The following is a 288358-nucleotide window of genomic DNA, read 5'->3' on the forward strand; positions in this document are numbered from 1 at the left end:
ATAATGCGGGGGGTCCCTTTTTAGGATACGCAAGACATACTCAGCCATGTGGGCCAATGTTCCAGGTGTCAATTCACTGCTTGTGCTGGGTTGAGGAGCACTTTCTTGAAAATCAACATCACTTGTGTCCCGCAAAAACCCTGTACCTGACATTGCAACGCCACCAGTTTCTATTGCCCCCTGAGAAGCATCCTCCTCCCATAAATATTCATCCCAATCATCCTCCTCCTCCTCTTCATCCGCCACCTCGTCCAGAAGAGTTCCCTGAGCTGACAATGGCTGATTGTAGTCAAGGCTTCCCTCCTCTTCGGCTGCCGACTCCTGCTCCTTAATGTGCGTCAAACTTTGCATCAGCAGACGCATTAGTGGGATGCTCATGCTTATGATGGCGTCATCTGCACTTGCCAGCCATGTGCATTCCCCAAAACACTGAAGGACTTGACAGAGGTCTTGTAGCTTCGACCACTGCACACCAGTCAACTCCATGTCTGCCATGAAAGTGCCTGCCCGTTTATGTGTATCCTCCCACAAATAACTTACAGCACGCCTCTGTTCGCACAGCCTCTGAACCATGTGCAGTGTGGAGTTCCATCTTGTTGCAACGTCGATTATTAGGCGGTGCTGGGGAAGATTCAGCGATCGCTGATGGTTCAGCGTAAGGCTGGAGTGTACGGGCGACCAGCGGATGTGCGAGCAAAGACTTTGCACCTTCAGGAGCAGGGCTGGTAACCCCGGATAATTTTTCAGGAAGCACTGCACCACCAGGTTCAAGGTGTGAGCCAGCCAAGGTATGTGTTTCAGTTCTGAAAGGGCTATGGCAGCCATAAAATTCCTTCCGTTATCACTGACTTCCTTGCCTGCCTCAAGATGTACACTGCCCAGCCATGACTAGGTTTCTTGCTGCAAGTACTCGGCCAGTACTTCCACGGTGTATCTGTTGTCGCCCAAACACTTCAGTTGTAACACAGCCTGCTGACGCTTACCATTAGCTGTTCAATAATGGGACACCTCGTGTGCAACACTGACAGCTGCAGACGGAGTGGTCGTGCGACTGCGCTCTGTGGACGAGCTTTCGCTTCTGGAGGAGGAGTGGGAGGGGTGGCGTACGCCTACAGTCAACTGTTTCCTAGACCGTGGGCTAGGCAGAACTGTCCCACTATGGCTGTCCCCAGTGGATCCTGCATCCACCACATTAACCCAGTGTGCTGTGATGGACATGTAACGTCCCTGGCTATGCCTACTGGTCCATGCATCTGTTGTGAGGTGCACCTTTCCACTGACTGATTGCCTCAGTGCATGGACAATGCGGTCTTTGACATGCTGGTGGAGGGCTGGGATGGCTTTTCTTGCAAAGAAATGCTAACTTATTAGGTCATAGCGTGGTACTGCGTAGGCCATCAGGTCTTTGAAAGCGTCGCTTTCAAACAACCGGTAGGGCATTATCTCTAACGAGATTAGTCTAGCAATGTGGGCGTTCAAAACCTGTGTACGCGGATGAGAGGATGAGTACTTTCTTTTCCTAACGAGAGTCTCTTGTAGGGTGAGCTGGACTGGAGAGCTGCATATGGTGGAACTAGTGGTGGTGGTGGTGGTGGACATGGCGGATTGAGAGAGGGTTGGTGATGGTATTCTTGATGTTGGCCTATATACAGTGTTTCCTACCAATAACCTTGTGATTCCCTGACTGCTTTGGCCTTGCGACGATACCTCCACATTTGCTGCTGGTGGGCTTACAGTGAGGGAAGCAATGTAGCGTTGGTGACTACCTTCATTCTGAGCAGGTGCACCAACGGTACGTGACGTTTGGTAGTTAGTCCAGGATTGCAATTGCATGCTGTTTAAATGTCTACGCATGCACGTTGTATTTAAATTTTGAAGATTCTTCCCTCTGCTAAAGGTATTTGAGCATTTCTTACAGATAACTTTGCACTAATCATTCGGATCTTGGTTAAAAAATTGCCACACTGCACTCTTCCTACTATCGAATACCTTTTCAGGCATTGCACGCTGTGCTACTTTCACCGGATGGCCACGCTGTCCTAAAACTGTTTTTGGTTTTGACACACGATTTTGGCTTGATACGGGCCTGCCAGATGACAGCTGTTGCGATGTAGATGGCTGCTGCGGATCATCCTCCTCCGCTTCTGAGCTACTAGCAGCGGCACCCTCTTCCCCCAATGGCTGCCAATCTGGGTCAACAACTGGGTCATCTATCACCTCCTCTTCAATGTCATGTGCACCTTCCTCTGTGTCACCGTGTAAGGTGCTATAGCGTTCGGGACGGGGCACCATAGTCTCATCAGGGTCAGATTCTGGCTCAGTACACTGCGAAGGCAATGTAGTGATCTGAGTCAATGGAACAGCATAATAATCTAGCTGTGGCTGTGCATCAGTGCACTCCATGTCCGATTCATCTTGTAATGGGCAGTTAACAATTTCCCTTTCTAACCCAGGCACGGTATGTGTGAAGAGCTCCATGGAGTAACCTGTAGTGTCGCCTGACGCATCCTTCACTTTTGGTTTGGGTGAAGGACACAAGGAAACATCTTGTTCCTGACTGGGAGCATCCACTGACGACTCGCTGCTTTTATATTTGGAACTTTCTGAAGAGGAGGCGAAAGAGCTAGAGGCTGAGTCAGCAATGAAAGCCAAAACTTTTTCCTGCTGCTCCGGCTTTAAAAGCTGTTTTCCTACTCCCAGATAAGGGAGCCTTCAAGGCCTTGTGTAGCCAGACGATGACGCTGGCTCAACACCTCCAGCCTTAGGTGCTATTTTGCTTTTCCCACTACCACCAGATGCTCCACCACCACCACCATCATTACCAGCTGGCAATGACCGCCCACGGCCTCTACCACCAGACTTCCTCATTTTTGGGAAAATGCAACCAAAATAACAACCGTTATATGGTATTGTAAAACAAGGTAGAAGGTGTATATAAACTTGTTGAGAATTTAAATTTCCCTTTTTATTTTGGGGAGACTGAACCACAGCTCAGGCCCGGTGTATTTTACAACGCAATGTGAGTGGCAGCAAGTGGCTGGCTGATATACGAGAAACAAAGAGGACTGAGGTATATCCACTTTGTGAGAATTTGAATCTCACTTTTTTTGGGGGGAGACTGAAACCAAACTCAGGCCCAGTGTATTTTACAATGCAATGTGAGTGGCAGCAAGTGGCTGGCTGATACACGAGAAACTAAGAGGACTGATGTATATCCACTTTGTGCGAATTTGAATCTCATTTTTTTTTTGGGGGGGAGACTGAACCCAAACTCAGGCCCAGTGTATTTTACAATGCAATGTGAGTGGCAGCAAGTGGCTGGCTGATACACGAGAAGCTAAGAGGACTGAGGTAAATCCACTTTGTGAGAATTTGAATCTCAATTTTTTTGGGGGGAGACTGAACCCAAACTCAGGCCCAGTGTATTTTACAACACAATGTGAGTGGCAGCAAGTGGCTGGCTGATAAACGACAAACTAAGAGGACTGAGGTATATCCACTTTGTGAGAATTTGAATCTCACTTTTTTTGGGGGGAGACTGAACCCAAACTCAGGCCCAGTGTATTTTACAATGCAATGTGAGTGGCAGCAAGTGGCTGGCTGATACACGAGAAACTAAGAGGACTGAGGTATATCCACTTTGTGCGAATTTGAATCTCACTTTTTTTTGGGGGGGAGACTGAACCCAAACTCAGGCTCAGTGTATTTTGCAACGCAATGTGAGTGGCAGCAAGTGGCTGGCTGATACACGAGAAACTAAGAGGACTGAGGTATATCCATTTTGTGAGAATTTCAAGCTCACTTTTTTTTTTTGGACACAGAACCCAAACTCAGGCCCAGTGTATAAAACAACGCAATGTGAGTGGCAGCAAGTGGCTGGCTGATACACCACAAACTAAGAGGACTGAGGTATATCCACTTTGTGAGAATTTGAATCTCACTTTTTTTTTGGGACACAGAACCCAAACTCAGGCCCAGTGTATAAAACAACCCAATGTGAGTGGCAGCAAGTGGCGTGCTGATACACCACAAACTAAGAGGACTGAGGTATATCCACTTTGTGAGAATTTCAATCTCACTTTTATTTTGAGGAGACTGAACCACAACTCAGGCCCAGTGTATAAAACAACCCAATGTGAGTGGCAGCAAGTGGCTGGCTGATACACCACAAACTAAGAGGACTGAGGTATATCCACTTTGTGAGAATTTGAATCTCACTTTTTTTGGGGGGAGACTGAACCTAAACTCAGGCCCAGTGTATAAAACAACGCAATGTGAGTGGCAGCAAGTGGCTGGAAGATATATGAAAAAATACAAGGACTGTAGTACAATTTCAATCTCCCTACAATGATCTCAGGACAAGTATGGCAGCAATAAAAAGGACTGCTGCACACAAAAGTGTGGACAAATAAACAAGAAAACTGCAGAAAGGAACAACAGGATTTTTGCTTTTAAAAAAGCAGTTGGTTTGCACAGCAGCGGTACAAACAGCAATGCAGCTATCAGGGAGCCTTATAAGGCAGCCTAATAAGCTACAGAGCTGATGCACAAAGATATAGCCTCCACTGTCCCTGCAAAAAAAGGTGGTGTTGGACAGTGGAAATCGCTACAGCACAAGCGGTTTGGGGGTTAATCTTCCCTCCCTAACTATGTCCCTTCTTCTGACGAAGCTGCAGCAACCTCTCCCTATGCTAAGATCGGCAGAAGTAAGATGGCGGTCAGCGTGCATGCCCCTTTATAGCCCCTGTGACGCCGCAGAAAGCAAGCCAATCAGTGTCATGCCCTTCTCTAAGATGGTGGGGCCAAGACCTATGTCATCATGCTGCCCACACTCTGCATCCTCCTTCATTGGCTGAGAAATGGAGCTGAACACGTCATACGAAACGCGACTTTAGGGCGAAGATCGCTGACCGCATGGCCGATCCCACACTAGGATCGGGTCGGGTTTCATGAAACCCGACTTTGCAGAAAGTCGGCGATTTTTGAATTTGTTCGATCCATTTCGCTCAACCCTAGTCCTGGAGGCTTCTGACTGGTATTAGGGTTAGTGGAGGCCGCAAACAAACAGTTGAAGTCCTAAAGACCACTGACAGGCAGAAAAGTTAAGAAAGCCGCAGACAAATAGGTGAAGTACTGAAGACCTCTGACAGGTAGCAGGGAAACAGGAGGCTGTAGGGTTACTAAAAGCTACAGACAAACAAGCGAAGTCTTGAAGAACACTGACGGGCAACAGGATTACTGGAAGCTGCAAACAAGTAACTCAGGGACTAGAAACCACAGGCGACCAGGAGATGTCCTAGAGTTACTGGAAAGTTATAATGCAATACAAAGACACAGGTGTGTGTCTTGGGAGGCCTTATATATAGGCCTTGGAAATACAACACATGGGAGTATGCCGGTCTGCTTCCCATGCCCGATGTGGAGCACAGGAAAATCTAATGGGGGCAGGTGCATAACACCGTGGATCCATACATGTGGATGTTACTTTAATGTTTCAGACAGAGTACACCCCTTTTGACATTATTTCCTAATGGCTGTGACCTCTCTCAGCAAGAGAATGCATCCTGTCTCACTCTGCAAAAATTGCTCAGAAATGGTTTGCAGAACATAACAAAAAGTTTATTGTACTGACTTGGTCTCCATATACTGTATTCTAGATTTCTGTCAAGCATTTGTAGGATAGGTTGTAAAAATCCAGATCCACAAAGGCCCCACCCAGGAGTTATAGGGTCTTATACTAACGTCTTGGTGCCAGATGCCACAGGACAATTTTAGAAGTTTTATGGACTTCAATTACTATAATTACAGCTAATTGTTAATCATAATATTATGCAATATCATAGGGGGTCCTTTACTTTGTGATACATAATTTGAGTCTTCTCTTCAAAGACTTCCCAAAGAAATTTTGTTTAGTTTGCTTTCTTAAAGCTAAATAGTTAGATATTTGGGATTTAATGTGGCTATATTGAGGGAGGCATAGTGCAGTCACTGCAGGGCCACTGTCTTTGTAACAGCTGCCACATGATCCTAAACCATTACAATGCTAGGCTAAATGACAGCATCACATGTGCTGTCATGTACTCAGCTGTCACTCACATACTAGAGAATGATGCAACTGACAGCACTGGGGTGAGGATACTGATGCTACACTCTGGGAGTGATAGCATGCAGATTGGTAATGTTTCAGTCGGAGAAGGCTGCTGGGGCACAGGTCATGGGTACCAGATGCTGCTGATCCTATTCTGATAGCCTTGGGTCTTCCCCTTCAAGGCTATATTCTAGAATGAATCAGTAAGAATAGACAAACACCAAGCATCCTGTGAGATTTTTTATGTGTTTAATACATGGATCATTTCAAACAAACTCAAAGAGAACATATTGCCAAGCATTGCTGCATGGAATAAACTAGTAGATGATATATGTCTTCTACACAGCAGTTGGAAGTTGTCTGTTTTTAATTCATAAATTACCGTACAACAGAGAAGAGGACTGAGACCTATTATCTTGCCAATGTAAATTGAAATATACAGTTGAAGTCAAAGGTTTATATACATCTTAGGTACAATCATTAAAACCTTTTTTTCCCCATTCCTGCCATTTAATTCTAGTACATAATTACCTTTCAGGTCAGTTGGGAACACCAAAACAACACTGAGAAGTTTACATATATGTGGTGGTTAATATTTGAATGCATTGGTTTAACATTGCATAACTTCAGTTAGATGCTTTTGATAGCCTTCCACAAGCTTCTGACAGTAAGATACTTGAATTTTGGCACATTCCTCCTGACAAAACTCATGTGAATAAATCAGGTTTGTAGTCCTCCTTGCTCACAGACATTTTTCAGTTCTCCCCATACATTTTATATCGAATTTACGTAAGGGTTTATGGCCACTTCATGACCTTTACTTTGCTGTCCTGGGAACCTGACATGTTGGTCATGCAGTCTGATCTGTGGACAGCATGGTATAAAGAAGGAGAAGCTGGGGAGAATGATATATAAGTTTTCTGGAAAAACTTTCAGTGTAACTTGTATTTTATTTATTGAAAACACTAGTGTTTCCTGATATGAGTCGAGAGGGTGGTCCTACTTAGTGATTGACATCTATCTCTGCATGCACAGTCATAGAGTGAAGACTGGCAATCACCAAATAGGATCACCCACTGGACTCATATGTATACAAACATCAGGGATTTCATCAAACAAAATGCCAGATTATACTGAAATGTATCCTACAAAAATGTATATCACATCCAAATAATGCCATCCACTTTGCAAAGTGAACCAGTCCATACTGCAGCAAAGTTCCCCCACAATGTGATGCTACCACTTCATGGTTGGGAATTGTGTTCTTTGGCGTTTGAACCTCCCTCTACTTCTTCCACACATATTGATGGTCAAACAGCTTCATATCACTTTCTTCAGACCATACAAAATTTATCCAAACAATAATCATCATCTCCAAGTTGCAAACTGTAACCTGGCTTTTTATGTATGTTTTGGAGCAGTGTCTTCTTCCTTGATGAGAGGCTTTTCAGATCCTGTTGATAAAGGACACATTTAACTGTTGATACTGATACTTTTGCATCTGTGTAATGTGGCACGGGGTGGTAGCCGTGGATGAAGTACTCATTTCTTATGCCCCGTCACAAAGGTGGGGGTCATGGCTAGGTATGTGGGCTTGTGCTGTGATGGCGCTATGCCAGTGTAGGCCATGTACAACCAATGATGCTGGTTTGCCAGGACCAGGTGTTAGTTCAATTAGGGAGACCGACATTCAAAAACAAACTTTTACCTGAAACATATAATATAAACCTGGCCTATTAGAATGACTCTTCCAAAGTATCATAAAAAAAACCCCAAAAGAACATAAATGGAAGCAGATGTCATAGTTATTCAAACAACAAGAAACTTTATTAGATTCTGATTAAAACAACTTCTTTTGTAAAAAATATTAGTAAGTACCATCCTCTGGGAAATACACATGCAAAATACAACTGCAGGCGCAAGGCTACGCATAACAACCATAGAATATATAGACAAATCAATATGTAAAGGGATCTGAGTAACTATTACACAGTACGTTGATAGGCAGAGTAGTGCAAGTTGTCATTCAAAATGAATCCACCATCACAGATATATATCCCTAGCTTATAAGGGTCACCGTGCCCAGTATTATAAATGCATGGACCAATACCATAAAGAATATCAATAAAGAGTAAAGTGCTTAGTGCTCTATAAACCGGTCTACATACATATCACTAAATGGTCAATAGTAATCAGAATAGGCTATGCATAAGATGATTGTCACCACGCGATGCCACATACTAAATGCGTATCAAAGATAAAGAAAATGGAGGTAATGCATAACCTGCACGTGCAGTCCTGAAGGCCCCATCTGTGTAATGTGGCATGGGGTGGTAGCCGTGGATGAAGTACTCATTTCTTGTGCCCCGTCACAAAGGTGGGGGTCATGGCTAGGTATGTGGACTTGTGCTGTAATGGTGCTATGCCAGTGTAGGCCATGTACAACCATGATGCTGGTTTGCCAGGACCAGGTGTTAGTTCTATTAGGGAGACCGACATTCAAAAACAAACTTTTACCTGAACAGGAAGCCGCTAGCGAGTGTATACAGGAGATAGCAGGTACACAATCTCATGAATGTTTCTTCTAAGCATACCGGTTCATTTCCTGCCTCTTTGCCCTCTTTACTTGTCCTCTATATTCACTGTTTATCACTACTTCACCACAACCCAGCGCAGCGCTACAGTCTTGTTCAGGAAGAGTCCTTTACTCAAGCAATGGTGCAAGTATAGCCTGTGCTTATAATCTCTAGTGCTGACTCTGAAACTCCCTTCTTGGTCTACTGAGTCCTGTCTAGGCCCATTACCTCTTAAGAGTTATATACTCTGGGCATTACTTCCAAGTGTGTACTTCCAGGACCAGTCTCCAGTAAATCACTCAAACCATGATTAAGTCAAAACGCATAGGTCTGTGACCCTCTTTTTTGTACTGTCTAATAGTCTACTGGTTCTTAAATGGAGCTTTTTATATGGCTTAATTAAAAACTAAATTTTTAAAATATTTACAAGTTTCCTCTCTGAATTCCTCCTTCCTTTCTATTGTCCATGCTGCAACTGCTCTGGCTTCATTCGTGCGAGGAACTTCGTACTCCACACCCTGTCAGGTGAGCTGACTAACCTTGGTGTTTTTTCATTATTGTACATTCACTATGTTCAGAAATGGAAAGAAAGAATGGCAGAAGCTGATACCTGGAAGTCGTGTGCTAGTCAAAAATGTACATGAGAAAGGTGGTCCAGGAATTCTTCGTTCATACTGGGAAGACAAGATATATGTGGTCATCAAGAGGAAGTTCGACAACAGCCCAGTTTATGAAATCAAACTGGAAGTGGGAGAAAACAAAACAAGTATAGTACATCGGAATTTGCTACTATCCCACCATTACTTCCCACCACAACAAGACATCCCAGAACTGTATCAACGTTGACCAAAACCAACTGAGAGACTACCACAGACTGAGGCTTCTGAGGTAGACAGTGACCTTGAGAGTCGACATGAAAAAGACTAGACGTTTGTACTTCACATACCCACAAGAAGTGAAAATGACCATCCTCATGAAAGTGAACTAAGCCCTGAAGCTCCAGAGTATGTATCAAAAAGCACAACCAAGCTTCATTTCAGACCTGATGATCAAACACCAGTTGCTGAAGATATCGATAGGAACCTAAGGTTTGAGGAATCACCAGACCATACAGAAACAGATGATCCGACAGAGGAACAAGAACCAACAGATGTATTTTCAACAGCATCGGACGAAGTACTAGTAGAAATGAATGCGGAAGAAGAAACCCCTGTAACAGAAGAATAGGTAATATCAGAGGAACCACCCTGCAGGAGGACTTTGGCTTGAGTAGTAAGAAGACCAGTGATGCTGACCTTTGATACACTAGATGAACTGAATAGAGTACTAAGGACTGTAGCTTTGAAACAGTTATTGCAGCCTACGGGCCAGGTAAGGTAAGTCAACCTAAGTTGTATCTCCCAGTGATGTACTTCATAAAGCTGCTGTAGCGTTTCCCTTACTTCGGGTCTTGAGGGACACTCGCTTGGCATGGGATTAACGCATACAGGCACGGTTTTCTTACAAAACACAGTCTCTTAGGTTTATTTCACATCCACATAAACAACATCTTCAGGAACTTGACAACAGCAAGAACACGGTCTGTACATATTCAGCTTTATCACAGTACCTCACTGATCCCGATCAGCATAACACACGGTTTTCAGACCGTTACCCGTTGGCAACCTTCACGGGTTCCTGGACACCCCTTGGCCTCAGAGGTGCCCCAGACACAATGTCTCTCTCTTTCTTTCTCTCTGACCCAGGTCAGTACAACACGGATCTCCATCCATTACCTGTTGGTGCCGCACAGGTTCTCAGATACCTCTCTTCCACAGAGGCATCCTTCAGACATTCTCACTCTGACCCCGGTCAGTACAACACGGATCTCCATCCATTACCTGTCATTGCCGCACAGATCCTCGGATACCTCTCTTCCTTAGAGGCATCCTTCAGACATTCTCACTCTGACCCCGGTCAGTACAACATGGATCTTCATCCATCCCACAGCCTGGCCTGTGCGAGGTCCAGAGCTCCCGCCATATGCTCTTCAGGGAGATGACACTCCCAACACATGGGGCTCTTCAGGACCTTCCAGCACAGCCCATTCAGGTCCACACTCAAAGCACATGTGACCAGACCTCAGTCACATTATATAGTTGTAACCACTCCCCTAGATGGGAGTGTGTATCTGGCTAGTTTGACCCTCCCATCTCTCAGAACTAGTCCTGCCAGCCTCCCTAGCAACTATACAAACAACACCATTTACCTGTGGGACTACAGGTCCCAGAACATCCTTACTTCAGGCTGAAAGTGCAGAGTGTCTTCCTCTGCGACACACACCGGCCATTCACAAAAATGCCGGACTTTGACTCATCACCACAGATACATCTGCGATTGCCATCCATTCCTATGGCCACCATACGCCTCCATGCGTACTTTGAGAAGCTCATAGAGCGCCCCCTACCTATAACATAGGTCACTATACTACACTGCCTAGAGATTAGGTAAGCCAACCTGAGTGGTATCTCCCAGTGATGTACTTTTCAAAAGACTTTACCTGAGTGAATAAAATCTTTTCTTGTACTTAAATGAAAAGACTTTGTAATAACAAAGAATGATAAAAGTACTTGAGACTAGTTAGCCTTAGCTGGTTGAAGACAGAAAAAAAGCTCCAGCTAAAGATATGTTGATTCTTTAAGTTGTTTTATTTCTTTCAGGAGATCTACAAGCAAAAGTTAGTTGGGATAAGTTTGTTGTCAATGTTTTAAATTCAAATGCTACATGAACAATTTTTTAGCACACACACAGTGTTACATGACTTTCTTCACCTTTTTCAAAAGGACAGTTAAGGGAGAATAACTCGTAGGTTAGACCAACTAGAAAGAGGACAAATTCTTTTTCTGAGGTCTTGGCTGATCTGCTTTAGCTTCCACATTTCAAGCAAAGAGACATGTAGGCATTGATGGTAGGTCCTAAAATATTGCCATATGTATAACTCCAATTAGGGTCAATCAGGAATTTTTCCAAATTTTGGTGTATGTAAAGTTCTGTTCCACTTAAAATTTTATTTTGTAAATTACCGTATATACTCGTGTATAAGCTGAGATTTTCATCACATTGTTTTGTGCTGAAAATGCCCCCCTCGACTTATAAACAAGTCATGGTCCAGAAAGCTGGTGGGGGAGGGGGAACGGGGAGCCGGCGGCTGTAGCACAGTGATAGCTGCAGCAGCCAGCTTCCAGAAGATATACTCACCCTCCATCACTGCATCTCCAACCTTGCATCTCTGTCCTGGCACCGGCAACTCTTTCCTGTTTCTGTGCTTAGCGGTCAGGTGGTACCACTCATTAAGGTCATGAATATGGATGCATCTCCACTCCCATAGGCATGGAGTGCATATTCATCACCTTAATGAGTGGTAGCACGTGACTGCTTAGCACAGGAAGAAGCTGCCGCACTGGGACAATGGAGATGCAGGGACGTGCAGCGACGGCACGAGGAGGGTAAGTATGATGGGTGAGAATGGAGGAGGACGGGGAGCCCAGCCATGCATACAAGATGGGATGAGGGAGCCATGCATACAAGGATGGGATGGGTGAGCCATGCATACAAGGATGGGAGGGGGGAGCCATGCATACATGGATGTGAGGGGAGGGAGCGGAGCTATGCGTGCAAGATGGGATGGGGGGAGCAGAGCCATGCATACAAGATGGGGCGAGGGGGAGCCATGCATGTAATGAGCAGACCATGGGAGCCATGCATACAATGAGGGGACCGGGGGAGCCATGCATACAACAGGGGGAGCCACACAGAGAAGGACAGAGAAGGACATTGATAGTGCATGCCTGCACTATCAATGTAAATAAAAAATTCTTACCCCTGTCAGGAGTCCACAGGGAGAATAATGAAGATCGTGGAGAAAGTCTGCTGCCTGAAAGGGTCCACCGGATGCTGTTTTGCTGCCTTGGCCGATTACAGCCCGTTGATCCTGAATGGACTTGATGCAGCGATGTCTTGGCAAAGAGTAAGTTCTCCCTGGTGCGGGCGGTGCGAATGGCACCTGTACAGGACCTGTGTGCCGAAGTGAGCAGCGTGACCATGCACGTGACGGGGGATAAGGTACGGATGGCGATAGGGACCAAAAAGATGAACGCGTTTTGGAGACGTCTGTCTCCTTCCTCAGGTATGGGGTCCGATGGACCCTTTCATTCACATTGATAGTGAATGATAGTATGGGGCCCCATACCTGAGGAAGGAGACAGACATCTCCGAAACACGTTGTTCATCTTTTTGGTCCCTATCGCCATCCGTACCTTATCCCCCGTCACATGCGCGGTCACGCTGCTCACTTCGGCATACAGGTCCTGTACAGGCGCCGTTCGCACCGCCCGCACTAGGGGGAACTTACTCTTTGCCGAGACATTGCTGCATCCAGTCCATTCAGGAGCAACGGGCTGCAATCGGCCAAGGCAGCAAAACAGCATCCTGTGGACCCTTTCAGGCAGCAGACTTTCTCCACGATCTTCATTATTCTCCCTGTGGACTCCTAACAGGGGTAAGAATTTTTTATTCATATTGATAGTGCAGGCATGCCGGTCATGACTATCGGGTATTGAACTTCTGAGGGCATATTTCAGGAAGTGCGGCTGATCACCCATATAACTTCACATTTTATTGCAACTATTAGAGTCCTAGCTCGCAGGCAGATACACGAGCGCAGGTACCGATGAATGCATATTTTTATGCAATCATCTATTTATTTCAGTATTTTTAGTTTGCACTTGGTTCTGGCCCTTTTGGTTCACTGAGTCTATTTTTGCTACATTGCTAGTGGTACTGGAAATGGTGGTTGCTTGACAGACAGCCGGTCTTTTGACTCGACAATTTTAGCTAATTCTTTGGCTTGTCCTGTGAGGGGCTTTGATAATTATGGTTTTTGTGTCTTTGTATTTTAATAATATTTCAATAAATGTTATGTTTTAGGGCCCCATTACAGGTAAAATGCAGATATCTGAAATAAGTTTCTAAAACCAAAGTTTGTTGAAATAGAATCTCTTTATGGGACAATTATGAGTTTGAATTACTACAACAAATGTATATGTATTTTTTTTTTAACCAGGAGTGTAATTATAGTGAGTACAGAGGTTGAAGACACATCTGGGCTCTTTGGCTCATATGAGGACCTGTGAAAGTTGGCAGTCCTGTGCTAGATTTTGCATTGGGGCTCACAAGCTTCAAGCTACGAATCTGCTTATGACTTTAAAGGCCCCGTCTCACTAAGCGATTTACCAACGATCACGACCAGCGATACGACCTGGTAAGTCGCTGTGTGGTCGCTGGGGAGCTGTCACACAGACCGCTCTCTCCAGCGACCAATGATCAGGGGAACGACTTCGGCATCGTTGAAACTGTCTTCAACGATGCCGAAGTCCCCCTGCAGCACCCGGGTAACCAGGGTAAACATCGGGTTACTAAGCGCAGGGCCGCGCTTAGTAACCCGATGTTTACCCTGGTTACCAAAAAAAACAAACAGTACATACTCGCCTTTCGGTGTCCAGGTCCCTTGCCGTCTGCTTCCTGCTCTGACTGAGATCCGGCCGTACAGTGAGAGCAGAGCGCAGCGGTGACGTCACTGCTGTGCTCTCACTTCTCACTGTACGGCCGGCAGTCAGTGAGAGCAGGAAGCAGACGGCAAGGGACCTGACGGACATCAGAAGGCGAGTATGTACTGTTTGTTTTTTTTTACATTTACGCTGGTAACCAGGGTAAACATCGGGTTACTAAGCGCGGCCCTGCGCTTAGTAACCCGATGTTTACCCTGGTTACCAGTGAAGACATCGCTGGATCGGTGTCACACACACCGATTCAGCAATGTCAGCGGGGCCTCAACGACCAAAAAAAGGTCCAGGCCATTCCGACACGACCAGCGATCTCACAGCAGGGGCCTGATCGCTGGTACGTGTCACACATAGCGAGATCGCTATGGAGGTCACTGTTGCGTCACAAAACTTGTGACTCAGCAGCGATCTCGCTAGCGATCTCGCTATGTGAGACGGGGCCTTAACTGTAAATAATGTAAACAAGAAGTTCTAGGTTGTGATAAATGCTAAGTAGAGTTTAGCAGATCGAGTTCAAGTCACATTTCCTGAATTTGGCGGTTTCACTCCAGTTCGAGCAGTTTGAGAATGTGTTTACGGTTCGCAAAAGTAAAAAATTGCCTGATACCATTTCTCACACTGCTGAAGTATCAGAGAGTAGGCTAACGTCATTTTGCTTCTCTATAATACCCTGCAGCTTTGACATTTTTTGGATTATCATACCTTGTACATTGGTGATTACTTCCTAGGCCATATGAAAGCACCAATTCCCATTGGAGCACAGATTGTACAGCAGAGTCATTTTACATCTCTGGGTAAGTCTCTCCCTCTCTTGTAGAGTGTAAGGTCTTATGTCAGTAGGCTCCTCTCTTTCTTTTTCCTATAGAGTTTAAGCTCCTAAGGTCAGCGGGCTCCTCTCTCTCTCCTATAGAGTTTATCTTCTTATAATCAGCAGGGTTCTCTTTTTGTCTATTTTCTCCCACATGTATTCTCCAAGCAATTACAAGCTTTTCAGAATTGAAATTTGTGCAAATTCATTAGCTGCAAATCAAATCTTTTATGAAAATTTGGCAAATTTGAATTTAAAAACATCTGCTTATCTCTAATGCTGATTGTTGAGTGTTCAGCTATATTATCAAATGGCAAGTATTACTACTTACAGTGGCATGTAAAAATTTGACCTCTGGACAAAATTACTGTTATTGTGAACAGTTAAGCAAGTTGCAAATGAAATGATCTCTAAAAGGCCTAAAGTTAAAAATGATAGAATTCCTTTGTATTTCAGGCAAAAAATATATTTTCTTTCATATTTTACCATTTTAAAATTCTAAAATGGAAAATGTGCCAGTGCAAATGTTTAGGCACCCTGCATGGTTAGTACCTAGTAGTACCCCCTTTGAAAGTATCACAGCTTGTAAAAAAAATTTTTAAGCCAGACAAGAGTCTTTCAATTCTTGTTTGAGGGATTTTCATCCATTCTTCCTTGGAAATTTCTTCCAGTTCTGTGAGATTTTCTGGGTTATCTTACCTGCTCTGCTATTTTGAAGTCTGGCCACAGGTTTTCAATGATGTTCAGATCAGGGTACTCTGAGGGCCATTTTAAAACTTTTTGATGCAGCCTGTCGGGGATTTTGACACGTCTTTAGATTTATTATCCATTTGTAGAAACAATCAACTTTTCAACTTCATCTTTTTTACAGATGGTGTTATGTTTGCATCACAAATTTGTTGAAATTTTATTGAATCCATTCTTCTCTCTATCAGTGAAATGTTCCCTGTTCCATTGACTTCAACAAAATCCCAATGCATGATTGATCCACCCTATGCTTACTGGTTGACAACATGTTATTTTCCTGAAATGCTGTGCCCTTTTTTCTTCACACATACCTTTGATCTTTATGACCAAAGACAAAGAGTTATATTTTAACCTCATCGGTCCACAAGACATTTTCCAAAATGCATCAGCCCTGTTTAGATGTTCTTTTGCATACTTCTGATGCCAAATTTTATGGTGAGGATGCAGGAGATGTTTCCTTCAGATTTCCTTTTGATGGAAATTGCATAACCAGTAGCCAGAATCTTTGAAAAATCCTGGCAAACAGGAGAAGTCCCAGAAAATTGGAGAAGGACAAATGTTGTCCCTATCTCCAAAAAAATAAATAAGATGGAGCCCGGAAATTACAGGCCAGTGAGCTGTACTTCTATACCAGGAAAGATCTTTGAACAAATTATTAACCCCTTTCTGACATCAGACGTAGTAATTTGTCCATGTGACCGGGGTCTATCTAACCAGGGATGGATTATTACTAGAGATGAGCGAATGTGTTTGGCGTCCTCCTCATTTGACAAGCTATAGCATTTACTGAATTAGCTGCAGAGGGAACCCGGCTACCTGGACCGCTCTTGCTGATCAGCTGTCCGGCGCTGCAGCTGCACGTGTCACAGCTGTTTAACTGTCACAACACATGCATGGAGAGCCTGTTTGTTAGTGAAAGAGCAGCGACACATGTAGCTGCGACGCTAGTCAGCTGATCAGCAGGAGCGATCCAGGTAGCCGGGTTCACTCTGCAGCTTATTCAGGAAGCGCTATAGCTTGCTGAATAAGGAGGGAGCTGAACAAATTTGCTAATCTCTAATTATTACATCTGCATGATCGCCCCTGCGCACATGAGTGGTGTGCGGACGATCGCTGCCGAGTGTCAGCTGATTCTGACAGCTGACACCAGGCAGTAAGAGCCAGGAGTGGTCACACGCCGCTCCCGGCACTTTAACCCCCAAAATGCTGCAATGGAAAGAGATTGCAGCATTCCAGGAGCCATCAGAGAGCTGACATCCCCTGTGCTTTGGATCGGAGACCCCACGGCGTGACGTGGGGTCCCGATCGTTGCCATGGTGACCCTATGTTGTCATGACAACATCCAGGCCACCAGAGCTAGGAAACTTGTTGATCGTGTGCTGTGCATGATCAGCAAGTTTCTCTTTCAGTGCAGAGCTGACAATTTCTACTTCACTAGGATGCTGCTGCATCTCCATGCTGTAGAAGCAATCAGCCTGCAAAAATTATAGTCCCATAGTGGGACTAAGTAAAAAAGTTAACAAAAAGTAAAAAAAAGATTTTAAATAATAGTAAAAGCATTTTTTAAAAAGTCCAAAATAATAATAAAATAATCTAAAAATATTGTACCTATTAATAAATATTTGAATTAAAAAAATACAAACAATAAAAGTACACAAATTTGGTATTGCAACGGCCCGAACTATAAAACTGTCCCACTAGTTAACCCCTTTAGTGAAACCCCCACAAAAAAGGCAAAAAACAATGCTTTATCATCATACCTCCGAACAAAAAGTGCAATAAAATGCGATCAAACAGACAGAAATAAATAAACATGGTACTGCAGAAAACGTAATCTTGTCCTGCAAAAAACAAACTGCTATACTGTCCATCAACGGAAAAATAAGAAAGTTATAGCTCTCAGAATAAAGCAATGCAAAAATAATTATTTAGTCTGTAAAGTAGTTTTTATTGTGTAAAAGTGCCAAAGTATGAAACAAGATATAAACGAGGTATTGCTGTAATCGTACAGACCCGAAGAATAAAACTGCTTTATCAATTTTACCCCACACAGAACAGCATAAATCCCCCAATCCAAAATAAATTCTTGAATTGCTGGATTTTGTTTATTCTGCCTCCCAAAAATCAGAATAAGGCAATAAAAAAATGTCATGTGCCCAAAAAAATGGTATCAATAATAACGTCAAGCCTTCTTGCAAAAAACAAGCCCTCACATGACTCTGTTGGCCAAAATACTGAAGAATTATAGCTCTCAAAATATGGTGATGCAAAAACCATGTTTTGCAATAAACAGTGTCTTTTAGTGAGTGAGAGCAGCCAAACATAAAAACACAATATAAATCTGGCATCACTGTAATCACACTGACCTGAAGAATAAAGTTGCCTAATCACTTATACCGCACAAGGAACGGCATAAAAAATAAATAAAAACAATTCTTCACCTGCTGTTGATTTTTTCATTCTGCCTCACAAAGATTGCCGTAAGGCTCGGCGCACATTTATCCTGTGCTCTGCACTGAGCACCATTGGGGTTTCCGTGCAAATCTCTGAAATACGTTATCCTGACGGAACCTCTGGCAGAAGATTCCCTATATTGAGTCAGATGGGGGCACTGTGGACTTCGTCTGACCTTTGATCCGGCGGTGACCGTCTTTTTAGGATTGCATAAAAGTTCTGTCGGCCACGGTTTCGTGCACTTCCGAAAAGGACACCGCTGAACAGGGGCCAGACAGAGTCCAGAGTAACTCTGCTGCCTCATTATAGTGAATATATCCTCAGAGGTTTCATCTGAATCATGTCACTCAGATATTTAGATGGAAACCCTAAAGTAAATGGTCAGCGTAGAACGCCGGTTAACTGTGATCCAAACTGTTATGTAAAATGTTCCCAATAAAAGCTTCAACTCAATCCAGAAAAAAATGCAAGTCCCCACTCAGGTCTTTCATCTTTTAATGGAAATATAAGGGGCTTCCATAGTACTGGTAGAACAAAGGTTCTAGAAAAGTGAAATGGCTCCTTACCGTCCAAAAGAAATGAAGCAAATTCTCCCATCTCAAATCCAAATACCCCCTCCCTTATGAGCCCCACAGTGTACCTAAACCACATATTGCATCCAAGTTTGGCATTTCTGAAGGTATGAGAGTCTGCCTAACTTACGGGTGCATGTGTCCAGAAGCACAGGCTGGGCTCATAAGACAGTGACCAGTATATACAGCATACTGGTCACTAAAATGGCAGTTTGCAATTTTCAATCGGCAACATTCATTACTGCTTGTTTCTGGAAAATAATCATTTAGTCAAAATCTTCACTACACCTGTAGATAAATTCCCAAAGGGGTATGTTTTCCAAAATGGGGTCACTTGAGGGAGGATTCTGCTCTTCTAGCAATTAGAGGGTCTGTGTATGGAGTCCACAAACTATTCTAGGAAAATCTACACTTCAGGAGGCAACTAGCACCCCATTCCTCCCGAGTCTCTCGGTATGGCTAAGTAGTACTGTACAACCACATATGAGGTATTGCCAAGCTCATTAGAAATTGTGGGACAAATTTTGGTGCAATTTTTACCCACTTCATGTGTGAAAATGTAAAATCTGGGGCTAAAACAAAATTTTGGTCTTAAAAATGTAGTTACTTTTTCTTCACTCCCCAATGTTATAAAATTCTGTGACACACCCATTCTGTGACACTCCAATGAGAGGTCGTCCCATGGGCATGCTCAGTAGGTTAAAAGCAGGACTTAGTCCATGGAACGTCTGCTCGCCGCTGATTAATGCTGGTTACAAAGGCTGAACCTGGGGCAGCAGCCATAACCAGCCGCACAGTATCAGCTTGAGCCAGACTCTGGGACTGATGTCTCTGCTGAGCAGACTCCACTGAGGCTGGAGAAGTATGGGAGACCTCAAAGGACATGGTTCGAGATTCCCCCTGTGCAGCGGCGGGAACTCGACACCTAACACTCTCACAACAAACTGTATGGTGCAATTTCTCCTATTAACCTTATGAAAATTCAAAATTTAGAACCAAAATAACATTTTTGTGGGGAAATGCGACTTTTTTATTTTCATGGCTCAATGTTCTAAACTTCTGTGAAACACCTTGGGGTTCAAGGTGCTTACAACACATCTAAGTACATTCCTTGAAGGGTCTAGTTTTCAAAATTCGGTCACTTGTGGGGAGTTTCCACTGTTTAGGCACATCAGGAGCTCTCCAAATGGGACATGACGTCCGCTAATGACTCCAGGAAATTTTACATTCAAAAAGTCAAATGACGCGCCTTCCCTTCCAGGCCCTACCATGCGCCCAAACAGTAGTTTTCTACCTCATGTTGGGTATCGGCGTACTCAGGAGAAATTGTACAACAAATTTTATTGTGCAATTTCTCCTGTCATCACTAGGGTTGAGCGACTTTTATTTTTATAGGATCGGGTCGGGTTTCACGAAACCCGACTTTCTCAAAAGTCGGGTCGAGTGAAATCGGCCGATCCTATAAAAAAGTCGGGGTCGGGGTCGGCCGAAACACGAAACCCAATGCAGTGCAATGGGATACTATGGTTCCCAGGGTCTGAAGGAGAGGAAACTCTCCTTCAGGCCCTGGGATCCATATTTACGTGTAAAATAAAGAATTAAAATAAAAAAAATTGATATACTCACACTCTGACGCGCCCTGGTAGTAACCGGCATCTTCCGTTCCTAAAAATGGCGCTTGAAAGACCTTTCGAATGCTTCACGGCTTGTGATTGGTCGCGGCGGCCCACGTGACCGCTGAGCAACCAATCACAAGCCGGTGACGTTATTCTCAGGTCCTGTTCTGGTTCTCAGGTACATGAGAATTACGTCACGGCTTGTGATTGGTCGCTGAGCGGTCACGTGGGCCGCCGCGACCAATCACAAAACCGTGACGTCATCGGAAGGTCCTTCACGCGTTCATTCTTAAGAAGGAAGGCTGCCGGAAAGAAGCAGGGCACGTACGAGGGTGAGTATATACCTAATCTATATATATAATTGTCTAAGGGTTTTTCCGTCTGTCTGTCTGTCTTTCTGTCTGTCTGTCTGTCTGTCCTGGAAATCCCGCGTCTCTGATTGGTCGAGGCCGCCAGGCCTCGACCAATCAGAGACAGACACAGCATGGCGACGATGATGTCATAAAGGTTGCCTCGACCAATCAGTGACGGGCACAGTCTGCCGTGAATTCGCCTCGACCAATCAGCGACGGGCACAGTATCGACGTAGATGTCATAATGGTTGCCATGGCGACGATGATGTCATAAAGGTTGCCTCGACCAATCAGCGACGGGCACAGTCTGCCGTGAATTCTGGAATCATCATTGTCCATATACTACGGGGACATGCATATTCTAGAATACCCGATGCATTAGAATCGGGCCACAGTCTAGTAGGAATATACTCACCCTCGGCTTCTTTCCGGCAGCCTTCCTTCTTAAGAATGAACGCGTGAAGGACCTTCCGATGACGTCACGGCTTTGTGATTGGTCGCGGCGGCCCAAGTGACTGCTCAGCGACCAATCACAAGCCGTGATGTAATTCTCATGTACCTGAGAACCAGATCAGGACCTGAGAATAACGTCACCGGCTTGTGATTGGTCGCTCAGCGGTCACGTGGGCCGCCGCGACCAATCACAAGCCGTGAAGCATTCGAAAGGTCTTTCAAGCGCCATTTTTAGGAGCGGAAGATGCCGGTTACCAGCGGCGATGTCCAGGCTGCGTCGGAGAGGTGAGCATATCAATATTTTTTATTTTAATTCTTTATTTTACACTTAAATGTGGATTCTGATACCGATTTCCGATATCGCAAACATATTGGAACTCGGTATCGGAATCCCGGTACCAGATTCAGAAGATCGCCGACCTCATGGCCGACCCCACACAGGGGTCGGGTCGGGTTTCATGAAACCCAACTTTGCCAAAAGTCGGCGACTTCTGAAAATGGTCGACCCGTTTCGCTCAACCCTAGTCATCACACATCTAGATAAATTCACTGAGGAGTCTAGTTCACAAAATTGTGTCACTTGTGGGGGATTTCATTGCTTAGGCACATAAGAGGCTCTCCAAAGGCGACATTGCATCCGTGCACCCAAGTAATGGTTTTCTGCCTCATATGGTGTATCGCCATGCTCAGGAGAAATTCTACAACAAATTTTGGGGTCCACATGTCCACAGTTACCCTTGTCAAAATAAAAAAAATTGGATCTGAAGTCAATTTTTTGTGAAAAAAGTTAAATGTTAATTTATTTTGAATGTGGTTTTTAGCACCTTGAGGATGAAGTTTTTAGAATGGTGTAAATTTTGGGTTTCTTCTATCATATAGAACCCTCAAAATTACTTCAAATGTGATGTGGTCCCTAAAACATGGTTTTGTAAATTTTGCTGGAAAAATGAAAAATCACTGGTCAACTTTTAACCCTGATAACTTCCTAACAAAAAAAAATTGCTTCTAAAATCACGCTGATGTAAAGTAGACATGTGAGAAGTGTTATTTATTAACACATTTATTATTTTTTTGTGTGGCATATCTCTGTGATTTAAGGGCATGAAAATTCAAAGTTGGAAAATTGCAAAATTTTCAAAATTTTCATTTTTTTCACAAAGGCATACCGAAGAAATGTTACCACTATCAGGAAGTACCATGTGTCATGAAAAAAACTTCTCAGAATCACCGGGATCTTTTGAAGTGTTCCAAAGTTATTACCTCATAAAGTGATAGCGGTCAGAATAGTAAAAATTGGCCTGTCATTAACGTGCAAATCACCTTCGGGGGTAAAGGGATTAAACAGCATGTATGTAAGTACTTGGATAAGAATACAGTAATTAACCAGAGCCAGCATGGGTTGTAGCAAACAAGTCATGCCAGACTAATCTAATTTCCTTCTATGATGGAATCACTGACTGGCTGGAACAGGGTAATGTGGTAGATATAATATATATTGACTTCATTAAAGCATTTTGATAAAGTATCTCATTATCGTTATTGAAAAAAATGACCAAGTTTGGGAATGTCAATGCTATGGTTAGGTGGATTTATAACTGGCTCAGTGATGATACATAAAGAGTGGTAATAAATGGTTGCATATCCAATTGGGTGTTTCAAGTGTGGTACCACAAGGCTCTGTCCTGGCTCCAGTGTTGTTCAACATTTTTTTATAAATGATCTAGATAAGGGAACTGAAGGTAAACTTATCAAATTTGCAGACGATGCAAAGCTAGGAGGGATAGCTAACACTATAGAAGACAGAGAATAGATTCAGAAATATCTAGATAACCTTAAAGGGAATCTGTCACCCCAAAATTCGCCTATAAGCTAAGGCCACCGGCATCAGGGGCTTATGTACAGCATTCTAGAATGCTGTAGATAAACCCCTGATGTAACCTGAAAGAGAAGAAAAACAAGTTAGATTATACTCACTGGGCAGTCCGGTCCGATAGGTGTCGCGGACCGGGTCCAGCGCCTCCCATCTTCATATGATGTCGTCCTCTTCTTTTCTTCCTGCTCGGCTCCTGCGCAGGCATACTTTATCTGCCCTGTTGAGGGCAGAGCAAAGTGCTGCAGTGCGCAGGCGCCGGGAAAGGTCAGATGGGCAGTCCAGTCCGATGGGCGTTGCGGTTGAGGTCCAGCTCTTCCCATCTTCATACGGTGACGTCCTCTTCTTTGCTTCTTGCCACGGCTCCTGCGCAGGCATACTTTATCTCTGACCTTTCATATTTTTTTATTTATTTGATAAGTTAAAATAAAGGAGATACAACACGTTTCGGATACAGTATATATCCTTCTTCAGGTATCATAAAAACATAGTACAAATCCTACTAGTAGGATTTTTCTACTAGTAGAATTTGTACTGTATTTTTATGACACCTGAAGAAGGATATATACTGTATCCGAATAAGTTAACCCCTTCATGACCCAGCCTATTTTGACCTTAATGACCTGGCCGTTTTTTGCAATTCTGACCAGTGTACCTTTATGAGGTAATAACTCAGGAACGCTTCAACGGATCCTAGCGGTTCTGAGACTGTTTTTTTGTGACATATTGGGCTTCATGTTAGTGGTAAATTTAGGTCGATAATTTCTGAGTTTATTTGTGAAAAAAAACGGAAATTTGGCAAAAATTTTGAACATTTCGCAATTTTCACATTTTTAATTTTTATTCTGTTAAACCAGAGAGTTATGTGACACAAAATAGTTAATAAATAACATTTCCCACATGACTACTTTACATCAGCACAATTTTGGAAACAAAATTTTTTTTTGCTAGGAAGTTATAATTTATAAGGGTTAAAATTTGACCAGTGATTTCTCATTTTTACAACAAGATTTACAAAACCATTTTTTTTAGGGACCACCTCACATTTGAAGTCAGTTTGAGGGTTCTATATGGCTGAAAATACCCAAAAGTGACACCATTCTAAAAACTGCACCCCTTAAGGTGCTCAAAACCACATTCAAGAAGTTTATTAACCCTTCAGGTGTTTCACAGCAGCAGAAGCAACATGGAAGGAAAAAATGAACATTTAACTTTTTAGTCACAAAAATGATTTTAGCAACAATTTTTTTATTTTCCCAAGGGTAAAAGGAGAAACTGGACCACGAACGTTGTTTACCAATTTGTCCTGAGTACGATGATACCTCATATGTGGGGTAAACCACTGTTTGAGCACAAGGCAGGGCTCGGAAGGGAAGGAGCGCCATTTGACTTTTTGAATGAAAAATTGGCTCCAATCTTTAGCGGACACCATGTCGCGTTTGGAGAGCCCCCGTGTGCCTAAACATTGGAGCTCCCCCACAGGTGACCCCATTTTGGAAACTAGACCCCCCAAGGAACTTATCTATATGCATAGTGACACTTTAAACCCCCAGGTGCTTCACAAATTGATCTGTAAAAATGAAAAAGTACTTTTTTTCACAAAAAAATTATTTTAGCCTCAATTATTTCATTTTCACATGGGCAACAGGATAAAATGGATCCTAAAATGTGTTGGGCAATTTCTCCTGAGTACACCGATACCTCACATGTGGGGGTAAACCACTGTTTGGGCACATGGTAAGGCTTGAAAGCGAAGGAGCGCCATTTGACTTTTTGAATGAAAAATTATCTCCATCGTTAGCGGACACCATGTCGCGTTTGGAAAGCCCCTGTGTGCCTAAACATTGGAGCTCCCTAACAAGTGACCACATTTTGAAAACTAGACCCCCCAAGGAACTTATCTAGAAGCATAGTGAGCAGTTTAAACCCTCAGGTGCTTCACAAATTGATCTGTAAAAATTAAAAAGTACTTTTTTTTCACACAAAATTTCTTTTAGCCTCAATTATTTCATTTTCACATGGACAACAGGATAAAATTGATCCTAAAATTTGTTGGGCAATTTCTCCTGAGTACGCCAATACCTCATATGTGGGGGTAAACCACTGTTTGGGTGCACGGCAAGGCTCGGAAGGGAAGGCACGCCATTTGGCTTTTTGAATGGAAAATTAGCTCCAATCATTAGCGGACACCATGTCGTGTTTGGAGAGCCCCTGTGTGCCTAAACATTGGAGCTCCCCCTACAAGTGACCCCATTTTGGAAATTAGACCCCCCAAGGAACTTATCTAGATGCATAGTGAGCACTTTAAACCCCCAGGTGCTTCACAGAAGTTTATAATGCAGAGCCGTGAAAATAAAAAAAAAATATTTTCTCAAAAATGATTTTTTAGCCCACAAGTTCTTATTTTCTCAAGGGTAACAGGAGAAATTGGACCCCAAAAGTTGTTGTCCAGTTTCTCCTGAGTACGCTGATACCCCATATGTGGGGATAAACCACTGTTTGGGCACACGCCGGGGTTCGGAAGGGAAGTAGTGACGTTTTGAAATGCAGACTTTGATGGAATGCTCTGCGGGCGTCACGTTGCGTTTGCAGAGCCCCTGATGTGCCTAAACAGTAGAAACCCCCCACAAATTACCCAATTTTGGAAACTAGACCCCCCAAGGAACTTATCTAGATATGTGGTGAGCACTTTGAACCCCCAAGTGCTTCACAGAAGTTACAGTGCAGAGCCGTGAAAATAAAAAATCATTTTTCTTTCCTCAAAAATGATGTTTTAGCAAGCATTTTTTTATTTTCACAAGGGTAACAGGAGAAATTGGACCCCAATAGTTGTTGCCCAGTTTGTCCTGAGTACACTGATACCCCATATGTGGGGGTAAACCACTGTTTGGGCACAAGTCGGGGCTCGGAAGGGAAGTAGTGACATTTTGAAATGGAGACTTTGATGGAGTGGTCTGCGGGCGTCACATTCCATTTGCAGAGCCCCTGATGTGCCTAAACAGTAGAAACCCCCCACAAGGGACCCCGTTTTGGAAACTAGACCCCCCAAGGAACTTATCTAGATGTGTAGTGAGCATTTAGAACCCCCAACTGCTTCATAGAAGTTTACAACGCAGAGCCGTGAAAATAAAAAATAATATTTCATTCCTCAAAAATTATGTTTTAGCAAGCAAATTTTTATTTTCGCAAGGGTAACAAGATAAATTGGACCGCAATAATTGTTGCCCAGTTTGTCCTGAGTAGGCTGGTACCCCATATGTGGCAGGTAAATCACTGTTTGCGCGCACGTTGGGGCTCGGAAGGGAGGGGGCACCATTTGACTTTTTGAACGCAAGATTGGCTGGAATCAATGGTGGTGCCATGTTGCGTTTGGAGACCCCTGATGTGCCTAAACAGTGGAAACCCCTCAATTCTAACTCCAACACTAACCCCAACACACCCCAAACCCTATTCCCAACTCTAGATATAACCCTAACCCCAACACACCCCTAACCACAACACTAACCCAACACACCCCTAACCCTAATCCCAACCCTAACCCTAATCCTAACCCTAACCACAACCCTAACCCCAACACACCCCTAACCCTAACCACAAGCCTAATCTTAACCCTATTTCCAACCCTAGCCCTAATTCCAACCCTAACTCTAATTCCAACCCTAACCCTAAGGCTATGTGCCCACATTGCGGATTCGTGTGAGATTTTTCCATACCATTTTTGAAAAATCCGCAGGTAAAAGGCACTGCATTTTACCTGCGCATTTACCGCGGATTTCCAGTGTTTATTGTGTGGATTTCAGCTGCAGATTCCTATTGAAGAACAGGTGTAAAACGCTGCGGAATCCGCACAAAGAATTGACATGCTTAGGAAAATACAACACAGCGTTTCCGCGCGGTATTTCCGCACCATGGGCACAGCGGATTTGGTTTTCATTAGGTTTACATGGTACTGTAAACCTGATGGAAAACTGCTACGAATCCGCAGCGGCCAATCCGCTGTGTATCCGCAGCCGAATCCGCACCATGTGTGCACATAGTCTAATCTAAGCCTAACTCTAGTTCTAACCCTAATTCTAACCCTAGCCCTAACCCTAACCCTAGCCCTAACCCTAGCCCTAACCCTAACCTAACCCTAGCCCTAACCCTAACCCTAGTGGGGGAAGGAAATTATTGTCCCTACCTATGGGGGTGATAAAGGGGGGGTTAATTTACTATTTTTTTATTTTGATCACTGTGATAGGTTTTATCACAGTGATCAAAATGTACCTGGAACGAATCTGCCCACCGGCGCCCTTGAAGAAGACGGACGGACACCGCGAGGCTCGGTAAGTATGAGGGGGGGAGATCGGAGCACGGGGGGTGGATCGAAGCATGGGGGGAGTGGACAGGAGGACGGGGGAGCGGACAGGAGGACGGAGGAGAGCGGACCACAGTACGGGGCAGAAAGGAGGACTGGGGAGGCAATTGGTGGCGGTGGGGGGGCAGATTAGGTTTTCCAGCCATGGCTGATGATATTGCAGCATCGGCCATGGCTGGATTGTAATATTTCACCATTTTCATAGGTGAAATATTACAAATCGCTCTGATTGGCTGTTTCACTTTCAACAGCCAATCAGAGCGATCGTAGCCATGGGGGGTGAATCCGCCCCCCCTGGGCTGAAGTACCACTCCCCCTGTCCCTGCAGATCGGGTGAAATTGGAGTTAACCCTTTCATCCGATCTGCAGGGACGCGATCATTCCATGACACCACATAGGCGTCACAGGTCGGATTGGCACCGACTTTCATAACGCCTACGTGGCGTCAAAAGGTCGGGAAGGGGTTAAAAAAATATAAAATATCATCTTTGGATGTGAGTCCTGGGAAGCGCTGCCATTCATGGGCTGGATGTGCTTTTTTTGATTTACTCATCCTGTGTGAGCCTGACTGGCTCTTTCACTTGGATTCACCCAAGGCAAGCTGCAAGCCCTGTCTATTGAAAAATATCATATCCCAGAGGGATTTTTGAGGATACACAATCTAAAGCCATATCAGTCTTCTATCAGGTGAGTGCATAAAATTGTACACCCTTTAAAGACTATAATATTGTGTTTACGCATTTTGTCTGTTCTTCTCTCCCAAACAGGTTTTTTTTTTGTAGACTGCAAAGTATGTATGAGGAGTGAGGTAAAGAATCTGTGAATGTTTAGCTTGCAAAAGAGAAGGCTACGAGGAGACTTAATAGCTGTCTACAAATATATAAAGTGATGTCACAGTGTAGCGGGATCATCCATATTCTCATTTGCACATGGAAACATGAGAAGAAATGGAATGAAAATGAAAGGGAGAAGATATAGATTAGATACTAGAAAAACTTGGGTGAGGGTGATCAATGAGTGGAACAGGCTGCCACGAGAGGTGGTGAGTTCTCCTTCAATGGAAGTCTTCAAACAGAACCTGAAAAGACTGTCTGAGTTGGTTTAGAAAATCTTCTCTTCCCACAGCAGTCAATCGCAGCACAGCATCCAATAAATTCTCGCCAATCTAATAACACCAAAATCGTCCAGCAAAGGTCACGCATGAAAAATCCTTTGGAGACAGTGTTTGTGAAATAACATGATGGAATTTTTTCGATATTTTTATTGAGTTCAGCGCTAGAAAGTATTTAAAAATCATCTCTTAGTTTTCAAACAATTTTACCCTTGCAGACTTGTGTAATTAATTTATCTGAGCAGTAGGCCTCTAGAATCAATGTTACCGGGGGGCCATTGGCACCCTAGTCAGACACTGAGAAAATGTGATCATTCACACTCAATCTGGGTGCAGGGGGGAACAAAATCAGATCATCCTATACTTGCACTATTTTTTTTAACATTATGACAAGTTTGTTTAAATGAAAGGTCTACACCCTGACATCATCCTTCAATACTGAGGTAGTATATGGTCTTAAATATCTGAATGTACGATTGGCAGATGTGAGTGTACAGAACACTGCAGCATGACACATAATGTTCCAGTGATACTGCAATACGGAGCTTTAGCCAGTCGGTGTGCAACCATATAATGCCTCCATGCGGCACTGTGTTGTAGTAGAATCATTGTTTTTTATGCATTTCACTCGTTTATATAGCGCCATTAACTTCACATCTCTTTACAGGCATCATCATCACTGTCACCATTGGTACTCACAATCTAAGTTCCCTATGAGTATGTCTTGGAGTGTGGGAGGGAACCAGATTTCCTGGAGGAAACTCACGAAAACACGGGGAGAAAATACAAATGACTTGAAGATGTTGTCCTTGGTAGGATTAAGCCCAGGACCTGAGCCCTGCAAGGCTACAGTGCTAACCACTGAGCCAACATGCTGCCCAAACCTTGATAATATATGATACATAGATTTTTGTTTATAGAAAAAATCATTTTAGGCTTTCAAATGCGATCAAGAGAATTCAAGGGTAATATATAATCCTGTAAGAGTCTCCGAGCTCTATAGTGCAAATCTATACAACACATCTGTATGGGCGCAGGGTCTACATCTCATTTAACTGTGATAAATGTTCTATAGGGCTGAGGGTAGAATGTACTATCAATGAGAAGAACCAATGAACCATTAAGAAAATCTTTATATATAGGAAAAAGAGAGATTCTTGGTACTTATACACCCCGTCACACTAAAAAGCTGGTTCAGGAACTGCCTGTAATTCTATGTGTGATGGGCTTCAGGTCAGCATTTTAATGGTTTCACTATACATGCTGTCAGTATGATTGGCAGCTTTATTAGCACAGGGTGAATTTATCTTTACTTCTCTAAAAAGGGTCATCTTTGAGTCAGCTTCGCTCGGACATTTTTATACATTTTGTTAAAATGCTTATTAGTTTTATTATAACCGTGTGTTCTGGCTTATGTACAATATACATTATATCTGCATGAAATAAAGCATCATCTATCATATGGAGAGACAAAAGAATCACCCCTACCATGGATGTATTTCACTTAAATTTTGATGGTATCCATTTACAGAATTTATGGAGCTGACGAGAAACTGTAACCCTTTCCTATGCATAAAGTACTGTACTACAAAAATATACAGTATTACAGCAGCCAAGCACAATCTGCTTGCTTTTCACTTCTACAATAAAAAACTAAGCTGTTTAGATTGCAAGATAGGTTATACAGTATATAACTATGTACGTATACAAAAAATATACTTAGATTCATCTTCACAGCAAATTGTGACTGCTTTTAATCTACTGTACCTTCTAATTTATAATTTCACCACATACTTTATACAATTTAAAGGGAATCTGTCAGTAAGATCAACCCCCAAATGGCATAAATGGGCATGCAGGTAATTGAAAAGTAAATCTATCTTTAATTTTATATCTTCCATTTGTTGTTCCATTCCTGAGAAATTGTTTTTTTTCCCTCATTAATATGCAAATTAGATTTTAAGTGCTCTAGGTGTGACAGAGCACTTCAGAAGCCTAAGCTTCCTGAGGATGTTTGCCCACCCAGCACTAGCCAGCTTGATTGATAACTCACTGTGTGTGACATCAAGCGCTAGGCAAGGATATCAGACAGGTTGGGAAACAATCTCTGGGGGTAGAGGCTTGGGAAGTGCTCTGTCACACCCAGAACACTTATAACCTCATTTGCATATGAATGAAAACACTGCTTTCTCAGGAAGGCAGTGATGGATAGAAGATATGTAAGTGTAAATAGATTTAAATTTCAAAGACCCGCATTCCCATATATGCGGTTTGAGGCTTCATAAAACTTAACGTTCAATTTCATATTTTTTTCGAGAATTAATTATTTGTTTTACCTTTCTATTTAAGATTTTCACATCCATTTTACTTGATACCAGACAGACCTGTAATGTATAAATCTCTCACAAAGATGGACATCAGAATATTTGATTTACATAAAAGCATTGAAATGCTTCATTTGCATCCTAAAACCTCATTATATCGATTAAGTGATAAAAGCTTAGATTTCATTTCTGCTTCCTGCATATATAACTACAAATGTCTGCAATGTATTTCAAAGGTTCGTCATGCAGTTAAGATTTTATTTTCTAAATAAATAAATCACGATTCTTGGATAAAACATGGTGAATGGACACTGATGAAAAATAATCACCGTGAGTTCATAATCAGACGATCCCTTTTAAATTAAATGCATTGCCTATAAATTTCAGTTTTTTTCAGATTGTAATTAAACTTTATGAATCAAATTTATCAAATTATGGATACAAAGTAGATTATAGCCAATTCACTATAACGTCTCTGATGAAATAGGTTTGAATATTGCAAATCAAATCAAGAAGTAAAGTATCTTCCTTCTTAGCAAATCTATAATTCGACATTTAGAAAATGCTACTTCTCGTTGAATAGTTTATGTCCATTAATAAAGCAGCATAAAAATCTCAGTCCCTCGGAGAGGTTAAAAGTTCATCTTTATAATATCGGGACAGAACAAGCACTTGCTACACCCATACAAACACGTGTAGTGCCTGATTGCATCTATTCACTGTGTGACTTTCATGGACTGTATCTAGGGCATATTGGCTTCTAGCGATCTGCTTGGTGCTCTAGAGGAAGCAAAATATAATCTACTTGTTGCAGATTATCCATATTTAGCTCTGCATATTTCCTTGTATCTTTGCATTAAGGATATATTCACTTGTGGCAGATATGTTCAAAACAGATCGTTGGGGGTCCGGGTTCTGAAACCCTCCCCAGTGAAGAGTTCATCCTTCAGCACACATACAGAATAGTGTTCAGATTAAATAGAATATATAAGTTATGAACCATATTTTTTCTGTTCAATCCAATCGGCACTCTATGTGCTCACTCAGCTGCTGTTGGCTAAGCTGTGTAGTTCTCAGGTGGGGCGAGGTGTTGAACAACCATTGGTGGTCTTAAGACATGGTCTAACTGATCTGTTCTAATTACAAGATAAAAAATGTTTCAAAAGGTTTAGTTACTGTTCAACATAGTAATTTTTCCTTTCTGACAGGCATAGAGTGGAAAGCTGCCTTACCATTCCTTTGTGTAGCATGACACTTGAGAGTAATCTTTATTTCAGCACTCCCACATTTCTTCCTGGCACGCCCACTCAAAGTGGTCCTCAAGTTTAAAGTGCTTAAACTGATTTCTTCAGTTACCATTTCCAATTCACTGCCCTCTGCTTTGAATTATTGACTATTGTTGATGATCGGCTGGAAGATATGTGGTGCCCCAGGAGTTTGGGTACCACAGTGGTGCTGCCTTCCTCTCGGGGAGGGTAATGCCATGCCTGAAGACAGGAGGGATCCCTTTGGCAGGTAATCTCACATTCAACACATTCTGACTCCAGGCCAGAAGGGGGAGCTCAAAACCCGGTTTTAGGGGATCTTCCCTCAATTTTGATCCTGGTCTGGAGGAGGAGTTAAGTTAGTCTGGTGCAGACAAGAGACAGGGAAAGAGCAGAGGAGTGATTAGGAGCTTGAGAAGGGCTGTGATTGAGCCCCTCAGAGCTGCAGTGCAGAGGTCGGGCACCGGGAGCCCGAGGTTGTGGGCAACTGCAAGTCCCACAGCAGAACCGGAGGGCAAAGAGCTGAAAGTAACCTGCCCCATTAAACCTGAGGTACAGCAGCATTCCAGAGCCCGGAGTCACTGTATACAGAGACCCCAGAGGAATGGCTCAAATTGCCTACCATGCAGGTACTGTCCCAGGACAGGAGAGAAGGAGGACCTTGCTAGGACACTACAGGCAGCAAGGGACTAATAGTCAGTGCAAAGTGGAAGGCACCCAACCTATCCTGTCAAGAGAGTATCCACCTGTCTTCAGGCTGCCTGGAATCCATCTACACCTGTTGCCGGTACCCTGGACTGTGGCCTGCTACCATCAGTAAACCAGGTAAAGACTGCAACCCTATGTCCTCCTTTTATTTACCAGCAACCTACCATCCTTACCCACTCCACTGGGAGCCCTGGGGACCCCGCTTCACCTGTGGGAAGCATCACCATCTATGCTGCAGTAACATCACCCCAGAGGACCCCTTTTAGCAGCGTCGGTCCCCTCTGTCCAAGAACCAAAGGTGGCGTCACAAATACAAACTTTATTACAAAACTCCTTAAAAGACTTTCCCCTTTTAATAGAGTGCCCAGAACCACGGACTGGGTTGCAGCCACCGTGACATCCCTTTAAGTGTGACCGGACCTGGTACCGAGTAGCCCCTTTGCCCAGAACACAGACCAGAAAATAATACAGAATTTGGGGCCACTTTCAGAGCACTTGCTGGTGTATCATGCAATGAAACAAAATGTAATTTTAACAGTTATGTGCTGGCTAAAGCGCTACAGCAAAAGATGTTAAAAGAGTCACCAAATTCATTAAAAAGCACACACCTCTTAATGAATATGGCACATCTTCTGAAATCTGCATCAGCTGCTGTATGAGTTGGAGCAGAATTTTGTTATAATTTATGCCACTTTCTGGCATAAATTATAATGAATCTGAACTTCTATCAAGGGTCAACACACAAGGGCTTAAAGTCACTACAATTTTTTGTAATTTATGTGGTTTGTGCAAAAAAAATGTATTTGTTCAAACCATAGAATTGTTCTAAACTGATAAATTACTCCCTCCCTAACAGGACAGAAAAGTGAGGGAAGCCACACCCCATTGGTAGTGTTGAGCATTCCGATACCGCAAGTATCGGGTATCGGCCGATATTTGCTGTATCGGAATTCCGATACCGAGTTCCGATATTTTTGTGATATCGGAATCGGAAGTTCCCAGTGTATGGTTCCCATGGTCTGGAGGAGAGGAGACTCTCCTTCAGGCCCTGGGATCCATATTCATGTAAAAAATAAAGAATTAAAATAAAAAATATGGATATACTCACCCGTCCGGCGGCCCCTGGACCTTACCGATGTAACCGGCAGCCTCCATCCCTAAGAATGCAGTGAGTTTAGGACCTGCGATGACGTCACGGCTTGTGATTGGTCGCGTGAGCAGTCACATGAGCGGTCACGTGACCAATCACAAGCCGTGACGTCATCGAAGGTCCTTCACTCCTCATTCTTAGGAACGGAGGCTGCCGGTTACATCGGTAAGGTCCAGGGGCCGCCGGAGGGGTGAGTATATCCATATTTTTTATTTTAATTCTTTATTTTTTACATGAATATGGATCCCAGGGCCTGAAGGAGAGTTTCCTCTCCTTCAGACCCTGGGAACCATCCAGGATACCTTCCGATACTTGTGTCCCATTGACTTGCATTGGTATCGGGTATCGGTATCGGCGATATCCGATATTTTTAGGATATCGGCCGATACCATCCGATACCGATACCTTTGAGTATCGGAAGGTATCGCTCAACACTACCCATTGGTTAACAAAATACAGTTTTCATGTTGAATACAATTATGTCAAAGTGATACATTTGGCAAATTTTCATACTCTAGGTTTGAGATATCATTATTAAAGTTAACGGTGATAAATCTGGCTACTATTATTTCACGTGTATGACTAAAATATTGCAACCATAGGTGAGGTTCTCATTTCACCTAAAGAAAATTATGTAAATTCTTTGGTGTCAAGATAAGCATTATCTTAGAGGGCACTCTGCGTAGAAACTTTTATGGTTGTTAAGTCATATAGACTACAAAATAACCATGTTATATTGTATAGTGCAACTTAAGTGTCATGCAGCATAGTTTCTAAAAGTCGTGCAATAGATTAAATCATTTTTTCTTACTGTTCATGAAGTAGCAATTCTATACAATACTGTCACCACTTCACACTGCAAAATAACATTGTGTACAAAGAGAAATTAAAAAATAGCACTGTACAGTATAATGTGAATTCTACCATATACGATAAAAAAAAATCAACATACAGTCCTCCAATTAAAGTTTCATACATAAAATAATCTGATAACTACAAATTGATGTCAAACATATTTTAAGCTTAGGATGGTCACAAGTTTTAGGAGCTAAGCCATTTGTGGCACTCTACCTCTTTAGGAGCAATATCATACAATGTGGCTATATCTTACATGTATGAGAGTCAGAGAGGTAAAAACTCTGAGAAATATCTACAATTCAGTTCTTCAAAGTACTTCAGAAAGAAAAAGGAAAATGATAAACATAGTGTAATGGTAAACTTTCTGGGGAAACATGGCTTCCATGGAAAAACTTTGCACAAGTGTCACGATGGGTACTGGGTAGACTACAGCTGATTACCCGGGCCCCTGCGATATCCCTCAGACTAGGGAATACCCTGTCTGTCCCTCTCCCAGAATTTACACTGATGGAGTGCTTGTCTGGGCCGCCAGGCCTGACCCTGACTCCTGTTTCAGTCCTATGTTGAAACCTCCACCCGCCACCCAGTGATAAGACCACACACCAACCCCTACAGAAAGCACAGACAGGGAAAACTAAAAACGCACCATGCCACAGACACACAGGAAAATACTATAATGTGCACAGGGCAAAACGAATACAAATATAGGAAGGAGAAATATGACAAAGGATAATACACCACCAGCTTCTCCTAGACCACCACTCCAGACTGAGAAAACCAGGCACAAGACACAAGCTATAATCGGATACGCCCAAAGTCCAGAATGACTATTTAAAGGCCATGGGCGTGACCCAGCCTCCAACCCGATTACCAGCTAGATTAACCATGGACAACCTGGATAAAGTCTAGCCGGCGCCACTGAGCGCATAGTGGATGAATGTGGAATTACCGCTGTCTGTCGGATGCCCTAGTGTGAACAGCGTCCGACATGACAGTACCCCGCCTTCTACAAGGGACCCCAGGGCCCTCACGACTTATAGGACCTGGCTTGTCCAGATGGCGGCAGTGAAACATACTGATCAGCCAGTCCGCATGTATGTCCGAAGCTGGTACCCAAGACCTCTCCTCCTGCCCATAGCCACGCCAGTGTACCAGGTACTGTAATGTGCGATGCACTATACGAGAGTCAACCACCTTAGAGACTTCAAACTCCAAATTGCCATCCACCAATACTGGAGGTGGCATCGGCGCCATGTCCACGGAACCTGCCACCTTCTTTAAAAGATCTGTGAAACACGTTGTGTATTTTATATACCGTAGGAAGCTCCAATCGGTAGGCTACCAGGTTAATGATGGCGGCGGCGACCCTAAATGGACCAATAAACCTTGGACCCAATTTCAGGGATGGAACTTTGAGTCTTATGTTTTTTGTGGACAACAACACCCAGTCACCCACACTCAGGTCCGGACCTGGCACATGTCTACTGTCAGCCACTCGTTTGTACCTTGCACCCATGCTAAGCAAGTGCTGTTTCACTCTCCTCCAAATGGATGACAGTTGTGCTCCTAGCTGGTCCTCCTCCGGAACGCCAGCAGAGCCACCCTGACGCAGAGTACAAAATTGAGGATGGTACCTGTAAACACAAAAGAACGGGGACTCCACAGACGATTCCTGGCGGTGATTATTAATGGTAAACTCAGCCAATGGAAGGAACGTCGACCACTCCTTCTGGTTGTCAGAAACAAAGCAGCTTAAGTACTGCTCCAAATTTTGGTTCATACGCTCGGTCTGACCATTTGACTGAGGATGAAATGCCGAAGAATGCGACAACTTGATCCCCAGCCGTGAGCAAAATGCTTTCCAAAACTTTGCCACAAACTGAGTACCCCTATCTGACACTATGTCAGACGGGACCCCGTGAAGTCTGACCACCTCCTGCACAAAAACCTGAGCCAGAGTCTTCGCGTTAGGCAACGAAGGCAAGGACACAAAGTGCGACATCTTTGAGAACCGATCAACAACCACCAAGATGACCGTGTTCCCAGCTGAGGAGGGCAGGTCTGTAATAAAATCCATGGAGATCTCCATCCATGGCCTACTGGGTACCCCTAGAGGATGTAATGAGCCAGCAGGACGGGAGCGAGGCGTTTTAGCCCTAGCACACGTGGTACATGCTGATACGTACGAGACCACGTCCTGTCGGATTTTGGGCCACCAAAACCGACGCGACACCAACTCCAAGGTACCCCTAACCCCTGGATGGCCAGCCAGAACAGCATCATGATGCTCACCCAACACCTTTAGGTGAAGATGAAGTTGTACAAATGATTTGTTAATGGGAAGCTCTGGTGGTGCTTCCTCCTGAACCTCAGGAATCTCAGCCTCAACCTCTGTTGTGAGAGCCGAGACCACTACACCTTTTTGGAGGATGGGTACCGGATCTTCCCGAGGTTCTCCCCCTGGAAAACACCTAGATAAAGCATCTGCCTTAGTGTTCTTAGACCCCGGTCGGTACGTAACAAAAATGTTGAATCACGTGAAAAACAATGCCCAGCGAGCCTGCCTGGGGGACAGACGCTTGGCTGACTCTAAATAAAGCAGATTTTTATGGTCGGTGATAACTGTAACCTGGTGGACCGACCCCTCTAATAAGTGTCGCCATTCCTCAAAAGCCAACTTGATAGCCAACAACTCCCTGTTGCCGATATCGTAGTTACGTTCGGCGGGCAATAGCTTCTTGGAAAAGTAGGCGCATGGACGCAACTCGCCCAAGGATGAGCCTTGTGACAGCACTGCCCCCACTCCAACCTCAGACGCATCGACTTCCACGGTAAACGGTTTTGATACGTCCGGTTGCACCAGAATGGGGGCCGAAGGAAAACTATTCTTCAGAAATTCGAACGCGCGCACAGCAGTCTCAGGCTAGGCGGAGAAATTGGTACCCTTTTTCGTCACGTCAGTAAGCGGTTTAGCAATGGTAGAAAAATCTTTGATAAATTTTCTATAATAATTAGAAAATCCAAGGAACCGCTGGAGTGCTTTTAGGTTATCAGGCCGTTCCCAATGCAGCACCGCTTGCACCTTAGCGGTGTCCATTTTAAACCATGAAGCAGACACAATATAACCCAAGAAAGGCAACTCCTGAACCGAAAAAACATATTTCTCCAGTTTTGCATAGAGCTTATTTTCTCTGAGTAGCTGTAGCACCTGCCTCACATGCTCTAAATGAGTATCACGGTCGCATGAATAAATGAGAATGTCATCTAGGTAAACAATAACGAATTTCCCCAGTACATGCGAGAACACATCATTTATGAAATGTTGAAATACAGCAGGCGCGTTTGTCAACCCAAATGGCATCACCAAATTTTCAAAATGACCCTCAGGAGTATTAAAAGCCGTCTTCCACTCATCACCTTGACAGACTCTTAAGAGGTTGTACGCCCCACTGAGGTCAAGCTTGGAAAACCACTTAGCACCAGCCACCTGGTTGAACAAATCAGGTATCAGTGGCATAGGGTATGGATCACGGACCGTAATCTGGTTTAACTCCCTGAAATCCAGACACGGGCGTAGTCCGCCATCTTTCTTCTTAACAAAGAAGAACCCCGCTGCCACCGGCAAGGACGAAGGTGATGTGCCCTTTGCTCAAACTCTCAGCAATGTAGTCTTTTAAAGCTTGCCTCTCAGGACCAGAGATGTTAAACATCCTAGCTTTTGGCAATTTGGCCCCAGGTTTGAACCTAATAGTACAGCAATTCTGAGCAACCCTTCTCAGAGAACACATCTGCGAAATCCAGCAGTGACTCAGGAATGCTAGGAGTCACAGTGGAAACACATGTGGCCAGGCAATTCTCCAGGCAGAATCCGCTCCACTGAATTATGTCTTGAGTTTTCCAGTCAATCACCGGGTTGTGCATAGACAACCATGGAAAACCCAGAACCATTTGTGCAGGAAGATTACTGAGCACCCTACATGTAACTTGCTCAGAATGTAGGACCCCAATGTGGAGTTTAACCTCAGCCACAAACTCTGTAATCTCCCCCTGTGGTGACCACCCGGATAGGATGAGGCAGTTTTTCGACCGTGAACCCGGCCGTGTGCGCAAACTCCTCATCAATGAGATTAGTGGCCAACCCACTATCCACAAAAACAGTGATTAGCAGCTCTCTGCCAGCAACCATAACTCTGGCAGGAAGCATACATTGAGAGACTACCATGGAGGATATGCATAAGCTCAAATTGGCCTCCTCCACACCCTCTGAGCTTAGTAGTTTTCCGCCGTTGCGCTTTTATTAGAAAACAGAGGACAAGCATTAACATAATGCCCTTTTTTACCAACGCAAAAACAGGCTCCCTGCTTCCTGAGTGAGGGGGCTCGATGATGTGACACCCCTGCGATTTGCATAGGCTCTGTGGGCTCACCTGCAGCAACCTCACGTGCACCTACACCCTCCCCCATAAGCGGCGTCTCTTGCACCCCCTGACGCAAACGGCGATCAATGCGGACAACAAGACTCATGGCAGACTCTAGAGAAGCAGGAGTCTCATACATCAAGAGGGCTTGTTTAACCCTTCTCGAAACCCCATGTACAAACTGACTCCACAGCGCCGGGTCATTCCATTGTGTGTCCACCGCCCAGCGGTGAAATTCAGAACAGTAATCCTCCGCCATTCGCTCCCCCTGGCGGAGAGCGAGTATTTTAGATTCTGCTAGAGCCAATCTGTCAGGATCATCATATATGAGCCCAAGAGCAGAAAAAAAAACTCCACTGAGTTAAATGCAGCTGAATCAGATGGTAATGAAAATGCCCATGCTTGGGGGTCTCAGTTCAGTAATGACAATACCAGGCCCACACGCTGAGCCTCATTACTTGAGGAAACCGGGCGCATACGAAAATATAATTTGCAAGCTTCACGAAAAAAAACAACAAATTTACTGCGTTCCCCAGCAAACCTCTCAGGTAAAGGAATCTTTGCTCTGCAACTCTACCTGCAGTTTCAGCTTGCACATTAGATACTACAAGACCCTGTTGCTGAACTGCCCCCTTCAACTCAGTGACCTGTAAGGACAGCGCCTCCAACTGGCGGGTTATGGAAGTCATGGGATCCTTGACATCCAAAATTTATTTTGGCCGATTATAATGTCACGATGGGTACTGGGTAGACTACAGCTGATTACCCGGGCCCCTGCGATATCCCTCAGACTAGGGAATACCCTCTCCCAGAATTTACACTGATGGTGTGCTTGTCTGGGCCGCCAGGCCTGACCCTGACTCCTGTTTCAGTCCTATGCTGAAACCTCCACCTGCCACCCAGTGATAAGACCACACACCAACCCCTACAGAAAGCACAGACAGGGAAAATGAAAAATGCACCACGCCACAGACACACAGGAAAACAGTATAATGTGTACAGGACAAAACGAATACAAATATAGGAAGGAGAAATATGACAAAGGATAATATACCACCAGCTTCTCCTAGACCACCACTCCAGACCGAGATCACCAGGCACAAGACACAAGCTATAATCGGCGATGCCCAAAGTCCAGAATGACTATTTAAAGGCCATGGGCGTGACCTAGCCTACAACCCGATTACCAGCTAGATTAACCCCGGACAACTTGGATAATGTCTAGCCGGCGCCACTGAGCGTATAGTGGACGAATGTGGAATTACCGCTGTCTGTTGGACGCCCTAGTGTGAACAGCGTCCGACATGACAACAAGCCACTCTGCTTAGCAGGTCATGGAGGAATTCTAGCCTTCTCACTTTAACCCACATACAGAGACCTGGAATTACAACAGGGGGCCGTGGATTGCACCCATGGAGTAGCTTCTGGCTGGTGCAGCTACTCCATGTAGCTGCTGGCTGGTGCGGCAAGTTGGCAGGTCCGGCGTTAGGGGCAGGCAGACTAGGCAGCTGCCTAGGGGCCCCCAGCCAGGGTTGGACATACTGCTGATGGCACTGCTCCGGGGCCCAGAGGTGGAGGGGGGGCCCTGGAGGCAGGCTCGGTATCATGCAGGATCGGGCCCCTCTCACTCCCTCCTGTAATCATGGAACGCCGGGGAGAGAGCGGGGAGCGAAGTGCAGGAGATCAAAAAGGGGGCGTGTCATGCAGGGAGAGACGCTGGCTAGGGTTGAGCGACTTTCATTTTTTTAAGATCGAGTAGGGTTTTGGGAAACCCGATTTTGTCCAGAGTCGAGTCGAGTGCAGTCGGCCGATTATCGCTAAAAGTCAGGGATCGACCGAAACACGAAACCCAATGCAAGTCAATGGGGAAGCATAGTCGGCAGTGAGTGGAGGCCAGGAAAACACCTACAGTGCCCATTTTAATGCCAAAAACATCCATTCTTGTTTCTGAAGCTTGCCAATCTTAATTAACTGTATAATAATAGTTGGGCATAGGGAATTGGGGGAAAGTTGTGGGGGGAGTAGGGCTGGCTCAAGTTTTTCGTGGGCCCAGGAAATGCGGACTACGTCACGGCGGTGTTGCAGGGAAAGGTAAGTATTTAAAAGTTGCAAGTGCTGTGATCCTGAGCAAGCAGGGGGGGGCCCACTCGTTCGCATTGCCACTGGCACAGGGCCCCTCAAAGTACGGCGGTGTGTTTGCATGGCGGGGGCGCCTCCCACCAGCAGCGACACTTTTGCGTACTCTGAGGGGCCCTGTGCCAGTGACGTCGCCAACGAGTATGCCCCCCCACCTGATGAAGGAACCTGCACTTTCATCTGCACCTTCCTCTTTGTCCCTGTGTAAGGTGGTATAACATGCGGGAAGGGGAACCTTACTTTCAGCAGGGACAGATTCTGGCTGTGTAGAGTACAAGGGGAATGTAGTGGTCTAGGTCAATGTACCAGCAGACTCATTTAGCAGTGGCTGGGCAATGGGCAGGATGAGGAGGAAACAGATATAGGGCCAAAGAATAAAGTAGGCTACATGCAGTTCAAAATTGGTAACAGGACTAAACAGGCGGCATTGCTTTGTTCAGTGGAGTAGCAAACCCAAGAGCAGCAGACACTGTTTCAAGGGCCTAACCACACTAGTAGGCCAAATGCAGTTTAATATCTGATAGTATAGGGCGAAAGCCAGAATGTGGAAGCTCAGCTTTGTTCAGTTGAGGACAACACCAGGGAGGGGCAGACACCTTTAGTAGGCCGGAAAAGCCTATTGCATTTTTTAAAATGGTAATTTGGAGCAGAAGGTTGAAGCTCAGCTTTATTTAGTTGAGGGCAACACCAGGGAGGGGCAGAAGCCGTTAGTAGGCCCTAACCACCATTTTTTTTTTTAAAACCACTTAATGAGAGCCGGAAGGTTGAAGCTCAGCTTTATTTAGTTGAGGACAACACCAGGCAGGGGCACACAGACAGACACCTTTAGTAGGCCGGAAAAGCCTATTGCATTTTTCAAAATGGTAATTTGGAGCAGAAGGTTGAAGCTCAGCTTTATTTAGTTGAGGGCAACACCAGGCAGGGGCACACAGACAGACACCTTTAGTAGGCCGGAAAAGCCTATTGCATTTTTCAAAATGGTAATTTGGAGCAGAAGGTTGAAGCTCAGCTTTATTTAGTTGAGGGCAACACCAGGCAGGGGCACACAGACAGACACCTTTAGTAGGCCGGAAAAGCCTATTGCATTTTTTAAAATGGTAATTTGGAGCAGAAGGTTGAAGCTCAGCTTTATTTAGTTGAGGACAACACCAGGCAGGGGCAGAAGCCGTTAGTAGGCCCTAACCACCATTTTTTTTTTTTAAAACCACTTAATGAGAGCCGGAAGGTTGAAGCTCAGCTTTATTTAGTTGAGGACAACACCAGGGAGGGGCAGAAGCCGTTAGTAGGCCCTAACCACCATTTTTTTTTTTTAAAACCACTTAATGAGAGCCGGAAGGTTGAAGCTCAGCTTTATTTAGTTGAGGGCAACACCAGGCAGGGGCACACAGACAGACACCTTTAGTAGGCCGGAAAAGCCTATTGCATTTTTCAAAATGGTAATTTGGAGCAGAAGGTTGAAGCTCAGCTTTATTTAGTTGAGGGCAACACCAGGGAGGGGCAGAAGCCGTTAGTAGGCCCTAACCAAAGTTGAAGGCCAAATGCAGTTTAATTTCTGATACTATAGGCCGAAAGCCAGAAGGTGGAAGCTCCGATTCAGACAGTGGAGGACAATTTGAATTAGGGACTGCAGACAGACTTAGTAGGCTGTCCCCTGTGGACCATGCATCCACCACATTAACCCATTGCGCCGTAATGGACACGTAATCTTCCGTGGCCATGCCTACAGGTCCATGCGTCTGTTGTCAGGTGCACCTTTGTACTCACAGATTGCCAGAGTGCATGGACAATGCGGTCTTCTACATGCTGGTGGAGGGTTGGGATGGCTTTCCTCGCAAAAGAAGTGTCGACTGGTTAGCTTGTAGCGTGGTACAGCGTAGTCCATCATGGCCTTATTAATAGTAAATAAAATATATAACTAGGCTCTATGAACTTTTAAATAGGTTCCAGGGGTACACGGGCAGCATTGGTGTGGTCAGTGGAGGAGTATTGCAAGTAGGGGCTGCAGACAGGCTATCAAAGGCCTAAAATAACAAACAGTAGGCAGTCATGGCAGTTTTACATCGGTTACATGGATACACAGGCAGGCACTCCAGGCAGCATTGTGGTCAGTGGAGGAGTATTGCAAGTAGGGGCCGCAGACAGGCTATCAAAGGCCTAAAATAACAAACAATAGGCTCATTGCAGTTTTACAGCGGTTACATGGATAGACGGGCAGGCAGCTTGGTGGTGAGTGGAGGAGTATTTAAAGTAGGGACCGCAGACAGGCTTCAAAGGCCTAACATAAGAAAATGGGCTGGCTGTAGGCACTTTATAATTGGTTCCAGGGGTACACGGGCAGCAGTGGTCTGGTCAGTGGAGGAGTATTTAAAGTAGGGGCCGCAGACAGGCTATCAAAGGCCTAAAATAACAAACAATAGGCTCATTGCAGTTTTACAGCGGTTACATGGATAGACGGGCAGGCAGCTTGGTGGTGAGTGGAGGAGTATTTAAAGTAGGGACCGCAGACAGGCTTCAAAGGCCTAACATAAGAAAATGGGCTGGCTGTAGGCACTTTATAATTGGTTCCAGGGGTACACGGGCAGCAGTGGTCTGGTCAGTGGAGGAGTATTTAAAGTAGGGACCGCAGACAGGCTATCAAAGGCCTAAAATAACAAACAATAGGCTCATGGCAGCTTTACAGCGGTTACATGGATACACGGGCAGGCAACTTGGTGGTGGTGAGTGGAGGAGTATTTAAAGTAGGGACCGCAGACAGGCTATCAAAGGCCTAACATAACAAACAATAGGCTCATGGCAGTTTCACAGCGGTTACATGGATACACGGGCAGGCAACTTGGTGGTGGTGAGTGGAGGAGTATTTAAAGTAGGGACCGCAGACAGGCTATCAAAGGCCTAACATAACAAACAATAGGCTCATGGCAGTTTTACAGCGGTTACATGGATACACAGGCAGCTTGGTGGTGAGTGGAGGAGTAGTGCAAGGAGTGTCTGTCCCAGTACTCCCAAAATATAAATAGATGTTAATGTCTCGCAAAACAACCAAAACAAAAAAAAAAGGTGGCATACTTAGGTACAGGGGTGGGCTCATCTACTGAGTTTCTGACATAGTAATTTGGCAGTAACTATTTAATGGTGCCAATATAGGACACAGACACAGACTACTTTAAGTTGCATCATAGATGTCTACAAATTTGTATTGTCAGTGCCAGACATTGAATGATGTCAGCGAATAGACTAAAGATTGGTGGAGCTGTGCGACATAATTTTGCACGTGGTAGAGCACATTTTGAGCTGGGGTAGGGGGGAACTCTCTTGAGGCCGGCGGGACCGCCCCAGGGCCCCTCATGTTACAACGGTGTGTCTGACGTTGGGTGCGCACCACCACCGCCAGAGACACTACATTGTACTATGAGGGACCCAGTAGCAATGCCGTCAACCAAAAGCGAGCACACCCACCTCTTCAGACAAACAGCAGTCTCACGGGTGCTTGCGCCAAGTCGCGATACCACGGCCCCGTGTGGGGAGTTTTGCCATTTAGGGAGGTGTAAACATGTCGTATGCTGTACAATCAGCTGCAGCAAATTAGACATTAGAAAAGTAATTCACAGGCAAGAGCTTTTCATAGGAAAGCTAGGTGTCGGCCGGGCAAGGTGGGGCAAAAGATTTCGAAATCCAGTTGTGGTTCATTTTAATGAATGTTAGATCGTCAACATTTTGGGTAGCCAGACGAGTCCTTTTTTCGGTTAATATTGAACCTGCAGCACTGAATACTCTTTCTGATAGGACACTTGCTGCCGGGCAAGCAAGCTCCTGCAATGCATATTCTGCCAATTCTGGCCAGGTGTCTAATTTGGAGGCCCAGTAATCAAATGGGAATGACGGTTGAGGGAGAACATCGATAAGGGATGAAAAATAGTTAGTAACCATACTGGACAAATGTTGTCTCCTGTCACTTTCAATTGATGCAGCAGTACCTGTCCTGTCTGCGGTCATAGCAAAATCACTCCACAACCTGGTCAGAAAACCCCTCTGTCCAACGCCACTTCTGATGTGTGCACCCCTAACACTCCTAGTCTGCTGCCCCCTGGAGCTCGTGTGAGAACGATCACGTGCGCTGTGTGCTGGGAATGCCTGAAGCAAACGGTCAACAAGAGTTGATTGTTTGGTTGCTAATATTAGTTCCAAGTTCTCATGTGGCATAATATTTTGCAATTTGCCTTTATAGCGTGGATCAAGGAGGCAGGCCAACCAGTAATCGTCATCGTTCATCATTTTCGTAATGCGTGTGTCCCTTTTTAGGATACGTAAGGCATAATCCGCCATGTGGGCCAAAGTTCCAGTTGTCAAATCTCCGGTTGTGATTGGTTGAGGGGCAGTTGCAGGCAAATCTACGTCACTTGTGTCCCTCAAAAAACCAGAACCCGGCCGTGACACGCAACCAATTTCCTGTGCCCCCGGGAAAGGTTCGGCATTAAAAATATACTCATCCCCATCATCCTCCTCGTCCTCCACCTCCTCTTCGCCCGCTACCTCGTCCTGTACACTGCCCTGACCAGACAATGGCTGACTGTCATCAAGGCTTTCCTCTTCCTCTGGTGCAGACGCCTGCTCCTTTATGTGCGTCAAACTTTGCATCAGCAGACGCATTAGGGGGATGCTCATGCTTATTACGGCGTTGTCTGCACTAACCAGCCGTGTGCATTCCTCAAAACACTGAAGGACTTGACACATGTCTTGTATCTTAGACCACTGCACACCTGACAACTCCATGTCTGCCATCCTACTGCCTGCCCGTGTATCCTCCCACAAATAAATAACAGCACGCCTCTGTTCGCACAGTCTCTGAAGCATGTGCAGTGTTGAGTTCCACCTTGTTGCAACGTCTATGATTAGGCGATGCTGGGGAAGGTTCAAAGACCGCTGATAGGTCTGCATACGGCTGGCGTGTACAGGCGAACGTCGGATATGTGAGCAAAGTGCACGCACTTTGAGGAGCAGGTCGGAGAACCCAGGATAAGTTTTCAATAAGCACTGCACCACCAGGTTTAAGGTGTGAGCCAGGCAAGGAATGTGTTTCAGTTGGGAAAGGGAGATGGCAGCCATGAAATTCCTTCCGTTATCACTCACTACCTTGCCTGCCTCAAGATCTACTGTGCCCAGCCACGACTGTGTTTCTTGTTGCAAGAACTCGGACAGAACTTCCGCGGTGTGTCTGTTGTCGCCCAAGCACTTCATAGCCAATACAGCCTGCTGACGCTTGGCAGTAGCTGGCCCATAATGGGACAACTGGTGTGCAACAGTGTCATCTGCCGATGGAGTGGTTGGCAGACTGCGTTCTGTGGAAGAGCTGTAGCTTCTGCAGGAGGACGAGGAGGAGGAGGAGGAGGGGGTGCGAACGCCTACAGCCAACTGTTTCCTAGACCGTGGGCTAGGCACAACTGTCCCTAAATTGATGTCGCCTGTGGACCCTGCATCCACCACATTCACCCAGTGTGCCGTGATGGACACATAACGTCCCTGGCCATGCCTACTGGTCCATGCATCTGTAGTCAGGTGCACATTTGTACTCACAGATTGCCTGAGTGCATGGACGATGCGCTGTTTAACATGCTGGTGCAGGGCTGGGATGGCTTTTCTGGAAAAAAAGTGTCGACTGGGTAGCTCGTATCGTGGTTCAGCGTACTCCATCAGGGCTTTGAAAGCTTCGCTTTCAACTAACCGGTAGGGCATCATCTCTAACGAGATTAGTCTAGCTATGTGGGCGTTAAAACCCTGTGTACGCGGATGCGAGGATAAGTACTTCCTTTTTCTAACCAGAGTCTCATGTAGGGTGAGCTGGACTGGAGAGCTGGAGATCGTGGAACTTTCGGGTGTGCCGGTGTACATGGCAGACTGAGAGACGGTTGGAGACGGTATTGTTTCCACCGGTGCCCTAGATGCAATATTTCCTCCTACAAAACTGGTGATTCCCTGACCCTGACTGCTTTTGGCTGGCAAAGAAACCTGCACAGATACTGCCGGTGGTGCGGAAAATGGTGGCCTTACAGTGACGGAAGGGATGTTGCGTTGCTGACTAGCTTCATTGGCCGAGGGTGCTACAACCTTGAGGGACGTTTGGTAGTTAGTCCAGGCTTGAAAATGCATGGTGGTTAAGTGTCTATGCATGCAACTAGTATTTAGACTTTTCAGATTCTGACCTCTGCTTAAGCTAGTTGAACATTTTTGACAGATGACTTTGCGCTGATCAGTTGGATGTTGTTTAAAAAAATGCCAGACTGCACTCTTCCTAGACTCGGATCCTTTTTCAGGGATTGCAGACTGAGCTTTAACCGGATGGCAACGCTGTGCTCCAACAGGTTTTGGCTTTGACACGCGTTTTGGGCCAGATACGGGCCCGGCAGATGGAACCTGTTGCGATGTTGATGCCTGCTGCGGCCCCTCCTCCACCTCCGCTTCTGAACTACTGCCGCCTGCACCCTGTTCCCCCAATGGCTGCCAATCGGGGTCAATAACTGGGTCATCTATTACCTCCTCTTCGAGCTCGTGTGCAACTTCGTCTGTGTCACTGTGTCGGTCGGTGGTATAGCGTTCGTGGCGGGGCAACATAGTCTCATCAGGGTCTGATTGTGGATCTGTACCCTGAGAGGGCAATGTGGTGGTCTGAGTCAAAGGAGCAGCATAGTACTCTGGCTGTGGCTGTGCATCAGTGCACTCCATGTCAGAATATACTTGTAATGGGCATGGCCTGTTAAATGTTTCACTTTCTAAGCCAGGGACGGTATGTGTAAAGAGCTCCATGGAGTGACCCGTTGTGTCGCCTGCTGCATCCTTCTCTCTTGTTGTAGTTTTTGCTGAGGAGGACAAGGAAGCGACTTGTCCCTGACCGTGAACATCCACAAGCGACGCGCTGCTTTTACATTTACCAGTTTCGGAAGAGGAGGCAAAAGAGCTAGAGGCTGAGTCTGCAATGTAAGCCAAAACTTGCTGTTGCTGCTCCGCCTTTAAAAGCGGTTTTCCTACTCCCAGAAAAGAGAGCGTTCGAGGCCTTGTGTAGCCTGACGACGAAACTGGCTCCACAGCTCCAGACTTAGGTGGAATATTTTTATCCCCACGACCACCTGATGCTCCACTACCACTACCATCATTACCAGCTGACAATGAACGCCCACGACGACCTCTTGCACCAGACTTCCTCATTGTTTTAAAATCTTAACCAAAGTAACTTTATTTGTTGCTGTCAAACAACTTACACGGTGAGCTATAACTTCAGTATGATTTCAATATCCCTTAACAGGTTGGTGAGACCACAAGGAAAATCAGGCACAATGTTACACACTCTGTTTTCTGTGGCACAAAATCACAGAGATGACACACACGCAGGACTGTCACTCAAGCACTAATGTCAATATTAATCTCCCACCTAATTTATGTATTTTTTTTTTTCAGGGAGACTTTAGAAACCAAATAATAAGAAAAAAAATAAATAAATAAATAGGCTTTCTATAGCCCACTGAATGAGAGATAGCACACACAGCAGTGGCACACAAGCCCTGACTGAGGCCAATATTTTTCTCCCACTGATTGATGTAGTGTTTTTGTGTTGAGGTAGAATTTAGAACACAAATCACGGAAAAAATAAATAGGCTTTCTATGGCCCACTGAATGAAAGGGAGAGAGGTGGCACACCCAGGAGTCAAGACTGGCACACAAGCTGAAAGGGCAATATTACTCTCCCACTGTTTTTTTAGGTTTTTTTTGTTTTTTAAGGGAGACTTTAGAAACCCAATAATATTTAAAAAAAAAAATAAATAGGCTTTCCATGGCCCACTGAATGAGAGGGAGAGAGGTGGCACACCCAGGAGTCAAGACTGGCACACAAGCTGAAAGGGCAATATTACTCTCCCACTGTTTTTTTAGTTTTTTTTTTTTTTTTCAGGGAGACTTTAGAAACCAAATAATATTAAAAAAAAAAAAAAAAAAATAGGCTTGCTATAGCCCACTGAATGAGAGATAGCACACACAGCAGTGGCACACAAGCCCTGACTGAGGCCAATATTTTTCTCCCACTGATTGATGTAGTGTTTTTGTGTTGAGGTACAATTTAGAACACAAATCACGGAAAAAATAAATAGGCTTTCTATGGCCCACTAAATGAAAGGGAGAGAGGTGGCACACCCAGGAGTCAAGACTGGCACACAAGCTGAAAGGGCAATATTACTCTCCCACTGTTTTTTTATGTATTTTTTGTTTTTTAAGGGAGACTTTAGAAACCCAATAATATTTAAAAAAAAAAATAAATAGGCTTTCTATGGCCCACTGAATGAAAGGGAGAGAGGTGGCACACCCAGGAGTCAAGACTGGCACACAAGCTGAAAGGGCAATATTACTCTCCCACTGTTTTTTTATGTATTTTTTGTTTTTTAAGGGAGACTTTAGAAACCCAATAATATTTTAAAAAAAAAATAAATAGCCTTTCTATGGCCCACTGAATGAGAGAGAGAGGTGGCACACCCAGGAGTCAAGACTGGCACACAAGCTGAAAGGGCAATATTACTCTCCCACTGTTTTTTTATGTATTTTTTGTTTTTTAAGGGAGACTTTAGAAACCCAATAATATTTTAAAAAAAAAATAAATAGGCTTTCTATGGCCCACTGAATGAAAGGGAGAGAGGTGGCACACCCAGGAGTCAAGACTGGCACACAAGCTGAAAGGGCAATATTACTCTCCCACTGTTTTTTTATGTATTTTTTGTTTTTTAAGGGAGACTTTAGAAACCCAATAATATTTTAAAAAAAAAATAAATAGGCTTTCTATGGCCCACTGAATGAAAGGGAGAGAGGTGGCACACCCAGGAGTCAAGACTGGCACACAAGCTGAAAGGGCAATATTACTCTCCCACTGTTTTTTTAGGTTTTTTTTTTTTTCAGGGAGACTTTAGAAACCAAATAATATTAAAAAAAAAAAAAAAAATAGGCTTGCTATAGCCCACTGAATGAGAGATAGCACACACAGCAGTGGCACACAAGCCCTGACTGAGGCCAATATTTTTCTCCCACTGATTGATGTAGTGTTTTTGTGTTGAGGTAGATTTTAGAACACAAATCACGGAAAAAATAAATAGGCTTTCTATGGCCCACTCAGTGAGAGATGGCACACACAGGGATGGCACTGTAGCAGAAATGCCAATCTTAATCTCCCACAAAAAAAAACAAAACAAAAAAAAAAACTGTCCTACAATTACTATCTCCCTGCAGTAATGTAAGCCAGGTATGGCAGGCAGCAATAGGAGTGGACTGATGCACAAATTAAATAAAAAGTGTGGACAAACAAAAAAGATAGCTGTGCAGAAAGGAAGGAACAAGAGGATATGTGCTTTGAAAAAAGCAGTTGGTTTCCACAGTGGCGTACACACAGCAATACAGCTATCACGGAGCCTTCTAGGGCAGCCCAATGAGCTACAGCGCTGAGGGGAAAAAAAAAAAAAAATAGCTTCCACAGTCCCTGCACACCGAAGGTGGTGTTGGACAGTGGAAATCGCTGCAGCACAAGCGGTTTGGTGGTTAGTGGACCCTGCCTAACGCTCTCCCTGCTTCTGACGAAGCGGCAGCAACCTGTCCCTAAGCTCAGATCAGCAGCAGTAAGATGGCGGTCGGCGGGAACGCCCCTTTATAGCCCCTGTGACGCCGTAGACAGCAAGCCAATCACTGCAATGCCCTTCTCTAAGATGGTGGGGACCAGGATCTATGTCATCACGCTGCCCACACTCTGCGTTCACCTTCATTGGCTGAGAAATGGCGCTTTTCGCGTCATTGAAACGCGACTTTGGCGCGAAAGTCGCGTACCGCATGGCCGACAAGCACAGGGGTCGGATCGGGTTTCATGAGACGCCGACTTAGCCAAAAGTCGGCGACTTTTGAAAATGATCGACCCGTTTCGCTCAACCCTAACGCTGGCCAATGAACACTTTCCTTACCTCACAGTGACCAGACTGAGGAGAGCGCTCACTGGCTGCCGTCTGTCCTCCTGCATGGCGTGTCCTAATGGTGAGTGCTCACCTACAGTCAGGGGCCCCACAGCACAGCACATAGAGCCATCATGGAGGAAGAGCAGGACTTAGTGTGTGCCTTCTGCTCCCTCCACTGTTCTAATCAGAGCAGGCTGCACCTCACAGAGAAGAGATGGGGGAGGAGGCTCACTGCACTGGACAACACACAACACGGCAGCACCAGGGGGCTGATATCAGTCCTGCCTGCTCTGTGCCCCTTCCCCCACAGCAGTGGGTTCTGCAGCCCTCTCCTGCTGAACTATGTGACCTCATCCAGGGCTCCTCTGATCACCTGTGAGCTGATATCACACATTGGTATGTGTGTATGTATATGCTTGTATGTGTGTGTGTCTATGTGTATGTTTCTATCTGTGTGTATCTGTATATATATATGTACGGTATATGTGTGTATGTATGGTATATTTGTATGGCTGTGTATGCATGTACAGTATGTGTATGTATGCACAGTATATGTATGTGTATCTGTGTATGTGCAATAAATTTGTATGTATATATGGTATATGTATGTTTATGTGCATGTACATACAGTATGTATATGTGTGCGGTATGTTTATACTATATGTGTATGTACTGTGTGTATGTACGGTACATGTATGTGTATCTGTATGTACGGTATATGTGTGCATCTGTGTATGCACGGTGTATCTCTGTACGGTATGTGTATGTATGTACGGTATACTGTATTTATGTGTGTATGTATGGCATATGTATGTACGGTATGTGTATACAATATGTGTACATAACTGTATGTGTATATGTACAGTACGTGTATATATATGTACGGTATGTGTGTAGGTATGTACGGTATATGCCTGTATATGTATGTACGGTATATGTATGTACGGTATGTGTGTGAATGTACGGTATATGCATGTGTATGTACGCTATGTGTATGTATGACAGTATATGTATGTGTATCTGTGTGTATGTATGGTATATGTATGTGTTTGCATATACTGTATTTATATGTGTATCTGTATGTATGTATGGTATATGTAGAAAGACACTATTTAAAGATGGAGAAAATGACTAATAAAACTTAACATTTACTTCATTTGAATAAAACACTCTATAACATTCACGATCTAAAACTCATATGGCTGCTGAAAAAGTTACAGGGTGCACAATCTCCCTACCAAACCTCTGTCTGTGCCCTTCCTAGCAGCAGAGGTTGGCACCCTATTAAACCTGCGCAATGGCGCCCCTGCTCAACGTAGACTAATCCTAACTGACCCTAATGGGCCCTGTAGTGCAGAAGATAGATATTAACACATCCAGCAGACCATACATAACAGACAGACATATAATTGTCACAAAAAAGTGCTAGATAAAAAATATATATATAAAATATATATTGCACTTTTTAATAGGCCAGAAAAACGAGGGAGAAAAAATGTATACAGGCTAGTGCATAAGTGTGTTATTTTATCAGACACACTAAAAGATGCAATGCACTATTAGTCAAGACCTCTAATAGGTAAGCCTGTACCCCTATCTTTTGCCTACCTCCACCCTACCTGCCTGCGGAGGTTGGCACCCTAGATACCTACGCAAGTGGCGCCCCCGCTCTAGTCGACTGTCCCAAACTCTCCCTAGTCTATAAAGAGGCAGGCAGTGATGGAAGAAAAACTAACAATAAAGTGCCAAAATAGTGCAATAAAGTGAAAATCCACCAAAGTAAAGTTACTTTGGTGGATTTTCACTTTATTGCACTATTTTGGCACTTTATTGTTAGTTTTTCTTCCATCACTGCCTGCCTCTTTATAGACTAGGGAGAGTTTGGGACAGTCGACTAGAGCGGGGGCGCCATTGCGTAGGTATCTAGGGTGCCAACCTCCGCAGGCAGGTAGGGTGGAGGTAGGCAAAAGATAGGGGTACAGGCTTACCTATTAGAGGTCTTGACTAATAGTGCATTGCATCTTTTAGTGTGTCTGATAAAATAACACACTTATGCACTAGCCTGTATACATTTTTTCTCCCTCGTTTTTCTGGCCTATTAAAGTGCAATATATATTTTATATATATATTTTTTATCTAGCACTTTTTTGTGACAATTATATGTCTGTCTGTTATGTATGGTCTGCTGGATGTGTTAATATCTATCTTCTGCACTACAGGGCCCATTAGGGTCAGTTAGGATTAGTCTACGTTGAGCAGGGGCGCCATTGCGCAGGTTGAATAGGGTGCCAACCTCTGCTGCTAGGAAGGGCACAGACAGAGGTTTGGTAGGGAGATTGTGCACCCTGTGACTATTTCAGCAGCCATATGAGTTTTAGATCGTGAATGTTATAGAGTGTTTTATTCAAATGAAGTAAATGTTACGTTTTATTAGTCATTTTCTCCATCTTTAAATAGTGTCTTTCTTCGGTGATAAATTAATTAAGGTAGGACACTTCCTATAAGATTTATTCTGTGAAAAATGGTATATGTAGAGCAGATACCAGACATATCGTGGTTATGTAATCTACTAGATGGTGGCCCGATTCGAACGCATCGGGTATTCTAGAATATGTATGTATGTGTGTATATAGCAGCCACATAGTATATACTGTAGCAGACACGCAGTATATAACACAGTCCACGCAGTATATGACACAGCCCACGCAGTATATAATACAGGCCACGCAGTATATAACAGTGGCCACGCAGTGTATAACACAGCCCACATAGTATATAACACTGCCCTCGTAGTATATAGCAGCCAAGCAGTATATAACAGCCCACGTAATATATAGCACAGCCCACGTAGTATATAACAGCCCATGCAGTATATAACACTGGCCACGTAGTATATAGCAGCGACGCAGTATATAACATAGCCCACGTAGTATATAGCAATGTGGGCACCATATCCATGTTAAAAAAAATAATTAAAATAAAAAATAGTTATATACTCACCTCCGGCGTCCAGCGAAGCTGTCCCGATGCACGCGCTGCTGCCGCCAGCTTCCGTTCCCAAAGATGCATTGCGAAATTACCCAGATGACTTAGCGGTCTTGCGAGACCGCTAAGTCTTCTGGGTACTTTCGCAATGCATCTCTGGGAACGGAAGCTGGCGGCAGCCGCGCGCACTGGCGGATGACGGAAGGTGAGAATAGCAGGTTTTTTGTTTTTTTTATTATTTTTAACATTAGATCTTTTTACTATTTCTGTGTGATGTGCAATATGTTAGTATTTGGGGCCCCATTTTAAACTTTTGCCTAGGGCCCCACTTTGCCTAAAACCGGCCCTGCAAGTTGGGAGTGGAAGGTTGACCAACTTGATCATTATTTCATTTAAGCTAAATTTGCTTGGTTTTATATATTTTATTTAACATTATAGGCCAGATTTTGGTTATCCAGATGTGTTATCCGCATTTGCCAATAGCAGCTCTTCAAAAGGTTGCACACTTTTTACTCAATTGTACTCTAGTTGCATGGAAAAATGTTCTAAGTATATTTTGTAGATTAACATGTGACATTTTAAAGGTTCGCTCAATTTCTTGCTCTAAAAAGGTGCAAAAAGGTAGAAGAAGTAGAGAGCATCTTTGATTTTGTACAAAATTTATCAAGCAGTGTGGTACATTTTGAAGAATTTGCCTAAAAAATACAATGTGTACCACAAGACAAAAGAGAAAAGTCACTTAAAAGCACAAATTATGAATTTGCGTCATAGATTAGAAAAGACAAAATACTATAATATATATGATTTTGACAATAAAAAATATATATTTCTAATCTTTATTTGCTTTATTATTGACAATTATTTTGTCTGTCAATATATGGCAGTGTTTAATACATGCCCTGTATGTGGGTACATCAACTTTAACCCTACTTCTCATATACACGGCTGGCTGAGCATCATAGGGCATCTAATATGAAGATTGTTCAAGCATGCTTTTCCCTTGAACTAAGTTGTGTTTTTGAGAGGACATTGAATGGAAAAATAAAAATAGCTTGGATGGAAAGAATTCCATTTACACATGAACCGCCTGATAGTATTAATTTGAGGATAACCCAGGAACATGACCTAACACTAACCTTCTATTGAACAGACATAAAGAGAAAAAAAAGTATATGTCCATTCCCACCATCCAATTGTATTCACTTGCCACCAACAATAGCGTGTCATATGGTGTGTGCAATGTAACTAATAAGTTCCTGATTGAAGTTTTGACTTCTATTAGTGTAACCAAGGCTAGAGCAAATTCTCTGGTTCAAGGTGTAATGGCAGTCTCAAGAGGATTGATAGAGAAATTAGGTAGCTGACAACACTACATTTTGCCCTGTGCTGCTCATTTTTTAATCAGTCTGTTACTTCAGTGTTCACAAAAAAAATTTCATTACATATTTAATGCTTTACACAATTTAATAGTGTTCAACAAATTATGAATAGTTTAATACCCCCAAAATTAGACCACACTTTGCAGGGCAGAATTACTTTGAGATGATATGATTGCTATTTACTCTCATACATTAAATCCTTATAACTGTAGTAAGACACAGTTTAGATAAAATGAGGGGAAACTAATAAAAAGAATGATTTAAATAGTAGGACTTTTAATTTATTTAGTAAAATTTAGAATATACGGTACATGTAAAGAACTAGTACATCATAGGTGAATTATAATGAAGGCAATCTGGGCTACTGCCCAGTGCCCAAGGCCCCAGGGGGCCCATGGCCAGATTGCCTTCAATAAAATATTTTTGTGCACCATGATCAGCAGGGAGCTTTCCTGATTTTCAGCTCAGGAGACATCCTGTCACCTTTTCTATTACATGTCAGTGACATCATCATGTTTTAATAAAATAAATGAAAGGGGCTGGGAGAGGGAAAAGTATAATGAATAGAGGGTGTGTTAGGTATCGAGTTCCTGCCACTGCACAGGGGAAATCTCGAACCAAGTCCTCTTCAGTCTCCCATTCTTCCTCAGCCGCAAAGAAGCCAGCTCAGCAGAGATGTCGGTCCCAGCATCTGGCTCAAGCTGATACTGTGCATCTGGTTACTGCTGCCGTCCCAGGTTCAGCCATTGTAACCTGCATTGATCAGCGGCGAGCAGACGCTCCAGCGATTAAGTCCTGCTTTTCATCTACTGAGCATGCCCATGTGATGACTTCTCATTGGAGGCTGGAGGTCACATGCTCAGGTCCTGAAGCGGCTCTGATTGCACCACTGTGAAGGTCCTGGAAGGCTACATCTATAAAAGGTTTGCATGGCCTCTCGACCATGCGCTAGTATAAACCTGACTAGGTGTGTGAGTACTGTGTGTTTGAGACTGTTGAAAGTTTCTCAATGATCCACATCCCCTTGGTTGTTTTTTGGGCATTAGGGTGAGTGGAGCTAACCGTCAGCACCATACCTAGGTGGCACAGCTGTGTTAATACCACCGGTCAGTGTAGGATAGGAATTCCCGCTTGGACTCAGCACTTGGACTCAGGGCATCCTCAGCTGCAGGCTCAAAAGCCACCTAGGGTCAGAGCGAGTCCAAGGACCAGTATAGTGGGGGTGAATCATAGGGAACCCACTAGCATCTACCGGCTGCACACTGTGACTGCTAACAGGGCACATCATACCTTTAGCGACTCTGTGAAGCAACAGTGTTCACTTCCAATCACACCGGGTGAAGTTTAATCCACGTGTCCACAAGCGTTCATCCACCATTTTGTTCCGCCATTACTTAGTAGCAGGTTCCATCACTGCACGGTGGACCCCAGGCTGCGAACGCACATTATATCTTCCTTAATATTATTTGGTGCCTTCCGCCAGCCCTAACAGGGTGGGGTTGGTTAAGATGACTATAATAAATAGTAGAGGGTGGGAGAAAGAAAAGTATAATGAAAAGAGGGTGGGGTGGTTGAGAGGACATTATTTTGAATAGACAGTGGGGGTAGGATAGAGAAAAGTATAATGAATAGAGGGCGGGGTGGTTGAGAGGACATTATAATGAATTGAGGATGATAGGGTAGGAGGGAGGACATTATATTATAATGAATAGAGGATGGAGTAGGGTGACAGAATATTATATTATCAGAGAATCATCGAATCATAGACTGGTAGAGTTGGAAGGGACCTCCTGGGTCATCTGGTCCAACCCCCTGCTCAAAGCAGGATTCGTTAAATCATCCCAGACAGATGTCTATCCAGCCTCTGTTTGAAAACTTCCATGGAAGGAGAACTCACCACCTCTCATGGCAGCCTGTTCCACTCATTGATCACCCTAGCTGTCAAAAAGTATTTTCTAATATCTAATCTGTGTCTCTTCTCATTCAGTTTCATCCCATTGCTTCTAGTCTTTCCTTGTGCAAATAAGAATAAAGATGATCCTTCTACAATGTGACAGCCCTTGAGATATTTGTAGACAGCTATTAAGTCTCCTCTCAGTCTTCTTTTTTGCAAGCTAAACATTCCCAAATCCTGTAACCGTTCCTCAAAGGACATGGTTTGCAGACCGGTCAACATTCTGGTCGCTCTTCTCTGAACTTGCCCGAGTTTGCTGATGTCTTTTTTAAAATGTGGTGCCCAAAACTGGACACAGTATTCTAGATGAGGTCTGACCAAAGAGGAGTAGAGGGCAATAATGACTTCACATGATCTAGACTGTATGCTTCTGTTAATACATCCCAGAATTGCATTTGCCTCTTTTGCTGCTGCATCACACTGTTGACTCATGTTCAGTTTATGATCTATTAGTATACCCAAGTCTTTTTCACATGTGCTGCTGCTTAGCACTATTCCTCCAATTCTGTATATGCATTTTTCATTTTTATTGCCCAGATGTAGCACTTTGCATTTTTCCTTGTCAAAAAAACACTCTGTTAGTTGCTGCCCACTGCTCCAGGCTATTTTTATCTTTTTGAATCCTCTCTCTCTCTTGTTTAGTATTAGCTATCCCTCCTAGCTTTGTGTCATCAACAAAATTAATCAGTGTACCCTAAATTCCTTCATCTAAATCATTAATAAAGATGTTGAACAATACAGGGCCTAGGACAGAACCCTGTGGTACCCCACTTGAGACATCATTCCAACTGGATGTGCAGCCATTTACGACCACTCATTGGGTCCGATCACTAAGCCAGTTATTAATTCACATAACACTTGCCTTGTCCATTCCATACTTAGTCATTTTTTCAATTAGGATGGTGTGAGAAACTTTGTCAAATGCTTTGCTCAAGTCAAGATATACTATATCTACAGCATTTCCCTGATCCACCCAGTCAGTGATTCTGTCATAGAAGGAAATTAAGTTATTCTGACATGACTTATTAGTTACAAACCCATGCTGACTCTCGTTAATGACTTCATTCTTATCCAGGTACTTACATACATGTTGCTTAATAATTTGTTCAAAGATCTTTCCTGGTTTGAAAGTCAGACTCACCGACCTATAGTTCCCTGGGTCCACCTTCTTCCCCTTTTTGAAGATAGGAGCAACATTTACTCTTCTCCAGTCTTCTGGGACTTCTGTTCTCCAAGAATTTTCAAAGATTATGGAGAGTGGTTCAAAAATGTCTTCTGCTATCTCCTTCAGTACTCTGGGGTGTTATTCATCTGGACCTGGAGACTTGAATTCATTTATGTTAGCTGAGTGTTTCCTCACTATCTTTCTGTTTATAGATATCCTGAATTCTTCTATTCCTTTAATAGGACAGTGAAGATTAGTGTTGAGCATTCCGATGCTGCAAGTATCGGGTATCGGCCGATACTTGCTGTATCGGAATTCCGATACCGGGATTCCGATACTCTTGTGGTATCGGGTATCGGGTATCGGAACAACATTAATGTTAAAATGTGTAAAATAGAGAATTAAAATAAAAAATATCGCTATACTCACCTGTCCGACGCAGCCGGGACCTCAGCGCAGGAACCGGCAGCGTTGTTTGTTTAAAATTCCCGCTTTTACATGGTTACGCGAAGTCCCGGCTTGTGATTGGTCAGGGCGGCCATGTTGCCGGGCCGCGGACCAATCACAGCAAGCCGTGACGAAAATACGTCACGGCTTGCTGTGATTGGTCCGCGTCCCGGCAACATGGCCGCCATTAACCAATCACAAGCCGTGACGTCACGGGAGGCTGGAAACGCGCTCATTTTAAAAAGGGCGCGTGTCCAGCCTCCCGTGACGTCACGGCTTGTGATTGGTTGCGTCGCGGTCAACCAATCACAAGCCGGGAGGCTGGACACGCGCCCATTTCAAAATGAGCGCGTCCAGCCTCCCGGCTTGTGATTGGTTGATCGCGGCGCAACCAATCACAAGCCGTGACGTCACGGGAGGCTGGACACGCGCCCATTTCAAAATGAGCGCGTGTCCAGCCTCCCGTGACGTCCCGGCTTGTGATTGGTCAGGGCGGCCATATTGCCGGGACGCGGACCAATCACAGCAAGCCGTGACGTAATTTCGTCACGGCTTGCTGTGATTGGTCCGCGTCCCGGCAACATGGCCGACCTGACCAATCACAAGCCGGGAATTCACGTAACCAAGTAATAGCGCGATTTTTAAACAAACAACGCTGCCGGTTCCCTCGCTGAAGTCCCGGCTGCGTCGGACAGGTGAGTATAGCGATATTTTTTATTTTAATTCTTTCTTTTACACATTTATATGGTTCCCAGGGCCTGAAGGAGAGTTTCCTCTCCTTCAGACCCTGGGAACCATCAGGGATACCGTCCGATACTTGAGTCCCATTGACTTGTATTGGTATCGGGTATCGGTATCGGATTGGATCCGATATTTTGCCGGTATCGGCCGATACTTTCCGATACCGATACTTTCAAGTATCGGACGGTATCGCTCAACACTAGTGAAGATCAGTTGATGTTACATTTCCTTTCTGAGAGAACACATATGCAAAAGTTCGGCCTTCTCAACATCCTTCCTTACCATTTCATAATTTTCATCCTGTAAAAATCCTAAAGCATCTTTGACTTTTCTTTTACTTTTGACATATCCCCAAAATCCTTTTTTATTTCTTTTGACGTCTCTTGCAAGCCTTAATTCATTGTCAGCTTTAAATAATTTGATTCGTGCCCTGCAGGTTCTGCAGACAGCATTATATTCTTCTTTAGAGATGCCTCCCTCTTTCCATTTGATAAACATTTATTTCTTCCTTTTTAGCATGTGTTTAAGTTCTGTGTTCATCCATCCTGGTTTCCTTAAATGCTTCCTATTCTTCCCTCTTTTTGGATTTGTTAACGATTGTGCATTGAGAATCTCATTTTTCAAGATTTCACAACTTTCCTGGACATTTTTGTCCTTAAGGATATCCAGCCATTGGATCCCTCCAATTCTCTTTCTACGATACGATACGATACACATTATTGATCCCGTGGGAAGTTATGGTTTCACAGCAGCACAACTTAAATCATAAAAATCATAAATGAATTACTTAATTGACATGACAGTGGAGTTGACAGAAGAACATTATACATTATACATTAGAATAGGACATACACAACGAGTGAACTGAAATGTAGAGAAATAAAGTAGACATTCAGCTTGATGATTTAACCCTAATGTTATTGTTGTACATTCCCATGGCAGTTGGCACAAACGATTTCCTATATTTTTCCTTCTTACATCTCAGAAGTATTAGCCGGTTACTGAAGGTGCTCTTCTGTCTCATGAATAGGTCATATAATGGATGTGCATTATTGTTCATAATTGCCATACACTTTTTCAGAGTTCTTCTCTCCACTACCTCCTCGAGAGAGTCCAGATTGCAGCCCACAGCAGAACTTGCCTTCTTGATAATCTTATTCAGCTTATTAGCATCAGAGGCCCGCACGCTACTACCCCAGCATATGATTGACAGACTGGTAGAACATTTCTAACATTTTGCTGCAGACATTAAAAGACCTCAGTTTCCTTAGGAAATACAATCTGCTCATCCCCTTCTTGTAGACAAACTCTGAGTGGCATCTCCAGTCCAGTTTGCTATCCAAATGGACCCCCAAATATTTGTAACTCTCCACCTGCTCTACCTCCTGACCAGCAGTAGTGATCGGTAAGCATTCCATCTTTATCCTGCTATAGTTGGCCACCAATTCCTTAGTTTTCTTAACATTTAGTTGTAGATAGTTACCATTGCACCAATCCACAAAATTCGACACCACCCTTCTGTATTCCTCATCCCCCTGATCTCCCCTAATGCATCCCACAACCACGGAGTCATCCGAAAATTTTTGAAGGTGGCAAAGATCATATTTATACTGAAAGTCTGAAGTATACAGAGTGAAAAGAAAGGGCGCAAGCACTGTTCCCTGGGAGGCACCAACACTGCTCAATAATCTGATTGACACAACTGCTCCCATCTGTACAAACTGTGGCCGATCTGATAGGTAGTCAGTTATCCAATTTCTCATCCCCTCCTCAACCTTCATATCAGTCATCTTTTTGTGTAGTAAAAGTGGCTGCAGGGAGTTAAATGCACTCAAGAAATCGAAGAACATCGCTCGCACCATGGTTCCATCAATCTCCAGAAATGAGTGTACACTATGTAACAGAGAAAGAATAGCATCATCCACCCCCAATCTATGTCGGTAAGCAAACTGAAGGGGATCACTAAAAGCATTGACCCTTGGTCTTAAGTGAGCAAGCACTAATCTTTCCAAGGCCTTCATAGCGTGAGATGTTAAGGCTACAGGACGATAGTCGTTTAGGGTTCCAGGAGAAGAAGTCTTGGGTACCGGCACCAGACAGGAAGTTTTCCATAACACAGGTACCCTCTGTGTTTGTAGACTTCTATTAAATAGGAGTGTAAAGACAGTACACAGCTGGTCTGCACACACTTTAAGGACACGTGGACTGAGTCCATCAGGTCCAGCAGCTTTACCAATGTTAAGTGACTTAAACTGCCTCCTCACATCATTTTTGGATACTCTAAAATTAGTCTGCTCGTCCTCCAATATCGATGTTGCAGAATTTGCACCCAATTCCCATCCACTATCAGTTGGCAGTACACATGTATTGCTAAACCTATTGAAATACTCATTCATCTCATTAGCCTTGTCCAGTTTTCCTCCATCATGTTCAGACCTCACCTTAAGCCCAGTCAGTAATTTCATTCCTGACCAAACCTCCCTGGTATTATTGTGGGACAGTTTCTTTTCAAGTTTAATTCTGAAGGCTTCCTGGGCCTCCTTTATTTTATGCTTCAATTCATGCTGTATCATTCTAATTTCCTCTTTGTCACCTAATTTAAATGCCTTTTTTTTTCCTGCTGAGCAAATGCTTCAATTCCTTTGTTATCCATGGCTTGTTATTTCCAAAACACCTAATCTTTTTAGCCGGCACCAGCATATCAGTGCAGAAGTTAATGTAGTCAGTCACTCTACCAACCACTTCATTAACATTTGTATACTCGTCCATTGTCCCAAGCAACACATCCCAGTCTGTAAGATGAAAGCAATCCTGTAAAGCCTGTTCATTTGTTGGACTCCACATTCTAACTGATTTAATCGTAGCAGGCTGTTTACTAACAACAGATTGGTAGACTGGTGACAATAGTATAAGATTGTGATCAGACTTCTCCAAGGGCGGCAGGGTAGACGATGAATAAGCATTCTTGACATTCGCATAGAGTAAGTCCAAAATAATTTTGTCACGTGTAGTACATTTAACAAATTGATAGAATTTAGGTAAGGCAGTAGAAATTTTAGCCGGATTAAAATCCCCAGAGATTACAGTAAGCGAGTTGGGGTGTTTCAACTGGAGCCGAGCAATGACACCTGACAGCACTTCACCTGCAGCCTCATGGTTCGCAGTTGGTGGTATGTACAACACTATTGCAGTAACAAGCGAAAATTCTCTAGGAATATAGTAAGGTCTGAGGCCAACAGCTAGCAATTCAATGTTAGGACAACAATGGCGCTCCCTTACTGTCACATGCCCCTGATTGCACCATCCATTGTTTATGTAGAGTATAACTCCACCGCCATTTTTTTGCCGCACTTCATAGTGTCTCTATCCGCCTGGACCATGTGAAATCCTGGTACTGAGACACTTGAGTCAGGGATCTCGCCACGTAACCATGTTTCAGTAAAACACATCAAACTGCATTCCTTGTAATCCCTCTGGGTCCGTATTAATGCCAGCAGTTCATCCGACTTATTTCCCAGTGATTGAACATTCCCCATGATGATGGACGGAACCACAGGTTTAAACCATCTTCGCCTTGCCTTAAGTTTTTTGCCCGCTCTGCAGCCTCTGAAAGGTCGCCTTACCTCACACGGGACACGTGGTCTACCCACTGCAGGAGAAGGCATTAGCCTGCGCAACTCCAGAAGTCGGCCTCTTGAGTAAGCAACGCGTTTAGGAACAGACTTTGAGACATCAATCAAAACCTTGCCCATGTTAGTCGCACCAAGCCTGTCCGTGTAGGGAGGCATACAGTGCACTCCTCCAGACATAGCTGTACCAATTCCCAGACAGGTAGTGGCCGTCTGGCAGTAGGTGCAAATAATACCAGTCCTAGGTTGCAAGGTGATCACAAATGCACTGTAAATCCAGATAGCTGCGGGTAGCAGCAAACATCCAAGGGAAACATTTCAGAGGAGCCAAGGATCAGAAGCATACATCCAGAAAGCTGTGGGTAGCAGTATGCAACTATGCATCCAGGGGAAACAAATCAGAGGACCCCAGGTTCAGAAGCAAACAACCAAGGGGAAATCCAAGGGTTCAGCATAAATCCAAAGGTTCAGCATAAATCCAAGGGAAGCATTCCAGCGGATCCAAGTTCAGAAGGAGAAGGTACTGGGGAAAAAATTCCTTAGGAGTACCAAAAAAAAACTGAGGTTCAGAAAGAAAAGGTTCACACATAACAAAAATAACTCCAAAATAAAATAAAGTGAAATAAAACAAAAAACTATTGCTGCTGCAATGGGCTGCCACTAGCACGGCGCCTTATTGTCCTCATCTAGCAGAGAGCAGACAGACATGTCTGCTCTCCTGAGTGTCTGAGTCCCTTAAAATCCACCTTTCTGAAATCTAACCTTGAAGTCTGTGTCTTCACAGGTCTTCTTCCTCTAGTTATCCAAAATTCTAAAATATCATGGTCACTACCTCCTAGGGTCCCAGCCACTCTAACCTCCTCAACCATTCCCTCCCTGTTTATAAGGATTAGATCCAAGGTAGCAGATCCCCTTGTTTTCTCCCCTACCTTGTCAGATAAAGTTGTTATCAAGAGAGGATAAGAATTTGCTTGATCTGTTATAATGAATGGGGGTAGAGTGGGGCATGTAATTATAAAGAATTGGGGAGGGGGCATGTAAATGTAATGGAGGGACATGTAATTACCCTATATACTCATGTATAAGTTGACCCGAGTATAAGTTGAGACACCTAATTTTGCCACAAAAAACTGGGAAAACTTATTGACACGAGTATAAGCCGGGAATGCATTGTCCCCTCATCCCTATCCTGGTATGCTTGGCTCCCCATCCCTGTTCTTGTATGCAGGTCTCCCCAACCTCTTCCTTGTGTGCATGGCTCCCCATCTCCATCCCTGTATGCATGGCTACTTATCCCCTATCCTTATATGCATGGCTCCTATATAAAAAAAACCCACAAAACATCCTACTTACCTTCCCTGAGGGTACTCACTGCATCTCGTTCAACAGCAGCTCTTCCGGCTGAGTGATCACACGTCCCCGCTCATTAAGGTAATGAATATTCACTAAAAGCCTATGAAAATGGAGAGGGGTGAATATTCATTACCTTAATTAGCGGGCACCCGTGCTAGCCCAGCCGCTGCTGGAAACCAACGGCTGTGGCTGTAACTGTGTGTGATATAAGATAAATTAATATTTACTGCCAGAGCAGTGAATATTCATTTCTCTTTAGCAGCGGGCACAGGCTTTAGCAGCAGCCACTGGCTCCTGCCTCTGTGACCCGCTGCTCCACCGCTCCCCCTCCACCGCCGTCTTTCTGGGACAATGACTCGGGTATAAGCTGAGGGGGGCGTTTTGAGCGAAAAAAATGAGCTGAAAAACTCGGCTTATACACGAATATATATGGTATATTGAATTGGGAGAGCAGGAAGTACACAGTGATGGGGAAGTTTGAGGACACAGGAGAGTGACCGATAATGAATTGGAAGAAAGAGTACAGGGGTTAATTAATTTATATATTTTTTGTTAAAAGTGGCTAAGTATAAATAATGGGGGCACAGTGATGGATTACCAATTTACATTGGCAATGGTGGCTTGCATGATAGCTACCGTATTTTTCGGACTATAAGACACACGTTTTTTCCTCCAAATTTGGGAGGAAAGTGTGGGTGCGTCTTATAGTACGGATATAGCATGTGGGGAGGGGGGCAGCAGTGAGTGGGATCGCACTGTTATCCCACTTCAGGATGTCCCTGCTGCCGGAATCAGCTGCTGGGGAAAGCACATGGTCCCGCTGATTAAGTGCAGTGAATATTTATTAGCTGCTCCCCACCCACCGATCAGCTGAGCGGTGAGCCGGGAGCAGCAAATGAATACTGCACTTAAGCAGCGACACACATGGCTTCCTCAGCTGCTGACTCCTGCAGCAGCTAGGGAGATTTGTGTGTCCTGGGGAGGAGGCAGCAGCAGCAGGGGCCAGAGGAGAGAGGAGATCGCTGCGTACCTGCCTGCCATGCTTGGACGCCGAGTGTTGTGCACAAACAGGACCTGTGATGATGTCATAAGTGGGCGGGCTGGAGCATCACATGGCAGCTCAGAGCCCTCCCTCTTCTTGACATCATCACAGGTCCTTCAGGCTCCCCACTAGAATCTGCAGCTTCCTCATAACCTGTGCTGTGGAGAGGCAACAAGAGGGAGGGCTCTGTGTGTGCAGTCATGGGATGCTTTTACCTCACCACAGTGGCTGGCAGGCTGCCACAATTAAGAGGTTAGTCTTTACAATACACAATAAAGCACTCTGCCACTCCTGTGGTGAACTATAACTCCCAGCATGTCATAGGATCTGCAGGACATGCTGGGAGTTATAGTTCTCCCATGGGATTTTAAAGCAGCACTTCAGTGTTATTTTGCAGTGCTGGAGTGGTACTTTCAATATAAGCCCTGTGCCCCCATTCTTATACTCACCCTCCAGCATCTTCATATAGTACTTCACAGACACCACACTGGTCCCGCAGCTTCCAACATAATAACATACTATTATATATAATAACACCACATATAATTGTATGTTATTTATGTTATTAAATATTTTACCACATTTTTTTGCTTCAAATATTTTTTTTCCCTATTTTCCACCTCTAAAACCTGGGTGCGCCTTATAGTCCGGTGCGTCCTATAGTCCGAAAAATACGGTAATTATATATTAACTGTGGGTGCATGTCTGTTTTCAGTGTCAAACTGTGGGGGGATTTCTTGATCAGTAAACAAATGTGTACACATATGTGACCCTTTTTATTTTCAGGGGCACCGTGATCATTGCGGCAAACTGCAGTGACTGAGTTACAGCATTAGGACATGATATGAAAGTTTAACAAGATGAAGAAGAAAAAGACTAAAATCAGACAAGATGTCAGCAGTAAGTTACTGGATGTAAATATTTTTTCTGCATGTTGTTACTGAATAGAAGTACTGTGTAGGGGTATTGTATACGGGTATGTTTACACGGACCCAGAAGTGGCCCTAAATGACCACCAATTGGTAAAACGTTACTGATCGGCAGTCTTTTACAGTGGTCTGTCTGATTAAATAAGCTATTAAATGGGTGGTCAGAAACTAGAGTTTATTTTGATCCTAAACTATCTGGTTAATGTCCTAATGTAATATTTATTCTAATATACTTTAATTAAAAATGATCTTTCCTTCTCTAACTATACTATCTAACTGTTTTATTTCTTTTTCTACAACTTCCTTCCTTGATGATGCTTTGTTTGAGAACCTCCAGTGCAAGCTGGTATACTCATATGAAGAGTCATCAGGGGACAGAGGTTGAAGCAGTGACCAGAGGCTGAGCACGCATCTGTTTTCAATTCCAAAAGATGCTCAGTAGATTCCCGTCACTATGCACTGTTCTTCACTTCACTTGTTCTTTAGAATCCTAAAATACTGCTAGATTACCATATACATTAAGGATATCAAAAGCCTTTAGGCATAGCAATTCAATCATGCTTATAATAAAAGGAGAACCAAGAGCATGTATAGCTACAACAAAAAAATATATTTTTTTAGAAAATTATAAAAACATGTACATATATTGCATTAATCAATGATAAAAGGATTCCAGTCCATATGAGGAAAACGTTGGGCTTTATTTTCAGCCAAAAGGTAACAAACATTAAAGAAACAAAAAACAACAAAGACTTGCCAGGCTAGGCACTTACTAACACACCATACCTCCTGCTCACGCTACTAAGGATGTATGCGGGCTTGGTTCTCCAGCTTAAATGATAGAGACGTGTGCACTACTGGTGATGGTGTAAAAGGTAGGTTCCCACACCTTACAATATTTATAAAGAAAACCTTGCACTCAACTTTATGCTCTTTTGTGGATTTTTATTGTAGTTCCCAAAACGTTTCGGTCCAACACACCGGACCTTCATCAGTTACGTACTGTGTATGGAGTAGTGGGGAGAGACAAATCACTGTCTCTGGGCACACTGCCAGAGCGGCGTCTGAATAGAAAAAACCGTCAGGGATAGGATCCACTTTTTGGGAGAGAGAAGTCGTGTGCCATGTGAAGACGCGGAATCCTCCGCGAGACGAAGGTCCGGTGTGTTGGACCGAAACGTTTTGGTTCTCCAGCAACACAGCCTTTATTACATTTAACTGCTGTACATATCCTCATCAGAAACACATCTTATCAGTCCAGATAAGTTGCTTCACCAACTAATACTATCCAGTTTTAATATCTCGCCCAGCTTAATTTTCTGGGAGAAATATACACTCTGTCCAGTATCTTCCTTGTTGGACGCCTATAGCACTTTTAAGGGTTACCATGCCAGGTATAGGGAGCTGTGAGCTCATTATACTGTATAGGGGAGCTGAGTGCCAATCATACTTTGTATAAAGGAGCTGTGGGTTCACCGTATTGTGTATAGGGTAGCTGTACATGGATGGAATCAGGGGACATTGTAACTCTATGTGGGGGGTCTCAAAGGTCATTATTACTGTACATGCCGGATACTTAAGGGATATTTTTTCTATATGTGGGGGACTCAGGGGATATTATTATTGTGCATGGGGAGAATTCACGGAACATTATTAAATGTTAAGTGGACACTTAAAAAAATGTTATTGTTATAGGGGCTCTCAGGGTGTTGTGACAGTAAAGAGGCACACATCGGGCATTATTACTTTCTAGGTGGAAAAATGTTTTCACTGATTCTCCACTTGCAAAACTTATAAACACTTTATAGGGGTCTATTATACGAGGAACACTATGTTTGTGCACACAGCAGGTCCAGTAATAGGGACAAATATGTTAGCACAGGGGCAGACATACCGCATGTGCAGCTGGTGCAGCTGCACCAGGGCCCGGAGGTGAAGTGGTGACCCTTCAGGGCAGCTAACATTGAGGGCAATCTGGCCTGTTTCTCCAGCCTCGAGGGGCCTCTGGCCAGGTTGCCCTCATGTGCGGTGGGCAGGGAGCAGTCCTTGTGGCTCCTCTACCTACTGGAGAAAATGGCAGCAGAGTGGAGCTGCAGGGATCCATTCTCTGCATAGTTGGATGACATCAGTATTCAGCTCATGCCGGTGTCAGAGAGAAAGCTGCCGGCAGCGATGATGCTGTTTCTGCAGGGGAAAGTGGAGTGAGGTGAGCGGTGGTGTTTGTATATGGAGGTGATGGAGAGGGCAGTGATGGAGGTGGTGGGGGACAACAATGATGGAGGTGGTGGAGAGGGCAATGATTCAGGAGGAGAACAATGATGGACATGGTGGAGAGGGCAATGATGGAGGTGATGGGGAGAACAATGATGGAGGTGGTGGAGAGGGCAATGATGGAGGTGGTGGGGAGAACAATGATAGTGGTCATGGAGAGGGCAGTGATAGAGGTGGTGGGGAGAACAAGGGTGGAGGTGGTGTAGAGGGCAATGATGGAAGCAGTGGAGAGGGCAATGATGAAAGTGGTGGGGTAGAGGGCAATGATGGAGGTGGTCAGAGAGAACAATGATAGAGGTGCTGGAGAGAAAAATGATGGTGGTGGTGTAGAGGGCACTGATGGTGGTGGGGAGAATAATGATGGAGGTGGCCGAGGCAATGACGGGGTTGGTAGAGAGGGCAATGAGGGAGGTGGTGGGGGAGAACAATGATTGGGGTGGAGGAGAGGGTAAAGATGGAGGTGGAAGATATGGAAATGATGAGGGTGTTGGAGAGGTCAATGATGGAGGTGGGGAAGAGGACAATGATGGGATGTGGGGAGGACAATGAGGGATGTGGTGAATTGCTATGGGAGGAAGGGCGACTTATAATGTACTTACAAACAGGGGAAAGAGGATGTTAGATATGGATATAAAATGAACTGGGTGGTGGAAGAGCGTGCTAAGCCCCTGATAACATCCACCCCATCTCAAAATTCATTGTGATGCTATTGAGGACTTAAAATTTATTAGCGTTGTGGGAGAGGAGGCGTTAAGGTGCACAGAACACCAAAATGAATTGGGAGGTGGTGGAGGATGCTCAGTACCTGATAGCGTCTTCTGCTGCCCCCAAATTTACTATGATGCTCTCAAATCCTTATAGTGACTGACGGGGACACGGGAACAGGACTAAGCCTACATGCACACATTCAGGATTTGAAGGAGAAAATTCTGCTGCATGTCCTAATGTGTTGGCAGAAAGTTGCTTAAAATACATTAATTTTTTTCCACAGATTTGCCATGCTTTTGTTATGTATTTTTCCCCATTAGTATGGATGTAACAAGCTGCAAGAATTGACATTATGCAGATTTTAATCAGCTGTAAATCTCTAAGGAAAAAATAAGCAGCATGTGTTAAGTGTCGAGTTCCCACCGCTGCACAGGGGGAATCTTGAACCATGTATGCTGCGGTCTTCCATTCTCCTCCAGCCATGGGGGTCACGAGCTCAGGTCCTGTTGCGGCTTCTATTGGACCATCTGGAAGGTCCTGGATCGCTACTGCCATAAAAGGTTTGCATGGCCACTCGGCCATGCGCTAGTGTAAACTTATTTACTCGTGTGTGTGTAGATGAATGCCTGTCGATGGATGAAAGCTCCGAATCATTCCCATCCCTATTGTTGTTGCCTGCTCACGAATGGTGAAAGCTACCTAGCGCCAGACAGTGCTACTCTGCACATCCAGCACACAATTCAGCGTCTCTCAGCAGCAAACACCAGTGCAGTGCCGTGAGCATAGTGTGCTTTCCGGGCCCTGGTTAAGGTGGTTAGTGGCGTCCGCCAGAGGGGCATTGTATGCAATCTTGTGCGATAAATTATTATTATTAGTTCAGTTCTACCCCTGACACCACAGTAACAGTGTCAAGCGTAAGAGGTCTAGAGGAACTTTTTCCCCGTGTCTTGGGACAGAGTTCTTTGACCTTTAACTTGCTCTCTTTGTGCGGTATCGCTGCCCTGTGATGCAACAGGGTTCACTTCCTTCATACCGGGTGAAGCTAACCCGTGTGTATGTTCACATTATACCACCATCTAGTCCGCCATTTCAGAGCAGCAGGTGTCCTTCTGCACGGTGGACCCCAGACTGCGAATGCACCTCATATCCTCTTTAAATATTATTTGGTGCATTCCATCAGTCCTAACATTACACTAGCGCCAGGTTCTGGCTAGTAATGGCGGACGAACAGCGACTGCAGCAGTACATCCAGCAGCTGGAGGGCAGGTTGGCTGCTCTTGAGCGCACAACCTCAGCTGTGGATGTTACCGTAGTAGCTGTTCAGGCAGCTAGAGTGGCTGCAGCCACTTTGTCCACTGCCACCCCTGTTCCAACCTTATCCCGCCTCCCGCTGCCAGATAAATTCTCTGGTGATAGCCAGTCTTGTAGTGGATTCGTGAACCAGTGTGCGATTCACCTTGAGCTCCTGGCTGCACGTTTCCCCTAAAGTGGGATTCATTATTTCTCTCGTCAGACAGGGCATTGGAGTGGGCTACTCCGCTGTGGGAGCGCGACGATCATGTGGTGCAGAGTGCTCCATGGTTTCTGGGCACTCTGAAACAGGTCTTTTTGGGACCCCAAGTCACCCATGATACGGCACTCCAACTGCTGGCATTGACACAGGATTCATCCATTGTCAGTCATTTTTCCGTCCACTTCCGGACTTTAGCATCTGAGCTGGAGAGGCCAGATAAAGCCCTCATCCCTGTATTTTGGAGGGGGCTGGCTGACCATATAAAGGATGCCTTGGCAACTAGGGAGATTCCTGCCACACTGGAGGAGCTAATAACTATATCTACCTGCATCAACCTTCATTTTAATGAGCGATGGTTGGAGCGAGCCCAGTGTAGGCAGAGGTTTCGGCTGGCTCCCACATTTGCCAAACCTCTGGGACCTCCGGTCCAGGCATACGAGCCATATGAGGCCGTGGAGGTGTCACGAGTGGGGTCTAAGTCCCGCACCGCTCATACACTCAAGGTCTGTCTGTTCTGTCAGCAGTTGGGACATTATGCCAGGAAATGTTCCCAGCGGTCGGGAAAACATCAGCGTCTAGTTGTAGGAGGAGGAGGTACACAAGACACAGCGACGTTTTCCTCCAAATTGTCCTTCAAGGGGACAATTACCTTAGGCCCATCCACTCATATGTTAGAGCTTTGCATGGATTCTAGGGCGGAGGGCAACTCCATGTCTTCTGCCTTCGCCCAATGGCATGCAATACCTCTGGTGATGATCGCCACCCAGTGACCGTAGGAGTGGTGAATGGGTCGACACTGCCCTCACAAAAAACACACCAGACCATCCCATTTACTCTTCCTACGTCACAATCCCATCAGGAGATTATCTCTTTACTTGTCATTCCTGAGGGAATTGATGAGGTTCTGTTAGGGATACCTTGGCTACGGTACCACTCCACTCATATAGAGTGGTCCACAGGCAGAATATTGGGATGGAGTGAATCTTGTGAGGGTAGACGTCAGAGGGAGTGCGTTCAGGTTGCTACTAATGAGGTACCCGCAGATCTTTCCTCTCTCCCCAAGCACTATTGGCCCTATGCAGGCGTGTTCTCCAAGAGGACTGCGGAGACCCTTCCACCTCACCACCCCTATGACTGTCCTATTGACCTCTTGCCTGTAGCTGAGCCTCCCCGGGGTCAAGTCTATCCGTTATCTCTCCCGGAGACGGAGGCAATGTCTCAGTACATCCAGGAGAATCTGGCCAGAGGATTCATTAGGAAGTCAGTGTCACCCGCAAGGGCTGGGTTCTTCTTTGTACAGAAGAAGAATGGAGAACTACGTCCATGCATAGACTACAGGGGTCTTAACGCCATCACCGTTAAGAATAATTACCCACTACCCCTGATATCTGAGCTCTTTGATAGGCTTCGGGGAGCAAGGGTATTTACTAAACTAGATCTGCGGGGTGCTTACAACCTGATTCGCATCCATGAGGGGGATGAATGGAAGACGACTTTTAACACTACGGATGGGCACTATGAATACCTGGTGATGCCCATCGGGCTCTGTAAAGCCCCGGCCATTTTCCAAGATTTTGTGAACGATATCTTCCGGGATATGCTCTCCACCTCGGTTGTATTCTATCTGGATGATATTCTCATCTACTCTCCAGGTATAGACTCCCACAGGAGAGATGTTTGGAAAGTCTTCGACCTCCTACGGGCAAACTCCCTCTATGCCAAGTTGGAGAAGTGTGTGTTTAAGCAGGAGTCTTTGCTTTTCCTGAGCTATATCATCTCTGCCAAAGGATTGGCTATGGATCCTCTCTATCAAGTCAATGTATTCACATTATACCGCCATCTAGTCCGCTGTTGCCGAGCAGCAGGTGTCCTTTCTGCACGGTGGATCCTGGACTGCGAACGCACCTCATATCCTCTCTAAATATTATTTGGTGCGTTCCGCCAGTCCTAACAGCGTGTGCACGAGACTTCAGGGATCTCATTGACTTTGCCTGTACTGTAAGACCTTGCATATTTTCCGTGTGCACATAGCCTTACAGTTAATTGGGGAGAGACACAGACTGAATAATTTATATTATTGGGAGTCAGAGATTATAGGTAATGGGGGGCACAGTGCTGCTTATCACTTTATATTTTTATGGTACGTGGCTAATAGTATATTAATGGTGGGGTACATATCTGTATTCAGGGGGAGACACATGTATGCATACAATGTATGTGAACTTTTTTTTTTAGAGCTGCAAAGATCATCGTGACAAGACAAGTCATGGCTGGGAGATGTTGACATGAAGGTCTGACCAGATGGAGAAGAAACAGGAGAAAGTGGCTCTAATCAGATGAAAAGTCTGGATGTAGATATTATTCTGTATCTGTTCTGTGTGACGTGGAGTGGTAATGTTTTTTGTAAAAAAAATCACTTATTCTACAGTCTCTCATTTGTTTGAAATGTCCGAGTGCATCCAGGTTTTTTAATTGGATGGCACACGGGCTCAGAGTTTATAAGTCCATTCACACATACATGAAAATCATGGATCAGAGAATGATATCCGTGAGGGTCAGAGAATGTCCTGTTCTGATCCAATTTTGATGATCAGAGTTGGACATGCTTAATGCATCTGCAAAAGCGGGCAACACATGAACACTGCGCACGGATACAGGGATGTACCGTTATGTATAGCACAGCCCCTTATTATATAGTGTACTTGCTTATTATGTATAGCACAGTCCCTTAGTATATAGTCTACTCACTTACTATGTATAGTGCCATCCTTAGTTTAATAGGTTCCTCTTTTTTATGTATAGCACCAACCCTTAGTATATAGTGTACTCACTTAATAGCACTGTCCCTTAGTATATAGTGTACTCACTTATTCTGTATAGCACTGTCCGTTAGTTTATAATGTTCTCCCTTATTATGTTTAACACCATCCTTAGTAACATAGTTTCCTCTTTTATTATGTATAACACTAGATGTTGGCATGATTTTAATGCATCGGGTATTCTAGAATGCACAGCCACATAGTATATAGCACAGCCATGTAGCATATAACACAGCCATGTAGTATATAGCATAGCCACGTAGTATATTGCACAGCCACGTAGAATATAACAGCCCACACAGTATATAACACAGCCACGTAGTATATAGCACAGCCCACGTAGTATATAGCACAGCCATGTAGTATATAACACAGCCCACATAGTATATAACACAGTCCACATAGTATTTAACACAGCCCATGCAGTAAATAACACAGCCCACGTGGTATATAACACAGCCACATAGTATATAGCACAGCCCATGTAGTATATAGCACAGCCACGTAGTATATAACACAGCCACGTAGTATATAGCACAGCCCACATAGTATATTGCACAGGCACGTAGTATATAGCACAGCCACATAGTATAAAACACAGGCCATGCAGTACATAACACAGCCCACGTAGTATATAACACAGCCCACGCAGTATATAACACAGCCCACCCAGTATATAACACAGCCCATGCAGTATATAATACAGCCACGTAGTATATAACACAGCCCACACAGTATATAACACAACCCATGCAGTATATAACACATCCCACCCAGTATATAACACAGCCACGTTGTATATTGAACAGCCCACGTAGTATATAGCACAGGCACGTAGTATATAGCACAGCCCACGCAGTATATAACAGATCCACGTAGTATATTGCACAGGCACATAGTATATAGCACAGCCCACGTAGTATATAACTCAGCCCACGCAGTATATAACACAGCCCACCCAGTATGTAACAAAGGCCATGTAGTATATAGCAATGTGGGCACCATATCCCTTTAAAAAAACAATTACAATAATTCCCAGTAATGCCTAGTGGCAATAACCCGTGAACATGTAACGGTCTCGCGAGACCGGCACGTGATCTTGGGTCATTGCCACAATGCATTCTTGGGACCAGAGCGCGAGGAGCAGGAAAGGCTGGCGTGGACTTCGTAAGGTGAGAATATATACATTTTTTTAATTATTATTTTTAACATTCTGTTTTTACTATTGATGCTGCATAGGCAGCATCAATAGTAAAAAGAGAAGCGGTGTTTAAATCCCGCCCCAATCTCTCTCCCAATCAGCAACCCAGGATTTCCGTTACAGACAGACAAACAGACTGAAGTACTCCTTAGGCAATTATATATATAGATTCTCCCTTATTACGTACCATCTTCTCTACTTATATATGTTGCCATCCCTTATTATATAGCTTCCTCTGCCGTTATGTACAGTGCTGTCTCTTACATAGTGTATTCTTGTTATTTTTGTTATTCACAGCACCCTCTTTTATTACATAGTTCCCTCTCTTGTTAGATATAAAATGACAGCTGAGGAGCAGTCGGTGACCAGGCGACCAGTCCATTAGCTCCTCCATTAGAAAAGAAGCATTCCCATGCTTCATCAGGTGTCATTGCATTATACTGTATATCTAATATCTGCTGTAAATTGTGCAGATGAGTTGTGGGTGGAAGAAGTTGTCTGTCAGATTTAAAAAATGGAAAACATGAAGGACTCCCATCAGAAAAACTGTCACTTGCAAGTAACGATCAACATTGTACTATAATCTCTTATATGTTATATAGGACTGGAATCTACCATTAGACAAATGGCAGTCAATGTATGGCGGTGTTGGTTTTTGTATAGGGATTTATTTTCAGTAACAGTATGGTCATCTGCTGAGATTCCTCTATAATACGGGTGGGTAATTAATTTTCCCTAGGGGCCCACATGAGAGACTGTGACTGTTGTGGAGGGCCAAACCAATAGGCTGAAATTAATTTTGCCTCCCCATATACAATATGAGCTTCACACAATCTCCCTATATACAGCATGAGCCCCACACAGCTTCCCTATATACAGAATGAGCCCCACACAGCCTTCCTATATACAGCATGGGCCCAGTAACACTTTCGCTTATACAGTATGAGCCCCACAGAGCCTCCCCATATACAGCAAAAGCCCAACACAGCCTCCCCATATAAAACATGACCCCCACACAGCCTCCCCATGTACAGTATGAGCCCCACAGAGCCTCCCCATATACAGCATGAGCCCCACAGAGCCTCCCCATATACAGCATGAACCCCACACAGCCTCCTCATAGATGGCATGAGCCCCACACTGCCTCCTTTTATACAGCATGAGCCGTGCACAGCCTCCCTCTATACAGCATGATCACTACATCTTGCATCTGACTTTTCAGCTTAATATAACAAATATGATCATGGCTAATATCAGAGCTCACTATGGATGGATTTAACTTCCACTTCAACTAAAATGGGAGATTTGCTCATTTTTTTAATCTAGTATAAAAGATCAGTACAGGAATTACGCTGTCCACTAAGCATTTTGGCAATGTCAGGAGCCCGCTTCAGTTAAAATCAAGACAGTTTGGACAGTTACAAAGATTCTCTTAAAACATTTAATTTATACAATAATGTATGAAAATTGGTCACGTTCCTTTTACTTATATTACAATTTTTATTACTTTATGCACAGTGAAAGAAAGCCATTTGCTCTATACCTCTATACCTAGCATGGCTCATTCCCATAATACATAATTTAAAGACAAAACAAGCAAAAAAATACAAGGGGCCTTATTAATCAGATTTGTTACACCCTTTTCTAGAGAAAAATTATTCTAATAATGACTTTTATCTTTGCATCTTACTCGTTCTTTAATTTGCGCCTATTTTTAAGATAACTTTAACTGGTTTTGTCTGTTTTTTCCATATCAAGATGTTTTAGCTTAATGCATCACTGGCAAACTTTTTGAAATGTCACAAAAGTTTGGGCACAATTATTATTATTATTATTATTCATTTTTATAGCGACATTTATTCCATGGTGCTTTACGTGTGAAAGAGGGGCATACAAAAACAAGTACAATAAACATGAGCAATACAAGGCACACACAAGTACAAGAGGAGAGAGGACCTTGCCTGCAAGGGCTCACAGTCTGCAGGGGATGGGTGAGGATACAGTAGGAGAGGGTAGAGCTTGTCATGCAGTGGTTAAGTAGACTGAGGATCACTGCAGGTTGAAGGCTTTCAGGAAGAGGTGGGTCTTCAGGTTCCTTTTGAAGGTTTCTGTGGTAGGTGAAAGTCTGATATGTTGGGGTAGAGAGTTTCAGAGTATGGAGGAAGCACAGGAGAAGTCTTTTATGTGGTTGTGGGAAGAAGAGATAAGAGGGGAGTAGAGAAGGAGATCTTGAGAGGATCGAAGGTTGCGTGTAGGTAAATACCAGGAGACTGTGTCACAGATGTATTGAGGAGACAGATTGTGGATGGCTTTGTATGTCATAGTTAGGGTTTTGAACTGGAACCTCAGGACAACAGCCAGTGAAAGGCTTGGCAAAGAGGAGAGGCTGGGGAATAACGGGGAGACAGGTGGATTAGCTGGGCAGCAGAGCTTAGGATAGATTGGAGTGGTGAAAGAGTGCTAGATGGGAGGCCAGAGAGTAGGAGGTTACCATATTCGAGGAAAGAAATGATGAGAGTGTGCATGAGCGTTTTTGCAGTTTCTTTGTTAAGGTATGTACGGGACGGGAAATATTTTTGAGTTAGAATCGGCAGGAGGAGGCAAGGGCTTGGATATGTGGCTTGAAAGAGAAGGCAGACTTGAGGATCACCCCAAGGCAATGCGGGATGGGGGAAAGTGAGCAGCCATTGACATTGATGGATAGGTCTGGTGGAGGGGTAGAGTGAGATGGAGGAAAAATTATGAATTCTGTTTAGTCCATGTTCAGTTTTAGAAAGCGAGCAGAAAAGAAAGATGAAATAGCGGACAGACATTGTGGGATTTTGGTCAGTAAGGAGGTGATGTCGGGTTCAGATACATAGGTAGATCTGTATGTCATTGGCGTAGAGATGATACTGCAAACCTTGTAATTCTATGAGCTGTCCCAGGCAGCAGTTGTAGATGGAGAAGAGTAGATGTCCTAGAACTGAGTCTTGGGGAACACCAACAGACAGGTGCAGAGGTGATGTGAGAGAGGGAGACACTGAATGTCCAGACTGTTAGATATGACCAGATCCAGGATAGGGCCAAATCTGTGATGCCAAGAGATGAGAGAATCTGTAACAAGAGGGAATGGTCTACAGTGTCGAAGGCAGAAGACAGATCCAGGAGGAGGACGACAGAGTAGTGTGACTTGTTCTTGGCAGTCAGTATGTCATTGGTGACTTTAGTTAGAGCGATTCCAGTTGAGTGATACGGTCGGAAGCCAGATTGTAACTGGTCAAAGATGGAGTACGAGGAGAGGTGGAGGGACAGATCAAGATGGATATGCTGTTCCAGTAGATTTGAGGCATAAGGGAGAAGTGATATAGGGCAATAGCTAGACACAGAGGATGGGTCAAGGGAGGGCTTTTTGAGGATAAGTGTGATTGAGGCATGTATGAAGGAAGAGGGGAAGACACCATTTGTAAGTGAAAGGTTGAAGAAATGTGTTAGGTTTGGGATGAAGACTATGGCAAGGTTAGGAATGATGTGGGACGGGAGTGGGTCATGGTACAAGTGGTGAGATGTGATCTTGACAGAAGGGTGGAGAGCTGATCTATCATGGCAGAGAACCTGGTTTTGGAAGAACAGGGCTGAGCAGTTAAGTGGAAGGGCATTGGGGCTGCTGGCCAAAGCTTTCTCTGATGTTATCGATCTTCTGCTTAAAGAAAGAGGCAAAGTCTTCAGCAGAAATGAAAGGAGAGAGAGGAGGTGCTGAAGGACGGAGAAAAGAATTGAAAATGTTGAAAAGCCGTTTAGGGTTGTGAAACAGGGAGAGTATGAGAGATGAGAAGTAAGTTTGTTTTGGGCAGTGAGTGTGGACTTGAAGCTGGGGAGGGACTGCTTGTATGCAAAAAAATGCTCTGCAGAACGGGATCTCTTCCATCTCCGCTCAGCAATCCTGGAAGCCCGTCTCAGATCTTTGGTCAGGCTGGTCAGTCAGGGTTGCCTGTTGATTGTACGAGTTTTGCTGTGCAAGACGGGCGGCCGAATCGAGTGCTGCTGTTATTGTGGTGTTATATAAAGTGGCAGCAGCATCTGTGTCATGTAAGGAAGCTATGTCTGTAAGAGGGAGATGGGACTCAGAGAATGAGTGTAAATTGAGGTGTTTATAGATTTCTGCGAGGATGAGTGAGTTTGTGGAGAGGAGGTTGCGCACTAGGAGAGGAGAAGGAAGATAATGTCAGTAGGTTGTGGTCAGACAGGGTGAGTTAGTGAGATTAGAAAGGAAACAGAGGTGGGTGAGTACCATGCTAGAGTACAAAACATAATTTTATTTTATTGTAGTTGAAGACTAATGTATAGCATGTGAAAGGATCATTTAACTTTTTGCTCTTAAAAGGCGCAGAAAGTGTAAACGCAAAAACAAGAGAATCGGCACAGTTATTAGGCAAGTGAGTATTTTGGTCATATCATTTTTATGCATATTTTCCAACTCTAAGCTGTATGAACTTGAATGCTTATTGGATGAAGCAGATCAGGTGATGTATATTTGTGTAAGTGAGGGTGAGGCCTGAGGATAACACCACAAATTATCACAGTGTGCAGAATTATTAGGCGGCTTGTTTTCCTTATGCATAATGGGCCAAAAATATATATTAAACTTACTCAGGAAAGTTAAAAACTGAAAAGTATTAAAGAGGGATGCAGCACTCTTGAAATTGCTATGATATTTGGATGTAATCACAGAACCATCAAAGGCTTTGTTGCAAATAGTAAACATGCTCGTAAAAATGTTTGTAAGAAGAAAAAATGCACATTACCTGCCAAACATTTGGGAAGGGCTCAGAAGTACAATGTGTTCAGTGCGAAGGTATAGAAGGCTGAAACCCAACAACCAATGAACAAGACACATAATTTGAGACATCAAGTCTGGGACAAGAAATAGCTGAAGATACATTTTTTAAAAGTTTTATGGACTGATGAGATGAGAGTAATTCTTGATGGACCAGATGGATGAGCCTGTGACTGGATAAGTAATGGTATAGACCTCCACTAGTGATCCCTGTGTTACCTGTACACTGACACTATACACTGTATAATATGTTCAGAGCTCCTGTGTATAATGGCACTTATAGTAATATTAGTATTGTTTTTTTTATTAATGATCAGTATTGCAGTATTTGGTCACAATGTGGTGGTAATATGTAGTCTGGTCATGGTGTGGCGGTATTTTTTCCTTATATGTGGCATTATTTGCTCACTATGTGCTAGTAATATGTGGTCCGGCCATGGTGTGAGGGTATATGTCAATTGTATGTGATATATATGTGACTCATTCCCTTAAAGGAAAACTAATAAAAATAGAGTTTTGGGTATTTTAAGAAATGTTTAATAGGTTAGAGTAGAGTAGGACCCTTCACCTTTGAAACTGCTCAAACTCGTACTGTCGCTCTGATTCATTCCTATTTGGACTACGGCAACTCTCTTTGATCAGTTTCCCACTAACCAAACTTTCTCCTCTTCAGTCAATCCTGAATGCAGCTGCCAGGATCGTATTTCAGTCCTGCTGCTTCAGCGATGCCTCCACCTTGTGCCAGTCATTACACTGGTTGCCCATTCGTTACAGGATTCAATATAAACTCATTTCTCTCACCCACAAAACTCTCCACAGGTCTCCTCCTTGATCTCAGTCTATTGCCCTACACGTGCCCTCCATTTTACAAATAACCTAAGACTAATATCCTCCATAATCTGGACCTCGCTCCTCGACCTCGACTTCTGTCGTGTAGCACCAGTTCTCTGGAATGCACTGCCCCAGACGATCTGACTGATTCCTAGCCCCCATTTTTGAAAGTGTGCTTTAAAAACCCTTTCTTTAAACAAACCTATCACCTCAACTCACTAACCTAACTCTCCCCTGTTCCCTCTTTCTAAATATTATTCAGAATCAGCAAACCCTCAGAAGTTTTTCGACTACATCAGGATGTCGGAACAGAGCTTCGATGACTTGCTGCAATGTGTGCGAGGATCCATCACCAGGCATGACACACAGCTATGGTGAGCAATTCCTACTGAGAACATCTGTTGGTGACACTAAGGTACGTAGTTTTGAAAAAGAAACACCTGTCATTAATATGATTGTTCTAAAAGCCATGTACTGACTTTTTTCCATTTTTTTCTAAAAGCTATGTGCTGATTTTTTTCCCATTTTTTTCTAAAAGCCATGTACTGATTTTTTTTTCTATTTTCTGTTCCACAGATTACTGGCTACTGGAGAGACATTATCATCTCTCCATTTCCAATTTTGAATTGGAGTATCCACCCTTTCTGGGATTGTTGCAGACACCTGCTGTGCTTTATGTGATGTTCTGCGTGCAGAATTCCTCCCCCATCCCACAACTGAACTGTGCCTGGAAAATGCTGCAAAATGTATGGACATTTGTAATTTTCCTAACTGTTTGGGGGCTGTGGATGGCAAACATATTGGCATTACAAAAAAAGTTGGTAGTGGATCCGAGTTTTTCAATGATAAAAAATTATTTTCTATTGTTCTCATGGCGATTGCAGATGCTGACTGTAGATTTGTCGCCATTCACATTGGCTCATTTGGACGAGGAAATGAATGGCTCACAGACTTTAAAAACTGTGACATGAGCCAACGTTTGTATGGGAATGATTTTAATTTTCCACAGCCACGACCTCTTCCCAGCACTGAAGGACCACCAATGCCATTTGTTGTGGTTGGGGATGAAGAGTTCCAAATGTGTGCCAACCTCCTAAAACCATACTCAAGTCGGGACTTGAATCACACTAAAAAGATTTACAACTACCCACTGACAAGGGCACGAAGAACTGTGGAGTGTGCCTTTAGATTGCTGGTCTCCAAATGGCGCATTTTGGGAACAGCCATTAATCTAAAAATTGATACTACTGATGAGGCTGTGAAAGCGTGTGTTGTTCTGCACAACTACATCCTGGCTAAAGAGCGACCAAACTGAGAGCCAAAAGAACCTGTTACTACCACATTGCGTGATTACTAGTGTTGAGCATTCCGATACTGCAAATATCGGGTGTTATTCGCTGTGTCGGAATTCTGATACCGAGTTCTGATATTTTTGCGATATCGGAATCGGAAGTTCCCATAGTGCAATTATGCACTATAATGGAGTGTGGGCGGTGCGTGGGCAGAGACTGCGTGTGTGTGTGCAGGCGGTGTCTGTGCGTGACATGCTACATAAATAAATACTACATACATCAAGTGAACGTTTTTTTGTCCGCCATATTCTACCACGCATGTGTGGCAGAAACTCCGCCCCCTCCTCCCCGCACTTCAGAATGGGCAGCGGATGCATTGAAAAACTGCATCCGCTGCCCACGTCATGCACAAATTTCACAACGTGAGTCGGTACGTCGTACCGACGCATGTTAGGGGTCAAGATCCCACCTCTGCACAGGGGGAATCTCGAGCCATCTCCACTGCGGTCTCCCATCCTTCTCCAGCCACAGTGGAGCCTGCTCAGCGGAGACGTTGGTCCCAGCGTCTTGCTCAGTCTGACTCTGTCCAAAGGGTTACTGCTGCTTTTCCAGCTTCTGCCATTAAAGCCAGTACTGGGCAGCGGCGAGCAGATGCTTCTGGGACTAAGTCCTGCTTTTCTCGTTCTGAGCATGCCCAGAGTAAGATCTCTCAGTGGAGATTGAGGGTCACATGTTCAGATACTGCAGATAAATACATTGGTCCTCCAGGAAGGTCCTGAAGGTGCTCAGGCTCTGTAGCAGCCTCTCATTGGTCCTTATACGAAGGTCCTGTTCTTGCTGCAGCTATTTAAGGTTCTCATGACCGCACGGCCATGCGCTAGTATTGAATCAGTTTTGTGCATGCGCCAGTGTGGTCACATCTCCTCGCCAGAGGTGCCGGCATTCAAGGGGCTTATTTCAGCCGAGTCCCTGAACACACACATAAATATGTGTGTGTTCAGGGACTCGGCTGAAATAAGCCCCTTGAATGCCGGCACCTCTGGCGAGGAGATTGTGTGTGTGGATCTAGGGCCCCGGCTGAAATAAGCCCCTAGAATATCGGCTTCTCCGGTGAGGAGATTGTATGTGTGTGTGACCACAGACTGCCTTCAGCTCGGCAGTTAGCTGTGAACTCCTGTGGGGTCAACAGGGCACAGCTGTTGTGAACTCTATTTTTGGGCTCCCTCTAGTGGTCACAAGTGGTACTGTGTAGTGTTGTCTTTCTGCAGGTGGCTGCATCAGCTGGTTCGTTATCCTTGGTTGGTTTCCTATTTAGCTCACCTGGATACTCAGTTCCTTGCCTGCTATCAATGTATTCAGTGCTCTTCAGATTCCTTGTGACTACCTTGCTCCCAGTCTCTCCAAGACAAGCTAAGTTTTTGTTTGTTCATTTTTTGATTATCAGCATTCATCATGTTTCTTGTCCAGTTTGCTAAAATGTGATTTCCTCGCTTGCTGGTTGCTCTAGGGGACTGAGTTTCTCCCCCCACACCGTTAGTTGGTGCGGGGGTTCTTGAAATCTCAGAGTGGATATTTTGTAAGGGTTTTTTACTGACCGCATAGATTCCCTTTTCTATTTTCTGCTATCTAGTATTAGTGGGCCTCATTTGCTTAATCTGCTTTCACCCCTGTGTATGTGCCTTCCTCTTACCTCACCGTTATTATTTGTTGGGGGCTTCTATATCTTTGGGGATTATTTCTCTGGAGGCAAGAGAGGTCTTTCTTTCTCTCTAGGGGTAGTTAGTTCCTCAGGCTGGCTTGAGACGTCTAGGATTTTTAGGCACGTTCACCGGCTACTTCTAGTGTGTTTGGATAGGTTCAGATTTGCGGTCAGTCCAGTTTGCCACCTCCCTAGAGCTTGTCCTATGTTTGTTACTTAGCTGGAGTAATTTGTGATCCTCAGCCACTAAGGATCATAACACACAGCGTCTTGTTTCCGTGCGAGTCTGTGAAGTAACAGAGGTCGCTTAAACCGCCATATAGTACCGTCATTTGCTAGCAGCAGGTTCCTCCTGCACGGTGGACCCTGGGCTGCGAACGCACCAATAATAACATCTATATTTACTCGGTGCGTTCCGCTAGCCCTAACAAAATACTAGCGCAAGGGTCTGGCTAGCAATGGCGGACAAACAGCAATCTTTGCGGTACATCCAGCAGCTGGAGGGTAGGTTGGCGGCTCTCGAGCGCACAACCTCAGCTGTGGATGTTACCGCAGTAGCTGTTCAGGCTGCTAGCGTGGCTGCAGCAACTTTGTCCACTGCCACTCCTGTTCCGACCCTATCTCGCCTCCCGCTGCCAGAAAAATTCTCTGGTGATGGCAAATCTTGTAGGGGTTTCGTGAGTCAGTGCTCAATACACCTAGAGCTTCTGGCTGCATGTTTCCCTACAGAGTGGGCAAAGGTGGGATTCATTATGTCCTACCTGTCAGACAGGGCGTTGGAGTGGGCTACGCTGCTGTGGGAGCATGGTGATCATGTGGTGCAGAGTGCTCCGCTGTTTCTGAGCACTTGGAAACAGGTCTCTTTAGGACCTCAAGTCACCCATGATACGGCGCTCCAACTGTTGGCATTGACTCAGGGCTCGTCCTTGGTCAGCCATTTTGCCATCCACTTCCGCACCTTAGCATCTGAGCTGCAGTGGTCGGATAAAGCCCTCATCCCTATATTTTGGAGGGGGCTGGCTGACCATGTTAAGGACGCTCTGGCCACTAGGGAGATTCCCGCCACACTGGAGGAGTTAATAGCTGTATCTACTCGTATTGACCTCCGTTTTCACGAGCGGAGGTTAGAGCGAGCCCAGTGTAGGCAGAGGTTTTGGCTGGCTCCCACCTTCGCCAAACCTTTGGAATCTCCGGTTCAGGCAACCGAGTCACATGAGGCCATGGAGTTGCCACGAGCGGGACCGAATTCCCGGACCACTCGTGCACTTAGGGTCTGTCATGTTTGCCGGCAGTCAGGACATTTTGCCACCAGATGTCCTCAGCGGTTGGGGAAACGTCAGCATCTAGTGGTAGTGGGTGGAGGTTCACTAGACACGGCGACGTTTGCCTCCAAATTGTCCTTTAAGGGGACAATTACCATTGGCCCATCCACTCATTCGGTAGAGCTTTGCATGGACTTCGGGGCGGAGGGCAATTTTATGTCTTCTGCCTTCGCCCAACGATACGCAATACCTCTGGTGATGCTTGCCCAACCAGTGACCATACGAGTGGTGAATGGGTCGACACTGCCCTCACAGATTACACACCAGACCATCCCATTTACTCTATCCATGTCGCCATCTCATCAGGAGATAATATCTCTGCTCATCATTCCTGAGGGAATTGATGAGGTCCTGTTAGGGATACTTTGGCTACGGTACCACACTAATCATATTGAGTGGCCCACAGGCAGGATTTTGAGATGGAGTTAATCTTGTGGGGGTAGATGTCAGAGGGAATGCGTTCAGGTTGCTACAACTGAGGTACCAGCAGATCTCTCCTCTCTCCCCAAGCAATATTGGCCCTATGCGGACGTGTTCTCCAAAAGGGCTGCGGAGATTCTTCCGCCTCACCGCCCCTATGACTGTCCTATTGACCTCTTGCCTGGTGCTGAGCCTCCCCGGGGTCGAGTCTACCCATTGTCTCTCCCAGAGACGGAGGCTATGTCTCAGTACATCTAGGAGAATTTGGCAAGGGGATTCATTAGGAAGTCTGTGTCACCTGCAGGGGCTGGGTTCTTCTTTGTGCAGAAGAAGAATGGAGAATTACGTCCATGCATTGATTACAGGGGTCTTAACACCATCACTGTTAAGAACAAGTACCCTCTGCCCCTGATATCTGAGCTTTTTGACAGGCTTTGGGGAGCAAGAGTGTTTACTAAACTAGATCTGCGGGGGGCTTACTGTAACAACCCTGCCGGCATCACTGCATGGCCTTCCGTTCCCCACCTGCCTGTCACATCAACTCACTCACCCAGTGCCATGCTGTGAGATCTGTCTGCTGCCGGCTCCATGCCATGTGCTTCATGGCGGCTTGCTCTGTGTACACTTCCTGGCTGTGTGCATAGGGGGGCGGCGCCAGCCACTCCGGATTCTTATTGAAACTGTGTGCACCTCCCTGCGGTGTTCCTGGCCAATGGTCTTGAGGCCTCTGATACTTAAGGCATCCTCACCCATTGGAGGATGCCTGAGCAAACTATTCCCCTCAGTTAGCATTTGCTACTGAGCTGCCAGGTCGTGTCTGTTTCCTGTCTCAGAGGGCTGCAATACTGCAGGCCTTCATCTGTGTTCTATTTGTGTATCCGTGTCCGTTCCTGTCTGAACTCTGGTCTATGTCCGTTCCTGTTCCTTCTTTGTCATTTCATTTGTCATTTCCCACTCTGCTGTGTGTACCTCCGCCTTATCTGTCTGCTCTGCTTGCCACTATCAGTGGCTCTGCATCTCTCTGCTCTGTTCTGCCACAACCTGTGGTTCTGTGCCTCTCAGCTTCCCTCGCCACAACCTGTGGTTCTGCACTCTCTGGCTCTTGGCGTTACCTCCTGCGGTTCTGGCTCTTGGCTTCGCCTCCAGCGTCTCCGCTCTTGGCTCCACCTCCAGCGTCTCCGCTCTTGGCTCCGCCTCCAGTGTCTCCGCTCTTGGCTCCGCCTCCAGCGTCTCCGCTCTTGGCTCCGCCTCCTGCGGCTCCGTCCTTGGCTCTGCCTTCTCCTTCTCTACTCTTTGCTCTGCCTTCTCCTTCGATACTCTTTGCTCTGCCTTCTCCTTCTCTACTCTTTGCTCTGCCTTCTCCTTCTCTGCTCATAGCTCTGCCTTCTCCTTCTCTACTCTTGGCTCCACCTCCTGCTCTTACTCTGCCTCCTGTGATTCTGCTTTGCTTCCACTCTTGCACTACCTTTATTCTGCACTTGCCGTACTGGTCTCTACCTGTTTCTTTATGTTCTCCAGTCTGAACAGGTTCTTACCTGTTTTCATACATCCATCTGAATACCAGTTCCTACCAGAGTATCAGCCCTGTCTGCCAGTGCCTGCCGTGCCCGCCAGAGTGCCAGCCACGCCCGTCTGCCTGCCTGTATCTCCGTCAAGCCAGTCTGCCCGTCAGGGCCTCTGCCATACCCGTCTGTCAGCCAGTGTCACAGCCGTGCCTGCCTGCCTGTGTCTTGTCCCCGGTGGGATCAGCATCCACAGTCCGACTCCACCCTGGAGTGGTACCTGGTAGCTTCCTATTGCACAAGTCTGTCCTCACCATCAGAGGCTCCAGCGAACACCTAGGAAGCTACTTAGTTACGCCCCTTCCAGGGAAGTTCAGTCTGTGGTCCAGTGGGGCCACACCCCCAGGCGCCCGAGCCAACCAGTCTCGGCACGAGCATTACACTTACAACCTGATTCGCATCCGTGAGGGGGACGAATGGAAGATGGCTTTTAACACCAGGGATGGGCACTATAAGTATCTGGTTATGCCCTTTGGGCTCTGTAATGCCACAGCCATTTTCCAAGACTTTGAAAACGATATCTTCCGGGATATGCTCTCCACCTCGGTGGTAGTCTACCTGGATGATATTCTCATCTACTCTCCAGATATTGACTCCAACCGGAGAGATGTGTGCAAAGTCTTCAACCTCCTATGGGCAAATTCCCTCTATGCCAAGTTGGAGAAGTGTGTGTTTGAGCAGGAGTCTTTGCCTTTCCTGAGCTATATCATCTCGGCCCAAGGATTGGCTATGGATCCTGCCAAGCTACAGGCTGTGATGGACTGGCAGGAACCCCATTCTCTCAAAGCGGTGCAGCGCTTTATGGTGTTCATTAACTACTATCGCTAGTTCATTCCCCACTTCTCAACTTTGGTAGCTCCTTTGGTTGCCCTCACCAAAAAGGGAGCAAATCCCAAATTGTGGTCAGAAGAGGTCTCCAAGGCCTTCCTCTCTATTAAGTCCCACTTTGCTAGCGCTCCCATTCTACATCACCCCGATGTAGATAAACCTTTCATAATGGAGGTGGATGCCTCATCTGTCGGTGCTGGAGCAGTCCTATTCCAAAAAGGATGCTCAAGGTCAGAAGCATCCCTGCTTCTTTTTCTCTAAGACCTTCACACCGGCAGAGAGGAATTATTCCATCGGGGACAGGGAGTTGCTAGCTATGAAGTTGGCCTTTTCGGAGTGGAGACATCTCTTGGAGGGGGCTCGTTTTCCCTTCCAAGTTTTCACCGACCACAAGAATTTGGTCTATATTCAGACTGCCCAGCGGCTAAATTCTCGCCAGGCCAGATGGTCCCTCTTCTTCTCCCGGTTCCATTTCACCCTCCATTTTCTCTCCGGGGAGAAGAACTTTCGTGCCGATGCTCTCTCCCGCTCCGTAGTGTCATCAGCGGAGGAGGAGGAACCTTGGCTTATTGTCCCTTCTGAGAGTCTGAGGACCGTGGCTCCGGTTTCGCTTGAGTCTGTGCCCCCGGGTAGGACTTTTGGGCCAGCAAATTTGCGACCGGAGGTTCTCTCTTGGGCTCATTCGTCCAGAGTGGGTGGGCACTTTGGGACTAAAAGGACATCTGAGCTGCTGGCGAGAACGTACTGGTGGCCACATATGGTCCGTGACGTCAGAGACTATATTCGGGCATGTGTCTCCTGCGCCAAAAATAAGTCTTCTCGACAATGGCCAGCTGGGTTATTATATCCCCTGCCGGTGGCAGACAGGCCCTGGGAGATGGTCGGGATGGACTTTGTGGTGGGTTTGCCCAAGTCTCGTAGCTGTACCATCTTTGGGTTATCACCGATCATTTTTCTAAGATGGTGCACTTGGTGCCGCTACCCCGGCTACCTTCTGCACGGGCCTTGGCAGCATTGTTTATAAAACACATCTTCCGTCTACACGGTATGCCGGACAAAATTGTCAGTGACCGGGGTCCCCAGTTTCCAGATGACTGGGCATCTTTGCTATCATGGGCAGAGTTTGCACTGAACAACTCTGTAGCTGACTCCACTGGACAGACTCCATTCCTCCTTAACTATGGTCAGCATCCGCGGGTACCTGTGCCCATGCCCGTGTCTTCCGCCGACTCCAGGGTGGCAGACTGGGCTGTGGAGGCACGGGACATTTGGGACCGCACTCAGGATGCCAATCAGGCCTCCAAGGAGAGAATGAGGTCCTCCGCCGATACACATCAGCGCCCCGCTCCAACCTTTGCTCCTGGCGATTTAGTGTGGCTCTCCGCCCGTAACATCAGGCTGCGAGTTGAGTCCACTAAGTTTGCACCTCGCTACTTGGGTCCTTTCAAGGTCCTCAAACAGGTTAACCCTGTGGTCTACCGTTTAGCCCTTCCGCCACGCCTGGGTATCACCGACACCTTTCATGTGTCCCTCTTGAAGCCCGTATTCATGTCCCGGTTTTCCGAGTCATCTGCCGGGACATCGGGTTCATCTTCGGATGATTGCGAGGTAAACGCTATCTTTGGGTGCAAGGTGGTACGTGGCAAAAAATTTTATTTGGTGGATTAGAGGGGTTATGGCCCAGAGGACAGGTCCTGGGAGCCTGCTGAGTATATTCGAGCTCCGCAGCTCATTGCTGCCTTCGAACGTAGCGAGGTCCAAGGAGGGGGGCCCTAGGGGGGTAATGTTAGGGGTCAAGATCCCACCTCTGCACAGGGGGAATCTCGAGCCATCTCCGCTGCGGTCTCCCATTCTTCTCCAGCCACAGTGGAGCCTGCTCAGCAGAGACGTCAGTCCCAGCGTCTTGCTCAGACTGACTTTGTCCAAAGGGTTACTGCTGCTTTTCCAACTTCTGCCATTAAAGCCAGTACTGGGCAGCGGCGAGCAGATGCTTCTGGGACTAAGTCCTGCTTTTCTTGATCTGAGCATGCCCAGAGTAAGATCTCTCAGTGGAGATCGAGGGTCACATGTTCAGATACTGCGGCTAAATCCATTGGTCCTCCAGGAAGGCCTTGAAGGTGCTCAGGCTCTGTAGCAGCCTCTCATTGGTCCTTCTAGGAAGGTCCTGTTCTTGCTGCAGCTATTTAAGGTTCTCATGACCGCACGGCCTTGCGCTAGTATTGAATCAGTTTTGTGCATGCACCAGTGTGGTCACATTTATGTGTGTGTTCAGGGACTCGGTTGAAATAAGCCCCTAGAATACCGGATTCTCCAGTGAGGAGATTGTGTGTGTGGATCTAGGGCCCCGGCTGAAATAAGCCCCTAGAATACCGGATTCTCCGGTGAGGAGATTGTATGTGTGTGTGACCACAGACTGCCTTCAGCTCGGCAGTTAGCTGTGAACTCCTGTGGGGTTAACAGGGCACAGCATCTTGTTTCCGTGCAACTCTGTGAAGTAATAGAAGTCTCTCAAACCGCCATATAGTGCCGTCATTTGCTAGCAGCAGGTTCCTCCTGCACGGTGGACCCCGGGCTGCGAACGCACCAATAATAACATCTATATTTACTCGGTGCATTCCGCTAGCCCTAACAGACGCAAGTGTGAAAGAGGCCTTTATGAGCGTTGAATTAAAAAAAAAAAAAAAAAAAACAGAAAAAAACGGCGTGGGCTTCCGTGCAATTTTCTGCGCCAGAAAGGGAAAGCCGACGGCCGGGAGTCAATATTTGTAGCCTGCTATGAATATCAGCCCGCAGCTGTCTGCGTAGCCTTTACTGGCTATTAAAATAGGGGGACCCCCCAAAAAAATGACGTGGGGTCCCCCTATATTTTATAGCCAGAAAGGCTATGCAGACAGCTGTGGGCTGATATACATAGCCTAGAGAGGGGCCATGGATATTGGCCCCCCCGCTACAAATACCAGTCCGCAGCCGCCCCGGAAATGGCACATCTGTAAGATGCGCCAATTCTGGCACTTAGCCCCTCTCTTCCCACTCCCGTGTAGCGGTGGGATATGGGGTAATAAGGGGTTAATGTCACCTTGCTATTGTAAGGTGACATTAAGCCGGGTTAATAACGGAGAGGCGTCAATAAGACGCCTATCCATTATTAATCCAATAGTAAGAAAAGGTTAATCAAACACGCACACATTAGGAAAAAGTATTTTAATATTCTTTATTTCACCATACTTACCATACTTCAGCGCCTGCAAAAAACGTAAAATAATAAACCGTATACTACCTGTCCACCATAGTCCAATTAATAACGAGTGTCCCACGACGATCTCCCCTATAGATCAGTGACATCGGGTGATGTCACTGCTCTATAGGACCCTCATTGACACACTGACAGGAGACAATGGCTCCTGCAGTGTATCACTGAGGTTACTAAAGTTCAAAGTTTTACTTTATGGCAATTGCTGCCTGGGAAAATTTCTCAGCCAGCAATGCCATAAGTCAGACTAGGGACTTTTTTTTTACAGCGGCGGAGGAATACTTTCCTCCCGTCATTGTGTTTCTGGGGCCCCTGGAGAGCGGTCACAACAGCTGTTGCTGCCGATCTCCATGGGAGATCGTCGTGGGACACTCGTGGATTTCTGCGTACAGTGAGTATATTGGTTGTTTTTTTCATATTTTTTACAGGTTGACACTGGCTTCGGGGATCAAAGTGACAAGTAATGGTGAGTATGTAATCTATGTTTAATGTACTGAATGTCTATATGTATGTCATGTATGTAATGTATGAATGTACTGTATGTAGTATGTATGTATGTAGTATGTATGTATGTATGCAGTATGTATGTAGTATGTATGTATGTATGCAGTATGTATGTAGTATGTATGTATGTATGTATGCAGTATGTATGTAGTATGTATGTAGTATGTATGTATGTATGCAGTATGTTTGTAGTATGTATGTATGTATGTAGTATGTATGTATGCATGTAGTATTTATGTAGCATGTAGTATGTATGGAGTATGTATGGAGTATGGATGTAGTATGTATGTAGTATGTATGGAGTATGTATGTATGTAGTATGTATGAAGTATGTATGGAGTATTTTTTTCATTCAACACATTAGCCGGATGATGGGACTACTACTGTCCCATCATTGGCTAATGTGTCAATCACTGTCAGTGTAGCAGGCATCGTCCGATGGGACTTGTAGTCCCATCGGACGATGCCTGCACACATGCACAGAGCCCCAGCATGCCGCACAGAGCCCCGACACGCCGCACAGAGACCCCCCACGCGCATAGAGCCCAGGCCACCCACATACAGCCCCGGCACGCCGCATAGAGCAAGGGCAGCCCGCATAGATCCCCCGTACGCCACATCGAGCCCCGGCACGCCGCATAGAGCCAGGGCAGCCTGCATACAGCCCCAGCAGGCCCGTATAGAGCCCAGGGTAGGCACGTACAGATCCCTGGCATGCCCGCACAGACACCGCCCGCACACACAGACACTCACAGTGTCCGCCCACGCACCGCCCACACTCTTCCCCCCTCCGGAACAGCATAAAGAAGGACAGAAAGGGCTTATTTACGTTCTGATATTTGTGTCCCATTGACTTGCATTGGTATCGGGTATCGGTATCGGCGATATCCGATATTTTTGGATATCGGCCGATCCAATCCGATTCCGATACTTTTGAATATCAGAAGGTATCGCTCAACACTAGTGATTACCAAGATCACCCTCTGAGGACTTCAGTGGAAGTTGCCCAAATGAGGCATACATTTGCTGCCTACTTTGTTTTTATTAATAGACATCTGGCATGGCAAGACAAAATGGTTTAAGCTGCTAAAATGTACCTATAATGCTAAAATATACCTGTAATGTTATGTTTAAAATTACCTGAAATGTTAAAATGTTCCTGTAATGTTTGCTGACTGAAATAATAAAAAGCCTCTAGTTAAACACCTGTTCCAAGTTCCCTCAACAATACAATACACATAAGTGAGTGTGTCCCCACCATCTTAGAGAAGGGCAGGACAGTGATTGGCTTGCTTTCTGCAGCGTCACAGGGGCTATAAAGGGGCGTGCACGCCGACCGCCATCTTACTTCTGCCGAACTGAGCATAGGGAGAGGTTTCTGCAGCTTCGTCAGAAGCAGGGATATTGTAAGGGAGGAAATAATAACCCCCAAACTGCTTGTGCTGTAGCGATTTCCACTGTCCAACACCACCTTTTCTTTGCAGGGACAGTGGAGGCTAGATTTCTGTGCATCAGCTCTGTAGCTTATAAGGCTCCCTGATAGCTGCATTGCTGTTTGTACGCTGCTGTGCAAATCAACTGCTTTTTTAAAAGCAAAAGTCCTGTTGCTCCTTTCTGCACAGTTCTATTGTTTATTTGTCCCAACTTTTGTGTGCAGCAGTCATTTTTATTGCTGCCATACTTGTCCTTACTCCTGAGATCATTGTAGGGATATTGTTATTGTAGTACAGTCCCTTTATATCTGCCAGCCACTTTCTGCCACTTATACCGTGTAGTGTAATACAGTGGGCCTGAATTTTGCAGCAGTGTCCCACACATAAAAAGGGAGATTAATATTGCCACTAAGTGCATCTGTGTCAGTTCTGTTTGGCGTATATCTGCCAGCCACTTTCTGCCACTTATACTGTGTGGTGTAATACAGTGGGCCTGATTTTTTTTTGCTGCAGTGTCCCATACATAAAAAAGGAGATTAATATTGCCGCTAAGTGCATCTGCGTCAGTTCTGTTTGGCGTATATCTGCCAGCCACTTTCTGCCACTTATACCGTGTAGTGTAATACAGTGGGCCTGTTTTGATTTTTGCTGCAGTGTCCCACACATAAAAAGGGAGATTAATATTGCCGTTAAGTGCATCTGCGTCAGTTCTGTTTGGCGTATATCTGCCAGCCACATTCTGCCACTTATACCGTGTAGTGTAATACAGTGGGCCTGTTTCGTTTTTTGCTGCAGTGTCCCACACATAAAAAGGGAGATTAATATTGCCACTAAGTGCATCTGTGTCAGTTCTGTTTGGTGTATATCTGCCAGCCACTTTCTGCCACTTATACCGTGTAGTGTAATACAGTGGGCCTGTTTTGTTTTTTGCTGCAGTATCCCACACATAAAAAGGGAGATTAATATTGCCACTAAGTGCATCTGTGTCAGTTCTGTTTGGTGTATATCTGCCAGCCACTTTCTGCCACTTATACCGTGTAGTGTAATACAGTGGGCCTGTTTTGTTTTTTGCTGCAGTATCCCACACATAAAAAGGGAGATTAATATTGCCACTAAGTGCATCTGTGTCAGTTCTGTTTGGCGAATATCTGCCAGCCACTTTCTGCCAATAATACTGTGTAGTGTAATACAGTGGGCCTGTTTTGTTTTTTGCTGCAGTGTCCCACACATAAAAAGGGAGATTAATATTGCCACTAAGTGCATCTGCGTCAGTTCTGTTTGGCGTATATCTGCCAGCCACTTTCTGCCACTTATATCGTGTAGTGTAATACAGTGGGACTGAATTTTGCAGCAGTGTCCCACACATAAAAAGGGAGATTTGTATTGCCACTAAGTGCATCTGTGTCACTTCTGTTTGGCGTATATCTGCCAGCCACTTTCTGCCACGTACACTGTGTAGTGTAATACAGTGGGCCTGATTTTTGCAGCAGTCTCTCGCACATATAGAAAGGGAGATTTAAATTCACAACAAGTTTACATACACCTTCTACCTTGTTTTACAGTACCATATAACAGTTGTTAGTTTGGTTACATTTTCCCAAGAATGAGGAAGTCTGGTGGAAGAGGTCGTGGCCGTGGGCGGTCATTGCCAGCTGGTAATGATGGTAGTGGTGGTGGTCGTGGAGCATCAGGTGGTCGTGGGAAAAGCAATATAGCACCTAAGTCTCGAGTTGTTGAGCCAGCGTCATCATCTGGCTTCACAAGGCCTCGAACGCTCCCTTTTCTGGGAGTAGGAAAACCGCTTTTAAAGCCGGAGCAGCAGGAAAAAGTTTTGGCTTCCCTTGCTGACTCTGCCTCTAGTTCTTTCGCCTCCTCTTCGGAAAGTGCAAAATTTAAAAGCAGCGCGTCGTCAGTGGATGTTCCCGGTCAGGAACAAGCCGCTTCCTTGTGTCCTTCACCCAGAACAACAGTGAAGGATGCGTCAGGCGACACAACAGGTTACTCCATGGAGCTCTTTACACATACCGTGCCTGGGTTAGAAAGGGAAATTGTTAACAGGCCATTACAAGATGATTCGGACATGGAGTGCACAGATGCACAGCCACAGCTAGATTATTATGCTGTTCCATTGACTCAGATCACAACATTGCCCTCGCAGTGTACTGAGCCAGAATCTGACCCTGATGAGACTATGGTGCCCTGTCACGGTGACACAGAGGAAGGTGCACAGGACATTGAAGAGGAGGTGATAGATGACCCAGTTGTTGACCCTGATTGGCAGCCATTGGGGGAACAGGGTGCCGCTGGCAGTAGCTCTGAAGCGGAGGAGGAGGAGCCGCAGCAGGCATCAACATCGCAACAGCTTTCATCCTGCAGGCCTGTATCTGGCCCAAACCATGTGTCAAAATCAAAAACAGTTTTAGGACAGCGTGGTCATCCGGTGAAAGTAGCACAGCGTGTAATGCCTGAAAAGGTATTCGATAGTAGGAAGAGTGCAGTCTGGCAATTTTTTAACCAAGATCCAAATGATCAGTGCAAAGTTATCTGTAAGAAATGCTCAAGGACCTTTAGCATAGGGCAGAATGTCAAAAATTGAAATACGACGTGCATGTGTAGACATTTAACCAGCATGCACTTGCAAGCCTGGACTAACTACCAAATGTCCCGTAATGTAGGTGCACCCGCTCAGAATGAAGCTAGTCAGCAACGCTACATTGCTTCTCTCACTGTAAGCCCACCATTTAGGACACCACCTGCAGCAAATGTGGAGGTATCGTCGCAAGGACAAAGCAGTCAGGGAATCACCAGGTTGTTGGTAGGAAACACTGTATGTAGGCCAACAACAAGAATACCCTCACCAACCCTCTCTCAATCTGCCATGTCCACCACCACCCCCGCTAGTTCCACCATATGCAGCTCTCCAGTCCAGCTCACCCTACAAGAGACTCTCATTAGGAAAAGAAAGTACTCATCCTCTCATCCGCATACACAGGGTTTGAACTCCCACATTGCTAGACTAATCTCGTTAGAGATGATGCCATACCGGTTGGTTAAAAGCGAAGCTTTCAAAGCCCTGATGGCCTATGCAGTACCACGCTATGACCTACCCAGTCGACACTTCTTTGCGAGAAAAGCCATCCCAGCCCTTCACCAGCATGTCAAAGACCACATTGTCCATGCACTCAGGCAATCAGTCAGTAGAAAGGTGCACCTCACAACAGATGCATGGACCAGTAGGCATGGCCAGGGATGTTACGTGTCCATCACGGCACACTGGGTTAACTTGGTGGATGCAGGGTCCACAGGGGACAGCCATAGTGGGACAGTTCTGCCTAGCCCACGGTGTAGGAAATAGTTGGCTGTATGCGTTCACCACCCCTCCTTCTCCTCCTCCTCCTCCAGCAGAAGTGAAAGCTCATCCACAGAGTGCAGTCGCACGACCACTCCATCCGCAGCTGCCAGTGTTGCACACAAGGTGTCCCATTATGCAACAGCTAGTGATAAGCGTCAGCAGGCTGTGTTGGAAATAAAGTGTTTGGGCAACAACAGACACACCGCGGAAGTTCTGGCTGAGTTCTTGCAGCAAGAAACTCAGTCATGGCTGGGCAGTGTACATCCTGAGGCAGGCAAGGTAGTCAGTGATAATGGAAGGAATTTTATGGCTGCCATAGCCCTTTCAGAACTGAAACACATACCTTGCCTGGATCACACCTTGAACCTGGTGGTGCAGTGCTTCCTGAAAAGTTATCCGGGGTTACCAGCCCTGCTCCTGAAGGTGCAAAGACTGTGCTCGCACATCCGCTGGTCGCCCGTACACTCCAGCCGTATGCAGAACCATCAGCGATCGCTGAAGCTTCCCCAGCACCGACTAATAATCGATGTTGCAGCAAGGTGGAACTCCATACTGCACATGCTTCAGAGGCTGTGCGAACAGAGGCGTGCTGTAATGTATTTGTGGGAGGATGCACATACACGGGCAGGCAGTTGGATGGCAGACATGGAGTTGTCAGGTGTGCAGTGGTCGAAGCTACAAGACCTCTGTCAAGTCCTTCAGTGTTTTGAGGAATGCACACGGCTGGTAAGTGCAGACGACGCCATCATAAGCAGGAGCATCCCACTAATGCGTCTGCCGATGCAAATTTTGATGCACATTAAGGAGCCGGCGTCTGCAGCCAAGGATGAGGGAAGCTGTTGTGAATTTGCTTTTTGGCTCCCTCTAGTGGTTACTAGTGATTTGACTCTGGGTATGTCAGTCATCCCTTGTATGCTCACCTGGGCCGTTAGTTCAGGGGTGTTGCTATATAAGCTCCCTGGACCTTCAGTTCAATGCCTGGCAATGTTGTAATCAGAGCTAATCTGTTGTGCTCTTGTCTACTGATCCTGGTTCCTGCTAGATTAAGCTAAGTCTGCTTTCTTGCTTTTTGCTATTTGTTTTTGTTTGCATTTTTGTCCAGCTTGTACATAATCTGTATCCTAACCTTGCTGGAAGCTCTAGGGAGGCTGGAGTTCTCCCCCCGGGCCGTTAGACGGTTCGGGGGTTCTTGAATTTCCAGTGTGGAATTTTGATAGGGTTTTTGTTGACCATATAAGTTATCTTACTACATTCTGCTATTAGTAAGTGGGCCTCTCTTTGCTAAACCTAGTTCATCTCTGTGTTTGTCATTTCCTCTTACCTCACCGTTATTATTTGTGGGGGGCTTGTATCCAACTTTTGAGGTCTATTATCTGGAGGCAAGAGAGGTCTTTGTTTTCCTCTTCTAGGGGTAGTTAGTCCTCCGGCTGGCGCGAGACATCTAGCGACCAACGTAGGCATGTTCCCCGGCTACTTCTAGTGTTGGCGTTAGGAGTAGATATATGGTCAACCCAGTTACCACTGCCCTATGAGCTGGATTTTTGTACTTCGCAGACTTACTTGTTCCTCTGAGACCCTCGCCATTGGGGTCATAACAGTTTGCCAGGCCAGTATTAAATGTTAAATGCATTGCAGAAGCGGGATTATAAGAAAGAAAATTCTGAGTTTTTTTTTTCCTTTTCTCATTTTTTTTTTTATTTTCCCCTTTACCTCTGAGTGGCTTGTGTTTGCTGCAGACATGAATGTCCAGACCTTGATTACAGGTGTGGACCAGCTTACTGCTCGTGTGCAGGGCATACAAGATTATGTTACCAGAAATCCTATGTCAGAACCTAAGATACCGATTCCTGAACTGTTTTCCGGAGACCGATTTAAATTTAGAAATTTCAGGAATAATTGTAAATTGTTTTTGTCCCTGAGACCCTGTTCATCTGGAGACTCCGCTCAGCAAGTGAAAATTGTTATTTCTTTTTTACGGGGCGACCCTCAGGATTGGGCTTTCTCGCTGGCGCCAGGAGATCCGGCATTGGCTGATATTGATGCGTTTTTTCTGGCGCTCGGTTTGCTTTATGAGGAACCCAATCTTGAGATTCAGGCAGAAAAAGCCTTGCTGGCTATGTCTCAGGGCCAGGACGAGGCTGAAGTGTATTGCCAAAAATTTCGGAAATGGTCCGTGCTGACCCAGTGGAACGAGTGTGCATTGGCTGCAAATTTCAGAAATGGCCTTTCTGAAGCCATTAAGAATGTGATGGTGGGTTTTCCCATTCCCACAGGTCTGAATGATTCCATGGCCCTGGCAATTCAAATCGACCGGCGGTTGCGGGAGCGCAAAACCGCAAATTCCCTCATGGTGTTGTCTGAACAGGCACCTGATTTAATGCAATGTGATAGAATCCTGACTAGAAATGAGCGGAAAATTCATAGACGCCAGAATGGCTTGTGTTACTACTGTGGTGATTCTACACATGTTATCTCAGCATGCTCTAAACGTCTTACTAGGGTTGTTAGTCCTGTCGCCATTGGTAATTTGCAACCTAAATTTATTCTATCTGTAACTTTGATTTGCTCACTGTCATCGTATCCTGTCATGGCGTTTGTAGACTCAGGTGCTGCCCTGAGTCTGATGGATCTGTCATTTGCCAAGCGCTGCGGTTTTGTTCTGGAGCCATTAGAAAATCCTATCCCTCTTAGGGGTATTGATGTTACGCCTTTGGCAAAAAATAAACCGCAGTTTTGGACACAGGTTACCATGTGCATGACTCCCGAACATCGGGAGGTGATACGTTTTCTTGTTCTCCATAAGATGCATGATTTGGTTGTTTTGGGTTTACCATGGTTACAGACCCATAATCCAGTCTTGGACTGGAAGGCAATGTCGGTGTCAAGTTGGGGCTGCCATGGAATTCATGGAGATTCCCTGCCCTTGTCTATTGCTTCTTCTACGCCTTCGGAAGTTCCGGCGTATTTGTCTGATTATCAGGATGTCTTCAGCGAGTCTAAGTCCAGTGCACTGCCTCCTCATAGGGAATATGACTGTGCAATAGATTTGATTCCTGGCAGTAAGTTTCCTAAGGGGAGACTGTTTAATTTGTCGGTACCTGAACATACCGCGATGCGTTCATATATCAAGGAGTCTCTTGAGAAGGGGCATATCCGTCCTTCTTCTTCCCCTCTTGGTGCGGGATTCTTTTTTGTGGCCAAAAAGGATGGATCTTTGAGGCCTTGTATTGACTATCGGCTTTTAAACAAGATCACTGTCAAATTTCAGTATCCTTTGCCGCTGTTGTCAGACTTGTTTGCCCGGATTAAAGGTGCCAAGTGGTTCACCAAGATAGACCTTCGTGGTGCGTACAATCTTGTGCGCATTAAGCAAGGCGATGAATGGAAAACCGCATTCAATACGCCCGAAGGTCATTTTGAGTACTTGGTGATGCCATTTGGGCTCTCTAATGCACCTTCAGTTTTTCAGTCCTTCATGCATGACATTTTCCGGAAGTATCTGGATAAATTTTTGATTGTTTATCTGGATGATATTCTGGTTTTTTCTGTTGATTGGGACTCGCATGTGGAGCAGGTCAGGATGGTTTTTAAGATTTTGCGTGAAAATTCTTTGTTTGTTAAAGGCTCAAAATGTCTCTTTGGTGTACAGAGGGTTCCATTTTTGGGGTTTATTTTTTCCCCTTCTGCTGTGGAGATGGACCCAGTCAAGGTCCGAGCTATTCATGATTGGACTCAACCCTCGTCAGTTAAGAGTCTTCAGAAGTTCTTGGGTTTTGCTAACTTCTACCGTCGTTTTATCGCAAATTTTTCTAGCGTTGTTAAACCATTGACGGATATGACCAAGAAAGGCTCTGATGTAGCTAACTGGGCTCCTGCTGCCGTGGAGGCTTTCCAGGAGTTGAAACGCCGGTTTACTTCGGCGCCTGTTTTGTGCCAACCTGACACCTCACTTCCCTTTCAGGTGGAGGTGGATGCTTCGGAGATTGGGGCAGGGGCCGTTTTGTCGCAGAGAGGCCCTGGTTGCTCTACTATGAGACCTTGTGCCTTTTTCTCCAGGAAGTTTTCGCCGGCAGAGCGAAATTATGATGTGGGCAATCGGGAGTTGTTGGCCATGAAGTGGGCATTTGAGGAGTGGCGTCATTGGCTCGAGGGTGCTAAGCATCGTGTGGTGGTCTTGACTGATCACAAAAATCTGATGTATCTCGAGTCTGCTAAACGCCTGAATCCTAGACAGGCCCGCTGGTCATTGTTTTTCTCCCGTTTTGACTTTGTGGTCTCGTATTTACCAGGTTCTAAGAATGTGAAGGCCGATGCTCTGTCTAAGAGCTTTGTGCCTGATGCTCCTGGAGTCGCTGAACCTGTGGGTATTCTTAAGGAAGGAGTTATCTTGTCAGCTATTTCTCCTGATCTGCAGCGTGTGTTGCAGAGATTTCAGGCTGGTAGGCCTGACTCTTGTCCATCTGACAGATTGTTTGTGCCTGCTAAATGGACCAGCAGAGTCATTTCCGAGGTTCATTCTTCGGTGTTGGCAGGGCACCCGGGAATTTTTGGCACCAGAGATCTGGTGGCCAGGTCCTTTTGGTGGCCTTCCTTGTCAAGGGATGTGCGGTCATTTGTGCAGTCCTGTGGAACTTGTGCTCGAGCTAAGCCTTGCTGTTCTCGTGCCAGCGGGTTGCTCTTGCCCTTGCCTGTCCCGAAGAGACCTTGGACACACATCTCTATGGATTTCATTTCTGATCTTCCGGTGTCTCAGGGCATGTCTGTCATCTGGGTGATATGTGATCGTTTCTCCAAGATGGTCCATTTGGTTCCTTTACCTAAGCTGCCCTCCTCTTCTGATCTGGTTCCTGTGTTCTTCCAGAACGTGGTTCGTTTGCACGGCATTCCTGAGAATATTGTGTCGGACAGAGGATCCCAGTTTGTTTCCAGGTTCTGGCGATCCTTTTGTGGTAGGATGGGCATTGATTTGTCGTTTTCGTCCGCTTTTCATCCCCAGACTAACGGACAAACGGAGCGAACTAATCAGACTCTGGAGGCTTATTTGAGGTGTTTTGTCTCTTCTGATCAGGATGATTGGGTGACCTTCTTGCCGTTGGCTGAATTTGCCCTTAATAATCGGGCTAGTTCCGCCACCTTGGTTTCGCCATTTTTCTGCAACTCTGGTTTCCATCCTCGTTTTTCCTCGGGACATGTGGAACCTTCTGACTGTCCTGGGGTGGATTCTGTGGTGGATAGGTTGCAGCGGATCTGGAGTCATGTGGTGGACAACTTGAAGTTGTCACAGGAGAAGGCTCAGCGTTTTGCCAACCGCCGCCGCGGTGTGGGTCCCCGACTTCGCGTTGGGGATTTGGTATGGCTGTCTTCTCGATTTGTTCCTATGAAGGTCTCCTCTCCCAAATTTAAGCCTCGCTTCATTGGTCCTTGCAAGATATTGGAAATCCTTAATCCTGTATCCTTTCCCCTGGACCTTCCGGTGTCGTTTGCCATTCACAACGTATTTCATAGGTCCTTGTTGCGGCGGTACGTTGTACCTGTGGTCCCTTCTGCGGAGCCTCCTGCTCCGGTGTTGGTTGAGGGCAAGTTGGAGTACGTGGTGGAGAAGATCTTAGATTCTCGTCTCTCCAGGCAGAGGCTTCAGTACCTGGTCAAGTGGAAGGGCTATGGTCAGGAGGATAATTCCTGGGTGGTCGCCTCTGATGTGCATGCGGCCGATTTGGTTCGTGCCTTTCACGCCGCTCATCCTGATCGCCCTGGTGGTCTTGGTGAGGGTTCGGTGACCCCTCACTAAGGGGGGGTACTGTTGTGAATTTGCTTTTTGGCTCCCTCTAGTGGTTACTAGTGATTTGACTCTGGGTATGTCAGTCATCCCTTGTATGCTCACCTGGGCCGTTAGTTCAGGGGTGTTGCTATATAAGCTCCCTGGACCTTCAGTTCAATGCCTGGCAACGTTGTAATCAGAGCTAATCTGTTGTGCTCTTGTCTACTGATCCTGGTTCCTGCTAGATTAAGCTAAGTCTGCTTTCTTGCTTTTTGCTATTTGTTTTTGTTTGCATTTTTGTCCAGCTTGTACATAATCTGTATCCTAACCTTGCTGGAAGCTCTAGGGAGGCTGGAGTTCTCCCCCCGGGCCGTTAGACGGTTCGGGGGTTCTTGAATTTCCAGTGTGGAATTTTGATAGGGTTTTTGTTGACCATATAAGTTATCTTACTACATTCTGCTATTAGTAAGTGGGCCTCTCTTTGCTAAACCTAGTTCATCTCTGTGTTTGTCATTTCCTCTTACCTCACCGTTATTATTTGTGGGGGGCTTGTATCCAACTTTTGGGGTCTATTATCTGGAGGCAAGAGAGGTCTTTGTTTTCCTCTTCTAGGGGTAGTTAGTCCTCCGGCTGGCGCGAGACATCTAGCGACCAACGTAGGCATGTTCCCCGGCTACTTCTAGTGTTGGCGTTAGGAGTAGATATATGGTCAACCCAGTTACCACTGCCCTATGAGCTGGATTTTTGTACTTCGCAGACTTACTTGTTCCTCTGAGACCCTCGCCATTGGGGTCATAACAGGAAGCCTTGATGACAGTCAGCCATTGTCTGCTCAGGGAACTCTCCAGGAAGAGGTGGTGGACAAAGAGGAGGAGGATGATGGGGATGAATATTTATGGGAGGAGGAAGCTTCTCAGGGGGCAATAGAAACTGGTGGCGTTGCAAGGTCAGGTACAGGGTTTTTGCGAGAGACAAATGATGTTGATTTGCCAGAAAGTGCTCCTCAACCCAGCACAAGCAGTGATTTGACGCCTGGAACATTGGCCCACATGGCTGATTATTAGTGTTGAGCATTCCGATACAGCAAGTATCGGGTATCGGCCGATACTTGCGGTATCGGAATTCTGATACCGAGATCCGATACTTTTGTGGTATCGGGAATCAGAATCGGAAGTTCCCAGTGTATGGTTCCCAGGGTCTGATGGAGAGGAAACTCTCGTTCAGGCCCTGGGATCCATATCCATGTAAAAAATAAAGAATTAAAATAAAAAATAGGGATATACTCACCCTCTGACACGCCCTCGTAGTAACCGGCAGCCTGCTTTGCTTAAAATGAGCGCGTTCAGCACCTTCCATGACGTCACGACTTCTGATTGGTCGCGTGCCGCTCATGTGACCGCCACGCGACCAATCACAAGCCGTGACATCATCCCTCAGGTCCTAAATTCCCTTCTAGGAATTTAGGACCTGAGGGATGACGTCACGGCTTCTGATTGGTCGCGTGGCGGTCACATGAGCGGCACGCGACCAATAAGAAGCCGTGATGTCATGGAAGGTACTGAACGCGCTCATTTTAAGCAAAGAAGGCTGCCGGTTCACAGCGGTAAGGTCCAGGCTGCGTCGGAGAGGTGAGTATATCAATATTTTTTATTTTAATTCTTTATTTTACACATTCATATGGATCCCAGGGCCTGAAGGAGAGTTTCCTCTCCTTCAGACCCTGGGAACCATCAGGGATACCTTCCAATACTTGAGTCCCATTGACTTGTATTGGTATCGGGTATCGGTATCGGTGAGATCCGATACTTTGCCGGTATCGGCTGATACTTTCCGATACCGATACTTTCAAGTATCGGACGGTATCGCTCAACACTACTTATTATGCCTTGCGTATCCTAAAAAGGGACCTCCGCATTATCAAAATGATGCCCGATGACGATTACTGGTTGGCCTGCCTCCTGGATCCACACTACAAAGGGAAATTGCAAAATATCATGCCACATGAGAACCTTGAACAAATATTGGCTACCAAACAAGCAACTCTTGTAGACCGTTTGGTTCAGGCATTCCCAGCACACAGTGGCGGTGACGGATCTCACACGAGCTGCAGGGGGCAACATGGCAGAGGTGTTAGAGGTGTACAAATCAGAAGTGGCGTTGGACAGAGGGGTTTTATGACCAGGTTGTGGAGCGATTTTGCAATGACCGCAGACACAACAGGTACTGCTGCATCAATTCAAAGTGTCAGGAGACAACATTTGTCCAGTATGGTTACGAACTATTTTTCCTCCCTTATCGATGTTCTCCCTCACACATCATTCCCCTTTGATTACTGGGCATCTAAAATAGACACCTGGCCTGAATTGGTGGAATATGCATTACAGGAGCTTGCTTGCCCAGCTGCTAGTGTACTATCAGAAAGAGTCTTCAGTGCTGCTGGTTCAATACTGACTGAAAAAAGGACTCGTCTGGCTACCCAAAATGTTGATGATCTAACCTTCATTAGAATGAACCAATCATGGGTTTCTAATTATTTTGCCCCACCTTCCCCTGCTGACATGTAGCTTTCCTGTAAAAAGGTCTTGCTTTTGGACTCCTCTTACTGACTGCTCCAATTCCTCCATTTGTAGCTGCTGAATGTCCAACATAGGCCATTTTTACACCTCCCTAAATGGGCTGACTTCCCCCACGGGGCCGTGGTCACCACTTGGCGCAAGCACCCGTGCGAGTGCCGTTTGCCTGGACAGGTGGGTGTTCCCACTTTTGGCCGACGGCACTGGCACAGGGTCCCTTATAGTACAATGAAGTGTCTCTGGCGGTGGTGGTGCACACCCAACGCTAGACACACCGTCGTAATATGAGGGGCCCTGGGCCAGTACCGCCGCCCACGAGAGAGTGTTCCACACAGCTCAAACAGTGCTCTACCACTTGAAAAACTTACCTCTCACTGCTCCACCACTGTTTAGTCTGTGCTCTTAAATCCTTCAATGGCACTGCCAATACAAATTTGTTGAAATGATAGATGATCGTAAAAATATACAGGGGCCCTGCCCTCCATTTAGACCTGTGAATACTGTGCGCCAACTACCACTGTCTGCTACTCAGCAGAGGAACTCACTCCTGTACCTAGCTTTGCCACCTGTTTATTTAGGAACATTTTTTTGCAGACATTTAGCCCACTTTACTATTTTGGCCAACTTACTGTGTCAGCCATTTCTTCCAGTTGTCCTCCACCGAACAAACCAATGCTGCCTGTGTATCCCTGTAACCCATTTTAAACTGCATTGAGCCTACTTTTCTATTTTAGGCCTAGTAAGTCTGCGCCACTCCTTGCAATCATCCTCCGCTGACCAAACCAATGCTGCCTGTGTACCCCTGTAATCCATTTTAAACTGCATTGAGCCTACTTTTTTATTTTAGGCCTACTACCTGTGTCTGTCTGCGCCACTCAATACAGCTGTCCTCCACTGAAAAAATCTGAGCTTCAATCTTCAGGCATTCGGCCTATATTTTGAATATAAAACTGCATTTAGCCTACATGTTTGGTTGGGCCTACTAACGGTGTCTGTCGCTCCTTGGTGTTGTCCTCCACTGAACAAAGCTGAGCTTCAATCTTCAGGCTTTCGGCATATAGGAAATTTTAAACTGCATTTGGCCTACTTGTTTGGTTGGGCCTACTAACGGTGTCTGCCGCTCCTTGGTGTTGTCCTCCACTGAACAAAGCTGAGCTTTAATCTTCAGGTCTTCGGCCTATAGGAAATTTTAAACTGCACTTGGCCTACTAATTTGGTTGGGCCCTACTAACGGTGTCTGCCACTCCTTGGTGTTCTCCTCCACTGAACAAAGCTGAGCTTCAATCTTCAGGCTTTTGGCCTATATTTTGAATATGAAACTGCATTTGGCCTACTAGTTTGGTTGGGCCTACTAACGGTGTCTGCCGCTTCTTGGTGTTCTCCTGTGCTTTTCTCCTGTGCTTCAATCTTCAGGCTTTCGGCCTATATTTACAATATGAAACTGCATTTGGGCTACTTGTTTGGTTGGGCCCTACTAACGGTGTCTGCAGCTCCTTGGTGTTGTCCTCCACTGAACAAAGCTGAGCTTCAATCTTCAGGCTTTCGGCCTATAGGAAATTTTAAACTGCATTTGGCCTACTAGTTTTGTTGGGCCCTACTAATGGTGTCTTCCACTGCTTGTTGTTTTCCTCCACTGAAAAAAGCTGAGCTTCAATTTTCAGGCTTTCGGCCTAGATCAGATATTAAACTGCATTTGGCCTACTTGTTTGGTTTGGCCCTACTAAAGGTGTCTGCCGCTCCTTGCTTTTCTCCTCCACTGAACAAAGCAGTGCCGCCTGTTTACTCCTGTTACCAATTTTGAACTTCATTTGGCCCACTTTATTATTTGGGCCTACTAACTGTGTCTGCCACTCATTACAGTTGTCCTCCACTGAACAAAGCAATGCCGCCTGGTTAGTCATGTTACCAATTTTGAACTGCATTTAGCCTAGTTACTTATTTGGGCCTACTCACTGTGTTATCCTCTCATTACATTTGTCCTTCACTGAACAAAGCAATGCCGCCTGTTTAGCCCTGCTACCAATTTTGAACTGCATTCAGCCTACTTTATTCTTTGGGCCTATATCTGTGTTTCCTCCTCATCCTGCCCATTGCCCAGCCACTGCTAGATGAGTCTGCTGGTACATTGACCCAGACCACTACATTCCCCTTGCACTCTACACAGCCAGTATCTGACCCTGCTGAAAGTCTGGTTCCCCTTCCCGCATACTATACCACCTTACACGGGGACAAAGAGGAAGGTGCAGATGAAATTGCAGGTTCCTTCATCACGTGGGGGGCATACTCATTGGCTACGTCACTGGCACAGGGCCCCTCATAGTACGCAAAAGTGTCTCTGCCAGTGTGAGGCGCCCCCGCCGTCAAACACCGCCGTACTTTGAGGAGCCCTGTGCCAGTGCCAATGCGAACGAGTGTGCCCCCCTGCTTACTCAGGATCAAAGCACTTGCAAAGTTGAAATACTTACCTCTCCCTGCTCCACTGCCGTGACGTAGTCCGCATTTCCTGGGCCCACGAAAAACTTGAGCCAGCCCTACCCCCCCACAACTTTAGCCAAATGACCCCCAATTTTCAATGCCTAACTATTATTATAAGGTAAATTAAGATTGACAAGCTTAAGTAACAAGAATTGATGTTTTTGGCATTAAAATGGGCACTGTAGGTGTTTTCCTGTCCTCCACTCACTGCCGACTTTGCTTCCCCATTGACTTGCATTGGGTTTCGTGTTTCAATTGGATCCCCGACTTTTCGAAATAATCGTCCAATTTCACCCGACCTGACTTTTGACAAAGTCGGGTTTCGCAAAACCCGACTCGATCCTAAAAAAGTAAAAGTTGCTCAATTCTACTAATAAATATTCAATATATTTTATATGGGTAGTCTGGTACTCCTTTCTTTCTGTTTATAAATTCCTTTACTTTCAGTGCAGCAAACTCACTCCAGAAGTTCATTTTGGATCTCTGAATGATCCAATGTTGTCCTAAATGCCTAATGATGATAAATATAATCCACCTGTGTGTAATCAAGTCTCCATATAAATGCACCTCCTTTGTGATAGTCTCAGGGTTCTGTTTGAAGCACAGAGAGCATCATGAAGACCAAGGAACACAACAGGCAGGTCCTTGATACTGTTGCGGAGAAGTTTAAAGCTTAATTTGGATACAAAATGAATTCCAAAACTTTAAACATCCCAAGGAGCACTGTGCAAGCGATCATATTGAAATGGAAGGAGTATCATACCACTGCAAATCTACCAAGACCCAGCCGTCCCTCTAAACTTTCATTTCAAACAAGGAGAAGACTGATCAGAGATGCAGCCAAGAGGCCCATGATCACTCTGGATGAACTGCAGAGTTCTACAGCTGAGGTGGGACAGTCTGTCCATAGGACAACAATCAGTCATACACTGCACAAATCTGACCTTTATGGAAGAGTGGCAAGAAGAAAGCCATTTCTCAAAGATATTCATAAAAAGTGTTGTTTAAAATTTGCAACAAGCCACCTGGGAGACACACCAAACATCTGGAAGAAGGTGCTCTGGTCAGATGAACCCAAAATCAAACTTTTTGGCAACAATGCCAAACGATATGTTTGGCGTAAAGGCAACACAGCTCATCACCCTGAACACACCATCCCCACTGTCAAACATGGTGGTGGCAGCATCATGGTTTGGGCCTGCTTTTCTTCAGCAGGGACAAGGAAGATGGTTAAAAATGACTGGGAATATGGATGGAGCCAAATACAGGACCATTCTTGAAGAAAACCTGTTTGAATCATCTGCAAAAGACCTGAGACTGGGACGGATTTTTGTCTTCCAACAAGACCATGATCCCAAACATAAAGCAAAATCTGCAAAGGAATGGTTCACAAATAACCGTATCCAGGTGTTAGAATGGCCAAGGCAAAGTCCAAACCTCAATCCAATCGAGAATCTGTGGAAAGAGCTGAAAACTGCTGTTCACAAACGATCTCTATCAAACCTCACTGAGCTCGAGCTGTTTGCCAAGGAAGAATGGGCAAGAATTTCAGTCTCTCGATGTACAAAACTGATAGAGACATACCCCAAGCGACTTGCAGCTGTAATCTCAGCAAAAGGTGGCATATCAAAGTATCAAGTTAAAGGGGCCGAATAATATTGCACGCCCCACTTTTCAGTTTTTTAATTTCCACAAAAATTTAAAATACTCAATAAATTTCGCTCAACTTCACAATTGTGTTCAACTTGTTGATTCTTCACCAAAAATTTACATTTGGTATCTTTATGTTTGAAGCATGATATGTGGGAAAAGGTTGAAAAGTTCCAGGGAGCAGAATACTTTCGCAAGGCACTGTATATATGATAAGCTGGACCAGATGGTTTATCTGCTAGTGCAACAAGCTAAGGCAAATGAGCAAATAGAGTTAAACCTTCTAAACAGCCAGGTTCAGTCCTACCTGCTTTGTGTCTTTTCTCCAGCAGATACCCTGAGACCCAATCCCTTGGACTTTTGCATCAACAGATTAAACCAGTGGCAAGAAGTGGGAGAGTTTTCAATGGGTACTCTCTCATTTATAGTCTTCAGTGAAATGTCAAAGATGGTGACTTTGTCACACGCAAGTAGAGCAGATTATGCACCACAAGTGTGGAAAACATATAAATTTGTCAAAATTAATCAGGCATGGATCAGTGCCAAATTTCCTCTACATTTGGCTGATGCAAATGATTCAATTGTCCATATTGTCTTGTCTGTCTACAGTTGTGCTCATAAATTTACATACCCTAACAGAACTTTTGCTTTCTTGGCCTTTTTTCAGAGAATATGAATGATAACACCAAAACTTTTTCTCCACTCGTGGTTGGGTGAAGCCATTTATTGTCAAACTACTGTGTGCTAGGGGTCGAGTTCCCGCCTCTGCACAGGGGGAATCTCGAACCATCTCCGCTGCGGTCTCCCATTCTTCTCCAGCCGCAGTGAAGACGTCTATCCCAGCGTATGGCTCAGCCTGATACTGTGCGGATGGTTACTTCTGCCTTTCCAGGCTCAGCCATTGTAGCCAGTACTGGTCAGCGGCGAACAGACGTCTCTGGGACTAAGCCCTGCTTTTCCCCTTGTGAGCATGCCCAAGGTAAGACCTCTCATTGGAGGTCAGGGGTCACATGCTCAGGTACTGTGGCAGCCCCCATTAGCCCCCATTAGTCCTTTAGGAAGATCCTGAAGTTGCTCAGGTACTGTAGCAACTCCCATTGGTCCTCTAGGAAGGTCCTGAAGTTGCTGCAGCTATGAAGGTTCACATGGCCGCATGGCCATGCGCTAGTATCAACCTATGTTGTGAGCACAGCGTCATTGTGGTCAGGTTTGTGTGTGGTCAGGGTTTGGCTGAAATAAGCCCCTAGAATACCGGCACGTCCAGTGAGGAGTTTTGTATGTGAATTCAGGGCTTGCGTATAGCCATTAGAATTCCGGCTCCATCGGAGAGGAGTTTCTTGTGTGCTATGCTGACTGCATGACCACTCTTTGCTCAATTAGGTAGCTGTGCCTCTGTGAGGTTAACAGGGCACAGCGTCTTCATTTCTCTGCGACTCTGTGAAGTAACAGAGTTCGCTTATACCGCCATATAGTGCTGCTATTTCTAGCAACGGGTTGTTCTGCTGCACGGTGGACCCCAGGTTGCGAACGCACCAACTATTTCTAATATATATTCGGTGCGTTCCGCCAACCCTAACACTGTGTTTTTTCTTTTTAAATCATAATGAGAATCCAAAACATCCAAATGACCCTGCTCAATAGTTCACATATCCCATTTCTTAGTACCATGTATTGCACCCTCTAACATCAATGACAGCTTGATGTCTTTTATGATAGTTGCAGATGAGGTTCTTTATTTTCTCAGATGGTTAAGCTGCCCACTCTTCTTGGCAAAATGCCCCCAGTTCCTGTAAATTCCTGGGCTGTCTAGCATGAACTGCGTGCTTGAGATTTCCCCAGAGTGGCTCAATGATATTGAGGTCAGGAGACTGAGATGGCCACTCCAGAATCTTCACATTCTTTCGCTGTAGCCAATGACAGGTCGACTTGGCCTTGTGTTTTGGATTGTTGTCATGTTGGAACATCCAAGTACGTCCCATACGCAGTTTCCGGGCTGATGAGTGCAAGTTTGCCTCCAGTATTTGCTAATAATGTGCTGCATTCATCTTTCCTTCAACTTTTACCAAGATTCCTGTGCATTTGTAGCTCACACATCCCCAAAACATCAGTGATCAACCTCCGTGCTTTACAGTAGGAATGGTGTTCTTTTCATCATATGCCTTGTTAACCTGTCTCCAAATGTAACGTTTATGGTTATGGACACAAAGTTAAATTTTTGTCTCCTCACTCCAAATTACCTTGTTAAAGAAGTTTTGAGGCTTGTCTCTGTGCTGTTTTGCGTACTGTAGTTAAGATACTTTGTGGCATTTGTGCAGTAATGGCTTTCTTCCGGCGACTCGACTATGCAGCCCATTTTCCTTCAAGTGCCTCCTTATTGTGCATCTTGAAGCAGCCACACCACTTGTTTTCAGAGAGTCCAGTATTTCAGCTGATGTAATTTGTGGGTTTTTCTTTGCATCTCGAACAATTTTCATTGGGAGATGTGGACAAAATTTTCGTTGCTCTACCTGTTAGGGGTCGAGTTCCCGCCCCTGCACAGGGGGAATCTCGAACCATTTCCGCTACGGTCTCCCATTCTTCTCCAGCCGCAGTGGAGCCTGCTCAGTGGAGACGTCGGTACCAGCGTCTGGCTCAGCCTGATACTGTGTGGATAATTACTGCTGCTTTTCCAGGCTCAGCCATTTTAGCCAGTACTGGTCAGCGGCGAGTAGAAGTCTCTGGGACCAAGTCCTGCTTTTCCTCTTCTGAGCATGCCCAGGGTAAGACCTCTCATTGGAGGTTGGGGGTCACATGCTCAGGTACTGCAGCAGCTCCCATTGGTCAACTAGGAAGGTCTTGAAGTTGCTCACGTACTTTAGCAGCTCCCATTGGTCCTCTAGAAAGGTTCTGAAGTTGCTGCAGCTATAAAAGGTTTGCATGGCTGCACGGCTGTGCGCTAGTATCAGCCTATGTTGTGAGCACAGCGTCATTGTGGTCATGTTTGTGTGTGGTCAGGGTTTGGCTGAAATAAGCCCCCAGAATACTGGCACCTCTGGTGAGGAGTTTTGCATTTGAATTCCGGCTCCATCGGAGAGGAGTTGCTTGTGTGCTATGCTGACTTCATGACCACTCTTTGCTCAATTAGGTAGCTGTACCTCTGTGAGGTTAACAGGGCACAGCGTCTTCATTTCTCTGTGACTCTGTGAAGTAACAGAGTTCACTTATACCACCATATAGTGCCACTATTTCTTGCAGCGGGTTATTCTCCTGCACGGTGGACCCCAGGTTGCGAATGCACCAACTATTTCTAATATACTGTATATATATTCGGTGCATTCCGCCATCCCTAACAATGTGTTTTTTCTTTTTAAATCATAATGACAATCCAAAACATACAAACGACCCTGCTCAATAGTTCACATATCCCATTTCTTAATACCATGTATTGCCCCCTCTAACATCAATGACAGCTTGATGTATTTTGTGATAGTTGCAGATGAGGTTCTTTATTTTCTCAGATGGTTAAGCTGCCCACTCTTCTTGGCAAAATGCCTCCAGTTCCTGTAAATTTCTGGGCTTTCTAGAATGAACTGCGCTCTTGAGATCTTCCCTGAGTGGCTCAATGATATTGAGGTCAGCAGACTGAGATGGCCACTCCAGAATCTTCACTTTCTTTAGCTGTAGCCAATGACAGGTCGACTTGGCCTTGTGTTTTGGATCGTTGTCATGTTGGAACATCCAAGTACGTCCCATACGCAGTTTCCGGGCTGATGAGTGCAAGTTTGCCTCCAGTATTTGCTAATAACGTGCTGCATTCATCTCTTCTTCAACTTTTACCAAGATTCCTGTGCATTTGTAGCTCACACATCCCCAAAACATCAGTGATCCACCTCCATGCTTTACAGTAGGAATGGTGTTCTTTTCATCATAGGCCTTGTTAGCCTGTCTCCAAATGTAACGTTTATGGTTGTGGCCAAAAAGTTAAATTTTTGTCTCATCACTCCAAATTACCTTGTTCCAGAAGTTTTGAGGCTTGCCTCTGTGCTGTTTTGCGTACTGTAGTTAAGATACTTTGTGGCATTTATGCAGTAATGGCTTTCTTCTGGTGACTCGACTATGCAGCCCATTTTCCTTCAAGCGCCTCTTTATTGTGCATCTTGAAGCAGCCACACCACTTGTTTTCAGAGAGTCCAGTATTTCAGCTGATGTAATTTGTGGGTTTTTCTTTGCATCTTGAACAATTTTCATTGGTAGTTGTGGACAAAATTTGGGTTGCTCTACCTGTTAGGTGTCAAGTTCCCTCCTATGCACAGGGGGAATCTCGAACCATCTCCGCTGCAGTCTCCCATTCTTCTCCAGCTGCAGTGGAGCCTGCTCAACGGAGGCGTCGGTTCCAGCATCTGGCTCAGCCTGATACGGTGCAGATGATTACTGCTGCCTTTCCAGGCTCAGCCATTGTAGCCAGTACTGGTCAGCGACGAGTAGACGTCTCTGGGACCAAGTCCTGCTTTTCCCCTTCTGAGCATGCCCAGGGTAAGACCTCTCATTGGAGGTTGGGGGTCACATGCTCAGGTACTGCAGCAGCTCCCATTGGTCCACTAGGAAGTTCCTGAAGTTGCTGCAGCTATAACAGGTTCTCATGGCCACACGGCCATGCGCTAGTATTAACCTAGGTTATGAGCTCAGCGCCAGTGTGGTCATGCTTGCATGTGGTCAAGGTTCGGCTGAAATGAGCCCCTAGAATACCGGCACCTCTGGTGAGGAGTTTGTGTATGTGGATTCAGGGTTTGGCTGAAATAAGCCCCTAGAATACCAGCACCTCTGGTGAGGAGTTTTGTGTGTGCTGTGCTGACTGCATGACCACTGTCGGTTCTATTAGGTAGCTGTTCCTCTGTGAAGTTAACAGGGCACATTCTCTTTCTCAAGTGAATCTGTGAAGTAACAGAGTTCGCTTATGCCACCATATAGTACTGTCTTTTACTAGCAGCAGGTTCTCTTCTGCACGGTGGACTCCGGGTTGCGAACGCACCTACTACTCAATATATATATATATATATATATATATATATATATACTCTGGGCGTTCCGCCAACCCTAACACTACCTGACGGTGGTTTTGTTTTTACTGAGCCCCTTATTTTCCTTTTGTTAATCACAGTATGGACACTGCTGACTGCCATTATCAATTCCTTGGATATCTTTTTGTATCCCTTTCCTATTTTATACAGTTCAACTACATTTTCCCGTAGATCCGTAGACAATTCTTTTGCTTTCCCTATGACTCACAATCCAGAAATGTCAGTAGCTGTATGAAAAATGCAAGAGTCTTTCTGGATTCCAGAAAATCACTCAGCTTTTATGCATACACTGATTACAAGCAAGCAGGTCACGGATATGATGCTACCTTAAGTAGCCATTTAAACCCATTTGTGTAAACTTGTGTGCATGTTATCAGTAGTGTTGAGCGATACCTTCCGATATGCAAAGGATTGGATCGGCCGATACCCAAAAAGTATCGGATATCGCCGATACCGCTACCCGATACCAGTGCATATCAATGGGACACAAAATATCGGAATGTTTCCCAGGGTCTGAAGGAGAGGAAACTCTCCTTCAGGCCCTGGGATCCATATTCATGTCTAAAAAAAAATAAAAATAAAAAATATTGATATACTCACCCCTCTGACGGCCCCGGCTCTCACCAGTCCAAGCGTCTGCCTCCGTTCCCTAAGAATGCAGAGTGAAGGACCTTTGATGATGTCGCGGCTTGTGATTGGTCGCGTGACCGCTCATGTGACCGCTCATGCGACCAATCACAAGCCGCGATGTCATCGCAGGTCCTACACTCACTCATTCTTAGGAACGGAGGCTGTCGGTTACATCGCTAAGGTCCAGCGTCTGCCGGAGGGGTGAGTATATCAATATTTTTTATTTTTATTATTTATTTTTTACATGAATATGGATCCCAGGGCCTGAAGGAGAGTCTCCTCTCCTCCAGACCCTGGGAACCATACGCACCGCACACTTCCAATTCCGATTTCCGATATCGCAAAAATATCGGAACTCGGTATCGGAATTCCGATACAGCAAATATCGGCCGATACCCGATACTTGCAGTATCGGAATGCTTAACACTAGTTATCAGGTCAAAAACACCAGGATATGTGAACTTTTGATCAGGGTCATTTGGATGTTTTTGTTGTCATTAAGATTTTAAAAGAGAAAACAGTAGTTTGACAATAAATACCTTCACCCAAACACTAACCATGAGTGGAGAAAAAGTTTTGCTGTTATCATTCATATTCTCTAAAAAAGGTCAAGAATAGTGTTGAGCGATACTGTCCGATACTTGAAAGTATCGGTATCGGAAAGTATCGGCCGATACCGGCAAAGTATCGGATCTAATCCGATACCGATACCCGATACCAATACAAGTCAATGGGACTCAAGTATCGGACGGTATTCCTGATGGTTCCCAGGGTCTGAAGGAGAGGAAACTCTCCTTTAGGCCCTGGGATCCATATTAATGTGTAAAATAAAGAATTAAAATAAAAAATATTGCTATACTCACCTCTCCGACGCAGCCTGGACCTTACCGAGGGAACCGGGAGCCTTCTTTGCTTAAAATGCGCACTTTTACTTCCTTCCGTGACGTCACGGCTTGTGATTGGTCGCGTGCCGCCCATGTGGCCGCGACGCGACCAATCACAGCAAGCCGTGACGTAATTATCAGGTCCTCAATGCCTAATTCTAGGCATTCAGGATTTTAAAATTACGTTCCGGCTTGTGATTGGTCGCGTCGCGGTCACATGGGCGACGTGACCTATCACAAGCCGTGACGTCACGGGAGGCAGGAAACGCGCGCATTTTTAAAACTACGTCACGGCTTGTGATTGGTTGCGTGCCGCCCATGTGACCGCGACGCGACCAATCACAGCAAGCCGTGACGTAATTTCAGGTCCTGAATGCAGAAATAGGCATCAGGACCTGAAATTACGTCACGGCTTGCTGTGATTGGTCGTGTCGCGGTCACATGGGCGGCACGCAACCAATCACAAGCCGTGACGTAATTTTAAAAATGCGCGCGTTTCCTGCCTCCCGTGACGTCACGGCTTGTGATTGGTCGCATCGCCCATGTGACCGCGACGCGACCAATCACAAGCCGGAACGTAATTTTAAAATCCTGAATGCCTAGAATTAGGCATTGAGGACCTGAAAATTACGTCACGGCTTGCTGTGATTGGTCGCGTCGCGGCCACATGGGCGGCACGCGACCAATCACAAGCCGTGACGTCATGGAAGGAAGTAAAAGTGCGCATTTTAAGCAAAGAAGGCTCCCGGTTCCCTCGGTAAGGTCCAGGCTGCGTCGGAGAGGTGAGTATAGCAATATTTTTTATTTTAATTCTTTGTTTTACACATTAATGTTGTTTCGATACCGATACCTGATACCACAAAAGTATCGGATCTCGGTATCGGAATTCCGATACCCGCAAGTATCGGCCGATACCCGATACTTGCGGTATCGGAATGCTCAACACTAGTCAAGAAAGCAAAAATTCTGCCAGGGTATGTACACTTTTAAGCACAACTGTAAATGTCCATTGTTTGTCTTTTACACCATTTTGCTGCTGCTAGTGCTGACTAGGGCTGCCATTGCTAGTCGAAAACTGCACACACATCTCCGTGCCTGCCCAGGCCTAACTCTCTACCATGCTGCTCTTATTGCAGACACAGTCACAACAGCCACACAACTCTAGGCTGCTTACTGTTTTTCTTTTTCCATACTAGCTAGAACACAATGAGCTAAGCGTGAGAACAACTGCTTGTGACCAGCAGTAACCTTAATGATGTCACCGCCAGTCACACGCAGCTGCATTCTCACGCTCATCTCAGTATGTACCAGCTGGCGTGATGATCACTGATGTGACCGCTCACCAAACCATCTGGATCATCGTGGGATATGAGTATTAACCTTCCTCTAGTGTTAGCTTTCTGTTACTCTTTCTTATGTTAACGGGTCGGTTTTGACCCGTGTCTTAAATCACCCCTAGGATACCCTAAAAACAGTTATTTATGATCCAATTTGTTTCTTACCTCTTAGTTACCTTGTTAGGGTTTCTCATCCATGGAAGGATTGATTTTAATATTTTTGTTGTGGCTCCATGGGCCTTACATTTGAGAGCATACCCTTCATTTTCAGTATAAAAATATTGTCAAATGAACCTCAAGAGAATAATATAAACTTTAAAAAGTTTGTTATATTACCTGACTATTACTGAAGGGTTTTAGAACACATTTCTTAAATGTAAAAAAATATATACATATGTATATTTTATATTATTAACTCTAGTAACATCTATGGTGTTACGGGTCAATTTTAACCCATATCTAACTACTTTATGAAAAAGGCAAAAAACAGATTTTTTTTTTATAGAACTTTAATACAAATAAAAGATGAAAATCATATTAACATTAATAGCAATAATAATAAAAAGTAGCTTTTCTAGGTCAAACAAACAAACAACAATCAATCAAGCAAATCAAATCAACAGAAATCAAGTACTAGTTTTTAGATGCATTAGTATCCAAATGCATGTGTGGCAAAAAGTTACACTTTTTGTGTGTTCTTTGCAGAGGTATTTTTTGCAGGCGAAGCACGATGTGTTTGTCTTTCTGTCCTTATTGCTAGGGCAGACCTGACACCTCTTTCTTTTAGAATCAGGTGGTCTCACTGGGGTTGTGGCTGTTGTGGTTGATGTTGAGGCAGGGCTGGTTGAGGAGGATGCTGGTGATGATGCTCTTTGTGTTGCTGTGGGTGTGGACGAAGCACTTGTTGAGCTCTGGAGTTGTCGGACCAAGGCTGCAGCGGCTGGGTCTCGGGGCACTCGTTCCCTTTGGTCAATGTTCGCCTTGACAAGGGATCCTCCTAGTTCCTCAAGAAACATCCTCCGCTTGTTTTTTTCTTTGAATTCCATCCTTGGTGAATGTGGGTCCACAACACAAATGAATTGCATGCTGACACATCAAGGATGTTGTAAAATACATCCATTGGCCATCTCCTAGTCATTCGCTGGCAAGTGGAGGTGGCAGTCAGCTTGTCCAGGTTGTCCACTCCTCCTTTGTTTTTATTATAGTCCAGGATGATTCTGGGCTTTTTGTCACTTCCTGATGACACAGCTGCATCTTTGTGAAGTGTGGACATCAGTAGCATATTCCGTCGTTTTTTGGGGCAGTATGAAACAGCAGTGGTGGTGTCTGTAAAAACAAACTTTGAGGAAAGTGGTGCCCTGTCCTTCATCTGCAACAATTCAGCGGGCAGCTCAGGTTTGTTTTTTTTTACTGTGCCCACCATGATGATTTTCCTCCTGAGAAGTTCTTGTCCAAGGTCATAGCTGGTAAAAAAATTGTCACAAGTAATGTTGTGACCCTGCAGTCCAGTAGTTATATCGAGGACTACACGTTTTCCTTGTTTTTTTCAGGGATGCCGCTTGCATACTTGCCTGTGTAAATCTGTAGATTCCATGCATAGCTAGTTTTTGCATCACAGGCTGCCCAGATTTTTATGCCGTATTTGCCTGGCTTACTTGGCATGTATTGCCGGAAGGGGCATTTTCCGCGGAAAGGGAGAAAACGTTCGTCTACTGTCACTTCTGGCCCTGGGTTGAACATCAGTGGAAGGAGCTGCACCCATTTCTCCCAAACATCCCTGATGGGAGCAAGTTTGTCAGATTTTGTTCTGGTGTCTTTGTTGTCAAATCTGAGGACTCTTGATATAATTTGAAACTTTTGAAGTGACATTGTTGCCCGGAAAATATTCCTGCCTGTCGATGCATTCCAGAGACTATCAGTGGCCTCATTGCAGGATTTGTACACTCCAGCAAGGAGAAGAATACCAATGTAGGCATCCAGGACATCATCATGAAGGTCATTCCACATGTCGCCGTGGACTTTTTTTCCTTCAAGGTTTGTCATCAAGGTTTGTCATAGCGATAATGACTTTTTTTATTGACAATGGCATAAACAGATCAAAACATGTCTTGATGTCACTTACTCTTGTCACAGCAAACCTTTTGATCCCAGGGGTCTTTTTTATGACATTTGCAGCATCTGCCCTGCCATGTACATCTGGAGGTACTGAGCTCCAACTGATCTTGCCACTTTTGGATTTGAATCTTTCAGCGGGAGCAGCTTCAGCACCAGTGACCTCCTCATCAGACTGACCAGAACTGTCTGTGTCTTCCGGTTGATACTCCACATCATCTTCCTCTTCAGAAACCTGTTCATCTGTATCAGTTTGCTGCTGTGTGTCCTCTGATTCATTATCATCTAAGATATAATCCAGAATTTGGCTTACATCAAATCTTCTTCTCATTGTTGCATGTGTAAACTGGAGATGTATACTCTGCAAAGTACCAACTCTAAGCTGATTTGGCCATACATGCCTGGACATGTCCCTAACTCAAGTTGTTGGAGGTAGAGCTGGCTGTGGGCTGTTGGTTTATATTGTGTTTATGAGTTCAGTTTTGGGACTTATTATTGTTTTTTTACTCTTACATTAGACCTGGGTCGAAATTGACCCCAACAACACAAATGTTATAATTTTAATAAGAGCATTTTACAATTTAATAAAATAGTTTTATTTTATTGTATTTTGTTTAAAAATAAGTTCCTGAAAAAGTCAAAAAGTCTTGATGCAATAAACAAATGTATGTTGAGTTTGTATGCATTTAAAACCTAAAACGGGTCGGTCACGACCCTAACACTAGAGGAAGGTTTTTAATGGATCATGGGCGGATTGAGTATAACTTTGCTTTTTATTTTTAGTTTGTGATTAATAAACGGGTAAAATAGGGTTGGGGAGAGTTTATTTCAATTAAAGACTTTAATCTGTCTGAGTGTGAGGATATCGCTGCTTACTAAAGACTATAGGACAAATGGATATAGAGCCGAGTCCACAGCTCTAAGAGATAGAGAATTTTTCCAGCACGGAGCACCGATATTGTTGTGTTTTATTAGATATTTTCTTGCTGTGTTTTACTAGTGATTTGCTTGCTCGTTAGTTCATCCCCAGGAATCAATGTTCCATTCCGTGACAGTAGGAATAAACTGTAGGAGAGATCAGGGCAATAGGGTCTTATCCGATGGACACAAATTTCATTTAATTCAGATTGCACTAACCTGATAGATCTATTGGTAAGGCATATAGATCTCAATGAGGATTCCAGCTGCAGCAGATCCTCGGGTCCGCAAGAGACTGTATCAATTTGACAGGATAGAGGATTTTGAGGAATTAGTACACGCTGCCGATAATGATAAAAAAGTCAAGGTGTTCAAATAAACAAAAGTGGTTTAATTCAATGCATTTCAAGGTTCAAATGACATCTTCCTCAGGTACACTTGTGGTTATGTCCTGAGGAAGAGGTCAATTTAACCTTGAAACGCATTGCATTAAACCACTTTTGTTTATTTTAACACCTTGACTTTTTATCATTATCGGCAGCGCTGACTAAATCCACAAAATCCTCTATCCTGTCATATTCAATGACAGTAAAGGTACCGTTACACTAAACGACTTACCAACGATCACGACCAGCGATACAACCTGGCCGTGATCATTGGTAAGTCGTTGTGTGGTCTCTGGGGAGCTGTCACACAGACAGCTCTCTCCAGTGACCACCGATCAGGGGAACGACTTCAGCATCGTTGAAACTGTCTTCAACGATGCCGAAGTCCCCCTGCAACACCCGGGTAACCAGGGTAAAAATCGGGTTACTAAGTGCAGGGCCACGCTTAGTAACCCGATATTTACCCTGGTTACCATTGTAAAAGTAAAAAAAAAACCACTACATACTCACATTCTGATGTCTGTCACGTCCCCCGCCAGCATCCACAGGGTTAAAACTGCTTTCGGCAAGAGCGCTGCTAATATGCACGCGCTGCTGCCGAGAGCTTCCCTGCACTGAATGTGTCAGTGCCGGCAGTAATAGCGGTGATGTCACCGCTGTGCTCTGCTTTACGGTCGGCACTGACACATTCAGTGCAGGGAAGCTCTCAGCAGCAGCGCATGCATATTAGCAGCGCTCCTGCCGAAAGCAGTTTTAACCCTGTGGACGCCGGGGGACGTGACAGACATCAGAATGTGAGTATGTACTGTTTTTTTTTACTTTTACAATGGTAACCAGGGTAAATATCGGGTTACTAAGCACGGCCCTGTGCTTAGTAACCCAATATTTACCCTGGTTACAAGTGAACACATCGCTGGATCGGCGTCACACACGCCGATCCAGCAATGACAGCGGGTGATCAGCGACCAAAAAAAGGTCCTGATCATTCCCATCGACCAACGATCTCCCAGCAGGGGCCTGATCGTTGGTCGCTGTCAGACATAACGAGATCATTAGCGGGATCGTTGCTACGTCACCAACGATATCGTTATGTGTGACTCAGCCTTAAGCAGAGGAAGATGAGCAGGCTATATCTTATGTATCATGAAAAGCAGACTCACCAAAACCTTGTCAAATGACAAATGAACTAGCATAGTTTCTCTGTTAGCTGTTTTTGATATTAGCGTAGGACTCGCAAGTAGTGTTGAGCGATACTTTCCGATATCGGAAAGTATCGGTATCGGAAAGTATCGGCCGATACCGTCACAGTATCGGAATCCAATCCGATACCGATACCCGATCCCAATGCAAGTCAATGGGACGAAAATATCGGAATCAAAATAAACCCTTTATACACTTGTAGGTTCATTCTACATGAAGGAAAACAACTAAGAATATTGTAGGATGTATTGGGGGACGTGGCGGAGATATTAAAGGGACAGAGGTTTAGCCCAATGTAATAGAATAGCAGGATTTTTTATTTTTTTTTATGAAGTTCGGCGTTAGAAAGAATTTGACTATGTTTTTTTTTTTTTTTTTATGTCAGATATTGATGTTTCACTACTTCCACGCCCTTCACCTTCTTTTTTACTTCTCCCACACTTTCTTCTTCATTATCCTCATCATCAGCTTCTTTGACATCAACTTCTTCACCTTATTCATCTTCTTCTTCATCTTCTACCTATTATTTTTTGGGTTACATTGTTCATATTCTTTTTATTTTACTATTATCTTCATCATATTCAACTTCTTCATCATATTCTTATTTGTGACAGGCATTCCCGTAGTTGTTATCTATAAAAGTTTGAAGATTACACCTTCCGTTCTGCCTGTCACAAAACAGTTACATTTGTCCGCGTTCAGTTTGGCCTGCAGCATCAGGCTTTATCCAGGGGCACCACGAGGAGGAACGGACTCACCCCCATACACTGCTTAGTCTTCTTCTGCTTATAATTTACATAATATTTTTTGCTCTGATATTTTGTGTTATGCTTAATGTCCTTCTGCTCTTTGTTCTGCAGCCTCTTGTTCTTCTGCTTCTCGGTCTTCCAGGTCGTCGTCGTCTCCAGGGTCGTCGTCTCCGGGGTCGTCGTCATCGGGGTGGTCTTCAGGGTCGTCGTCTCCGGGGTCGTTGTCATCGGGGTGGTCTTCGGGGTCATCGTCTCCAGGGTCGTCGTCATCACGGTGGTTGTCGTCTCTGGTGTCGTCGTCATCTTAGGGGTGGTCTTCTGGGTCATTGTGTTTAGTCTCTTGAACTTGGAAATGTAGCAGAAGGTACAAGAAGGCTGAGAAAATGCCGAGAACCAGCTGATGGAACTGGAACTCGGATGGCTACCCGAAGGTCCAAGAGCCAATGGAACTACCGAGGACCAGCTGACGTTACTGGAACCCGGTTACTAAGCAGGAGGTACCTGTGCTAAAAGCACTACCAAGGACCACCTGACGTTGGTGGAACTCGGATACCCAGAGGGAGGCACCTAAGCCAAAGGCTCTGCCCGGAACCAGCTGACGGTACTGGAACCAGGATGGGGAGCAGAAGGTACAAGAGCAAAAGACACTGCCGAGAACCAGCTGACGGTGCTGGAACCCGGATGGGTAGCCGAAGGTCCAAGAGCCAATGGAACTACCGAGGACCAGCTGACGTTACTGGAACCCGGTTACTAAGCAGGAGGTACCCGTGCCTGAAAGCACTACCAAGGACCACCTGACGTTGGTGGAACTCGGATACCAAAGGGAGGCACCTAAGCCAAAGGCTCTGCCCGGAACCAGCTGACGGTACTGGAACCAGGATGGGGAGCAGAAGGTACAAGAGCAAGTGTCTGCGTGGCTTTTGCAGGACACGATGCCGGCTGCACAGCAGGGGAACAGCTGGCGGTGCTGGACCCCACTGACACATTGGCGAGGTGTTTTTCTCTGTGCAGCTAGCACATCTGGGCCCCAACTGGCGGTTTGTTAGAGCCCAGGGTCAGCAGGAGGAGGAGCAGGAGGAGGAGGAGCAGGGGGAGGGGAGTGTAGGCCGAAGCCTGCACTGGCGGCAGCTTTGGGTCTGTTGTGTCTGCGTGGCTTTTGCAGGACACGTTGCCGGCTACACAGCAGGGGAACAGCTGGCGGTGCTGGACCCCACTGACACATTGGCGAGGTGTTTGGCTCTGTGCAGCCAGCACTTCCGGACAGCAACTAGCGTTGTTGGAGCCCGGGCTCCGCAGGTGGAGCAGAGTGTAGGCCGAAGCCTAATTGAACCGATTTCAAAGGTCACCTTTAACCCCCCCTCAGGGGTTACAAAGTAGAAGAGCCACAGCTTATGCAGCAGTAGTGCTGCACAAGTCAAAGGTTGCTCTTTTAATTTTTCTCCTTGCACACGCTGAATGAAACACGTATAACATTCAGCCCTTTATACAGTCAAACTGTGTAATGGAGGCGAGAGTTCCCTTTGTAATGAGACGCAGCACAGATGTCAAGAATCCCACCTTGGTGCTGGGTGCAGCCTCCCGAGCGTTGTTATTTGCTGTACAGGAGTCTGCGCTGTCGTGTTATCCCCTGGCCTAGCGCCGTTAGCGCTGCCCATCTTCTGGCATCATGTAATGTCGGCCGGTGCGGTTCGCGATGCCCATGAATCCCAGCCCCGCAGTGTCTTAACATTGTTAAAACACTGCGGGGCTGGGATTCAGGGCCTGGCGCAGCACATATGTTGGCCTCTCACACTCGGGTCCTTACACCCGCTTCAGACTGTGCGGCGTCATCTGATCCCTTATCGCATGCCACGGCCATGAAGCCGCACAGTCCGAAGAAGGCGGAAGGAGAGGAGGGACAGGCGAACTGATGCACTGATCCTGCCCATCAATCACACCCTCGCAGTCCCAATAAATAAGACACCGAGGGGCGTTGTGTGGGTCAGGGCGGCCGCAGAGGCGCAGGCAGCCAAACAATGATGCCAGAAGACGGGCAGCGCTACCAAGGGGGTTGCAGCGTGTCATTACAAAGGAAAGTCACACCACCGGGACGGTTAAATGGTCACACAGAGGACACATTTCAGACGTGTTTTCAGTTCCACATGTGCGAGGAGAATACGTTTCTGAGCCACCTTGCACACATGCAGCATTACCGCTGTACAAGGTGGCTGGATAACGTAAAAACGCCTGGGGGAGGGGGGACAGGTTCCCTTCAATTTCAGTTCTTGTGTCTGCGTGGCTTTTGCAGGACACGTTGCCGGCTGCACAGCAGGGGAACAGCTGGCGGTGCTGGACCCCACTGACACATTGGCTGGTGTTTTTCTCTGTGCAGCTAGCACATCTGGGCCCCAACTGGCGGTGTGTTAGAGCCCAGGGACAGCAGGAGGAGGAGCAGGAGGAGGAGGAGCAGGGGGAGGGGAGTGTAGGCCGAAGCCTGCACTGGCGGCAGCTTTGGGTCTGTTGTGTCTGCGTGGCTTTTGCAGGACACGTTGCCGGCTACACAGCAGGGGAACAGCTGGCGGTGCTGGACCCCACTGACACATTGGCGAGGTGTTTGGCTCTGTGCAGCCAGCACTTCCGGACAGCAACTAGCGTTGTTGGAGCCCGGGCTCTGCAGGTGGAGCAGAGTGTAGGCCGAAGCCTAATTGAACTGATTTCAAAAGTCACCTTTAACCCCCCCTCAGGGGTTACAAAGTAGAAGAGCCACAGCTTATGCAGCAGCAGTGCTGCGCAAGTCAAAGGTTGCTCTTGTAATTTTTCTCCTTGCACACGCTGAATGGAACACGTATAACATTCAGCCCTTTATACAGTCAAACTGTGTAATGGAGGCGAGAGTTCCCTTTGTAATGAGACGCAGCACAGGTGTCAAGAATCCCACCTTGGTGCTGGGTGCAGCCTCCCGAGCGTTGTTATTTGCTGTACAGGAGTCTGCGCTGTCGTGTTATCCCCTGGCCTAGCGCCGTTAGCGCTGCCCATCTTCTGGCATCATGTAATGTCGGCCGGTGCGGTTCGCGATGCCCATGAATCCCAGCCCCGCAGTGTCTTAACATTGTTAAAACACTGCGGGGCTGGGATTCAGGGCCTGGCGCAGCACATATGTTGGCCTCTCACACTCGGGTCCTTACACCCGCTTCAGACTGTGCGGCGTCATCTGATCCCTTATCGCATGCCACGGCCATGAAGCCGCACAGTCCGAAGAAGGCGGAAGGAGAGGAGGGACAGGCGAACTGATGCACTGATCCTGCCCATCAATCACACCCTCGCAGTCCCAATAAATAAGACACCGAGGGGCGTTGTGTGGGTCAGGGCGGCCGCAGAGGCGCAGGCAGCCAAACAATGATGCCAGAAGACGGGCAGCGCTACCAAGGGGGTTGCAGCGTGTCATTACAAAGGAAAGTCACACCACCGGGACGGTTAAATGGTCACACAGAGGACACATTTCAGACGTGTTTTCAGTTCCACATGTGCGAGGAGAATACGTTTCTGAGCCACCTTGCACACATGCAGCATTACCGCTGTACAAGGTGGCTGGATAACGTAAAAACGCCTGGGGGAGGGGGGACAGGTTCCCTTCAATTTCAGTTCTTGTGTCTGCGTGGCTTTTGCAGGACACGTTGCCGGCTGCACAGCAGGGGAACAGCTGGCGGTGCTGGACCCCACTGACACATTGGCTGGTGTTTTTCTCTGTGCAGCTAGCACATCTGGGCCCCAACTGGCGGTGTGTTAGAGCCCAGGGACAGCAGGAGGAGGAGCAGGAGGAGGAGGAGCAGGGGGAGGGGAGTGTAGGCCGAAGCCTGCACTGGCGGCAGCTTTGGGTCTGTTGTGTCTGCGTGGCTTTTGCAGGACACGTTGCCGGCTACACAGCAGGGGAACAGCTGGCGGTGCTGGACCCCACTGACACATTGGCGAGGTGTTTGGCTCTGTGCAGCCAGCACTTCCGGACAGCAACTAGCGTTGTTGGAGCCCGGGCTCTGCAGGTGGAGCAGAGTGTAGGCCGAAGCCTAATTGAACCGATTTCAAAAGTCACCTTTAACCCCCCCTCAGGGGTTACAAAGTAGAAGAGCCACAGCTTATGCAGCAGCAGTGCTGCGCAAGTCAAAGGTTGCTCTTGTAATTTTTCTCCTTGCACACGCTGAATGGAACACGTATAACATTCAGCCCTTTATACAGTCAAACTGTGTAATGGAGGCGAGAGTTCCCTTTGTAATGAGACGCAGCACAGGTGTCAAGAATCCCACCTTGGTGCTGGGTGCAGCCTCCCGAGCGTTGTTATTTGCTGTACAGGAGTCTGCGCTGTCGTGTTATCCCCTGGCCTAGCGCCGTTAGCGCTGCCCATCTTCTGGCATCATGTAATGTCGGCCGGTGCGGTTCGCGATGCCCATGAATCCCAGCCCCGCAGTGTCTTAACATTGTTAAAACACTGCGGGGCTGGGATTCAGGGCCTGGCGCAGCACATATGTTGGCCTCTCACACTCGGGTCCTTACACCCGCTTCAGACTGTGCGGCGTCATCTGATCCCTTATCGCATGCCACGGCCATGAAGCCGCACAGTCCGAAGAAGGCGGAAGGAGAGGAGGGACAGGCGAACTGATGCACTGATCCTGCCCATCAATCACACCCTCGCAGTCCCAATAAATAAGACACCGAGGGGCGTTGTGTGGGTCAGGGCGGCCGCAGAGGCGCAGGCAGCCAAACAATGATGCCAGAAGACGGGCAGCGCTACCAAGGGGGTTGCAGCGTGTCATTACAAAGGAAAGTCACACCACCGGGACGGTTAAATGGTCACACAGAGGACACATTTCAGACGTGTTTTCAGTTCCACATGTGCGAGGAGAATACGTTTCTGAGCCACCTTGCACACATGCAGCATTACCGCTGTACAAGGTGGCTGGATAACGTAAAAACGCCTGGGGGAGGGGGGACAGGTTCCCTTCAATTTCAGTTCTTGTGTCTGCGTGGCTTTTGCAGGACACGTTGCCGGCTGCACAGCAGGGGAACAGCTGGCGGTGCTGGACCCCACTGACACATTGGCTGGTGTTTTTCTCTGTGCAGCTAGCACATCTGGGCCCCAACTGGCGGTGTGTTAGAGCCCAGGGACAGCAGGAGGAGGAGCAGGAGGAGGAGGAGCAGGGGGAGGGGAGTGTAGGCCGAAGCCTGCACTGGCGGCAGCTTTGGGTCTGTTGTGTCTGCGTGGCTTTTGCAGGACACGTTGCCGGCTACACAGCAGGGGAACAGCTGGCGGTGCTGGACCCCACTGACACATTGGCGAGGTGTTTGGCTCTGTGCAGCCAGCACTTCCGGACAGCAACTAGCGTTGTTGGAGCCCGGGCTCTGCAGGTGGAGCAGAGTGTAGGCCGAAGCCTAATTGAACCGATTTCAAAAGTCACCTTTAACCCCCCCTCAGGGGTTACAAAGTAGAAGAGCCACAGCTTATGCAGCAGCAGTGCTGCGCAAGTCAAAGGTTGCTCTTGTAATTTTTCTCCTTGCACACGCTGAATGGAACACGTATAACATTCAGCCCTTTATACAGTCAAACTGTGTAATGGAGGCGAGAGTTCCCTTTGTAATGAGACGCAGCACAGGTGTCAAGAATCCCACCTTGGTGCTGGGTGCAGCCTCCCGAGCGTTGTTATTTGCTGTACAGGAGTCTGCGCTGTCGTGTTATCCCCTGGCCTAGCGCCGTTAGCGCTGCCCATCTTCTGGCATCATGTAATGTCGGCCGGTGCGGTTCGCGATGCCCATGAATCCCAGCCCCGCAGTGTCTTAACATTGTTAAAACACTGCGGGGCTGGGATTCAGGGCCTGGCGCAGCACATATGTTGGCCTCTCACACTCGGGTCCTTACACCCGCTTCAGACTGTGCGGCGTCATCTGATCCCTTATCGCATGCCACGGCCATGAAGCCGCACAGTCCGAAGAAGGCAGAAGGAGAGGAGGGACAGGCGAACTGATGCACTGATCCTGCCCATCAATCACACCCTCGCAGTCCCATTAAATAAGACAACGAGGGGCGTTGTGTGGGTCAGGGCGGCCGCAGAGGCGCAGCCAGCCAAACAATGATGCCAGAAGACGGGCAGCGTTACCAAGGAGCTTGTTGCGTGTGTCAATACAAAGTCAAATCACACCTGAGGGACGTTTTAATGGTCACAGAGGACACATTTTAGACGTGTTCACTTCAACATGGGCAAGGAGAATAAGTTTCTGAGCCACCTTGAACACATGCAGCATTACTGCTGTTCAAGGTAGCTGTAAAACATAGAAACACCTGGGGGAGGGGGGACAGGTTCCCTTCAATTTCAGTTCTTGTGTCTGCGTGGCGGTCGCAGGACACGTTGCCGGCTACACAGCAGGGGAACAGCTGGCGGTGCTGAACCCCACTGACACATTGGCTGGTGTTTTTCTCTGTGCAGCTAGCACATCTGGGCAAAAACTGGCGGTGTTAGAGCCCAGGGTCAGCAGGAGGAGCAGGGGGAGCGGAGTGTAGGCCGAAGCCTGCACTCGAGCAAGTTGAAAGGAAACCTTTAACCCCCCCCCCCCCCAGGCGTTTGTAGCTGAAAGAGCCATTGTGTACAGCACTAATGCTGGAAAAGGTAAACTTAGCTCTTTTAATTATGGTCCTTGTACATGCGGAACCTAACATTTATGAAATGTGTCTCCTCACAGCGTTAAACCGTCCGGTAGGTGGAACTTTCCTTTGTCGTGTGACGCAGCACAGCCATCATTTTTACCCCCTTGGCGCCGTGCGCCGCCTCCTCAGCGTTGTTTGAATCTGTCCCGGAGCCTGCGCTGTTAGGTTAGCCCTTGGCCATGCACACATGTTGCGCTGCCCGTCTTCTGACCTCATTTGGTGTCAGGCTGGCTGCGCCTGTGCGGGTGCGCTGGCCGAGATCCCGCCTCGCAGTGTCGTCTAATGTAATCCCACCGCGGGCCTGTGATCCGTGCCCGTGCGCAGTGCATATCCTCTCCTCTCACTCCCCTCCCTACGGCTTTTTCAGACTGTGCGGTGTCACGGCCGTGGCATGCTATTAGGGACCAGCTGACATCGCACAGTCTGATGAAGCCGTAGGGAGGGGAGTGAGAGGAGAGGATATGCACTGCGCACGGGCACGGATCACAGGCCCGCGGTGGGATTACATTAGACGACACTGCGAGGCGGGATCTCGGCCAGCGCACCCGCACAGGCGCAGCCAGCCTGACACCAAATGAGGTCAGAAGACGGGCAGCGCAACATGTGTGCATGGCCAAGGGCTAACCTAACAGCGCAGGCTCCGGGACAGATTCAAACAACGCTGAGGAGGGGGCGCACGGCGCCAAGGGGGTAAAAATGATGGCTGTGCTGCGTCACATGACAAAGGAAAGTTCCACCTTACGGACGGTTTAACGCTGTGTGGGGACACATTTCATAAGTGTTAGGTTCAGCATGTGCATGGAGCATCACGAAAAGAGGCACTTTTTCCCTTTGCATCATTACTGCTGCACAAGGTGGCTCCTTCAGTAACAAACGCCTGGGGGGGGGGGGGGGTCAGGTTCCCTTACATTTAACTTGTTGTGTCTGCGTGGCGGTCGCAGTACACGTTGCCGTATACACAGCAGGGGAACAGCTGGCGGTGCTGAACCCCACTAACACATTGGCGAGGTGTTTGGCTCTGTGCGTACAGCACTTCTGGACGGCAACTAGCGGTGTTGGAGCCCAGGGACAGGTGGAGGAGGAGGAGGTTGGAGGAGGTTGGAGGAGGTAGGAGGGATTGCCACACACACAGCAGGGGAACAGCTGACGTTACTGAACCCCAATAACAGAGGAGCGACTGTTGACTGTGCGTACAGCACTTCTGGACGGCAACTAGCGGTGTTGGAGCCCAGGGGCAGGTGGAGGAGGAGGAGGTTGGAGGAGGTAGGAGGGATTGCCACACACACAGCAGGGGAACAGCTGACGTTACTGAACCCCAATAACAGAGGAGGGACTGTTGACTGTGCGTACAGCACTTCTGGACGGCAACTGGCGGTGTTGGAGCCCAGGGACAGGTGGAGGAGGAGGAGGTTGGAGGAGGTTGGAGGAGGTAGGAGGGATTGCCACACACACAGCAGGGGAACAGCTGACGTTACTGAACCCCAATAACAGAGGAGGGACTGTTGACTGTGCGTACAGCACTTCTGGACGGCAACTGGCGGTGTTGGAGCCCAGGGACAGGTGGAGGAGGAGGAGGTTGGAGGAGGTTGGAGGAGGTAGGAGGGATTGCCACACACACAGCAGGGGAACAGCTGACGTTACTGAACCCCAATAACAGAGGAGCGACTGTTGACTGTGCGTACAGCACTTCTGGATGGCAACTAGCGGTGTTGGAGCCCAGGGACAGGTGGAGGAGGAGGAGGTTGGAGGAGGTTGGAGGAGGTAGGAGGGATTGCCACACACACAGCAGGGGAACAGCTGACGTTACTGAACCCCAATAACAGAGGAGGGACTGTTGACTGTGCGTACAGCACTTCTGGACGGCAACTGGCGGTGTTGGAGCCCAGGGACAGGTGGAGGAGGAGGAGGTTGGAGGAGGTTGGAGGAGGTAGGAGGGATTGCCACACACACAGCAGGGGAACAGCTGACGTTACTGAACCCCAATAACAGAGGAGCGACTGTTGACTGTGCGTACAGCACTTCTGGACGGCAACTAGCGGTGTTGGAGCCCAGGGGCAGGTGGAGGAGGAGGAGGTTGGAGGAGGTAGGAGGGATTGCCACACACACAGCAGGGGAACAGCTGACGTTACTGAACCCCAATAACAGAGGAGGGACTGTTGACTGTGCGTACAGCACTTCTGGACGGCAACTGGCGGTGTTGGAGCCCAGGGACAGGTGGAGGAGGAGGAGGTTGGAGGAGGTTGGAGGAGGTAGGAGGGATTGCCACACACACAGCAGGGGAACAGCTGACGTTACTGAACCCCAGTAACAGAGGAGGGACTGTTGACTGTGCGTACAGCACTTCTGGACGGCAACTGGCGGTGTTGGAGCCCAGGGACAGGTGGAGGAGGAGGAGGTTGGAGGAGGTTGGAGGAGGTAGGAGGGATTGCCACACACACAGCAGGGGAACAGCTGACGTTACTGAACCCCAATAACAGAGGAGGGACTGTTGACTGTGCGTACAGCACTTCTGGACGGCAACTGGCGGTGTTGGAGCCCAGGGACAGGTGGAGGAGGAGGAGGTTGGAGGAGGTTGGAGGAGGTAGGAGGGATTGCCACACACACAGCAGGGGAACAGCTGACGTTACTGAACCCCAATAACAGAGGAGCGACTGTTGACTGTGCGTACAGCACTTCTGGACGGCAACTAGCGGTGTTGGAGCCCAGGGGCAGGTGGAGGAGGAGGAGGTTGGAGGAGGTAGGAGGGATTGCCACACACACAGCAGGGGAACAGCTGACGTTACTGAACCCCAATAACAGAGGAGGGACTGTTGACTGTGCGTACAGCACTTCTGGACGGCAACTGGCGGTGTTGGAGCCCAGGGACAGGTGGAGGAGGAGGAGGTTGGAGGAGGTTGGAGGAGGTAGGAGGGATTGCCACACACACAGCAGGGGAACAGCTGACGTTACTGAACCCCAATAACAGAGGAGCGACTGTTGACTGTGCGTACAGCACTTCTGGACGGCAACTAGCGGTGTTGGAGCCCAGGGGCAGGTGGAGGAGGAGGAGGTTGGAGGAGGTAGGAGGGATTGCCACACACACAGCAGGGGAACAGCTGACGTTACTGAACCCCAATAACAGAGGAGCGACTGTTGACTGTGCGTACAGCACTTCTGGACGGCAACTAGCGGTGTTGGAGCCCAGGGGCAGGTGGAAAAGCAGAGGAACACAATGTAGGCCGAAGCCTGAGAAAGTCGAAAGGGAACCTTTAACCCCCCCCCCAAGGCGTTTGTAGCTGAAAGAGCCAGCTTGTGCAGCACAAAAGATGCAAAAGGAAAAGGTGGCTCTTTTCATCATGCTCCTTGCAAACACAGAACTAAACACTTATAAAATGTGTCCCCTGAAGCCGTGAAACCGTCCCGGAGGTGGGACTTTCCTTCGTAATATGACGCAGCACAGCCATCATTACTACCCCCCCGCCGCCGTGCCCCGGCTCCTCAGCGTTGTTTGATTCCGTCCCGGAGCCTGCGCTGTTATGTTATCCCGTGGCCAGGCACACTTAGCGCTGCCCATCTTCTGACATCATTTGGTGTCAGGCTGGCTGCGCCTGTGCGGCCGCGCTGGCCGAGAGCCCGCCTCGCAGTGTCTTCTGATGTAATCCCACTGGGGGCCTGGGATCCATGGCCATGCGCAGTGCATATCCTCGCCTCTCACTCCCCTCCCTACGGCTTCTTTTCCAGACTGTGCGGTGTCACGGCCGTGGCATGCTATTAGGGACCAGCTGACACCGAACAGTCTGAAGAAGCCATAGGGAGATGAGTGAGAGGTGGAGGTTCAGATATGCACTGCGCATGTCCATAGATCCCAGGCCCCCAGTGGGATTAAATCAGAAGACACTGCGAGGCGGGCTCTCGGCCAGCGTGGCCGCACAGGCGCAGCCAGCCTGACACCAAATGATGCCAGAAGACGGGCAGCGCTAAGTGTGCCTGGCCACGGGATAACATAACAGCGCAGGCTCCGGGACGGAATCAAACAACGCTGAGGAGCCGGGGCGCGGCGCCGGGGGGGTAGGAATGACGGCTGTGCTGCGTCATATTACGAAGGAAAGTCCCACCTCCGGGACGGTTTTACGGTATCAGTGGACACATTTTATAAGTGTTAAGTTTTGCGTGTGCAAGGAGCAAAACCAAAATAGCTACCTTTTTCCTTGTGCAGCATTACTGCTGCACAAGGTGGCTCTTTCAGTAACAAACGCCTTGGGGGGGGGGGGGACAGATTCCCTTACATTTCAGTTGTTGTGTCAGCGTGGCGGTCGCATGACACATTGCCGGCTACACAGCTGGGGATCAGCTGACGTTACTGAAACCCAATAACACTGGGTCGTATGTTTTCACTGTGCAGACGGCACGTCTGAGCCTCAACTGGCGGTGTTGGAGCCCAGGAATTTAAGTTCAGGTGGTAGAAAGATGAACACAACAGGAGACCTGGATAACGTATACAGTGACCTAATTTTTTAATCAGGAGGAGGAGTGGCAAATTCCTGCGAGATCCAGGCCTTGTTCATTTTCAGGAAAGTAAGCCGCTCAACGTTATCGGAGGATAGTCGCATGCGACGGTCAGTTAGTACACCACCTGCAGCACTAAAGACACGTTCCGATAATACACTGGCCGCAGGGCAAGACAGCACCTCCAATGCATACTGGCTTAGCTCTGGCCATGTATCCAGCTTTGAGACCCAAAACTTGAAAGGGGAAGAGCCGTCTGGGAGTACAGCAAGAGGGCAAGACATGTAGTCTGTCACCATCTGACGGAACCGTTGCCTCCTGCTGACTGGAGCCGTCTGTGATGGTGTAGACTTTTGTGGTGGGGCACACAAAACTGTGCCACAGTTGGGCCATACTGGTCTTGCCTTGGGCAGAGGCACTGCTTCTGCTCCCTCTTTGTGCAGAGCCTCCACCACTGCCTGGACGCACTGAGCTGCTTTGGAATGCAGTAGCAGCACTTCTCTCAGTTGGAATGGAGAAGATGATGGAACTGACCAGTGTGTCTTGGTACTCCCGCATTTTTCGCTCCCGGTTCAACGGTGTGATGAGGCTTTCTACGTTGTCCCGGTAGCGAGGATCGAGGAGGGTGAACACCCAATAATCAGACATGTTGAGAATGTGGTCGATGCGGCGGTCGTTTCTCAGGCACTGCAGCATGTAATCCACCATGTGCTGCAGACTGCCAACTGCCCAAGAAACGCTGTCCCCAGCTGGAGGCGTGATCTCTGCCCGCTCGTCATCACCCCACCCTCGCTGTACACACTGAGTACTGGACAATTCGGGAACTCCCTCCTCTGGACGGATGTCTTCCTCCTCCATTGACTCCTCCTCATCCTCCTCACAAACTGTCCCCTGCCTACGCGTTTGTGAGGAACCACGTGGCGCTGACTGTCCAGAAGATGATGGAAGTGGTGAATCCTCATCCTCCACCTCTTCCACAACATCATCCCTTAGCGCTTGCAGTGATTTTTCAAGCAGGCAGATAAGGGGGACAGTCATGCTGACTAGTGCATCATCTGCACTCGCCATCCGCGTGGAATAATCAAAGGGACGCAAAACCTGGCAGACATCCTTCATAGTGGCCCACTCTGTGGTTGTGAAGTCTGTACGGCGCTGACTGCGACTTTTTTGCGCCTGATACAGCTGGTACTCCATTACAGCTTGCTGCTGCTCACACAACCGCTCCAACATATGTAACGTGGAATTCCACCTGGTAGGTAGGTCACATATGATGCGATGTTCCGGCAGGCGGTGTCGGCGCTGCAGAGCCGCAATGCGCGCTTTTGCCGTGCTGGAACGCCGCAAGTGAGCACACTCTAGGCGGACCTTGTGCAGCAGTGCATCAAGATCCGGATAGTCCCTCAAAAAACTCTGCACGACCAAATTGAGCACATGTGCCAGACATGGGATGTGAGTGAGGTTGCCGAGGCCCAGGGCTGCCACCAGATTTCGGCCATTATCACACACTACCATGCCTGGCTGGAGATTCGCTGGCTCAAACCACACATCGCTCTCCTGCTTGATGGCATTCCAGAGCTCCTGCGCTGTGTGGCTACGATTCCCCAAAAAAATTAATTTCAAGACGGCCTGTTGACGTTTGGCCACGGCTGTGCTCATGTCGGTCGTAACAGGTACACGTTCATCACGGGTCCATGTGGAGGTGGACTGTGACGGCTCCTGCAGCGATGATTCTGAGGAACTGGTGTAAGAGGAGGAGTCAATGCGTACAGAATGGATTCCTGCAATCCTTGGAGTGGGCAGGACACGTCCTGCGCCACTCGCACGGTCTGTACCCGGCTCAACTACATTAACCCAATGGGCAGTGAGGGAAAGGTATCGCCCCTGTCCATGTTGACTGGTCCACGCATCGGTGGTGAGGTGGACCTTGCTACTGACGGCGTTCAGTAGCGCGTGTTTTATGTGTCCCTCAACATGCTTGTGCAGGGCAGGGATGGCTTGCCTGCTGAAGTAAAAGCGGCTGGGCACACTGTACTGTGGGACTGCCAATGACATCAAGTCACGGAAGCTGTCAGTCTCCACCAGCCTGAATGACAGCATTTCCAGTGACAGAAGTTTGGCAATGCCTGCAGTCAGAGCCTGTGCTCGTGGGTGGTTTGACGAGAAAGGCCGCCTTTTTTCCCATGCCTGTACTACCGATGGCTGTAGACTGGGCTGGGAGTGTGTGGTTGACTGGGAAAGTGGTGCTGCGGGTGGAATGACAGCGGGTCTCTGGACAACAGGGCCAGAGGTTCTTCCACGGCGATCCTGGGAGGAAGCCGAACCAGCTGCGTGTGAGCTAGAGGAAGAGGCAACACGAGCTGAAGAGGTGGTAGCTGCCGCTGTTGGTTGGCCTAGCTCTTCAGTGTGTTTGTCTAACTCCGCCGGGTGCCTGTTGCGCACATGTTTCCACATGTTGGAGGTATTGAGGTTGGCGACTTTTTGACCTCTTTTGATTTTTTGATGACACACCTTGCATCTGACATAGCAAATGTCATCTGCAACTGTGTCAAAAAAGGACCAGGCACTGCAAGTCTTGGGAGCCCCCCTTTTGACTTTTGGAAGAGACATGCTCCTTACGGGTGCCAAAGCGGAGGCTGCAGGATCCGCAGTCTTCCCCCTCCCTCTCCCTCTTTGGGCCGTACGGGGAATCTCTTCCTCAGAGCTGCTCCCACCACCTTCCTGTCCCTGACGCCAAGATGGGTCAAGGACCTCATCATCTACACTACCCTCTGCCCCCAACTGCTCCTCCTGGGTAGTCTCAGCAGCAGAGCACGCACCAGTAAGTGGCACCTGAGTGTCATCATCAGCTGATGCGGCCTGCGAGGTGGTGACCGGAGCCACTGGCCCACCCGCCTCTTCAGAGGAAGACAGAAAAAGCGGTTGGGCATCACTGCACCCTGCCTCTTCTTCCATTTCTCCAATGCTGCTTGGCTGGCCCCCTGTTTCCAAGCCAAGAGATGATTCAGAGAACAGAAGTAGAGACTGCTCCTGTCCTGGGATCTCTGTCTGCCTGGGCAATTTTGCAGGTGGTGAAGAGACAGATGGCTGCTCTCCAGTGCTCTGTGTCTGAGAGGATGTGGCACTAATGGAAGTTGATGCATTAGCTGCCATCCATCCCACAACGGCTTCAATTTGGTCTTGACGCAGCAGCGGTGTACGGCGCTCGGCGACAAAGCTGCGCATGAACGACTGTTCCCTTGTGAAAGTGGGTGCTGATGACTCACCGGTGCCCGCAGCAGGCACAGAATCCCCACGTCCCCTCCCTGCTCCGCGCCCACGCCCACGTGCCTTACTCACTGCCTTCTTCATCTTGGTTGACTGATAAAGATAAGCAGAAAAGTACTAACGGCTTTGTGTGCTTATTCCTGAGCAACTCCTCCTAACAGGTATAAGACACACTAATTTTCTAAAGTGTGGACTAGACTTGAATATGAGCTAATGTGGCCTACACAAATGTAAAGTGGTGTAACTGGTGTGTTTGGTGAACTTTATTATTTATTTATTTTTTTGGGGCTGAACTGACAACGGATAGAGCTGCAGTCACACGGAGACCGTGCAGACAGACGTAAACGGCGCTGCAAGGCCCAAAAACCCTCCTCTACTTTATCCTATGTAGTGTTTTTCCACAAATTAGCTGGAGACGGGTGGAAAGACACTAATAGGATTTTTTTAAATTAATTAGCAGCAGACTACACTACTTGAAAACAAAATGAAAATTGATTTGGCGGTATGACGCAGTGAACAACCCTGAGCTGGAGACAACCAAGCTACGGCTGCTCACAGACTACAGGGCGAGCTGCAGTCACACGGAGACCGTGCAGACAGCCGTAAACGGCGCTGCAAGGCCCAAAAACCCTCCTCTACTTTATCCTATGTAGTGTTTTTCCACAAATTAGCTGGAGACGGGTGGAAAGACACTAATAGGATTTTTTTAAATTAATTAGCAGCAGACTACACTACTTGAAAACAAAATGAAAATTGATTTGGCGGTATGACGCAGTGAACAACCCTGAGCTGGAGACAACCAAGCTACGGCTGCTCACAGACTACAGGGCGAGCTGCAGTCACACGGAGACCGTGCAGACAGCCGTAAACGGCGCTGCAAGGCCCAAAAACCCTCCTCTACTTTATCCTATGTAGTGTTTTTCCACAAATTAGCTGGAGACGGGTGGAAAGACACTAATAGGATTTTTTTGAATAAATTAGCAGCAGACTACACTACTTGAAAAAAAAAAAAAAAAAAAAGAGAACAGTACTGTATGAGGCAATGAACCACCCTCCCTGAACTGAATACAACCAGCTATGGATGGCCTATGTGGCTGCACTCAGACTAGAGAGTGGGCTGCACTCACACACACACACAGAGAGACCTTGCAGATCGCTGTGAAAACAGCGCTACAAGGCAAAAGGAAGGTGATTAGTAGGTGAACACAGCGGTTGCTAAATTAGCCTTTGGAAAGCACAAAGAAGCAAATCGCTATCTCTAAACTGTCCCTCAGTCAGCAAACAGCGTCCTGTCACTAACTGAATTCACAGCAGAGTGATCGCAAAATGGCGCCAGCGACTTTTAAACTGCATCATGACATCATTTAAGCAGCCAATCACAGCCTTGCCAGTAGTTTCATGCCCTCCATGCTAAACAGGATGTGCCCACACTTGGAATCTTTCTCATTGGCTGAATTTCTGAATTTTGAATCATGGAACTTCCGATTCCGGTATCCGATACGCGCAAAGTATCGGAATCCCGGTATCGGAATTCCGATACCGCAAGTATCGGCCGATACCCGATACTTGCGGTATCGGAATGCTCAACACTACTCGCAAGTTAATGAGGACCCTTGGCGTTGGGTTACGAGCTTATCCATTTTGGCCAAAATAGTAACCAATAACTCATTTAATGTATTATGTGCATTATTTTTTTCATCTTTTTTGCACTTTATCGTTTTTTGCATTTGTCATTTGACAAGGTTTTGGTGAGTCTGCTTTTCATGATGTGTTTTTTTGAGTTTCTCTATGTTAGTTGTTTTAGATCTTATGTATCCCTAAAGGTACCTTCACACTAAACGATATCGCTAGCGATCCGTGACGTTGCAGCGTCCTGGCTAGCGATATCGTTGTGTTTGACAGGCAGCAGCGATCAGGATCCTGCTGTGCCATCGTTGGTCGGAGAAGAAAGTCCAGAACTTTATTTCGTCACTGGATCTCCCGTAGACATCGCTGGATCGGTGTGTGTGACACCGATCCAGCGATGTCTTCACTGGTAACCAGGGTAAAGATTGGGTTACTAAGCGCAGGGCCACGCTTAGTAACCCGATGTTTACCCTGGTTACCAGCGTAAATGTAAAAAAAGAAAACACATACTCACATTCCGGTGCCCGGCGTCCGCTTCCCTGCACTCCTCCTGCATCCTGTGTAAGTGCCGGCCGTAAAGCAGAGCTGTGCCGTCACCGCTCTGCTCTGTGGGAGATGCCGGAGATGTCCGGCGCTGACACAGGATGCAGGAGGAGTGCAGGGCACCGGAATGTGAGTATGTGTTTTTTTTTTTTACATTTACGCTGGTAACCAGGGTAAACATCGGGTTACTAAGCGCGGCCCTGCGCTTAGTAACCCGATGTTTACCCTGGTTACCAGGGGACTTCGGCATCGTTGGTCGCTGGAGAGCCGTCTGTGTGACAGCTCTCCAGCGACCACACAACGACTAAACAGCGACGATGCAGCGATCGGCATCGTTGTCTGTATCGCTGCAGCGTCGCTTAGTGGGAAGGTACCTTAAGGCCAGACAGTAGATTGCTAAAGTTAAATGTAACGCAATCAATCCCCTCTGAATCTCAAGGTTTCACACCATTGTACTCCCACTCCTAGGCCCATTGTGAGGATGGGAATAATAGACCCAGGGGAGCTGTCACCACAGTGGTCTCACGTCAGTCTCTGGTGATGGAATATGCTTTGTTCTGTGAGCTAAAAAATAATGTTTAAGGGGGAGGGAGTGATTGACAAAGGGAGTTGAATCAGACAGTGGTTGGAGTGACTTCAATGTGAGAAGATCCGAGCTGTAATGGATGGATGAACTATGGAGTTTTGGAGATCTCTGATCTGAGACGTGGAACTTGTGGACTGAGGACATTGTATGTTGGCCATCAACATGGATTTGTTGTACAACTATGGATTTATGAAATAAAAATAGTTGCATCGTTAACCTGCCTAGGTGATTATTACAACCCACAACCTCAGATCTTCATACTGAGTCTTTACTAAATTTGACTATGGGTTTAGTAATGGATGCATGTGATAGATACCTCTCCTTTACTAACCCTTGGACTTGATGTCAGTGGTCATCATACAGCTGACATTGACCCCATGAACTATAACCACACTTGCCACCACTCCAAGGCAAGTGGAAAGAGCGGAGGCTAAGCTCCAGAATTGGTGCACCTAATGGATGCACTATTTCTGTGGCAGCTGAGGGCTAATGTTCTTTGTCTGGGAAGGGGCCAATATCCATGATCCATGGCCCATTCCTAGGCTATTAATATCAGTGCATAGCTGTTTGTTTAGCCTTTGCTGGTTAGTAATTTTAAGGGGGACCCCACATCAATTTTTTTGGGGGTCCCCTATAATAACCACTATAGGCTAAGCAAACAGCTGTAAGCTGATATTACTAGCCTGGGAACCTTTATGGCTATTTGCCAGAATATTAACATCATCCCCCAGTTGTTGGCTTTCAATCAGCTGGTTAGGAAAATGAAGGGGGACCCCGCACCATTTTTTTAACATTAATTTAATACACAATATACACACACAGCAGGTGCTAACTCTAACTCCCATCAGCGCTGCCTGGTTGCGCTATTGCAGGGGGGCCAGGCAATGGTGATGAGATCTTCATTCAGCACCTTTTACCTGGAAACAGTGATAACTGTAAAACTTTTCCCAGGTTCTGGTACGTGTCACACTAATGACACAGGGATGTCATCCATGTGTAATCAGTGTGCACAAGTGCAGCATTCATTTTGTCCATGGTACATTAAAACAAAGAACGTGTCTGTGGGTTTTTCACACGAATACATGGTCTGTGTGAAAAACCTGACATTTGCTCACTACCATTGAATACAATGGGTGTGTGTGTCCGTATTTGAATAATGGACAGCATAGGGAAATAAAAATGGACTGTATAAACAAAGCAGAAATCAGCCTTGGATTTCTAAAAGTAGGCTTCTTAAATGCAGATAAAGGTAATATGCATTCTCAAATCCTCTTAATTTGCAATTTAGAATTTTTTTTAATGGTCACCACCAACACTTACAGTGGTGCTACAGTAAAGCATAAGTAGATTAGCTAAATTGTATGATATTAAATCTGTGCTGTAATACATAATTTCTACAGAACAAAAAGGTAATGTAAAATTCTGGTTGGTACCAAAAACGTAAATTCATCTTCTTTGAAGGATGGACCGTTTGGTAGCAATAAGAGAGTGAGATAAGCATTTAATCCTGCTTCATTGTACAAGTACTGTGGAGTGAGCTTTTAGTCATGGTCATGATATCAGAATTGTGGCTTCATGTTTTAATGGAATAATGACAACAGCTTGTCCCAACTGTAATTATCGATCAGATGCATTTTGATTGTTAAACTATTTGTGTGCTTTTGGTAAGAGGAGAGCTCTGATGAGAACACATAGATAAAAAAATTAGATTTTCTACACATGAGTAGTGGGATCTTTACTTCATCAGGGGACATATGTTTGAAAAGGTCAATGAAATAACAGATGGACACCAGGCAAGAGATAGTAAAGGACCCACATGGCAAACTGGTAGTGATAAACTATAAACTACAGTACAGGGACATTATAACTCAGGGATAAAATGTTTGCCTTAAAAATAAACTCTACAATTTGATATAATCTATTTTGCATAAACTTTTGTAAAGTTGTATACAATAATGAGTCTCTATACCAACATTCTGTTAAATATTGTTAATAATGGAAAGACTGAAAGAAGATAACTTCCAATTCAGTGTAATATTGAAAATATACTAATTCAAAAGTCCTCAGTCTTACTCCAACCCATTTATCTATGGCATTAGATCAAGTGCAATATTAATCTTTCCCCTCAAGTTCTGCCTTTTATGTTTTATTACTAATTCATTTCTCCACTCTGACAGTTAACTGTAAATGCTGATAAATACCAATACAAATTCTGTTAAATGAGAAAAAGCCCTATAACCCAAACACAGGAGATGCGCCAGGCACATTGGCAAGGGATACTTAACTACATTTACTGTATAAACAGGAACCTCCTGTACAAAGCTCAATTGAGCTGTCATCTGGAGTCCAATAGACTTTGCATAATTAAAAATCTATTTATGAACATAAGACCAAAGATTCTGCTTGATTTATTCTGCCTTTTGTATTGTAAAACAAATAAAATATGCAAATGCATAGCTTTTAGAGGTGCAATGTTAGCATTGACCTCTGGTCTTGCTTTCAAAGGGTGCCTCAAGAAGACACCAGTATAATAATGAACATATAGCACCATGGTCTGAGTGGCTCCAATACAATATCCTGTCCAGAAACTGAGGTGGATAGCAACAATCACATTATTGTTATTCAATGGCTCCTATACACATATCGACCTGTCATGGCATGCTTCTGATTTATGCTGCAGATGTTACTGCAAATATACACTGGATTTCTCTAAGCAGAAAACCTCTGTGTGAACATACTCAGTGGTGTATAAAAGTATGATAGGGAATACAATATTAGGTATAAAACTATATAAGATGCAATATTATTATTAACATAAATAATCCTAATAAGAAGAAACAACCGCTTACAGGTATTTATTTCCCTCCTGCCAAAATAACACATGTATTATTTAAATTAATATATTAATAATGGAAATTTTAAAGGAAACCAAAATACCTTGTTTAAAAAAAAAACCAAAGGTATGAACTGGGATACAAACTGTTGTGCATGCAGCGTGTAAGCGTATGTTCACACTGGCACTGAACAGAAAAAAATAAAGGCAGAAACATAATGATTAAATACCCTGCGGTAAGTAAACAGCATAGTGCATGAAAATAATATACGACACTTAGTTAACATGTTTTTTGATCAAAAAATGCGAAAGCCATCCCACCACTTCACGGTTACCGTAATTGGGACAGTCTTAACTCTAATATTAAAAACTTTACTGTTTGTCAAATGACATGCATGTGGATAAGGGCTGAGAAGGACTGGGCCCAACTAGTGGACAATCAGCCATGGGAGACCACATCAATATTATGCCCAGTTCAAAGGAAAATTATTCAACCCCCTTGTAAATTAGGTTTGTTAGCTAAATTTACAATCTTTGACAGAAATAATTCAATCAAACAAGAACAATTTAAATAGCTCAACAAAACAAATTTAATATGTGGTTCCTCCAGTCAATAGGAGAATAGCTACGGGCAAGTCAACAATGAAGTCACTGGACAATGTCTTCAAATAGAGGAGTATTTCACTGGTGATGAAGACATGGCTCATACATAGATTGGTATTTTCTGCGGTAACATACAGATGCAAAACCTTGAACAATAAAAAAAACAAGACAGAAGAAGAATCGATGATCAAGAAGAACAAACAATTCAAATATGGAACAAATCAAGCCAGACATGTCACTCGAAGCAAAGATCACCAAGCTACTACTTGACTTCTTTGAACACATCATACGAAGAGAGCAATCATTGGAGAATGACATCATGGTCTGAAGAATAGAAGGAACAAGGCAAAGAGGAAGACCAGAAACCCGATGGTTTGATACTATCAAGATAACCTGTGAGCCCTCGCGGTCAGGTTCCTCTCTCCTTCTGTACTTGTGTGTGCCTTGTTTTGCTCAAGTTTATTGTGCTTGTAACATGTAACATGTAAAGCGCCATGGAATAAATGGCTTTATTTAAATGTATAATAATAATAATGGTGGAAAAGATCCTTGTGGACCTATCTAGGCTTGCATAAGATTGATCTTCCAACAGAGCATTCATCTATAACATTGCCATTGCTCAAGGTTGAGCTAAAGACCCCTAAATAATAATAGCTCTTTAATTTTATTATAAATTGCAATTCCACCTTTAATGACTACTGCAGTTACAGAATTAGTCAATTCCTCTATGACAAAGGGCTCTAGTACTTACTAGAGCACCCTTTAGCTTTTACGAGTTGCTGTAAAAAGAGAAAAATAAGTTCAGATGGCTGCCTCCACCACCAGCTATTTGGTTCTCCGCACTTGGCTTATGCCATCTTGTGCATTGTCTTTGGCTTGCTTCACTATAGACCAGAGCATCTGCCAACAAATAGGCCTTTGTCATTCTGGGATGTCATTAAGCTATGGCCTGCACTGCTTGGGACCTAATCAGCACCTTAATTAAAGCAGGTTGCAATGGTGTGGCGTGTAGTGACGTCAGATGTCTACTCCAGAAACCTTGGAATAGAGTGAAGAAACTGAAGAAGGTGTGTTAAGGGGAATGCAAAAAGAACAGACAGTGGACCAAATGGCAGACTGAGGGATGGTGATACAGGTGAGCAGTGAGTGATGTATTAATTTTTTTTCACTATTTGTCTGCGTTGTATGATTCAGAAAAAAAATGGCAGTTAGCAGGTCACTATTTTGCTGAATTTGCCCAGTCAATTGCAAAATATTAATTTGCTGAAGAATGCAATTTTTTGTAAAATTTTTGCAAAATTCAAAAATTCAATTCCAGTCAAATTAAATTTGGGCATTTCTAGGTATTAGAAAAACAGCAAGTAATGCTCAACCTCCTGTCCATTCCTTGTCAATGAAATTGCTGGAAATCTCCAAGCACTATACTTGGCCTTCTTCAACAGTCCCATAAACAATAAATTTAGCAGAGGATGAGCATGCATACCTCTCCTTCATTCAAGATGTGATTCTACGAGCCCCATTCTCCAAATCTAATTGTGATCCCTAACAATCAGCCATTATGCCTTATGCTTCAACCAGAATGCAATATCAATTACACAGAATCTCCCCCAAATTAAAATTTTTATCAAAACATGCAGCAAAGATATAATTACTATGGTTTATGAATTTTAAAAGAGAGGTTGCACCTGCAAAAAGAAGCTTGTCACTAGAGAAATTAGACACCAGAATAATCAAAGTGGCAAAACTGAAGTCCAACCTGAGGACCCATGATGCAGTATTATAGGTTTTTTATATTATTAATCATTTATGTCTAGTAAGACAAGATAAACCCTGCATGCAGAAACTGAAGCTAGGCATTGCTTAACTATTGGAGGCCTGCACTCCTTTTCCTTGAAGAGTTTTACGATTAAGGCAATTAATATAGTTCATAAAACAAAGGGGTTCATTTCCACCACCAGATGCTTCTCTACATAGATGCAGATAAATAGTTTGATCAAGTGAACTGGATTTTTATGGATGAGACCTTGTAGGTTACAGGACTGGGATGAAACATGCTGAGGTGAATTTCATCCTTATACTTATCCCTGGTGGCCAGAGCCTGAGTAAATGGCATCCTCTCAGAAGATATTGGAGTATCTAATAGAACAAGTCAGGGCTGCCCACTTTCTCTTTTAGTGTAACACTAAAGCCAGTTTCGCATAAAATCAGAGCTAATCCTGATATTGCAATAGTCACAATTAACGATTGTCAAGAAAACGTAATTTGTTATTTTTCATTTAAAATCCAATTTCATCACTACCTAATCTCATGAGAGAATTTCAGAAGTAATTGTTGTCTTCAAATTTTAAGATCAACTTTTCTAAGTCACAAGCAATGAATATCACTTTGCCCAACACCCAAGTGAAGATATTAAAGCAATCTATTTGGTAGAGATGGTCGAATTTATTCTAGTGGAATTTAATTTTCCTCAAATTTAAAAAAATACACGTTCTCTCTGCACAAATTCAGAAAAATGGCTGTCATCTTGCTGAACATTAGAGGGCTAGCAAAAGTTAAGAAAAAAAATAAAATTATCTCAACGATCCCTAGCTGTCACCGCTGCGCATGGCCTGCTGTCTGTGTGGAGGACCAGACAGCAGGCAGGAAGCAGCGTGGATGGAAGGAAACGTGAGTGCTCTGGTATGTTTTATTCTTTATTAACATTTTTCCAACGGCTTACTTCCCCGGTTCTTTATTCCATCTTCACATCTCTGGTCTTGTGCATACTCATGGCCGGAAAATATTTTTCACCCAAATTCACACTTTCCCTACTCATTAGTCTGACCTAATACTGCCCTGTATTCGCTGAGAAAAATGATTTTATAACTTACATATCCCTGTGCTAATTAGGGTGATGTCTTTAGAAGTGCAGACACACTGGGAGTTCATGTCCTCCCTCACTCCAATTCCAAGCGCACTCCCGGCATTTGAAATCTGTGTGCTGTTTCTTCCTGGTATGACGGAGCAGCGTGTCATTTCAAGTCCTGTGCAGTGTGGGGGTGTATTGGGTGTACTGGTCAGCTCTGGAACATGCGCACTGCACATTCTGAAGCTGGCGAGTTCACCCAATACTCCCCCACAATGCACAGGACCGGAAATGACGCAGAAGCGCGTCATACCAGAAAGAAGCAGCACACAGATTTCAAATGCTGGGAGTGCACTTGGAATTGGAGCAAGGGAGGACATGAATGCCCAGAACTGAGCGCAGAGGTGTACCTAGGTTTTCTAGCACCCGGGGCATGAATTCAGTTTGGCGCCCCCCCAGGACACATGCAATTTGCACACTAGTCATGTACCGAAGAGCTGCTCTCCCTAATGCTCTCAATGTTCAGTGAAAAACTGAGAGAAGCAGGAAGAGAAGCTCGTTGTCACAGGACCATAAGTATGAAAACCGCATATGAGTGAAGAGTCCATGTGATGACTACTGGAACCTGCAGAGCTGAATCCTGACATCGCAGGCTTCTGAATTCTCATAACTAATGCACTGCACACTTTTAGGATTCTCCCTTGTCGATGGACAGTCATGTCAGCACAAGTATGTGATTTGTATACTTCTGACCACATTCCGACTAGACGTGCCCAGCCTCGCTCAGTTCATTTTCATTGAGTGAGGCCCGCATGTCTAGTCAGCACGTGACTGCATGTATGTAAATCACCAGCATGAGAGAATCCTGATAGCGTGCACTGCACACTGTGAGAATTCAGAAATCTGCAGTCACACAGAATGACTGCGCAGAGTCATCACAGACCAGGATATCCCCTTTAATGCTCCTAACATAAATTAAAAACATGAGAATTAGTCAGTATCACAAATGAAATAACATTTACATCCAGGTACCTTATAGAAGACATCGTCTCTGGAGTCGTTCTTCTTTTCTTCATCTTATCACATGATGAGTTTTCTCATCCTCAGCTCGTCTCTGCACACTGCCATCTTCTCCGGTCTTCAGCAGCAAATCTCCACATGATGCCCTTAAAGATAGAAGTGTCATTATAATGCTCCTGAATACAAAATTGCCCCTCACTATATTGTCTGCTCAAAATATGACGCCCACACTGTCCCTCCTATGGTACATGCTCTTTACGCTGACCTTTCCTTTCCATACTGGCCCCCTCTACAGACTGTCCTCTCACACTATGTCCTCCCTATAGGGCCCAGTCTATATACTGTACTCTGTCATCACACTCCCCCTCCTTGGCTTACTATCCCCTCCTGTTGTGAATTTGGATTCTGGGCTCCCCCGGTGGCCGCTTGTGGAATTGGACTTGTCATTCTCTTTCCTGTTTCACCTGGTTCCATCAGTAGTGGGTGTCGCTATTTAAGCTCATTTCTCTGGTGGTTTCTTGCCGGTCAACAATGTTATCTGATGCCTCTCAGTGCTTGTTCCTGCTTCTAGACAACTACTAGATAAGTTGGACTTTTGTCCATGTTTTGTTTTGCCTATTTGTTCCAGTTCACAGCTGAAGTTTTGTTACTGTGTCTGGAAAGCTCTCGTTGATCAGGGATTGCTACTCTGGCGTTATGAGTTAATGCCAGAGTTTAAGGTAATCTCTGGATGGTGTTTTGTTAGTGTTTTTCTGCTGACCATGAAAGTATACTATCTGTCTTCTGCTATCTAGTAAGCGGACCTCAAATTTGCTAAGACTATTTTCCTGCTGCGTTTGTTGTTTCATCTGAACTCACCGTCATTATATGTGGGGGGCTACTGTCTTCTTTGGAATATTTCTCTAGAGGTGAGCCAGGTCTTATATTTCCCTCTGCTAGCTATTTAGGTCTTAGGCCAGAGCTGGGCATCTAGCGATAAATAGGAAATGCTACCTGGCTATTTCTAGTTGCGCGGCAGGCTTAGTTCATGGTCAGTATAGTTCCATCTTCCGAGAGCTTGTCCCTCTATAGGCTTGCTATGATCTCTGCCTGCAGAGATCATGACAGTTTGACCGGACAAGGCGCTGATGTTGCTAATTGGTCCCCTCATGCTGTAGAGGCCTTTCAGGAGCTTAAGCGCCGTTTTGCCTCTGCCCCTGTGTTGCGTCAGCCTGATGTGAATCTGCCTTTTCAGGTTGAGGTTGACGCTTCGGAGATCGGAGCTGGGGCAGTGTTGTCGCAGAAAGGTTCCGACTGCTCCGTCATTAGGCCTTGTGCCTTCTTTTCTCGCAAATTTTCGCCCGCAGAGCGGAATTATGATGTTGGGAATCGGGAGCTTTTGGCCATGAAGTGGGCGTTTGAGGAGTGGCGCCATTGGCTCGAGGGGGCTAGGCATCAGGTGGTGGTATTGACTGACCACAAAAATTTGATTTATCTTGAGACTGCCAGACGCCTGAATCCTAGACAGGCGCGCTGGTCTTTATTTTTTTCTCGCTTTAATTTTGTGGTGTCATACCTACCGGGTTCTAAGAATGTTAAGGCAGATGCCCTTTCTAGGAGTTTTGACCCGGACTCTCCTGGTAATTCTGAACCCACAGGTATCCTTAGGGAGGGAGTAATTTTGTCGGCCGTTTCTCCTGATCTGCGGCGGTCCTTGCAAGAGTTTCAGGCGGATAGACCGGATCGTTGTCCGCCTGATAGACTGTTTGTTCCGGATGATTGGACCAGCAGAGTCATCTCTGAGGTACATTCTTCTGCATTGGCAGGTCATCCCGGAATTTTTGGTACCAGGGATTTGGTGGCAAGATCCTTCTGGTGGCCTTCCCTGTCACGAGATGTGCGAGTCTTTGTGCAGTCATGTGACGTTTGTGCTCGGGCCAAGTCTTGTAGTTCTCGGGCTAGCGGACTGCTGTTGCCCTTGCCTATTCCTAAGAGGCCTTGGACACACATCTCGATGGATTTTATTTCAGATCTGCCTGTTTCCCAGAAGATGTCTGTCATCTGGGTGGTCTGTGACCGTTTCTCTAAAATGGTCCATTTGGTTCCTCTGCCCAAGTTGCCTTCTTCTTCTGAGTTGGTTCCTCTGTTTTTTCAGAATGTTGTCCGATTGCACGGTATTCCTGAGAATATTGTTTCTGACAGAGGTACCCAATTTGTGTCTAGATTTTGGCGGGCATTCTGTGCTAGGATGGGCATAGATTTGTCTTTTTCGTCTGCTTTTCACCCTCAAACTAATGGCCAGACCGAGCGGACTAATCAGACCCTGGAGACATATCTGAGGTGTTTTGTCTCTGCTGACCAGGATGATTGGGTTGCTTTTTTGCCATTGGCAGAGTTCGCCCTCAATAATCGGGCCAGCTCTTCCACCTTGGTGTCCCCGTTTTTCTGTAATTCGGGGTTTCACCCTCGATTTTCCTCCGGTCAGGTGGAATCCTCGGATTGTCCTGGAGTGGATGCGGTGGTGGAGAGATTGCATCACATCTGGGGGCAGGTTATGGACAATTTGAAGTTGTCCCAGGAGAAGACTCAGCGTTTTGCCAACCGTCATCGTCGTGTTGGTTCTCGGCTTTGTGTTGGAGATTTGGTGTGGTTGTCTTCTCGTTTTGTCCCTATGAGGGTCTCTTCTCCTAAGTTTAAACCTCGGTTCATCGGCCCTTATAGAATATTGGAGATTCTTAATCCTGTTTCTTTCCGTTTGGACCTCCCTGCGTCCTTTTCCATTCATAACGTTTTTCATCGGTCGTTATTGCGCAGGTATGAGGTACCTGTTGTACCTTCAGTTGAGCCTCCTGCTCCGGTGTTGGTTGAGGGTGAGTTGGAGTACGTTGTGGAGAAAATTTTGGACTCTCGTGTTTCCAGACGGAGACTCCAGTATCTGGTCAACTGGAAGGGTTACGGCCAGGAGGATAATTCTTGGGTCAATGCATCTGATGTTCATGCTTCTGATCTTGTTCGTGCCTTCCATAGGGCTCATCCTGGTCGCCCTGGTGGATCTGGTGAGGGTTCGGTGCCCCCTCCTTGAGGGGGGGGTACTGTTGTGAATTTGGATTCTGGGCTCCCCCGGTGGCCGCTTGTGGAATTGGACTTGTCATTCTCTTTCCTGTTTCACCTGGTTCCATCAGTAGTGGGTGTCGCTATTTAAGCTCATTTCTCTGGTGGTTTCTTGCCGGTCAACAATGTTATCTGATGCCTCTCAGTGCTTGTTCCTGCTTCTAGACAACTACTAGATAAGTTGGACTTTTGTCCATGTTTTGTTTTGCCTATTTGTTCCAGTTCACAGCTGAAGTTTTGTTACTGTGTCTGGAAAGCTCTCGTTGATCAGGGATTGCTACTCTGGCGTTATGAGTTAATGCCAGAGTTTAAGGTAATCTCTGGATGGTGTTTTGTTAGTGTTTTTCTGCTGACCATGAAAGTATACTATCTGTCTTCTGCTATCTAGTAAGCGGACCTCAAATTTGCTAAGACTATTTTCCTGCTGCGTTTGTTGTTTCATCTGAACTCACCGTCATTATATGTGGGGGGCTACTGTCTTCTTTGGAATATTTCTCTAGAGGTGAGCCAGGTCTTATATTTCCCTCTGCTAGCTATTTAGGTCTTAGGCCAGAGCTGGGCATCTAGCGATAAATAGGAAATGCTACCTGGCTATTTCTAGTTGCGCGGCAGGCTTAGTTCATGGTCAGTATAGTTCCATCTTCCGAGAGCTTGTCCCTCTATAGGCTTGCTATGATCTCTGCCTGCAGAGATCATGACACCCTCCTGGCTGTACCCTTACACTGTCTCCCCATGCTACACCCCCACTATTCAGTTTCTATTCTCTGTCCACTCACTTTTCTCTCCCCATTCTCTCTCCTCACACTATTCCCCTCCCTCCTTATACTGTCTCCTCTCACATCCCCCTGTTCATCATACTGTCTCCTCATATATTTACCCCCTCACTTTCTATACTGCCTGCTCACACATACCCATCACACATACTCCCGCTGTGTCTGCACATATCCTATCACCCTCACTCCCCATACTCTGTCCACATACATTTTATGCACCGCTGCTCATACTCTGCATACATTTTCCCGTTCACTCCCCATACTGTCTGCACCAATCCCCAATCACCATACTGTGTCTGCACCCATCCCTCATACTGTTTCCTCATACATGCCCCCATTGCCCCATACTGTTTCCTCATACATGCCCCCCATTCTCTTGTACTGTTTCCTCATACATGCCCTGCATCTCCCACTTTGCTCCTCATTTTGTGTCCTCAAATCTCCCCAAACACATTAAATCCCCCATCCCCACTCCAAATCTCCCCACACACATTAAATCCCCCCATCCCCACTCAAATCTCCCCACACACATTAAGTCCCCCCATCCCCACTCCAAATCTCCAAACACACATTAAATTCCCCCCATCCCCACTCCAAATCTCCCCACACACATTTAATTCCCCCATACCCACTCCAAATCTCCCCACACACATTAAATTCCCCCATCCCCACTCCAAATCTCCCCACACACATTACATTCCCCCATCCCCACTCCAAATCTAGCCACACACATTAAATTCCCCCCATCCCCACTCCAAATCTCCCCACACACATTAAATCCACCATCCCCACTCCGAATCCCCCCACACACATTAAATCCCCATCCTCCTCCAAATCTCCACATACACACAATAAATCCCCCCATCCCCACTTCAAATCCCCACCAAATCTCCACCCACACATTAAATCTCCCCCCATGCACTTAATTTTCAGTGTCATCAGCTCCACTGGAGCACTTACCACCTCGCATCTGTAAGATGCACAATTGATCACTGGAAACTGGCGCGCTGCAGCTTCTCTATGCCAGCTGTCAGTTTGACAGCCGGCATAAATAAAGGCCGACTCACAGTCCGGGGAGCGGCAGAATGCAGCCGCCGGGGGAGACACTGCTCTTCCCTGCCGGCTGTGCCCAGGGAGGGCCCCTAAGCACTCTGTGCCCTGTCACCATTGTGACCCTGGTAGTTACGTGTATATACACTCACCGGCCACTTTATTAGGTACACCATGCTAGTAACGGGTTGGACCCCCTTTTGCCTTCAGAACTGCCTCAATTCTTCGTGGCATAGATTCAACAAGGTGCTGGAAGCATTCCTCAGAGATTTTGGTCCATATTGACATGATGGCATCACACAGTTGCCGCAGATTTGTTGGCTGCACATCCCAAAGATGCTCCATACAAGGCAGGATGGATCCATGCTTTCATGTTGTTTATGCCAAATTCTGACCCTACCATCCGAATGTCGCAGCAGAAATCGAGACTCATCAGACCAAGCAACGTTTTTCCAATCTTCTACTGTCCAATTTCGATGAGCTTGTACAAATTGTAGCCTCAGTTTCCTGTTCTTAGCTGAAAGGAGTGGTACCCGGTGTGGTCTTCTGCTGCTGTAGCCCATCTGTCTCAAAGTTCGACGCACTGTGCGTTCAGAGATGCTCTTAGGCCTACCTTGGTTGTAACGGGTGGCGATTTGAGTCACTGTTGCCTTTCTATCAGCTCGAACCAGTCTGCCCATTCTCCTCTGACCTCTGGCATCAACAAGGCATTTCCGCCCACAGAACTGCCGCTCACTGGATTTTTTTTCTTTTTCGGACCATTCTCTGTAAACCCTAGAGATGGTTGTGCGTGAAAATCCCAGTAGATCAGCAGTTTCTGAAATACTCAGACCAGCCCTTCTGGCACCAACAACCATGCCACGTTCAAAGGCACTCAAATCACCTTTCTTCCCCATACTGATGCTCGGTTTGAACTGCAGGAGATTGTCTTGACCATGTCTACATGCCTAAATGCACTGAGTTGCCGCCATGTGATTGGCTGATTAGAAATTAAGTGTTAACAAGAAGTTGGACAGGTGTACCTAATAAAGTGGCCGGTGAGTGTATATATCTTGCCTGTGAACAGATCGGCTACTGTGCAGTGTGTTATTGGCTGCATACATGTTATACTGTATATCTAGAGCTTGGCAATAAATATACACAGAGACACTCTGCAGCAGAGCTGACACACGATGGGCTCTGCTGCAGCCAGCTGACACATGACAGGCTCTGCTGAAGCCTGCTGACACACACCGGGCTCTGCACACAGCTCTCTGCTGCAGCCTGCTGACACATACCGGGCTCTGCACATAGCCCTCTGCTGCAGCCTGCTGACACATGCCGGACTCTGCACACAGCGGTCTTCTGTAGCCTGTTGACACATATCCGGCTCTGCAAACAGTGCTCTGCTGCAGCCAGATGACACATACCGGGCTCTGCACACAGCGCTCTGTTGCAGCCTGCTGACAGATGCTGGGCTCTGCACACAGCAGTGCACCATTCTTCCCGGGCACCAAGTAGATTATGTAGCTGCCTTTCTACTCATGTGCCGTCACTACACATCACCAAGCACAGCCCACAGCTTGACGCTCCTCCCATAGAATCATGTGGTCCTGACATCATCAAAGGCCCTTTGGCCAACTAGGCTCCCGCATCCAGCAGTAGGGAAGTGCTGGGTGTCACGGAGGAAGCTCTGTTCTCCGCTTTTTGTGGGGGTATGGAGGAGGAGAAAGGGATAAGGAGTCTGCACTGCGTGGGTACCACGTTATCTCACTGCAGGGGGCGGTGCTGCACTGGCTCCCCCTGTCTTCAGGAACTCAATGACGCCTGATCAACTTACCTGATTATAGGTGTGCCCCTCGATGGCGGCCATGTGGCGGGCCCCTAAGCACTCCGTGCCCCGTCCCAACTGCGACCTCTGTGACTGCGGAAGTTACGCCCCTGCTTACCATAGCACAAGGAGTCCTGCAGGAAGGAGGCCCTGGATTTCTTGAAGATCAAACAATAACCGTTAGTATATGGATAAATGGGCAGAGCATTGGGATGATTTATGCATTTCTTATCTGGGGAGTTCACATCTATTATGAATCCTTAGGTCTCTAGGACTCAAGTAAGGGGCAGGATATTATTGAAACTAAGGAAATATGCTGTCTGGCAGGTAACATCCCCTGCCATTATGAACGCCGAGTTCCTCATCAGAACCGCTGATAGGGAAGCATGGATCATCACTCCTGTGGTGTTAATGACACAGGGAGTCTAGACTCTGGAATTGATGAACGTAGCCTAAATAAATGCCCTTAACATTGGTATATATATTGTAGTTCATCGGTGTCCACACTGTACAGTGATGAGGCAGTGACCAAGGAAAGTTCAAAACAAAGTCTCTTTTAATGGTCAGCATACTCACAAACAGAAAGTAAATACTATCCTCCGGATCGCAGCCTGGAAGCAAGACAGTCTGTAACCGAGACAGTTGCCGTGGGTGACTGCACTGCCGTGTACGCTGAGGGGTGCTAGGCCTTTTGGCTTTGCTTGGCTCTGTGTTGCTTCACACAGGCTGAAGCTTTGGCAGAGCCTCCTGCTCTGCAGGTTTGCAAAACAAGACTGATCCACCCAAGGCTTAACTGCAGGGTTTTTACAAGGAACCTGTGGTCATGGGCCACTTGTAAGACCTGGCTGGGATTAAACGGACCGCTCCACTACCATCTTGTAGCCCGTTTAATAAAATAAAAAGCCCATGGCAGGTTTTATTAAATATGCCTTTGGCAAATAACTTGCCCAAGACCAACACTTACTTTTATTTTGCATTGCAATCACAGCTATACCCGTGACTGCAATGCACTCCGCGGCTTCAATACGCTTCTGTGCACATCCTGGGGGACACATAGCGACCCTCGTATATAACACCGGTCACTGCCTCACATACCTCCATTGAACATTTGTCACCATACAGGGGGCCCGTGACAGGGCATCCATATTTCCCTGTGACTTCCCCACCCGATATTCCACCAAAAAGCTGAAATTTTGTAGGGATAGGAACCATTTGGTGACCCGAGCATTCTTTTCCTTTGCGTTTCTCATCCAGATGAGGAGTGAATGGTCCGTTACTAAACAAAACTGACACCAGAGCAAATAGTACCATAGGGACTCCAAGGTCCACTTAATTGCCATGCACTCCTTCTCCAGTATGCTATAATTTTTCTCCACCGGGGTCAGTTTCCTGCTCAAGTAGGTGACTGGATGCTCATCCCTGTTCACCACTTGCGACAGCACCACTCCCATGTCTCCTTGGCTACATCCAGAAACCCCCTCGGATGCCTACCATATAATAGCTAAAATGGTAAAAAACATGTTGACACCTGTGGGACCTTGCGGATAGCGAACAGTAGATAAGGCGATAACATGTCACAATCCCTCCCATCCTTGGAGACCACCTTTTTGAGCATGGCTTTGAGGGTCTTGTTAAACCTTTCTACTAAGCCATCAGTTTGTGGATGGTACACCGATGTGCATAGCTGCTTGATCTGGAGCAGCTTACATAGCTCCTTGGTTGCTTTGGACACAAACGGAGTCCCCTGATCTGTGACAACCTCCTTTGGTAGCCCAAGGTGACAAAACATGGCAAACAGCTCACGGGCTATTAGTTTTGCCGAGGTTTGGTGGAGAGGTATCGCCTCTAAGTACCGGATGACGTAGTCCACTATGACCAAGATATGTTTATGGTCACAGGCGGGTTTCACTATAGGCCCTACCAGATCCATTGCTATCCACTCAAATGGTACCTCTCTGATGAGCAGAGGTTTCAATGGACTCTGACAGTTTGCGTGGATTCGGTTAGTTGGCACTCCTGACACGTGTCACAGTAACTTTGGACCTTCGCGTAAATCGTGGGCCAAAAAACCCACTGCAGTATGCGCTCCTGCATCTTTTTGGCCCCCAAGTGCCCTCCCAGCATGTGGGTGTGAGCCATGTTGAGCACCGCCTGTTCCACCACCTCATCCCGAATTTTATCCACCATGTACAACAAATCCTGGTGAATAGCCATGCAGGGAAAAACTGCCTTGGCACCTGGTTGCTGAGCCACTCCATTAATCTCTATCACCATTTCTTGTGCCCGGGCCAGGGTGGCATCCTGGATCTGAGCTGTCCCGAACTTACCAGGGGACACTTGCAGCTCGGGGATCGGTGGGGTCTTCTCGACCTCTCCTGCCAATACCTCTAGGGGAAACCTATCGGGGTTACACTCTGACCCTAGGTTGGCAACCCCTATGGCAGGTATCCCTGACTCGGGAACTTCAGGTTCTGTTCCCGAAATGACATTTACCTTGGGAAGGTTAACCCTGTTCACCCACAGGGACCAGAAGAGGGGCAAATCTCTTCCCAACACAGTCCCATGTGGAAGGGTCTTTACCACTCCCACCACATGTTTGATTTCTCCACATGGTGTGGAAAAAGTAACCTCCGTCGTCGGGTACTCTCGGAGTTCCCCATGTACACACATCACCCCCATTTTCCATCCTTTAGAGTTGTCCCCGGCAACAAGGGACCCATGGACCAGAGTCACTAAGCTCCTCAAGTCCAAGAGAGCCTTCGTTTTGTACCCATTGATGAGTACCTGGCACATTGGGGCTCGCTGCCAGTAGTGCCTGTAGTGGCAGTGCAGACTGGCGGGGCATGCATAGACATGACGAGTATACCTGCAGTCCATGGGTTCAGCTGTCAGGGGGAAGTTGGCAGTCATATGTCCAGGTGTTTAGCACAGCCAACACTTAATGGCTGCCCACTAGACCTCGGGGCCGATTTAGGGGAAACGGGGCTTTTGTCACCCTCACTTCAGGGCACCCCCTCACTACGGGCTCAGTCCTGATAGGCCCCAGCAGAAGGTCATGGACTTTTCCCAGGCTCCTGGGCTGGTGGGGCCTGACTTGACAGCCGAATTGGAGCAGTGTCCCAAATACCGCTCAACCAGTCCAACCACTTGGTCCGGAGTGCCCGGGTCCCCTTGCCCCACCCAATGCTGTATGGCTGCTGGCAGGGCCCTCACCAGCCGGACTGAAGGCCAATCTGGGGTCATGGCTTCAACAAGTACTATATGCCACACACTAAACCAAGCTTAGCTTTATGGGCGAAGGCCAAAGAAGAAACAATTGCTGAAGAAAAGACATAAAAAGGAACAACTGATCTTTGCCAAAGAGTACCTTAACAAACCACAATCCTTTTGGGAAAAATGTTCTGTGAACAGATAAAAGAAAAATAGAGCTTTTTGGCAGTCAGGCCACCTAATGTGGCGGTCTGAAGCATCTCCCCCAGTGACTGCATTCTGCCGCTCCCTGGACTGGGAGTCAGCAGTTCTCTGAGGTGGCTGCCAAGCTGACATCCGGCACAGAGAAGCTGCAGCACACCGGCTCCCAGTGTTCAATTGAACCAGCATCTTACAAACGCGAGTACAATTGAAGCTCTGACCGCCGGGTAAGAGTGAAGCCAGCATTGTGATCAGGTCATGCGATCATGCTGCTGATGTCATTCACCGGCAACCAGAAGCACAAAGGACATCAGTGGTGAGTGCTCCACACTAGATCTGAAGACACCGAAGATCAAATGTATCTGTGAGGGATGATTTATTCTGTGGGGGATTTATTCAGCGGGGAATTAATTATTCTGTTGGGGGGGATTTATTCAGTTGGGGATGATTTATTCTGTGGGGGGGATTTATTCTGGGGGGATTTATTCAGTAGGGATGATTTATTCTTTAGGGGAGTTCTATTTAGTGGGGGATTTATTCTGTGGGGGATGATTTATTCTGTGGGGAGATTTATTCTGTGGGGGAAGGATTTAGTGTAACAAGGAAAATTTGAGGGCACAAGTTTGAGGAGCAAGGGAGGGACAGGTGCAGACACAATATGGAGAACAGGAAAGATTTGAGGGGCAAGTGGGGAGATGGAGGCATGTATGAGGAAACAGTATGGGGGATGGGTGCATTCACAGTATAGTGATTGGGAGAGAAGGGTGCAGCCAAGGGATGGGTTTTGGGGGATTGATGCAGACACAGAATGGGAAGTTTTGGACTTATGTAGGCACAGAATGGGGAGTATGGGTGCAAATTCAGTATGGGGAGTGAAGTGGATGATGGGTGCAGACATAATACGGGAAGTCAGAGGGATTTGCGAAAAGACTAGTGATGAGTGAGTATGCTTGTTACTCAAGATTTCCGAGCATTCTCTGGTGTTCTCCGAGTATTTTGGGCATGCACGGAGATTTAGTTTGTGTCGCCGCAGCTGCATGATTTGCAGCTCCTAGAAAACCTGAATACATGTGGGGATTCCCTAACAAACAGGCAATCCCCACATGTATTCAGGCAGAGTAGCAGCTGCAAATCATGCAGCTGCGGCGACACAAACTAAATCTCCAAGCACGCCCAAAATACTCGGAGAACACCCGAGCATTCTTGGAAATTTCGAGTAACAAGCATACTCGCTCATAGCTAGAAAAGACACTATGGTTAGCAGGGGTATGTGAGAGAAGACAGCATGAGGAGAGAGGGGGAGATGTGGGAGGAGACTATTGAGGGAAATAAGGTGAGGACACAGTATGGGGTGAGAAAAGTGTCAGTGGGTACAGAATAAAGACTGAGCAGTGTGGGGTGGTAGCATTGGGGAGCACTGTAAGGTCATAGCCAGGAAGGGGCTAGTGTGGTGAGGGGGCATAGTATAGAGACCAGGCCCTATAGGGGGGACACAGAGCGAAGAGAAGCCCCAAAATGGAATGGAGAGGGCTGTGTGTAGGGCATGTACCATAAGAGGGACAGTGTCTGGGTCATATTTTGTTCAGGGAATATAGTGAGGGGCAATTATTTATTCAGGGGCTCAGCATAGGGCAAATATTTTTATTCAGGAGCACTATAATGACATTGCTCTCTTTAAGGGTATTGTGTTGGTCAGGATGTGCTGCAGAAGACCAGAGAAGATGGAAATCTGCAGAGACGAGCTGTAGATGAGAAAACTCATTATGGCATCTGGACTGTTAAGGAACTGCAACACAGAACTAGGATAAATGGGGGAAAATTGACAATGCATTGAGACTAGGCTGATAACCTACGATGGAGAGGGTGACCCATTCCTTGCGAATAGACCCACCGACGATCCTAGGTTAATCTCAAGCGAAGACCTATAGATAGGGGGAAGGAGGTCCCTAAAAGATCTAAGGACTGGGTATGAAAATAGGTCACCTCCTAATAGAAAATACAGAGAAGGCTGCAGAAACCAACAGAAAACAGAAACTAAGGATAGCAGAACTGGGGGTCCCAGAACTGCACAATATCAAACACAGAAAGTTATCAAAGCACCTAGCCAGAACTCTAGCGGATTAACACTGTTGACCAGCAAGGACTGGGAGGCAGGTGCTGGGTAATAAAGGGTGATACAGTCACCTGACCTAAGACAGGTTAGTTACCCATTCGATCTGAGATTACCTTGACGTTTGGTGAATGGGCTCACAACATTTGGCCAAATTTTGTGCTAAAAATCTCATGTGTTTTTTCATAAATTTCACAAGCCATTATGCTGTTCACATTTCATGTATTGCACATTTCCTTGCTTTAGCACAATAAACTTGAGTGCAGCCATTATCTATTTTGCTATGTAAGACTTTTTGGTTATGCACCAGTTCAGACTAGATGGCTGTTCAGTCAGTTTTTCTATATTTACCTGACCTAAGACAACCCAGCACCAGGGGAAAAAGACCAGCAGCCAGAAAACCACAACAAGATGGCGGATGGTCAAAAACAAAACAGATTCTAACATGGACAATATGAAGATAGAAGGAAAGAGCCGTTGCCTCTGGAGTCATTCATCTATAAGGTACCTGGATGTAAAAAAAAATTCTGATACTAATTATCAGATTTTTATTTGTTAGGAGCATTATAGGGGTTGTCCAAGTTTACGATCAGTCTGCAGTCATTCTTTGTGATTGCAGAATTCTGAATTCTCACAGTGTGAACTGCACGCTCTCAGGATTCTCTGGTTCGGGCAATTTACATACATGCAGACACATGCTGACCAGACACGAGTGGCCTCAATCAATGAAAATGAATTGAGCGAGGCTGGACACGTCTAGTTAAAATATGGCCAGAAGTATACAAATCACTTACGTTTGCTGACATGACCGTTCACTCTTGCCACTGGCAAGGTAGAATCCTAAAAGTGTGCAGTGTATGCGCTGTGTGAATTCAGAAGCCTGCAGTGACATACAGTGTGGACGCCAAACCAAATTCTTGCCCCAGGTGCCAGAAAACGCAGATACACCTCTGGGAAATCTGTCAGCAGTAGGGTTGAGCAAAACGGATTGGTCAATTTCATAAATCGCCGCCTTTCGGCAAAGTCAGGTTTCGTGAAACCCGACCCGATCCCAGTGTGGGATAAGCCATGCGGTCAGCGATCTTCTCGCCAAAGTCGCGTTTCATATGATGCGTTCAGCGCCATTTCTCAGCCCATGAAGGTTGATGCAGAGTGTGGGCAGCATGATAACATAGGTCTCGATCCCCACCATCTTAGAGAAGGGAATGACAGTGATTGGCTTGCTTTCTGCGGCATCACAGGGGCTATAAAGGGGCGTGCACGCCGACCGCCATCTTACTGCTGCCGATCTGAGCATAGGGAGAGGTTGCTGTAGCTTCGTCTGAAGCAGAGATATTAATAGGGAGGAAAGATAAACCCCAAATTGCTTGTGCTGTAGCAATTTCCACTGTCCAACACCACCTTTTCTTTGCAGGGACAGTGGAGGCTAGATTTCTGTGCATCAGCTCTGTAGCTTATAAGGCTCCCTGATAGCTGCATTGCTGTTTGTACGCCGCTGTGCAAACCAACAGCTTTTTGCAAAGCAAAAATCATGTTGCTTCTTTCTGCACAGTTCTCTTGTTTCTTTGTGCACACTCTTGTGTGCAGCAGTCCTTTTTATTGCTGCCATACTTGTCCTTTGATCATTGTAGGGAGATTGAAATTCTACTACAGCCCTTGTATTTTTTGATATATCTGCCAGCCACTTTCTGCCACTCAAACTGTGTAGTGTAATACAGTGGGCCTGATTTTTTCCTGCATTCTCCCACACATAAAAAAGGGAGATTTATATTGCCACTGAGTGCATCTGCGTCACTCCTGTTTGTGGCATATCTGCCAGCCACTTTCTGCCACTCAAACTGTGTAGTGTAATACAGTGGGCCTGATTTTTCTGCTGTCTCCCACATATAAAAAGGTAGATTTATATTGCCACTGAGTGCATCTGTGTCAGTCCTGTTTGTGGCATATCTGCCAGCCACTTTCTGCCACTCAAACTGTGTAGTGTAATACAGTGGGCCTGATTTTTCTGCTGTCTCCCACATATAAAAAGGTAGATTTATATTGCCACTGAGTGCATCTGTGTCAGTCCTGTTTGTGGCATATCTGCCAACCACTTTCTGCCACTCAAACTGTGTAGTGTAATACAGTGGGCCTGATTTTTTCCTGCATTCTCCCACACACAAAAAAGGGAGATTTATATTGCCACCGAGTGCATCTGCATCAGTCCTGTTTGTGGCATATCTGCCAGCCACTTTCTGCCACTCAAACTGTGTAGTGTAATACAGTGGGCCTGATTTTTCTGCTGTCTCCCACATATAAAAAGGTAGATTTATATTGCCACTGAGTGCATCTGTGTCAGTCCTGTTTGTGGCATATCTGCCAGCCACTTTCTGCCACTCAAACTGTGTAGTGTAATACAGTGGGCCTGATTTTTCTGCTGTCTCCCACACATAAAAAGGTAGATTTATATTGCCACTGAGTGCATCTGCATCAGTCCTGTTTGTGGCGTATATCTTCCAGTCACTTTCTGCCACTCAAGCTGTGTAGTGTAATACAGTGGACCTGATTTTTTCCTGCATTCTCCCACACATAAAAAAGGGAGATTTATATTGCCACTGAGTGCATCTGCGTCACTCCTGTTTGTGGCATATCTGCCAGCCACTTTCTGCAACTCAAACTGTGTAGTGTAATACAGTGGGCCTGATTTTTCTGCTGTCTCCCACACATAAAAAGGTAGATTTATATTGCCACTGAGTGCATCTGCGTCAGTCCTGTTTGTGGCATATCTGCCAGCCACTTTCTGCCACTCAAACTGTGTAGTATAATACAGTGGGCCTGATTTTTTCCTGCATTCTCACACACATAAAAAAGGGAGATTTATATTGCCACTGAGTGCATCTGCGTCAGTCCTGTTTGTGGCATATCTGCCAGCCACTTTCTGCAACTCAAACTGTGTAGTGTAATACAGTGGGCCTGATTTTTCTGCTGTCTCCCACACATAAAAAGGTAGATTTATATTGCCACTGAGTGCATCTGCGTCAGTCCTGTTTGTGGCGTATATCTGCCAGTCACTTTCTGCCACTCCAACTGTGTTTTGTAATACAGTGGGCCTGATTTTTTCCTGCATTCTCCCACACATAAAAAAGGGAGATTTATATTGCCACTGAGTACATCTGCGTCAGTCCTGTTTGTGGCGTATATCTGCCAGCCTCTTTCTGCCACTCAAACTGTGTAGCGTAATACAGTGGGCCTGATTTTTTCCTGCATTCTCCCACACATAAAAAAGGGAGATTTATATTGCCACTGAGTACATCTGCTTCAGTCATGTTTGTGGCGTATATCTGCCAGCCACTTTCTGCCACTCAAACTGTGTAGTGTAATACAGTGGGCCTGAATTTTGCAGCAGTCTCCCACACATATAGAAAGGGAGATTTAAATTCACAACAAGTTTACATACACCTTCTACCTTGTTTTACAGTACCATATAACAGTTGTTAGTTTGGTTACATTTTCCCAAGAATGAGGAAGTCTGGTGAAAGAGGTCGTGGCCATGGGCGGTCATTGCCAGCTGGTAATGATGGTAGTGGTGGTGGTCGTGGAGCAGTGGTGGGAAAAGCAATATAGCACCTAAGTCTCGACTTGTTGAGCCAGCGTCATCGTCTGGCTTCACAAGGCCTCGAACACTCCCTTTTCTCGGAGTAGGAAAACTGCTTTTAAAGCCGGAGCAGCAGGAAAAAGTTTTGGCTTTCCTTGCTGACTCTGCCTCTAGCTTTTTCGCCTCCTCTTCGGAAAGTGCAAAATTTAAAAGCAGCGTGTCGTCAGTGGATGCTCCCGGTCAGGAACAAGTCGCTTCCTTGTGTCCTTCAACCAGAACAACAGTGAAGGATGCGTCAGGCGACACAACAGGTTACTCCATGGAGCTCTTTACACATACCGTGCCTGGGTTAGAAAGGGAAATTGTTAACAGGCCATGCCCATTTCAAGATGAATCGGACATGGAGTGCACGGATGCACAGCCACAGCTAGATTATTATGCTGTTCCATTGACTCAGATCACAACATTGCCCTCGCAGTGTACTGAGCCAGAATCTGACCCTGATTAGACTATGCTGCCCCGTCCCGAACGCTATAGCACCGGCTTACACGGTGACACAGAGGAAGGTGCACAGGACATAGAAGAGGAGGTGATAGATGACCCAGTTGTTGACCCCGATTGGCAGCCATTGGGGGAACAGGGTGCCGCTGGCAGTAGCTCTGAAGCGGAGGAGGAGGAGCCGCAGCAGGCATCAACATCACAACAGCTTTCATCTGGCAGGCCCGTATCTGTCCAAAAACTTGTGTCAAAACCAAAATCAGTTGTAGGACAGCGTGGCCATCTGGTTAAAGTAGCACAGTGTGCAATGCCTGAAAAGGTATTCGATAGTAGGAAGAGTGCAGTCTGGCAATTTTTTAACCAAGATCCGAATGATCAGTGCAAAGTGATCTGTAAGAAATGCTCAAGGACCTTTAGCAGAGGTCAGAATGTCAAAAATTTAAATACAACTTGCATGTGTAGACATTTAACCACCATGCACTTGCAAGCCTGGACTAATTATCTAACGTTCCGTAACATTGTTGCACCCGCTCACAATGAAGCTAGTCAGCAATGCTACATTCCTTCCCTCACTGTAAGCCCACCGTTTACGACACCACCTGCAGCAAATGTGGAGGTATCGTCGCAAGGCCAAAGCAGTCAGGGAATCACCAGGTTCTTGGTAGGAAACACTGTATGTAGGCCAACAGCAAGAATACCCTCACCAACCCTCTCTCAGTCTGCCATGTCCACCACCACCCCCGCTAGTTCCACCATATGCAGCTCTCCAGTCCAGCTCACTCTACAAGAGACTCTCGTTAGGAAAAGGAAGTACTCATCCTCTCATCCGCGTACACAGGGTTTGAACGCCCACAGTGCTAGACTAATCTCGTTAGAGGTGATGCCATACCGGTTGGTTGAAAGCGAAGCTTTCAAAGCCCTGATGGCCTACACAGTACCATGCTATGACCTACCCAGTCGACACTTCTTTGCGAGAAAAGCCATCCAAGCCCTCCACCAGCATGTCAAAGTCCGTATTGTCCATGCACTCAGGCAATCTGTCAGTAGAAAGGTGCACCTCACAACAGATGCATGGACCAGTAGGCATGGCCAGGGACATTACGTGTCCATCACGGCACACTGGGTTGATGTGGTGGGTGCAGGGTCCACAGGGGACAGCCATATTGGGACAGTTCTGCCTAGCCCACGGTCTAGGAAACAGTTGGCTGTAGACGTTCGCTACCCCTCCTCCTCCTCCTCGTCCTCCAGCAGAAGTGAGAGCTCGTCCACAGACCACAGTCGCACGACCACTCCATCCGCAGCTGCCAGTGTTGCACACGAGGTGTCCCATTATGGAACAGCTAGTGGTAAGCGTCAGCAGGCTGTGTTGGAAATGAAGTGTTTGGGCGACAACAGACACACCGCGGAAGTTCTGTCTGAGTTCTTGCAGCAAGAAACTCAGTCATGGCTGGGCAGTGTACATCTTGAGGCAGGCAAGGTAGTCAGTGATAACGGAAGGAATTTTATGGCTGCCATAGCCCTTTCACAACTGAAACACATTCCTTGCCTGGCTCACACCTTGAACCTGGTGGTGCAGTACCTCCTGAAAAGTTATCCGGGGTTACCCGCCCTGCTCCTGAAGGTGCGAAGACTTTGCTCTCACCTCTGCCGTTCGCCCGTACACTCCAGCTGTATGATGAACCATCAGCGATCTTTGAAGCTACCCCAGCACCGCCTAATAATCGACGTTGCAACAAGGTGGAACTCCACACTGCACATGCTTCAGAGTCTGTGCGAACAGAGGCGTGCTGTTATGTATTTGTGGGAGGATACACATACACGGGCAGGCAGTTGGATGGCAGACATGGAGTTGTCAGGTGTGCAGTGGTCGAAGCTACAAGACCTGTGTCAAGTCCTTCAGTGTCTTGAGGAATGCACACACCTGGTTAGTGCAGACAACGCCATCATAAGTATGAGCATCCCCCTAATGCATCTGCTGATGCAAAGTTTGATGCACATAAAGGAGCAGGCGTCTGCATCCGAGAATGAGGGAAGCCTTGATGACAGTCACCAATTGTCTGCTCAGGGAAGTCTCCTGGACGAGGTGGCGGACAAAGAGGAGGAGGACTAGGAGGATGATGGGGTTGAATATTTATGGGAGGAGGAAGCTTCTCAGTGGGCAATAGAAACTGGTGGCATTGCAAGGTCAGGTAAAGGGTTTTTGAGGGAGACAAGTGATGTTGATTTGCCAGAAAGTGCTCCTCAACCCAGCACAAGCAGTGAATTGACACCTGGAACAGTGGCCCACATGGCGGAATATGCCTTGCGTATCCTAAAAAGGGACCCCCGCATTATCAAAATGATGACAGATGACGATTACTGGTTGGCCTGCCTCCTGGATCCATGCTATAAAGGGAAATTGCAAAATATCATGCCACATGAGAACCTTGAGAAAATATTGGCTACCAAACAAGCAACTCTTGTAGACCACTTGGTTCAGGCATTCCCAGCACACAGTGGCGGTGATGGTTCTCACACGAGCTGCAGGGGGCAACATGGCAGAGGTGTTAGAGTTGCACAAATCAGAAGTGGCGTTGGACAGAGGGGTTTTATGACCAGGTTGTGGAGTGATTTCGCAATGACTGCAGACACGACAGGTACTGCAGCATCAATTCAAAGTGACAGGAGACAACATTTGTCTAGTATGGTTACAAACTATTTTTCCTCCCTTATCAATGTTCTCCCTCACACGTCATTCCCATTTGAATACTGGGCATCCAAAATAGACACCTGGCCTGAATTGGCAGAATATGCTTTATAGGAGCTTGCTTGCCCAGCTGCTAGTGTGCTATCAGAAAGAGTATTCAGTGCTGCTGGTTCAATACTGACCGAAAAAAGGACTCGTCTGGCTACCCAAAATGTTGATGATCTAACCTTCATTAAAATGAGCCAATCATGGATTTCTAATTATTTTGCCCCACCTTTCCCCTCCTGACACTTAGCTTTCCTGTAAAAAGGTCTTGCTTTTGGACTCGTCTTACTGACTGCTCCAATTTCTCCATTTGCAGCTGCTGTATGTCCATCATAGGCCATTTTTACACCTCCCTAAATGGGCTGACTCCCCCCATGGGGCCGTCGTCACCACTTGGTGCAAGCACCTGTGCGAGTGCCGTTTGGCTGAACAGGTGGGTGTGCCCAATTTTGGGTGACGGCACTGGCACAGGGTCCCTCATGGTACAATGAAGTGTCTCTGGCGGTGGTGGTGCACACCCAACGTCAGACACACCGTCGTAACATGAGGGGCCCTGGGCCAGTACCGCCGCCCACGAGAGAGTGTCCCCCCCAGCTCAAACAGTGCTCTACCACTTGCAAAATTACCTCTCACTGCTCCACCACTGTTTGGTCTGTGCTGTTAAATCCTTAAATGGCACTGCCAATACCAATTGGTTGACATGATTGATGCTAGTAAAAATATTCAGGGGCCCTGTCCTACATTTACACCAGTTAATACTTTGCGCCAACTACCACTGTCTGCAAGTCAGCAGAGGAGCCCACCCCTGTACCTAGGTAGGCCACCTGTTTATTTGTGAATTTTTTATTTTGCCAGACATTAACCTCACTTTATTATTTTGGCCTACTAACTGTGTCAGACACTCCTTACAGTTGTCCTCCACTGAACAAAGCTAGGCCGCCTGCGTACTCCTGTTACCTATTTTTAACTGCATTTTGCCTATTACTTTTTTGGCCCTACTAACTGTGTCTGCCCCTCGGTGCAATCATCCTGCGCTGACCACACCAATGCTGCCTGTGTACCCCTGTAACCTATTTAAACCTGCATGGAGCCTACTTTTTTATTTTAGGCCTAGTAAGTCTGTCTGCGGTCCCTCCTTGCAATCGTCCTCCGCTGACCACACCAATGCTGCCTGTGTACTCCTGTAACCTATTTAAACCTGCATAGAGCCTCCTTTTTTATTTTAGGCCTAGTAAGTCTGCACCACTCCTTCCAATTGTCCTCCGCTGACCACACCAATGCTGCCTGTGTACCCCTGTAACCTATTTAAACCTGCATAGAGCCTACTTTTTTATTTTAGGCCTAGTAAGTCTGTCTGCGGTCCCTCCTTGCAATCGTCCTCTGCTGACCACACCAATGCTGCCTGTGTACCCTTGCAACCTATTTAAACCTGCATAGAGCCTACTTTTTTATTTTAGGCCTAGTAAGTCTGTCTGCGGTCCCTCCTTGCAATCGTCCTCCGCTGACCACACCAATGCTGCCTGTGTACCCCTGTAACCTTTTTTAAACGGCATTGAGCCAACTTTTTTGTTTAAGGCCTACTACCTGTGTCTGTCTGCGCCACTCAATACAGCTGTCCTCCTCTGAAAAAAGCTGAGTTTCAATTGTCAGGTTTTCAGCCTATAGGAATTTGAAAACTGCATTGGGGCTACTAGTTTGGTTGGGCCTACTAACGGTGTCTGCTGCTCCTTGGTGTTCTCCAGGTTTTTTTTCCTGAGCTTCAATCTTCAAGCTTTCGGCCTATATTTTTAATATGAAACTGCATTTGACCTACTAGTTGGTTTGGGGCCTACTAACGGTGTCTGCCGCTCATTGGTGTTCTCCTCCACTGAACAAAGCTGAGCTTCAATCTTCAGGCTTTCGGCCTATATCAGATATTAAACTGCATTTGACCTACTAGTTTGGTTGGGGCCTACTAACGGTGTCTGCCGCTCCTTGGTGTTCTCCTCCACTGAACAAAGCTGAGCTTCAATCTTCAGGCTTTCGGCCTATATTTACAAATTTTAAACTGCATTTGGCCTACTAGTTTGGTTGGGCCCTACTAACGGTGTCTGCCTCTCCTTGGTGTTCTCCTCCACTGAACAAAGCTGAGCTTCAATCTTCAGGCTTTCGGCCTATATCAGATATTAAACTGCATTTGGCCTACTAGTTTTGTTGGGGCCTACTAACGGTATCTGCCGCTCCTTGGTGTTCTCCTCCACTGAACAAAGCTGAGCTTCAATCTTCAGGCTTTCGGCCTATATTTACAAATTTTAAACTGCATTTGGCCTACTAGTTTGGTTGGGCCCTACTAACGGTGTCTGCCGCTGTTTGGTGTTCTCCTCCACGAAACAAAGCAGTGCCGCCTGTTTACTCCTGTTACCAATTTTTAACTTTATTTGGCCCACTTTATTATTTGGGCCTACTAACTGTGTCTGCCTCTCATTACAGTTGTCCTCCACTGAACAAAGCAATGCCGCCTGGTTAGTCCTGTTACCAATTTTGAACTGCATTTAGCCTACTTAATTCTTTGGGACTATAGCTGTGTTTCCTCCTCATCCTGCCCATTGCCCAGCCACTGCTAGATGAGTCTGCTGGTACATTGACCCAGACCACTACATTCCCCTTGCACTCTACACAGCCAGAATCTAACCCTGCTGAAAGTCAGGTTCCCCTTCCTGCATACTATACCACCTTGCATGGGGACAAAGAGGAAGGCGCAGATGAAAGTGCAGGTTCCTTTATCAGGTGGGGAGGGCATACTCGTTGGCGACGTCACAGTGCCCCTCATAGTATGCAAAAGTGTCTCTGCCGGTGGGAGGCGCCTCCGCCGTCAAACACAACGCCGTACTTTGAGGGGCCCTGTGCCAGTGCCAATGCGAATGAGTGGGCCCCCCCTGCTTGCTCAGGATCATAGCACTTGCAAAGTTGAAATATTAACCTCTCCCTGCTCCACCACCGTGATGTAGTCCGCATTTCCTGGGCCCACGAAAAACTTGAGCCAGCCCTACCCCCCCACAACTTTAGCCAAATGACCCCCAATTTTCAATGCCTAACTATTATTATAAGGTAAATTAAGATTCACAAGCTTAAGTGACACAAATTGATGTTTTTGACATTAAAATGGGCACTGTAGGTGTTTTCCTGTCCTCCACTCACTGCCGACTTTGCTTCCCCATTGACTTACATTGGGTTTCGTGTTTCCTTACATTGGGTTTCGTGTTTCGGTCGATCCCCGACTTTGCGCGATAATCGGCCGATTTCACTCGACTCAACTTTTGACAAAGTCGGGTTTCGCGAAACCCGACTCGATCCTAAAAAAGTAAAAGTCGCTCAACCCTAGTGTTAACCCTTACACCAGTCAGCCACCCATCCCCAAAGACTGAGCTTATGAAAATACTTGACTAGCATACTAAGTTTTCTGTGCAGTGGTTTTGCATGTTTTCTTTTAATTGACACTGCTTGTGCATACTTCATATACGATGTCTGCTCTCATCAGAGAGTTTATAAAGTGACGACACTTAATGAAAATTGAAATCGGAATTAACACTCACACATAAAGTAATTGCTTTCAAAGCTTCATGCTCTGCCTAGGTCCCTGACTACCATAATTACACTTGATGCTGCTAATACCGAATTCTGCAGACTGCTAAAAATTCTGTTTACGAAAAAAGGATACTGATGCTGGATGCCTTATAACAGAAAGTAATCTGAATACTGTTTTAAAGCCTAATTCTTTAAATTAAGGTCACCGGTGAAGAGAAGAATTACTGGAAAACCGATAATGTGAGTATTATGCATTTAAGACTTTTAGGATTAAAAGACAGTGGTGCGGATAACAAGAAAATGAGTTTTCACTCTGGAGAAGAGGCTGAAGCATTTTGTGTAGCTAGGATGTTTCAGCCTATCACCGATGATCTTGACAGTGAAAACTGGTGCCTTAATTTCCCAGTGGTCCATGCAGCATCTGACTTAGGCCTCATTCTGGTTAATCACACTGTCATTCTCTCGATAGATTGTCTTTTGACATCTTCATCTGCAAAAAGGGTTTGACAGTCAGGCTTGACTATGCTAAATCAATCTGTTTTCCTTAAGTGATCAAGACTGGCAGAAAGATAAAATAATGGTAGAAGCTGGTGTGTGAAAATGTCAATGTATTAAAAAGATTTTTAGGAAATGTACAGCACAATATAATGAGGGATTAAATAGTTAACTCATGAGCCTTTGTACACAAAAATATACAACTTGTCTACAGGATATCATTATTTTTAATAACATTTTCACCTAGCTTTTTTGGCTAGCTTCCCACTGATCCACTGCTCCATTGCGGACCATCAGTGCTACATCATATGACAATTCTGCCATTATAGCTGCCACTAGATCCTTGTCGTGCTGAAATCCATCTTTATGAAACAAACATGATTAGCTAAATATGCATAATGCTGTGAGTTAAGAGTGCATCCACAATCATAGCAAAGATTGACCACTAATAGTTCAAGGAGCTTTGATGTGCTGCTGCAGTGCAGTATAGTACAACCTCCACCAGGGGGTGCTGGTGAGGGAAGAGAGGTTGAACACACAGCATAGCAACACTGTACAGCAGCACAGGTGCCACAGGTAACGAAAGAGAAGTCAGACAAGCCAAGGTCATACACAGAGAGGTCAGGGCAGTACACAGGGGCAGTCAGAAGAATAGTCAGGGACAAGCAAGAAGTCAGAGCCTACCGCGAACATGGTAACCAAAATGTGTGATGTAAGACGAAGTCAGGGTACAAGATAGAATCGAAGCCAGTCAGGAAGCGTGGTATCAGAGACGGAAAACAAGGGGCGAAGTCCAGAGATCAGATCGAGTCATACATGGGTACAGGCAGTCAGAGGCAGAAGGATCACTAATGAATTTTCTATAATAATTGGCAAAACCCAGAAAACGCTGAAGGCCCTTGAGATCTTTGGGTTGCACCCAATCCACAATAGCCTGTACCTTCCTAGGGTCCATACGAAACTGTAGCGCCCCCACTGCCGCAGGGCCGAGGGGTACCCGGTACCGGGCCTCTGAGTCTCTGTTCTGGGGTTGTCACGGTGGCTAGACCCGGTCCGTGACCCTGCTGAGGGGCGTACAATGATAGGTGGAGGAAATGGTGATGTTTGTTGTGGTGGTGCGGTGCAAGTTGCAGTAAATAATGAGGACACCAGGTTGCAGTCTCTTTACCTCTTTACTGAAGGCTTCAGGATCCTCAGTCCGGAATACGGTTAACCGGGCTGCGCAAGTCCGGCCGGTCCGATGGCACCTCCAGAGTTCCCTTTGCAGGTGGAAATCTGTGCCTACCTTCTAGCGCTTGTGTGTTGTAGTCCTTCCCTGCTAAGCACCACGGGATAGTCCTCACAACTGTTGTGTCTGTTTCTCGTGTTCCCTCACAACTCGATTCTGATGTTTTTTCACGTCCTCCAGATCTTATGGTTAGGACGCACCCGTATGACGGGGAGGCTCGGAGCTCTTCCGGGACTCTAGCGTCGCCCCACTCCTGTTGTTACCCCCCCTGTGTCTTCCTAGGTCAATTGGGTGAGACAGCCCGCCTATAACTGACTGTCCTGCCGTAGGTTTGAAGTTTGGCCTGGAGCTCTATACTTCCACGGCGTTCCGGCCACCAGTTATGCGCCTCAATAGGATGTTGCCTCATCTTACAGCACGACTCCTACTGGTATTCTCCTTGTTGCGTTGATCTCGTTTCTCACTCAGCACAATAAACCTCGCTTCTTGTCCTTTCTTGGGGTACCGCCGCTATATCGTGCAGGCGCGGTCCCGTAATGTTCTCTCTGGTTCCTAGGCCTCTGTCAGGATCCCACCCCTGACAGGGACCCCTCTGAATCTTCCCCCTTCAACACCCACTGCCACAAGGTGTTGCCTGGTTCCAACCCAGTCAGCTTTCTCCACTAACTTCCTGCCTAACCCCCAGTTTTACCAGATTGTGAGGAGTGGCCTAATACATAGAACCCTTAGCTCCCCCTGGAGGCCAGACTGTGAAGTGTATTGGTGTCTGTGATACCTGGTCAGATGAACTCCTTCAGTGCCATCAGACGTACCATAGCCCCCCCTTAGCGGCGGAGCATCAGTACTGCAACGACCAGGACTCTGGGGTGCTGCACTCCCCCCCGGTTAAATCCAGTACTCCTGGACTGGGAAGAAAACAACAATACATGTTAGCAAAAAGACATACAATTTTGAAAATGCAAGTACAAGTTAACTTTTTAACAGAGCTTCCCTTTATGGGAGGTGAGGACACTTGAACGTTACAAACATGGTTAAATATTTAAGTAACATACTATAAATGACTTTTCTTACCCAACCGAGTATTCTACTAAGTGCAAAATTTTTGAACAATAATTTAACTTTGCCTTTAAGGACGTACTCACTGGATCCACTAAAGACCTTCTTATAAAACATTATAAGGCTAATCAACTTTTCTGCATTCCCCTTCTTTACATCTGCAGGACCGCCTGTCCTATCCGCTCCAGGCCTACTGCCTCTCCTTTCTGTTACAGGACCACCCCTTTCTGCCCGGGCCTACTGCCTTTCCACTACTATACACGGTATAGAACTTATCATCCATCTTTCGGTTCAGGATTACTGAGCCATCTCTGTATGGCTCCTAGGAGGACTCACTGACTAACCCCGTACGGGTTCATTTTCTGTCCTCATTCTTCAATCAACATCATTAAACATTTCTCACAATTTAACTAGCTTTCTACATATAACCTTTACATATCAGCATTATCAGTACTTTCTTTCAAAACATTATCATTCTTTAAGTGCTTTTGATGAACATCCCCTTTAAGAAGGGACTAAGTCTCTATGAGGTAGTGCAACTTCTCAAGCTGCAAGTCCGCATGCAGCAAGGACTCCTGTACTGTTTCCAGGAACAGTTTCTTCGCAAAGAGTCCTTTCTTTGTGTAAAACCAGTAGAGGGCACCTTTAAGAAGGTGCAACTATGTACAAAAAGTTTGTAATCATGCATTGTTCATGATTCAGCAGTTCTTGATAACTTGTGCAAACAGGTAGAAAACAAAAAGTAAAAGAAGGGATCCTGGGTAAACAAAGGGATCCCTGTAAGAGTTAACCCTGATCGGGTTGTAGCAGCAAACGGGAAACAAACAATCAACTATATACATTATGAAGCATTCTTGCTTACTCAGTTTTCTGGCTGTGCAGGGGGCGGTCTCCTCCCGGGCCTCACCCGGCCAACGGGCCGCGTCGACGTGACAAGGACCGGTCCCAGCTCCAGCAACGACAGGATCCCTCGTCGGGATGCCCTCCTGGCTTGTGGACGAGCGCGACCCAGAGGCACGCGGTGGGCCCGGGCCTCCTGAGGTTCTGCGGGGACGGGCTCCGGCACCTTCCCCGCAGGAGGCTCGTCCTCCGACGTTCCGGCAGCAGCCTGGAGTGCGATGCACCGTTGGACGCCTCGAGCTATCCAGCCAGTTTTGCCAGTTTCCCTCCTCCACCGGGTATAGGTCACTGCGTCGCCAGGCTCCAGGTCGCAATCGTACCTTCCCCCACAGGGTTCCACTTCTTCTCGATCAACACGGACCTGTAGTGGCTCACTGATCTCCTGCATAACTCCCCTTCCTTTCCGGGAGTTGAAGGACACCACAACATCCCAGTGTGACGGCGGGGTCTCTTTGATGCTTGTCAGATCGACCTGGGCTGCAGGCTGGGGTCTGTTCCGCCACGCTGTCATCAGGCACCGCAGGTGTTCTGCCTCCGGCAGGATCCTCAGGCCCTGTGCCTGCAGCTCACACTCTGCCACGGCCGGGTTGGAGGAAGCAGGGGACACCGGAGTTAGGCGGACCTCCGTAGGCTGACCCAGTCGGGCAATCACGCGAGCGTCGGCCTCAAGGCGACGTGCTATCTGCCGGGCCTCGGCTGCGGCTACATACTCCTCCGACGGCGGCCAGTTGGGTCTGCCCATTGGTAGCTCCGTAAGGGCCAGTCCCTGCAATGATGGCGCATCTGGAGCTGTGTCGAGCGGTGCAGCCTCATGCTGGGTCAGGTCGTCCCCTTTCGGTGCTCCCGGCGTCGCCATCTTGGCTTCTTCTCCAGTGTCTTCTTCCCGCGGTCTCTTTCGTGGGCGGCCCTGTCTCCATGGTCTCCACCCTCCAAAGAGGATGAGAAGGCAGACCTCGGCCGTTGACGGACACGTCTTCAGGATGCAAATGTTTAGATTGGGTGGCCATTGTCCCTTCGCGCTCTTCAGCTGGTCCACGCCTACTCCACGCCCCTCTTCTTCTCCTGCGCTCTCCTCAGCGCTGTAATGGCGGCGGTTTTTGGCGGTAAATGGCAATGCACAGTCTTTACACTAAGTCACAGTCCAAGTATAATAAATCACAGTTCCAAGGCACACATGACCTGATTCTTCAGGCTTAAGTAGATCCTGTTCGTGACGCCAAGTTGTAGCACCCCCACTGCCGCAGGGCCGAGGGGTACCCGGTACCGGGCCTCTGAGTCTCTGTTCTGGGGTTGTCACGGTGGCTAGACCCGGTCCGTGACCCTGCTGAGGGGCGTACAATGATAGGTGGAGGAAATGGTGATGTTTGTTGTGGTGGTGCGGTGCAAGTTGCAGTAAATAACGAGGACACCAGGTTGCAGTCTCTTTACCTCTTTACTGAAGGCTTCAGGATCCTCAGTCCGGAATACGGTTAACCGGGCTGCGCAAGTCCGGCCGGTCCGATGGCACCTCCAGAGTTCCCTTTGCAGGTGGAAATCTGTGCCTACCTTCTAGCGCTTGTGTGTTGTAGTCCTTCCCTGCTAAGCACCACGGGATAGTCCTCACAACTGTTGTGTCTGTTTCTCGTGTTCCCTCACAACTCGATTCTGATGTTCTTTCACGTCCCCCAGATCTTATGGTTAGGACGCACCCGTATGACGGGAAGGCTCGGAGCTCTTCCGGGACTCTAGTGTCGCCCCACTCCTGTTGTTACCCCCCCTGTGTCTTCCTAGGTCAATTGGGTGAGACAGCCCGCCTATAACTGACTGTCCTGCCGTAGGTTTGAAGTTTGGCCTGGAGCTCTATACTTCCTCGGCGTTCCGGCCACCGGTTATGCGCCTCAATAGGATGTTGCCTCGTCTTACAGCACGACTCCTACTGGTATTCTCCTTGTTGCGTTGATCTCGTTTCTCACTCAGCACAATAAACCTCGCTTCTTGTCCTTTCTTGGGGTACCGCCGCTATATCGTACAGGCGCGGTCCCGTAACGTTCTCTCTGGTTGCTAGGCCTCTGTCAGGATCCCACCCCTGACAGGGACCCCTCTGAATCTTCCCCCTACAACACCCTCTGCCACAAGGTGTTGCCTGGTTCCAACCCAGTCAGCTTTCTCCACTAACTTCCTGCCTAACCCCCAGTTTTACCAGATTGTGAGGAGTGGCCTAATACATAGAACCCTTAGCTCCCCCTGGAGGCCAGACTGTGAAGTGTATTGGTGTCTGTGATACCTGGTCAGATGAACTCCTTCAGTGCCATCAGACGTACCATAGCCCCCCCTTAGCGGCGGAGCATCAGTACTGCAACGACCAGGACTCTGGGGTGCTGCACTCCCCCCCGGTTAAATCCAGTACTCCTGGACTGGGAAGAAGACAACAATACATGTTAGCAAAAAGACATACAATTTTGAAAATGCAAGTACAAGTAAACTTTTTAACAGAGCTTCCCTTTATGGGAGGTGAGGACACTTGAACGTTACAAACATGGTTAAATATTTAAGTAACATACTATAAATGACTTTTCTTACCCAACCGAGTATTCTACTAAGTGCAAAATTTTTGAACAATAATTTAACTTTGCCTTTAAGGACGTACTCACTGGATCCACTAAAGACCTTCTTATAAAACATTATAAGGCTAATCAACTTTTCTGCATTCCCCTTCTTTACATCTGCAGGACCGCCTGTCCTATCCGCTCCAGGCCTACTGCCTCTCCTTTCTGTTACAGGACCACCCCTTTCTGCCCGGGCCTACTGCCTTTCCACTACTATACACGGTATAGAACTTATCATCCATCTTTCGGTTCAGGATTACTGAGCCATCTCTGTATGGCTCCTAGGAGGACTCACTGACTAACCCCGTACGGGTTCATTTTCTGTCCTCATTCTTCAATCAACATCATTAAACATTTCTCACAATTTAACTAGCTTTCTACATATAACCTTTACATATCAGCATTATCAGTACTTTCTTTCAAAACATTATCATTCTTTAAGTGCTTTTGATGAACATCCTCTTTAAGAAAGGACTAAGTCTCTATGAGGTAGTGCAACTTCTCAAGCTGCAAGTCCGCATGCAGCAAGGACTCCTGTACTGTTTCCAGGAACAGTTTCTTCGCAAAGAGTCCTTTCATTGTGTAAAACCAGTAGAGGGCACCTTTAAGAAGGTGCAACTATGTACAAAAAGTTTGTAATCATGCATTGTTCATGATTCAGCAGTTCTTGATAACTTGTGCAAACAGGTAGAAAACAAAAAGTAAAAGAAGGGATCCTGGGTAAACAAAGGGATCCCTGTAAGAGTTAACCCTGATCGGGTTGTAGCAGCAAACGGGAAACAAACAATCAACTATATACATTATGAAGCATTCTTGCTTACTCAGTTTTCTGGCTGTGCAGGGGGCGGTCTCCTCCCGGGCCTCACCCGGCCAACGGGCCGCGTCGACGTGACAAGGACCGGTCCCAGCTCCAGCAACGACAGGATCCCTCGTCGGGATGCCCTCCTGGCTTGTGGACGAGCGCGACCCAGAGGCACGCGGTGGGCCCGGGCCTCCTGAGGTTCTGCGGGGACGGGCTCCGGCACCTTCCCCGCAGGAGGCTAGTCCTCTGACGTTCCGGCAGCAGCCTGGAGTGCGATGCACCGTTGGACGCCTCGAGCTATCCAGCCAGTTTTGCCAGTTTCCCTCCTCCACCGGGTATAGGTCACTGCGTCGCCAGGCTCCAGGTCGCAATCGTACCTTCCCCCGCAGGGTTCCACTTCTTCTCGATCAACACGGACCTGTAGTGGCTCCCTGATCTCCTGGATAACTCCCCTTCCTTTCCGGGAGTTGAAGGACACCACAACACCCCAGTGTGACGGCGGGGTCTCTTTGATGCTTGTCAGATCGACCTGGGCTGCAGGCTGGGGTCTGTTCCGCCATGCTGTCATCAGGCACCGCAGGTGTTCTGCCTCCGGCAGGATCCTCAGGCCCTGTGCCTGCAGCTCACACTCTGCCACGGCCGGGTTGGAGGAAGCAGGGGACACCGGAGTTAGGCGGACCTCCGTAGGCTGACCCAGTCGGGCAATCACGCGAGCGTCGGCCTCAAGGCGACGTGCTATCTGCCGGGCCTCGGCTGCGGCTACATACTCCTCCGATGGCGGCCAGTTGGGTCTGCCCATTGGTAGCTCCGTAAGGGCCAGTCCCTGCAATGATGGCGCATCTGGAGCTGTGTCGAGCGGTGCAGCCTCATGCTGGGTCGGGTCGTCCCCACGCGGTGCTCCCGGCGTCGCCATCTTGGCTTCTTCTCCAGTGTCTTCTTCCCGCGGTCTCTTTCGTGGGCGGCCCTGTCTCCATGGTCTCCACCCTCCAAAGAGGATGAGAAGGCGGACCTCGACCGTTGACGGACACGTCTTCAGGATGCAAATGTTTAGATTGGGCGGCCATTGTCCCTTCGCGCTCTTCAGCTGGTCCACGCCTACTCCACGCCCCTCTTCTTCTCCTGCGCTCTCCTCAGCGCTGTAATGGCGGCGGTTTTTGGCGGTAAATGGCAATGCACAGTCTTTACACTAAGTCACAGTCCAAGTATAATAAATCACAGTTCCAAGGCACACATTACCTGATTCTTCAGGCTTAAGTAGATCCTGTTCGTGACGCCAAGTTGTAGCGCCCCCACTGCCGCAGGGCCGAGGGGTACCCGGTACCGGGCCTCTGAGTCTCTGTTCTGGGGTTGTCACGGTGGCTAGACCCGGTCCGTGACCCTGCTGAGGGGCGTACAATGATAGGTGGAGGAAATGGTGATGTTTGTTGTGGTGGTGCGGTGCAAGTTGCAGTAAATAACGAGGACACCAGGTTGCAGTCTCTTTACCTCTTTACTGAAGGCTTCAGGATCCTCAGTCCGGAATACGGTTAACCGGGCTGCGCAAGTCCGGCCGGTCCGATGGCACCTCCAGAGTTCCCTTTGCAGGTGGAAATCTGTGCCTACCTTCTAGCGCTTGTGTGTTGTAGTCCTTCCCTGCTAAGCACCACGGGATAGTCCTCACAACTGTTGTGTCTGTTTCTCGTGTTCCCTCACAACTCGATTCTGATGTTCTTTCACGTCCCCCAGATCTTATGGTTAGGACGCACCCGTATGACGGGGAGGCTCGGAGCTCTTCCGGGACTCTAGTGTCGCCCCACTCCTGTTGTTACCCCCCCTGTGTCTTCCTAGGTCAATTGGGTGAGACAGCCCGCCTATAACTGACTGTCCTGCCGTAGGTTTGAAGTTTGGCCTGGAGCTCTATACTTCCTCGGCGTTCCGGCCACCGGTTATGCGCCTCAATAGGATGTTGCCTCGTCTTACAGCACGACTCCTACTGGTATTCTCCTTGTTGCGTTGATCTCGTTTCTCACTCAGCACAATAAACCTCGCTTCTTGTCCTTTCTTGGGGTACCGCCGCTATATCGTGCAGGCGCGGTCCCGTAACGTTCTCTCTGGTTGCTAGGACTCTGTCAGGATCCCACCCCTGACAGGGACCCCTCTGAATCTTCCCCCTACAACACCCTCTGCCACAAGGTGTTGCCTGGTTCCAACCCAGTCAGCTTTCTCCACTAACTTCCTGCCTAACCCCCAGTTTTACCAGATTGTGAGGAGTGGCCTAATACATAGAACCCTTAGCTCCCCCTGGAGGCCAGACTGTGAAGTGTATTGGTGTCTGTGATACCTGGTCAGATGAACTCCTTCAGTGCCATCAGACGTACCATAGCCCCCCCTTAGCGGCGGAGCATCAGTACTGCAACGACCAGGACTCTGGGGCGCTGCAAAACCCCTTAGTGGACAAAATGACACCTAGAAAGGACAGTTCCTGAGCAAAAAATGAACACTTCTGTGGTTTAGCAAATAGTGAGTTCTCCCTAAGCCTCAAAAGAATTGCACGGAGGTGGTCCATGTGACTCTGTTTGTCAGAAGAATATATGAGGATGTCATCCAAATAAATTACCATGCAACGCCCTATAAAATCTCAGAAAACATGATTCATGAAATTCTGAAACACTGCTGGCGCGTTAGTCAGGCCAAAGGGCATAACCAAATTCTCAAACAAACCTTCAGAGGTGAGAAAAGCAGATTCCACTCATCCCCCTCCCGCATACGGATGAGATTGTATGCCCCCTGAGGTCCAACTTAGAGAACCACCTGGCCACCGACAATTGATTGTACAAATCGGGTATCAGTGCGAGGGGATAAGTATTTCTTATGGTGATTTTATTAAGTTCTCGAAAATCGAGGCATGGGGGTAAACCACCATCCTTTTTCTTCACGAAAAAAACCCGCGGCCACAGAAGAGACAGATGGCCAAATTTGCCCTTTGTGTTGTGTTAGAGATACACTCCTTCATAGCGGCCCACTCAGGGGCGGAGAGATTGTACAGACGGGCTTTGGGCAATTTAGCACAAATGATCAACAGCACAATCGAATGGGCGGTGTGGTGGCAGAACTTCAGCCTCCTTTTCGGAGGACACATCCTCAAAGTCCTTTAGGTACTCCGGAATACCCTCCAGACTGACGGATGACACAGATACAGTAACAAGACATCTCTTAGAACAATTGGGACCCCATTTAACAATGTCCCGAGATTCCCAGTTTATCACAGGATTATGTAATTGCAACCAGGGGAACCCCAACACCAGTCCCGCAGGCAGATTGTCCATAACGAAACATGAAATACGTTCCTGGTGCAAGGAACTCACTTTAAGGAGAAACTCCTCTGAAATCATTTTGATGACATTCTTAGCCAGTGATGTTTTGTCAATGGCAACAACATAAATAGGAGTCTCCAGCCTAACTGTCCCTAACTTACACCTGGACACCAAGCCAAAGTTAATAAAGTTCATGAACGATCCGCAATCCACGAAGGCAGAAGTGGACACAGAGCCACTCCCGCAACAAAGTTCCACCTCCAACAAAATTTTCGAAAATGCAAAAAAGGTACCTGAGAGTCGGGGTGACTACCACGACAATCACCCAGACTTAGCTGCTTGTTGGTTGATGGACAGGAGGAGGAGTCTTTTTTCAAATGTCCAGGATCTCCACAGTAGAAACACAACTTTGCTTCAAGCCATCGTCTCCTCTCCTTCTCCTTGAGATTGGTGATTCCCACCTCCATAGGTTCAGACGGGGGTAAAACAACAGGAACAGCAGAGAACAATGGAACCTCTCACTGTGCAATACCTCTCTCCCGCAGCCTCCGATCCATGTGGATAGCTGAGTCATAGCTTCCTCCAATGATCTGGGAGGTGGATGGAGAGCCAGAGCATCCCTCAGGCAATCTTCCAGTCCACACCAGAAGAGGAATCATCCCAGGACACCTCAGTGGACCATCGACGAAACTCGGAGCTGTACCACTCGGCTGAACGCTTCTCCTAATCCAGACCCATAATAGTGTCCTCTGCCAACCCACACCCTCCAGTTTGTCATTGATAAGTACTAGGGCCTCAAAGAACCTATCTACAGACATCTGTTCAGGAACAGTGAGGGGCAGCAAGAAAGCCCAAGATTGGGGACCCTCCCTAAGTAAGGAGATAATAATCCCTACCCGCTGAGTCTCATTCCCAGACGATCAAGGTCTAAGGGAAAACAATAATTTACAACTCTCCCTGAACATACAAAATTTATGATTTTCACTAGAAAAGGTGTCAGGAAGCTTAACCAAGGGTTCAGCAGAGTGCAAAATAACATCTACTGACTCACAAGGCTGACTAACAGCATGGGGGGTGGTTTCCTGCATGGTCTTAACAGTCTCCATCAGTTTTTTTTGTGAGTATGAGACGTGACAAGGGCCCGATGTTCCACCGAAAAATTCGCACCATCTGTGTCAAACTGGACACTTGATCCGCCAGATTACAAAGCGGATCCATGACCAGAGAAAAAAAAACAAAAATCCCCTTTAAATGTGTGGTCAGCTATAATGTGATGTGCTGCTGCAGTGCAGTATAGTGCAACCTCCACCAGGGGGTGCTGATGAGGAAAGAGAGGTTGTACACACAGCATAACAACACTGAACAGTACTACAGGTGCCACAGGTAACAAAAAAGAAGTCAGACAAGCCAAGGTCATACACAGAGAGGTCAGCCCAGTACATAGGGGCAGTCAGAAGAATAGTCAAAGGGTAACCAAAACGTGAGACATAAGACGAAGTCAGGGTACAAGCCATAGTCGAAGCCAGTCGGGGAGTGTGGTATCAGAGACAGAAAACAAGGGGCGAAGTCCAGAGATCAGATCGAGTCATACACGGGTACAGGCAGTCAGAGGCAGAAGGATCACTTATACAAGTATACAGGTCTGGGGCTCAAGCCAGGAAGCATGAACTATAGCTGACACTGGCCCACAGGCTGCAGAGGACTGAAATAGCCAAGCCAGCTTCAAAGCGAGGCAGAGGGGATTAACTCTCGCATGACCCGTCCAGAGACAAGGCAGCTGAAAACAAACTCGGGACTGGATCATGAAAGGAGCTAGTTCTACCAGAGATAAGTGACATGGGAGAAACAACCCTGATACTATTTTGAGAGATACTGCTGTCAAGAGCCTTGTATTAAGGAGAAACATGGTTTAGTTTGATATGACACAAAGCTACATAGGTTCGTGCCACAGCACGATGTGTGATATGCATACCTTTCAACCATCATGGATCCAGCAGCAGTTCCAAATTTTGAAGTAGTCCTTAGAGGTTAGGAGTATATCCTGACTTCAACTATATACAGGTCCTTCTCAAAAAATTAGCATATAGTGTTAAATTTCATTATTTACCATAATGTAATGATTACAATTAAACTTTCATATACTATAGATTCATTATCCACCAACTGAAATTTGTCAGGTCTTTTATTGTTTTAATACTGATGATTTTGGCATACAACTCCTGATAACCCAAAAAACCTGTCTCAATAAATTAGCATATCAAGAAAAGGTTCTCTAAATGACCTATTACCCTAATCTTCTGAATCAACTAATTAACTCTAAACACATGCAAAAGATACCTCAGGCTTTTAAAAACTCCCTGCCTGGTTCATTACTCAAAACCCCCATCATGGGTAAGACTAGCGACCTGACAGATGTCAAGAAGGCCATCATTGACACCCTCAAGCAAGAGGGTAAGACCCAGAAAGAAATTTCTCAACAAATAGGCTGTTCCCAGAGTGCTGTATCAAGGCACCTCAATGGTAAGTCTGTTGGAAGGAAAAAATGTGGCAGAAAACGCTGTACAACGAGAAGAGGTGACCGGAACCTGAGGAAGCAGTGGACTGAGTCTGGTGTGGAAACATCCAGAGCCACCGTGCACAGGCGTGTGCAGGAAATGGGCTACAGGTGCCGCATTCCCCAGGTAAAGCCACTTTTGAACCATAAACAGTGGCAGAAGCGCCTGACCTGGGCTACAGAGAAGCAGCACTGGACTGTTGCTAAGTGGTCCCAAGTACTTTTTTCTGATGAAAGCAAATTTTGCATGTCATTCGGAAATCAAGGTGCCAGAGTCTGGAGGAAGACTGGGGAGAAGGAAATGCCAAAATGCCTGAAGTCCAGTGTCAAGTACCCACAGTCAGTGATGGTGTGGGGTGCCATGTCAGCTGCTGGTGTTGGTCCACTGTGTTTCATCAAGGGCAGGGTCAATGCAGCTAGCTATCAGGAGATTTTGGAGCACTTCATGCTTCCATCGGCTGAAATGCTTTATGGAGATGAAGATTTCATTTTTCAGCACGACCTGGCACCTGCTCACAGTGCCAAAACCACTGGTAAATGGTTTACTGACCATGGTATTACTGTGCTCAATTGGCCTGCCAACTCTCCTGACCTGAACTCCATTGAGAATCTGTGGGATATTGTGAAGAGAAAGTTGAGAGACGCAAGACCCAACACTCTGGATGAGCTTAAGGCCGCTATTGAAGCATCCTGGGCCTCCATAACATCTCAGCAGTGTCACAGGCTGATTGCCTCCATGCCACGCCGCATTGAAGCAGTCATTTCTGCCAAAGGATTCCCGACCAAGTATTGAGTGCATAACTGAACATTATTATTTGATGGTTTTTTTGTTTGGTATTAAAAAACACTTTTATTTGATTGGTCGGGTGAAATATGCTAATTTATTGAGACAGGTTTTTTGGGTTATCAGGAGTTGTATGCCAAAATCATCAGTATTAAAACAATAAAAGACCTGACAAATTTCAGTTGGTGGATAATGAATCTATAGTATATGAAAGTTTAATTGTAATCATTACATTATGGTAAATAATGAAATTTAACACTATATGCTAATTTTTTGAGAAGGACCTGTACAGTGGGGCAAAAAGTATTTAGTCAGTCAGCAATAGTGCAAGTTCCACCACTTAAAAAGATGAGAGGCGTCTGTAATTTACATCAAAGGTAGACCTCAACTATGGGAGACAAACTGAGAAAAAAAAATCCAGAAAATCACATTGTCTGTTTTTTTAACATTTTATTTGCATATTATGGTGGAAAATAAGTATTTGGTCAGAAACAAAATTTCCTCTCAATACTTTGTAATATATCCTTTGTTGGCAATGACAGAGGTCAAACGTTTTCTGTAAGTCTTCACAAGGTTGCCACACACTGTTGTTGGTATGTTGGCCCATTCCTCCATGCAGATCTCCTCTAGAGCAGTGATGTTTTTGGCTTTTCGCTTGACAACACGGACTTTCAACTCCCTCCAAAGGTTTTCTATAGGGTTGAGATCTGGAGACTGGCTAGGACACTCCAGGACCTTGAAATGCTTCTTACGAAGCCACTCCTTCGTTGCCCTGGCGGTGTGCTTTGGATCATTGTCATGTTGAAAGACCCAGCCACGTTTCATCTTCAACGCCCTTGCTGATGGAAGGAGGTTTGCACTCAAAATCTCACGATACATGGCCCCATTCATTCTTTCATGTACCCGGATCAGTCGTCCTGGCCCCTTTGCAGAGAAACAGCCCCAAAGCATGATGTTTCCACCACCATGCTTTACAGTAGGTATGGTGTTTGATGGATGCAGCTTAGTATTCTTTTTCCTCCAAACACGACAAGTTGTTTTTCTACCAAACAGTTCCAGTTTGGTTTCATCAGACCATAGGACATTCTCCCCAAACTCCTCTGGATCATCCAAATGCTCTCTAGCAAACTTCAGACGGGCCCGGACATGTACTGGCTTAAGCAGTGGAACACGTCTGGCACTGCAGGATCTGAGTCCATGGTGGCGTAGTGTGTTACTTATGGTAGGCCTTGTTACATTGGTCCCAGCTCTCTGCAGTTCATTCACTAGGTCCCCCCGCATGGTTCTGGGATTTTTGCTCACCGTTCTTGTGATCATTCTGACCCCACGGGGTGGGATTTTGCGTGGAGCCCCAGATCGAGGGAGATTATCAGTGGTCTTGAATGTCTTCCATTTTCTAATTATTGCTCCCACTGTTGATTTCTTCACTCCAAGCTGGTTGGCTATTGCAGATTCAGTCTTCCCAGCCTGGTGCAGGGCTACAATTTTGTTTCTGGTGTCCTTTGACAGCTCTTTGGTCTTCACCATAGTGGAGTTTGGAGTCAGACTGTTTGAGGGTGTGCACAGGTGTCTTTTTATACTGATAACAAGTTTAAACAGGTGCCATTACTACAGGTAATGAGTGGAGGAAAGAGGAGACTCTTAAAGAAGAAGTTACAGGTCTGTGAGAGCCAGAAATCTTGATTGTTTGTTTCTGACCAAATACTTATTTTCCACCATAATATGCAAATAAAATGTTAAAAAAACAGACAATGTGATTTTCTGGATTTTTTTTTCTTAGTTTGTCTCCCATAGTTGCGGTCTACCTATGATGTAAATTACAGACGCCTCTCATCTTTTTAAGTGGTGGAACTTGCACTATTGCTGACTGACTAAATACTTTTTTGCCCCACTGTAAGTGTTCTCTGGGCACCTACAGTTGAGCACAATGGTGAACCAGGAAGGCATCAGATTCTTACTCCATCATTCATTGTTGGAGGACCTTCAAGAACCTTCAAGTCATGTCACATTCTCAGGTCATGTGATTGGCAAAAAAAAACCCTGCTTAGCAAGAAGCAGGACACATGGGGATACAGATTGCTTTTGTGGGGACATAATACTGTGTGAGGGGAACTGTGGGAGGTATCACACTGTGTTTGGGTGGCTAAGAAGGCATCATACTGTGTGTGTGGACTTCTGTGTGAATAATAATGTGTGGTGGATGCTGGGGGCAATATACTGTGCAGTGGATACTTTGTGCTCCACTTGCAAGGAGCCTGAGAGGTAGACAGTAACAGTTTGCATGGTGATTGTGAGACAAGGAGATGAAGAATGGAAACTTCAGGGATATAGGAGACACATCGTGGTGCCTAAAAGAGATACACCCTAAGTATGAATGTTGATGTAAGTGTTGTGTGAGTGTGTCACATTAACTTTCTCTGCCTGTAAGTTCCATTTATAAGGATTTAAGTATGTTCCATAATATCCATTTTTATGGATTTAAGTCAGTAAAGAAAGTACTGTATTTGGTGAGTTCTCCCTAATTTTATTTCAATCAAATTTGTTACAAATATTAAATAATAAAATAATAAATATTAAAGGGGTTGTCCTGTCTTAAGCTACAAGTTTACAGTCACTCTAATTGCACCTAGTGTCTGTGTCAGCTGTCACCCGCGAGCGTGGACGATCAATCAGACGTAATATTTTATCCATGGTCAAATTGGCCCAGGTCACATGGACAGAATATTATGTCTGATGTCAGAAAGGGGTTAAAATCACACTAACAATGATTCTAAGATGTTCTGATGTAAATAAAGAAAAAAAGGCCTGGAGAAGTAATCCATGTGTTTGGTTAAAACAACCATTAGTGTCACGTTCTGCTTTACTGTTAAAATTGAATACATTGTAAGGATTATTTATGAGGATTGGAGTGTATCATGCTTATACAGTGGGGCAAAAAAGTATTTAGTCAGTCAGCAATAGTGCAAGTTCCACCACTTAAAAAGATGAGAGGCGTCTGTAATTTACATCAAAGGTAGACCTCAACTATGGGAGACAAACTGAGAAAAAAAAATCCAGAAAATCACATTGTCTGTTTTTTTAACATTTTATTTGCATATTATGGTGGAAAATAAGTATTTGGTCAGAAACAAAATTTCCTCTCAATACTTTGTAATATATCCTTTGTTGGCAATGACAGAGGTCAAACGTTTTCTGTAAGTCTTCACAAGGTTGCCACACACTGTTGTTGGTATGTTGGCCCATTCCTCCATGCAGATCTCCTCTAGAGCAGTGATGTTTTTGGCTTTTCGCTTGACAACACGGACTTTCAACTCCCTCCAAAGGTTTTCTATAGGGTTGAGATCTGGAGACTGGCTAGGACACTCCAGGACCTTGAAATGCTTCTTACGAAGCCACTCCTTCGTTGCCCTGGCGGTGTGCTTTGGATCATTGTCATGTTGAAAGACCCAGCCACGTTTCATCTTCAACGCCCTTGCTGATGGAAGGAGGTTTGCACTCAAAATCTCACGATACATGGCCCCATTCATTCTTTCATGTACCCGGATCAGTCGTCCTGGCCCCTTTGCAGAGAAACAGCCCCAAAGCATGATGTTTCCACCACCATGCTTTACAGTAGGTATGGTGTTTGATGGATGCAGCTTAGTATTCTTTTTCCTCCAAACACGACAAGTTGTTTTTCTACCAAACAGTTCCAGTTTGGTTTCATCAGACCATAGGACATTCTCCCCAAACTCCTCTGGATCATCCAAATGCTCTCTAGCAAACTTCAGACGGGCCCGGACATGTACTGGCTTAAGCAGTGGAACACGTCTGGCACTGCAGGATCTGAGTCCATGGTGGCGTAGTGTGTTACTTATGGTAGGCCTTGTTACATTGGTCCCAGCTCTCTGCAGTTCATTCACTAGGTCCCCCCGCATGGTTCTGGGATTTTTGCTCACCGTTCTTGTGATCATTCTGACCCCACGGGGTGGGATTTTGCGTGGAGCCCCAGATCGAGGGAGATTATCAGTGGTCTTGAATGTCTTCCATTTTCTAATTATTGCTCCCACTGTTGATTTCTTCACTCCAAGCTGGTTGGCTATTGCAGATTCAGTCTTCCCAGCCTGGTGCAGGGCTACAATTTTGTTTCTGGTGTCCTTTGACAGCTCTTTGGTCTTCACCATAGTGGAGTTTGGAGTCAGACTGTTTGAGGGTGTGCACAGGTGTCTTTTTATACTGATAACAAGTTTAAACAGGTGCCATTACTACAGGTAATGAGTGGAGGAAAGAGGAGACTCTTAAAGAAGAAGTTACAGGTCTGTGAGAGCCAGAAATCTTGATTGTTTGTTTCTGACCAAATACTTATTTTCCACCATAATATGCAAATAAAATGTTAAAAAAACAGACAATGTGATTTTCTGGATTTTTTTTTCTTAGTTTGTCTCCCATAGTTGCGGTCTACCTATGATGTAAATTACAGACGCCTCTCATCTTTTTAAGTGGTGGAACTTGCACTATTGCTGACTGACTAAATACTTTTTTGCCCCACTGTAAGTGTTCTCTGGGCACCTACAGTTGAGCACAATGGTGAACCAGGAAGGCATCAGATTCTTACTCCATCATTCATTGTTGGAGGACCTTCAAGAACCTTCAAGTCATGTCACATTCTCAGGTCATGTGATTGGCAAAAAAAAACCCTGCTTAGCAAGAAGCAGGACACATGGGGATACAGATTGCTTTTGTGGGGACATAATACTGTGTGAGGGGAACTGTGGGAGGTATCACACTGTGTTTGGGTGGCTAAGAAGGCATCATACTGTGTGTGTGGACTTCTGTGTGAATAATAATGTGTGGTGGATGCTGGGGGCAATATACTGTGCAGTGGATACTTTGTGCTCCACTTGCAAGGAGCCTGAGAGGTAGACAGTAACAGTTTGCATGGTGATTGTGAGACAAGGAGATGAAGAATGGAAACTTCAGGGATATAGGAGACACATCGTGGTGCCTAAAAGAGATACACCCTAAGTATGAATGTTGATGTAAGTGTTGTGTGAGTGTGTCACATTAACTTTCTCTGCCTGTAAGTTCCATTTATAAGGATTTAAGTATGTTCCATAATATCCATTTTTATGGATTTAAGTCAGTAAAGAAAGTACTGTATTTGGTGAGTTCTCCCTAATTTTATTTCAATCAAATTTGTTACAAATATTAAATAATAAAATAATAAATATTAAAGGGGTTGTCCTGTCTTAAGCTACAAGTTTACAGTCACTCTAATTGCACCTAGTGTCTGTGTCAGCTGTCACCCGCGAGCGTGGACGATCAATCAGACGTAATATTTTATCCATGGTCAAATTGGCCCAGGTCACATGGACAGAATATTATGTCTGATGTCAGAAAGGGGTTAAAATCACACTAACAATGATTCTAAGATGTTCTGATGTAAATAAAGAAAAAAAGGCCTGGAGAAGTAATCCATGTGTTTGGTTAAAACAACCATTAGTGTCACGTTCTGCTTTACTGTTAAAATTGAATACATTGTAAGGATTATTTATGAGGATTGGAGTGTATCATGCTTATACAGTGGGGCAAAAAAGTATTTAGTCAGTCAGCAATAGTGCAAGTTCCACCACTTAAAAAGATGAGAGGCGTCTGTAATTTACATCATAGGTAGACCGCAACTATGGGAGACAAACTAAGAAAAAAAAATCCAGAAAATCACATTGTCTGTTTTTTTAACATTTTATTTGCATATTATGGTGGAAAATAAGTATTTGGTCAGAAACAAACAATCAAGATTTCTGGCTCTCACAGACCTGTAACTTCTTCTTTAAGAGTCTCCTCTTTCCTCCACTCATTACCTGTAGTAATGGCACCTGTTTAAACTTGTTATCAGTATAAAAAGACACCTGTGCACACCCTCAAACAGTCTGACTCCAAACTCCACTATGGTGAAGACCAAAGAGCTGTCAAAGGACACCAGAAACAAAATTGTAACCCTGCACCAGGCTGGGAAGACTGAATCAGCAATAGCCAACCAGCTTGGAGTGAAGAAATCAACAGTGGGAGCAATAATTAGAAAATGGAAGACATTCAAGACCACTGATAATCTCCCTCGATCTGGGGCTCCACGCAAAATCCCACCCCGTGGGGTCAGAATGATCACAAGAACGGTGAGCAAAAATCCCAGAACCACGCGGGGGGACCTAGTGAATGAACTGCAGAGAGCTGGGACCAATGTAACAAGGCCTACCATAAGTAACACACTACGCCACCATGGACTCAGATCCTGCAGTGCCAGACGTGTCCCACTGCTTAAGCCAGTACATGTCCGGGCCCGTCTGAAGTTTGCTAGAGAGCATTTGGATGATCCAGAGGAGTTTGGGGAGAATGTCCTATGGTCTGATGAAACCAAACTGGAACTGTTTGGTAGAAAAACAACTTGTCGTGTTTGGAGGAAAAAGAATACTGAGCTGCATCCATCAAACACCATACCTACTGTAAAGCATGGTGGTGGAAACATCATGCTTTGGGGCTGTTTCTCTGCAAAGGGGCCAGGACGACTGATCCGGGTACATGAAAGAATGAATGGGGCCATGTATCGTGAGATTTTGAGTGCAAACCTCCTTCCATCAGCAAGGGCGTTGAAGATGAAACGTGGCTGGGTCTTTCAACATGACAATGATCCAAAGCACACCGCCAGGGCAACGAAGGAGTGGCTTCGTAAGAAGCATTTCAAGGTCCTGGAGTGTCCTAGCCAGTCTCCAGATCTCAACCCTATAGAAAACCTTTGGAGGGAGTTGAAAGTCCGTGTTGTCAAGCGAAAAGCCAAAAACATCACTGCTCTAGAGGAGATCTGCATGGAGGAATGGGCCAACATACAGTGGGGCAAAAAAGTATTTAGTCAGTCAGCAATAGTGCAAGTTCCACCACTTAAAAAGATGAGAGGCGTCTGTAATTTACATCATAGGTAGACCGCAACTATGGGAGACAAACTAAGAAAAAAAAATCCAGAAAATCACATTGTCTGTTTTTTTAACATTTTATTTGCATATTATGGTGGAAAATAAGTATTTGGTCAGAAACAAACAATCAAGATTTCTGGCTCTCACAGACCTGTAACTTCTTCTTTAAGAGTCTCCTCTTTCCTCCACTCATTACCTGTAGTAATGGCACCTGTTTAAACTTGTTATCAGTATAAAAAGACACCTGTGCACACCCTCAAACAGTCTGACTCCAAACTCCACTATGGTGAAGACCAAAGAGCTGTCAAAGGACACCAGAAACAAAATTGTAGCCCTGCACCAGGCTGGGAAGACTGAATCTGCAATAGCCAACCAGCTTGGAGTGAAGAAATCAACAGTGGGAGCAATAATTAGAAAATGGAAGACATTCAAGACCACTGATAATCTCCCTCGATCTGGGGCTCCACGCAAAATCCCACCCCGTGGGGTCAGAATGATCACAAGAACGGTGAGCAAAAATCCCAGAACCACGCGGGGGGACCTAGTGAATGAACTGCAGAGAGCTGGGACCAATGTAACAAGGCCTACCATAAGTAACACACTACGCCACCATAGACTCAGATCCTGCAGTGCCAGACGTGTTCCACTGCTTAAGCCAGTACATGTCCGGGCCCGTCTGAAGTTTGCTAGAGAGCATTTGGATGATCCAGAGGAGTTTGGGGAGAATGTCCTATGGTCTGATGAAACCAAACTGGAACTGTTTGGTAGAAAAACAACTTGTCGTGTTTGGAGGAAAAAGAATACTGAGCTGCATCCATCAAACACCATACCTACTGTAAAGCATGGTGGTGGAAACATCATGCTTTGGGGCTGTTTCTCTGCAAAGGGGCCAGGACGACTGATCCGGGTACATGAAAGAATGAATGGGGCCATGTATCGTGAGATTTTGAGTGCAAACCTCCTTCCATCAGCAAGGGCGTTGAAGATGAAACGTGGCTGGGTCTTTCAACATGACAATGATCCAAAGCACACCGCCAGGGCAACGAAGGAGTGGCTTCGTAAGAAGCATTTCAAGGTCCTGGAGTGTCCTAGCCAGTCTCCAGATCTCAACCCTATAGAAAACCTTTGGAGGGAGTTGAAAGTCCGTGTTGTCAAGCGAAAAGCCAAAAACATCACTGCTCTAGAGGAGATCTGCATGGAGGAATGGGCCAACATACCAACAACAGTGTGTGGCAACCTTGTGAAGACTTACAGAAAACGTTTGACCTCTGTCATTGCCAACAAAGGATATATTACAAAGTATTGAGAGGAAATTTTGTTTCTGACCAAATACTTATTTTCCACCATAATATGCAAATAAAATGTTAAAAAAACAGACAATGTGATTTTCTGGATTTTTTTTTCTCAGTTTGTCTCCCATAGTTGAGGTCTACCTTTGATGTAAATTACAGACGCCTCTCATCTTTTTAAGTGGTGGAACTTGCACTATTGCTGACTGACTAAATACTTTTTTGCCCCACTGTACCAACAACAGTGTGTGGCAACCTTGTGAAGACTTACAGAAAACGTTTGACCTCTGTCATTGCCAACAAAGGATATATTACAAAGTATTGAGAGGAAATTTTGTTTCTGACCAAATACTTATTTTCCACCATAATATGCAAATAAAATGTTAAAAAAACAGACAATGTGATTTTCTGGATTTTTTTTTCTCAGTTTGTCTCCCATAGTTGAGGTCTACCTTTGATGTAAATTACAGACGCCTCTCATCTTTTTAAGTGGTGGAACTTGCACTATTGCTGACTGACTAAATACTTTTTTGCCCCACTGTATATGCCTTACTGAAGTGTAACCATTATGCTTGAGTGTCTCATCAGAAAAGCAAAGTCTGAGTTGACAAATTGTTTCTACAAGTTCCCTTGCTGCAACCACCACACCCTGTAGCTAGCATAACATTCTATCTGTCCGGTGCCTTGTGTACTCTTTGACGTGTGTTCCCTTGGAATATGCACTATATCTACACCATAACTGATACATCACATGTTATGGGTTCTTCTGGCTGTAACTGCTATGAGGATGTAACTGTGTATCCCTTTTGTTTTGTTAGGTGTGGGTTGGTTGCAATCGATAGACAGGACTGTCCTTTATTTACCTTTCCTGTTTACTAGAAATATAAACACAAAAAACAGTAAATCACAAGAGTCTTCCTAGACACCCTTGTGACTGGTGAAGCAAAAGAGAAAACAAATTTAAGCAGACTGACTGATATGGATGGAATTTGTAACCTTTAAAACTTGTTGCAGGTCCTTACGCTACATAATAGCAGTCAGTTTGGTTATGGGATCATCTGGTTTTTGATAGCTAAGGTGCAAATTATTAACATTAGTCTAGATAAAGACTAGCAATTTTTAAGGAGGGGCATACTGCTCTATCTTAAAGGAGTTTTCCTACTAAAACAAGTGATGACATATTGCTGGGATAGACATGCACTTGATTGAAGATGTGTCAGAGATGAACTTGTGCTATGTAAAGATCGGAGAGAGTTCGTGCTCCTGATGTCTGACAAGAACCTCTCTAGATATGAGGCAGCATATACAAATGCAAAATCACCACTTTCTGAGAATGAAATATCCAGTTAGTGTGAATGGAGTAACACCACATCACTAATAAAAATATACAGATGAAGCAAACTTTATCTTGACATGTGATGTGTTACGTACAAAGGAAGCGATGTTCATTCATACTCAAATGGTTAGCCTGGCTAGTTCAATGTAAAGTAAATGTCCTATGCAGTATGTGTAGTTGTGGTTAGAATCTACTGCTGTGTGCCATGACTGTGTACAGTAATTGGTAATTACTATACCTTTACCATTATGCAGAGAAAGACAATGTGCCATGGGGTTGGTGTCACTAGTTAATAATAATTCAGTTTAGAAGTGTTCCAAAAGGTAATGATATATATATATACACACACACATATATATTGTGGTACATCGACACGCTCAGCTGCATAACGAGGTAGTTACAGAAATGTTTCTCATTTACATTTTCCACTGGTTTATTAAAATGGGCTCCATAAACCAGTCTAATCAAAAGGAATATCATATGCAGTATTGACATAAACAAACAGCAGTCACTATAGTCGTTATAGTCCTTATAACTGCAGAGTCCGCCCGCACAGGAAACAGGATTCAGCTCTGTTTAAGAAGAGCCCAGCTTTGGAGATCAGCTCCTCCCCAGAGTACACAGAACAATCATTAAGTCCAAAGGCTTCACTTTTACCTCCTGGACTCCTCCCTAGAATGGAGGTATGGTAGCAGCTGTTCCGCTCACCTCTTCACCTGTTCATAATAGATCTGGCCTTGTCAAGGCTGATTAACCCCTCTCAGCACATAACATCCTGGAGAAAAACTTCCAGGTTTATATCACTGAAGCTAATAACTTCAGTGAAACATCTCTCCCCTCCAGCACATTACTAGTGACCCTCTTACAATATACTATATACTATATGTTCTTTTCTCCTTGACAAGTTTTGAAAAATTCTAGAAAACCACTTTAACTATTTTGCTATTTCATATTTTGAAAGCAGGAGAGAAATTTTAGTAAAGCTTTACAAATGTTGTTTTTGCTTGTGACCTCATATTCTTCTGTAATGATTAAAAATAATAGTAATGTCATAGAGATGAATGAATTGATTCTTGTCTAATTATTAGGAATTTGCTGAATTTGACCAATTTGCAGTTCACTTCACTTGAAATGCCCAAATGGCTTCCAGCATTCTACTAATTGAAGAAGATTGCATCAACCAGAGAAGACAAGCATAGCCTTAGGCATGGCCAGGAGGGCTATCCCAGAATGCATTTAGGGAATCACATGTTATAGCATTGTCATTCAACAGCATTGGCAGGAAATGCAGCAGATATTTTGCGATGGATATGGATATAAAGACTTACAGCCAACAGCTTAGAAATAGAGATAGGTTGAGAAAGCCATAATACAATAAATACCAGGTGAAGGGCGCTCCCATGAGTTGTATTAAAAAAATGTGTTTCGGCTGTACCCGCCTGGAAAACGCTGGATACAGCAAAAACGCATTGTGTTTTTAAATCAATTTTTTTATTTTCTTCTATTCTTCTGGTACTTTTTTTGCAATTTGATTCCATCTGCTATAGTGGGAGTGCGTTTCAACTCATATCTCCATTCTCATTATGCACTGACAGATCTCCCTTTGAGGAATTTCCATCTGCACACCAGGTCAGCAGCACATATTGGATTTATTTCATGCATTTTTAGGAGTTGCGTTCAAATATGCACAACTCCATGAGTTGAACAATTTCCCGGTTTTTGATTTTGATCTCTCTTTTTTAAAATTTATTACGCTCTGAAAGAGCCATCTTCTCTCGTTTTCCCTTTTTTTGTAATTCCAACATTGATATAATAAAAAGATCCAAAAGACCTCTCTCTGTTACATAAGACCTTCTCCCTATCACCTCCATGTATATGTTTGCAAATTTGCTCAAAACCATAAACCAGTCTGTTAGCTGTCTGTTGTGTACTGGAATGAAATGATTCGAAACATTTCACATGTTTTTGTTGGTGTGTTGGCGCACAACATGGAGGTTTTCACTGATTCTGGTTTTTAGTTTTCTTGTAGTAGAACCGACGTATTTGAGATCACAAGCGCAACATTCTATGACGTAAATTACAAATTCTGTATTACAGTCCAGAACGTTTTTTATTATAAATTTCTTTGTCGCATGGGAAATTGAGAATTTTTGTGTTTTATTTGAATAAAGACAAGTTTTGAGGGAGAATGGCCACACTTAAAATAACCATTGAAGGAGAGCTAATTATAAGTTTGGAGGGGGCCAGTTTTCGTGGAACTGTATAGGCTTTGAGATAAATAATTGTCTATAGTTGGTGCTCATCTGGAGATGCTCCTAATGCCATTACTAAGTATGGAATCCATCATGCTGTCATGTCTAAGAATGTGAAAATTGCCCTAAACAATATCTAATATTACTGATATATTGCTTTAAAATGGGAATTATATGTAAAAACTAAGGTAGGTTTTTGCAGTAACGCCCAAGTATGTTTATTTTTTTGTGTGTGCATTCTTTGTTCCTCATGTTCTAAATAATATTTTCCTTGCTGTGCTTGCAATGCTTAATGTTTCTTAAATTTTTGATTCTCTATAAAGTGGGTACAAAAAGTATTCAGACCCCTTTAAATTTTTCACTCTTTGTTTCATTGCAGCCATTTGATAAGTTAGAAAAAAATAATTTTTTCTCATTAATGGACACTCTGCGCCCCATCTTGACAGAAAAAAAACAGAAATGTAGAAATTTTTGTAAGTTTAAAAAAAAAAAAAAATTAAATATCACATGGTCATTAGTATTCAGACCCTTTGCTCAGTATTGAGTAGAAGCACCATTTTGAGCTAGTACAGCCATGAGTCTTATTGGGAATGATGCAACAAGTTTTTCACACCTGGATTTGGGGATCCTCTGCCATTCTTCCTTGCAGATTCTCTGCAGTTCCGTCAGGTTGGATGGTGAACGTTGGTGGACAGCCATTTTCAGGTCTCTCCAGAGATGCTCAATTGAGTTTAGGTCAGGGCTCTGGCTGGGCCAGTCAAGAATGGTCACAGAGTTGTTCTGAAGCCACTCCTTTGATATTTTAGCTGTGTGCTTAGGGTCATTGTCTTGTTGGAAGGTAAATCTTCGGCCAAGTCTGAGGTCCAGAGCATTCTGGAAGAGGTTTTCATCAAGGATATCTCTGTACTTGGCCACATTCATGTTTCCTTCAGGGGCAACCAGTCATCCTGTCCCTGCAGCTGGAAAACACCCCCATAGCATGATGCTATCACCACCAAGTTTCACTGTTGGGATTGAATTGGGCAGGTGGTGAGCAGTGCCTGGTTTTCTCCACATATACTGCTTAGAATTCACACCAAAAAGGTCTATCTTCGTCTCATCAGACCAGAGAATATTATTTCTCATAGTCTGGGAGTCCTTCATGTGTTTTTTAGCAAACTGTATGCTGGCTTTCATATGTCTTACACTGAGGAGAGGCTTCCGTCGGGCCATCTGCCATAAAGGCCTGACGGGTGGAGGGCTGCAGTAATAGTTGACTTTGTGGAACTTTCTCCCATCTCGCTACTGCAACTCTGAAGCTCTGCCACAGTGATCTCGGAGTTCTTCTTTACCTCCTCACCAAGGCTCTTCTCCCATGTTTGCTCAGTTTGGCTGGATGGCCAGGTCTAGGAAGACTGCTGGTGGTCCCAAACTTCTTCCATTTAAGGATTATGGAGGCCACTGTGCTCTTAGGAACCTTGAGTACTGAATAATTTCTGTTGTAACCTTGGCCAGATCTGTGCCTTGCCACAATTCTGTCTCTGAGCTCCTTGGCCAGTTCCTTTGACCTCATGATTCTCATTTGGTCTGACATGCACTGTGAGCTGTGAGGCCTTATTACTTATGACCATGTGATATTTCAGTTTTTCCTTTTTAATAAATTTGCAAAAATTTCTACATTTCTGTTTTTTTTCAGACAAGATGGGGGCAGAGTGTTTATTAATGAGAAAAAAGTGAACTTTTGTGAATTTACCAAATGGCTTCAATGAAACAAAGAGTGAAAAATTTAAAGGGGTCTGAATACTTTCCGTACCCTCTGTACATGTATTCTGTCATAGACCAAGCATTGCTGTTTTTCTACAGGAGTCTACTAATTATTCAACCAATCAATCTGGTCATGCCTTGCTTTTAACCCTTAATGACTGCCAATATATCTTTTTACTGACCTGAGATATAAGAGAATAGCATCCCCATACAGGTGACAATCCAGCAGCTGTCGGCTGTACACTATAGCTGACAACTTGCTGCATTAGCCACGATCAGCGTTGGCACCATCCATATCTGTTTAACCCCTTAGATGCTGCTGTCAAAAGTGAATACATCATATAAATGGTTAACAGAGCATGGTGGCTTACTACATAACCCTATCAGCACTCAGAGATCATGATTGTGTGGCTCTGATGTTTGCCTTGGCAATTCGTGGCCAAATAGCGGCCTTACAGTCTGCTGACTATATTGAACTGCTCAGAAGTTAGTGATATTTAGGTGGTAAAAATACACTTTTTCTTTTTAGTTATGTCAATTTGCATTAATTCCTGAAAATCACCTGAAGGGTAAATAAACTATCTGACAGCAGTTTTCAATATATCAAGGGGGGCAGTTTTCAAAATGGTATCACTTTTGGAGATTTTCCAATATAAAGTCACTACAAATATGGATAAGTCACTAAAAAACTAAATGTTGTAAATTTCCTTGAAAAAATGAAAAATTGGTGCTACATTTTTAGGCTGCCATCACACTAGCAGTATTTGGTCAATATTTTACATCAGTATTTGTAAGCCAAAACCCGGAGTGGGTGATAAATGCAGAAGTGGTGCATATGTTTCTATTATACTTTTCCTCTAATTGTTCCACTCCTGGTTTTGGCTTACAAATACTGATGTAAAATACTGACCAAATACTGATAGTGTGATGGCAGCCTTAAACCTCCTCAAATGTAAACATAATAAAATAAGATATTGCAAATGGTGCTGATGTAAAGCAGACACGAGGGAAATGTTATTTATTAATGTTTTTCTATGGTATGGCTATTTGATTTTTAGGGATAATCATTCAAAGTTTAAAAATTGCATATCTTTAAATTTATGTCAATTTTTTTAGATTTTTTTTTATAAATAAACACAAAACATATCAACCTAAATGTAATATTATCATAAGAGTAACTTCACACAGGGCGTTTTTGCGGCGTTTTTGCTGCGTTTTTGTTGCTCCTTTTTTATGTTAATCTTTAGCTGCTTTTTACAGTACCAGCAAAGCCTATGAGATTTCAGAAATCTCATGCACACACACTGGTTTTTTGTGTGATCAGTATTTTGTGCTTAGCTGCGTTTTTTGGACATAGAGCATGTCACTTCTTTCAATGTTTTTCCAGCGTTTTTTCAGCGTTTTCCACCCATTGACTTGAATGGATGGTGAAAAAATGTTACAAATACACAGGTTGACTTTTCTTGCAGTGTATTTGCTTCAGAAAAGTCAAGGTCAGCCGGATGCGACCTCACATTCGGCTCTGCTACCTCTAGATGGCAGACTGCATGATGCGTTCATGCAGCCTGTCATCCAGCAGAGCGGACTCTAACCCCATTCAATTGAATGGGGGGTCCGACATTATAGTGTTTGACAGGCTGTCATATGCATGACAGGGCAGCAAACAACACTTCTGATAGGCGGGGAAATCTTCCCTGCCGGTCAGAGGGCCACGCTTCCCACGCTGTCAGAAGACAGCGGGAGTGCTCAGCTGTGATCGGAGGTATAAACTATACCTCTGATCACTGGTGTCAGCCGATGGGACTACTGCTCCCATCATGTGACACCTACAGCCGCTAATTACGGCGAGACCAGGAGCGGCGGATGGGAGTTTTCATCTGCTGCTCCTGCGGTATAAATAAATCATTAAAAGAAAAAAAAGGCATGGGTTCCCCCCTAATTTTGATAACCAGCCAGATAAAACTCACAGCTGGGGTCTGCAACCCCCAGCTGTCAGCTTCAGCAAGGCTAGTTATCCAAAATAGAGGGGTCCTCACGCTTTTTTTAAAATGATTTAAATCAATAATTAAAAAATGGGGACAACCAGCCTTGCTAAAGCTCACAGCTGAGGGCTGATATTCTCAGGCTGGTAAGGGGCAATTGATATAGGCCCCCCAGCCTAAAATTAAAGCACCACACAGTTTTGCAATCCTTTTATTGTTCTGCCATTCCAAGCAAATCCATCGATCTTCTGAAATAAAAATAAAGTAAAAAAGCAAAAGTATACTCCCTGATCCGTCGGAGTCCAATATAACAAGTGTCCCACGCAGTATCTGGGGAGATAAAACTTACAATGGGGAGAGCTGCTAATGCGGCAGCTCCCGACAGCAAGCTACTGGGGAATGAATGAGCGGGCGCAGGCTCTGTAACTAGCGGTGACGTCACTGAGCCTGCGCTCCCTCAGGGCCTGACCTGAGGTAATCTCTGGACTGTGGGAAAATGCCAGGGAAGAGGTTACCACAGGTAAATTATCTATCTATTCTATCAATCTATCTATTCTATTTATTCATTCTATCTATCTACAGGAAGCTGTTTTTTTTTCTCTTTGTGCACTCAACTTTATTGACATGAACAAAGAGAAAAAAAACACATGAAAAAAACGCACCAAAAACACACCTAAACCTGCATTTTTGGCACAACTTATTTTGTGCCAAGATGATCAGGTTTTGCTGCAGAAAAGAAAGCAGCAAAAATGCCCTGTGTGAAGTTACCCTAAATTATAATGTGGCACAAAAAAAAAATCTCAAAATCACTGAGATTTGTTGAAGCGTTCCAGAGTTATTACCACGAAAAGTGACACTGGTCAGATTTAAAAAATTTGGCCAGGTCACTAAGGGGTTAAATCCTTCACTTTTTGTTTTGTTTTAATTTTATCCAACTGAGTCTAAGAACACAGGTAGTATTCAAAACGCGTCACAACACATCTATGCTAAGGTGTATGCAGTAGTGCTTGCTATGTTTTGAAAAGAAACAATAAAACTTTATGGATATTATGGACTGAAGCTGGATCCTTACCTTCCTTGCAAGTTTACAAAGCATTTTAAAAATGTGAAAAAAAAATACAAACAAAAATGAAAATTCCAGACATTTATTTGTGCGAATTTCTACTCCATGAAATGTGTAAAAAAATAATGTTTTCTTGTTCTCCTGTGCTAATAGTCAAAACTGACATACGTACACACCACACCAACACTGTAGCCTGTTGCTGCTGCTGTTTTTTGGACATGGACCTACTCCCTAAAATTTCTTGTTCAGTTTATTTTGAGAAGTGGTTGAAAACAAGGGATATCAGTTTATTATAGTGTAGAAAAAATCTATAGTAAAATAAAATGTGACAATGGTTATGAATGGGGTAATTGTTGTGAATTTGGATTCTGGGCTCCCCCGGTGGCCGCTTGTGGAATTGGACTTGTCATCCTCTTTCCTGTTTCACCTGGTTCCATCAGTAGTGGGTGTCGCTATTTAAGCTCATTTCTCTGGTGGTTTCTTGCCGGTCAACAATGTTATCTGATGCCTCTCAGTGCTTGTTCCTGCTTCTAGACAACTACTAGATAAGTTGGACTTTTGTCCATGTTTTGTTTTGCCTATTTGTTCCAGTTCACAGCTGAAGTTTTGTTACTGTGTCTGGAAAGCTCTCGTTGATCAGGGATTGCTACTCTGGCGTTATGAGTTAATGCCAGAGTTTAAGGTAATCTCTGGATGGTGTTTTGTTAGTGTTTTTCTGCTGACCATGAAAGTATACTATCTGTCTTCTGCTATCTAGTAAGCGGACCTCAAATTTGCTAAGACTATTTTCCTGCTGCGTTTGTTGTTTCATCTGAACTCACCGTCATTATATGTGGGGGGCTACTGTCTTCTTTGGAATATTTCTCTAGAGGTGAGCCAGGTCTTATATTTCCCTCTGCTAGCTATTTAGGTCTTAGGCCAGAGCTGGGCATCTAGCGATAAATAGGAAATGCTACCTGGCTATTTCTAGTTGCGCGGCAGGCTTAGTTCATGGTCAGTATAGTTCCATCTTCCGAGAGCTTGTCCCTCTATAGGCTTGCTATGATCTCTGCCTGCAGAGATCATGACAGTTTGACCGGCCAATAAAGTGTTAAAGACCCAGGTTGAGAAAGGAGAGTTATAAGAAGTCTGCTGGAATTTTTTTTTTTTTTTTCCTCCAGTCTGCCTTGCTGCAGTCTTTTTTCTCTCTCTCCTCCTAATCTCTGTATGGCTCTGTGTGCACCTGACAATAAGAGTCTCCAAAGGCTCTAAATCAAAACCACAACGATTGGCAAAGGACCAATCCATAAGACTCAGAGCGGCGCCAGAGTCAACATAGGCGTCCGTGGCAATGGATGACAAAGAGCAAATCAGGGTTACAGACAAAATAAACTTAGACTGAATGAGTCCATGACAATGGCTATTCAGATTGATAGGCGTCTGCGGGAGCGCAAACCGGTGCACCATCTGGCGGTGTCTATGGAAAAGACGCCAGAAAGTATGCAGTGTGATAGAATTCTGTCCAGGAGCGAGCGACAGAATTTTAGACGGAAGAATGGATTGTGTTTCTATTGTGGGGATTCTACTCATGTTATATCAGCATGCTCTAGGCGTACAAAGAAGCTTGATAAGTCTGTTTCCATTGGCACCATTCAGTCTAAGTTTATTTTGTCTGTAACCCTGATTTGCTCTTTGTCATCCATTGCCACGGACGCCTATGTTGACTCTGGCGCCGCTCTGAGTCTTATGGATTGGTCCTTTGCCAATCGTTGTGGTTTTGATTTAGAGCCTTTGGAGACTCTTATTCCTCTGAAGGGGATTGACTCCACCCCATTGGCTAATAATAAACCACAATACTGGACACAAGTAACCATGCGTATCAATCCGGATCACCAGGAGATTATTCGTTTCCTGGTGCTGTATAATTTACATGACGATTTGGTACTGGGATTGCCATGGTTGCAGTCTCACAACCCAGTCTTGGACTGGAGAGCAATGTCTGTGTTGAGCTGGGGATGTAAGGGTATTCATGGGGACTTACCTTTGGTTTCTATTTCGTCGTCCATTCCCTCTGAAGTCCCTGAGTTCCTCTCTGATTATCAAGACGTCTTTGACGAACCCAAGCTTGGGTCGTTACCTCCGCACCGTGAGTGCGATTGTGCCATAGATTTGATACCGGGTTGTAAATATCCAAAGGGTCGTTTGTTTAATCTGTCTGTGCCGGAACATGCTGCTATGCGGGAATATATAAAGGAGTCTTTGGAAAAGGGACATATTCGTCCATCTTCTTCTCCCTTGGGAGCTGGGTTTTTCTTTGTCTCAAAAAAAGACGGCTCTTTGAGACCATGTATTGATTATCGGCTTCTGAATAAGATCACTGTTAAGTATCAATACCCATTGCCATTGCTTACTGATTTGTTTGCTCGTATAGAGGGTGCTAAGTGGTTCTCTAAAATTGATCTTCGTGGGGCGTATAATTTGGTGCGGATCAGGCAGGGGGATGAGTGGAAGACCGCATTTAATACGCCCGAGGGCCACTTTGAGTATTTGGTCATGCCTTTTGGTCTTTCTAATGCCCCTTCAGTTTTCCAGTCTTTTATGCATGATATTTTCCGCGATTTTCTGGATAAATTTATGATAATATATCTGGATGATATTCTGATTTTTTCTGATGACTGGGACTCTCATGTCCAGCAGGTCAGGAGAGTTTTTCAGGTTCTGCGGTCTAATTCTTTATGTGTGAAGGGGTCTAAGTGCGTTTTTGGGGTCCAGAAAATTTCCTTTTTAGGGTATATTTTTTCTCCCTCTTCCATTGAGATGGATCCCGTCAAGGTGCAAGCTATTTGTGACTGGACTCAGCCCTCCTCTCTTAAGGGTCTTCAGAGATTTTTGGGCTTTGCCAACTTTTACCGCCGATTTATTGCTGGTTTTTCGGATGTCGTTAAACCACTGACTGATTTGACCAGACAAGGCGCTGATGTTGCTAATTGGTCCCCTCATGCTGTAGAGGCCTTTCAGGAGCTTAAGCGCCGTTTTGCCTCTGCCCCTGTGTTGCGTCAGCCTGATGTGAATCTGCCTTTTCAGGTTGAGGTTGACGCTTCGGAGATCGGAGCTGGGGCAGTGTTGTCGCAGAAAGGTTCCGACTGCTCCGTCATTAGGCCTTGTGCCTTCTTTTCTCGCAAATTTTCGCCCGCAGAGCGGAATTATGATGTTGGGAATCGGGAGCTTTTGGCCATGAAGTGGGCGTTTGAGGAGTGGCGCCATTGGCTCGAGGGGGCTAGGCATCAGGTGGTGGTATTGACTGACCACAAAAATTTGATTTATCTTGAGACTGCCAGACGCCTGAATCCTAGACAGGCGCGCTGGTCTTTATTTTTTTTCTCGCTTTAATTTTGTGGTGTCATACCTACCGGGTTCTAAGAATGTTAAGGCAGATGCCCTTTCTAGGAGTTTTGACCCGGACTCTCCTGGTAATTCTGAACCCACAGGTATCCTTAGGGAGGGAGTAATTTTGTCGGCCGTTTCTCCTGATCTGCGGCGGTCCTTGCAAGAGTTTCAGGCGGATAGACCGGATCGTTGTCCGCCTGATAGACTGTTTGTTCCGGATGATTGGACCAGCAGAGTCATCTCTGAGGTACATTCTTCTGCATTGGCAGGTCATCCCGGAATTTTTGGTACCAGGGATTTGGTGGCAAGATCCTTTTGGTGGCCTTCCCTGTCACGGGATGTGCGAGTCTTTGTGCAGTCATGTGACGTTTGTGCTCGGGCCAAGTCTTGTAGTTCTCGGGCTAGCGGACTGCTGTTGCCCTTGCCTATTCCTAAGAGGCCTTGGACACACATCTCGATGGATTTTATTTCAGATTTGCCTGTTTCCCAGAAGATGTCTGTCATCTGGGTGGTCTGTGACCGTTTCTCTAAAATGGTCCATTTGGTTCCTCTGCCCAAGTTGCCTTCTTCTTCTGAGTTGGTTCCTCTGTTTTTTCAGAATGTTGTCCGATTGCACGGTATTCCTGAGAATATTGTTTCTGACAGAGGTACCCAGTTTGTGTCTAGATTTTGGCGGGCATTCTGTGCTAGGATGGGCATAGATTTGTCTTTTTCATCTGCTTTTCACCCTCAGACTAATGGCCAGACCGAGCGGACTAATCAGACCCTTGAGACATATCTGAGGTGTTTTGTCTCTGCTGACCAGGATGATTGGGTTGCTTTTTTGCCATTGGCAGAGTTCGCCCTCAATAATCGGGCCAGCTCTTCCACCTTGGTGTCCCCGTTTTTCTGTAATTCGGGGTTTCACCCTCGATTTTCCTCCGGTCAGGTGGAATCCTCGGATTGTCCTGGAGTGGATGCGGTGGTGGAGAGATTGCATCACATCTGGGGGCAGGTTGTGGACAATTTGAAGTTGTCCCAGGAGAAGACTCAGCGTTTTGCCAACCGTCATCGTCGTGTTGGTTCTCGGCTTTGTGTTGGAGATTTGGTGTGGTTGTCTTCTCGTTTTGTCCCTATGAGGGTCTCTTCTCCTAAGTTTAAACCTCGGTTCATCGGCCCTTATAGAATATTGGAGATTCTTAATCCTGTTTCTTTCCGTTTGGACCTCCCTGCGTCCTTTTCCATTCATAACGTTTTTCATCGGTCGTTATTGCGCAGGTATGAGGTACCTGTTGTACCTTCAGTTGAGCCTCCTGCTCCGGTGTTGGTTGAGGGTGAGTTGGAGTACGTTGTGGAGAAAATTTTGGACTCTCGTGTTTCCAGACGGAGACTCCAGTATCTGGTCAACTGGAAGGGTTACGGCCAGGAGGATAATTCTTGGGTCAATGCATCTGATGTTCATGCTTCTGATCTTGTTCGTGCCTTCCATAGGGCTCATCCTGGTCGCCCTGGTGGATCTGGTGAGGGTTCGGTGCCCCCTCCTTGAGGGGGGGGTACTGTTGTGAATTTGGATTCTGGGCTCCCCCGGTGGCCGCTTGTGGAATTGGACTTGTCATCCTCTTTCCTGTTTCACCTGGTTCCATCAGTAGTGGGTGTCGCTATTTAAGCTCATTTCTCTGGTGGTTTCTTGCCGGTCAACAATGTTATCTGATGCCTCTCAGTGCTTGTTCCTGCTTCTAGACAACTACTAGATAAGTTGGACTTTTGTCCATGTTTTGTTTTGCCTATTTGTTCCAGTTCACAGCTGAAGTTTTGTTACTGTGTCTGGAAAGCTCTCGTTGATCAGGGATTGCTACTCTGGCGTTATGAGTTAATGCCAGAGTTTAAGGTAATCTCTGGATGGTGTTTTGTTAGTGTTTTTCTGCTGACCATGAAAGTATACTATCTGTCTTCTGCTATCTAGTAAGCGGACCTCAAATTTGCTAAGACTATTTTCCTGCTGCGTTTGTTGTTTCATCTGAACTCACCGTCATTATATGTGGGGGGCTACTGTCTTCTTTGGAATATTTCTCTAGAGGTGAGCCAGGTCTTATATTTCCCTCTGCTAGCTATTTAGGTCTTAGGCCAGAGCTGGGCATCTAGCGATAAATAGGAAATGCTACCTGGCTATTTCTAGTTGCGCGGCAGGCTTAGTTCATGGTCAGTATAGTTCCATCTTCCGAGAGCTTGTCCCTCTATAGGCTTGCTATGATCTCTGCCTGCAGAGATCATGACAGGTAATGTTACTGGTGGACAAAGAGAGAAAGGGCCCCTGTGCAAGAACAATATATGGGCCTCTAAAGCCCAAGAGCTCCTAAAAATGCAAAATTTCACCTGCTTTGGAGGTAAAAATGGGCCCTCTCACCACTTGGGCCCCTGTTGTGAATTAGACTTTCTTGGCTCCCTCTTGTGGTCACTAGTGATATGACTCTGGGATTGTCTATCCTCAGTTTGGCACCCACCTGGGTCGTTAGTCCAGGGGTGTTTCTATATGAACTTCCTGAATTCTCAGTCTGGTGCCTGGCATCGTTGTAATCAGTTCTTTCTGTTTGCTCCTGTCTGCTGGTCCTGGTTCGTGCATAATTAAGCTAAGTCCTGCTTCCTTGTTTTTTTGGTTATTTGTATTGCTATTATTTTTTGTCCAGCTTGTACTAAATGTGATTCCTGATTTTGCTGGAAGCTCTAGGGGGCTGGTATTCTCCCCCCGGGCCGTTAGACGGTTCGGGGGTTCTTGAATATCCAGCGTGGAAATTTTGATAGGGTTTTTGCTGACCGTATAAGTCATCTTACTATATTCTGCTATTAGTCAGTGGGCCTCTCTTTGCTAAATACCTAGTTCATTCTTACGTTTGTCTTTTCTTCTTACCTCACCGTTATTATTTGTTGGGGGCTTGTATCCAACTTTTGGGGTCTTTTCTCTGGAGGCAAGAAAGGTCTATCTTTTCCCTTCTAGGGTTAGTTAGTTCTCCGGCTGGCGCGAGACGTCTAGAACCAACGTAGGCACGTTCCCCGGCTGCTGCTATTTGTGGTGCTAGGATTAGATATATGGTCAGCCCAGTTACCACTGCCCTATGAGCTGGTTTTTTGTGTTTGCAGACTTAGAATTTATTTCTGAGACCCTCTGCCATTGGGGTCATAACAGTATGCCAGGCCAAAGTTGAATGTTTAATGCATTGCAGAAGTGGGATTATAAGAAAGGAAATTCTGAGTTTTTTTTTTTTTTTTTTCCTTTCTTCCTCCCCTTTACCTTTGAGTGGCTTGAGCTTGCTGCAGACATGAATGTCCAGACCTTGATTACAAGTGTGGACCAGCTTGCTGCTCGTGTGCAGGGCATACAAGATTTTGTTACCAGTAGTCCTATGTCTGAACCTAAAATACCTATTCCTGAACTGTTCTCTGGAGACCGATTTAAGTTTAGGAATTTCAGGAATAATTGTAAATTGTTTCTATCTCTGAGACCCCGTTCATCTGGAGACTCAGCTCAGCAAGTAAAAATTGTTATCTCTTTCTTACGGGGCGACCCTCAGGATTGGGCCTTCTCGCTAGCGCCAGGAGATCCGGCATTGGCAAATATTGATGCGTTTTTTCTGGCGCTCGGATTGCTTTACGAGGAACCCAATCTTGAAATTCAGGCAGAAAAAGCCTTGCTGGCTATTTCTCAGGGCCAGGATGAAGCTGAAGTGTATTGCCAAAAATTTCGGAAATGGTCCGTGCTTACTCAGTGGAATGAGTGTGCTCTGGCCGCAAATTTCAGAAATGGCCTTTCTGAAGCCATTAAGAATGTGATGGTGGGTTTCTCCATTCCTACAAGTCTGAATGATTCCATGGCGCTGGCTATTCAAATTGACCGGCGTTTGCGGGAGCGCAAAGCTGCTAATCCTTTTGTGGTGTTGTCTGAACAAACACCTGATTTAATGCAATGTGGTAGAATTCAGACTAGAAATGAACGGAAAAATCATAGACGTCAGAATGGGTTGTGTTTTTACTGTGGTGATTCTACACATGTTATATCAGCATGCTCTAAACGCCTAACAAGGGTTGTTAGTCCTGTCGCCATTGGTAATTTGCAACCTAAATTTATTTTGTCTGTGACTTTAATTTGCTCATTGTCTTCCTACCCTGTTATGGCGTTTGTGGATTCAGGTGCTGCCCTGAGTCTTATGGATCTGTCATTTGCCAAGCGCTGTGGTTTTGTTCTTGAGCCGTTGGTAAATCCTATCCCTCTTAGAGGTATTGATGCTACGCCATTGGCGGAAAATAAACCGCAGTTTTGGACACAGGTAACCATGTGCATGACTCCTGAACATCGGGAGGTGATTCGTTTTCTTGTTCTGCATAAAATGCATGATTTGGTCGTTTTGGGTCTGCCATGGTTACAGACCCATAATCCAGTCTTGGATTGGAAGACAATGTCTGTGTCAAGTTGGGGCTGTCAGGGAATTCATGGTGATTCCCCGCCGGTGTCTATTGCTTCCTCTACTCCTTCGGAAGTTCCTGAGTATTTGTCTGATTTTCAGGATGTATTCAGCGAGTCCAGGTCCAGTGCTCTGCCTCCTCATAGGGACTGTGACTGCGCTATAGATTTGATTCCAGGCAGTAAATTTCCTAAGGGAAGACTATTTAATCTGTCTGTACCTGAGCATACCGCAATGCGTTCGTATATCAAGGAATCTCTGGAGAAGGGGCAGATCCGTCCATCCTCTTCCCCTCTTGGTGCTGGATTCTTTTTTGTGGCCAAGAAAGACGGATCTTTGAGACCTTGTATTGACTATCGGCTTCTGAATAAAATCACTGTTAAATTTCAGTATCCTTTGCCTCTGTTGTCGGACTTGTTTGCCCGGATTAAAGGTGCCAAGTGGTTCACCAAAATAGATCTTCGTGGTGCGTACAACCTTGTGCGCATTAAGCAAGGAGATGAATGGAAAACTGCATTTAATACGCCCGAAGGTCATTTTGAGTACTTGGTGATGCCTTTTGGGCTCTCTAATGCTCCTTCAGTGTTTCAGTCCTTTATGCATGATATTTTCCGGAAGTATCTGGATAAATTTATGATTGTTTATCTGGATGATATTCTGTTTTTTTCTGATGATTGGGACTCGCATGTAGAGCAGGTCAGGATGGTGTTTCAGGTTTTGCGTGAGAATGCTTTGTTTGTTAAGGGCTCAAAGTGTCTCTTTGGAGTACAGAAGGTTCCCTTTTTGGGTTTTATTTTTTCCCCCTCTGCGGTGGAGATGGACCCAGTCAAGGTCCGAGCTATTCATGATTGGACTCAACCCACGTCAGTTAAGAGTCTTCAGAAGTTCTTGGGTTTTGCTAACTTCTACCGTCGTTTTATCGCTAATTTTTCTAGCGTTGATAAACCTTTGACGGATATGACCAAGAAAGGTTCTGATGTTGCTAACTGGGCTCCTGCAGCCGTGGAAGCTTTCCAAGAGTTGAAGCGCCGGTTTACTTCAGCGCCTGTTTTGTGCCAGCCTGATGTCTCACTTCCCTTTCAGGTTGAAGTGGATGCTTCTGAGATTGGGGCAGGGGCCGTTTTGTCGCAGAGAGGCCCTGGTTGCTCTGTAATGAGACCATGTGCTTTTTTCTCTAGGAAGTTTTCGCCTGCTGAGCGGAATTATGATGTTGGCAATCGGGAGTTGCTGGCCATGAAGTGGGCATTTGAGGAGTGGCGTCATTGGCTCGAGGGTGCTAAGCATCGTGTGGTGGTCTTGACTGATCACAAAAATCTAATGTATCTCGAGTCTGCTAAACGCCTGAATCCTAGACAGGCCCGTTGGTCACTGTTTTTCTCCCGTTTTGACTTTGTGGTCTCGTATTTACCAGGTTCAAAGAATGTGAAGGCTGATGCTCTTTCAAGGAGCTTTGTGCCTGACTCTCCTGGAGTCGCTGAACCAGTTGGTATTCTTAAAGAGGGAGTAATCTTGTCAGCCATTTCTCCGGATTTGCGACGTGTGTTGCAGAGATTTCAGGTTGGTAGACCTGACTCTTGTCCACCTGACAGACTGTTTGTTCCTGATAAGTGGACCAGCAGAGTCATTTCCGAGGTTCATTCCTCGGTGTTGGCAGGGCATCCGGGAATTTTTGGCACCAGAGATCTGGTGGCTAGGTCCTTTTGGTGGCCTTCCTTGTCACGGGATGTGCGGTCATTTGTGCAGTCCTGTGGGACTTGTGCTCGAGCTAAGCCTTGCTGTTCTCGTGGCAGCGGGTTGCTCTTGCCCTTGCCTGTCCCGAAGAGGCCTTGGACACACATTTCCATGGATTTCATTTCAGATCTTCCGGTGTCTCAGGGCATGTCTGTCATCTGGGTGGTATGTGATCGCTTTTCCAAGATGGTCCATTTGGTATCTTTGCCTAAGCTGCCTTCCTCTTCCGATCTGGTTCCTTTGTTCTTTCAGAATGTGGTTCGTTTACACGGCATTCCTGAGAATATTGTGTCTGACAGAGGATCCCAGTTTGTTTCCAGGTTCTGGCGATCCTTTTGTGCTAAGATGGGCATTGATTTGTCGTTTTCGTCTGCCTTTCATCCTCAGACTAATGGACAAACGGAGCGAACTAATCAGACTCTGGAGGCTTATTTGAGGTGCTTTGTTTCTGCAGATCAGGATGATTGGGTGACCTTCTTGCCGTTGGCTGAGTTTGCCCTTAATAATCGGGCTAGTTCCGCTACTTTGGTTTCGCCATTTTTTTGCAACTCTGGTTTCCATCGTCGTTTTTCCTCGGGACATGTGGAGCCTTCTGACTGTCCTGGGGTAGATTCCGTGGTGGATAGGTTGCAGCGGATCTGGAATCATGTGGTGGACAACTTGAAGTTGTCACAGGAGAAGGCTCAGCGTTTTGCCAACCGCCGCCGTGGTGTGGGTCCCCGACTTCGTGTTGGGGATTTGGTATGGCTGTCTTCTCGATTTGTTCCTATGAAGGTCTACTCTCCTAAATTTAAGCCTCGCTTCATCGGTCCTTACAAGATATTGGAAATCCTTAATCCTGTGTCCTTTCGCTTGGATCTTCCGGTGTCGTTTGCCATTCACAACGTGTTCCATAGGTCTTTGTTGCGGCGGTACGTTGTACCTGTGGTCCCTTCTGTTGAGCCTCCTGCTCCGGTGTTGGTTGAGGGCGAGTTGGAGTACGTGGTGGAGAAGATCTTGGATTCTCATCTCTCCAGGCGGAGGCTTCAGTACCTGGTCAAGTGGAAGGGCTATGGTCAGGAGGATAATTCCTGGGTGGTTGCCTCTGATGTGCATGCGGCCGATTTAGTTAGTGCCTTTCACGCTGCTCATCCTGATCGCCCTGGTGGTCTTGGTGAGGGTTCGGTGACCCCTCCTTAAAGGGGGGGTACTGATGTGAATTAGACTTTTTTGGCTCCCTCTTGTGGTCACTAGTGATATGACTCTGGGATTGTCTTTCCTCAGTTTGGCACCCACCTGGGTCGTTAGTCCAGGGGTGTTGCTATATAAACTTCCTGGTTTCTCAGTCCAGTGCCTGGCATTGTTGTAATCAGTTCCTTTCTGTTTGCTCCTGTCTGCTGGTCTTGGATCTTGCAAAATTAAGCTAAGTCCTGCTTCCTTGTTTTTTGGTTATTTGCTTTGCTCTTATTTTTTGTCCAGCTTGTACTTTTGAGACCCTCTGCCATTGGGGTCATAACAGCCTTCCTTGTCACGGGATGTGCGGTCATTTGTGCAGTCCTGTGGGACTTGTGCTCGAGCTAAGCCTTGCTGTTCTCGTGGCAGCGGGTTGCTCTTGCCCTTGCCTGTCCCAAAGAGGCCTTGGACACACATTTCCATGGATTTCATTTCAGATCTTCCGGTGTCTCAGGGCATGTCTGTCATCTGGGTGGTATGTGATCGCTTTTCCAAGATGGTCCATTTGGTATCTTTGCCTAAGCTGCCTTCCTCTTCCGATCTGGTTCCTCTGTTCTTTCAGAATGTGGTTCGTTTACACGGCATTCCTGAGAATATCGTGTCTGACAGAGGATCCCAGTTTGTTTCCAGGTTCTGGCGATCCTTTTGTGCTAAGATGGGCATTGACTTGTCTTTTTCGTCTGCCTTTCATCCTCAGACTAATGGACAAACGGAGCGAACTAATCAGACTCTGGAGGCTTATTTGAGGTGTTTTGTTTCTGCAGATCAGGATGATTGGGTGACCTTCTTGCCGTTGGCTGAGTTTGCCCTTAAAAATCGGGCTAGTTCCGCTACTTTGGTTTCGCCATTTTTCTGCAACTCTGGTTTCCATCCTCGTTTTTCCTCAGGACATGTGGAGCCTTCTGACTGTCCTGGGGAAGATTCTGTGGTGGATAGGTTGCAGCAGATTTGGAATCATGTGGTGGACAACTTAAAGTTGTCACAGGAGAAGGCTCAGCGTTTTGCCAACCGCCGCCGCGGTGTGGGTCCCCGACTTCGTGTTGGGGATTTGGTATGGCTGTCTTCTTGATTTGTTCCTATGAAGGTCTCCTCTCCTAAATTTAAGCCTCGCTTCATCGGTCCTTACAAGATATTGGAAATCCTTAATCCTGTGTCCTTTCGCTTGGATCTTCCGGTGTCGTTTGCCATTCACAACGTGTTCCATAGGTCTTTGTTGCGGCGGTACGTTGTACCTGTGGTCCCTTCTGTTGAGCCTCCTGCTCCGGTGTTGGTTGAGGGCGAGTTGGAGTACGTGGTGGAGAAGATCTTGGATTCTCGTCTCTCCAGGCGGAGGCTTCAGTATCTGGTCAAGTGGAAGGGCTATGGTCAGGAGGATAATTCCTGGGTGGTTGCCTCTGATGTGCATGCGGCCGATTTAGTTAGTGCCTGTCACGCTGCTCATCCTGATCGCCCTGGTGGTCTTGGTGAGGGTTCGGTGACCCCTCCTTAAAGGGGGGGTACTGTTGTGAATTAGACTTTCTTGGCTCCCTCTTGTGGTCACTAGTGATATGACTCTGGGATTGTCTATCCTCAGTTTGGCACCCACCTGGGTCGTTAGTCCAGGGGTGTTGCTATATGAACTTCCTGAATTCTTAGTCTGGTGCCTGGCATCGTTGTAATCAGTTCTTTCTGTTTGCTCCTGTCTGCTGGTCCTGGTTCGTGCATAATTAAGCTAAGTCCTGCTTCCTTGTTTTTTTGGTTATTTGTATTGCTATTATTTTTTGTCCAGCTTGTACTAAATGTGATTCCTGATTTTGCTGGAAGCTCTAGGGGGCTGGTATTCTCCCCCCGGGCCGTTAGACGGTTCGGGGGTTCTTGAATATCCAGCGTGGAAATTTTGATAGGGCTTTTGCTGACCGTATAAGTCATCTTACTATATTCTGCTATTAGTCAGTGGGCCTCTCTTTGCTAAATACCTAGTTCATTCTTACGTTTGTCTTTTCTTTTTACCTCACCATTATTATTTGTTGGGGGCTTGTATCCAACTTTTGGGGTCTTTTCTCTGGAGGCAAGAAAGGTCTATCTTTTCCCTTCTAGGGTTAGTTAGTTCTCCGGCTGGCGCGAGACGTCTAGAACCAACGTAGGCACGTTCCCCGGCTGCTGCTATTTGTGGTGCTAGGATTAGATATACGGTCAGCCCAGTTACCACTGCCCTATGAGCTGGTTTTTTGTGTTTGCAGACTTAGAATTTATTTCTGAGACCCTCTGCCATTGGGGTCATAACAGGCCCCTGTGCGGCCACACAGGTTCCACCAATGATATGTCCACCCCTGCATAATGTTAAATAAAGAAAAATATATATAACATAGCATCTGGCAATAAGAATGTCAGAGCCACAAGCAGCAGCACCACCTTCACAACTGACATCAACCGTTTGAGCAATAGTACTAGGAAATGTAGGTCACAACCTTTCCCCTATGCCTCTTGCATACATTTTAGAGGGGAGGGAACAGAGGGAGATGTATTCTCTTTCAGTTAAAATTTTTAATTGTGAGTGCTCAATTCCATCAGCGACACTTTTGTCTTTTTTTTTTTAAAGTCCCCTAAGCAACAGCGCTCCGGGAGGACCATATATTTTACAGCAAGCTCTTTCAGTAGATGTATCAGATAAGATGAACAGTCAGTAGTTTAACTTGGAAAAATGAGGACAGAGGAGGTGGAAAACATAATTCAAACCCTCAGCTGGTGGCAGTGCTGCTGTTGTGGTAGGGCACTGATAGTGGCAACCAAGGTTGTAGTGGTGAAGTTGCTCAGGTTGCCCAGGACATTTCTCTTACATAGACATATGTCAGCCACATCTAGGATGATGTTGACGTTTGTGTGGTGGACATGACCCAAGAAACAGATCAGGGTAGCAAGTAGTTGATGTTGTCAGTAGTGGCACAGAACTGTTACTTTTGTGGTCAGCTTGGGAGCCGGTGAGCCTGCAACTGCAATTGCTGTTGGTGAATAAGGTTCAACAGTGTCTGAAATCTCTGTTCATGTTCATGGTGGAGTCAAGTTTTATTTACAGGCATCTTGAGTGTAGGAATTCAAGTTGTGCAATCTATGAAGGTGAAAGATAAGCCGTGGATATCCCACCTCAAATACTAGGAACTATTGTTCTCCATCAGCACAATAAGTGGAATCACTGGCTCATGTGGGAAATGCAAGCTGACCAGCAATATGAGCAGAGCTTAAATTTATTATTATTATTATTTATTATTATAGCGCCATTTATTCCATGACGCTTTACATGTAAACTGCTCTCTTACCCTTACTGCTTGCATTCATATTTCTGGTAGCCAAACTGCATCCTCAAGAACAGTAGTACCTAGTAGATGTCATCCTCATTATCATCTAATGTTTGTTTTACTTCAACTACATTTCTTCCTGCCTCTCCATCATCTGCACACTGACAGATAGCCATACCTAATTGTGTGATGCAGTCCCTACCAACAATTTAATGGGATCCAATGAATTTTGGCCAGTAATGGTGTGCAGTCAGCTTCATGGCAAGATATCCAAGAGACATTATTTGTAACAGCAAGGGTGCCTGCTCCACACTCTCACATGCATGAAAACATGGGCCACTCTCTGAACGTCTCATTGAATCTGAAAGTGAACTGCATTGTTAATATATAGAGCAGAGCAGCATGGCCCATTGCATCAGTGTTTTGAGAGGCAGCGATGCACAACGGCAACCCGAATAGATGGCTAAGCCTCTACAGTTGAGTACTAAGACTGGTTACACACCTGTGTTTGGCTGGTCTGCATAGGGCTCCGTACATCCTCCCTTAAGCTCTGCCTAAGCTCTGCCTACTCTCTGAACTTTTTGCTTTCCTATGCGGTCGGCGGGTACGTCAAAATGCTGCATGCGGACACATCTGCATACAATGCGTATCCCTGCATACCCAATGTTAAAGGTAGGTACGCAGGATGCATGTGGAATTAGGCAGAGTATAGGCAGAGCTTAAGGGAGGATGTACGCAGACCAGCCAAAGGCAAGTGTGTACTTAGCCTAAAAGTCTGGTTCCAATGCAAAGTCGTACTTATCCTCTGAACACTTTGTTAACATCCTTCTCAAGGCAAATCAGCAAATACTCAACAGAAACAGAGCTGCCACTTAACTTTTAACATTGTTGTTCTTGAAAGCTGTTTTAGGCTGGTTACACACGTGCATTTGGCTAGTCTGCGAATGGCAGCATGCATCCTCTCTTAAGCTCCACCTACTTCCGCTTGCGTCCTGCATCGTCCTGCACACCTATTTTTAACATTGTGTACACAGGGACATGCATTGTATGTGGATGCATCTGCATGCGGCATTTTCCGCATGCGGCGTTTTGACGTGTCCGACGACCGCACGGGAATGTAAAAGGTTGCATTCCCATGCAGTCGGCAGGCACATCAAAACGCCGCATGCAGATGCATCCGCATACAACAAATGTCCCTGTGTACCCAATATTAAAGATAGGTACGCAGGATGCATGCGGAAATAGGCAAAGCATAGGCATAGCTTAAGTGAGGATGTACACAGCCATACGCAGAGCAGCCAAACACAAGCATATACTTAGCCTTACTGCTAATGCGCATGAGTGACAAAAGCCATACTGTTAGAATCTGTTTTGTTTCTGACCATCCGCCATCTTGCTGTGGTTTTCTGGCTGCTGGTCTTTTTCCCCTGGTGCTGGGTTGTCTTAGGTCAGGTGATTGTATCATCCTTTATTACCCAGCACCTGCCTCCCAGTCCTTTCTGGACAACAGTGTTAATCCGCTAGAGTTCTGGCTAGGTGCCAGTTCTGGGATCCCCGCTTCTGCTATCCTTAGTTTCAGTTTTCTGTTGGTTTCTGCAGCTTTCTCTTTATTTTCTATTAGGAGGTGACCTGTTTTTATACCCAGTCCTTAGATCTTTTAGGGACCTCCTTCCCCCTATCTATAGGTCTTCGCTTGAGATTAACCTAGGATCGTCGGTGGGTCTATTCGCAAGGAATGGGTCGCCCACTCCATTGTAGGGTATCAGCCTAGTCTCAGTGCAGGGTCAGTTTTCCCCTTTTATTCTAGTCCTGTGTTGCAGTTCCGTAACAGTTTGTCCAGCCACACATATAAAAAAAATCCTTTCCCGGATTCCTTCAATACGTGCAGCGTCCAAGAACTTGCTCAACGCTTGCAAGGGTTAACTTTGGAAGTAGCCGACCTGCAATGGCACGTGAGTAATTACTGTGGAGCATGCTCCGCAGAACCTAATGTTGGATTACCTGAGTTTTTTTCTGGTAAATTGCAGGAATTTTTTATGTTTAAAAATGCATGTTTACTATATTTTCAGCTTAGACCCAGATCCTCAGGGAGTGAATTACAGCATGTGGGGATTATTATGTCTTTATTGCAAAGTGAACCCCAAATCTGGGCGCTTTCCTTACATCCCGATGATCCCTGTTTGACATCTGCAGAGGATTTTTTTTCTGCTATGGGGTTGTTATCTGATGATCCTGATTGGGTCACTTCAGCTGAGGCAGAGCTCAGACAGCTTAAAAAGGTTCTGTTGATGCTGAGAGTTATTGCATCCAGTTCAGACGATGGTCTGCAGAGGTCAGGTGGAATGACTCAGCGCTCAATAGTCAGTTTTAAGCAGGTTTGAGTGAAATAGTTAAAGATTTGCTCATTGCATATCCTGCACCTGATACTTTGGAAACTGCTATGTAGTTAGCTATCCGTGTGGATAGAAAATTGAGAGACAGACAGAATGAAGAGAAGGCTCTTATAATGCTGGACCCAGTCTCTCAGGATAGCCCCGTCGACAGCGGGGAACATATGCAACTTGGGGCGATGTCCTCTCGTTCCCGGGAGAGGGAGAAGAGGTTTTCTGAAAGGCTATGCTTGTATTGAGGTAAGGCTGACCATTTCATTAAGCAATGTTAGGTTCGCATAAGGAAAGAATAAAAAAGGTCAGTAGGAGTAACAATCCACTTTGTATTGCATTTTTACGGTGCGCAGGAGTTTTTCTTTCTGCTGATACTATATATCATGGTTGATTTTCATGTAATGGTGGATTGTGGTTCTGCACTTAATTTGGTTGATCAACAATTCCTAGACTAATATAAGTTTGATTCTGAACTATCTCCTATTCCTGTTGTGGCTATTGATAACACTCCTCTGGAACATGGGTGTATTTCTCGAAAGGTTACCGGGTTCCCACTTATTGTGAATATGGAACATCAGGAGTGTATAGACTTGTTTGTCCTTGCTAAATTACCTTGCCCAGTCGTCCTGGATTTACCCTGGTTAAAATGCACAATCTTCTGCTGGACTGGTCGTCTAGTACTATAAGGTCAGGGGTGTTATGGTATTTGTAATGTTCACACTGCTGCTGTTGTGAAGAAGGAGCTACCTGAAGCCATTCATGATTTCTGGGTATTTTCAGAGGTTGAGTCACAAGCTCTACCACGCTATAGAGATTACGACTGCGCTATTGAGTTCGTCCCAGGTGCCGAACTCCCTAAGAGTTGTTTATTTACTCTGACGATTCCTGAGAGGGAGGCCTTAAAGGAAAACCTACAGACTAGTCTAGCTGCAAGTCATATAAGACCCTTTAAGTCCCCTGTGGCTGTAGGTTTTTTTTTTGTCAAAAAGAAGGATTGGGGCCTTAGGCCGTGTCTGGATTTTCAGGAGATTAATAAGATCACTGTGCGCAATCCTTACCCATTCCAGCTAAATCCGGATTTGTTTAGCCAACTAACCACAGTGAAGTGGTTCTCTAAGATTGACCTTCGAGGGGCATATAATTTGCTGCAGGTGAAGGAGAGCAATGAATAGAAGACAGCCTTTAATATCCCGGAAGGTCATTTTGAGTGTCTGGTGATGCCTTCTGGCCTTACCAGTGTGCCTGCTTTTTTTCAAAATTTAATTAATGACATTCTAAGGTCATTGACCATTAAAAGTTTTATTGTTTATTTGAGTGATATTTTGATCTATTCACTTGATCTGGAGTCGCATTGGCAGAGAGTCCGCGAAGATCTACAGATTTTGAGCGAAAACTCACTCTTTGCTAAATTGGAGAAATGCGAGTTTGCAGTACAGAAAATGAGTATTTGGGGGTACCTTGTCTCCAGAGATGGGTTTGAGATGGACCTGGTGAAGGTTCAGGCAGTGCTGGAATGGCCTAGGCCTGAATGTTTGAAGTCGGTTCAGAGATTTTTAGGGTTTGCTAATTATTACAGAAAATTCATAAAGAATTTTTCTGTGATCACTAGTGTTGAGCATTCCGATACCGCAAGTATCGGGTATCGGCCGATACTTGCGGGTATCGGAATTCCGATACCGAGATCCGATACTTTTGTGGTATCGGGTATCGGTATCGAAACAACATTAATGTAAAAATGTGTAAAAGAGAGAATTAAAATAAAAAATATTGCTATACTCACCTCTCCGACGCAGCCTGGACCTCAGCGAGGGAACCGGCAGCGTTGTTTGCTTAAAATTTGCGCGTTTACTTCCTTACGTGAAGTCCCGGCTTGTGATTGGTCGCGTGCCGCCCATGTGGCCGCGATGCGACCAATCACAGCAAGCCGTGACGTAATTTTAGGTCCTTCAGGATTTTAAAATTACGTTCTGGCTTGTGATTGGTCGCGTCGCGGTCACATGGGCGACGCGACCAATCACAAGCCGTGACGTCACGGGAGGCTGGACACGCGCACATTTTAAAATGCGCGCATGTCCTGCCTCCCGTGACGTCACGGCTTGTGATTGGTCGCGTCGCCCATGTGACCGCGACGCGACCAATCACAAGCCAGAACGTAATTTTAAAATCCTGAAGGACCTAAAATTATGTCACGGCTTGCTGTGATTGGTCGCGTCGCGGCCACATGGGCGGCACGCGACCAATCACAAGCCGGGACTTCACGTAAGGAAGTAAATGCGCGAATTTTAAGCAAACAACGCTGCCGGTTCCCTCGCTGAGGTCCAGGCTGCGTCGGAGAGGTGAGTATAGCAATATTTTTTATTTTAATTCTTTCTTTTACACATTAATATGGATCCCAGGGCCTGAAGGAGAGTTTCCTCTCCTTCAGACCCTGGGAACCATCAGGAATACCGTCCGATACTTGAGTCCCATTGACTTGTATTGGTATCGGGTATCGGTATCGGATTGGATCCAATACTTTGCCTGTATCGGCCGATACTTTCCGATACCGATACTTTCAAGTATCGGACGGTATCGCTCAACACTAGTGATCACTAAACCTATAACTGATCTCACCAAGAAGGGTTCTAATATTGTCCAATGATCCTCTGAGGCTCTTAAGGCTTTTGAACATCTCAAGGAGAGGTTTAGCTCTGCTCCTGTTTTGATCCAGACAGATGAGACCAAGCCATTTCTGGTAGAGGTTGATGCCTCTTCAGTAGGGGTGGGGGCAGTTCTGTCCCAAGAGGGAGAGGATGGGTGCATCCCTGTGCTTTCTTTTCTAAAAAAATTTCTGAGACTGAGCTCAATTATGCTGTTTGGAACAGAGAGTTGCTGGCTATTAAACTCGCGTCTGAGCATTGGCAACATTTTTAGGAGGGGGCTAGACATCCGATACAGGTTTTTACTGATCATAAGAATTTGAAATATCTGGATGCTGCTTTACGTTTGTATGCCCGTCAAGCTAGGTGGGCACTAGTGATGAGCGAGTATACTCGTTGCTTGGGTTTTCCCGAGCACGCTCGGGTGACATCCAAGTATTTGTTAGTGTTCGGAGATTTAGTTTTCATCACGGCAGGTGAATGATTTACAGCTATTAGCCAGGCGGAGTACATGTGGGTGGTTGCCTGGTTGCTAGGTAATCCCCACATGTAATCAAGCTGGCTAATAGCTGTAAATGATTCTGCTGAGGCGATGAAAACTTAATCTCCGAGCAGTCATAAATACTCAGAGACCACCCGAGTGTGCTCGGGAAAACCCGAGCAGCGAGTACACTCGCTTATCACTAGTCGGCACTGTTTTGTGCCCGGTTTCATTTCTCATATATCCCTGGGACAAAGAATGTTAAAGCAGATGCTTTGTCTTGTAGTTTCTCTCCAGCAGTTAATACTGAGAAGGAGGAATGTATTTTGCAGAAAGGGGTGGTGGTGGCAGCATTGGGTTCTGAGTTGGAGAGTAGCATCCTAGAGGCCCAGAATGCTGCACCAACTAACACTCCATAAGGTAAATTATTTGTGCCTAGAAACTTGCGGAGAGCTTTGTTTGCTGAATGTCATGAGTCTCAGTTGGCTGGTCATCCAGGGATTTCAGAAACTAGAAAGTCAATCGGTCGAAGTTTCTGGTGGCCAGGGTGGCAAAGAGAAATAATCAAGTGGGTGCGTCAGTGTATTGTGTGTGCTAGGTCGAAGGCCTCACACGCCCTGGCTACAGGGTTGCTGTGCCCTTTGGAGGTTCCTAGTTCGCCATGGTCACATCTTGCTATGGATTTTATCACCGATCTGCCGGTCTCTCAGGGTTTTTCTGTCATCTGGGTTGTTGCGGACCGGTTTAGTAAGATGTGTCATCTGGTCCTGTACAATAAATTACCCTGCACCAAGACTCTAGCTAAGGCATTTGTGAAAGAGATTGTCAGGCTCCATGGGGTTCCCACGGACATTTTTTCCGATAGAGGACCACAGTTTGTGGTTCACTTTTGGCGTGCTTTTTGTGACAGATTAAAGGTTCATTTGTCATTTTCATCAGGTTATCATCCGGAGTTCAATGGACAGACTGAAAGGAAGAATCAGGACATCGAGCAGTTTTTGAGATGTTTTGTAGCAGACAATCAGGAGATGTGGTCAGAATATCTACCACTAGCTCAGTTTGCTGTTAATAATCATACGTCTTTCTCGGCTGTGTGTTCTCCTTTTTCTTGCTGTACAGCGAAGAATCCATCTTTCGGTCCATTTTCAAAGATTGGGGTAGCGGTGCCTGAGGAGGAGACGTTTTCTGGAAATTTGGACAGGGTTTGGACCAATGTACGCCATAATCTGAAACAGGCAAATAGGAGGTCAAATAAATATTTTGACAAGAAAAGAAAGAAGACATTGTTTGCAATTGCGGACATGTTCTGGTTGTCCTCTAGGAATCTGCGTTTGAAGATCCCTTCTAAAAAACTGGTGCCTAAGTTTGTTCGACCTTTCAAAGTGGTTCAGGTTGTCAACTCGGCAGCAGTGAGATTAGACATCCCCTTGTCCTGGAGAATTAATTCAGTTTTTAATGCATTTTTACTGAAGAAAGTTCACACACCAGATAAGGAGGCGATGCGTGACAAAAGCCATACTGTTAGAATCTGTTTTGTTTTTGACCATCCGCCATCTTGCTGTGGTTTTCTGGTTGCTGGTCTTTTTCCCCTGGTGCTGGGTTGTCTTAGGTCAGGTGATTGTATCACCTTTTATTACCCAGCACCTGCCTCCCAGTCCTTTCTGGACAACAGTGTTAATCCGCTAGAGTTCTGGCTAGGTGCTTTGATAGCTTTCTGTGTTTGTTATTGTGCAGTTCTGGGACCCCCGCTTCTGCTATCCTTAGTTTCTGTTTTCTGTTGGTTTCTGCAGCCTTCTCTGTATTTTTTTTTAGGAGATGACCTGTTTTTATACCCAGTCCTTAGATCTTTTAGGGACCTCCTTCCCCCTATCTATAGGTCTTCGCTTGAGATTAACCTAGGATCATTGGTGGGTCTATTCGCAAGGGTATCAGCCTAGTCTCAATGCAGGGTCAGTTTTCCCCCTTCTATCCTAATTCTGTGTTGCAGTTCCTTAACAGTCCAGATGCCATGATGAGTTTTGCAGTTCCGTAACACATACAGTAGAATAGTTGCTCCTCTGCACCAAGAAGCAAATGTCATGCTGGATGATTCCTCATCAATTGTAACAGGGCATTATAGTAAGCATCAATGCCCAGAAAATTGTGGCTTCACAAAGTTTGGGCATGGTAACACATGCTCCCTGCTACACTCAGATACAATGTTTTCCCTGCAAGGTGGATCTTTTGCAGAGCAGACACCTACTGACTGCATGTATGACCAGGAGACTTCTCTCTGCTCACTGAACAGCTTCTGCTCCTCCGCACTACAGCTACAACACCTTGACGTCCTGAGGTACACCAACAGAGATGCTCTGCCTGAGCAACCAGGATAACCCATACTTAGATTGTTTCCTTTCTCCTGCAGATACCTTGAATCCTGACTCATGGAATTCTGAGTCAACAGACTAGACCTGCTGCAAGGGCCAGTCTAGTTTGCAATGAGTGGACTGTCTTTTCCTTACTCCAGTGTACTGAGCTTGTGCTACTGCCAATAGATAGCCATACAGTCATTTACACATCTTCTGATTTTCCATTGTGTTCTATAGCTATACTGTGTAACTGCCAGGGCTGCCAGTGCTGGCCCTACACAGCTGAACATCTCCATGCCTGTTCCAATATATTCTATATAGGGCATTTGCTTCCATTGCCACGGTCACTACTGAAAGACAGATCTTCTGACTGCCCACTATATTTTTTACCTTATCTGTACTGCAGTTTGGAAAACAACACTACAGAAGTTAAAAAAAGTAATTTTTGGATTGCTTGTGAAAATTGCCATTGTTTTTCCACTTCCAAATAGCAAATCAATACTTGGGATGTGAAGTTTTCTAAAATACAAAGCATCATCTTTTCCCAAACCAGCTTATTTTTGTAATGGAAAAGCTCTTTATCATTGGCAACTTATTTACAAGCAGGGATCTGAGCTATTTTACTTTATGCTGCTTATCATTGATTTATATTTTGGACAGTGAACTATTATAAGTGTAAATTTTACATAGGGCGCTATGAACTTTATGTTACTAGTGATGAGCGAGTTTACTCGTTGCTCATGTTGTTTCCGAGTATTTGTAACTGCTCGGCGATTTAGTTTTCCTTGCTGCAGCTGCATGATTCACAACTGATAGACAGTATGAATACATGTGGGAATTCACTAGCAAGCAGGCAATCCCCACATTTACTCAGGCTGGGTAGCAGCCGTAAATCATGCAGCTGAGGCAAAGAAAACGAAATCTCTGAGCAGGTACAAATGCTCGGAGACCACCGGAGCGTGCTCGGGAAAACCCGAGCAATGAGTACACTCGCTCATCACTATAGGTTACATCTCTGATCATTTTCTAAATTGCAAAGAAATCACATTCCCCGATGATGTTCTGCAGCAGCAGCTGTTAGGAGAATGCTAGGAGGTGCTGCTTTTGCATCTCCTATTCAGTGACACAGTGGCTTTTGTAGTTCATGGCGGCTATATTACCGAATGATATGTCAAGTACCTAATGCATACAATGACGAAAGTGGTGCCTGTATTCAGGGGATTTGATTGCGCCTGTTTGTAAAAGGAGAGATTTTGACAATAAAATTATTATAAATATTTAAAGTGCCTTCAAACATAATCTATGTCATAAACTATAGGGGTACAGCACATAGGAAAATAAGATGTGAGTTATGGTCACTTGTGTAATGTACAATCCTATTAGTAGTCCTTGTCTTCCAAGGCGCTGGGATTACACGTTCAGTAAAAAGCATGTTGACTATAAAGACCTTGTTGTGAAATCAAGCAACATTAACTCATTAAGTCAATAATTCATGGGCTCTTTTATCTAAAGTGGCAACATCACACCATCAATTCAAAAAACAGCCACTTCTCTGAAGTGTATGTGATGATAATAATGGATTTTCGAACAATACACACACACAGCAAGGTCGTTCTGCACAGATGCAGTGGACACCGTGGTATGACCTAGGTCAGCAAAACAAGCTTTATTATTGAACCTAATTATGAACTATCAAGACAATGGTCTTGACTAAACTGTATCCTCAGGGATTATTAAGAAACCTTTGAGATGTTCTTGTTTCATATCTGCTGCTATAAGCAATATAGTTTGTGTAAAGTAATTTGGATTTCACAAGACCATTATATAATTGATCGCAATGAGAGAGTTGCATTATATCAATAACCTAATTACTGATATTTTACTTGCAACACTAAATGCCATTTACGAAGAACACGAACTGAATAGATTTAATAGACTACGGAGCACAGCTTGTCATTTATACATTATGTTGTACATGCCATACACTAAACATAATTAAAGCTTTAATGGATATTAGAGGAATTATATCAATGCAACATGCACTGTCCACTAAATTATTCAAGTGAGGTAACTGCTACACTAATTTGGTATAATTCTTAATTTTAGCTATAGTTAAGCTTTGTTTTCATTACTAGATTTACATTTTTGGTACCTGTAGGTACCTGCTCCGTCCATCAAGAGGGTCACACATTTAGTTATGAATTACTTTAAAATGTTTGACTGATCTTACAAAATATAGCAGAAAATGTAAAGCCTTCATCTAATGTCCTCCTCTGGATATTACCTATTTCTTTCCTCTAGATGCATAATTAGCAGATGAAAAACATAATTGGATACAAACCTGACACCAAGTTTAGATGACATTTTTTTCAATAATATGAAGCATCCTTTCCAAAGCCATCTGTGCCTTTAGGTTACTCTTGGCTGTGTCAAAAAAGAAATGGTTGTGTGCCAAAATAAACTTTTATAAATGTGCCACAGCTATGTACTGTGTAATGGCTGAGTCTTATCATGCATGGTCTGAATATACCGCATCTCCTGGGAAGTGGAGAAGGAAAAGAGAGGGTACAGACAGGACAGCAATATATTGCAGCTAATTCTTTCTGTGAGGTAAAACAAACAGGCAGGGAAATGTTATTTCCTTACAGAAAGCAGCATTTGAAATCCCATACTCTAATGTTTGTATAGAGTCTTTTACTTCCCCCCTGCCTAGGAGCTGTGGTATGTGCAGACAATATTCATACATGGTAGGACAAAGCCATTACACTGTAAGTGGCAGGGTCAAATTTATAAGATTATTGCCATTTTTAACACACCTAAATGTGAAACTTATTTTCATATCAAAATTGATGAAAATGTACTTTGTTCAAAAGACAACCCTTTTAAAGTGGTGGTCCATGAAAAATAACAGCCTATACTCACCTCCATGTAAAATAATAGCTGCCTATACTCACCTCCCAGAACAGCACTTGATCTCCCAGGGCTCACATTGCATTATGTCATGCAAGCCCTGCAGCCAATTAATGGCAAATTCACTGTCACTTCCTTTTTTCTGAACCTGAAACCCGGAAGAAGGAGCTGAGATTAAAGTGGTCACTGATTGGCTGCAGGTCTCGTGCCCAAAAGAGCAGTGGCTGACATTAAAGGGAACCTGTCACCCCCAAAATGGCTGGTGAGGTAAGCTCACCGGCATCAGGGGCTTATCTACAGCATTCTGTAATGCTGTAGATAAGCCCCCGATGTTACCTGAAAGAGGAGAAAAAGGCGTTAGATTATACTCACCCAGGGGCGGTCCCGCTGCGGTCTGGTCAAATGGGTGTCTCCGGTCCGCTCCGGCGCCTCCCATCTTCATTCCATGACGTCCTCTTCGGGTCTTTACGCCGCGGCTCCGGCGCAGGCGTACTTTGTCTGCTCTGTTGAGGGCAGAGCAAAGTACTGCAGTGCGCAGGCGCCGGAAAGGTCAGAGAGGCCCGGCGCCTGCGCACTGCAGACAGGGCAGACAAAGTAGCCTGCGCCGTTGCCGCGGCGTAAAGACCCGAAGAGGACGTCATGGAATGAAGATGGGAGGCGCCGGAGCGGACCGGAGACACCCATTTGACCAGACCGCAGCGGGACCGCCCCTGGGTGAGTATAATCTAACGTCTTTTTCTCCTCTTTCAGGTAACATCGGGGGCTTATCTACAGCATTACAGAATGCTGTATATAAGCCCCTGATGTCGGTGAGCTTACCTCACCAGCCATTTTGGGGGTGACAGGTTCCCTTTAATATAGGTTATTATTTGACAAGGTGGAAATAAAGTGATTGGAAAGGAGTTGTCTGAGTAGTGAACAACCCCTTTAATGATTGATTTCATAAATAACAAAAGCAAATATGTTAAATGTTAAAAGTTATAAATGTTAAATAGAAGACCTGTGTAAAGCTGATAAAAATAGCTATCTCTCACAGCATCCTCAATAATAATGCACATATGGCTCAGCAAAATGTACAAATTGTTTTAATAGTGGGAGAAAATATGAAACTGTTATACATCCCTGGGGTCTCTTATCTCTAGGAAAAACAATGCATTGCATGCAGGGATGTATACACAAATCACATGGCCCCATATAAAAAGCTATAAATGATCCCCTTACACCCTCCCCCAAAAAATGTTGGTTTTATAAACAGGCAGAGGGTCATGTATTATGACACATACACAGTAATTAGGTCTCTTTTGAAGCTCTCACCCACAATACCTTCTCACTCACAATACCTCTTGACCATTATACGGAGTGATACTGTAAGATAATAAGCAGAAACACGGGATGCAGTGATGGGATGCGTGCAGAGCAAGGGTTAACAGGTTTATTTACAAGCATACAATACCCCTTCTTCTGGTAACAGTGGTCTGTCTCTGGAACCTTCCACTGCCCCTAGTCCATATACTGTAGATGCCTACAAGGCTACGGGCCATGGTACTGTCTAAGCCCGACTTGTCTTCTGCACAACTTTCCTGATAGTCTCGGTCAAACGGGCCCAAAGTGGCTGACAGTAATATGGGTCTCGGACTTGAACGAGTCCAGCGTGGTTCGGTAGGTGTTTAATGGCCCAGTCAGGGTGCGAATGTCTGTACTGTCCCCGGTCACTCTTATGGGGCACATGTGTAGTACTCACGGACATGGAGACCGGACTCACACTGCACGTCTCTTTCTCTCTGGTCCCCCTATTGGTGGCAGGCAATGACAAGCACTGGCTTGCTCGCTGCTGGTGCTCTCAGGGCAGGACACTTCTCTCTCTGGCTGCTGCACAGCTGGCTCAGGTTTAGTCGGTCTGCATGGCTTGGCTCGGTATATACGGCTCGACTCTGCACAGCTCTGCTATTTATGGCTCAGCAGGCAATGGGGGCTCCTTCTATATGGCCAGTCGCCACACCGGTACACTTGGATGGGGGAAGCAGAGCACGCAGCTCACTGCTCTGCACGCCGCGCTGCACACCACACTCTGCACTGCTCCACACACTCCTCTCTCCCGGCATCAGACTCCCATCTTTCGCGTGCTTTTCCTTTTTATATCCCGGCTGCTGTGCACGCTTTCTTCCTGTCTCTTCCCGCCTCTCCAGGTCTGCAGGAAGGTTCCACCCACTCAGGCTTCCCTCAGGCTCTAGGGGAAGGTCTGCCTCCTCAAAACTGTCCCCCAGGAACAGAGGATGCAGACTTTCTATTTACAAACCCGGCATGCAGGTACCCATGGTCCGGTCAACCTCCTTACAATACTCCCAAAAATTACTTCACCCACGCATTGTGATATACCCACAGTGGAGTCTACCCAACAATTTCACCATGCAGCAATTCTTCACACACATACATTATCATGACTCCGCAGTACCTCCAGCAAAGTATAGCACTCTACAGTGCCCCACCACAATAACATGGCCCCCACACAGCATGATGCAGTATGCTGCCTTAATAGCCACCACTCAGTATGATGGCCCCTACTCAATATGCAGCCCCCACAACTGTCACTCGGTAAGATGCCTCTCACTCACCCACAAAATATGATGTCCCCTCAGTATGATGCTCTTATAGTCCCTACTCAGTATGATAGCCCCTCACTCAGTATGATGGCCCCCACAGTCCCCCACTAAGTATTTTGGCCCACACAACCTCTCACCTATTATGATAGCCTCCACAGGCACAAGCGCAATGTTGTAACGTCATTGCGCCTACAGTATGCACAGCCTCAGAATAATAGCCAACAACTAGCATACTGAATGGTGGCACAGGGAGCCATTTTATTCAACAGTATGTGCATACAATGGATATTGATTCTGCAGACATTTTGACGACAGGTAGAAGGAGGGCATGTGCACTGGACACATCTAATTCACATGCACCATAACAACTGTGTGGCCTGTTTCTATGGACAGTACGCCCTTGGTTGGATGGATAAAATTCCATCTCTCATCATCATATTATCATTGAATAGAAATTATTAGGAGATAATGAAAATCCTTAAGCCGGCCACACACAGTAGATAGCTGTGGGCCGAACAATGCTTTGGCCAATTGTCAGACAGCAATCTAAGCAATTTCTCCCATACACAGGAGTGCTTAGTCAATCTGCTGACACATCTATGCCGGCGGTTTTTTTTGGGAGATCAATTCGATTCTGTCTGATATATAAAAATAATTTATATGGAAAAGTTAACAAATTATTATATATTTTGTATTGGTCCTTTGTGGTCATTAAAGATAAACACATCAAAATTTTCAAAACAGACATTTATTTCTTCAATTTTCCCACCAAGATTGTCTGACATCAGCAAAAAAATAAGAAAAGCGAGAATGGAAATAACATAAAAATTAGGCCCCACATTTCACAAAAAAAGACAAACGGTCTGGTTAAACAGTAGGAAACTATGTCTAGATTTTCTGTTATTACTTCATAAAGTCAATACAAATCAGAGCACAAATTGTGCTGTAATTTAGGTACCAAAAACAACAATTTTTATATATTCTCAAATTTTTGGGATTATTAGGAATAATAGTTCATGTCGATAGTAACTATGCATTACTCAGAATCAGAGAATATCTGGTGTATTCCATTTTTTTGTTCCTCTATCCTTTTCTCTTCGGGAAAGAAACACACATTTGAAATCTTGTATGGTCCAATTTTGTTTGTGTACAAAGTAATGCAGCAAATGTCATGATGAGATATTAAAAGCAAGCATCTTCTCACGGTCTTCTTCCTTTCAGATTTTTAGACTTATAAAATTTAGAAATGTCTAGTTATGTAGCGAGTGGTCTAAATATATAATTTAAAAGTAAACTGTTAATTCTTCATTTATAACCTACTAGATGGTGGCCCGATTCTAACGCATCGGTATTCTAGAATATGTATGCGTAGTGTATAGCACAGCTCACGTAGTATATTGCACAGCCATGCAGTACATTGCGCAGCCCACGCAGTACATTGTGCAGCCTATGCAGTACATTGCGCAGCCCACACAGTACATTGCGCAGCCCACGTAGTACATTGCGCAGCCCACGCAGTACATTGCGCAGCCAACGCAGTACATTGTGCAGCCCACGCAGTACATTGCACAGCCCACGTAGTACATTGTACAGCCCACGCAGTACATTGCGCAGCCCACGCAGTACATTGCGCAGCCCACGCAGTACATTGCGCAGCCCACGTAGTACATTGCGCAGCCCACGCAGTACATTGCGCAGCCCATGTTGTACATTGCGTAGCCCACGTAGTATATTGCGCAGTCCACGTAGTATATTGTGCAGGCCACGCTGTATATTGCGCAGCCCACGTAGTATATTGCGCAGCCCACATTGTACATTGCACAGCCCACCTTGTATATTGCGCAGCCCACATTGTATATTGCGCAGCCCACGTTGCACATTGCGCAGCCCACATTGTACATTGTGCAGCCCACGTTGTATATTGCGCAGCCCACATTGTATATTGCACAGCCCACATAGTATATTGCGCAGTCCACGTAGTATATTGCGCAGCCCACGTAGTATATTGCGCAGCCCATGTTGTATATTGCGCAGCCCACGTTGTATATTGCACAGCCCACATAGTATATTGCGCAGCCCATGTTCTATATTGCGCAGCCCATGTTCTATATTGCGCATCCCACTTTGTATATTGCACAGCCCACGTTGTATATTGCACAGCCCATGTTGTATATTGTGCAGCCCAAGTTGTATATTGTGCAGCCCACGTTGTATATTGCACAGCCCACATTGTATATTGCACAGCCCACATTGTATATTGCGCAACCCATGTTGTATATTGCGCAGCCCACGTATATAGCAATGTGGGCATGATATCCCTGTTAAAAAAAAAAGAATTAAAATAAAAATACCGTATTTTCTGGTGTATAAGACGACTGGGCATATAAGACGACCCCCAACTTTTCCATATAAAATATGGAATTTGGGATATGCCCGCTGCATAAGACGGGGGTCATCTTATACACCCAGTCATCTTATATGGCGTGTGGTTCCCAGGGTCTGAAGGAGAGGAGACTCTCCTTCAGGCCCTGGGATCCATATTCATGTAAAAAATAAAGAATAAAAATAAAAAATATGGATATACTCACCCCTCCGAGAAGCCTGGCTGTCACCACTGCAAGCGTCTGCCTCCGTTCCTAAGAATTGCAGAGCGTGAAGGACCTTCGATGACGTCGCGGTCCTGTGATTGGTCCGTGACCGCTCATGTGACCAGTCACCTGACCGCAACATCATCGAAGGTCCTTCCACAATTGGATAATAAAAATTGCCACAATTGGATGTGTTTAAATGAAATGCTCCTCTGCTGAGATAATCTTATAAATGTGTCCCTGCTATGTACTGTGTAATAATAATAATAATAATAATCTTTATTTATATAGCGCCAACATATTCCGCAGTGCTTTACAGTTTAACAGTTTCAAACACAACAGTCATAGGTAACAATGTTAACAATACAGTAATAAAGCAAAATAAGACAAAATAAGACGACCCTGCTCGTGAGAGTTTACAATCTACAATGAGGTGGGGAGATACAAAGTACAGGTGTGTATTTACAATGATGTATTTACACTGATGGTCCAGCCATCTTCAGGGGGTGGGGGGTAGATGGAGATAGTGAATGGGCTACACACACACACACAAACATAAAATGACTGATTAGGGAACGTGATAGGCCGCTCTGAACAAATGAGTTTTGAGCGAGCGCCTAAAACTATGCAAGTTGTGGATGGTCCTAATATCTTGGGGTAGAGCATTCCAGAGGATTGGCGCAGCACGGGAGAAGTCTTGGAGTCGGGAGTGGGAGGTACGGATTAGTGCAGAGGTTAGTCGAAAGTCATTTGCAGAGCGCAGCGGTCGGCTAGGCCGATAGACAGAAATGAGGGAGGAGATGTAAGGGGGTGCCGCACTGTGGAGAGCTTTGTGGGTGAGAACAAGTACTTTGAATTGTATCCTGTAATGAATGGACAGCCAGTGTAACGACTGGCGAAGAGCGGACACGTCCGAGTAACGATTGGCCAGATGGACGACCCTGGCTGCTGCATTAAGGATAGACTGGAGAGGGGAAAGTCGCGTGAGGGGGAGGCCAATTAATAGAGAGTTGCAGTAGTCCAGACGGGAGTGGATTAGGGCGACAGTGAGAGTTTTTGTGGTCTCCATGGTGAGAAAAGGGCGGATTCTAGAGATGTTCTTTAGGTGTAAGCGGCATGAGCGGGCAAGAGATTGTATGTGGGAGGTGAAGGAGAGATCGGAGTCAAACATAACACCCAGACAGCGTGCCTGCTGCCTAGGCGTTATTATGGTGCCACCCAAAGAGAGGGAAATGTCAGATTTAGGGAGGCTAGTAGAAGGCGGGAGCAGAAGAAGTTCAGTTTTGGAGAGGTTGAGTTTCAGATAGAGAGCGGACATGATGTTAGTGACTGCAGACAGACAGTCAGTGGTGTTCTGTAGTACAGCGGGGGTAAGGTCAGGGGCTGATGTGTATAGTTGTGTGTCATCAGCATAAAGATGGTACTGAAAGCCAAATATGCTGATGGTCTGTCCAATTCGGGCCGTGTAGAGGGAGAAGAGAAGGGGGCCAAGGACTGAGCCCTGAGGTACCCCGACAGTGAGAGGAAGAGGAGATGAAGTGGAGCCGGAGAACAGAACACTGAAGGAGCGTTCAGAAAGATAGGAAGAGAACCAGGAGAGAGCAGTGTCCTTAATGCCTAGTGACTGGAGCCTAGAGAGTAGGAGAGGGTGGTCAACAGTGTCGAAAGCTGCAGAAAGATCGAGGAGAATGAGCAGAGAGTGGTCACCGTTACATTTTGCTGTCAGAAGGTCATTGGTCACCTTGATGAGTGCAGTTTCTGTCGAATGTAGGGCTAGGAACCCGGACTGTGAAGGGTCTAGGAGGGAATGAGTGGAGAGGTAACGGGTAAGGCGGGAGTAGACTAGGCGCTCCAGGAGTTTTGAGATGAAGGCAAGATTGGAGACCGGTCTGTAGTTGTTTGCGCATGATGGGTCAAGGGTGGGTTTTTTTAGTAATGAAGTAATGATAGAGTGGTTGAAGGAGGAGGGGAAAATGCCAGAGGAGAGGGAGAGATTAAAGATTGTAGTTAGGTGAGTTGTGATGACTAGAGAGAGAGACTGGAGGAGGTGTGAGGGAATGGGGTCGGTGGTACATGTAGTTGGATGAGAAGAGGAGAGGAGCTTGGAGACTTCTTCTTCTGTGATGGGATCGAATGTGGAGAGTGAGCCAGGGGAGCTGCAGGGAGGAATGGGAGTCATTGCACTTGGTGTCTGGGAGCGGATTTCCTGACGGATATTGTCTATTTTCTCTATAAAGTGGGAGGCCAGGTCATCAGCACAAATGTCTGTGATAGGGGCTTGTGCTTTTGGCCTGAGGAGGGAGTGAAAGGTGTCAAAAAGTTTCTTGGGGTTGTTGGATAGTGATGAGATCAGAATGGTGAAGTAGGTCTGTTTGGCAAGGTGAAGGGCAGAGTTATAGGTCCTTAACATAAATTTGAAGTGTATGAAGTCTTCTGGGGTGCGAGTTTTCCTCCATAAGCGTTCAGCACACCTAGAGCATCACTGGAGAAATCGGGTTTGCGATGTGAGCCAGGGCTGTTTCACTCTGTGTTTGGAGGTTCTGAGGGTGAGGGGAGCTACTTGGTCTAGGGTGCTTCTAAGAGTGTTGTTGTAGTGATGTACCGCCAGATCAGGACAGGAAAAAGAGGAGATTGGGGACAGTGATGAGTGTAAGGAGTCTGAAAGTGTATGAGGGTTAATGGTATGTAGATTTCTGAATGTGTGGTAGGTAGGAGGGTGCTGGGGTGGGCGAGGAGTTGTGAGTGTGAAGGAGAGAATGTTGTGGTCAGAGAGGGGAAGTGGTGAGTTATCTAGGTAAGAGATTGAACAGAGCCGGGCAAAGACCAGGTGCAGGGTGTTACCGTCTTTGTGTGTTTCAGAGGTTGAGAGCTGTGATAGGCCTAGGGAAGTGGTTAGTGATAGAAGCTGGGATGCAGATGTGGAAGTGGGGCTGTTAATGGGAATGTTGAAGTCTCCCAGGATAAGGGTTGGTAGTTCTGAGGACATGAAGTGCGGCAGCCAGGCTGAGAAGTGGGCCAGGAAGTGGGTGGGTGAGCCTGGGGGCCGGTATATGACCGCTACTCTGAGGGAGAGGGGACGGAAGAGCCTGATGGTGTGGACCTCAAAAGAAGGGAATGAAAGTGAAGGAACTGGGGGTATAACCTGGAACGTGCATTGGGGGGACAAGAGTATGCCAACTCCACCACCAGGTCTGTTAGTGGGTCTTGGGGAATGGGAGAATTGTAAGCCACCATGGGAAATAGCAGCAGGGGAGACAGTGTCAGAGTCTTGGATCCAGGTTTCAGTGAGGGCCAACAGATTGAGAGAGTTGTTCAGAAAGGGAGCTTGTTACATACAGACCGTGGATTCCAAAGGGCACAATTGAAAGGGAGAGGTGAGGGAGTGCAAGTAATATTAATAAGGTTAGTATGGTTTTGATATGAGGTAGGGTAGCGGTTGAGGTTGGGGATAGGGGACCGGGGTTGGGGGATATGTCCCCCGAAATCAGTAGGAGTAACAAGATAAAAAGCAAGTAGTGTTTTGAAATGTTTGAAGTTTTTTTGTGCAGTGTGTTTGGGTAAGATGGGCTGAGGTTTTTCAGGAAGGTGAGAAGTGTAATGGCTGTGCCTGACCATACAGGGACATGGTCTGATCATATCACAGCTCCTGGCCAGGGGAGAAGAAAAGTATAAAGACTTTACAACACGGGATCGCAAATGATTCTTTCTTTGAAGTAAAATATTGTTTAAAAACAGGAACTGAAATGTTTTACCTCACAAAAAGAATAATTTCCAATCTCCTGCTGTAGTATCTGTATTATCTCTTTTGTGTCCTCCCCTGCCCAGGAGATGTGGTATAATTAGACCATGTCCCAACAATCTGCAAGGACTTTGAAGAGTTGGGGAAGAAAGTAAAGGAACTGGATGCACAGGTAGTTTTTTCTTCTATCCTTCCAGTAGACGGGCATGGCACCAGGAGATGGAACAGGATCCTTGATGCGAACAACTGGCTAAGACGATGGTGCAGACAACAAGGATTCGGATTCCTGGACCACGGTGTGAATTACTTGTACCATGGACTCCTCACCAGAGGCGGACTACACCTCAACAAACCTGGGAAACACACATTCGCCAGCAGACTCGCTACACTCATCAGGAGGGCGTTAAACTAGAAGAAGAGGGGACGGGAAGAAAAACATTAGACTCGAACAAAGAAGACCCAGGAAAACATACTCAGAAGGGAGGTAAGAACATTTCTAAAACAATCCACAGCGAGGAGATTGGAACAAAACAAAATCCTCTAAACTGCATGCTCGCAAACGCCAGAAGCCTGACAAACAAGATGGAAGAACTAGAAGCAGAAATATCTACAGGTAACTTTGACATAGTGGGAATAACCGAGACATGGTTAGATGAAAGCTATGACTGGGCAGTTAACTTACAGGGTTACAGTCTGTTTAGAAAGGATCGTAAAAATCGGAGAGGAGGAGGGGTTTGTCTCTATGTAAAGTCTTGTCTAAAGTCCACTTTAAGGGAGGATATTAGCGAAGGGAATGAGGATGTCGAGTCCATATGGGTCGAAATTCATGGAGGGAAAAATGGTAACAAAATTCTCATTGGGGTCTGTTACAAACCCCCAAATATAACAGAAATCATGGAAAGTCTACTTCTAAAGCAGATAGATGAAGCTGCAACCCATAATGAGGTCCTGGTTATGGGGGACTTTAACTACCCGTATATTAACTGGAAACAGAAACCTGTGAAACCCATAAAGGCAACAGGTTTCTGCTAATAACCAAGAAAAATTATATTTCACAATTGGTGCAGAATCCAACCAGAGGAGCAGCACTTTTAGACCTAATACTATCTAATAGACCTGACAGAATAACAAATCTGCAGGTGGTCGGGCATCTAGGAAATAGCGACCACAATATTGTACAGTTTCACCTGTCTTTCACTAGGGGGACTTGTCAGGGAGTCACAAAAACACTGAACTTTAGGAAGGCAAAGTTTGACCAGCTTAGAGATGCCCTTAATCTGGTAGACTGGGACAATATCCTCAGAAATAAGAATACAGATAATAAATGGAAAATGTTTAAGAACATCCTAAATAGGCACTGTAAGCGGTTTATACCTTGTGGGAATAAAAGGACTAGAAATAGGAAAAACCCAATGTGGCTAAACAAAGAAGTAAGACAGGCAATTAACAGTAAAAAGAAAGCATTTGCACTACTAAAGCAGGATGGCACCATTGAAGCTCTAAAAAACTATAGGGAGAAAAATACTTTATCTAAAAAACTAATTAAAGCTTCCAAAAAGGAAACAGAGAAGCACATTGCTAAGGAGAGTAAAACTAATCCCAAACTGTTCTTCAACTACATCAATAGTAAAAGAATAAAAACTGAAAATGTAGGCCCCTTAAAAAATAGTGAGGAAAGAATGGTTGTAGATGACGAGGAAAAGGCTAACATATTAAACAACTTCTTCTCCACGGTATTCACGGTGGAAAATGAAATGCTAGGTGAAATCCCAAGAAACAATGAAAACCCTATATTAAGGGTCACCAATCTAACCCAAGAAGAGGTGCGAAACCGGCTAAATAAGATTAAAATAGATAAATCTCTGGGTCCGGATGGCATACACCCATGAGTACTAAGAGAACTAAGTAATGTAATAGATAAACCATTATTTCTTATTTTTAGGGACTCTATAGCGACGGGGTCTGTTCCGCAGGACTGGCGCATAGCAAATGTGGTGCCAATATTCAAAAAGGGCTCTAAAAGTGAACCTGGAAATTATAGGCCAGTAAGTCTAACCTCTACTGTTGGTAAAATATTTGAAGGGTTTCTGAAGGATGTTATTCTGGATTATCTCAATGAGAATAACTGTTTAACTCCATATCAGCATGGGTTTATGAGAAATCACTCCTGTCAAACCAATCTAATCAGTTTTTATGAAGAGGTAAGCTATAGGCTGGACCACGGTGAGTCATTGGACGTGGTATATCTCGATTTTTCCAAAGCGTTTGATACCGTTCCGCACAAGAGGTTGGTACACAAAATGAGAATGCTTGGTCTGGGGGAAAATGTGTGTAAATGGGTTAGTAACTGGCTTAGTGATAGAAAGCAGAGGGTGGTTATAAATGGTATAGTCTCTAACTGGGTCGCTGTGACCAGTGGGGTACCGCAGGGGTCGGTATTGGGACCTGTTCTCTTCAACATATTCATTAATGATCTGGTAGAAGGTTTACACAGTAAAATATTGATATTTGCAGATGATACAAAACTATGTAAAGCAGTTAATACAAGAGAAGATAGTATTCTGCTACAGATGGATCTGGATAAGTTGGAAACTTGGGCTGAAAGGTGGCAGATGAGGTTTAACAATGATAAATGTAAGGTTATACACATGGGAAGAAGGAATCAATATCACCATTACACACTGAATGGGAAACCACTGGGTAAATCTGACAGGGAGAAGGACTTGGGGATCCTAGTTAATGATAAACTTACCTGGAGCAGCCAGTGCCAGGCAGCAGCTGCCAAGGCAAACAGGATCATGGGGTGCATTAAAAGAGGTCTGGATACACATGATGAGAGCATTATACTGCCTCTGTACAAATCCCTAGTTAGACCGCACATGGAGTACTGTGTCCAGTTTTGGGCACCGGTGCTCAGGAAGGATATAATGGAACTAGAGAGAGTACAAAGGAGGGCAACAAAATTAATAAAGGGGATGGGAGAACTACAATACCCAGATAGATTAGCGAAATTAGGATTATTTAGTCTAGAAAAAAGATGACTGAGGGGCGATCTAATAACCATGTATAAGTATATAAGGGGACAATAGAAATATCTCGCTGAGGATCTTTTTATACCAAGGAAGGTGATGGGCACAAGAGGGCATTCTTTGCGTCTGGAGGAGAGAAGGTTTTTCCACCTACATAGAAGAGGATTCTATACTGTTAGGGCAGTGAGAATCTGGAATTGCTTGCCTGAGGAGGTGGTGATGGCGAACTCAGTCGAGGGGTTCAAGAGATGCCTGGATGTCTTCCTGGAGCAGAACAATATTGTATCATACAATTATTAGGTTCTGTAGAAGGACGTAGATCTGGGAATTTATTATGATGGAATATAGGCTGAACTGGATGGACAAATGTCTTTTTTCGGCCTTACTAACTATGTCACTATGTTACTATGTCAAACACAGCCATTTTACAGTACATAGCAGGGACACATTTAGAAGATTATCTCGGCACAGGAAAATTTTATTTAAATGCATCCAATTGTGGCAATTTTTATTATTTCAAAATCTATTGATTAGAATGAAATTTTGTTCTTGGGGAAAACCCTTTTAAGTTCTCCATCTTCTCTATACCTGTACTCCGATTCTCACATGCAAGAGAATTGAGATTGAGATGTGAGCGAATCGGATCACACTAAGATGACACTCAGCTCAAACTCTGATTAGAATTTGAGCTGAGTGTCAATAGTGTAAATCGAGCCGATTCTCTTGCATGAGAGAATCATCGCTCATGTGACCCTGTCTTTACAGTGTTTATCTTTTGTTTTTCTTATGTATCATACTTTCCACTTTTCCCTCACTGATGTAGCGGACATCTATCCTGTCATTTTTTCTAAAATCTACATGTGTAAAACTGTCATAATGGGATTGCCAAATGGCTAACATATTGATGATTTATTCATCAATATCAGAGTTGTAGAGGTCTAACACTTGGCACCTATCAGGTGTTATCCGCTTTGCAGTTGCTGGATATAAGAACGTGAATAGGAGATAATGTGCGGTACTTAGCAATATCCACTAAAGAATGTAGGGTGAGCTGTGTTCCACCTTGATTATTGCTTATATCCATCAACCACCAGAGCAGATATTTGATCAGTGGGTGTTTCGGGTGTTGAACTCCCTTTGATCTGATTTTGATAACTTATTGTGTGCATAGGCCATCAATATTTAAGTTCTGGCAACCCATTTAACTTAACATTTGAAACTAAACTAATCCAGAAAAACTGATGAAGTGCAAAGTTTCCATTCACCTCTTTGGCATCAGATAGCAAAGTCCCACCATGTTTGTAGAATTACATGTTAAAATGAAATAAATGAACATCTACACTTGACAAATGGCCCCCAATATTAGAATAAACTAAATGGATTGTCAGTACAATATTGAACATACTACATAGGAGACATAATATACTGGTTTACACAGACTTACCGTATATGCAGGGCCCGGTGTCAATTTACCATGTTTATTTCTAGATTAACCCCTTCACCCCGAAGCCTGTTTTCACCTAAGTGACAGGGCCAATTTTTAAAATTCTGACCACTGTCATTTTATGAGGTCATAACTCTAAAACGCATCAACAGATCCTGGCGATTCTGACATTGTTTTCTCGAGACATATTGTACTTCATGATAGTGGTAAAACTTCTTCGATATGACTTGCATTTATTTGTGAAAAAAACAAAAATTTGTCGAAAATTATGAAAATTTAGCAATTTTCAAACTTTTAGTTTTTATGCCCTTAAATTAGAGAGTTATATCTCATAATATAGTTAATAAACAACATTTCCCACATGTCTGCTTTACATCAGCACAATTTTGGAAACATAATTTTTTTTTGTTAGGGAGTTATAAGGGTTAAAAGTTGACCAGCGATTTCTCATTTTTGCAACAAAATTTGCAAAACCATTTTTTTTACGGACCACCTCACACTTGAAGTGACTTTGAGGGGTCTATATGACAGAAAATGCCCAAAAGTGACACCATTCTGAAAACTGCACCCCTCAAGGTACTCAAAACCACATTCAAAAAGTTTATTAACCCTTCAGGTGCTTCACAGGAATTTTTGGAATGTTTAAAAAAAATTGAACATTTAACTTTTTTTTCACAAAATTTTTAATTCAGATCCAATTTGTTTTATTTTACCAAGGGTAACAGGAGAAATTGGACCAAAAAAGTCGTTGTACAATTTGTTCTGAGTACGCCGATACCCCACATGTTGGGGTAAACCATTGATTGGGCACATGGCAGAGCTCGGAAGGGAAGGAGCGCCATTTGACTTTTCAATGCAAGATTTGCTGGAATTGAGATCGGAACCCATGTCGCGATTGGAGAGCCCCTGATGTGCCTAAACAGTGGAAACCCCCACAAGTGACACCATTTTGGAAAGTAGACCCTCTAAGGAACTAATCTAGATGTGTGGTGAGCACTTTGAACCTCCAAGTGCTTCACATAAGTTTATAATGTAGAGCCGTAAAAAAAAATTCATATTAATTTTCACAAAAAATGATTTTTTGGCCCCAATTTTTTATTTTCCCAAGGGTAACAGGATAAATTGGACCACAAAAGTTGTTGTGCAATTTGTCCTGAGTACGCTGATACTTCATATATGGGGATAAACCACTGTTTGTGCGCATGGCAGAGCTCGGAAGGGAAGGAGCGCCATTTGACTTTTCAATGCAAAATTGGCTGGAATTGAGATCGGAACCCATGTCGTGTTTGGAGAGCCCCTGACGTGCCTAAACAGTGGAAACGCCCACAAGTGACACCATTTTGGAAAGTAGACCCTCTAAGGAACTAATCTAGATGTGTGTTGAGCACTTTGAACCTCCAAGTGCTTCACAGAAGTTTATAATGTAGAGCCGTAAAAAAAAAATCATATTAATTTTCACAAAAAATGATCTTTTTGCCCCAAATTTTTTATTTTCCCAAGGGTAACAGGATAAGTTGGACCCCAAAAGTTGTTGTGTAATTTGTCCTGAGTACGCTGATACTTCATATATGGGGATAAACCACTGTTTGAGTGCATGGCAGAGCGCGGAAGGGAAGGAGCGCCTTTTCACTTTTCAATGCAAAATTGGCTGGAATTGAGATCGGAACCCATGTCATGTTTGGAGAGCCCCTGACGTGCCTAAACAGTGGAAACCCCCACAAGTGACACCATTTTGGAAAGAAGACCCCCTAAGGAACTTATCTAGATGTGTGGCGAGCACTTTTAACCCCCAATTGTTTCACTAAAGTTTAGAATGTAGCGCTGTGAAAATTAAAAAATCATTTTTTCCACATCATTCCACATCATCATTCCACAAAATGATGTTTTAGCCCGCAATTTTTTTTTCTCAAGGGTAACAGGAGAAATTGGACCACAAAAGTTATTGTCCAATTTGTCCTCAGTACGTTGATACCCCATACATTGGGGGGAACCACTGTTTGGGCGCACGGCAGAGCTCGGAAGGGAAGGAGCGCCGTTTGAATTGCAGACTTAGATGGATTGGTCTGCAGGTGTCATGTTGCATTTGCAGAGCCCCTGATGTACCTAAACAGTAGAAACCCCCCACAAATGACCCCATATTGGAAACTAGACCCCCCAGGGAACTTATCTAGATGTGTTGTGAGAACTTTGAATTAACAAGTGTTTCACTACAGTTTATCACGCAGAGCCGTGAAAATAAAAAATATATTTTTTTCCACGAAAATGATATTTTAGCCCCCACGTTTTTATTTTCCCAAGGGTAACAGGACAAATTGGACCCCAAAAGCTGTTGTCCAACTTGTCCTGAGAATGCTGGTACCCCATATGTTGGGGGGAACCACTGTTTGGGCGCACAGGAGAACTCGGAAGGGAAGGAGCACTGTTTTAGTTTTTCAAAGCAGAATTGGCTGGAATTGAGATCGGATGCCATGTCGCGTTTGGAGAGCCCCTGGTGTGCCTAAACAGTGAAAACTCCCCAATTCTAACTGAAACCCTAACCCCAACCCTAACCCCAGCCCTAACCCTAGCCCTAACCCCAACCCTAACCCTAGCCCTAACCCTAGTCCTAACCCTAGCGCTACATTCACACTAGCGTTTTTTGCATACGTCGCAATGCGTCGTTTTGGTGAAAAAACGCATCCTGCAAAGTCATCTGCAGGATGCGTTTTTTCCCCATAGACTAACATTAGCGATGCATTGCGACGTATTGACACACGTCGCAACCGTCGTGCGACGGTTGCGTCGTGTTGTGGCAGACCGCTGGCAGCAAAAAACGTTACATGTAATTTTTTTTGTGCCGACGGTCCACCATTTCCTGGAACTCCGCCCCCACCTCCCCGCACCTCACAATGGGGCAGCGGATGCGTGGAAAAACAGCATCCGCTGCCCCCGTTGTGCGGCGCTTGCACAGTATGCGTTGGTACGTCGGGCCGACGCAGCGCGACGGCCTCGTACCGACGCTAGTGTGAAAGTAGCCTAACGGGAAAATGGAAATAAATATATTTTTTAAAATGTTATTATTTTTTCCTAACTAAGGGGGTGATGAAGGGGGATTTGATTTACTTTTATAGCATTTTTTGGGCGGATTTTTATGGTTGGCAGCCATCACACACTAAAAGACGCTTTTTATTGCAAAAAATAGTTTTTGCATCACCACATTTTGAGAGCTATAATTTATCCATATTTTGGCCCACAGAGTCATGTGAGATCTTGTTTTTTTGCGGGATGAGTTGACATTTTTATTGGTACCATTTTCGGGCACATGACATTTTTTGATCGCTTTTTATTCCGATTTTTGGGAGGCGGAATGAACAAAAACCAGCAATTCCTGAAATTCTTTTAGGGGGGGCGTTTATACCATTCCACGTGTGGTAAAATTGATAAAGCAGTTTTATTCTTCAGGTCAGTACGATTACAGCGATACCTCATTTATGTAATTTTTTTATGTTTTGGCGCTTTTACACAATAAAAACTATTTATATAAAAAAAATTGTTTTTGCATCACTTTATTCTGAGAGCTATAACTTTTTTAATTTTCTGCTGATGATGCTGCATGGCAGCTTTTTTTTTGCGGGACAAGATGACGTTTTCAGCGGTACCATGGTTATTTATATCCGTCTTTTTGATCGCGTGTTATTCCACTTTTTGTTTGGCGGTATGAGAATAAAGCGTTGTTTTTTGCCTCGTTTTTTTTTTTTTTTTACGGTGTTTACTGAAGGGGTTATCTAGTGATATAGTTTTATAGGTGGGGTTGTTACGGACGCGGCGATACTAAATATGTGTACTTTTATTGTGTGATTTTTTTTTATTTAGATAAAGAAATGTATTTATGGGAATATTTTTTTTTTCTTTATTTAGGAATTTTTTTTTTATTTTTTTTTACACATGTGGACATTTTTTTTTTAAACTTTTTTACTTTGTTCCAGGGGGGGACATCACAGATCGGTGATCTGACAGTGTGCACAGCACTCTGTCAGATCACCAATGTGACAGGCAAGGGCAGAGGCTTGCCGGCGCCTGCTGTTGTGAATTCTGCTCTTGGGCTCCCTCAGGTGGTTGTAAGTGGTAGCGCTGCTGTCTCTGAATCACAGCATTTATCAGGTGTTTTCACCTTTTGCAATTTGGACGGGGCTATTTAGTCTTGCTTCACCCTTTAGTCAGTGCCAGTTGTCCATTGTTCCTGGAGGATTCACATCCCTGCCTGGTTCCTTCTGCTTTGCAGTTCTTTTCATCAAAGATAAGTTCTGGCCTTGATTTGCTGTCCACATGTTGTGGTCTTATTGCTCAGTTCCTTTCTATGTTTTGTCTTGTCCAGCTAGGTCTGTATTAGGATTTTTTTAGCCAAGCTGGTATCTCTGGAGATGCAGATATACCCTCCATATCTTTAGTTAGCTGTGGAGTTTTTGTATTGTCTGTGGTGGATATTTTCTAGTTTTTAATACTGACTGCATAGTACTCTATCCTGTCCTTTCTATTTAGCTAGAAGTGGCCTTCTTTGCTAAATTCTCATTTCAGTCTGTGTATGTTTTTTCCCTTTCCTCTCACAGTCAATATTTGTGGGGGGCTGCCTGTTCTTTGGGGATTTTCTCTGAGGCAAGATAGTTTTCCCATTTCTATCTCTAGGGGTAATTAGTCCTCCGGCTGTGTCGAGATGTCTAGGGAGCGCTATGTACATTCCACGGCTACTTCTAGTTGCGGTGTTAGGTTCAGGGTCTGCGGTCAGTATAGGTACCACCTTCTCCAGAGTACGTTCCATGCTGCTCTTAGGCCACCAGATCATAACAGTCTGCTATTAGGAACTCTCAGCAGGCGCTGGCAAGCTAGGTCATCTCATGACCCGGAAGGAGTCCCGCGGCCATCTTGGATCCAGGGACTCCTTCCAGGTCACCGGAGCAGCGCGATCTCATCGCGTTGCTCCGGTGGGAGAGCGCAGGGAACCCCCGTCCCTGCGCGATTCCCCTCTATGCCGCTGTCACTATTGACAGCGGCATCAGAGGGGTTAAATGCCCGCGATCGGCAATAGCGCCGATCGTGGGCATTGCTGTGGGGTGTCAGCTGTCATATACAGCTGACACCAGCACCCGATCACCGCGGCGCTCAGCGCGAGACCGCGGTGATCGATGCGCCGTACTAGTACTGCTGCTGGCACAAATGCAGTGCCGGCAGCGCAGTACTAGTATGGTGCATGTCACGAAGGGGTTAAAAATCCATGTGTGATTAAATTTAAAGTATGCAATCATGTGCTAAAAATATTTGTACCATGCTTCTGATTACCACTTCCCATAAAAGATTTAGACAGGGTGAGCCATGAAAACAGAATCCTGTTTCTCTGTAGTGATTTACACAGGATAATGATTATGTGTAGTGTTGAGTAGGGTTGAGCGACTTTCATTTTTTTAAGATCGAGTAGGGTTTTGGGAAACCCGATTTTGTCCAGAGTCGAGTCGAGTGCAGTCGGCCGATTATCGCTAAAAGTCGGGGATCGACCGAAACACGAAACCCAATGCAAGTCAATGGGGAAGCATAGTCGGCAGTGAGTGGAGGCCAGGAAAACACCTACAGTGCCCATTTTAATGCCAAAAACATCCATTCTTGTTTCTGAAGCTTGCCAATCTTAATTAACTGTATAATAATAGTTGGGCATAGGGAATTGGGGGAAAGTTGTGGGGGGAGTAGGGCTGGCTCAAGTTTTTCGTGGGCCCAGGAAATGCGGACTACGTCACGGCGGTGTTGCAGGGAAAGGTAAGTATTTAAAAGTTGCAAGTGCTGTGATCCTGAGCAAGCAGGGGGGGCCCACTCGTTCGCATTGCCACTGGCACAGGGCCCCTCAAAGTACGGCGGTGTGTTTGCATGGCGGGGGCGCCTCCCACCAGCAGCGACACTTTTGCGTACTCTGAGGGGCCCTGTGCCAGTGACGTCGCCAACGAGTATGCCCCCCCACCTGATGAAGGAACCTGCACTTTCATCTGCACCTTCCTCTTTGTCCCTGTGTAAGGTGGTATAACATGCGGGAAGGGGAACCTTACTTTCAGCAGGGACAGATTCTGGCTGTGTAGAGTACAAGGGGAATGTAGTGGTCTAGGTCAATGTACCAGCAGACTCATTTAGCAGTGGCTGGGCAATGGGCAGGATGAGGAGGAAACAGATATAGGGCCAAAGAATAAAGTAGGCTACATGCAGTTCAAAATTGGTAACAGGACTAAACAGGCGGCATTGCTTTGTTCAGTGGAGTAGCAAACCCAAGAGCAGCAGACACTGTTTCAAGGGCCTAACCACACTAGTAGGCCAAATGCAGTTTAATATCTGATAGTATAGGGCGAAAGCCAGAATGTGGAAGCTCAGCTTTGTTCAGTTGAGGACAACACCAGGGAGGGGCAGACACCTTTAGTAGGCCGGAAAAGCCTATTGCATTTTTTAAAATGGTAATTTGGAGCAGAAGGTTGAAGCTCAGCTTTATTTAGTTGAGGGCAACACCAGGGAGGGGCAGAAGCCGTTAGTAGGCCCTAACCACCATTTTTTTTTTTTTTAAAACCACTTAATGAGAGCCGGAAGGTTGAAGCTCAGCTTTATTTAGTTGAGGACAACACCAGGGAGGGGCAGAAGCCGTTAGTAGGCCCTAACCACCATTTTTTTTTTAAAACCACATAATGAGAGCCGGAAGGTTGAAGCTCAGCTTTATTTAGTTGAGGACAACACCAGGGAGGGGCAGAAGCCGTTAGTAGGCCCTAACCACCATTTTTTTTTTTAAAACCACATAATGAGAGCCGGAAGGTTGAAGCTCAGCTTTATTTAGTTGAGGGCAACACCAGGGAGGGGCAGAAGCCGTTAGTAGGCCCTAACCAAAGTTGAAGGCCAAATGCAGTTTAATTTCTGATACTATAGGCCGAAAGCCAGAAGGTGGAAGTTCCGATTTAGACAGTGGAGGACAATTTGAATTAGGGACTGCAGACAGACTTAGTAGGCTGTCCCCTGTGGACCATGCATCCACCACATTAACCCATTGCGCCGTAATGGACACGTAATCTTCCGTGGCCATGCCTACAGGTCCATGCGTCTGTTGTCAGGTGCACCTTTGTACTCACAGATTGCCAGAGTGCATGGACAATGCGGTCTTCTACATGCTGGTGGAGGGTTGGGATGGCTTTTCTCGCAAAAGAAGTGTCGACTGGTTAGCTTGTAGCGTGGTACAGCGTAGTCCATCATGGCCTTATTAATAGTAAATAAAATATATAACTAGGCTCTATGAACTTTTAAATAGGTTCCAGGGGTACACGGGCAGCATTGGTGTGGTCAGTGGAGGAGTATTGCAAGTAGGGGCTGCAGACAGGCTATCAAAGGCCTAAAATAACAAACAGTAGGCAGTCATGGCAGTTTTACATCGGTTACATGGATACACAGGCAGGCACTCCAGGCAGCATTGTGCTCAGTGGAGGAGTATTGCAAGTAGGGGCCGCAGACAGGCTATCAAAGGCCTAAAATAACAAACAGTAGGCAGTCATGGCAGTTTTACATCGGTTACATGGATACACAGGCAGGCACTCCAGGCAGCATTGTGGTCAGTGGAGGAGTATTGCAAGTAGGGGCCGCAGACAGGCTATCAAAGGCCTAAAATAACAAACAGTAGGCAGTCATGGCAGTTTTACATCGGTTACATGGATACACAGGCAGCTAGGTGGTGAGTGGAGGAGTATTTAAAGTAAGGACCGCAGACAGGCTATCAAAGGCCTAACATAACAAACAATAGGCTCATGGCAGTTTTACAGCGGTTACATGGATACACGGGCAGGCAGCTTGGTGGTGAGTGGAGGAGTATTTAAAGTATGGACCGCAGACAGGCTTCGAAGGCCTAACACAATAAAATGGGCTGGCTGTAGGCACTTTAAAATTGGTTCCAGGGGTACACGGGCAGCAGTGGTCTGGTCAGTGGAGGCCTAGTGGAAGTATGGACCGCAGACAGGCTTCGAAGGCCTAACACAATAAAATGGGCTGACTGTAGGCACTTTAAAATTGGTTCCAGGGGTACACGGGCAGCAGTGGTCTGGTCAGTGGAGGACTAGTGGAAGTATGGACCGCAGACAGGCTTCGAAGGCCTAACACAATAAAATGGGCTGGCTGTAGGCACTTTAAAATTGGTTCCAGGGGTACACGGGCAGCAGTGGTCTGGTCAGTGGAGGCCTAGTGGAAGGAGGGACCGCAGACAGGCTTCGAAGGCCTAACACAATAAAATGGGCTGGCTGTAGGCACTTTAAAATTGGTTCCAGGGGTACACGGGCAGCAGTGGTCTGGTCAGTGGAGGACTAGTGGAAGGAGGGAGCGCAGAAAGGCTTCAAAGGCCTAAAATAACAAACAATAGGCTCATGGCAGTTTTACAGCGGTTACATGGATACACGGGCAGGCAGCTTGGTGGTCAGTGGAGGAGTAGGGACCGCAGACAGGCTATCAAAGGCCTAAAATAACAAACAATAGGCTCATGGCAGTTTTACAGCGGTTACATGGATACACGGGCAGGCAGCTTGGTGCTGAGTGGAGGAGTAGTGCAAGGAGTGTCTGTCCCAGTACTCCCAAAATATAAATAGATGTTAATGTCTCGCAAAACAACCAAAACAAAAAAAAAGATGGCATACTTAGGTACAGGGGTGGGCTCATCTGCTGTGTTTCTGACATAGTAATTTGGCAGTAACTATTTAATGGTGCCAATATAGGACACAGACACAGACTACTTTAAGTTGCATCATAGATGTCTACAAATTTGTATTGTCAGTGCCAGACATTGAATGATGTCAGCGAATAGACTAAAGATTGGTGGAGCTGTGCGACATAATTTTGCACGTAGTAGAGCCCAGTTTGAGCTGGGGTAGGGGGGAACTCTCTTGAGGCCGGCGGGACCGCCCCAGGGCCACTCATGTTACAACGGTGTGTCTGACGTTGGGTGCGCACCACCACCGCCAGAGACACTACATTGTACTATGAGGGACCCAGTAGCAATGCCGTCAACCAAAAGCGAGCACACCCACCTCTTCAGACAAACAGCAGTCTCACGGGTGCTTGCGCCAAGTCGCGATACCACGGCCCCGTGTGGGGAGTTTGGCCATTTAGGGAGGTGTAAACATGTCGTATGCTGTACAATCTGCAGCAGCAAATTAGACATTAGAAAAGTAATTCACAGGCAAGAGCTTTTCATAGGAAAGCTAGGTGTCGGCCGGGCAAGGTGGGGCAAAAGATTTTGAAATCCAGTTGTGGTTCATTTTAATGAATGTTAGATCGTCAACATTTTGGGTAGCCAGACGAGTCCTTTTTTCGGTTAATATTGACCCTGCAGCACTGAATACTCTTTCTGATAGGACACTTGCTGCCGGGCAAGCAAGCTCCTGCAATGCATATTCTGCCAATTCTGGCCAGGTGTCTAATTTGGAGGCCCAGTAATCAAATGGGAATGACGGTTGAGGGAGAACATCGATAAGGGATGAAAAATAGTTAGTAACCATACTGGACAAATGTTGTCTCCTGTCACTTTCAATTGATGCAGCAGTACCTGTCCTGTCTGCGGTCATAGCAAAATCACTCCACAACCTGGTCAGAAAACCCCTCTGTCCAACGCCACTTCTGATGTGTGCACCCCTAACACTCCTAGTCTGCTGCCCCCTGGAGCTCGTGTGAGAACGATCACGTGCGCTGTGTGCTGGGAATGCCTGAAGCAAACGGTCAACAAGAGTTGATTGTTTGGTTGCTAATATTAGTTCCAAGTTCTCATGTGGCATAATATTTTGCAATTTGCCTTTATAGCGTGGATCAAGGAGGCAGGCCAACCAGTAATCGTCATCGTTCATCATTTTCGTAATGCGTGTGTCCCTTTGTAGGATACGTAAGGCATAATCCGCCATGTGGGCCAAAGTTCCACTTGTCAAATCTCCGGTTGTGATTGGTTGAGGGGCAGTTGCAGGCAAATCTACGTCACTTGTGTCCCTCAAAAAACCAGAACCCGGCCGTGACACGCAACCAATTTCCTGTGCCCCCGTGAAAGTTTCCGCATTAAAAATATACTCATCCCCATCATCCTCCTCGTCCTCCACCTCCTCTTCGCCCGCTACCTCGTCCTGTACACTGCCCTGACCAGACAATGGCTGACTGTCATCAAGGCTTCCCTCTTCCTCTGGTGCAGACGCCTGCTCCTTTATGTGCGTCAAACTTTGCATCAGCAGACGCATTAGGGGGATGCTCATGCTTATTACGGCGTTGTCTGCACTAACCAGCCGTGTGCATTCCTCAAAACACTGAAGGACTTGACACATGTCTTGTATCTTCGACCACTGCACACCTGACAACTCCATGTCTGCCATCCTACTGCCTGCCCGTGTATCCTCCCACAAATAAATAACAGCACGCCTCTGTTCGCACAGTCTCTGAAGCATGTGCAGTGTTGAGTTCCACCTTGTTGCAACGTCTATGATTAGGCGATGCTGGGGAAGGTTCAAAGACCGCTGATAGGTCTGCATACGGCTGGCGTGTACAGGCGAACGTCGGATATGTGAGCAAAGTGCACGCACTTTGAGGAGCAGGTCGGAGAACCCAGGATAAGTTTTCAATAAGCACTGCACCACCAGGTTTAAGGTGTGAGCCAGGCAAGGAATGTGTTTCAGTTGGGAAAGGGAGATGGCAGCCATGAAATTCCTTCCGTTATCACTCACTACCTTGCCTGCCTCAAGATCTACTGTGCCCAGCCACGACTGCGTTTCTTGTTGCAAGAACTCGGACAGAACTTCCGCGGTGTGTCTGTTGTCGCCCAAACACTTCATAGCCAATACAGCCTGCTGACGCTTGGCAGTAGCTGGCCCATAATGGGACAACTGGTGTGCAACAGTGTCATCTGCCGATGGAGTGGTTGGCCGACTGCGTTCTGTGGAAGAGCTGTAGCTTCTGCAGGAGGACGAGGAGGAGGAGGAGGGGGTGCGAACGCCTACAGCCAACTGTTTCCTAGACCGTGGGCTAGGCACAACTGTCCCTAAATTGATGTCGCCTGTGGACCCTGCATCCACCACATTCACCCAGTGTGCCGTGATGGACACATAACGTCCCTGGCCATGCCTACTGGTCCATGCATCTGTAGTCAGGTGCACCTTTGTACTCACAGATTGCCTGAGTGCATGGACGATGCGCTGTTTAACATGCTGGTGCAGGGCTGGGATGGCTTTTCTGGAAAAAAAGTGTCGACTGGGTAGCTCGTATCGTGGTTCAGCGTACTCCATCAGGGCTTTGAAAGCTTCGCTTTCAACTAACCGGTAGGGCATCATCTCTAACGAGATTAGTCTAGCTATGTGGGCGTTAAAACCCTGTGTACGCGGATGCGAGGATAAGTACTTCCTTTTTCTAACCAGAGTCTCATGTAGGGTGAGCTGGACTGGAGAGCTGTAGATCGTGGAACTTTCGGGTGTGCCGGTGGACATGGCAGACTGAGAGACGGTTGGAGACGGTATTGTTTCCGCCGGTGCCCTACATGCAATATTTCCTCCTACAAAACTGGTGATTCCCTGACCCTGACTGCTTTTGGCTGGCAAAGAAACCTGCACAGATACTGCCGGTGGTGCGGAAAATGGTGGCCTTACAGTGACGGAAGGGATGTTGCGTTGCTGACTAGCTTCATTGGCCGAGGGTGCTACAACCTTGAGGGACGTTTGGTAGTTAGTCCAGGCTTGAGAATGCATGGTGGTTAAGTGTCTATGCATGCAACTAGTATTTAGACTTTTCAGATTCTGACCTCTGCTTAAGCTAGTTGAACATTTTTGACAGATGACTTTGCGCTGATCAGTTGGATGTTGTTTAAAAAAATGCCAGACTGCACTCTTCCTAGACTCTGATCCCTTTTCAGGGATTGCAGACTGAGCTTTAACCGGATGGCAACGCTGTGCTCCAACAGGTTTTGGCTTTGACACGCGTTTTGGTCCAGATACGGGCCCGGCAGATGGAACCTGTTGCGATGTTGATGCCTGCTGCGGCCCCTCCTCCACCTCCGCTTCTGAACTACTGCCGCCTGCACCCTGTTCCCCCAATGGCTGCCAATCGGGGTCAATAACTGGGTCATCTATTACCTCCTCTTCGAGCTCGTGTGCAACTTCGTCTGTGTCACTGTGTCGGTCGGTGGTATAGCGTTCGTGGCGGGGCAACATAGTCTCATCAGGGTCTGATTGTGGATCTGTACCCTGAGAGGGCAATGTGGTGGTCTGAGTCAAAGGAGCAGCATAGTACTCTGGCTGTGGCTGTGCATCAGTGCACTCCATGTCAGAATATACTTGTAATGGGCATGGCCTGTTAAATGTTTCACTTTCTAAGCCAGGGACGGTATGTGTAAAGAGCTCCATGGAGTGACCCGTTGTGTCGCCTGCTGCATCCTTCTCTCTTGTTGTAGTTTTTGCTGAGGAGGACAAGGAAGCGACTTGTCCCTGACCGTGAACATCCACAAGCGACGCGCTGCTTTTACATTTACCAGTTTCGGAAGAGGAGGCAAAAGAGCTAGAGGCTGAGTCTGCAATGTAAGCCAAAACTTGCTGTTGCTGCTCCGCCTTTAAAAGCGGTTTTCCTACTCCCAGAAAAGAGAGCGTTCGAGGCCTTGTGTAGCCTGACGACGAAACTGGCTCCACAGCTCCAGACTTAGGTGGAATATTTTTATCCCCACGACCACCTGATGCTCCACTACCACTACCATCATTACCAGCTGACAATGAACGCCCACGACGACCTCTTGCACCAGACTTCCTCATTGTTTTAAAATCTTAACCAAAGTAACTTTATTTGTTGCTATCAAACAACTTACACGGTGAGCTATAACTTCAGTATGATTTCAATATCCCTTAACAGGTTGGTGAGACCACAAGGAAAATCAGGCACAATGTTACACACTCTGTTTTCTGTGGCACAAAATCACAGAGATGACACACACGCAGGACTGTCACTCAAGCACTAATGTCAATATTAATCTCCCACCTAATTTATTTATTTTTTTTTCTCAGGGAGACTTTAGAAACCAAATAATATTAAAAAAAAAAAAAAAAAAGGCTTTCTATGGCCCACAATTAGAGAGAGAGAGGTGGCACAACCAGGAGTCAAGACTGGCGCACAAGCTGAAAGGGCAATATTACTCTCCCACTGTTTTTTATGTTTTTTTTGTTTTTTTCAGGGAGACTTTAGAAACCAAATAATATTAAAAAAACCAAAAAAAAAAAAGGCTTTCTATGGCCCACTGAATGAGAGGGAGAGAGGTGGCACACCCAGGAGTCAAGACTGGCACACAAGCTGAAAGGGCAATATTACTCTCCCACTGTTTTTTTATGTATTTTTTGTTTTTTCAGGGAGACTTTAGAAACCCAATAATATTTAAAAAAAAAAATAAATAGGCTTTCTATGGCCCACTGAATGAGAGGGAGAGAGGTGACACACCCAGGAGTCAAGACTGGCACACAAGCTGAAAGGGCAATATTACTCTCCCACTGTTTTTTTAGGTTTTTTTTTTTTTTTCAGGGAGAATTAGAAACCAAATAATATTAAAAAAAAAAAAAAAATAGGCTTTCTATGGCCCACTGAATGAAAGGGAGAGAGGTGGCACACCCAGGAGTCAAGACTGGCACACAAGCTGAAAGGGCAATATTACTCTCCCACTGTTTTTTTATGTATTTTTTGTTTTTTCAGGGAGACTTTAGAAACCCAATAATATTTAAAAAAAAAAATAAATAGGCTTTCTATGGCCCACTGAATGAGAGGGAGAGAGGTGGCACACCCAGGAGTCAAGACTGGCACACAAGCTGAAAGGGCAATATTACTCTCCCACTGTTTTTTTAGGTTTTTTTTTTTTTTCAGGGAGACTTTAGAAACCAAATAATATTAAAAAAAAAAAAAAAAAAAAAAAAATAGGCTTGCTATAGCCCACTGAATGAGAGATAGCACACACAGCAGTGGCACACAAGCCCTGACTGAGGCCAATATTTTTCTCCCACTGATTGATGTAGTGTTTTTGTGTTGAGGTAGAATTTAGAACACAAATCACGGAAAAAATAAATAGGCTTTCTATGGCCCACTGAATGAAAGGGAGAGAGGTGGCACACCCAGGAGTCAAGACTGGCACACAAGCTGAAAGGGCAATATTACTCTCCCACTGTTTTTTTATGTATTTTTTGTTTTTTCAGGGAGACTTTAGAAACCCAATAATATTTAAAAAAAAAAAAAGGCTTTCTATGGCCCACAATTAGAGAGAGAGAGGTGGCACAACCAGGAGTCAAGACTGGCGCACAAGCTGAAAGGGCAATATTACTCTCCCACTGTTTTTTATGTTTTTTTTTGTTTTTTTCAGGGAGACTTTAGAAACCAAATAATATTAAAAAAACCAAAAAAAAAAAAGGCTTTCTATGGCCCACTGAATGAGAGGGAGAGAGGTGGCACACCCAGGAGTCAAGACTGGCACACAAGCTGAAAGGGCAATATTACTCTCCCACTGTTTTTTTATGTATTTTTTGTTTTTTTCAGGGAGACTTTAGAAACCCAATAATATTTAAAAAAAAAAATAAATAGGCTTTCTATGGCCCACTGAATGAGAGGGAGAGAGGTGGCACACCCAGGAGTCAAGACTGGCACACAAGCTGAAAGGGCAATATTACTCTCCCACTGTTTTTTTAGGTTTTTTTTGTTTTTTCAGGGAGACTTTAGAAACCCAATAATATTTAAAAAAAAAAATAAATAGGCTTTCTATGGCCCACTGAATGAAAGGGAGAGAGGTGGCACACCCAGGAGTCAAGACTGGCACACAAGCTGAAAGGGCAATATTACTCTCCCACTGTTTTTTTATGTATTTTTTGTTTTTTTCAGGGAGACTTTAGAAACCCAATAATATTTAAAAAAAAAAAAAAATAGGCTTTCTATGGCCCACTGAATGAGAGGGAGAGAGGTGGCACACCCAGGAGTCAAGACTGGCACACAAGCTGAAAGGGCAATATTACTCTCCCACTGTTTTTTTAGGTTTTTTTTTTTTTTCAGGGAGACTTTTGAAACCAAATAATATTAAAAAAAAAAAAAAAAAAAAAATATAGGCTTGCTATAGCCCACTGAATGAGAGATAGCGCACACACAGCAGTGGCACACAAGCCCTGACTGAGGCCAATATTTTTCTCCCACTGATTGATGTAGTGTTTCTGTGTTGAGGTAGATTTTAGAACACAAATCACGGAAAAAATAAATAGGCTTTCTATGGCCCACTCAGTGAGAGATGGCACACACAGGGATGGCACTGTAGCAGAAATGCCAATCTTAATCTCCCCCAAAAAAAAATCAAAAAAAAAAAAAAAACTGTCCTACAATTACTATCTCCCTGCAGTAATGTAAGCCAGGTATGGCAGGCAGCAATAGGAGTGGACTGATGCACAAATTAAATAAAAAGTGTGGACAAACAAAAAAGATAGCTGTGCAGAAAGGAAGGAACAAGAGGATATGTGCTTTGAAAAAAGCAGTTGGTTTCCACAGTGGCGTACACACAGCAATACAGCTATCACGGAGCCTTCTAGGGCAGCCCAATGAGCTACAGCGCTGAGGGGAAAAAAAAAAAAAAATAGCTTCCACTGTTCCTGCACACCGAAGGTGGTGTTGGACAGTGGAAATCGCTGCAGCACAAGCGGTTTGGTGGTTAGTGGACCCTGCCTAACGCTCTCCCTGCTTCTGATGAAGCGGCAGCAACCTGTCCCTAAGCTCAGATCAGCAGCAGTAAGATGGCGGTCGGCGGGAACGCCCCTTTATAGCCCCTGTGACGCCGCAGACAGCAAGCCAATCACTGCAATGCCCTTCTCTAAGATGGTGGGGACCAGGATCTATGTCATCACGCTGCCCACACTCTGCGTTCACCTTCATTGGCTGAGAAATGGCGCTTTTCGCGTCATTGAAACGCGACTTTGGCGCGAAAGTCGCGTACCGCATGGCCGACAAGCACAGGGGTCGGATCGGGTTTCATGAGACGCCGACTTAGCCAAAAGTCGGCGACTTTTGAAAATGATCGACCCGTTTCGCTCAACCCTAGTGTTGAGCATTCCGATACCGCAAGTATCGGGTATCGGCCGATACTTGCGGTATCGGAATTCCGATACCGAGATCCGGTACTTGCCGCGTATCGGATACCGGAATCGGAAGTTCCCAGGATTCAAGCTGCACGAATTCAGCCAATGAGGAATGATTCTGAGTGTGGGCACATCCTGTTCAGCATGGTGGGCATGAAACTACTGGCAAGGCTGTGATTGGCTGTTGAAATGATGTCATGCTGCAGTTTAAAAGTCGCTGGCGCCATTTTGCGCTCACTCTGCTGTGAATTCAGTTAGTGACAGGATGCTGTTTGCTGACTGAGGGCCAGTTGAGATAGCGATTTGCTTCATTGTTCTTTTCCAAGGCAAATTTAGCAACCGCTGTGTTCACCTACTAATCACCTTGCTTTTGCCTTGCAGTGCTGTTTTCACAGCGATCTGCAAGGTCTGTGTGTGTGTGTGTGTGTGTGTGTGCAGCCCACTCTCTAGTCTGTGTGCAGCCATAGGCCATAGCTGGTTTTATTCAGTTCAGGGAGGGTGGTTCACTGCCTCATACTGTTCTATTTTTTTTTTTTTCTTTTTCAAGTAGTGCAGGCTGCTGCACATTTTTTCTAATAATTCCTATTAGTGTCTTTCCACCCGTATCCAGCTAAATTGTGGAAAAACACTAGATAGGATAACGTAGAGGAGTGTTTTTGGGCCTTGCAGCGCGGTTTACGGCTGTCTGCACGGTCTCCGTGTGACTGCAGCTCGCCCTGTAGTCTGTGTGCAGCCATAGCCGGTTGTATCCAGCTCAGGGTAAATCACTGCGTCATACCGTAAAATCCAATTTCCTTTTTTCTAAGTAGTGCAGGCTGCTGCACATTTTTTCAAAAAATTCCTATTAGTGTCTTTCCACCCGTATCCAGCTAAATTGTGGAAAAACACTACATAGGATAACGTAGAGAAGGTTTTTGGGGCCTTGCAGCGCCGTTTACGGCTGTCTGCACGGTCTCCGTGTGACTGTAGCTCTCCCTGTTGTCAGTTCAGCCCCCAAAAAATAAATAAATAATAAAGTTCACCAAACACACCACTTTACAGTTGTGTAGGCCACATTAGCTGATATTAAAGTCTAGTCCACACTTTAGAAAATTATTGTTTCTTATACCTGTTAGGAGCTGTTCAGGAATAAGCACACAAAGCCGTTAGTACTTTTCTGCTTATCTTTATCAGTCAACCAAGATGAAGAAGGCAGGGAGTAAGGCACGTGGGCGTGGGCGCGGAGCAGGGAGAGGACGTGGGGATTCTGTGCCTGCTGCGGGCACCGGTGACTCATCAGCACCCAGTTTCACCAGGGAACAGTCCTTCATGCGCAGCTTTGTCGTAGAGCGCCGTACACCGCTGCTGCGTGAAGAACAAATTGAAGCCGTTGTCAGATGGATGGCAGCTAACGCATCGACTTCAATTAGTGCCACATCCTCTCAGACACAGAGCACTGGAGAGCACCCATCTGTCTCTTCACCACCTGCCAAATTGCCCAGGCAGACAGAGAGCCCAGGACAGGAGCCGTCTCTACTTCTGTTCTCTGAATCTCTTGGCTTGGAAACAGGGGGCCAGCCAAGCAGCATTGGAGAAATGGAAGAAGAGGCAGTGTGCAGTGATGCCCAACAGCTTTTTCTCTCTGAGTCTGAAGAGGCGGGTGGGCCAGTGCCTCCGGTCACCACACCGCAGAACGCATCCGCTGATGACACTCAGGTGCCACTTTCTGGTGCGTGCTCTGCTGCTGAGACTACCCAGGAGGAGCAGTTGGTGGCAGAGGGTAGTGTAGATGATGAGGTCCTTGACCCATCGTGGCGTGAGGGACAGGAAGGTGGTGGGAGCAGCTCTGAGGAAGAGATTCCCCGAACGGGCCAAAGAGGGAGAGGGAGGGGGAAGACTGCGGATCCTGTAGCCTCCACTTTGGCACCCGTTAGGAGCGTCTCTTCAGACAGCTAAAAAGGGCGCTCCCAAGACTTCCAGTGCCTGGTCCTTTTTTGACACAGTTGCAGATGACATTTGCTATGTCAAATGCAAGGTGTGTCATCACAAAGTCAAAAGAGGGAGAAATGTCAGCATCCTCAATACCTCCAACATGTGGAAACATGTGCGGACCAGGCACTCGGCGGAGTTACAGAAACACACTGAAGAGCTAGGCCAACCAACAGCGGCAGCTACCACCTCTTCAGCTCATGTTGCCTCTTCCTCCAGCTCACACGCAGCTGGTTCGGCTTCCTCCCAGGATCGCCGTGGAAGAACCTCTGGCACTGTTGTCCAGAGACCCACTGTAATTCCACCCGCAGCACCACGTTCCCAGTTATCCTCACACTCCCAGGCCAGTCTACAGCCATCGGTAGTACAGGCATGGGAGAAAAGGCGGCCTTTCTCGGCAAACCACCCACGAGCACAGGCTCTGACTGCAGGCATTGCCAAACTTCTGTCACTGGAAATGCTGTCATTCAGGCTGGTGGAGACTGACAGCTTCCGTGACTTGATGTCATTGGCAGTCCCACAGTACAATGTGCCCAGCCACTTTTATTTCAGCAGGCAAGCCGTCCCTGCCCTGCACAAGCATGTGGAGGGACACATAAAACACGCGCTACTAAACGCCGTCAGTAGCAAGGTCCACCTCACCGATGCGTGGACCAGTCAACATGGACAGGGGCGATACCTTTCCCTCACTGCCCATTGGGTTAATGTTGTTGAGCTGGGTACAGATCGTGCGAGTGGCGCAGGACGTGTCCTGCCCACTCCAAAGATCGGCAACCTCACTCACATCCCATGTCTGGCACATGTGCTCAACTTGGTCGTGCAGAGTTTTTTGAGGGACTATCCGGATCTTGATGCACTGCTGCACAAGGCCCACCTAGAGTGTGCTCACTTGCGGCGTTCCAGAACGGCAAAATCGCGCATTGCGGCTCTGCAGCGCCGATTCCGCCTTCCGGAACATTGCATCATATGTGACCTACCTACCAGGTGGAATTCCACGTTACATATGTTGGAGTGGTTGTGTGAGCAGCAGCAAGCAGTAATGGAGTACCAGCTGCATCAGGCGCAAAGAAGTCGCACTCCGCGCCATTCAGACTTCACAACCACAGAGTGGGCCACTATGAAGGACGTCTGCCAGGTTTTGCGTCCCTTCGATTATTCCACGCGGATGGCGAGTGCAGATGATGCACTAGTCAGCATGACTGTCCCCCTTATCTGCCTGCTTGAAAAATCACTGCAAGCGCTAAGGGATGATGTTGTGGAAGAGGTGGAGGATGAGGATTCACCATTTCCATCATCTTCTGGACAGTCAGCGCCACGTGGTTCCTCACAAACGCGTAGGCAGGGGACACTTTGTGAGGAGGATGAGGAGGAGTCAATGGAGGAGGAAGACATCCGTCCAGAGGAGGGAGTTACACAATTGTCCAGTAGTCAGTGTGTACAGCGAGGGTGGGGTGATGACGAGCGGGCAGAGATCACGCCTCAAGCAGGGGACAGCGTTTCTTGGCCAGCTGGCAGTCTGCAGCACATGGTGGATTACATGCTGCAGTGCCTGAGAAACGACCGCCGCATTGCCCACATTCTCAACATGTCTGATTATTGGGTGTTCACCCTCCTCGATCCTCGCTACCGGGATAACGTAGAAAGCCTCATCACACCGTTGAACCGGGAGCGAAAAATGCGGGAGTACCAAGACACACTGGTGAATTCCATCATCTTCTCCAGTCCAACTGAGAGAAGTGCTGCTAGTGCATTACAAAGCAGCTCAGTGCGTCCAGGCAGTGGAGGAGGCTCTGCACAAAGAGGGAGCAGAAGCAGTGCCTCTGCCCAAGGCAAGACTAGTATGGCCCAACTGTGGCACAGTTTTGTGTGCCCGCCACAAAGGTCTACACCATCACAGACGGCTCCAGTCAGCAGGAGGCAACGGTTCCGTCAGATGGTGACAGACTACATGTCTTGCCCTCTTGCTGTACTCCCAGACGGCTCTTCCCCTTTCAAGTTTTGGGTCTCAAAGCTGGATACATGGCCAGAGCTAAGCCAGTATGCATTGGAGGTGCTGGCTTGCCCTGCGGCTAGTGTATTATCGGAACGCGTCTTTAGTGCTGCAGGTAGTGTACTAACTGACCGTCGCATGCGACTATCCTCCGATAACGTTGACCGGCTTACTTTCCTGAAAATGAACCAGGCCTGGATCTCGCAGAAATTTGCCACTCCTTTTCCTGATTAAATAATTAGGTGACTGTCTACAGTATCCAGGTCTCCTGTTGTGTTCATCTTTCTACCACCTGAACTTTAATTCCTGGGCTCCAACACCGCCAGTTGAGGCTCAGAAGTGTTGTCTGCACAGTCAAAACATACGACCCAGTGTTATTGGGTGTCAGTAACGTCAGCTGATCCCCAGCTGTGTAGCCGGCAATGTGTCCTGCGACCGCCACGCTGACACAACAACTGAAATGTAAGGGAACCTGTCCCCCCCAGGCGTTTGTTACTGAAAGAGCCACCTTGCAGTAGCAGTAATGCTGCACAAGGAAAAGGTAGCTATTTTTGTTTAGCTCCTTGCACACGCAGAACTTAACACTTATAAAATGTGTCCACTGATACCGTAAAACCGTCCCGTAGGTGGGACTTTCCTTCGTAATGTGACGCAGCACAGCCATCATTCCTACCCCCTTGGCGCCGTGTGCCGGCTCCTCAGCGTTGTTTGATTCTGTCCCGAAGCCTGCGCTGTTATGTTATCCCTTGGCAAGGCACACTTAGCGCTGCCCCTCTTCTGACATCATTTGGTGTCAACCAGACTGCGCCTGTGCGTCCGCGCTGGCCGAGATCCCGCCTCACAGTGTCTTCTGATTTACTCACACTGCGGGCCTGGGATCCATGGGCATGTGCAGTGCATATCTTCACCTCCGCCTCTCACTCATCTCCCTACGCCTTATTCTGTCCCTGGGCTCCAACACCGCTAGTTGTTGCCTAGAAGTGCTGTCCGCACAGTCAACAGTTGCTCCTCTGTTATTGGGGTTCAGTAACGTCAGCTGTTCCCCAGCTGTGTGTGTGGCAATCCCTCCTCTCTCCTTCACCTCCTCCTCCTCCTTCTGACCCTGGGCTCCAACACCGCTAGTTATTGCCTGGAAGTGCTGTCCGCACAGTCAACAGTCGCTCCTCTGTTATTAGGGTTCAGTAACGTCCGCTGTTCCCCAGCTGTGTGTGTGGCAATCCCTCCTCTCTCCTCCACCTCCTCCTCCTCCTTCTGTCCCTGGGCTCCAACACCGCTAGTTATTGCCTGGAAGTGCTGTCCGCACAGTCAACAGTCGCTCCTCTGTTATTGGGGTTCAGTAACGTCAGCTGTTCCCCAGCTGTGTGTGTGGCAATCCCTCCTCTCTCCTCCACCTCCTCCTCCTCCTTCTGTCCCTGGGCTCCAACACCGCTAGTTGTTGCCTGGAAGTGCTGTCCGCACAGTCAACAGTCGCTCCTCTGTTATTGGGGTTCAGTAACGTCAGCTGTTCCCCAGCTGTGTGTGTGGCAATCTCTCCTCTCTCCTCCACCTCCTCCTCCTTCTGTCCCTGGGCTCCAACACCGCTAGTTGTTTTCCGGAAGGGCTGTCCGCACAGAGCCAAACACCTCGCCAATGTGTTAGTGGGGTTCAGTAATGCCTGCTGCTCCCCTGCTGTGTATACGGCAACGTGTCATGTGACCGCCACGCAGGCACAACAACTTAAATTTAAGGGAACCTGTACCCCCCCAGGCGTTTGTTACTGAAAGAGCCACCTTGTGCAGCAGTAATGATGCAAAAGGAAAAAGTGCCTCTTTTCGTGGTGCTCCTTGCACATGCTGAACCTAACACTTATGAAATGTGTCCCCTCACACCGTTAAACCGTCCGGTAGGTGGAACTTTCATTTGTCATGTGACGCAGCACAGCCGTCATTCTTACCCCCTTGGCGCCGTGCGCCGCCTCCTCAGCGTTGTTTGAATCTGTCCCGGAGCCTGCGCTGTTATGTTAGCCCTTGGCCAGGCACACTTAGCGCTGCCCGTCTTCTGACATTATTTGGTGTCAGGCTGGCTGCGCCTGTGCGGCCGCGCTGGACGAGATCCCGCCTCGTAGTGTCTTCTGATTTAATCCCACTGCGGGCCTGTGATTCATGGACATGCGCAGTGCATATCTTAACCTCCGCCTCTCATTCATCTCCCTACGCCTTATTCAGACCGTGCACCATGACGCCGCACAGTCTGAAGAAGCCATAGGGAGGGGAGTGAGAGGCGAGGATATGCACTGCTCATGCCCATGGATCACAGGTCCGCAGAGTGATTATATTAGATGACACAGCGAGGCGGGATCTTGGCCAGCGCGGCCACACAGGCGCAGCCAGCCTGACACCAAATGATGTCAGAAGACGGGCAGAGCAAAATGTGTGCATGGCCAAGGGCTAACATAACAGTGCAGGCTCCGGGACAGATTCAAACAACGCTTAGGAGGCGGCGCATGGCGCCAAGGGGGTAAGAATGACGGCTGTGCTGCGTCACATGACAAATGAAAGTTCCACCTACCGGACGGTTTAACGGTGTGAGGGGACACATTTCATAAGTGTCAAGTTCAGCATTTGCAAGGACCATAATTAAAAGTTTACCTTTTTCAGCATTAGTGCTGTACAAGATGGCTCCTTCAGCTACAAACGCCTTGGGGGGGGTTAAAGGTTCCCTTTCAACTTGCTCCAGTGCAGGCTTTGGCCTACACTCTGCTCTTCCTGCTGACCCTGGGCTCTAACACCGCCAGTTGGCGCCCGGAAGTGCTAGCTGCACAGAGAAAAACACCAGCCAATGTGTCAGTGGATTTCAGCACCGCCAGCTGTTCCCCTGCTGTGTAGCTGGCAACGTGTTCTGCAAAAGCCACGCAGACACAAAGCTGCCTCCAGTGCAGGCTTTGGCCTACACTCTGCTCCCTCTACTCCTCCTGCTGACCCTGGGCTCTAACACCACCAGTTGGGGCCCAGAAGTGCTGGCTGCGCAGAGCCAAACACCTCGCCAATGTGTCAATGGGGTTCAGCAACGCCAGCTGTTCCCCTGCTGTGTAGCCGGCATCGTGTCCTGCAAAAGCCACGCAGACACAAGAACTGAAATTGAAGGGAATCTGTCCCCCCCCCCAGGCATTTGTATGTATAACAGCCAGCTTGTACAGCAGTAATGCTGCATTTGTACAAGGTGGCTCACTAAGTTATTCTCCTTGCACACGTGGAACGAAACACGTCTAAAATGTGTCCCCCGAGACCATTAAAACGTCCCTGAGGTGTAACTTTCCTTTGTAATGACACGCAGCGACCCCCTTGGTAGCGCAGCCCTTCTTCTGACATCATTGTTTGGCTGGCTGCGCCTCTGCGGCCGCCCTGCCCCACACTACGCCCCTCAGTGTCTTATTTATTTTGACTGCGAGGGTGTGATTGACGGGCATGAGCAGTGCATATCTTCGCCAGGCTGTCACTCAGGTCCTTCCGCCTTCTTCAGACTGTACGGCTTCATGGCCGTGGCATGCGATAAGGGATCAGCTGACGCCGCACAGTCTGTAGCAGGTGTAAGGACACGAGTGAGAGGCGAACATATGTACTGCGCAAGGCCATGAATCCCAGCCCCGCAGTGTGAAACAATGTAAAGACACTGCTGGGCTGGGATTCATGGGCATCACGAACCGCACCAGCCGACATGAAATGATGTCAGAAGACGGACAGCGCATTACCAAGGGATAACGCATCAGCGCAGACTCCTGTACATCAAAATGCGATGCTGAGGAGGCCGCGCCAAGCACCAAGTTGGTATTTTTGCCAGCTGTGCTGCATCTCATTACGAAGGGAACTCCCTCCTCCAAGACAGTTTTGACTGTATAAGAGCCTAAATGTGGTATGTGTTTCACTCAGCGTGTGCAAGGAACAAAATTAAAAGAGCAACCTTTGACTTGGGCAGCATTACTGCTGCCCAAGGTGTGGCTCTTCTAGTTTGTAACACCTGAGGGGGGGTTAAAGGTTACCTTTAAAATTGGTTCAATTAGGCTTCGGCCTACACTCTGCTCCCTCTGCTCCTGCTGACCCTGGGCTCTAACAACGCCAGTTGGTGCCCGGAAGTGCTGGCTGCACAGAGCAAAACACCCGCCAATGTGTCAGTGGGGTTCAGCACTGCCAGCTGTTCCCCTGCTGTGTAGCCGGCAACGTGTCCTGCAAAAGCCACGCAGACACAAAGCTGCCGCCAGTGCAGGCTTCGGCCTACACTCTGCTCCCTCTGCTCCTCCTGCTGACCCCGGGCTCTAACACTGCCAGTTGGTGCCCTGAAGTGCTGGCTGCACAGAGAAAAACACCCGCCACTCTGTCAGTGGGGTTCAGCACCGCCAGCTGTTCCCCTGCTGTGTAGCCGGCAACGTGTCCTGCAAAAGCCACGCAGACACAAAGCTGCCGCCAGTGCAGGCTTCGGCCTACACTCTGCTCCCTCTCCTCCTGCTGACCCTGGGCTCTAACACTGCCAGTTGGTGCCTGGTAGTGCTAGCTGCACAGAGAAAAACACCAGCCAATGTGTCAGTGGGGTTCAGCAACGTCAGCTGTTCCCCTGCTGTGTAGCCGGCAACGTGTCCTGCAACTGCCACGCAGACACAAAGCTGCCTCCAGTGCAGGCTTCGGCCTACACTCTGCTCCCTCTGCTCCTCCTGCTGACCCCGGGCTCTAACACCGCCAGTTGGTGCCCCGAAGTGCTGGCTGCACAGAGAAAAACACCCGCAACTCTTTCAGTGGGGTTCAGCACCGCCAGCTGTTCCCCTGCTCTGTCGCCGGCAACGTGTCCTGCAAAAGCCACGCAGACACAAAGCTGCCGCCAGTGCAGGCTTCGGCCTACACTCTGCTCCCTCTCCTCCTGCTGACCCTGGGCTCTAACACTGCCAGTTGGTGCCCGGTAGTGCTAGCTGCACAGAGAAAAACACCAGCCAATGTGTCAGTGGGGCTCAGCAACGCCAGCTGTTCCCCTGCTGTGTAGCCGGCATCGTGTCCTGCAAAAGCCACGCAGACACAAGAACTGAAATTGAAGGGAACCTGTCCCCCCCCAGGCATTTGTATGTATAACAGCCACCTTGTACAGCAGTAATGCTGCATTTGTACAAGGTAGCTCACTAAGTTATTCTCCTTGCACACGCCGAACGTAACACGTCTAAAATGTGTCCCCTGAGACCATTAAACCATCCCTGAGGTGTGACTTTCCTTTGTAATGACAGGCTGCAACCCCCTTGGTAGCGCTGCCCGTCTTCTGACATCATTGTTTGGCTGGCTGCGCCTCTGTGGCCGCCCTGCCCGACACAACGCCCCTCGGTGTCTTATTTATTTTGACTGCGAGGGTGTGATTGACGGGCATGAGCAGTGCATATCTTCGCCAGGCTGTCACTCAGCTCCTTCCGCCTTCTTCAGACTGTGCGGCTTCATGGCTGTGGCATGCGATAAGGGATCAGCTGACGCCGCACAGTCTGAAGCAGGTGTAAGGACCCGAGCGAGAGGCGAACATATGTACTGCGCAAGGCCATGAATCCCAGCCCCGCAGTGTGAAACACTGTAAAGGCACTGCGGGGCTGGGATTCATGGTCATCGCGAACCGCACCGGCCGACATTAAATGATGTCAGAAGACGGACAGCGCTAACAGCGCAAGGCCAAGGGATAACACGACAGCGCAGACTCCTGTACAGCAAATAACGACGCTCAGGAGGCCGCGCCCAGCACCAAGGTGGGATTCTTGACATCTGTGCTGCGTCTCATTAAGAAGGAAACTCCCGCCTCCAAGACAGTTTTGATTGTTTAAGGGGCTAAATGTCATATGTGTTTCATTCAGCGTGTGCAAGGAACAGAATGTAAAAGAGCAACCTTTGATTTGTGCAGCATTACTGCTGCCCAAGGTGTGGCTCTTCTAGTTTATAACCCCTGAGGGGGGGTTAAAAGTTACCTTTAAAATTGGTTCAATTAGGCTTCGGCCTACACTCTGCTCCTCCCGCAGAGCCTGGGCTCTAACACCGCCAGTTGGTGCCCGGAAGTGCTGGCTGCACAGAGCAAAACACCCGACACTCTGTCAGTGGGGTTCAGCACCGCCAGCTGTTCCCCTGCTGTGTAGCCGGCAACGTGTCCTGCAAACGCCACGCAGACACAACAGACCTACAAATGCCTCCAGTGCAGGCTTCGGCCTACACTCTGCTCCCCCTGCTGACCCTTTGCTCCAACACCGCTAGTTGGGGCTCTAGGAAGACAAGCTTGAATAGGTGCCGGGCAGAGCCTTTGGCTTAGGTGCCTCCCTCTGGGTATCCGAGTTCCACCAACGTCAGGTGGTCCTTGGTAGTGCTTTCAGGCACGGGTATCTCCTGCTTAGTAACCGGGTTCCAGTAACGTCAGCTGGTCCTCAGTAGTTCCATTGGCTCTTGGACCTTCGGCTACCCATCCGGGTTCCAGTACCGTCAGCTGGTTCTCGGCAGTGTCTTTTGCTCTTGTACCTTCTGCTCCCCATCCTGGTTCCAGTACCGTCAGCTGGTTCTGGGCAGAGCCTTTGGCTTAGGTGCCTCCCTCTGGGTATTCGAGTTCCACCAACGTCAGGTGGTCCTTGGTAGTGCTTTCAGGCACGGGTACCTCCTGCTTAGTAACCGGGTTCCAGTAACGTCAGCTGGTCCTCGGTAGTTCCATTGGCTCTTGGACCTTCGGGTAGCCATCCGAGTTCCAGTTCCATCAGCTGTTTCTCTGCATTTTCTCAGCCTTCTTGTACCTTCTGCTACATTTCCAAGTTCAAGACCCTAAAGATGATGACCCGGAAGACCACCCCTAAGATGACGACGACACCAGAGACGACAACCACTGAGATGACGACGACCCTGGAGACGATGACCCTGAAGACCACCCCGATGACGACGACCCCAGAGACGACGACCCTGGAGACGACGACGACATGGGAGACCGAGAAGCAGAAGAACAAGAGGCTGCAGAACAAAGAGCAGAAGAACATTAATCATAACACTAAATATCAGAGCAAAAGATATTATCTAAATTATAAGCAGAAGAAGACTAAGCAGTGTATGGGTGTGAGTCCATTCCTCCTCGTGGTGCCCCTGGATAAAGCCTGATGCTGCAGGCCAAACTGAACGCGGACAAATTTAACTCTTTTGTGACAGGCAGAACGGAAGGTGTAATCTTCAAACTTTTATAGATAACAACTATGGGAATGCCTGTCACAAATAAGAATATGATGAAGAAGTTGAATATGAAGAAGAATAATAGTTAAATAAAAAGAATATGAACAATGTAAAAAAAAAAATTTGAGGTAGAAGATGAAGAAGATGATTAAGGTGAAGAAGAAGTTGATGTCAAAGATGCTGATGATGAAGAAGAAAGTGTGGGAGAAGTAAAAAAGAGGGTGAAGGGCGTGGAAGTAGTGAAACATCAATATCTGACAAAATAAAAAAAATCTTAACATAGTCAATATCTTTGTAAGTCTACGTTCACATTTGCGGTCGGCGCCGCAGCGTCGCCGCATGCGTCATGCGCCCCTATATTTAACATGGGGGCGCATGGACATGCGTCGCTCTTGCGTTTTGCGCCGCATGCGTCCCTGCGGCACCCGCGTCCGGGCGCAGAGGACGCAGCAAGTTGCATTTTTGCTGCGTTCAAAATCAAGCAAAAAAAGGACGCATGCGGCCCAAAACGCAGCGTTGTGCATGCGTTTTGTTGCGTTTTTGTTTGCATTGTGCGCTGCGGCGCCGACGCTGCGGCGCACAACGCAAATGTGAACGTAGCCTAACTCCGAACGTCTTTAAAAAAAATAAAAATTCCTGCTATTCTATTTGATTGGGCTAAACCTCTATGCCTTTAATGTCTCCGCCACCTCCCCCAATACATCCTACATTATTCTTATTTGTTTTCCTTCGTGTAGAACGAACCTACAAGGAAAGAAAGGGTTTATTTTAATTCCGATATTTTCGTCCCATTGACTTGCATTGGTATCGGGTATCGGTATCGTCGAGATACGATATTTTGCCGGTATCGGCCGATACTTTCCGATACTGATACTTTCCGATATCGGAAGGTATCGCTCAACACTAATTATGTGGCTTCATTCATCAAAATTGTCATATATTAAACAAACAGTAAGAGCTGTACTATCAATTTACCAGAGCAGTAAAAAAGAGGATGATGCCCATCGTATTCCTTCCTGCTAACTTAATGCTACTATGTGAAGGGCAGCAAGGTAGAAGTCTTGTGTGTGTACAGTATATGTCCAATATTCCTACCTTGACAACTAAGTATTGTGATATTGTGATGCCCCCGGGTCCTGGTCGTCACAGTGGCATTGCTTTCCTCACGGGGAGAGTGATGTCATGCTTGGAAGCAAGGGAAGATCTCTTCTAATCAGGTAAACACATACATGCAACATGTTCACACTCCAGGCCAGAAAGGGGAGCTCTGGAACCCGACAGGAAGAGAACAGTCAGACAGTGAGTGTCGGAAAGACTGAAGGGGCCGTGTAGCCAGAGTTGCTACAGCTCCTGGAGAAGGAGAACTGAGAAAGAAAGGACAGTTTGTAGAAAGTGTGCAGGAGATCAAAGCACATGAGAGAGACACCAGGGGAGGATAGCTGTGGCTGGCTACCTCCCTGGCAGAGCATAGATTCTGGTAGCAGGAAGATCGAGGTTGTGTCGGACTCTAAGAGGCACAGCAGAAACCGGCAGGACAGCTGGATTGCATATCAGCTGTCTGCCCTAATACCCAGGAGGCACATTGGCACATAGAGCCTGGGTCCTGATAGAGACCCTGTAAAAAGGCTCGAGCCACCTGTCATACGGGTTTGTGTCCCATCTTTATGGAGGACAGAGAGAACTTGCCTGAAGCCAGGCAGTAAAGGACCTTGCCTGAAGCCATACGCAGTAAGGGACTACAACACCACCGCACAATGAGGAAGTACCCCACCACCCTTGCGGGGAACTCAATATTAGGAGCTTGTATACTCATCAGGCTGATCAATCATCAATTTCTCAACTTTCCATTTCTAGGAAAAAGCAGTAGTTTGGTGTAGAAGTAAAATTACAGAGGAATACCAATGCAAAAAATAAACAAATAAATACAACAATGTGTTTTGACACCCTATAGTTATGGACATCCAGGAGAAGGTTATGAGAACCCTGAGGAAATCAAGGTGAGAATTATCCCAACGACTTTACGTCAGCAGAATAAAATGTAGACGTGTAATGAAATTACTTAATATGAAACCTTACAGTGTATAAGTTATGCAAGAGTTAAAGGGAAGGGATAAACAGTAGCATGTGAACCTTTGCAATTCATTATCCAAAAGTCTCCATTTGATGCATGGCACACGTGGCTCCAAAATTCCTTAAGGAAAATCTGAACAGATTCATGTATATTTTCAACTTCAAACAAGTCTATGCACAGTTAACAGATCATGAACGTGCATCCCTGTGCCCAGGTCACATAGCAATCACAGACATTCCTGTGGTGACCAAAGGGTTGTGGCCTCCACAGTTACCCGACTTACCGTAGCTGCTAAAATAAAGGGTTAAATCGCGGAAAAAATTGGCGTGGGCTCCCGCGCAATTTTCTCCGCCAGAGTGGTAAAGCCAGTGACTGAGGGCAGATATTAATAGCCTAGAGAGGGTCCATGGTTATTGGCCCCCCCTGGCTACAAACATCTGCCCCCAGCCACCCCAGAAAAGGCACATCTGGAAGATGCGCCAATTCTGGCACTTGGCCACTCTCTTCCCACTCCCGTGTAGCAGTGGGATATGGGGTAATGAAGGGTTAATGTCACCTTGCTATTGTAAGGTGACATTAAGCCAGATTAATAATGGAGAGGCGTCAATTATGTCACCTATCCATTACACAGGTCAACAAAAAAATTTTTTTTTTCTGGTGTCCAAAATATTTTAATGAAATTGGGGTATTTTTGGGGTGCTGATTCTGAATATGCTATCAGTTTTGCCAGATTGGCTCAAGTTTTTGACATTTTTGTTATCTTATTTATAGCACTTGTTGGTAAATGCGACGCATCATCTCATTAATTTCTTTGGATTAGTACTTGAACTGAGCAGTTCTCAATATAGTTTTGTGTTAATTAGTGTTCTAAAAGTTTGTTCATAGCTTGATTTTTGCACTAACTTTATGTTGTTGTCTGTTTTCCAGTGAAAAGCATGAACTCATCAAGAAGAAGTTGTCTTAACGATCCAGACTCATTCTGTTACATTTGTGGTGAATACACACTGCCAAAACATAGAAGAAACATAACAGACTTCGTAAAAAAAGTGTATTTTGCCTATTTTGGGGTTATGCTTGGGGACCAAGACAAGTTTTGGGCACCACACATAGTGTGCAAAGCATGTATCGAATTATTACGAAAATGGAGCAAAGGACAAAGAAAAAGCTTCAAATTTGGTGTTCCAATGGTGTGGAGAGAGCCAAAAAATCATCATGATGACTGTTATTTCTGTGCAGTGCAAGTGCAAGGATTCAATAAGCATAAGAAACGAAAATGGGAGTAACATGGAATCTGCAAGAAGGCCTGTCCCTCATTGTGAAGATGTGCCTGTACCTGTGTTTACCATAAATAACAGTCATCATGATGATTTTTTGGCTCTCTCCACACCATTGGAACACCAAATTTAAAGCTTTTTCTTTGTCCTTTGCTCCATTTTCGTAATAATTCGATACATGCTTTGCACACTATGTGTGGTGCCCAAAACTTGTCTTGGTCCCCAAGCATAACCCCAAAATAGGCAAAATACACTTTTTTTACGAAGTCTGTTATGTTTCTTCTATGTTTTGGCAGTGTGTATTCACCACAAATGTAACAGAATGAGTCTGGATCGTTAAGACAACTTCTTCTTGATGAGTTCATGCTTTTCACTGGAAAACAGACAACAACATAAAGTTAGTGCAAAAATCAAGCTATGAACAAACTTTTAGAACACTAATTAACACAAAACTATATTGAGAACTGCTCAGTTCAAGTACTAATCCAAAGAAATTAATGAGATGATGCGTCGCATTTACCAACAAGTGCTATAAATAAGATACCAAAAATCTCAAAAACTTGAGCCAATCTGGCAAAACTGATGACATATTCAGAATCAGCACCCCAAAAATACCCTAAATTCGATGAAATATCTTTGGCACCAAAAATGCTGTTGACCAGTGTTATTAATCCAATTGTCTGAAAGGGTTAAAAAACACACACACACATTATTAAAAATTATTTTAATGAAATAAACACACAGGTTGTTTTAATATTTTATTGCTCTCTCAATCCAGCTGCAGACCCACGCTTGGCAAAATAATAAACCCACAATATACATGCCCTCTGATGAACCGTCACGTCCCACGAGGTAAATCCATCTGAAGGGGTTAAAATATTTTACAAGCAGGAGCTCTGCTATAATGCAGCTGTGCTCGTGCTTGTAAACCCCGGCGAATTTAGGAAATGTAGGTCAATGACCTATAGTTACCTTCAGTCGCGGTGAGGCGCCCCCTGCAGGTTGTCCTCATATGAGCTCGAGCGTGGGAAAAAGTTCCCAGGCTGCAGTTCATGAGGACATCCAGCAGAGGGCGCCTCACCGCGACTGAAGGTAACTATAGGTCATTGACCTACATTTCCTTCATTCGCCGGGGCTTACAAGCACGAGCACAGCTGCATTAGCAGGGCTCCTGCTTGTAAAATATTTTAACCCCTTCAGATGGATTACCTCGTGGGACGTGACGGTTCATCTGAAGGTATGTATATTGTGGGTTTATTATTTTGCCAAGCGAGGGTCTGCAGCTGGATTGAGAGAGCAATAAAATATTAAAACAACCTGTGTGTTTATTTCATTAACATAATTTTTAATAATGTGTGTGTGTGTTTTTTAACCCTTTCAGACAATTGGATTAATAATGGATAGGTGACATAATTGACGCCTCTCCATTATTAATCTGGCTTAATGTCACCTTACAATAGCAAGGTGGCATTAACCCTTCATTACCCCATATCCCACCGCTACACGGGAGTGGGAAGAGAGTGGCCAAGTGCCAGAATAGGCGCATCTTCCAGATGTGCCTTTTCTGGGGTGGCTGGGGGCAGATGTTTTTAGCCACGGGGGGGCCAATAACCATGGACCCTCTCCTGGCTATTAATATCTGCCCTCAGTCACTGGCTTTACCGCTCTGGCGGAGAAAATTGCGCGGGAGCCCACGCCAATTTTTTCCGCGATTTAACCCTTTATTTTAGCAGCTACAGCGCCCAAATTTTCCACATACACACTACTAACATTAGTAGTGTGGAATATGCAAAAAAAAGGGGATATGAGATGGTTTACTGTATGTAAACCATGTCTCATTTCATTTCGGGTTTGTGAAGGAGAAATGAAAAGCCAGCAATTGAATTACCGGCTTTTCAATAACACCGCTGCGTATTTCTCGCAAGTCACACTGCTGGTCCGTGTGGAATCCGTATTTTTCTCGCCCCCATAGACTTTCATTGGCGTTTTTTTGCACAATACGCTGACAAACACAGCATGCTGCAATTTTGTACGGCCGTACAAGACCGCATATTACGGATGCGTAATATACGGCAGATAGGAGCAGCCCCATAGAGAATAATTGGGCTGTTTCTTTGGCGAGTTTTACGGATGTATTTTCTGCGCTCTTACGTCCGTAAAACTCGCTAGTGTGACGCCAGCCTTAGAAATCAGAATCTTCTCATATTTAATATCAGAAAGAACAATTGACTGCCATACATAACACAATCCACTATTCCAAGGCCAATAATACCACATACTGTACAAAGGATTAATACCGCTACACCATGACCAGGACACATATGACAACCACATAGTGACCGAATAATAGCACATACAAAGGAGAAATACTGCCACACCATGACCAGACCCAATATTACCAGCATATAGTGGGCAAATTATACCACATACTGTACATGGGATGAATATCACCACACCATGACCAGACCACTTATTACCAGCATATAGAAACCATCAAATTCCACATACTGTACAAAGAAGAAATACTGCCACACCGTAACCAGACAGCATCGTTACCAAATAATACCACACACAGAGATAAATATTGCCACCCCACGACCAGACCACATATTGCTACCACATAGTGACCGAATACTACAATACTGATCATTAACAAAAGAAATAATACTAACACTGTTATTAACACTAGTTACATTATATACAGGAGCTCTGTATATAGCATACATTGTATAGTGTAAGTTCAAATCCCTAAGCTTTTTATCTGGCTTTTGCAGTGACTCACCTATGACAATATACATCACCAGTGACATTATGCACAGGAGCTCTGAATATAGTGTACAGGTAATATAGTGATCACCAGTTACATTATACACAGGAGCTATGTATATAGTATATAGTGTATAGAGTTATTCTACAGGTAACACATTGACTTACCAGTGACATCGCTATTTGAAGACCTACTTCTTTGCTTTTCTTCTTCATCTGGCACATTCTTCCAGCCAGGACTCATCTCTGCAGAAAATAACATACAGTTATCAATAGCTAATCACTTCTACAGCACATTCTCCTCTATTCCCCGACTTATGAAATACACCACTTGAATAAAAAAAGGTGACATAGTGCCACCCTGCACAGTAACAGGACCTCTCTTTTGTTCCCCATGGAAAATAGTATTCTAAAATGTAAATTACATTGCAGCAGTAATGTTCAATAATTAGTCCCTACAGTAATTATGTCCCCAACTTGCCACCATAAACTCATAATGTAGGTTCCTCATTTTGGCCTCCATACAGTAATTAGGTCCCTTAACTTGGCCCCTTTAGTTAATAATGTTCCCCATCTTGGGCCCCTATATTTGGTCATCATGAGGCCTTATGTCCCTGGTGCTGGTCCCTATTTCCCTGGTACTGGTCCCCATGTTCTTGGTCCTGTTCCCATGCCCCTTGCCCCATGTCCTTGGCCTCATACCCCTGGTCCCATTCCCCTGGTCCCATGTCCATGTTCTGGCTCCATGTTCCTGGTCCTGTTACCCTGGCCCAATGTCTCTGGTCCCTTGTCCCATGTCCTGGCCCCATGCCCTTGGCCTCATGCTCCTGCATCTGTTCCCATGTCTCTGGTCCCATGTCCTTGATGCTGGTGCCTATGACCCTTTTGCTGGCCTATATGTCTCTGGTCCTGCTCCCATGCCCACAGCCCTATGTCCTTTGCCCCATGTCCCTGGTCCCATGTCCTGATCCCATGCTCCTGGCCCCATGCTCCAGGTCCCATGCACCTGGTCTGTTGCTCTCATGTCCCTGGTCACTACCCGTAGCCCTCATATACATGGCCCCCATGTTCCATGTCCCTGGCCCCCCATGTCCCATGTCCTGGCTCCCATGTCCTATGTTCCTGATCATTGCCGCATGCATGAAAGAAGAGAAAAAAAAGATTATTCTTGCTGTCAGTGCTTCTGGCGCCATGCAGTGTCCTATCCCTTCAGATCTGGTGCAGTCATGTTAAAATGCTCTATGACATATCGTAAGACAGCTGCTGACATCAGTATGCCTGTCGAGGTCACTTTCATGTGCCAACTGTGACGGATGAACTGATGTTAGTCGCTGGCCAGTGATAGGTCAGTGGCCATTTTAACTATTGCAGACACACATTCTAATCTCAGATGCATATTCAGTTGAAACCAGCGGGCCCCCTCTATGTCCTGCTCGGGGGCCCGCCAAGCTATCGAGACCACAGGAGAATCACTTGCCCAGTGTCCCGGTACTCCAGTCTGACCCTATGTGGTGGTTTCCTGAATGTTAGAGTTTATGAAACTATCCCTAATGTCGGAACTAAAATAGCAAATGGCAGAATGTGTTCTTGATAAGATGAGCACAACCTTATATAACTACTTGCAAAAACCATATCCAGAATCTGTTGTTATGTTTTTATCCAGTTATCCATTACCAGTACAAACCACACAAGAGAGACTAGGTCTCTTGCAATTTGCCCAACCTCTGTACCTATAAACTACACTGTATACATTAAAATGCCTAAAGGGTTATTCCCAATATTGAAAGTTATCACCTATCCACAGAATAAGTGATAACACTCTGATTGCTGGGGATCCATCCACTGGGACCCCCACTGATCTGGAGTATAGGTAATACGTTTCAATGTTGTAAATAACCCTTTAAAATTTCAAGCTACCTCAAGTTGGATATAGCAAGTGATACAAGCTTAGACCGAGAATACACAATCAATAGTATCAAGTCCTTTTGTCCAAGAATTAAATGGGTTTAGCTTTTTCTTCAATTAACAAATTCAGTATTTCATTTTTTAGTGCCAAATATATTCTTAAATATTACACTATTGTCTGTACGGTATCTTTGCAAAACTAAAATTTTGTTGTTGGATTGTTCAAAGGTTTACACTTGACTGCACGATCAAGAATTACCCCAGCTCAGTAAATATTTCCAAAAGATAAGTGAATATTGACCATGACATAAATGTAGTAGTATGGCACTATTTAGTATAGGTTTATTCATGCAAAACAATCCAATGTGTAACATGTGACGTTTTGGCCCAACACAATAGGCCTTCATCAGACAGACTGATTGTTACACTTTGGATTCTTTTACATGAATAAATATCACCATCTTCGCATCAGATAGAGTGCCATATTCTTTCAATACACTTCTAATAGGCAAGATAGTTTGCTAATTTATCAGAAGCTCATTCCACACACATCTAGCCATGTATACTTCAACATCTATAATACTGTAAAATTTAAGCACGGTAAACATTTCTAGGCTATTACTATTCCTAAGTCTTTGTTTCCACAATTAATAGAATATAATCAATTCTTTTTAAAGCATCCTAATATAATTTACTGTCCACTAAACCATCAAGATAATCACATACATTAATCTTTAATAGGTCAATTTACTTAACTTTCCAGAGGATTTTAATTAAAACATTGTCTCACATGATGGTAACGTGGCCCTTATCTGCTGGAGGGTCAGTAAGGTGACCACAAAACAGCTTCTACTTGTGTCCTTCACAACCGCACACAGCTGATTGGATAAAGGATCTTTTTCCTGGATTACATAGTTGTAACTTCATATTACACACATTTCAGTATTATATTGACCATCCTATATTGTATTAAGAAAAAATATTATTAACATTTAATTATCATTGAGTCTATAATCTTGATGGAAATCAATATTATTATCATTTTGCCTTTTAGCTATGAAGAACCTTATTTTTAGAACAACTAATATATTATCACCCCACTGTATTGTATTATACAGTCTACATATTAAAACACCTGTGCTGCCATCAGAAAAAAAATACTGAATGACTTAATTTATTACAATTTTGTAGTTGTATTATACTATTTTGGTATATACAGTTTACTATACATGTACATAAAGTTTACAAATTAAGATTTTGTAGGGCCCACCGCAATCTTAGGGTCCAGGGTGTTTTGTTTAATTTATTTATTTTTTTTGCAAGGAAGTGTTGCTTAGATTAGAAGAATCCGTGCACAATAAAAATCTTGTAAGCTATAATATACTAAAATAATACAAATAACTATATGAAAGAACAAAGGTCCTCCAAGCATAAATCATAAAATTACATGATCTTTAATTCATTTTACAATTAAAAACAAATGCATAAAAAATAAATATTTGGAGATGAAAACAAGCCATACAGAAATGGAGAAAGCACAACACTGGACAAAATAATGACACCTACTGTATGTCCGGAAAAAAATAAATTCCAAATGAATTAAATTCAAAAATGTATATACCGGTACTTTTGAAATAAATATAGAAAAAATGTTCCCTAAATAGCACTAATTAATAAATAAAGTGCATAGTGCAAGGATAATTGTGCTAAATGCCAAATGAATCAAGTTCAAAGCTGTATATACTATTAAGAAAAAATATTCCCTGAATAGCACTAATTAGTAAATAAAGTGCATAGTGTTAAGAGTCGAGTTCCCACCACTGCACAGGGGGAATCTCGAACCATGTCTGCGGTGGTCTTTCATTCTGCATTAGCCACAGTGGAGCCTGCTCAGTGGAGACGTCGGTCCCAGCGTCTCGCTCAGTCTGATTCTGTGCAAAGGGTTACTGCTGCCTTTCCAGGCTTTGCCATTGTAGCCAGCAATGTTCAGCAGCGAGCAGACGTCTCTGGGACTAAGTCCTGCTTTTCCCCTTCTGAGCATGCCCAAAGGAAGACCTCTCAGTGGAGGTCTGGGGTCACATGCTCAGGTACTGCAGTAGCTCCTATTGGTCCTCTAGGAAGGTCCTGAAGGTGCTCAGGCTCTGTAGCAGCCTCCCATTGGTCCTCTAGAAAAGTCCTGAACTTGCTGCAGCTATAAAAGGTTTGCATGGCCACACAGCCATACGCTAGTTCACACTTGTTTATGTGTGTGTGTTGGGAGTGAAAGTCACTCTTTAATCACCCCCTCCCTTGTGTTTTAATGCTCGCGTAAGGAGGATGATTGTAATCTAGCGCCCGACTTGTTACTAACACTGGTACACAAACAGCGTCTATTACTATGACCGCTAGTGCGGCGCTGTGCGATATCACCGCGCTTTCCAAACCCAAGTCTGGGTGGTTAGTGGCGTCCGCCAGTGCGGCACCGCATGCACTCTTGTGCTACTTAATTATTATTTCTTTTGCTTGCGGTACTGCGGCCCTGTGACGCAACAGGGTTTGCTTCTTTCACACAGGGTGAAGCTAACCCGCATGTGTATCCTCATTGTACCGCCATATAGTTCATCATTGCTTAGCAGCAGGTTCCATCTCTGCACGGTGGACCCCGGGCTGCGAACGCACCTTATTCCTTTTCTCTAATTATTTGGTGCGTTCCGCTAGCCCTAACACATAGTGCAAGGATAATTGTGCTATATCAAAGAATATAGAACACGTAAATACATTAAAGACTCCGTACACTGTTAGAATTTGCTCCTGATTAATCCTTTGTGGCAGAGTAATTCACAAGTGTGATAGGAAATAAATAAACAAACCGAAGAGGAAATCAAGAACAAATAGTGCACACCATAGCTCAAGGTAGAATCATCTGAGTGAAAGATATAAGAAAATGAGAGCTAGGGGCAGTCATAAATACCTCAGGTTCAGGAAAAGTCCAGTGTACCCCTTGACGCGTGTTTCGATCTTAGACTTCCTCAGAAGGGGTGCACTGAGGAAGAACATCCCTTTAGCGGATATTAGCTACTCACAAATGACACCTTTACAAAATCCAGCTGCTGCAACATATCAACGAGTATGACCCAGATTTGCCCGCTGAATTTGCAGAATGGGCAAAGCAAAAACTGGAACAGGACCCTCAGTTTACACAAAACATTATGTTCAGTGATCAGGCAAACTTTTTTGGGTAGGCCATTTATATGGATGCACCACAATAACATGGGAATGGTGACAGTTTTCTTGCGTAGGGTGTCTTGCATCAAAATCTGCTGCAATGACCCAGGTACTGCGTTCACCAGACATCAACACAATTTCTATCTGCTCCTCATGTGTTAAGCTCTGCGACATGTCAATGGCTATAAAGAAAGAGAAACTTGTAAATAACTCATGAAAGAATAAAGTTATGCTAAAACAAAGCATACCACTGTTTTTCTTGTTAAATTCTCAATTAGTTTGATATGTCACATGACCCTCTTCCCATTGGAAAAAATAAAGTTGGATCCAAAATGGCTGACTTCAAAATGGCCGCCATGGTCATCACCTATCTTGAAAAGTTTACCCCCCTCCCATATACTAATGTGCCACAAACAGGAAGTTGATATGACCAACCATTCACATTTTATTTAGGTGTATCTATATACATGGCCGCCCTGTATTCCTCCCATTCTGTAGATGTAATTTTCATTTTACTTGCCCAGATGTAGAATCCTGCATTTCTCCATGTTAAATTGCATTCTATTAGTCACTACTCATTGTTCAAGCTTATCTAGATCCTTCTGAATCCTTTCTCTGTCTTCTCTAGTGTTAGCTATCCCTTCTAGCTTTGCATCGTTTGCAAATTTGATTAGTTTATCTTCAGTTCCTTTATCTAGATAATTTATAAAAATGTTGAACAAGACTGTGGCCATAGCACAGCCTTGTGGTACCCCACTTGCAACACTCTTCCAATTGAATGTGCAACCACTTATTACCACTCTGAGTATGATCACTGATCCAGTTATGAATCCACCTAAGCATAACCTTGTCAATCCCATACTTGGTCATTTTTTTCAATAATGATAGTATAAAATACTTTATCAAATGTTTTGCTGAAGTCAAGATATAAAAGATCTACATTTCCCTGATCCACCCAGTCAGTGATTCCATCATAGAAGGAAATTAGATTAGTCTGGCATGACTTGTTTGCTACAAACCCACTCTGGCTATGGTTAATTACTGTATTCTTATCCACATAATTACATACAGGTGCTTTTCACAAAATTAGAACATCATCAAGTAGTTAGTTTATTTCAGTTCTTTAATACAAAAAGGGAAACTCATATTATATAGAGTCATTACAAACAGAGTGATCTATTTGATCTATTTCAAGTGTTTATTTCTGTTAATGTTGATGATTATAGCTTACAGCCAGTGAAAACCCAAAAGTCATTATCTCAGTAAATTAGAATACTTTATAACACCAGCATGCAAGTTATTTTAAAATACTAAATGTTGGCCAAGTGTTGGCCGGCTTTAAACTTCTCCACAACGGTATCACGGACCTGCCTGTTGTGTTCCTTGGTCTTCATGATGCTCTCTGTGCTTCAAAGAGAACCCTGAGACTATCACAGAGCAGTTGCATTTATATGGAGACTTGATTACACACAGGTGGATTATATTTATCATCATTAGGCATTTAGGTCATCATTGGATCATTCAGAAATCCACAATGAACTTCTGGAGTGAGTTTGCTGCACTGAAAGTAAAGGGGCAGAATAATATTGCACACCCCACTTTTCAGTTTTTGAATTTCAACAAAAATTGAAAATAACCAATAAATTTCATTCAACTTCACAATTGTGTTCCAATTGTTGTTGATTCTTCACCAAAAATTTACATTTGGTATCTATATGTTTGAAGCATGATATGTGGGAAAAGGTTGAAAAATCCAGGGAGCCGAATAATTTTGCAAAACACTGTATGTTCAGTAAATGCACTCAATACTTGGTCGGGGCTCCATTTGCATCAATGCGGCATGGCATGGAGGCAATCAGCCTGTGGCACTTCTGAAGTGTTATGGAAGCCCAGGTTGCTTTAGTATTTATTGTGAAGCTAGTCATTATTCATGAACAAGCCTTGAGGTGTGGAAGTCAAGATTCTGAGGTCGAAAAAGCCAGGAGGGTATGTCATGAACAGAGGGTTGACAAAAATGAGTAGTCAGGTCACAGTCCGGGGTCAGAATTCCAAGGTAGCAGATAAAAAAGGGGATAGGCAAATGGATAATCAAAGGCAAAACTTAAAGCACAGAGCATAAATATCAAAAAAGAGAACTCCGGCACACTCAAACAATTCCAAGCAAATGGTAAAGTTTATTAATTCTCTATTCTTTCTTTGTTTCAAAAACTCATACTCCGCATATAGGAAATACAGGACAAAAATATCAGGTATTAATTTCAACGTTTCGGCTCGATATGAGCCTTTATCAAGATAAACCTGCATCTTGCAGTAGGTGAAAATCCAGGTGCTAAAGGTCCGTACTGCGGTCAGTAGTACGTACGCCCTGCCTGTGAATCCCAGCCCCGCAGTGTCTTATGATTTATTCATACTACGGGGCTGGGATTCCTGGGCATGCGCACTGCGTGTCTAAGCCTCTCACCCTCTACCACCGCCTGCTACAGCGTGTGCATCCTCAGGTGATCCCTCCTCCGTGCAATCGCCTGGAACCTTGCCAAATCCTCACAGCTGGTGTGTGTGTGTGTAGCAGGCGGTGGGAGAGGGTGAGAGGCTTAGACACGCAATGCGCATGCCCAGGAATCCCAGCCCCATAGTATGAATAAATCATAAGACACTGCGGGGCTGGGATTCACAGGCAGGGCATACATACGCACAGAGGACAGATGGCCAGCGCTCACTGCGCCTGCCCAAGGCAGGAGAAAAGAGCGCAGGCGCCGCATCATTTCAAAACAGCGGTGAGGAGGCGGTGTCCGACGCCAAGAAGATGTGAGTGACGGCTGTGTGGCGTCTAAAGCAGGGGGGAAACGCCTGCCTCCTTGACAGAAGACAAGGTATTTTGGACAAATTCTAAAACTGATTATTTCAGCAGTTACAGCACACAGAACTAAAAGAAGCACCTTGTCACAATGCAGCATTACTGCTGCACAAGGTGGCTCTTTTAGTTAAAAACGCCTGGGGGGGTGACAGGTTCCCTTTAAATACTGCTGTCAGCTACTGCTAATAGCAGAGGGTGGATCGCAATTCCACCTGCGTCTGTTCCGGACACATTTCACCTGTTAAAAACAGCTGACATGTGCCAGGAAAGATGTGGGCTCACCGCTGAAGCCCACATCAAAGTAAGGGTGTCTGATATCCGCATAATATTATGGGGTTAAAGGGGTTAAAAGATAGGATCCACTGAACGGACATGGACATGGACATGGACACAGACACGGACATGTTCCTTGCGAGAATCCAAATCAAGTAAAAAAAAAAAAATGCATATCATTAATGTAAATTACAACAAATCTCGCAATGCAATGGAAAAATATATAATTTATAAAGTTTTGAAATACTACTGGTGCATTGGTTAACCCATATGGCATGACAAGGTTTTTGAATAAACCCTCGGACATTAAAAATATTGTTTTCCAGTCATCACTAGTGTTGAGCGATACCTTCCGATACTCAAAGGTATCGGTATCAAATGGTATCGGCCGATATCCAAAAAATATCGGATATCGCCGATACTGATACCCGATACCAATTCAAGTCAATGGGACACAAGTATCGGAAGGTATCCTGGATGGTTCCCAGGGTCTGAAGGAGAGGAAACTCTCCTTCAGGCCCTGGGATCCATATTCATGTAAAAAATAAAGAATTAAAATAAAAAATATGGATATACTCACCCGTCTGGCGGCCCCTGGACCTTACTGATGTAACCGGCAGCCTCCGTTCCTAAGAATGAGGAGTTTAGGACCTTCGATGACGTCATGGCCTGTGATTGGTCGCGTGACCGCTCATGTGACCGCCATCATCGCAGGTCCTTCACTCGCTCATTCTTAGGAACGGAGGCTGCCGGTTGCCGCAGTTACAACCAGGGCACGTCAGAGGGTGAGTATATCCCTATTTTTTATTTTTATTCTTTATTTTACACATGAATATGGATCCCAGGGCCTGAAGGAGAGTTTCCTCTCCTCCAGACCCTGGGAACCATACACTGGGAACTTCTGATTCCGATTTCCGATATCAAAAAATATCAGAATTCGGTATCGGAATTCCGATACTGCAAATATCGGCCGATACCCGATACTTGCGGTATCGGAATGCTCAACACTAGTCATCACCCTTCCTGACGCACATCAAATTGTAAGCCCCTCTAAAGTCTAATCAGGTCACAGTCCAGGGTCAGAATTCCAAGAAAATAGTGGATTGAGACAAAGGGGATAGGCAAGCAAAAAGATGGTCAAAGGAAAATCCAAAGTTGGGCAGCAAAGATCAGAATATTGGAACTCAAAGCACAGAGCAGTCACACACACACACACAACTTCAGCAGAGCTAGAACTGGCATTGATTAGAGGCAGACAGCCATCTAAATAGCCTGGGTAGCACTACGAACAGGAAACACCTGTAGGAAACCAAGCAGGCCTTGGCCCTGATTGGGTGTCTGAACTGTCATTCACCACACTGACAGCTTAGCAAATCCAAGCCTCAAATTGGACTACAGAGCTGCTACTCACCACACTGAGTGGAGGAATCATGACATTTATAAGCCAAAATCAGAAGTGGAACAATCAGAGAAAAAGAATAATAGAAACACGTTGTTAGGGTTTGGCAGAACGCACACAATATATATTTAAAGAGTAATAGATGCGTTCGCAACCCGGGGTCCACCGTGCAGGAGTAAAACCCGCTGCTAGTAACTGACGGTACTATATGGTGGTATAAGTGGACTCTGTAACTTCACAGAGTCACCTAAGACAAGAGAACACTGTGCCCTGTTAACCTCACAGAGGAAAACAGCTACCAAATAGAGTGTACAGTGGTCATGCAGTCAGAATAGCACACGCAAAACTCCTCACCGGAGGTGCCGGTATTCTTGGGGCTTATTTCAGTCGAACCCTGAAACCACATACACATGACCTCACTGGCGCACACACAACTTAGTTGATACTAGTGCATGACTGCACGGCCATACGAACCTTTAATAGCTGTAGCAACTACAGGACCTTCCTAGAGGACCAATGGGAGCTGCTACAGTACCTGAGCCACTTCAGGACCTTCCTAGAGGACCAATAGGAGCTGCTGTAGTACCTGAGTATATGACCCCCGACCTCCAATGAGAGGACTTACCCCTAGGCATGCTCAGAAGGGGAAAAGTAGGACTTAGTCCCAGAGATGTCTGCTCGCTGCTGACCAGTACTGGCTACAATGGCTGAGCCTGGAAATGCATCAGTAACCATCCGCACTGTATCAGGTTGAGCCAGATGCTGGGACCGACGCCTCCGTTGAGCAGGCTCCACTGCGGCTGGAGAAGAATGGGAGACTGCAGCGGAGATGGTTTGAGATTCCCCCTTTGCAGAGGTGAGAACTCGACCCGTAACATTACCCCCCTCCTGGGACCTCACTACGCTCGAAGGCTGCAATGAGCTGCGGAGCTCAAATGTGCTCAGCAGGTTCCCAAGACCTGTCCTCTGGGCCATAACCCTTCCAGTCCACCAAATAAAATTTCTTGCCACATACCACCTTGCACCCCAAAATAGCGTTCACCTCGTAATCGTCCGTAGACGAACCCGATGTCCTGGCAGATGACTCGGAGAACTGGGACATGTATACGGGCTTCAAGAGGGACACATGAAAGGTGTCGGGGATACCTAGGCATGGAGGAAGGGCCAGACGGTAGACCACAGGGTTAACCTGTTCAAGGACCTTGAAGGGACCCAAGTAGTGAGGCACAAACTTAGTGGACTCAACACGCAGCCTGATGTTCTGGGCGGAGAGCCACACTAAGTCACCAGGAGTAAAGGTCGGAGTGGGGCGCCGATGAGCATCGGCGGAGGACCTCATTCTCTCCTTGGAGGCCCAAATGGCATCCTGAGTGTGGTCCCAAATGTCCAATGCCTCCACAGTCCAATCTGCCACCCTGGAGTCAGTGGAAGACAGGAGCATGGGCACAGGGACACATGGATGCTGGCCGTAATTAAGGAGGAATGGAGTCTGACTGGTGGAGTCGGCTACGGCGTTGTTAAGTGCAAACTCCGCCCATGGTAGCAAGGATGCCCAGTCATGTTGCCTGGCAGAAACAACATCAAGTAGATATGTGACCAGAGTCTGGTTGGCCCTCTCTACCAACCCATTCGTCTTGGGATGATATGCCTAGGAGAGATTCAATGCAATGCTGAGTAGACGACAAAGCTCTCTCCAGAATCGAGACACAAACTGGGGACCCTGGTCACTGACAATTTTGTCTGGCATACTGTGTAGGCGAAAGATGTGTTTGATAAACAACGCTGCCAGCGCCCGTGCTGAAGGTAGCCGTGGAAGAGGCACCAAGTGCACCATTTTGGAAAAATGGTCGGTGATCACCCAAATAATGGTGCATCTACGAGACTTGGGTAAGCCCACCACAAAATCCATCCCGACCATCTCCCAGGGCCTGTCTGCCACCGGCATGGGGTAAAGCAACCCAGCTGGCCGTTGACGAGGAGACTTGTTCTTGGCGCCGGAGACACACGCCCGAACATAGTCTGTGACGTCATGGGCCATATGCGGCCACCAGTATGTCCTCGCCAGTAGCTCAGATGTCCTTTTGGACCCAAAATGTACACCCACCCTGGACGAGTGAGCCCAAGAGAGAACCTCCAGATGTAGACTGGAGGCACAGACTCTAGCGAAGCCAGGGCCACAGTTTTCAGACTCTCGGAAGGGACAATAAGCCGAGGCTCCTCTTTCTCCTCCTCAGATGATACTACAGAGCGAGAAAGAGCGTCGGCATGAATGTTCTTCTCCCCGGAAAGGAAATGGAGGGTGAAATGAAACCGGGAGAAGAACAAGGACCATCTGGCCTGGCGAGAATTTAACCGCTGGGCTGTCTGTAGGTAAACCAAATTCTTGTGGTCTGTGAATACTTGGAAAGGAAAGTGAGCCCCCTCCAAAAGATGTGTCCACTCAGAGAAGGCCAACTTCATTGCTAGCAACTCTCTGTCCCCGATGGAATAATTCCTCTCCGCTGGTGTGAAGGTCTTGGAAAAGAAGAAACAAGGATGCTTCCGACCTTGAGCATCCTTTGAAAGAGGACTGCTCCAGCACCAACGGAAGAGGCATCCACCTCCAATATAAACGGCTTTTCTACATCGGGGCGATATAGGATGGGAGTGCTAGCAAAATGGGACTTAATAGAAGTGAAGGCCTTGGAGACCTCCTCAGACCACAATTTGAGATTTGCTCCCTTCTTGGTGAGGTCTACCAAGGGAGCTACAAAAGTTGAGAAATTAGGAATGAACTGGCGATAATGTTAATGAACCCTATAAAGCACTGCACCGTTTTAAGAGAATGGGGTTCATGCCAGTCCATCACAGCCTGTAGTTTGGCAGGATCCATAGCCAAACCCTGGGCGGAGATGATAAAGCCCAGGAAAGGTAAGGACTCCTGCTCAAACACTCATTTCTCCAACTTGGTGTAGAGGGAATTAGCTCATAAGAGGTCGAAGACTTTGCAAACATTTCTCCGGTGGGAGTCAATATCTGGAGAGTAGATGAAGATATCATCCAGATCGACTATGACTGATGTGAAAAGCATATCCCAGAAGATATCATTTACAAAGTCTTGGAAAATGGCTGCGGCATTGCAGAGCCCAAAGGGCATCACTAGATATTCATAGTGCCCATCACTGGTGTTAAAAGCCATCTTCCATTCGTCCCCCTCACGGATGCGAATCAGGTTGTAAGCACCCCGCAGATCTACTTTAGCAAATACCCTTGCCTATCAAAGAGCTCAGATATCAGGGGCAGGGGATATTTATTCTTAACGGTGATGGCGTTAAGACCCCTGTAGTCTATACATGGATGTAGTTCCCCGTTCTTCTTCTGCACGAAAAAGAACACAGCCCCTGCAGGTGACACTGACTTCCTAATGAATCCCCTTGCCAAATTTTCCTGGATGTACTGTGACATTGCCACCATCTCCGGAAGAGATAACGGATAGAATCGACCCCGGGGAGGCTCAGCACCAGGCAAGAGGTCTATAGGACAGTCATAGGGGTGGTAAGGTGGAAGGGTCACCGCAGCCCTTTTGGAGAACACATCAGCATAGGACCAATATTGCTTGGGGAGATAGGATAGATCTGCGGGTACCTCGGTAGTAGCAACCTGAACGCATTCCCTCTGACATCTACCCCCACAAGATTCACCCCATCCCAAAATTCTGCCTGTGGACCACTCAATATGAAGAGAGTGGTTCCGTAGCCAAGGTATCCCTAACAGGAAATCATCAATTCCATCAGGAATGATGAGCAGAGATATAATCTCCTGATGAGATGGCAACATGGATAGAGTGAAAGGGATAGTCTGGTGTGTTATCTGAGAGGGCAGTGTCGACCCATTCACATCTTGTATGGTAACTGGTTGAGCTAGAATTACCAGGGGAATTGCTTGACGTTTGGCGAAGGCAGAAGACATAAAATTGCCCTCTGCCCCAGAATCCACGCAGAGCTCTCCCAAGTAGGAGAATGAACCTATAGTAATTGTCCCCTTAAAGGACAATTTAGAGGCAAACGTCGCCGTGTCTAGTGAACCTCCACCTACTACCACTAGACGCTGACGTTTCCTCGAACGCTGGGGACATCTGGTGGCAAGATGTCCTGACTGCTGGCAAACATGACAGACCATGAGTGCACGAGCGGTCCAGAACATAGATCCCGCTCGTGACACTTCCATGGCCTTATGTGACTAAGGAACCAGGACCGGAGATTCCAAAGGTTTGGCGAAGGTGGGAGCCAGCCAAAACCTCTGCCTACACTGGGCTCGCTTTAACTCCGCTCGTGAAAACGGAGGTCAATACGAGTGGACACAGTTATTAACACCCCAGTGTGGAGGGAATCTCCCTAGTGGCCTTCACGTGGTCAGCCAGCCCCCTCTAAAATATAGGGATAAGGGCTTTATCTGACCACTCCTGCTCAGATGCTAGGGTACGGAAGCGGACGGCAAAATGGCTGAGCCCTGAGTCAATGCCAACAGTTGGAGCGCCATATCATGGGTGACTCGAGGTCCTAAAAAGACCTGTTTCAGAGTGCTCAGGAACAGTGGAGTACTCTGCACCACATGATCGCCACGCTCCCACAGCGGTGTAGCCCACTCCAACGACCTGTACGACAGGAGAGACACTATAAATCCTACCTTTGCCTGCTCTCTGGGAAGACGTGCGGTCAGAAGCTCAAGATGTATAGAGCACTGGCTCACGAAACCCCTACAAGATTTACTATCTCCAGAAAATTTCCCTGGCAGCGGGAGGCGAGAACAGCAACTGCGGTATCATCCACTGCTGAGGTTGAGCGCTCGAGAGCCGCCAACCTACCCTCCAGCTGCTGGATGCACCACAAAGATTGCTGTTTTTCCACCATTTACTAGCCAGACCCTGGCGCTAGTGTTATGTTAGGGTTTGGTGGAACGCACCAAAAATATATTTATAGAGTAATAGGTGCGTTCTCAACCCGGGGTCCACCGTGCAGGAGTAAAACCCGCTGCTAATAACTACTATATGGCGGTATAAGTGAACTCTGTTACTTCACAGTGTCACTTAAGACAAGAGAACGCTGTGCCCTGTTAACCTCACAGAGGAACAGCAGTAATCACACAGCAGCAGTAGAGCACAGAGGAAAGGCAGCAGTAATCATCCACACCGTATCAGGCTGAGCCAGATGCTGGGACTGATGTCTCCGCTGAGCAGGCTCCACTGCGGATGGAGAAGAATGGGAGACTGCAGCGGAGATGGTTTGAGATTCCCCCTGTGCAGAGGCGGGAACTCGACCCCTAACAAACGTGCACCCATTCTGCATTTTTCACCCACTCATGGTTTTAACTTGCAAAAACTGATGTAAAATACTGACCAAACACTGAACGTGTGAACATGACCTAAGGATAGAAAATCATATATGGCATTCAGGAATGACCTAAGGATAGTTTATCAATATGGTGTGACCAGACAATTCCTTTAAATATAGTAAGTTTCTCACCAATTATTGCACAGAGCTAAAGAAATACTTTGACAAAAATATGTGGGTAATTTGTTAATTGTTGTAGGAAAGGGTTCCAAAACTGAAAAACATTCTTTACTCATTTGCATTCTTAAGAAACAGTTTGCTGCTTGCATGCAATAACTATTGCTCTTCACCACAATTGAACTTGCCTACTTGATTTTAATTGAGTGCAAAGTTGTGTTGCACAAGCTTTGTGATCTTGTTTGAAGGCAACTGATGTGGCTCAGGTGCAAAATCCTTATCTTTAATGCGAGGAGGATTTGAACAATGATTGCAGACTATTCTCTGATACCTGCTTGCTCACCATTTCCTTTGTTGTTGGTTCTGAAGTAGTATGTAATGGAATGAATTGTGGGTAATGCTCAGGTTCCTCTATTTTCTTTCAATCAAAATCAAGAGTTTATTGTTGAACATCAGTGAATTTTGTATTACTAGCAATATATGCAGGGACAAGGTTTCCTACAACTGTTTATTTAGCTGTCATGTTTACACTCAATTTAAAAAACTGTGTTCCCTTTACTTAAATACCCCTTTATATACTTACCTGTCTATAGAAGAACCTGCATATGTGTAGATCACTGATCTCTAAAGGCCCCGTCTCACACAGCGACGCTGCAGCGATACAGACAACGATGCTGATCGCTGCAGCGTCGCTGTGTGGTCGCTGGGGAGCTGTCACACAGACAGCTCTCTCCAGCGACCAACGATCAGGGGAACGACTTCGGCATCGTTGAAACTGTCTTCAACGATGCCGAAGTCCCCCTGCAGCACCCGGGTAACCAGGGTAAACATCGGGTTACTAAGCGCAGGGCCGCGCTTAGTAACCCGATGTTTACCCTGGTTACCAAAAAAAACAAACACTACATACTCACCATCTGTTGCCCGTCAGGTCCCTTGCCGTCCGCTTCCCGCTCTGACTGAGCCGCCGTACAGTGAGAGCAGAGCGCAGCGGTGACGTCACTGCTGTGCTCTCACTTTACGGCGGCAGTCAGAGCAGGAAGCAGACGCCAAGGGACCTGACGGGCAACAGATGGTGAGTATGTACTGTTTGTTTTTTTTTACATTTACGCTGGTAACCAGGGTAAACATCGGGTTACTAAGCGCGGCCCTGCGCTTAGTAACCCGATGTTTACCCTGGTTACCAGTGAAGACATCGCTGGATCGGTGTCACACACACTGATTCAGCGATGTCAGCGGGACCTCAACGACCAAAAAAAGGTCCAGGCCATTCCGACACGACCAGCGATCTCACAGCAGGGGCCTGATCGCTGGTACGTGTCACACATAGCGAGATCGCTACTGAGGTCGCTGTTGCGTCACAAAACTTGTGACTCAGCAGCGATCTCGCTAGCGATCTCGCTATGTGAGACGGGGCCTTAATTCTTCCCATGTAGGTGGACAACTGCTACATAAAATATGTGTGTTATCGGATAAAACAGCATAGTGAGTTGAGACATGAAGACTTAAAGAAACACTTAATTTAAAAATGAACATATATAGTAAACATAAATTAAGTTGCTCTCATTGTTTGTTAGGCTGCAGCATTTTAGGCATGATCCTGAAAGAGTAAAGGGGGTGGAACATGGTAATTTTTTGTTCTACTGCAAACAGGACACAGCAAGGAATCTACAGCACCAGTCATGTGTCTTACAGCTT

This window comes from Ranitomeya variabilis, chromosome 5 (assembly GCF_051348905.1).
Source record: "Ranitomeya variabilis isolate aRanVar5 chromosome 5, aRanVar5.hap1, whole genome shotgun sequence".
Classification (NCBI taxonomy): Eukaryota; Metazoa; Chordata; class Amphibia; order Anura; family Dendrobatidae; genus Ranitomeya; species Ranitomeya variabilis.